Source organism: Neovison vison, chromosome 7, assembly GCF_020171115.1.
Source record: "Neovison vison isolate M4711 chromosome 7, ASM_NN_V1, whole genome shotgun sequence".
In the NCBI taxonomy this organism is placed as follows: Eukaryota; Metazoa; Chordata; class Mammalia; order Carnivora; family Mustelidae; genus Neogale; species Neogale vison.
The window spans coordinates 7,990,145-8,278,502 of NC_058097.1; the positions used below are offsets into that span (position 1 = coordinate 7,990,145).

The 288,358-nt window shown below is 45.7% G+C and overlaps 1 protein-coding gene across 1 annotated transcript; it reads left to right on the top strand.

The window, feature by feature from the left end:
• Nucleotides 1–98,829: 98,829 nt before the first annotated feature.
• On the top strand, nucleotides 98,830–105,122 carry MAF (MAF bZIP transcription factor). The gene is given in 3 exon segments (XM_044255681.1): nucleotides 98,830–99,686; nucleotides 99,688–100,112; nucleotides 104,448–105,122. Coding segments are annotated over 3 exon segments (1,209 nt in total). The 5' UTR covers nucleotides 98,830–98,990; the 3' UTR covers nucleotides 104,536–105,122.
• Nucleotides 105,123–288,358: the final 183,236 nt, after the last annotated feature.

Consider the following 288,358-nt stretch of genomic DNA (forward strand, 5'->3'; position numbering starts at 1 on the left):
TCAAGTATCCACGTGGTTAAGAAAATGGCACCAAGAGAAACATTTTTTTAAAATATCAGAGCACAACATGAAGTGACCATCACTAATTCAAAGAGGCGGACATGTGTCTGAAAGGTTGAAAGGAGGTGAGTCTTTCACAGGACTCTAGCTCAAGGCCATTTGCTAATGTAGAATGGCTCCCCTAGCAATGTTTTGTTTATCCGGCCATTTTAAAAAAAAAAAGTGGGGGGGGGCGGGGGAGTAAAAGTAAAAGAAAAAGTCAAACAACTTTTACTTTCAGCTCTCAGAATAAGAACTGTTTTTCCAGCTGTGTAGTTGGAGGAGGTTATAAGAAGCTGATTTGGTTCTCTCTCCCTCAATCTCTCTCGCTTTCTCTCTCTCTCTATGTGTGTAATGTGTGTGTGTGTATATATATATACACACACATATATATAAACACACACATATATATAATATGCATATGTATATATGTATTTTTTTATCAGAGTGGTAAGAAAGTTTCTTACACAATTTTGCTCAGGCTGAACTGCCTGGAGACTAGTTTATTTATACTGCTTTATCGCACACCTGTTTGGATATGGGCTGTTCTGTGGTATTTAAACATACCATCTCCTGCCAATTGCTTTATCTGCAGACTCTCATGCTTTTGCTGCAAATGTTTCTTATTAACTCGGGAAAAAAAAACACCCATTGCTCCGTGAACATTATTAGTGAGGACTAAAATAACCCGATTGTTACTTACTGCTCACATGTCATCATTGGAGAACTGTATCTCAGGAATCCGTCTGAAGCATGGTAAAGGCCATTTCACTGTACGTGGTGGCAGGGGGGATAATAGAGACTTTTTGGATGAAATCCTTGAATAAAAATATTTTTAAAAGCCACCTGCTTATTTTGAGCTGGTATTCTAGGGAGAAAGGGAAACATTGCCATTTTAGACTGCAGTGGGCTAGTTTACCCACTAGAGATGTTCTGGAATACACAGATGGCAGCGTTAGAATTTGCATGGAAGACCTAAGGCCATTCATAGGAGCCTCTCTGAATCATTTAGGCCCTAGGTCCCTCTCTCAGTAAAATAGCTTAATATAGCTTAATAGCTGACTAATGGTGAGAGAATTAAATTCAACACATAGCTACAGAATCACTCTTGGGAGATCAGCCTTGGTGCTAGACCTTGGGGTGCAGAGATGAGCGCAACATTACCAGCGAGCCATCCACAGGCCACGGTCTGGCACACGCTATGTCTCCATTCAATGTTAGGGAAATTTGAATATTTGTGTGTAGATTCACAAATAGCAAAATACAAGCCAAAGCGACCTGTAGACTTGGGATCTGAGTGCTTATGAGGGGAATTTGATGTTATCCTGCTGCTGAGAAAAAGGTTGGCATACTTGCTTAACAGACTCTATCAGATGCCCTTTGCCATGTGACGAGTTGCCCCCAATGTCTAGTGATGTGAAACACTACGCATCTATCATCTCGGTTTCTGTGGGTTAGGAGCGCAGGGTGCCCTAGCTGGGTGCCTTTGCCTTGAGGTCAGTCCTGAGACCGCAGTAAGGGCGTTGGCCTGTGCTGTGGTCTCAGTCTGAAGGCTCCAATGAAGGGAGAGCTTCCCACTTCAATCACATCGCTCCTGTCATCATTCAGCCATTTGCAGGCGGGCTGTCGTACCGTGGACCGCTGTTGATCGGCATGTCGGCCTCTCCATAAGGTCGCATGTGAAGTGGCAGCTGACTTCCCTGAGAGGGAGTCAGAGAACGACAGAGAGTGAGCAAGACAAGAGCCGCATTATCTTTGTGACTTAACCTTAGAAGTGGCATCCGATCACTTGCGCCGTAATCTCTTTGCTAGGTGTGAGCCAGTACGTTCAGCCACACTCGTGGCGAGTGGGTCACAAGAACATGGATGTCAAGAGGCAGGGATCATTGCGGGCTGTCTGCATGAGAAACTTCTGCTTCATGTACAGGGCGACTCGAGTGGGACTTAGCCACAGTGACCCTCTGCTCAAACCGTTTCTTGCAAGCCTCTACGCAGGGGAGCCGTCATGGTATCGGGAGCTCCTGTAGTATCCCAAGGAGACAGTTGAGATAACATGGCCCTATGACTTGAAGTCTGGGGATTTTTTCTTTCTCCCTTCTTTTCAGCATAGATTTCCTTTTTTTTTTTTTTCCTTTTTTCCTTTTCTGTTTCTTTCCTTCCTTCCTTCCTTCCTCCCTCCCTTCCTTTATTTTGCCTGGTTGTGAAATAAGTATAATAAACAACTCTTCCTCATGAAGTTGTGGGGATTACACGCCGTAAGTGGTTAACACAGGTGCTGTGCATCTTGTAGTCCCAAGCCCCTAGATTCCAACACTTGTCCCTCGTTTCCGGAGGTTCACATGCAGTAATATGATTATTAGACAAATACTCATAATGGGAACTATGTGCATGGGCTAGATGGATCAGTGAGAATGAACTGATTCCAAGCAGAGCTGGCTGTGAACCCACTTCACAGTTCTGGAAGTCCTCTGCAGTGGGAGCCAACAAACCTTCAGCGGCTCACTTACGTAGACGTGGGGAGCGGGCAGTGGGGAGCAGTGTCCCAGGGAGAGCCAGGGCTTCCGGGCTTGGCTTTGGGGGCTCAGAGCAATAGCTACCTATCAGCAGTTAGGAGAGTGTTTTGGTGTTTGAACTGGTATAGATACAGTGGTATGCACGGGTTTACCACTGCCATTGGCCCTGAGAATGAACACTATGGAAAAGCAGGGTTAAAATACCTGAGCTTGTTTGAAGGGGTTAGGAGAGACTTCTCTAAGGAAGAGATTCTAGGGAAGACCTGAAGATAAGCAGAGGTTATACACATAGAAGAGAAGAGAAAAGCTTTTTCGTGTCAGGGGAACAGCATATACAAAGACTCAGGCTCGAGAAGGCTCGTCTATGTGGACAGCCAAGGAAGAGAATGGTGATTTTAAAAGGGGAGAGAATAAAGGTGACACGGGGGTCACTTTGAATCATGTGAAGATTCATATTTTGACTTGATAGGTTCAAAAGAAACCACTAAAGGTACTGAAGTAAAGGTGTGATATTATCATATTTGCATTCTAAAAGATCATTCTGCCTGGAGATACTAGCATAATCAAGCAGAAACATTGTGATCATTTTTCTGGCGGCTTTCCATTGTCATTGCAAACCCAAAGACACAGATGGTTAAAAAACACCCAGGTTCTTGCTGCCTTCCCTGGTAGGGAAACACAACATACACACTCACAACACTAGAAGTGCACGTGCTGAGAAGTGGTCAAGGATGGTTCGGGCAGGGTTGTTGGGTCATCAAGGAGGACAGGAATGAGCCTCCTTGGAGATCCAAGGAAAGCTTCTCAGAGATGGTGGCACAGGAGGAATCAGTAGAAACCTGCCAAATGGGCTAGGAAGATCCCAGGGATTCCAGGCAGCGGGAAGGCCATGGGAAAAAGAAAGGCCCGACGGGCAGTCCACATGGACATCTACCTGTAACTGGGGCCATTGTGAATATTGTGAACAGGGACATCTTCTCCAGGAGAAGATGCCACAGCTGCAGGTGGACACCGGCTGACCCTGCCATCCTATCAGAGCCAGCAGGATGGCATGGAGGCGGGGCCAGGAGGCTGCCCCTCCCTTCCATGCCTCCAGGGTCTCTATTGGAAGCCCTGGAGTTCAGCGCCTACAGGAAAGAGTGAGCAGGGGAAGACCTGGCCCTGTTTGGTGACTCACCCCTGACCCTGGGAGCTCCAGGCTGTGCCGAGAAGCCTGGAGTTGCTCCCAGAAGCTGCTGGGAAGTGAACTCTGGCCAAGCGAGGGCCCCCCACTCTCCATTCCCCATGCTGAGCCCCCACACAGGCAGCAGGCCCACCCTGCTGGGGCTGTCAGATGCCATCTGATGGAGGAGAAAGTAAGAAGGTCAACTGAGCTGACAGACCCGTGAGAGGTCAACTGATACAAGGTGGGGAATTCAGTCCTACTGAAGGGAGGGACTTGCCAAGGCCACACAGGGAGAGGAGAGCAGAGCTCTCAATCAGACCCAGTCCTCCTGACATGTAGCCCAGTGAGTGTGTCATGGACAGTCTCCTTCTGTGAAATGAGCATAGAAACCAACTTCCTCAAGGAAGGATTCATGTTCTTTCGGTTGACCTCTTCTGAGGTCAGCAAACTGGCTCGCAGGCCAAACCCAGCCATGCCCATTTATGTATATTGATGACTGTGTTCACGTCACAGTGCCCAGTGGAGTCACTAAAACAGAGATTATATGGTCCTTTAAAGAAAATAATCTGTTGACCCTGGTCCAGCCCACTGCTGCTCCAATGTCAGCATGCCTGAGAATCTGCTGGGGAATGTTTATGAAATAGTTGGTCCATTTGGGGTGGGGTCCAGGAATCCAAAACTTAGAAGAGTCTCAGGGGTCTTGATGCAGGTGGCCCAAGACCACACTTGAAGAGACTTTGATCAATCTCCAGCTCATGGAAGACAGGGCTGACTCTGTGGGCTGCAGTGACCAGGGGCAGGGAAGCAGGCCTGTGTCTAGGCTTCTGCTGGGCAGAGCTTGCGGGCTTCTGCATATAAGTCACTGTGGCCCAGAGCTCCGCCAGCTGTCCTAGAGCAAGTCCCATGAGGCCTGTAGTATTTCTCCCTGGTTTATGGTAGGGATAGCACAGCGGCCACAGAGGCAGCGGCCCTCTCTTACTGGCCATGTGCCTGACAGGTCAGGGGATTTAAAAATTAGCGGAGTCATTTCCCTTCTGGGTCTCAGTGTTCTTATCTGTAAAATGAGCCATTAGGTCTCCGTGTCTGCACAGATGCCCTTCTGTTCCGTGATTGCTGATGAGCATAGTAATGATACATCAACACCAACATCCCCGAAATCCCCAGGATGTTGGCAGAACACCACGGAAGCAATGAAGTGGCTTGACATCTGCTTCCTAAGCACCAGTCCTCATAGCCAACAAAGTTCACAAAAAGAGACGAGAGGAAGCAGAGGACTGAGTGTTGGTGAGACAAACCTGGGAATCCTCCCCTACTGGCAGACATTTACGACTGTACGGGAGCTGTTTTTCTGGAGAACTAGCTATGCCCAGGCTGTCTGGTGCAAAGAACCATACGGGCCCTGCTTCTTAGGAACCCACACCTACTGCAGAGCCATGGGCCTTTGGCATGTACCATAGTCACTGCTTTAATTTGGTTCAGTGTTTATAGGAAGAGAAAGGAATATTATCATGCTAATTCGAAACACATGAGCATGTTTCAGCGCTATTTGTATTAGGTTAAAAAATCAAAATAAATATCCAACAACAGAGGACTGGTGTTAAAATAAATAAAAGACTCTCAAAAAATAAAGCAATATGCGACATCAAATATTCTATCTTTACCATCAAAACCGCAGTGAGATATCACCTCACACCTGTCCGATTGGCTAATATCAAAAAGACAAGACATAACCAGGGTTGGCGAGGGTGTGCAGAGAAGAGAACTCGCGTGTGGACTGTTGGCGGGAATGCGAAACGAGGCCACCACTATGGAAAATACTATGGACTTTCCTTAAAAAGTTCAAAATAGAACTACCTCATGATCCAGCAATTCCACTTCTGGGTATTTATCCAAAGAAGAGAAAAACACTAACTCAGGAAACTACCTGCACCCCCTATGTTTTTGCAGCATTATTTACAATAGCCAAACTGTGGAAGCAGCCCAAGTGTCCATCCACAGATGAATGGATAAAGAAGATGTCATATATGTTCATCTATCTCACACATGCACATGTACACACATACACACACACACACACACACACACACAATGAAATACAACTCAGCCATAAAAAGGAATAAAATCAGGGCACTCGGCTGGCTCAGGGGGTTGAGCATCCAGCTGTTGGTTTCGGTTCAGGTCGTGATCTCAGGGTCATGGGATCAGACTGTGCTGGGCTTGTCTGTCTCCCTCTGCTCCTCCTCCCACTCTCTCTCTGTCTCTCAAATGAATAAATACAATCTTAAAAAAAAAGGGGACGCCTGGGTGGCGCAGTTGGTTGGACGACTGCCTCCGGCTCAGGGCATGATCCTGGAGTCCCGGGATCGAGTCCCACATCAGGCTCCCAGCTCCATGGGGAGTCTGCTTCGCTCTCTGACCTTCTCCTCGCTCATTCTCTCTCTCACTGTCTCTCTCTCTCAAATAAATAAAATAAAATCTTTAAAAAAAAAAAAAACTTGCCATTTGCAGCAACATGAATGGACCTAGAGGGTATCATACTAAGTGAAATAAGTCAGACAGAGAAAGACAAATACTATAAAGTCTTACATGTAGAATCTTTAAAAAAAAATGAACAAACAAAACAGAAACAGACTCAGACACAGAGAACAACCTGGTAGTTTCTAGAAGGGAGGAAATGGAGGGAGGCAGGGGGGAAATGGGGAAGGGAGATTAAACGGTATAAATTTCCAGTTATAAAATAAGGAAGACATAGGGATGCAATGTACGGAATAGGGAATACAGTCAATAATATTGTAACAACTTAGTGTGGTGACAGATGGTAGCTAGATTTACCATGCTGATCACTCCATAATGTATATAAATGTTGAATCACTATGTTATACACCTGAAACTAGTATAATATAGGTCAATGATGTTTTCATTTAAAAAAAATATGTACCTACAACAGGATTTCTCAGCATCGACTCTTTGTTGACATTGGAAATTGGGTACTTTGTTGTGGGCAACTGATATTGAAGACCAACTCCCCCCACCCTTACCCACTTAAGACAACTAAAAATGTCTCTAGACATTGCTGAATGCTCCCTATGGGACCAAACCACTCCCTCTGCACATTGAGAAGTCTTGGTTCACAACAAATTTTCAATAATCTTAAAAATCACATATGCTGTATTAAGCAAGAAAAACAGAAAAGTAAAAAATCAAACAGTATGATCTTATCTGTGCAAAACAATAGCAGAAGGAAAAGAAGGAAGAGAAAGGAGGGAAGAAAGAGGGATGGAAGGAAGGAAGAAAATAGAGAAATAAAAAGAAAATAACCCAAAAGTTTAAATCAGCTGCTTTTGAATGGTGAGACCATAATCATTTCAATTTTGCTATCATGTCCTGCATTTTCCACAGACTGAACATTATTTCAACAACCAAGGAATGCATGTCAGGAAAACATCTTAAAGCACCCAGAAAATGCATAAGAATAAACACTGTTTCTGACTGATTTAGGTGGCTATTTAGGACAAAGCACATTTTCTTCAACTTCACATTTCTGAAAATTGTGTCTGCTTTCAGGTTCATCTTGGGCACTTAGACATGGGCCGTGTTTCTGAGCTGCCTGGTCTGTGGCTAGCCGCCAGGATGTCTTAGCAGTTCAGCTCAAAGGGGATTTTCCCCAACCCTCCACGAACGGTTGGTTCAAATGGAGCCACGTTAATATTGATACAAACTTTTGCTGACTCATCTCCATTGGCATATCATACAAACCCTCAGATCTCTCTAGAATTGGCCCCAACCATTGCTGAGGTGTTTCAGGGAAGGTCATATGGGATCTTAAACTGCCTTCCTCGGGACTGCTTGTGACTGTCCAAATGCCACTGGAAGATGACGTTTCACACACGACCCTCCTGCCTCCGGATACCCTGGCGTCAGAACCCCGCAGGTCATCCTGAGAGGCCATGCTCCTTCCCCCCGAATCTCCCATGCTTGACCCTCTAGGTGAACAGATTCAAAAAGCTCCTCCTGCTTCTAATTTTATCATCTCCATTCATAGCTCTCAAGATCCAGGTCAAAGGTTGACAAACTTTTAGAATGAAGGGTCAGACAGTGCGTAATTTCATCTCTGTTGTCCATACCACGCAACTCTGCCACTGTGGCAAAAAACAGACAAACAAACGAAAACTTGCAGAGGCGTGATGTAAACAAATGGCTCTGGTTGTGCTCCAATAAAACTTTATTTATAGTCCCCAAACTCTGAGTTTCATAGACTCTTCAAGTGCCATAAAATAGTTTTCTTCAAAAAACTTTCTTCCAGCCATGTATAAAAAGAATTCATGGGCCACACAAAGTGTTTAGGTCCTACGTGTCTGCTGGATTTGGCCTACACCCTGTAGTTTGTCAGCCCCTGCTGTAGGGCAAGGGGAAAGGCCAGAAGGAAGACCATGAGGACAATGTGCGCTGGGCTCCGTGGGAAGACTGGAATGGGGACACGGCAGGATCTATCTGGATCAAGGTCTTACAAGGCTGCAGTCATTGGCTGGGTCATGTTCTCATCTGGAAGCTAAAATGGGGAAACACGCACTTTCAAGATTATTCAAGTTATTGGCAGAATTAATTTCCCTGTGGTTATATGATGGAGGGGTCTAGACTTTTTGATGGTATTGGCTGGAGGTCACCCTGAGGGCCTAGAGTCAGTCCGCAGATCCTTGCCATGAAGACTTCTGCACCCAGCTATGGCCACCTCTTTTATCAAACCCAACAAGAAAAGTCCATCTCAGGAAAAACCTCCCCTCTTTTAAGGGCCTCACCTGACTAAGCTGGGCCCCAAAGGGCAAGATGATCTCCTTTTTATTAACTCAAAATCAACTGATTTGGGGCCTTAATTACATTTGCAAAATGCCTTCACTTTTGCCATATTCAGTTGGCCAGAGGCAAGTCAAAGCTTCATCTGCCTCAAGAAGGAGCAGATCACAGAGGATGGGAACACAAGGGCAAGTTTCCCGGGGACCATGTGCAGGTCTGCTTGTAGGAGGAGTGGGCTTCTCATTGAAAGAAATGTCTCACTGAAACTTGATAGAGGAGTTCCACTCAATTAGTTGAAGCCTACAGGGAAGAGAATTCTAGGAAGAAGGGACAACGTGTGTGAAGGCCCCGAGAAAGGACGGCGATTTTGTGAGGCTGAAAATACTCAGTTTGGTGGAATGGTGGTTTTCATCCCTCGCTAGGCATCAGCTGGAGAACTCAAAAGGCTAGTTGTTTTCTAAGAACCATTGTAAACCAAATAATTCCAAAATATACTCGGGGCTGGGCAAGTACATTTTTTGTTTGTCTGTTTTCCCTAGAATTTCTCAAGTTATCTCTGGGTAGGACTGGAATTAGGGATTGCCTGGATGCTGCTGGAAGCAGACAGATAAGCAGTACCTATGTTAGCTCAGATCAAAAGATGCTTGGTTAAGGGAGCCAAGGAACAGCTTATTGCTGTTTTCAAAGTGTAGACATCATTTAAGTGTTCCTTTTAGGAAATCAAACCCATGTCCTTTAATTTTTTTAAAAGATGTTATTTATTTATTTGACAGACAGAGATCACAAGTAGGCAGAGAAGCAGGCAGAGAGAAGGGAGGAAAGGAAGCAGGCTCCCTGCTGAGCAGAGAGCCCGATGCGGGGCTCAATCCCCAGACCCTGGGACCACAACCCAAGCCGAAGGCAGAGGCTTCAACCCACTGAGCCACCAGGTGCCCCAAACCCATGTCCTTTAAAAAGTAGTATGTGGAGCATAACAAATAGCATGGAGGACATGGGGAGTTAGAGAGGAGAAGGGAGTTGGGGGAAATTGGAAGGGGAGGTGAACTATGAGAGACTATGGACTCTGAAAAACAATCTGAGGGTTTTGAAGGGGCAGGGGGTGGGAGGTCGGGGTACCAGGTAGTGGGTATTATAGAGGGCACGGATTGCATGGAGCACTGGGTGTGGTGCAAAAATAATGAATACTGTTATGCTGAAAATAAATAAAAAATAAATTAAAAAAAAAAAAAGTAGTATGTCCTTTGACCAAACGTGTTAGATTTTAGTCACCCAGCACAAGATTTGGCCAGAATTGGTCAAAATGCTATTCTTTATGGCTATATCTCTTTTAAAAATATCTGATCAAATGTACTCAGGTTTTATTTAAGTCTGCATTTGACCCAAGAAGCGGTGTTGGAGACAGAGGATTTTAAAGCACCTTCAAGATGAGGCTTTGATTTCGAAACAGTGATCCCATATCACTCTCTGGCCCTGTGTCAGCAGCTTCCTCAGGCATCATCGTGTTAAATACTGCATTTTACATACCCAACAGCAGAACAAGAGCATAGAGAAAGAAATGGAAGCCCAGAAGGCAACTGGCCCCAGACAAGGTGGCAGATCGGATAGTGTGGGAGCTTCGGACGTGGACAAGGATGACTTCTTTCAAGTCCTGCCCTCTTCCTCATGACCTATGTGAAACCGGGGCCGGTGATGGGTGGGGGGGCGTTTAACTCACTTCCTTGAAGCCAAAAACCACACAAGTATCAGCCTTCCAGGGCAGCTGTGGACAAAACAAGGCACCCAGCACAGTACGGGGAAGTATGTTCTGCCTGTTCTCCTGACTTCCGCCAGGCTGTGATGGACAGATTCATGGTTCCAAGCCTGAGATTCCAACTCCAAGTCTGATGGACTCTGCATGGAGCCAGAGGAGAAGCATGTACTTTTTAGCAGTTTGCTAGAAGATTCTTGCCTTGCAATATGGAAGATGATTAGTCAAGTGCCTTCAGGAGTGGAAACATGTTTAATTTTTCATCTTTAAACATTCCATTTAGAAATCAGGCTGTCTCACAGATTTCAGATTAAGAACTGGCTAGATCTCCACCGCCTCCTCCCCAGCCGCCAGGAGAAACCACTCTTCTCAGAGACTCAGTTTCTTCACAGGGAACGAAGGTGGAAGATAGCCATCCCTCCTTCCAGATGTTGCTGCAGGTCCCTACAGCACCGTGTCTGCACAGCTCTGACCCAGCACGCTAGCCGGCTCTTTGTCATCACTCAGTGAAAGGTCTCTATTGCTACGTGGACCAAGAAAAGAAGAGTAGATGGAGAAAATAGGTGCAGGTTTCCCCTAAATTACCCAGTATTCATGGAGCAGTTATGTTCACCAGTCCTCACACCACGGACTATTTGGATCCTCCTTCCCAGGATCCCCTACGTGACATGAAACGATGTGATATATAGGGCGACCATGTGCAGTGACAATGACAGAAGCTCTGACATCTCTGTCTACCGTTCACGTCCACCTGTAACACAGGTACTTGGTGTCTAGTGTCAGGCATGTGGCCAGCCTGCTCCAGAAGCAGCTCACCTTCCGGGGGCCACTGTCCCCTCATTATGAGGCTGGAAGGATGTGGTGTGGGGGAAGGCCGTTGGCAGATCTGGTATTAAATTGTGCATCCACTCAAACCTGGAGCACATTGTGAGCTTGTAAGTCACCAGCCCATGGACAAGGACAGCCAGCCGGACCCACCTTGGCCCCTTGCCTGCCCCCAAAGATTCATAGTCCTGCAATTCAGGAGACTTGGGCCTCCCACCACTACGTGGGCTGAGTGTGTGACTGTGATTCCTCCTTTTGACTCCAGAGCTATGTCAGGAAAGTTATCTTTTAGAAAAGCAAAGAAGAAGGCCCCTTAATTCCTAAGGGCTACTTCTGAATGCATGTCTGCTGCTCCAAGAGCAACAGAAACCAGCTCTGGGACAGTAGCCCCTGCCGCAGGAAGCAAAGGGGATACCATGGGGCCTGCATGGACTTCCCCCAGCGGCCGGGTGTCTCGGAGTGACTTCTGTTCTTCCACGACAAGATAGGGCATGTGTCTCTCATTTTGGGTTTTCCCACGCCATCCGCTGTGCCCACAGAAGGCCTGAATATCTAAACGCTAAAGGAAAACGGAGAACACACTGGGGTTGAGCCAGTGTTAGGAATGATTGCTAAAGGATCTTTCTGGCCCTTCATAAGTACAGGTAGTATCTAGGTAGCACTGAAAAGGGGGGGAAGAAAAAGAAAGTATAAGCTATGTATAATGAGTTTAAAAAAAAAGCCTGTTAGGATTCCAGGAAAAATGTGTATTCACGGTTCGATTTCCAATTTTGTAAGGAAAATGAAGAAAATGTCTTATTTGTTTCTTCCTAGGACAGAAATGATTATAAGCAAGATATAGGAGAAACTGAAAACTTGTTTTCCTTAGTATGCCAAGTCTAGGCAGCAAAGGAGAAAAAAACAGAAAGTGATACAGAGAGAGAGAAGAAGGAAGGAAGGAAGGAAGGGAGGAAGGGGGCTGATTTCTCTATCAGGTATGGGACACCCAATATCCAGGACCCATAGTACTTTTCAGGACTCACAGAAAGGTTTTCATTTTAATTTCTTTTAAAGTCAGAAGAAAAAAGTGAATTTAATTATAATGAGCATATAGTACTGAATCCTGCCTCTATGATATTCATCTTTACATCAATGCAGTTGTAAAATGTAACATTTAGTTTTTTGGGGTTTTTTTTTTGTTTTGTTTTTTGTTTTAAATGGAGGAAGGCGCCTGTGAAGGCAAACATGCAGATGCATAGGGTCTAGGGTGAGGGAGAGGGGAGGTGGGAAGGGGGCAGAGGAGGAGGGAACAAAGAAAGGGAGACAGAGGTATACAGATACAATTGTGAGGCCTTGTGGGTGGTGATAGGCTTTGATAAAGATTCTTCCGGAGGTAGCTTCTACCTGTGTTATCTGGCTAGACCGCCTGGCTTGTGACTTGGGTGCAATTACTACGGGTTGTATTTTAACACTGCTGTGATCATTAATGCACTAGAAGATTTACAAAGGCAGTAAGTTACTTTGTCTCGCCCCAGGTTTCCTCCCTTGTCTCTGCTGCAGCACATACGTGGTTTCAGATCACTTAAATCCTTTCAAGTCCTACTTATCATTATTAAACTTTAGGAAGACTGAAGACAAAGGCCAAATTCTCACCTTTGATAGATGGGCTTCCTTTTTCTAGCAGTGTAATTGCTGGGTCTCATTCTTGCTAGCTCAGGAACCTAGAAAAGCCCGACCTTCCTGGGCACCATTCATCCTTTCAAACTTGGGTTTTCATCTTCAGGATCCTGCATCCAGCCAACTGATTGCCATCCTGGCTTGCGGGCATCCATGGGGAACCCAGGGAGCTGCATTCCCACTGGATACTCTTTCTGAAGCTAACCAAGGTTCTGCCCAGAGATAAGGGCAAACAGCCCTGTCAGTGATGAACTAACCCTCTAAAGCAAAATTTACAAGAAAGCATCTTTCTGAGTTTGCCTAAGAAAACAGTATAGTACCATGAAACCCAGCTCAACTATTTAGTGGGTGGGTAACTATTGAAGCAAGTTGATCTGTGCCTCAGTATAAAAATGTGACAAGCAATATCTTCTATTTTTGTTGTCAGGATTAAAATTAAATTATGTGTCTGAAACACTTAGCACAGGTTTGACAAGTATAGATGTTAATCAAAAGATGGCTTTTAGGGGCAACTGACTGGCTCAGTCAGAAGAACATGTGACTCTTGATCTCAGGGTTCTGAGTTCGAGCCCCCACATTGAGAGTGGAGATTACTTAATTTTTTTTAATTTTTAAAAAATTTAAAAGAAGGCTTTTATTGACACTATGGTTATTTAACTTTCTGTTCTCCCAATTACTAAGGAGATGATACCTATTATACAAAAATTTAAAGTATTGAAAAGTATAAAGAAGCAAGAAGAAATCACACTCATGATCACCTGACCTAGAAACAGCTAATTGGACATTTGGACATACTCCTACCTCACTTATGTTTAAAAGCATTTCAGATACAGAATATTGAAACTGGTAAGAGAGTTCACCAAAGTTGCTAGAGTCAACCCCATCCATCCACAGTAGCCCAAGCTTATTCATCAATACTACCTCATTACTAAATGCATTATCAAATCCATATTACTTACAATGGCACCTAAATAATAAATACTTACAGAAAAAATCTAACAAAAATACATGTACTCTATGATTTAAAAAAAAGTAGAAAATGTTATCTTAAGTCACTAAAGAATATCTCAGTATAGGAAGATATAGATCATGGTCATACAGAGCAGATTATAAACTGGGAATTCTTCCCAATGACTCGATGTTGAAATTCAAAGTAATTCTATTCAAAACCATAACAGGGTACCTGAGAAGACAATACCAAAATTTCACATGGGAAATGAAAGAAGAAAGTAGAGTCAAGATCATTTTGAATAAATAGAACAAAGTAAGACACTTACTGGTCATAAAGTTTTATTATAAATCTCTAGTAACTGTGGCAGTGTTACGTGGAGAGAAAAACAGATCATTAGAAAGCTTCCAAAACAGAGCCAGGCATTTGTGGAAACGTGACATAGAATATAATGGGCACAGAAATCAGTTGGTTTGGGGGGTTGACTGTGTAATCAAGAGTCCTGGGGGCGCCTGGGTGGCTCAGTCAGTTAAGTATCTGACTCTTGATTTCAGCTCAGGTCATGGTCTCGGGGTCATGAGCTTGAGCCTGAGTGGGAAGTATGTGCTCAGCAGGGAGTCCTTCTGGAGATTCTCTCCCTGTGCCCCTCCCCACTATTGCTTGCCCTCTCTCTCTCTCTCTCTCTCTCTCTCTCTCTCGTAAATAGAGCTTTTATTTTAAAAAGTGCATGTATCAAAATGAATTAATCAATCTCCCAAACATACTAGGAAATGAAAAAAAGAAAGTTGCAGAAGGTTGCTGATTATATAACACTTAAAATATAAATATATCGCTATTATGTTGTGCACAGGCACTTCTATATTTAGTAAAAGTATAAACCATGAGACAGAAGGATAGTCACCACAATCAGGATAATTAGTTATTTCTGGTAAGAGAAGGATGAAATGGAGTAGATACAGTGGCTTTTAACTGTGTTTGTAAGAATGCATTGTTTAGGGAAAAAAATTAAAAGTGAGTATGATCAAATAAAAAGTTAAGATTTCACAAAGTTGAGTGAGGACGGCACTGGCTAAGTTATATTATTCTCTGTATTTGTCTATATACTTGAAATATTTCATAATCTGGCAAATATGTATATTTTCAATCATATGACAAATGTCTATTACAATTATAATTAAAGGAATAAAACCCAATCATTCACAAATAAGTCCAGAGAAAGGCATATTGTTAGGGAAATAAAGGTCTGGGAGAGGAAAAACTTCCCAAGGAGGGAACCTCTAAATTAGAAAGGAGAGTTTGTTTGTTTGTTTGTTTGTTTTTCTTGATTGACTGATACCCTCTGGGATTTTCTCCTACTAAATTGCTAGTCCTTTGTACCAAGTATGGCGGCCTACGGAGGACATCGAATCACGAATCACGATGGGGCCTCTTCCCCCAGGCATCTATTTCCTGGAAAACAGGGAGGCCTATCACAGAACCTGTGGGACTTTTCACACTTCGCTGCTACCAGTAAACACAAAACAGAAACACAGGAACTTGGATCTTTAATTTACATTTGCTAAAGGTGCTTTGGCTCTGAACTTCCAGGAGACCGAAACAAGGAAGGAAACAAAATCAATCCCAAGCTTTGCGCTATCCAAAAAGCAAAATCAAAAAAAGGTTTTCAGGGGAAGAACCACAATTTCAGGAGCTTGGTGTCCGAAAGAAAACTTTTCCGCATTATACTACAAATACATAAAAAATGGAGCCTTCCCCCCCCACACACAGTTTAGGCACTGAAAAATGAAACTATGTTACCATGACATTATTATCCCGTCACTTTCATGAATGTCTTCCCTCTTCCAGGAGACAGTTGCCCATGCAGTGATTCTTCATTGCAGGCGTTTCCCCAAGACCCACCATGGAAAGCATCAACAGAGGAGTGATGACCAAAGAGTCGCTGAACCCTTACTGTCGTGGGTGATCGCTACCCATCGAGTCCCCGCATTAAAGGAACTACCTGAAACCAAACTTCCAATTCTCAGTGAATTCTGATCTCGCCTCATTTTCTCTCAGATGTTGCCAGAGCTCTGTTGGGATGGTATTCTTGCTTACCATGGTGGGCAATAAACTCGGCTTTGCCTTATCAACAAGGTATGGTGATATTCAGGGAGCTGGCAACAGACAATCATTTAAATTAAAAAACAAACAAGGGGCATCCGGTGGCTCAGTGGGTTAAGCCTCTGCCTTTGCTCAGGTTGTGATCTCAGGGTCCTGGGATTGAGCCCCGTATCAGGCTCTCTGCTCAGCAGGGAGCCTGCTTCCCCCCTCTCTCTCTGCCTGCCTTTCTGCCTACTTGTGATCTCTCTCTGTCAAATAAATAAAACATTTTTTTAATTTTTTTTTATTTTTTTTTCAGCATAACAGTATTCATTGTTTTTTGCACCACACCCAGTGCTCCATGCAAGCCGTGCCCTCTCTAATACCCACCACCTGGTACCCCGACCTCCCACGCCCCCCCGCCCCGTGAAAACCCTCGGATTGTTTTTCAGAGTCCATAGTCTCTCGTGGAAAATTAATTAATTAATTAATTTAAAAACAAACAAAAAACCTCTACAGGAGATTGAAGGCCCTCCACCTTTTCTAGGAACCTTGGAAAGTCTTGCTAACACCAAGGAGCCCATCACCTGGGCATGCAGACCTCCAAGGCGCATTCCTTCTGCCTCCCTATCAGCCCTCCGGTTTCCAGTCCTTGCCCGGTTGGGTTCCTGGGAGCTCGCTGGAGGCCCACAGAACAGTCTGGGCATGTCTGCGACTCTGCGTTTTTCTGGCGTTCTTGCTGGCAATAATCAGGGTAATTATAGACTGTTCCCTCATTTTCCTGACTCTTGGGAGCTCTTTAGCACCAGAGAAAGATAAATTCAGAAAGCCTTCCACCCAGGATTGCCCTGGTGGGAAGCTGGAGAAGGCATCCAGCATGGTTTCTTGGCACACCTTTCAAAAGGAGGAGGAAGAGAAAGGGAGGAAGAAGGAGAGAAGGAGGACAAATGGGAACGGATGTCTTGCCCTGTCAAAGCAGTGTGGGAAGAGCTACTTTGAAATAAAGTTGGACACTTTTTATTGGAGTATCTTAGATCTCTTCCACATTGTAGCTCTGACCTTGACCATGTATTTGGATTACCTGACAGGAATGGGGGAGGGGAGCAGACCATTAAAAATTAAGATGCCAAACCCGCACCCCAAGAGATGCAGATTTCACTGGTCTAAGACAGGGGCTGGCTGGTTGTGGGTATTTATTTGTAGTTCTTCAGGTGATTCTAATGTGCGGCCATGACAAACCTCATGACTTCTTTGTACTAATGTGCTCTGAGATCTATAGACCCCTTTTCTATGTTTATTTGACTATATTTATCTGCATCTTTTGTACCTTGTAGAACTGGTGTAGTTTTCAGTAGAAAACACATTTGGAACTTGGGATTTTTCTTTTCTTTTTTTCTTTTCTTTTTTTTTTTTTTTTAAGATTTTGTTTATTCATTTGACAGATGGAGATCACAACTAGGCAGAGAGAGAGGAAGGGAAAAGCAGGCTCCCCGCTGAGCAAAGAGCCTGATGTGGGGCTCCATCCCAGGACCCTGAGATCATGACCTGAGCCGAAGGCAGAGGCTTTAACCCACTGAGCCACCCAGGCGCCCCACTTGGGATTTTTCTATCACAGATGTTTTCCCTTTAAGTGGAAAGAGGACACAGTACGGATACTAGCACCCAATAGTAAAAAATGAGTGTCTTTTTCAACTTCAAATTATATTAATTCCAACCATTGGTGTTAGGTGAATTCTAAACTTGTGCATTTGTTATATCATTTAATCATTAAAACATCTCTAAATGATTGGTAGTGCTATTACTCCCATTTTACAGATAAGAAAACTGAGGGTCAGAGAGAAACAGTGACATGCCCAATGTCCTACAGAATCTGGACTTGAATTGGATCTGAGGGGCTTAGTGCCTGAGATCTACAACCAGTATGCTCTACTGTCTCTTAGAAAAGATGTGGTCCAGTCAGAACTGGGGAATCTGGGTGGTTCAGTCAGATAAGCATCTGCTGTTGGCTCAGGTCATGATTCCAGTGTTCTTGGATTGAGCCCCACATTGAGCTCCCTGCTCAATGGGAAGCCTGCTTCTCCCTCTTCTACTCCCCTGCCACTGCATTTGTGCTCCCTGTAGCTCACTCTTCCTCAAATAAAATCTGAAAGAAAGAAAGAAAGCGAATGAACATGTGGTGGTTCATATTTCCACCAAATTATTGGTTCTCGAATCCTAAGATTCATCTAGTTCTCCACCAAGAGCAGGGTCTGGGATGTTTCTCTGTCTCTGAAATGAGTTCCACAAAATAGCTATTCTGAACCTGACTCTGTAGTTTTGTGGGGCCCGTGATTAGCCAATATTCCTCTTCGACCCACTTCCCTTTCTTCCACTTCACCCAAAGTAGAAGGGATGGCCATTGTGCGCCCAAGCTCCTGGAGCCCCCACAAAGAAGGCAGCGTGGCGACCACAGAGCCTGGGACCATTTGGCAGTCTTGGCCACGTGGTCCGGGGCCAAGGCTCACACAGGCCGTGCAGAGTGATTTGCAATCAGTCGCAAGTGATTACACATTGTTTCTCATCGATAGGCATGAGGGAGCCCTGACGGGATAATGAGATGCAGCTGATGGAAAATCACAGCTGACTGTCAACAGCGAGTGGGGTTTTGCCCAGCCCTCCAGTGCTACAATCAAATCCTCCCCACTGCAAAGGCCGGGAGCAAATCTGAAGAATTTTAATGCTGAGCCACCTCACGGTCCCAAGGGAAATTGACTGGAGGGCCGGTCGGTTCAGTGTTGGATACTGGGCTAGGACACAGGGACTGCCTCCTGGACAAGCCACAGGGCCTCCCAGACTGGGGTTCCAAATAACCTTCCCACAAGGGGAGCATAGGGCCCAGACAGCAGGCCGGAAGAGCCCTGGAAACCAGGCCAACCGAGGATAGGGTCCCTTTATTTTGTCAGACTCCCAGAAAAACCAGTTTCTTTGACTCTGCGCATTACCTGTGCAGGGCTGGGGAGTGAGGCTGAGTGTTTTCCTTACTGTGCTCAATGAGAGAATCTGTTTAAACTATCTTTCCATGGATCGGTTCACTAAAGGCCAACTTGAGCCCTGTTTACCCTTCTGTTGTCAAGGAAAAACAGCTGTTTGCTTAAATTGAGGTCTCCTTCTTCCATGACGGTCATTACCACCTCCCCAGTAAGAGATAATGGGCTTGAATTTCCCAACTAGATGGGAGCCGCTCAAGTCTTGACTCTCCTGGAAAAGTCCATCCGTAACCCAGAGTGGCCTTCCTGAGGAAGGTACTACCCGACTTAATCTTCATGCTTAATTACCCTTCCCAATTGATGTGCCATGAGGTCCCTAATAAACTAACTCCTTAAGTGCACAGCTGTGTTTCCAGATCTTTAACCCAGTTTCCTCACATAGCATTTCTATCTACTGCCTTCGGACTGCATTGCTCCTGAACAACTTGTTGGCATCGTTTGTAATGAACAAGAGTAAACAGCCAATCAATCGATGTTTGACCAATGAATGTCTAAAAGAAAAAAAAAAAAAATGTGCAGTCGCAATGGGTCAAAACTTTAAACAGTTTTTCTTGTTTTGCAGACAACTTAACAATGTTAGGCTATTTAGATGAAACTTTTTGTTTTGAGAAAACAGTAGGTTCACAGGCAGTTGCAAGAAATAATGCAGACATCTCGTGTAGACCCACCCCTTTTCCCCCAGCCATAATGTCTTGCAAAATTGTAGTAGAATATCACAGCCAGGATGTTGACATGGATACGGTCCGCTCGTTCTCAGGTATCCCCGTTTTATGCTTCAGTTCTATGCAGTGTTATCATGACTGCCTTTGTCCAGCACCACTCTCACGACTCAGAGTAGTTCCATCAGGACAGAGATCCCTCCTACTGCCTTTTTAAAACCTCCCCTGTGTCCTTGTCCATAGCCCCGGGCAGCGACTCATCTGTCCTCCATTTCCATAATTTCTTCACTTTAAGAGTGCTGTATAAATGGAATCCTATGGTATGTGACCTTTCGAGGTTGGCTTCTTTCACTCAGCGTAAAATCATCTGGATTCCTCCAAGTTGTTGCATGAATCAATAGCTCATTCCCTTTTATTGCCGAGCAGTATTGCATGGTATGGATTCAGTTTGACTCTTCCCCCGCTCAAGGACATCTGGGTTGCTTCCAGTTTGGGGCTATTATGAATAAAGCGGCTCTGAATATTCATAGGCAGGTTTTTGTATATTTTCACTTTGGGGGAATCAGTGTCCTAGAGTGAGTATAACGAATAGATCACACGACCATTGCATATTTAGTGGTATAAGAGCTTGCAAACTGTTTTCCAAAATGTTTGTACTGTTTGTTGTTTTATATTCCCACCTGCAACATATGAGTGATCCATTTCTCTGCCTCCTCACTGGCATTTGGGGGCCTCACTACTTTTTACTTAAATCATTCTGATAGGTGTGTGGTAATATCTCATTGTGGTTTTAAGTTGCACTTAGCAAATGGTTAATAGTATGGGGCATCTTTCCTTGTGTTTCTTTGCCATCATTATGTCCTCATCAGTATTTATGCCCATTCATGCTTTCTGTCTAGTTTTTATTCGATTGCTTGTTTTTTTTATTTTATTGTTGAGTTTTGAGTTCTTTGTATATTCTAGATACTAATCCTTTCTCAGATACATGGCAAAAGTTTTTTTTCTCTCAATCGATCACTTGCCTTTTTATCTTAATGGGACCTTTCACAGAACAAAAGGTTCTAATTTTGATGAAGTCCAGTTGATCGATTTTTTTCCTTTTGTGGATATTTTGGTTTCAAGTCTAGATTGGAGATCCCTTTGACTAGACCTAGATCCTTAAGATTTTTCTCATGTGATTTTTCTAGAAGTTTTATAGTTCTGTATTTTCCCTTTGCAACCATGATCCATTTTAAGTTTATTTTTGAATAAGGTATGAACTTTATGCTGAGATTTCTATTTTTTGTTGGGATGTCCAATTGCTTTAGGATCATTTATTGAAAATGCTCTCCTTCCTCCACCGAATTACTTTTGCATCTTCGGCAAAAATCAGTTGGGTATATTTGTGTGGGTAAATAATTCCTAAAGTTGAAGTACAATAGCAAGTTTGAGATCAATAGGTATAGTATGATTCCATTTTTATTTAAGAACATAAACATACATATTTCCACAGAGCCATACATATTCATAGTGATGTAATTATTTATTATGATTATTTTAGTATTACTTACTGTGGTTATCTCTGGAGGTTGTGATTGGAATATTTTCACCTTATATACTCAAAATAATAGCTAGTTTGTTGAACATTTATTATGTGACAGGTGCTATTCAACATTTTACAATTAATTAAGGTGCTATTGTAATAAAAGAGTGATGATATAATGATCCTGATTGCTGAGTTTACTGGCTCTCATATAGTCAGGTACTATATTTAAATGCTTTACATAGATAGATAGATAGATAGATATCCTCTCTCTCACCCAGTTATCACAACATTAGTTTATTTCTGTTGTTTGTATATTATGGTGAATTAACAGAGGCTAGAAGAAGCTGTGTGCCCAGGGCCACAGAATAAGAAAAGTAAAGAGATATAAACTCAGGTACTCTGACACTCCAACAAGCTCCCTAAACCCCTGAATTATACTGTTTGTTATATGAATTATTTGACAAAATAAGTCCTATCTTTTGCAGCTGCAAAGGGCAAAAGATGGCTTAGAAAAAATAGAATCCCTAGGGTGCCTGGGTGGCTCAGTCTGGCAAGCATCTGACTCTTGATTTCATCTCAGGTCATGATCTCAGTGTCCTGAGATCGAAGCCTGTGGTCAGCCTCTGGGCCAGGTGTGAAGCCTGCTTAAGATTTTCCCTCTCCCTCTACCCCTCCCCTCCGGTTCTTGCTCTCTCTCCCTCAAAATAAAAATACTATAAAATAATGCAATCTGATTTGCAAAAGAACAGACCTGCCCTCTCTTTGGCAGGTTTAGCTGCAGTATCAATTTGCAAGTTGTCTTGGGTCCATGGGATATGTACGGTCTCTGAGAATGTTCTCTTTAGAATTACTTTACCCTAAACAAACTTTAAATGCTTCTGGAATATTCTAATACATTAGGGTTTCCAAAAAAAATCATTTTTCAAAGAATGTATTTCTTTCTTAAGAATTATGCTTGGCTGGTTTCAGATGGCTCCTGAGAATTAAGTGGTCTCTACAATGTCTCCTCTATATTCCAAATAAACAAGACAAAGCCAGAAAACTCTGTGACAGGACATGACCCAAACACTCAAGTCTTTATGGCCTAAAGTCACCTCGCCAGAATGCACTCGAAGGCAAACAGAGAGGATTCTTTAAATATTTCTGGTTTAAAAAAAAACAAAAAACAAGACTTTATTTCATTCCTTTTATTAAGTAGCTCCTAGGAAGGAAATAGTGAATAAGTGTTACAATGTACATTAATCAAAAAATATATATGTATTCGTGGGAGTAAAAACTCTCAGTCACCCCAAATCCTCTGAATGAAGATACACAAGGGCTTGGTGTAAGAATTCCTGAGTGCTCTTAGCACCTCCGTCTCTTTATTTCACACTTTTCTCATTCATTGACACCTCCCCACATTCTCCAAGCTCCATGAAAAGCAAAACTTACAAATTAAAGGATTTTAAAAATAAAGAGTTATCTAAAGTATAATTCCTTTTGAGAGTGCTGTCACTTCTTCTGGATCTATTTCTTTCATTACTCATATCCCTTCTGTTCCAATGGCCACTGCCTTAGTTTGGGCTCGTGTTACCTGTTTTCATCTGGATTCTTAAAGCAACATTCTGACTTCTAACTTCAATCTTTCTTCTCCAGTCCTACCCATGCTGCTAGCTCAATTGTAAGAAAACACAGCTCTAGGTTCTTCGCTGGCTCCCTACAGCCTGCTCTTACAAGGACGAACTCCACAATTTGGAATTCAAGGGTATTCACAAAATGAAGTCAATCCAACTTTCCCTGCCTTTCCCCACCATGAGCCTTGACCCAGTGTCATGCGGTCCTTTCTAGAGGGAGGACCACTCCCAAGATTGGTTTCCCGTCTTTGTGATTTTCCACAGGTTGAGCCCTTAGCCTGGGTTATCCTCATGGGGCCCGTGGCCTCTCCTCCTGCTGCAAAGCCATCAGAGCTGCTCCCCCACAGATCTTTCCCTTCATTTTCTCCAAATTCAAGGCCAAGACCTTGAATATGAGCTAATGGAAATCCAGCGACGTTCAAGCAGTGTTCAACAATCGATGCTCAGGTAGAGAGAGAGAGAAAGTGGGGATATCTATACATAAATAGACATTTATTACAAATGTTGCTGATATAAGGAATATAAAGCCTAGCATTTAAAATAATAAGGAACTATCCAGTGCTCTTGTTTTAATAAATTCCATACAGCCCATTAATTCTCACAAAATGCTTTTGTTGATATTTTTGTTACACACTTATATCTGAGCTTCATCTATGGTTGTGATAGAGAGTGAAGATAGTTCCCACGTGAATGTTTGTTGATATTTGTGTTTACATTAATGGGTGAGATGAAAGCGAAATGAAGCATCTATTTATTAATGATGTGTGCAACTTCTTTGCTGATTTGGATAATTCTCAAATACTGATCGAAGTTTTCTTCAAACATGTGTGCTGTTTACAGTGTCATAGTGGCAGACACAACACAATTTTAAGGTTAATCTGCATTGCTAACATTGTTCCCAATACATTCTTAACTCTGGAGAATCAAAATAATAACACATTAAGCTCTGATTTGCTGTGCTGCCTATTTCCATGGTATAAATATTCCCCTCACGGCTGGTTTCCGGCTGCCAACCTGATGTCCGTGGACACTGAGTTTGGAAAGAAATGTACGGTCGTGAATCATGAAATAGTGTTTCTGCCATACAGGTGCAAATAAATGAAAGAACATAGTTAAATGTCAAATAATTAGAAATAATCAATTAATTTTTGACAAAGGGACCAAAGCAATTCACTGGAAGAAAGGAATATATCTATATGGAACAAAAAAATGAACCTTGACTCATTCTTGTACCATATACAAAAATCAATTTGAGATGGCTCATAGGCCTGAAGGTAAAGGATAAAACTACAAAGGTTCTATAATGAAACTGAGAGAAAATCTTCACAACATTCAAGTAAGGAAAGGTTTCTTAGAATGCAAAATGTACTAACCATGAAGGAAAAAATTAAGAAAAATGGACTTCATCAAAATTAAACACATGCCCTTCAAAAGACACCTTTAAAAAGTGAATAGGTGAGTCACAGAGTTAGAGAAAAACCATCACAATGCATGTATCTGATTAGGACTCATATTCAAAATATAAAAATATATATGCAACCTCTAAAACTCAATATAAAAGATGAATGGCATCATTTAAAATGAGCTGGACAAAAGACTCAAACAGGAACTTTAGAAAGAAAAACATCAAATGGCCAATAATCACATGAAAAAATGTCCAACATTAGTCATCGGGAAAATACAAATTAAAACCATGAGATAATATTATACACCCACCAGGACAGCTAAAAAAAGAGATTGACAACACCAGATGTTGATGTAGAACTGGAATGAAAAATGGCAAAATCACTTTGAGAATCAGTTTGGTGATGGCATAAAAGTCAATGCACTCCTACCCCATGACCCAGAGGTACCACCCCTAGATGTTTACCCAAAGGAAATGAACGCATGTATACACAAGAAGACCTATACAGGAATATTTATTAAAAATTCATTAATAATTAAGTAACTACATCGAGCCCAGATGTCTATCAAATGAAGTGGATTAACAATTTGTGATATACCCATATGGTGGAGTACTACACAGCAATAAAAAGTAGCAAATTACTAATACATACCACAGCATGGGTGACCCTCCAGAACTACTGTGAGCAGAAGAAGCCAGGTTCAAGAGAAAGCACTACCATATGATAACACTCAACCAAAATATCCAAAGAAGCAAAACTTATCTCTGATGAAAATAAAATGTCTTAAAGGTTTTTCTTCTTACCACCAAGAATACCAGCCAGTGTAAAACCTTAAACGAGCATGTGCATGCGCGCACACACACACACACACACACACACACAACCTTCCCTTCTGACAGATGATACCAAAACTGACTTAGTCTTCTCCTTCACTGAGATTCAGAAATTGGATTTTTTTTTTTTTTTTTTTTTTTTGCTAGTACAGAATCCTGTGTACTCAAGAATGCGAACTGGAAATCAATACCCACGTCTTAAAGGTGACATTTCAACAACTGTACATCCTGGAGCCTTCCAGGGTCTCAGGATCATTTTGTTCCTGTCAACTGTTTCACTTTTTAAATAATTTATGAGCATCCAACTCCACATCTTGTGATCTAGAATGAACTGTTTTCATTTTGCATGTGTATATCTTCATTCAAATAGCCCATCATTCATTTGCTAAATGTTATTGAACACCTACTATGTGCCGGGCATTGTACTGTGCAGTATGAACGTAGTGGTGGAGAGGGCAGTCACAGTCTGAGCCTGGAATTTTCATGGAAGGGAAGAGAGAGTAGACATCAGTATGTGAGTTATGCTGATAGTTGTTAAATTTCAATGGTAACTACTGCTTTAAAAAAAAAAAAAAAAAGCATGGCAAAGTGCAGGCTTCTTATGAACATGTTTACCAAGAAGTCCTGATCTTATCTTGAACGGAGTGAGTGGGAATAAATATCAAGGAGGGCTTCCTGGAGGAAGCTGGGCTTCCTTCGAGCTGGGCTTTGAATGGGGAGCGAGACTATACTTGGAAGGGGCTAAATTTCAGGCAGCAAAAGCATTGTGTCAATGGTCCTGATACACAAAGGGGTGTGCTGTTTTTAAGATATGGGAGAAGGCTAATCTTTGCAGAAACTAGAGATACAAAGTGAATCTGGTAAAACTGGCAATGTCTGAAATAACCAGGGCCCTATTAAGAATTTTCGTTCTATCAATTACTAAAATCAGCAGAAGCTGCTAAAAGACGTGTACTTCCGATGGGGTATCATCTGGCTACTCCATGTTGAGTGGACTGGGAAGCATGTGTCCAAGCTGTGGGGAGACCAGCCTGAGGCAAGCACACATACGTAATAAGCAAGTGTCCCTATTAATTTCCAGTGAAAGGCATGCTCTGAATTCTGAGAACTATAGAGGTAATTTAGCCCTACTTTGAACAGTTAGCAAATATACTGTAACTGCTTTGCAGACAAAGGGAGGATGTGTGGGAGGTTTAGGAGGAGTTAAGGAGCCAGCCAAGAAGAGGACATGAGGATGGACAGATTAAACAAGAAGCCTCAGGAGGCAAACACCTAAGTGCCAGGCACTTATTTTTAAATTTTGATTCAGAATCCGTGACTGAGAGCTCATTCTGCCTCAGAACTGTACCAAGTGCTTTATACCTATGCCAGGTAATTCTCACTTCTATCTACAAGACAGGTAGTGTCTTAAATATTTTCTTATTACAAAAAGAGACCTGGAGGTTTAGAGAGGTAGAGTAGCCTACTCAAGGTCACACTGTGTGTATGAGGCAGAACGTGAACCCGGGACTCTCTAATGCAATTCTGGCTCCTCACCGCCTCCTTCCCCTGTCCTCCATCCCCGTTCTATTTGGGAACAACATCAGGTTTTTCTGTGCTTCAGTATAAATACATAGAACATACGTTCTAAAGGGGTCTTCGAAATCTGATAAGTGAATCCTCTTACTTGACAGGGGAAAAACATGAGACAGACACACTGGGGGTCCAGCCGTGGTCCCCCAGCAAATAATGCACAAGGGAGATACAGACCCCCTTGTCTTGTAGTAACCCATGCTGCTTGTGCAGCCCATCCACTCTCTTTACAGATTTGGGACTTTGCAATGACAGAGTTGTGCTGAGTCCGTGGCCCAGCTCGGTGGAAGGGGCAGTTCTTAAACACCAGTCTGTGAACAGAGTAATCGTCAAAATGAGTTTGAGGAAAGAGGAACTAAATCTAGTTAATTATTTTGTCTAGCCCCTGCCTTCTCCAATGGGAGGAAGAAATGTTACTTAACATGTATTAAATGTTGAACATTTTAGAACTTGCAGCTGGGCTTGTTGCTTAATTATTCGCAGATTGCTTAGGGCCAAACGCTGTCTGCTGGGGCATGAATGATTCTTTGGTTCCCTACAACTCCAGTGCAGATAGGACAACTTATCTCACAAGCAGCAAAGCACTAGCCTTCATGAGCTGCACCAGTGGACTGGCTAGGATTTCCAAAAGGGCAAATTACATTACTTATACTTCAGATCATGCACTGGTAGCTAAGATGAATTACAAAGTGCCTAGAAGGTATTTGATGACCTCGTCTTGCATAATGAAATGCAATTAATAGGGAGCTGTTCCAGATCCTGAAACTAACTAGTCTCTCAGCAACTACTGTTGGCAGAGAAGCAACCACACCGATCCCAACTGGGCATGGTCTCTTCTGGGTAGGAGCAACCCAGATTTGGCCACAGCTAGCTTTAAGACCCAAGAGAGACTCTTCATGTTAGCATCAGAAGACTTGGGGATTGTCTTTATGGGGAGCAGAACCAACCAGTCTGGCAGTTCGGGGGCTCTCAGAATGCCAGTGCATGATTATTTTAAGAGAATCCCTCCCTCTCAGAGATGCAGTCACTCATCTTTGGGTGCACCTGGAAGGAAACTTTACGTTCTGTGCTGTAATTGAATCGATACTATGTTTTTCAAATACAGAACATTAGCTTTCACATCTCAAAAGAAAATCTCTGCAGGCCACTTTCCCCACATCTCTGTCAGAATCCTCCCCTCCCTCTTTAAGGAGGAGTAGATATTATTTCATTTCTGGCCCAACAAATGTCATCTCAACCTATAGAGAGACAGGAAGCTTCTGTCTTCCTTCTGGACTACCACTATGACTTTTCCCTGACTATATTCTCTACCATGGAAAAATGAACAGAGTTGTAGCTAAGAAACAAAATCATGCAAAATGGTATTAAGGGGGAGCGCCTGGGTGGCTCAGTTGGTTGAGCAACTGCCTTCAGCTCAGGTCATGATCCCAGACTTCCAGGATCGAGTCCCGCATGGGGCTCCCAGCTCCTTGGGGAGTCTGCTTCTCCCTCTGACCTTCCCCTCTCTCATGTTCTCTCTCACTCATTCTCCCTTAAATAAATAAATAAAATCTTTTTTTTTTTTAATGGTATTAAGAAAAAAAAAAAAAGGACAGGGTAATGCAACGTGTGGAATTTGGATTAGGCTCTAAAAGGTTTTTAATTCCATCTCCACTGAGGACTATTTGTGTGACCTTAGACAAGCTGTTACTTCTCCAAACCTCAGTTTCTTCATGGAGGTAACATCTCTTTTCAGGTGGTCATGATAATAAAAATGGTACTTACTCCGATATAGTAAGGATCTTGTACAGTCCTTGGCAACAAATTAAATCCCGCAATTATTCTCTCTTCTAAAAAACAATGGGAGGCCAGGCCCAGAGATCGTTTTATGTGTCCAGAACAGTTTCCTTTATTTGGAACAAGACACTGTGCAATCTTGAAGGGAAAAACAGACAGGATAGAGGTTGAAAGAAGTTCTGAACGGAGAGACAAACACCAATCACAGGATTTGTCATAATCATTTCTGAAGATCCTTCCTGAGTAACACAGAGCTCTTGCACCATGGCCAACCATGAATTTGACAAACAGAATGATTGTTTTGGTCTGTGGTAGGTCAGAGAACAAGAGTAGACCAGAAGGCCATGGGAGGGCTTGAAATCGGTAAATCTTTCAACCTTTTCTGACAAGCGTAGTCAGCCTTGACAAAAGCTGCCAGTGGAGACTTCTGGGTTTCTAAGGACCCCCACACGGGTTGACACCCTGGACGTTCATAGGCATCCCTGTGTTTGTTTTGGATGCAGTAACAAGTGTGGATAGAATGAGCCCTTCCCTGGATTCTTACACATAATCACTTCTTGGATTTCACTAAATTGAAAAATGAGGTTTCTTATTGAGACTGCAAGACTAGAGAATGAGGTCATAGCCCCTTTTCAGTAGCTGCTTTGGGCTGGAGACCAAAGTCAGACTTTCAGCTTAGATCTAACACATTCAGAAGAAGAAGAAGAAAAAAAATCCTTTAGTGCATAATCTATACTATGCATTTATTAGAGTGAGTGAGACTTCTGTGCTTAGTTTCTTCCTCTCTCCATGCACACCCTCAAAACGCCTGCCACCAACACCCTTGTAATTGGTGATGGACCCAGATGAGATCTCAGGGAGGCTGGCATCTCTGTTAGCCGATGACGAGAAGGAAAATATGACAGGGGAGGCCGTCTGTTTCCCACCACCCCCATGATGTCAAGAGGAGGAGATGGCATCCAGAAAATCAAGGGAAAAACAGGAGTGAAAAATGCCAAGAGGAAGTCTGAAGAGGGAGTCCTGCTAATAGTAGCAGCGGTGATGATGGTAAGAATGACAGGAGTTGAACTATTCCTGGGGCGCACGTGAAGCCCCATGGGTGACAGTTTGGCATACGTTCTCTCCGGTTTTTCTCAGCATAACCCAACTGTTTTCACCATTTTCCACATGAAGAGGGTGAGGCTTCAAAAGATCAAATAACTTGCCACCAGGCCCACAGCTGGAGGTTGATGGTGGAGGGATTTGAACCCGTCTCCATGAAATACATTACCCACTTCATGGGCTGAGGTTAAGGATAAACTGTGTAAACTAGCTGTACCCGTGGCCATTCACTCGGTCAAGCATCATTTTTGCCTGTTGACGTGTGACCAACTGGGAAAGACAAAGAGAGGAAGATGTGTTCAGCTCACTGATGCTCCTTCAAGAAGTGAGGGAGGGAGGTCCCAGTATGAATGAGTCTCTGCGCCCTGTGTGGTGATTGAAATGAAAGGTTTGGGTCCTGGATGCCCTCGATTCTCTCCTGGCTTGAGTGGAAACACATTGCAGGGAGAAGAACCCAGTGACTAAAAACACAGAGGCAAGAAGGAATGAGTGAGGTACTTGTGAGTGGCGGCCAGCAGCTGTGTGGTGAGGGAGGCAAGGAGGTAGCACAGGGTGGGTGGGAACACTGAAAGGGTGGGCCAGGTTAGATCAGGGAGGATCTTGTGACCTCAGCTATGGAAGTTAGCCTGTGTCCTCCACACATGTCAGGAGATTGAGTCACAGTGTTGCAGAGTAGGATTTCAGTTCTAAAACTGTCTCCCTGACCCCAGAGTGTAGGTTAGTCTGGAGAGGAAGGGCAGGATTGGAGACAGGAAGCCTATTTAGGGAAGGACTGGAACAGTCCAGGCCAGAGAGGATGAGGGCTTGAGCTGTAACCGTTATAACGGAGACTGAGTGAATTCATTAGGTGTTTGTGAGGTCAGCCAGCAGAACTTGGGGACTCACTGGGGATGGGTTCAGTGTGGAAGGAGAAGGAGAGGAAGGATCTCGGGGGAGTCTGGCTACACCATTTGCGGGACATGGGCTTATCCTGAGACCATCCCACTGAGAAACAGTCACTGGAAAGGAATGCCTTGTTGTCTGCAAGTACCTTGATTTCCGGAACACTCCCAAAGTCCTACTTCCTCATGACCCCCATCCCATACACGTCCAGAACTTCATGGATTGAAATAGAGACTTCTCTCTCAATGTTTGTGGCTGGTCCACAAGAGATGGTCAGACTAGTCAGTGTTCAGATCCCGGTCCTGCTCTAGAGCCAAACCACAACCTCATCCTCTGGCAAATCAGGGCTGGGAAGCCACAGAATCTGTCTCCTGCAGAGCCCCCTGGCTGCTCGCATCTTCCAGGTGTCCTGATCTGTGGATAGCTGAGTCATATTTTCCTAGGACAGGAGATTGCAATGAACACTTCGGTTTTAATTGGCAGTTTTGATCTGCGTGTGTTGATTCTGCCTTGCCATTCATAACAAAATGTACAGCTTTCATTTGGGGCTTGTTTACCCTTCCTTACCCATAACAGACGCACTAGTTGACTCCTGGTTAGCCAAAGAGAAGCCTTCTTTTCATGGGATTTGGAGGGGGACTTGGGAGATTTTATGGCTCCAGTCCTTTCTCTTCATAGACTTTGAGGACCCTCAGCTTTTCAGTCCACAGGGTCCTGTCCAGTTGTTCCCAGGAGTGGAGAACTGCCTTGGGATCATGTCCGACGCAGGTGGCCCAGAAGTCTGATCAGAACACCCTCACTCCCGCCCTCTAACCCAGCGGCAGCTCACGTGATTCTGCTGGACTCTGTACGCGATCTCTCATTCTCTGCTCTTCCCCTCCTCCTCAGAAGCAAGTCCAAACTTTACAAAAGAAGAGCCACTCTCTGATGTCCAGCAGCAGCAAATAGACCATTACCGTGAGCTGTGGGAGCCAAACCTAATGGACTGCTCTCGCCCAGAATGGCTGCAGCCTGCAGCAACAGAATGTAGAGAATCACCCCACACGCGCGGAGCACATACACAACCATTCGGAAAGAAACGTGGGCAAATTGGTATTATTATGGCTGCCTTGCTCAGTGGTCCGCAGGTGTGAGGACTTACGAACTTCTGCAGACCTCTCGGCACGAGCCCCCGGGGCTGACTACCACTTCACTCCCTAAGGACGCCAAGCTCTCCTTCTCCCCCAGACCTGTGCAAACACTGCCTCCTTTGGGGGCTAACCCTTCCCATCCTTTTCATGGAAGCTTAGGAGTACTCCCTGAGACCTCCAGATTGAATGAGGTGCTCCTACCTGAGTTCCCACTGCATGGCTCTGTGTTAGCATTTGTCCTGTTTTATAATGATCATTTTACCCTTCGGTATGCCTCAACGCCATGCCTAGGGGTCACAACGTTCACCTCTGTGCCCCTGGCAGTTTTTACAGTCTACTACCTACAGAATATACTCAGTCAATGTTGGATATTGTCTTGAAGAATGGGAGGGTAGTTCTGCCCACCCCCTCCCTTCTCAATCAGTATGAAACCAGGAAGAGACTATGACCTCCTCTCTGGCAGGCCTCATTCTGTGGGATTTTTCTAATGAGGTGGCTCCGGCCAAAACAGAGAAAGAAACCATAACTGACCTTATCCTGCACTTCCTCAGCCAGGGTGGGCTCATCACTGTGTTTCAAGAACTACCGCCATCCAAGGGCCTAAGAGGACACTGGCTTCCCAGAGGAGATGAAGCTCAGGTTTGGATATTGGTGGGCCATCCCTCAAGGAAGACCCAAGCATCTCTCCTTCAGACACTGGACACACTTTCTGGGCGGAGACCTCGGAGAGAATGTCCAGCCACCATGTCCTCCTCTTCTTACTCTACACTCAACAACGGTGACGCCTCTGCCCAGTGTAGTCTCACGGATACCAGCCTGTCACCATGACCCTTCTACCCACTGGTCTGGCGTCCTAATCTCCACTCATCACTGCACATGTGCCCCGTCTCATGGGCGCCCCGTACCTGCCAAGTTGGGAAGTTAGGGAAGCAGAGCCAGGTTCCCACCTCCTGCTTGCTGCTTTCCTGCTGCTTCTAGTGTTGTTTTACATATGGATTTTCAAAAATGTCTCTCTCTCCCTCCCTAATCGATATGGTAGGAATTACTTTTTTCCTAGGTAGGCCCCTCAAAACACTTGTCTCTTCCATTGGAGCACAGCCTCGTAGGTGACATTGCCAGAACCATATAATATTTTTGGTATTAGCTTCTGCCTCTTCTGTAATGCCCTTGAGGGCACAAATTCAGTCCTACTTTTCCATCTTTTTGTTTTGTTTTAATTAATATAATATAATAATATATTAATATAATATATTATTATTTAATATAATGTATTATTTGTTTCAGGGGTATAGGTCTGTGATTCATCAGTCTCACACAATTCACAACACTCACCATAGCACATGCCCTCCCCAGCCACCCCATCCCTCCTACCCTACTCCCCTCCCGCAACCCTCAGTTCATTTCCTGAGGAAACAAACTCTTTCCATAAGACTCTTTCCATAAGAGTCTCTTATGGTTTGTCTCCCTCTCTGGTTTCACTGTTTCATTTTTCCCCTCCCTTCCCCTAGGATCCTCTGTCTTGGTTCTCAAATTCCTCATATCAGTGAGATCATATGATAATTGTCTTTCTCTGATTGACTTATTTTGCTTAGCATAATACCCTCTAGTTCCATCCATGTCGTTACAAATGGCAAGATTTTGGTTTTTTGATGGCTGCATAATATTCCTGTGTGTGTGTGTGTGTGAGTGTGTGTGAGCTTCTTTATCCATTCACCTATTGATGGACATGTTTCCATAGTCTGGCTATTATGGACATTGCTGCTATAAACATTGGGGTGCACATACTTTTCTTTACCATCTTGATAGAAGTCTAGGACCAGAGGCTTATACATATTTGGCAAATGATACATATTTGTGAAAAGAAATGGAATGGAAACAGTGAATGAGGCATATGCTTTGGTATACCAGCCAGCTACAAAAGAATGTGGACATTTAACAATCATTTTTGCAGTATCTTTGATTCTTCAACATGGTCCTGATAATAATTTGCTTTTGGCTCAGAGTAAAAGGAAGCAAAAAAAAAAAAAGTATTAAAGATCATTGCAAGCTATGATATACTCCCTAGAATGGCTGAGAAGGTCAACATCAAGTGTTGGAGAGGAGGTGGGGCAACCAGAACTCTCCTATAGGGTTGGTGGGAGGATAAAAAGGTAAAAAAACACTTCGGAAAACTGTTTAACAGTTTCCTACAAAGTTAAACTCATATCTATCTAATGACACAGCAATTCTACTCTTAGATATTTATCCAAGAGAAATTAACATGTAAATCCTCAAAAAGCCTCTTGTATGAACATTCAAGCACCTTTACTCATAACAGTCAAACAGTTTATAAACTGTTGTATATTCATATAATAGATTATTACTCAGCCAAAAAAGCAGAAAAGGATGATAAACTACATACACAATGTGGGTGAATCTCAAAAGTAATGTGTAGTGTGAAAGAAGCTGGACACAGAAACACATAGTGTACCATTCCATTTACAGGAAACCCTAGAATATGCAAAACTAACCTACAGTGATAGAAATCAGATCCACGGTTGTCTCTGGGGTAGAGAATTGACTGGAAAATAGCACGAGGGAACTTCTTGTGGGGATGGAAACATTCTATGTCCTGGTTGGGGGCAGTGAGATTACCCAGTGTATGTATTTGTCAAAACCGTCAACAGTACAGTGAAAAGGATTTCACTGTATGTAAATTATACTTCAATTTAAGAAAACCATTTTGGATGTTTTCTCAAATCTCAAACAAAGAAAAGTCTAGGATTGGAGGGGGCGGCAAAAAGACTGGGACGAATCATGTGTTCCTACTCACGGTGTAGTCGGAAAAACTGGGAGAAGGAGAAAAAGAGACGTGATCTGTTCAAAATCACATAGTTCAAAATCACACAGACTTGGGGGCCAAGGCAGGAATAGAACTCAAGGCCCTAACATATAGGAGAGTTAGGAGCCTCTCTGAGTGACCGCAGCCAAGGGGAACGCTACTTGCTTTAATATCATCAATTAACCACTGGACTTTTGTCAGCCTCCTGTGACCTTCTGCACCTCCACACCCTGCCCCGTGCCTCTCTGCCATCTCTTTTGATGCTACTTCTCCAAGGGGGGGTGATTTCCCAAGCATCAACCCCATGAACATCAGTGCAGAGCCAGGCTAGCTAGAAGGAACTAACATTGCTTTATCTCTGGGTACAGACACTCTGGTTTTCAGGTCATCTTTAGTCTACTGGAGAGTGTCTAAAAGAGATTCCACAGATTAGAAGGTATGAAGAGGAAACCCTAGTAGTGAGAAATCAGGAGATATCCCAGGACCAGACAGAGGAGAAACTCAAGCTGCTACCAAGACTGGGGAGAGGTCACTGAGTCAGGCAAAAACTGAAATATGGAGAACTATCTCATATCACCTATACAGACAAGGCCAGCTGATTTGCTCTGTTCTAAACTCTCTCTTTTGGGGTCTGGGTGATTCAGTCGTTTGAGTATTCACCTCCTGATCTCGGCTCAGGGCATGACTCTCTCTCTCTCTCTCTTTTTCTCTCAAATAAATGATCCTTAAAAATAAATAAATTGTAGGTAGATAGGTAAACTTTCTCTTTCACTTATCAGATTGTTGCTCCTCCTGGTGACCTCCATTGCCTCTGCTGACTCTTTTCCCTTTCCTTTAACCAAATATCACCTAGATCCCCATGACAGCGGTGAAGAGGATCAACCAGGTGACATGTGGTTTCCAGCTCCAGCACCTCTAAAGAAGGCAGGAGAAGGACCCTATTAAACCATAGCATTACTCTGAGCTGAAACCTAACTTCTTCATTATAAAAATAACATGATGGAATTCTCCCTGTAGGATCTGGACACTTTGCATATCAACTTAGATGGACTGCATTTGGTCCTGGCTGATTTTGTTCCTCAACTGCTGCTTTGTACAGCCAGTAAAGCCCTCTGTAGGGTATCCACCCCGTCTCCTTCAACGAGGATTTCTGTATCTCCACTTTTACCGAAAGAGTATACCATGGGAAGCCTGGCCATGAGTTCCCAGCTGAAGGTTCTCTCCTGAGAAGAGGAAAGCCAGCTATGCAAGACTTTTTGTAAGCTCCAAGGCATCATTTCTTATTTCAATGCCAGTCACTTAGCAGGGGCTTTAAAAAAAAAAATACTGATTGGTTAAAGAATGAGTGAACATGTGTATTCTGGGGGAAGAAACCCACTTGAGCTTTGGAGTTCCGACGGTCTGTATTTAAGGGTATAAATCACCATGCTGTGCATAGGCATAGCACACAACTTCTCTGTGTCTCAGTTTGCTCATTTCCTATATAGGGAAAATAATAACACTCAATTTAACAGTAGGTACTTTTAGCCTGGAGTCCTTAAACCCTTAAGGAGCCTTTAAAACTGAATATAATTTTGGGGGGGGGTGCCTGGGTGACAGAGTTGGTTGAGTGTCTGACTCTTGGTTTTGGCTTGGGTCGTGATCTCACGGTCATGGGATCAGACCTCACATATGGCTCCGTGCTCATGGCAGAGTCTGCATCAGACTCTCCCTCTCCTTCTACACTGTGTACGCCCCCAAGCCCCCCTTTCTCTCTAAAGTAGATAAATAAATCTGTTTTTAAAAAACTGAATATAATTTTTGGTATATGCATATTTTTATGAAAGAAAGAATTTTATATTTTATCAGATTCTTTAAGTAGGTCAGTAACGTCTTAAAAAAAAAAAAAAAAGAAAGAAAAGAAAGGAAACTACTGTGGCCTTAGACTTCTTTGTGAAGATGGAGATAACATTTATAAAGTACCAGAGAATGTAAGAATCCCTTTTAGCTTCTGTACAGTCGCTGACTTGCTAGAGTGAGCCTTCTGAGCTTTGTACCAGGATGTCCTTCTCCCTTATGTGTCCACAGCCCTCCAGATATGCCCCTTTAGCAGCTAACTAGGTCGTCTTAGGCAAATCCCTTCCTTTGGCCTCAGTTTCTTGTCTGTAACATGAAAATGTTGGACTTGGTGTTCACCCAAAGCTTACAAATGTTAACACCCTGACTCTGTGGAGAGGAACACCGACATGATTAGCAATGTGCTTTGTTTTCCAGAGGGCTAGAGAGCATGGCCTCTGCTCTTTACCTCCAAGAATGTCTCAGTTAGTGAATGGAAGTCGGTTTCAGTAAAAGACAAGTAGGAGTCTTGGAAGAGGGTGGGAGGGTAATCTCATGACTGGCCAAGGAGCCAAGTAGACTGTGGCCTGCAGCCTCCTCTATTGAAAATGGTGGGATCAAGGTATCAAAGTTTCAGAGAAGCCAATGGGTTCAGAGGGGCAGAGTTCATATGGGGGTCACAGCCTCAGTGCTTTCTTCCAATCGCTCAATCAGCTGCAAAGGGAAACTGAGATAAACAATCATGTTTAGAGGACAAACCACTGATCTGCATAAATTTAGGCAGAAAAGAACTCCCTTGGTTCTCTTCCTCTTTAGCTTGCTTCCAGGGGCTCTTAAAGATCTCTTCTGAGAAAAGCACACCTCCTGTAGACCCTAAATTAGAGTAGACTTTCCCACTCACCCTCTAGATGGCTTCGGGGAGAGAAGATGGAAGTCTAAATCACCCCTTCCCAATGCTTGATGGCTACATTGAAGGCCGGACATAAGCATCCAAGGGAAATGTACAGAAAACTCAGTCTTCCTTGGCTACTTCTTCCATGGACACATTACTAGTCCAGGGAGAGTTTCATATGAGAGGAGGCTGTGGGCAACCCCAAGGAAAGAGTTCTCCATCTGGGGACTTCAGCCAAATACTCTGGTTCCCACATTAATCCACGGGAAGTTGCACTGTTCCCCAAGTAGGGGCTGGACTTTGTCCACATGGCTTATCCCAAGCAATGTGAGTCACTTCCACCATGTTTGGGCTGAATCCTGGCTCTTCTCCTTACCAGCTCTGGGATGCTGGTCAAGACGCAATTTTACAGAGCCTCAGCTTTCCCATCTTTAAAATGGGAGAATAATAGTACCGATGTCAAAGGATCAAAGAAGTTTATATGCAAAATATATCAAGTACAGTGCCTGCTGGCCTGCAGCTGATATTAGGCTATTACATTAGTTATCTCTCTTTTTTTTTTTAAGATTTTGTTTATTCACTTGACAGAGAGAGATCACAAGTAGGCAGAGAGGCAGAGAGAGAGAGGAAGGGAAGCAGGCTCCCTGCTGAGCAGAGAGCCTGATGCGGGACTTGATCCCAGGACCCCGAGACCATGACCTGAGCCTAAGGGAGCGGCTCAGCCCACTCAGCCACCCAGGTGCCCACATTAGTTATCTCTTACTGCAAAAGAAATTACCCCTAAACATTCCAACTACAGACACCACCACCAGTTCCTCAGGAACCAACATGGCTTCACTGGATCTCTAGTTCAGGACCTCTCAGAAGGCTATTAATCAAGATGTCAGCTGGGGCTGTAGTCCTCCCAACACACAGCTAGGGCTGGAGTCACTTCCAACTCACTTATATGGCTTTTGGCAGGACTCAGTTCCTTGTGGGTCGTTGGCCAGAAGCCACCCTCAGTTCCTTGCCATGTGGACCTCTCCATGGGACGGCTCACTACATGGCAGCTGGCTTCATTAGGTCAAGCAAAAGACAGAGCGAGAGAGAGAGAGAGTGCCAGATGGAAACTGTGGTCTTCTGAAATCTCCTAAGTGACAACCAATCACTTTTGCTAGATTCCGTTCATTAAAATACAAGCCCAGCCCATCCTCGAAGGGGAGAGAATTACAAGAAGGTTTGAATGCTAGGAGGTAGGGATCATGGGGTAAACTGTAGAGGGCTGGGTTAGAGGCGGTTGCAATTTTTTTTTAAATTCTTCCAAGGTATTTTTATTTTTTATTATTTTTAAGTTTTTAATGCCAATATAATTAACATATGGTGCTACCTTAGTTTCAAGTGTACAACATAGTGATTCAACACTTCCATACGTCACCCAGTGCTGATTTTGACAAGTGACCCTATTAATCCCCATCACCCATTCCCCCCATCTCCCCACCCACCTCCCCTCTGGCAGCCATTGGTTTGTTGTCTAGAGTTAAGTGTCTGTTTTTTAGTTTGTGTGTGTCTCTCTCCTTTTTTTTTTTTTTTAACCCCCTTGCTCATTTATTTTGTTTCTTAAATTCCACATATGGACTGAGATCATATGGGTAGTGATTTTAAATAAGATGGACAGGGTGAGCATGAGAAGGTGACATCTGGGTCAACAGGTGAAGGAAAACTGTGAGGAACTGTATTTAGGTAGAGGGAGCAGAGAGCACCAGGACCCTTGGTCAGAAGGTGCCTGCACGAAGGCCGATGCCTCCCTCATCCCTGCACTGATGTGGGGGTGACTAGAACGATGCGGTGTAAGCCTTAGGGTGCCAGCCCAGCCCAGCTTCTCTCTGATCCCTGACCCACTGGTATATTCAAATTAAATAGGGATCTCAAGAGTGTTTCTGGTATCCCCTAACCGCTGCCTAAGTGTACATAGCTCTAACCACCTGTACAATAAATTAATATATTCTTGTAGCAGACAGATCCCCAATCCAGTGATGTCCACCCCTAAACCCAGAACCTGTGAATATGCCATCTTACATGGCAGAAGGGACTTTGCAGATACTGTTTCTCGATTATCCATGTGGATCCAATGTAATCACAAGGGTCTTTATCAGACGTAGGCAAGAGGGTCAGAGTCAAAGATGTGACAAAGGAGGCAGAGGTCAGAGTGACACAGAGCGGCAAGCAAAGGCATGCAGGCAGCATCTAGAAGCTGAAGGAGGAAAGGGACTGATTCTTCCTGAGGGCCTTCAGGATACAGCCCTGTGGACACCTTGACTTTAACCCCATAGACCCTTTCCAAACTTCCAAAACTTCTGAAACTTCTGACCTCCAGATCTTCAAGGTAACAAATGTGTATTGTTTTAAGCTGCTAAGTCTGTGGTAAGTCATTACTGTGGCAAAAAGAAATTAATACAGTTGCAAAATCATCTTACTCCATAAAGGCAGACCTAGTCTTAGGCAGTGCAAGACCCTGCTCTAGCCCTTTACAAATAACAATTTATTATTTAATCCCCTTAATAATTCCTTAGAGCAGGTCCTATCAGTGTCTTCGGTTTCTAGATGAGGTAATTTAAGCACAGAAGGCTTCCGTAATCTGTCTGGGGTCACAGGGCTCTGGGTGTAATGGTCAGGATTTGAATCCAAGCCATCTAGCTTCAGGCTAGATTTCTTCTCTGATTGGGTTTCTCACAGCAGCCTTTGTGGCCTCAGCATGACCGCTGCCTTGCTCGAGCCTAGCTGATCATCTCTGCTCTTCGGCACTCTTACCTCAAGGGGACCTTTCCCCCCGCGCTGTGGACCCGTGGACGGTGCTCAGAGAGGACCTCAGAAACCACCAAATCAGTATCAAAACTAACACTTGGTGTCCATTTCTGGAAAATACAGAGACATAATAACAGAAATAAATAATAGAAACATTATTTCTGGTGTCCATTTCTGGGAAATACAGAGACATAGTATTTGTTATAATATTTATAACAAATAAATAATAGAAACATTATTCACATATCATAAAATTTGCTCTTTAAAATATACAATTCATGCTGGTTAGTATATTCACAAGGTTGAGACGCTATAACCACTAATTAATTTCAGAAAATTTTCATCATTCCCCCAAAAGAAATTCCATATTTGCAAACAGTAACTCCTTATTTCCCTACCCCCAGACCTGGCACTAATACACTTCCTTTCTCTCTGAATTTGCCTATTCTGGACACTTTATATAACTGGAATCAGGCAAAGTGTGACTTTTCCTCTGGCTTCCTTCACTTAGCATGTTTTCAAGGCTGTTCCACATTGTCACACGTATGATCACTTCAGTCTTTCCTGTGTCTGAATAATGCTCTACTGTGCAGATACAACACACATGCATTTGCCTGTTTACCAACTGATTGATATTTCAGTTGTTTAAACCTTTTGGTAATTATGAATAATGCTGCTATGGACATTCACGCAATCAATTTTATCAAGCCTACTCGGAGGGACTTCCAGATGGAGCCCTGTAGCATCCGGAGCCCTGTTGACAGAGCCTTACCGGAAGACACAACTCTTGTAGTCCATGACCCTGCCGTGAGATGCCAGCCCACCCTGGGAACATACCTCAGGAACCAGGGAACAGTGGGTCCACCTGGAAGAGTTGTGACACTCCTTGTCCTAAAGAGGAGCGGGAGAAGGTCCAGGAGCACATTGTTCCCACCCTGCTTGTCTCTTACACGCCTTCCCCAATCTGGGCCTCAGTTTCCCCATCTGTAAAAGGAAGGGCTTCAAAACATGGGGGACTTTAAACTCGAAGAGGGGACAACTCCATGGCACTGAGTCCCAAGCTGTTTACTTTGCTAGGCCCACTGAAATGCAGCATGTTACCTGGGCTTATATTCCGTAATTCATATGGGTTGCGCACACTGAATAGAACACCCGTATCTTTTAATGCAACACGGTACAGAGTTATTGATGATACTTTTTGTTTTCAATGTTCATTTCAAATAGAATTATACAATGCCTCTTAGGTTAGTTTGGGGAGAAGGAAAAATTTTTTCTGTCCAAAAGCTCCAGTAACCAAAGGATGTAGGTACATGCCTTTGTCGATAACAAAGGCAACTGACAATTTTTAAGATAATAGCAAGAAGAAGGGGCTTGCATCACTATGAACTCTTCCAAGTTCACCCCTATACCAACTTCTTGCGGCCTTGGAGGAGGCATGTATCCCATGCCCTGAAGTGAAGCCAAGAGTCCCAGGGCTGTGACCACACCCCCCACTTGTCCAAGTGCACCCCAAAGGACATGTCACCCGGCAGCATTGCGGGGACAGCAACATAATAACATCCATTTTGGTAACACATGGAATAAATGCTGTTTTCATCCCAAATACACTGGGAGGAATCAGTACGGCATTGGCCTTTTCCTGCCCTGATGCAAGTTAAAAATATTGCCTGCTTCTTTGCTAACTCCCATCTTAGCCCTGCACATTTAAAAATACACCCGTCAGTGGCTCTGCATTTGAAAATGTATTTTGCATCTGATAATTATGATGCATTTAAAAGGGCAAAATTAGAAAGCACAAAATTAGGCTGGCAGGCTTAATTAGCCCATTCTTTTTTTTAATGGGTGGAATTTGGGCAACTGTCTGCTGGAGGGGCACAAAGACCCCTAATGGGGTTGGTGGAAATTCACCGGCTCCTCTGTCAACCCAGTCACTCAGCGAGCCGGATGGGGATTAACTGTTCACCGAGAAATGTGAGACCCACGAAGCTGGAAGATTACACCCTCTTGTCCTGAAGAAAACGACATGAGTGTGATTACAAAGTAATCTATCAACAGATAATAGAGGGCCGCGCACATGGCTTCCCAGAGGCCTGATGTAATCGCAGTGGCGACATGGGTTTATATGTAAAGGGATGAACTCCGCAGCTTGGCGCACTCGCCAGGATAATTACTACCCGTATCTACACCTGAAGATCCATTTCCCCCGAGCCCTGGTCTTGCTAACAATTTATTGAATGCCTTCCTCTATACACGGTGGCTGGCCACTGCTCCCAGGTTGGTGAGCTATTCATGGAGAGGCACACGGAGCTGGCCAGGACAGGGTTGGAAACTTCTGAGGACCTTCCAAGCGGGGCATGCTGGATTCTCTGTAATTTGATTCCCCATCCCTGATAAAGCTATCTTGATGGCTGCCCTGAGCTCTCTCTGCACCCAGACGGGTGGGTCCGTCCCCGGCATGCAAGAGGGAGTTTGCTTTTTTCAAGTCCCCATGGTCCTTCACAAGCTGGGACAGGCCTCGGGAAGCTGAGTAGAGGCGAAGTGATCCCAGGTATGAGTCATCCTGATGAATCAGACGTGTCCCTGCTTTTTTTTTTTTCAAGCTGTGGGTTTCTTTGTAACAGAGACTGTGTTGTTCTTGTTGCCGCCCGATCTGGAAGCCCTCTGTACACTGAGAAAGGAAGCTCTACTGTGCAGTGTCCATCAGACGGAACAGGATGGGCCACCCCCACTCAGGCCACATGGAATTTTCTGAACAATCCATGGGGCAGCTGCACAGCTATGGAAAGAGCCTGAGATGTGAATTTAAACCCAGGCTCTTAAGACCTGGGTGGTCTCAGGCAAGACAGTCCTCCCTGAAGTGAAACGTTGAACTTGTCGAATTGCTGCAAAAAGTCATTCCGTGAAGAGGGCGGTTCTCAACCAGGGGCCACCGTGCCCCCAGGAGACATCTGGCAATGTTTGGGGACAGATTTAATTATCACAACAATTGCCGTCGTTACCACCATCTATGGGGTGCTCCAGAGAAAAGTCCTTTGAGTCTCTAACAATGGGTCAAAATTCAGGCATTCATTTTCAGTGTTTCAGAAATCTTTGTAAAGAAAATGTGTATAGGGACGCCTGGGTGGCGAAGTTGGTTGGACGACTGCCTTCGGCTCAGGGCATGATCCTGGAGTCCCGGGATCGAGTCCTACATCGGGCTCCCGGCTCCATGGGGAGTCTGCTTCGCTCTCTGACCTTCTCCTCGCTCATGCTCTCTCTCACTGTCTCTCTCTCAAATAAATAAATAAAATCTTTAAAAAAAAAATAAAAAAAAAAAAGAAAAGAAAAGAAAATGTGTATAACCCCAAATTACATAGAGAGTTGGGGAACAGAGCAGGGAAATCGTGCTCCTGTCCTATTCCTATTCTCAAGGTCATATACATATATATGTGTGTATATATATATATATATTTTTTTAATTTGGTTTGTTAACATATCTTCATGACAATATTTGACCATTTCTTCCTAAAGAGTCAAAACGGAAAAGAGAAGGAGAGAGGGATGAAAGAAGTGAGGGTGACAGAGAGGGAGGGAGGGAGAGAGGAAGAATAGGTCACTAGAAAAGGTCTAAGATATTTCTGTTGCTAAAGGCTGGTCGTTGGAATTTCACTGGTTCTGAGCAGAATGGCTTTACTCAGAGTCCAGTTCAATGACAAAATTTTACCTTCCACCAGGTCTCCCAAAAGAAAGAGAGGTTCAGGACACAAACACAACCACACAACCTGGCAGACCCTCAGAAGGAGGAGAGAAATCAGGAAGGTCTCCCCCAGAATCTCCTGGGGCCTCTTCCCTCCTCCTTCTCCTCCAGCAACCCCTCACCCCTTGTGTGAGCAAGACGGAGGGTAGCAGAAGAAGGCCGAGTGGTCTTCTGATGGTCTCTGAGGGAGAAAGGAGACATCCAGCAAAACCCCACCATGGGATAAAGACCGTCCGAGCAATGCTGAAAGATTTCCACATGCCAGGTTTTTGGGTGCTTGATTTACCATTCAAGTGAGCACAGCTGTGAGGAGGGGACGCGGCTCCGAGCCAAGAAGGGGAGAGGAGGGGAGAGCGTGAACAAGAAGGAAGAGGATTGTTTGCAGACTAGACTATTAAATTGACTTGGAAATAGTTCCCCTCTTTCCTCCCTGGATAAAATAGTTGTCTATTTCAGATGGATTACCCCAAGCTCCCTGCTAGAGCCCGTAAGTGCTGTTTATACAGTGAGCTAATTGCCGTAATAGAGCCCCCCAGTCACTACCCAGCTTCAGTCCAGTTTTCCCTCATGAGCTTCCTTCGTGGAGGCCTGTTTGTGGACCTTTCTCTCAGCCCCCAACAGTGAGCATAGTGGGAAATATGCAATTATTCACTTTATCGCTATTGATGCCGCCAATGCCAATGGCCATGGGTTCCCCTGGGCTTTTGGAGAGCGGGGACGCTGTCCAAGTGAAGCCGCCATGTCTGGAGTCAAAATGATCTTTTTTGGGGACAAGGCCTGAGGTTCACTATCATCGGAGCCTTGCTTGCAGAGCTTCTAGGAGTTTGGGTTTGGGGTTGAGTTCACATTGTCGTAAGAACTGTTGCCTCATTCCCTGGTGGGTCTCACTTTTACCCTAAAATCAGCAGCAGTAATAACAGCCTATGCTTTTCCTTTAGGTAGCTTTCCATAGCTTAGTGAAATGCGTCTGTCACTGCATGAAAGTCAAGGCCAGCCAGACACTCGATGTACATGCACTGTGGCCACCAACCTCTTTTCAGTTGGAACTTGCTCATTCAACATCCTTCACCTTTATTATGCCTTTAGCTCAAGAAGCTTCCATCCAGATCCCATTCTGATGCAAGAACCCATCTCTCTTGTGCTGAGACCTTTGCTCCTGTATCTCTTGTGGCTCCCGTAACACTTTGCCTTGAACAGCCTTAAGACAACACATGTTTATCCTCTTAGAGTTCTGGAGACCAGAATTCCAACATGGGTCTCAGTGGGCTGCAGTCAAGGTGTGGGCAGGGCTATCTTCCTTCTGGAGGCTCCAGGGGCAGATCTGTTTCCTTGTCTTTCCCAGTTTTTAACGTTGCCCACATGCTTTGGCTCCTGGCCCCTTCCTCCACCTTCACAGACAGCAGTGGCCAATCCTGTGCTTCTTGCGTCACATCACCCCAATTTCTTCCTCTTTTGCTTTCCCTTGCACTTTAAAGATCGTGTGTGATTTCACTGACCCCACCTGTATAATCCAGGATAATCTCCCTATCTTAAGGTCAGCTGCTTGGCAACCTGAATTCCATGCACCGCCCAAATTCCTCTTTGTCTTGGAACCTTTGTCTTTGACTCTGGGCAGTAGAAGGTGCCATCTTGGGGGCATCCACCTACTTTAGTTCGTCTTCTGAAGATCTGTATCTCATCCTCCCCACTGGGCGGTCGCACAGCTCATCATTCAGGGGACATCCTTCTAAATGGATCCTGGGACACTCCTGCCCAAAGATAGAATACACTTTTGCATGCATACATGCACGCACACACACATACCATCCTTCCCAGTCTCCTGAGGTGGACCAGAATCCAAGCCCCAGGAGGCAATTTGGGGTTGTAGTCTAAGAGCTCAGAACAGCAACTGGTCTATTGCAAACACTCAATAAATATTTCTGGGGTCAATCAATCAATCAGAAGAATAAGTTCCACAACAGGAATGGCATAGCAATGTAATACCTGGGTCCTTGAGACAGACACCAGATTCATTTCTTGTGTTCATTCTTACTCATTTCTACTTAAGAGTTCTAGAACTCTCTTAGGGAGGCTCAGTGACCCCACCTCTAGAGAGAGGATCAAGTCCCCTGCCTGCAGACCTGCTGTCTGGATAAGAGTATGCCCAGCGGATGTCCTGGGATGCCCTAATTCTGAGAGAGCAGATGCCAGTGTGGTCTCCCTTGCCCTAGCGGTTACCATCTTGGACAGAAAGCAGACATGCAGACAGATGAGGGCCTCAGACGTTACAGGTGCTTAGGGGGAAATGTCTTTGCATCTGTCGTTGGGAGACAGAGTAGGAAACACTCAGTTTCCACCTCAAGGAGGCTTCATAGGTGTGTTAACACTTGAACTGAATCTGAAACAATGAGTAAGTGTCAGAAGGATGGGAGAAGGGGAGGGGATGTTCCAGGACAGGGACTGGCATGAGCAGAGGCCCTAGGGCACGGAGCTGGAAGCAGGTTTATGGGAGTGGAGCAAAGGGAATCGTGAGGGTACCAGGCAGGGCCGACAAGGCGGCTGGAGCGGAGGAGGGATGAGTGGGCTGCGGGGACAGACCCCACGTGCCGTATGAAGGGGATTTGACATCTAAAGATGGCGGCTGAGAAGCTGGATCTGCCACAGATGGTTAGCCCAGACCCACTGTCCCCAACTCTTTTTGTCTCTCACCCCTTCACACCACTGACACACATACCACACATACATATGGTAGTTTCTTAAAATGACACACACGTGGAACACGCACACCCACTGAATGTACACAGTTTACCTTCTAGAATGACACACGTGTTGAGGGCCTAAACCCCATATACACACACACCATAGTCCACAAAACTGCGAACAGAGGACATGGACTAGATGCCTGACTGGTTGTGTAGCCAAACATGCACGCGCACACAGGGACATGCATGGATGCATGCTAACATGCACGGACACGCGTACAGTCACACTTGTGGCCAGGCAGCACACACCCGCGGAACTAAGCACAGGCCTACGAACAAAGGACACGCTCACACTACCCACATGTGCGTGCAGAAACGGACCCTGCAGATCTCCCCACACACTCACCCAAACACACACCCCTATGGAACAAGGACTCATACCATTTAATCAAACACACACACGTGCACACACGTTGACCACGCACACGCAGAAGCCTCATTTCTCTCCGGAATGTGTCTGGGTTCGAAGGCAGGCAGTTGTCCGGCCTGAGGCAGCCTGCGAGTCCTCTCCAGCCGCGTCAGGCAGAGCAGCTCGAAGACGTGCTTTGGGTTTCACGGTTTATGTCCACCTCTCTCCCCGTGGCTGAGGGCAGTGGGGACAAGGAGCGCCTTAGTGTTCCCCAAGCACCCCGCTTCTGTCTCTCTAGCAGCCCAACCCCATCTCCCTAGCCTGCGACAGCTGGATGTTGTCCAAGAGCATTGCTGGGTCTTTTGCAAGAGTTCCCCATGTACGACTCACTGCCCAGCCTCTTTTCCAAACGGAGTTGGCCGGCGGCCAGGCCACCCTGGGGGAGGGGGCAGAGCCAAGTGCTCAGTGGCTCCCCGCACTGGGGGGCCCTCATCAGCCGCTCTCCCCGGGGCCCTGTGTGGGTGATGAGCCCAGCCAGCGCTCGGGCTTTGCAGAGAGAAGTCCCGCACAACATCTGCTTGGCCTCTCTGGGTCTAGTCAAGCAGAGCTTCCTCTTCTGCCTGCACTCATCTAGGAATTGGGTTCCAGTGAGCTGGAACCTTGTGTTTCGCCTGAAGTTTTGACAAGTTGTTGTTTCCTGGCAGCTGCCGGGATGGGGCTGTGACCTCCATCGGGGTTAATGAGTGGAAGGCTTACCACGCACCTACCGCACTGTCCCAGTTCACTTGCCCTGCTCCAAGGAGCTAATAAACAAGGTCACGCCTCATATTGGGTGCATGGCCTCCTCCTTGGAGACCATTTCATGCCCTCAGTCAGAGCAAGCCTCAGCGGATGGAGCCTGAGCCCCTCCTCTTCGTGAGAGAAGGAGAGAAACGTCGGCCCCAGTATAGGCTAGCCCAGGGACGTGGACAGTGCGACTCAGATGTTACCCACAGCCCCCATGCCTATCAGATTTAGCTAAAATTAGTCCAAACCCTAATTCCACAGATTTTCAAAGCCCAGAGTCGTCCCCACAATTACTGCGAATTCCCCCCAACAGTTCCCTCCTCAGCGTTCTGCCAGCTTCTGAGCTCTCCACCCTCATCAAGCTGAACAAGAAGCCCATATTTTAAAGGGATTTCTGAAATAAATGCACTCATCTGAAACACTCTAAGTGCAGGGGCCCGACCGGAACTTTGATGAGCATGGAAGGGCTGCGTCTCCGGGACATACGGCGTGCCTGCAGGCACCCCAGCGCCAGGCCCGTTCTGCTCCTTCCTTCCCTTTCCTCTCTGGAGGGACCCACGTCTATCCGCATCGCCCTTGGCCTGCTCACATTCAGGGCCGAGACGGGTTCCATCACCCATCCCCAGACAGACCTTGTCGAATATTCTTAACTCCTAAAAGTGGGTGTCGGATCATAAGAAATTTTCAGCACAGCTGCCAAGAAAAGAAAATACTTCCCATGACATTCCATAATCAAGCTGTGTGTTTGGCAAAGAAAATCCCCCAACAAAGGTGAAGGAACGTCCCAAAAGGAAGCTCCCAGAGAGAGAGACCGCCTTCAGTATTAGGGAGAGGCCTATTCAGCTCAATGAAGAGAGATTCTGGGAATTACATCCCAGCCTGACTCTTCGTTTACCCAAGCAGTGGTGAGAGGCGCCCCTTATCGGGGCCCAGGAAATTTCCCTCCAGCTAGGGTCTGAGGCTTTGTTCCAGGCTGACAATAAAGGTCTGACCTTCAAACACCCACCGCCCCCCACCCTGCCCCAAGTCATTGTGGTTTCTCCGGGCCAAGAGGGGGAAGAAGGGGCAGGAGCAGGTTACAAGGCCTCCTCCGAAGAGCTGACTGGTGGCCATTCATCCGCAGGAGGGCTTCCTTTCAACAAAGTCTGTTTGTTTCCCCCAAGAGCCCTGGGGACTCTTTGCCAAGACAGAATGACTCACTGGCTCCCAGCCTTGCCTCCCTTGGGGAGACAGTCAGCCAGGGCTCTCCTCCCAGCAGAGCAGGAGAGAGCCTCCATCTGGTTCCACGTTGATGTGGACTCTACAGAGTGAGCTTGGTGAGAACTGCCACGCAGGGAAGGTTCCAGGTGAGGCCTTAAGGCCTCAGTGCTAGCGCGGAATTCCCTGTCCCTGCTTGCTTGCTCCCTTCGAGGGTTCAGATATCATCACATTGAACATAAGTCTGTGACGGGACGCCTGGGTGGCTCAGTCGGTTAAGCGGCTGCCTTCGGCTCAGGTCATGATCCCAGCGTCCTGGGATCGAGTCCCACACTGGGCTCCTTGCTCAGCAGGGAGCCTGCTTCTCCCTCTGCCTCTGCTGCCACTCTGCCTGCCTGTGCTCCCTGGCTCTCTCTCTCTCTCTCTCTGACAAATAAATAAATAAAATCTTTAAAAATATATATTAAAAAATTAAAACAAACAAACAAACATGAGTCTGTGAGCCCACTCCACTAGAGATCTCTGGAAGTAACAGTCAACCTTGGAGGCAAAAGCATGACTCCTCATGCTGGATGGTTTTAAAAACCTCCTTTTTAATATTTGAGACGCTTTCAGAAAAGCTTTGTTGACGACAGAAATTTCTCTCTTCACATCAGTCAAGATCAGTTAGAGACACCAGCAAGATATTTTCACTGCTGGAAGACTGGATAAAATCCAACCAGCTGGGCCGATTCTGCTTCAGAGTTGTCGTCTATTATGTTAGGACCCTACCTTACTTGCTCCTGGCCCCAGACGGTTGCTGTGTGGTCAAGATCAAGACAAGGGGCTTACTCCAGTCCAAACAGTGTGCACAATCAGCACATTCAGACAGCATCTGGCCTCTCCCCATAGCTCCAACACAGGTCTCTGGGAAGTGTTGGTATCTTTATACCCATTTTGAGAAAACTTAAGGCCTACAGAGAGCCCAAGTGAGCCCAAGCTCACACAGCTAATATCAGATTACTCAACACGTGAGTCAGGCAATAAGGTAGTAGAAGGAGAATGCTCAGGTAACCTAGAGACCCCGAAATAATTTAGGGTTTTTAAGCACCTAAGAAGCCCATGTATTAAGTAGCAGTGGGTATGCTCATTAGAAAGCAAGTTTGTCTCTCCACTAAAAACAACTTCAATATTTCTTCAACCATATTGGCCCTGGCAAATTATTTCCTAAAATAGAGAGTTATCCACTTCCAAGTAACCTTGGTTGGCTTTTCTCCTCTTCCTCCCAGCAAGGGAGGTGTCACTTCTTCATTTGACAAGTCTTGACACAATGCTTCCTTTGGGCCCCTCATTCTGTTGAGGCTAGAGATAAAGTTGGTGACCAAAAGGGACATGGGACTCACAGTCTAGGACAGGTTTGCCAACCTCAGCACTGTGGACCTTTGGACCTACATGATTCTTTTTGGGGGGCATGCTCTGGGCATTCTATGATGTTCAGCAGCATCCCTGACCTCAACCCCCCAACCCCATTGTGACAACCAAAAATGTTTCCAGACATGGCTTCTGGGAGCACAGCCACAACCATAGGGAATCGGTGCTCCCCAGGAGAAGTCATGCTCCAACACTGATAGCTGTCAGTGCAAGAGACTTCAACGACCAGCCCTGAACCTGATTTTCTCGGTAGAGGTGATCGCTGAGTAGAAGTGGGCAGACCTTAGTGGAGCTAGCAGGAAGAGCCCATTGGTGGGTGAAGGAGATGGGCTTTGGAAACATATTTCAGGAGCAGAGGGACGGCATGCCCCTAGGCAGGGAGGGAAATGTGATCCTGATTTGAGGCCTGTGTAGTTCAACATTCGCATCAGAGCTCAGATTACAGACGAAAGGCAGTGTTATTCAATGGGCGGCTGACAGGATGTGGGGAGAAATGACAGAATCTGTACTTTAGAAGGTCTCAACAGGTTAGATCCATGGGCCAATATTATGATGCACGACCAGAACAAATCCAAACTCCTGCACTAGGATCCCAAATATCCAGCCATTAAAATGGAAAAGGCATAGGATTTTAGAAGGTGTTGGGTATAAACCAGCGCATCTCACATTCATTGGTGCATGAGAATCCCTGGGGAAGCTTGTTAAAGCACAGATTTCTGGGCCCCACCCCCAGAGTTTGTGACTCAAGATTTGGGTCCTGGGTGGAGCCAGAGAATTTGCATTTCAAACTAGTTCTCAGATGATGCTAATGCGGCTGGTCTGGGGATTAACTGGGGAACCACTTGTAGAAGCCTACTTTCCAAAGATGTTAATAGCAATGGGGTCAAATTAGTAGAAACATGGTGTCTAGTGTGAGGAGGTGAGAACCTCAGGGCTCCAGCTACCGCTGGGATCCCGGGAAGAATGCTGAGCACTGTATTTTCAGGAGATCTTTGGGAAGTTGGAAGATGTCCAGAGAAAAGCGAGAAAACTAGATGATGAAAAGCGATTGCAGAACGTGGGGTGTTTGGCCAAGGATAGAGGAGTTATGGGAAGAACCCGAGGGCTGCTTCTGATAGTGTGGTGCTGTACCATAAAAATGGATTTGATTCATTCTGAATCCCCACAGTGAACCACATTAGTTCAAGATAAGGCAAACCAGGGTGGGAGCATCCAGGACACAGCTTTGGCTTCAACATGTGGATTCTTGTAGCAATGATAGCTCTAGGACAGCACTGTCCATAGAAATATAATGTGAGCCATATATATAATTTAAAATTGTCTAGCAGCTCTAATATAAAAAGTAAAAAGTGAAGAAGTAGGTGAAGTTAATTTTAATAGTACTTTTTTATTTAACCTTTTTTTTTTAATATTTTATTTATTTATTTATTTGAGAGATAGACAGTGAGAGAGAGCATGAGCAAGGAGAAGGTCAGAGAGCGAAGCAGACTCCCCATGGAGCTGGGAGCCTGATGTGGGACTCGATCCCGGGACTCCGGGATCATGACCTGAGCCGAAGGCAGTCGTCCAACCAACTGAGCCACCCAGGCGTCCCTATTTAACCTTTCTTATTTGCTATTCCAAAGCATCTTTACGTGGACGTGTAATCGATATAAACCTTTTTCGTGAGACAGTTTCCATTCTTTCGCTTGTCCCATGTTCTAAATCTGCGGTGCACTTTGTACATACAGGTCGTTTCCATTCCATTCGAACGAGCCAGAGGCGACGTCCTCCTTCACCCTATGGGGCTTGGGGGTCCCACCCTGGATGGCTCAGCTCTTGTGAGCTGAAATCAGTCATGGTGATGTGAACACTTCCTAATTTTAATCAGTTTCTTTGCCCTGTGACTGTGTTTTGGATTTAATGACATTTGTATCCCATTCATATATTCCTGTTTTAAGTTAAATGAACTAATTCTAAGATTTTCTGTACGTTTTGAGAATTGCATAACATGCTTTAAGTTGTCTGGAGGCAGCCTGGAGAGCTATAAATAGAGATGGTATTGGGACTCTTGCTTATAAGTGACAGGAGACTCGATGCAACGTAGATTATTGGAGGGGACACGAACCATGAGAGACTGTGGACTCTGGCAAACAATCGAAGGGTTTTGAAGGGGTGGGGGGTGGACGTTGGGTGAACCAGGTGGTGGGTATTATTGCACGCATTGCATAGAGCACTGGGTATGGTGCATAAACAATGAATTCTGGAACACTGAAAAGAAATTTAAAAAAAATAAATAAAAATTTTTTTTAAAAAATCCCAAAACAATGTATTGGCTTACATTTTGGAAAGTTCAGAGGTGATGTTGGCTTCTGGCATGGATGGACCCATATATATCAATAGTGTCATCAGGAACTAGTTCCTGATGCTCCCCAATTCACTCACTCCTGTTGCCTTCATCCTTTGCTTGGATCCCCTGGAGGTGGAAATATGGCCACTGGAAACTCCAGTCTTAAATCACCCTTACAGTAAAACATTCCCTACAGAATGAGCTTTTTTTTTTTTTTTTTCAAATAGTTCTAAATAGTCTGGATTGGAGGCTTTCTTGGCTTGTCTTGGTGGTATATAGTTCATCCCAGAATCCAGTACTGTGGAAATGTATTTGGTCAGTGCCCTCACCTCTGGAGCCAGAACTCCAGGGAGTCAGCCCTGAGAAAACAGGAATGGGTGTGGGGGTGGGATCCCCAGAGGAAAGGGAAATGCTTGAGGAACACAAATATCAGATGTCCCCCAGAGATGGGCACTAAGGATAGAAACCAATGGCCATTTTATCCTGGATTTATGAAAACTGCCTTTTAGAAGGGTCCAGTTTCTCTTTACTCTGAAGGCACAGCTTAGGATTTCATAGATGAGGAGCTCAATATAAGACCCTGATCTTGAGTATGAGATCTCCTCTGTGACTCTGGCTGTGCTTTTGACCAATATACTTTAAGAGGCCCTGTCCTGTAGTTGAATTTAGGCGACACACTGAAATCAGATTGAGGCATGGAGAGGGGAAAGAATAAATTTAAATTTGCACATTCCTAAAGAATTTGGAATAGCGAAACTTGGTTAAGCCAAGTTAGTCTGTCTTTCTCCTTCCCTCTCCCAAACAATGAACTTTCAACCAAAATGGTGACTGATCTCACACCAAAGGTCTCTGGTGTCAAAGATGTGAGAATCTCGCAAGGCTCAAAGTCTAACTGCCTCTGATTCCTGGATATCCAAAACACAAACATATCATCCATATCATATACATATCATCCGAAAACCTACAGCTCTCACTGATGGACATTCTTTGTTTGTGCTAGTTACTCATTTTACCTTTCCCACTAATATCAGTTTGTTTCCTATTATTAAGCGTCTCTTATAGTTTGCCTTCCTCTCTGATTTCATCTTATTTTTGTTTCTTTAATTCTGCATATGTATGAAATCATGTGATAATCATCACATGATTTGACTTATTTTGCTTAGCATAATACCCTTGAGTTCCATCCACATCATTGAAAATGATAAGATTTCACTTTTGATGGCTGAGTAATATTCCACTGTGTGTATATACCACATCTTCTTTATCCTTGCATCTGCCGACGGACATTGGGGCTCTTTCCATAGTTTGGCTATTGTGGACATTGCTGCTATAAACACTGGGGCCCAGGTACTCCTGTAGATCCCTACATTTGTATCCTTTGGGTAAATACTGAGTAACGCAATTGTTAGGTTGTAGGGTAGCTCTATTTTTAACTTTCTGAGGAGCCTCCGTACTGTTTTCCTGGTGTCAGCTCTGGCATTTCTTAACCTTGTATCTAGGACACTCTTAAACTTGTCTGGGTCTCAGTTTCTTCATCTGTAAGACATTAAAATCCTGTCTTGCTGGGTTGCTTTTTAGATACATGAAGAAATGTGTATAAGTTCTTTGGTGCATAGGCCTCAATATTGTAACATGGTACTGTACTGTGGCTACCCCTTTGAAAGTCACTAGACTCTTCCCATTAGATTCTGATCTCCTGGAGGGCAGGAACTGTGTCTTAGTAAATTTTATGTCAAAAAAAAAAAAAATTATGTCTCAATCTTCCCCATATTTCCCCATTGTTGAAATAAGATAATAAATGAATGAACACATACAGAGGAAGCCAGAAAAGTTAATCCACAGCCTATCTCTAGGGGACTGTGGCCCTTGAACAATAATATTATACCATATCAAACTCCTTCATTTTCAGCTGAATGATGAGATCTTATTAGACTGAATCACTTGAAAAGTTGCTGAAGAAACAGTGCCCATGGCCAACATGAACAACCGCATATGATTCAAATTGATGAAGAGCTAAGAGTCTTAATTTTCAGTGTCTTTCAAATATCACCATATGATTAATTGTACTACGTATCGTCCTCATCTTCCTCCTTCTAACCACAATGACCGATCAGAGACTTAAACTCAAAATAACAGTGTGTGTACATTGAAAATGCCTGCTTGCCAACCAAGCTGTAAGTATCCCAGGTCCTGAAATCTCAAAGTTGACTTTCGGAATAAAACACAACCCCCCCACACCCCCATTAACCACGCCCCATTTTGGAACTAGGGAGGCTCCCTATGTCTTTTCAACTTGAAAAACGCACACACTCATCTCATTAAGGTCTACCATATAGCATCATCCCGGGTACCTTTAAAACCTACAATTTCAAGCCAGGAAGTGAGGAAAGGCAGTGGGCACCCAAATCATCTCTAGCCCAACTGACTCAGAAGCAGTTGGGCTGGGTAAACTCCCTTATTAAAAAAAAAAAAAAAAAAGGTCATCGCTTATTTGGATTTGAAAAGCCCTTCAGTCCCTGCTGTTAATCTAGTCCTAACCATATTTTGTAAACACAAAGCCTGGTTCAATGGTCCCACCGAGACCACATTTCCCAATAATGAGGGAAATGGTATTTACAGGAAGGTCTGCAACTTTCCCTCCGTAGCCTGCATTTTTGTAAGTCCCGTATGAAACCTCCATGTGGGCATGACTAATGGATCCACCTAATTAAATTTTTACAGCATTCCAGGGCTGGAGTGTCAAATGTTTGCTTCGAGCTTGTCTCCTTGTAACACCGTCAAATAAGTCTCCCCTCCCCCTCCCCCTCCCACCTCTTTGGGGGGCTGTAGGCTGCATTCCAATGTCCTATGAAATCAGAATTTGGATGACAGGGATGCAGAAATGGATTGTCAAGTAGTTTTTGTAAGCTAACGTACCTTTACCCATCTGGAGAGGTTAAAAGGGGAAAAAAAAACCCCAAAAAAAACAAAAACAACCCTCCTTCTAGCCAAGGTAGGATTCTGTATGGGAGGTGGAAAAAAAGTGGATAAAAAGATCCACTTTCAGTGGATAAAAAGATCATTGCTGTTGTTTATAAATTCTTACTCAAAAGACTAGAGTATGCATTTAGCAAGATGGAATTTTAACTTTGAAAACATACTTAAAGTCAGTAGATTCTATGGACTTCAAGAAAAAAAACTCCTTGATAATCTACAATACATGTTTTCTTGGTCCTTGCTGTGTTAGACCCCTGGCCCATCTCTTTATCAGCCATTGAGGATTTGTCACAAAATAAGTAGATAATGGGCAACGTGTCTGAAGCTGCTCAGTAAAAAGAGGAAATAGAATCTGATTTTAGTATTGAATATCGGACTCAAAATTGGACTGCTGGTTCAAGGCAGTGAGCTCCCTCAGCGCTGCCATGGCAGATGTCAGAGGAACCTTTTTGGAGATGGAGGCTCAGGATGGACACATATCGGTGAATCCCCACATGCCTTCCATGCTGCGGCATCACCAGGACTGGTCCGTGTCACGTGCAACTGAACCACCAAGACTAGGTTAAAATGCAGATTCTCAAACCCTGTCCCAAAACTTCTGAGTCAGAATCCAGAAGTGGTAACAGGGATTTTTTACATGTTAAAGAGCTCCTAGACAAGGCCTACCAGCCTGAACTTGGAGATCCCCTCCAGAGCTATTAGGGAGGTCAGAACAGAACTCCACACAAAGCTGTGCTGGAAGTTCCAGGTGACAAACAAGTCATAGAGTAATCAAGAGCAGATGGAGACCCTTCCCAGGGAACCACGTTACCAGTGCCAGGAAACTTGTTTTCATCTAGCCGGAGGAGCCCTGTAGACACACTGAGGCTCACTTCACCCCCAAAAGGGCCCGAGATGATTCTTCAAGAAACAGTCATCGTGGGGACTTGTCATCTGCTGTCTTCCACTACGTCCTCTCTGGTGGGCCCGCCCTCCTTGCCAATGCTCAGAAATACATATGCACAAACACTCAAATGAGTTCATTTCCACGTATGCAGACCAGCAGACCCGCTCTTGCAAACAGACATCTGCGTGCATGTGATCTGTGCATATACTACTGCGCATGTACACCTGAGCACGTCCAGAAGTCTGCCCCACCCCACCTTATCTGAGGTTTCACTTTGTGTGGTTTCAGTGACCTGTAGTCAACTGCAGTCGGAAAGCAGATGATCTGTCTTCTTTCTGACATATCATCAAAAGATCCATGGTAGCCTAAATGGTAGCCTAACTGTAGATCACAATGCCTACATCATTGGCCTCCTGTCATTCCATCACATGGGCATTTTTTTCATCTCATATCATCCAATAAGATACTTTGAGAGAGAGAGAGAGACCACCTTTGCGTAACTTCGATCACAGCCTATTGCAATAATTGTTCTATACTACTATTAATTATTATTATTAATCTCTTACTGTGCCTGATTTAGATTTTATTTATTTATTTGACAGGCAGAGATCACAAGTAGGCAGAGAGGCAGGCAGAGAAGGGAAGCAGGCTCCCTGCTGAGCAGAGAGCCCAATGTGGAGCTTGATTCCAGGACCCTGGGATCATGACCTGAGCTGAAGACAGAGGCTTTAACCCACTGAGTCACCCAGGCGCCCCTACTGTGTATAATTTAAAAGTTAAACTTTATCATAATACCTATAGGTAGGGAAAAAACACTCTCTGTAAGGTTTGGTACCTCCACGGTTTCAGGCATCCCCTGGGGGTCTTGGAACACATCCCTTGTGGGTGAGAAACTGCTGTGCCTACTTGTACTACTCCATGTCTGCTTGCCCACGTGCTCTAACACAGGGATGCTGTGCCTCCGCTCACGATGAGCCAAACTAACCTTCCTTCAAAATATTTTTCTTTATAATGCGTTGTAGGAAAATCACTAACCACAAGCTCTTCTGGAAACCATGTTCCTCTAAGGGCTCCGTCCTAATGTGGGAATCAGCTAAGTCCACAACACAACAACACATGGTTGACCTGAGTCAGAGTATGATGCGATTGTCAGAAGTTTGTGATGCAACCAAGAAGGATTTCTTGGCATCCATTTCTCCCGGGTCCTGATCCTGGGCGAAGCTCAGCACCATCCTGAACAAAGAAATAGAGGAGTGTGGTGCATCGGGAGGACTTGGGAATCGGGGGGGGGCCTCCCAATATGTGTCTTTGGCTACCACTGGCTGTATGAGCTTGGGTGAGTTATTCGCCATCACATTCCCGAGTCTCAGGTTCTTTTTGAATGACACCATGTATGAAGTCATACATGTACATGTACGTGTTCATGTATGAAGTTGGCTGCCTGTACGAAAGTACCTAGTCCCTCAGTAAAAAGAGGTGATCGATCTGTGACTGGCCTGGCAGAGTGCGTGTGTTCCATAGGCTTCAGATTCTAAAAGTTCTTGGTTTGAATCTTAGCTTCTCCACCCTTTGGTTGGGATGTTTTGTGCAAGTTTCTTAACTTCTCTGAGTATCAGGTTTCTCGTCAGAAAAAAAATAACGCCCCACCAAACTCACAGAGCTATTGGAAGAAGAATTGTGTTTGTGAAGCACGAGAACTCAGCACACCTAGGAAGAATTTTTTTTTTTCCCTTCTTCACCAAAAGGAATATCCCATCGGAACGATGGCTGAAGGCAGTTATTTCCTCCGTCAGGGGATGCTCAAGACAGGAGACTGTTAGGGAAGGATTCATTCCCGAAAACACAGGCCACCCAGTGATCTTTCAGAAAAAGCGAATCCCTATTTCTTGTGTCACCTGGGCTGAAGGAAATGCCCTTTTGCCTGCAGTCTGTCTTTGGATCAAACTCTCCCCAAAATGGAAAGCATCTTTCTCCTTGAGCTGGGAATGGTTCTTTATGAAGGGCTTTGCTGTCTTAGGCAGGGAATGGACAACTTTTTACATCTGGCAAAATGACTTCAATAGGTCTTCAGACCCAGTGAGGCTCATTATTTCTTATTGGGGTATCCTTGGGTAAGAAGAGTCATCTCTCTGAATTTCTATTTCTTTGTTTTAAAACCTTGGGAGAATAATGTCTGCCTTACAGGGTTTTCATGGGATTGAATGCCTACTGTCATTTTTGAGTGCAAGTTAACTGTCCTGGTGATGGAAAAAAAGAGGGCTCCGTGGGGTTATCTCCCCGTCTACAGCCTTCTCAGTCCTGGGCAGAAAGCCAACACTAGCTCAGGAGGTGGCCCCAAGCTTGCCTTGGGTGGAAGACATATTAGCTGATTAGAATGGTTGTGAAATGAGGGTTCTAAAAAATTATCGATTCTTCAAAAAGTTAAATGCAGAATTATAATATGAGCCAGCAATTCCATTTCTAGGTGTATCCCCCAAAAAACTGAAGAGAGGTCTTGGAGTCAATACTTGTACATGACTATTCATAAAGCTCTTTATAATACCCCAGAGGTAGAAGCAATCCGGTTTCCACCCACGGATGAATGGCTAAGCAAAGTAAACATGGTACATCCATACAATGGCATAGTATTCGGCCATAAAAAGGAAACAGATTTCTGCGGCGTGCTACAGTGTGGGCGTACCTCAAAAACTTGGCATTCCGTGAAAGAGGCCAGACCCAGAAGGTCACATGCTACGCGGTTCCATTTAGAGGAAATCTCCAGAATGGGTGAACCCATAAAGTTAGAAAGCAGGGTCGTGACTGCAAGCGGCTGAGGAGTGGGGGCAAGGAGGGGCTCCCACGTCACGGGAGCAGGGTTTCTTTTGGGGTGACGGCAATGTTCTGGAACTAGACAGAGCGGATGGTTGCACAACACAGCGAATGTACCAAATGGCCTTGAACTGTGCACCTTAAAGTGGATACTTTCATGTGACGTCGATTTCACCTCAACTTAATAAGCAAAACCCTCGCAAGTCCACGTGTGGGTATCTCGATGCCACAGGTGAAGAGAGGAGGAGAAAAGGAGGCAGTGCTGGTGGAAGCACCGATAAAAAATGTGCACTTTGAGGGCAGGGCCGTCCCCTAAATCTCTTTAATTAAGACAAAGAGGACAAGGGCTATGGGGCCGCTGCAGTTCAGCATTATGAACAGCAGCAGAGCGAGGTACCAGTCAGTGGCTTCTCGGGAAGGGTCGGCCACCGGGTTTGTTTTAAAGTCGAGTTAACACGTGAAGTGTGCAAACACTACTGTCGGCTCTTTTGTCCCCGCTCTCCCCAGCCCTCTCCACCAGCTCTCTCGGCTTGGCATGCGTCCTATTTTCCAAACAGCAGCTGTGCACAGTTGAATAGTAAATCAAACACCCTAAAAAAACCGTTGTTTTAAAACAATGTCTCAGATTTCCCATATATTTCATTTCTATTTTCCTTCCCCAAAACCCTTGCCTCAGACAGCAGTGGTAGGAAGCTCATTCAGGTGGTGAGCCTCTGTCCTGTTCGCAGGGGACGGACGCGTGAATTCCCACCCAGGAGCGGCGGCCGGGGCAGGTTTTCCAGGCAGAGTAATTCCAGGCAGATCCTGGGTGGTTTTAGGAAGCGGGTTGTGAACAAACGTTCTTGGACAGGAAGGGATTGGATGGCTGGGGTTTTCTGGGGACACACGGCGGCAGGGTGAGCCTCGAGTTCCGAGGACGTTGGCATCCTGAGGGCCCCCAGCCCTGGGCTCGGCAAGCCATTCTGCAGTCCCCAGTGAAGGCTGCGCGGGTTCCAAACTCACTGTCTGGGAGGCAGTTCTCCTGGGGAAAGAGACCAGCGGTCGTACCGAGGAATCTTCCCGAAGGGTCGGTGCCAGGCTTCCTGGCAAATCGCACACCCGGACACACATAATTACACCCTCACAGGCCCCAAGTCCTATGGGTGTGTCAGCTCAGCCTCCAACTTTCCTTGAATCAGGGTCTGTCAGCCTGGACATTGCTGACATCGGGGTCTGATCCTTCTTCGTTGAGCAAAGTCATGGTCGACGCTCACAGGGGTGGGATGGCTCGCCGGAGTCACGTGCCGTTAAGTCACGGAGCTTATCAGGTGTTCACTCAGCAAACATTTTAGCCCGTCCGCTGTGTATTGAGCACAACTACAGGCAGGCTGGCCAGCACACACTTATTGAACATCCGCACGATACTGGATATTAGGGATGCCAGAGAGATGGCAAGAGTAGAGGAGACAGAAAATAAACATGCAAAGCCGTTTCTGGGCCCCACTGGCATCTGGGGCTTAATCATGCTTTGGTGGGGGCTGCCCTGGGCTTTGTAGGAGGTTTAAGAGCTTCCTTGGCCTCTACTAGATTCTAAGAGCATCCCCCAGTCCTGATGACCAAAGATGCCTCCAGACATGGCCACGTGTGCCCGAAGGGGCAAAATTACGCCCCGTTGAGGACCACCTTCAAATGAGATGGTGTGGTTGAAGGAGAACCCTGTCTGTCCAGAGAAAAAGGAATGTATTCCAGAGATGACCTCCCTTGGGAAGGACTGTCCAGAGAGAAGAGATGCCCCTGGGGTGTGACCAAGTCAACCCTGCTGAGAAGGAAGGCAGTATTTAATCCATAATTGGGCTGGCAAATTTACCTGAAATTACCTTATGTAATCACTCATCATTATCAGTGTTCCCCCTGGATGGTGAGATCAGGGACTGTCGCTCCAGGTGACTGTCACAGTTCCAGAACCTAAAACAGTGCCCGCCACAAAGTCCTACACCTTAAATGCAAGAAGGGATATATATCCAGACAGTCACCTTCTCCCAAGAATGCTGTGACCTTCCTTCCTCTCTTCCATACCCTCCTTTATTGCTCCCTCTTTGCCTTTCTGACCTCATCTCTCCCCACACCGGTACCCAAACATATACACCGTCAAGCCCAAGAGTAAACACGCTAACACTCCCGGCAACAGACACACGTACTCACCAACACACCAGCAGGAAATGAGAAGTAAACACCAGAAACATGTCTTTGACTCAGTGTTCTGAGAAAACAAACCAAACCCAACAGCAGATTGCTGGGACCCAGACTCTACCGGAAATATCAACCAGCCTTTGAGCCCCTTGGTATTTGTCGATTTGTCACAACTTGAGGGCTTGATGGCCTCACCACAAGGTCACCAGAACTTCTGTGTTCATGCCAAGAAACTATGCGATCCTTTGTTTGCAGGGTAATATATTTTACCATCACATTTGTAGTGAAAAAGAACATAAAAAGACCACTCCCACCAACCCCACCAAACACACACACACACACGCACACACATGTGAGCACACACACACGTACACACATACACACACACATACTCTGTGGTTATGGAGCCCATATAAAGTGGTTCCAGCCTCTTGGCAAAGATTATTACAGGCTGGCAGAGCCGGCAGAGACGCAGTTCAGAAAACATAATCTTTTATTTACCCAGATAAATATGATATTTGCTACATAAATTTGAGGGCACTCTGTTAAACACTTTATATGCTGTACTACACCCAAAAGACCATAACTGCCTTTAGATTGAGGACAATGATTGAGAAATAGCAAACCAGGCAAATAAATTGTATGTATTTATTTTTAACTGCTTTTCCAGACATGCCACAAGGTTTCTCTCGGGCAGCACACACTTGGCGACCTAAAATAAAGAGGGACCTCTTGATCGGAAAGAATTACACTGCTATTCATCTTCCTCCCGGGCCGCGGCTGAACACCTGTCCATCTGCCATTCTTGGTGAAGCAGGGGCTGTTCAGACCCGTGGCCCCTGGGCTAAATCAAAGCACCCACCCCTTCTGCCAAACTCCGCGTGGAGGAGATGTTACAAATTACAAGTCTGAGAAGGAAACTAGCCAGTTTCCTGAGTACATAGAGTCAGACCCCAAACCATACTGAGTTGAAGCGGGGACCAGAACTTCCATGAAACCACAGGCCATATTACATAAGGCTTTGCCTCTGAGAAATAAACAGGGTTTAGAAGTCTTCCCAAATGCCAGCTGCTCTTTGGTGGGAAGCATTAAGATGTCCTCGGGATCGTGGCTCCAGAACCCTTCCTGACCCCTTCGCAGGCTCCTTTGGTTTTTTTTGTTTGTTGGTTGGTTGGTTTCTATTACCCCCCAAAGAATATTTGTTGATCATTCTGTATGTGTCCTGTGTTTCTAAACACTCTGCATGACCGTAATGATATCCCAAGTTCTATGTAATACTATGGTTAACCTACCTCTTACTGAAAACTAAGACCTAGGGAGTTTAGGTAAGTCTCTAAAGTTTAGGGAGTTTAGGTAAATCTCTGAAGGTAACATAGCCAGTCAGTGGTGACACTAGGATTCGAATCCAGGTCATCTTTCATCAAAGCCAACACTGTTTAAACGATGGCCAGACGTGAAGCCTGCATACGTCTCTCATTTCACTGTCCCCACGGCCAGTCCCGAGTCCTCCTGGCTTCCGTCGTCACCTCTACAATAGCCGCAAGATCTCCGCTTCCATGCCAGCTCCAGCCTATGGGCCACAGCTGCCTGAATTATGGTCCATACGCAGCCAGGCTCAAAGGAAAAAGAATCCCATGACTGATTAGTGATGCCTGCTGTGGGTGCAGAAGTGGTGTTTAGTGACACGTATGACCCAAGTGCCTCCCTCTGTCCTTACACTGATGACTGTCCAATTTCCATCACTTAACAGTACTTTGTCTTCGGAATTCCGGAGCCAGATTTGCAGCCGCCTACTAGAACTCTCTATCAGGGTAGCCCATTGCTACCTCGCCCTCCTCCAAGCCGGCCTCTTTTCTCATGGTCCCTAATCTGGCTTTAAAAATAATAATAATAATAACTACCCACCCAGGCTCCAAACTGAACCTGACAGCTGAGCTTAGCTTTTCTCTCTCCTTCATTCAATACTCCATTAATCACACATCTTTTCCATTCTGCTCTTCAAACATTTTGAGAATCTTCTGCCTCGGTCCAATTCCCACTCCAGACTAGGCCCTCACTGAAACTCTTGCAACAAACCACTAACGAGGGCTCTGCTCCCGCCTCCAGACTTGTCCCTCTAAGCCACGTATTCTTCCTAAAGCATAAATCTGGATAAATATTTCCTTTGCCCAAATACCCTTGCGGCCTCCCTCGGGTCAAACTCTTCAGATGACACAGAGGATCCTTCGCCACGAGGCCTCATTTAACTGTCCCCTTATCTCCATGCTCCTCCGTTCACCACTCCCTCGCCTTCCCTGTGCCTCAAGAGTACAACGGCCTTGCTCTATTATCCCGTCACCATTCACACCCATGGGCCTTCGCACAAGCCGTTTCTTCCACTAGTATGTCCACGGTAATTTAGTGATCCTTTATAGAGACATCCACAAGTCAACGGTGTGCTCAGGTCTAAACGAAGGACCCAGTGTAGCCCTCACAAGCCCATCTGCAGAGACATCAGGTCTTACCCCCAGCCCATCCTTTCCTGAGTCCTCTTCAAAGCAGCAGCAGTTAGAATGAGATTTACAGTAAATACATCCATAAACAAAGGTTCCCTGCAGACAGCATCCCCATGGAGGCTGGAAGGTGAGACCTTTGACCCTCAGGCCCCCCCTCACAATGTCAGTTGCACCCCTGGCACCTAGGCTGGTGGATTTTTGTACCAGCTGGTAGCCGCCACTGCATTCTGGGCACACCTTTCCGGGGCACACAGCTCACAGCCACTCCCTGACACGTGGATCTGATTTAAGTGTGAGTTCCTCGAGGGCAGGGTAAGTCAGAGACAGCTTCGCCGTCCTGTTGTACCTGGGATGGGAGCCTGGACAAGGCATGCATTCAAGAAATGGTTGTCTTTGGATCAGATGGAGTGAACCAAAGAAGAGACAACTCAGCCTCAACACCATCCCTCATTAGTTGGGCGGTGTTGGCCCAATTATTTAACCTCTCCATGGCTCTTTGTCTCCAACCACTGAACCGGAATAATAGTAGTGCCATATTCTTGGGTTCTTCAGACCTTGTTATCAATGGGTAGCTGATGGATGGGTGGATGGATGGATGGATGTGCCTATTGATGAATGAATGGATTAGTAGATAGATGAGTAACTTAATAGCTACTTTATTACATAATTAATTAAGAAAAATGTTCTTCCATCAGTGCCAAAAGCCACCATCCATTCACACAATTTAAAAAAAAAAAAAAAAAAGTGGTCCAAATACAAATGGTCCCTCAGGAAACAATCAAATAGCTGTAACTTTCACAGCCCTAGGGACAGCGTAAAGGCTCCCTCTGGGCACTGTCTTCAGCACATCCCCTTCCTAGGGAGAAAAGGGAAGGGCAAAGGAGGAGAGAGAGCAGAGCTTAAAGTTGGCCCTCCTTTGGGGTATTTGGAAATCCCGTCACTTCACAGAAGTCTCTCCCCTCACCCCGGGCCTCCCCAGGAACAGTGTGCAGCTCTGAGGCTTTGCCTCCCAGGAGGAGGAAATCCTGACTTGCTGCCCCTCTGCGTTTCCCTCCATCTGCCATCCCGGAAGCACTTGTGTCTTAAGGGCTGGTGGAGAGATGCGCAGAAGGAGATGCCCCGGAACGCCTCTTCTAAACCTGTTAGAGGTCACCCCTCACCCGCCTTGGATCTCCCACTTGTGGCTCCTAGACCTAGCCTGCCCTCAAAGCCTAGAGTGTCCTGCCGGGTGCTCTGTGGACCCCGAGCCTTCTTGGGCCCCTCCCCGGCTCCGCTGTATCAGCTGAGTAATCTCCCCAAGCATCGACACACAGCTGCGAGAGATGAAAACTGTACGTTGATAGATGAAACTTTGGGTAAGATTACATGGTTTTGAATATCTTGATGACATATTTGTCTGAAAAGTCTTTCAGAGGATGGCCTAATATAAATGCGCGGAAATGTTTCTAATGACTAGCATTTGTCTACAGACTTCGTTGGAGAAATTAGCATTCATGTCTCTCGGGATGTCATTTGCATTTGTATGCGGGGACCAACTTTTGAATAATCATTTCTTCCAGCTCAGAAGAGTTAACTGTTTACTCTGAACGCAGGCTGGTTTCCTTCTCAGGCTATCTGGCTGGGTCTGCAGGGTCCGGAAAGAGGTAATGGTGTTCTAGGCCTGTATCTCACTGCTGCCATACTCTGGAAACTTCTAAGTAGACCTCACAATACCGTTTGCCCAGCACTTATTTCCTGGGCTCCAGCTGGGCTCTGGCCACACCCGCCGAGCTATTGGAACCCACCCCCTGTGTCCTCAAGAACTTCAGCTTCCTACAAACCCCAGGCCCACAAGGGTGATGTCTGAGACCCGTCTGGTCACAAGCTGACCTAGAATGCTGCCCAGGGTGACAGAGTCCGTTGAAAATCCATGGAAAGCAGTGAGTGTGTGAGGGCAGCACTGGTCCCCTTCCATGATTCTGGTTTCTTAGAGGTCCTTTGGCTGAAGTCCAGAGCATTTTCCCGGCTCAATTTTGCATTAAATAGAGTGAAAAGGAAAGGTCTGGATAAAACCAAGGAGAGCTCAGTTCTAAGAGGGGCACTTCTCTGCTCCGTGATGTCCAGGCAGAAAATTAACCTCTTCTGGCATCAGTTTTGTCATCCGTAATTCAGAGTAGTAATCCCACCAATTACTCAGAATTAAGGAGACAAGAGCCGATCATGCATGTAAAATCCCAAGACTTGGCTCATAGTAGACACTCAATAAATAGGACTTGTCCTGTGCTGTCTCCCCGGCACCCCCGGTGCACCAGCAGCAGCGGTACTTAGGTCCCGATGACAACTTTTGCAAATGGAAAAATAGGATGTCCCGGCTTCAGGATGAAGATTCATTTGAGAAACTATCAGTGCAGACATTTTATTTTGGGGTAGCTAGACGGCCACAGGATTCATTCTCTGTGTGAGCTCCGGGTCTCCAGTAAAATCCTCCCAAAATTCTCTGAGGCCTTGCTGCGTGTCAGAAGCAGACCCCAGACAGTTCTTCCACCTGAGTGGCTGACTCTGGAGGCGGGAGGTCCAAGGTCAGTTGAAGCCTACAGTGTGGCTCTGGTCTGGGACCCACCACCCTGCACAGAAGTAAGCATCTCCCTGAAGGCCTGATTAGTGAATTAGTGTTTGAGCTTAGGAAAACTGTGAGCCCCACGCAGCCTCCTTCTAGGTTGTGGGACAGGAGCACCAAAGATCTGTGTTCCAAGATATAAGCCTCTTTAATAAGAAGACAAGAGCAGCAGAAACTCTCATGGCATTTGTGAGGTCTTCACTCCAGGCCAGGCTTTGTGCTGAGTGCTCCATGATGCTGCCTAAGTCCAGCACTCACCGGGACCACAGCTGTCAGTTCTCACCTTTTATCCCGGCAGGGACTTGGATGTGGAACAGAAGGGATGGCTTGGACCCCCTAGGGCTGTCATTCAAGGACACCAACATCCAACACCGCCATTTGCTGGTTCTTTCACTTGGCATGCCCCTTCTCTGTTTGGTTTTGAAGTATGAGGAGCTCATTTCGGGTATGGCCTTCACTTAGAAACATCCCCCAAACCCTCGGCTTGGGCTTTGCTCCCAAATATGGCTGAATCTGGCCTTTTAGAAGCTCCAAGAACTGGGAGATGAAAGATGAAAACCCTACAAGCAATTAAAGGTTTTACTTATTTATTTGATATTTATTTGACAGAGTGAGAGATCACAAGTAGGCAGGCGGGGGAGGGGGGAAGCAGGCTCCCTGCTGAACAGAGAGCCCAATGTAGGGTTTGACCCCAGAGGCTTAACCCACTGACCCACCCAGGTGGCCCCCTTACACGCAATTAAAAGTTAGAAACCTTACTAGACTGGAAGAGAATCAGGGAAGTAGAAGAAAGTTCAGCTTTTCCTGTATTAACGACTTCAAATTGTGTTTTAAACAGCGGTCCACAGAAATATCTGGGGGGAGAGAGAAGGAAATGGCTGCTTTGCTGATCCCTTTTGCCCACACTTCCTAGAATGCAGCTGGGGGCTGGTCCCCGGACATCCTGCGCTTCTGTCCATCCCAAGCCATCTTACTGCCCATTGTGATTCTGGGTTTGCTTGTCTGTCTATGCATCTGCCTTGGAACCTCCCAGAGGGCAGGCACTGGCATTCGTGTGGGTCTGACGCAAAGGAAGTGCTCAGTAAATGTCTGCAGAATGCAGGAACTACTTCCCATTGAACGTCCTCTGGCAGTGTGCTGGTGTGTCCCAATCTGAAAATGATTTCTCCTAAACAGGGCGCTCGCTCTCTCTCTCCCTCTGTGTCTCACTGTCTATCTCTGTCCCTCTGTGTCTGTCTCTTCCTGACCGATCTCTTTTTTCCTCTCTCTCCCTGGCTCTCTGTCTTTCTGTCTCTCTCGCTCAGAGAGAAGGGAGGATTGAAACCTGATTTGTCAAAATCACTTGACTTGTTTCCATCCTTCTCTCGGGCCCCATGTGAACACCCCATGAAGCTCCCTGCCGCCATGGTAATACCTCAGGTGATGCTATCTGGTGGCCCACATCTCATGCCAGAGACAACGCCTGCTCCCAGAGAATCCCAAGCCATGTCCCACCCCTTTAATGTCTGTGAAAGCAAGTTGGGAGAGGCAAGGCTGATCTTCCTTGAAGCCTGGGTGTTTTATGTTTGCTTTCTTTTCTTTCTTTCTTTCTTTCTTTTTTTTTTTTTTTTAAACACTACACCTTGAGAATACTTTTATGTGCCTCTTGCCAAACATGAAACTTGGTGCCGGGATTATTAATGATCTTCTGAAAAGTAGAGCCTCCAGTGGCACCAGAATATGCTGGACCACTCCCAGCGACACATGTCCCAAGCCGCCAGAAAGGACACCTCGTCCTCGGGGTAGGAACAGCTCCGGAGAATGGCACAGAATCTTCTAGTATCACTCATTCTTATCTTGAAAGAAACAAATTAACCTATGGATATGGCGACCGGAGCCTCTGTTTTGACGAAGTTGATCGGTCAAGTGAGCAAACGCATCATTAAAAGAATGTGCACAAAAGATATCCATATATAATTGATATGTATAAATGCTCTCCCTCCCTTTTGTTACCAGCTATTTGTTGTAAGTACCTACTGGCTGTCTGCAAACCAGGCGGCTTCTTACTGCAATCCCATTTAGAATTTGGACAATTTTAAAGACATTTATAGACACCACCTCCCCCCTTTCATCCCACCCAAGTCTCTTAAGGAAATTCATATTCTTAAAATTTAGGTCGTAGAATTTATTGATGAAAAGGGTACAATGATAAAACCAGTACTAAGCGTTTATCACCAAAGTGTAACTTTCTGGAGGAAATTTAAGAGGAAACACAACTGAGGGCCAGCCTTCCTTCCTTCCTTCTTTCCTTTTACAGACACCTTGCCCAGTATGGAGTCCAATGCGGGGCCTGAACTCACAGAACCTGAGATCAAGGCCTGAGCCAAGATCAAGAGTCAGACACTTAACCAGCTGACCCACCCAGGTGCCCGTAACTGTGAGGGTATTTCTAATCCTCTGTTGTGAAATTCAGAGCATGGGCAGGATTGTGAAGACAGGTGGGCAATGAGGCACTGTGTATGAGGGTAGAGCTCACCAAGGCAAAGAGGCTTTGTCCCAGGTGTGAGCCCCAGCTTCAAGTGCTCCATGGAAACTTCTAGAACATTCCCTGATGGAAATAATTTTGACAGCGTAAAGGACTGGGGGTGTGTTAGCAGCTTCTTTTCCCTCATTCAGTTTTGTGCTGGGTGTCTTTGATGTGCCCTACCTCCCCTTCCCAGATCCATTCTCCACCTTTCCCTATGTGGCTCGATGCTCCAGGAGACAGATCTACACAGATGCATGAAAGGACTCCCTAGGCTTCTACTTGGGTCAGGTCTCTGAGTAGCACTGGAGGCAGCTGAGAGGGAGGGAGAGAACCATCTGTTGCCTCCCTCCCTGTGCCATCACTGTGAGCTAGTTGTGTCCCTTGACTGGAGGCTACAGCTAGACTCAGTTTGCATGGCTCACTCTCTCTCTCATCTCACTTTCTCTCTGAGTTTGGATCCACTCCCTCTCCTTATGCCTTCCAGCAGCAGGAGGTGGTATTTCCCCCCAGGGAAGTTGCCCCAGGAAGCTATAATTTCCCATTAGGACTTCTAAGCCCTGTGCCCCTGTGCTCTGTAAACATTCTCTCTATTAAACCTCCTTTGGCCTAAGCCATGTCAGGCCTTCCTGTTGAGACCCGAGGGATACAAGTTTGTGGACCAAGTGAAATTGCAGGAGGGGGCTTCCCCTGTGGTGCCCCAAGATCTACAGGGACTAGAGCCTTCCTTCTTGGTCACATTTTACTTCTCCCCTTGGACCCAGTCGATTGACCTTTAGCCTTTCCTGGGAAAGACTAAGCTGGGGAGATAAGCACCTCCTCAGGCCTTGCTCCCCTCCCCCAGCCCACTCACCCACTGCAGACCCCTGAGTCGGAGCCCAGCTGTGCAAAAAGGCAGAGCATCGGACCAAGAGTCCAGCACTGGACCACAGCTCTTTTCTTACCCTGTGACTTTGGGTCACATACGAGCTTCCTCCTTGGGGTCATCTGTCAACTAAGATGACAGCCTGAGTCTAGTTCCTCATCAGACCCTTAAGGGATTAGAAAGATATATGAAGACAATTTAAAATTCACCTTGTAGGGCCACCTGGGTGGCTCGGTCAGTTAAGCATCCAACTCTTGATTTCAGCTCAGCTCGTGATCTCAGGATTGTGAGATCGAGCCCCACATCAGGCTCCATGCTAGGTACGCAGCCTGCTTAAGATCTTCCCTCTCCCTCTGCTTCTCCCCGTCACTTGTGTTCTTTCTCTCCCAAAAAAAAGTCACCTTGCTGTAAGCCAGTGCGTGTGCTCACTAGGAGTTTTGGGGTCTGAAATGGAGGCTTGTGCATGATTTTTTATTTCTCTGCAGAATCTACTCCAGTGCCAGGCACCTGAGAACTTACAAAACTGCAGCTACTATTTCCCTTGTGATATTTGAAGGAAAACAAAAGCCAGTGTTCTAGGGCTTCTAAGAGGCCGGCAAAAGTGCCCGCTCACATTTACACTGAAACTTAGCGGCAGACTTACTGCACCCAATTGTGGAGTCATGTTAACAATCGCGCAAACGCAGGTCATATTTAAGTGGATAGTCCTAAAATAAATGAATCTAAGGAGGAAGTGTCAAATACTGGAAATTGACTGTCTTAACTACTTTGTCCTTGTCTGTGTCTACTGTAGAAGTTGGTAAAGCTAAAAAAAAAAAAAAGAAAAAGAAAGAAATCATTTTCCTAAATCCTTTGGCAGCTAGGCAGCTAGGAATGGCCATGTGTCTCAGTTCTCACTAGTAAGACATAAATATTTCTCTTTTTTTTAAGATTTTTTTTTTAAGATTTTATTTATTTATTTGACAGACAGAGATCACAAGTAGGCAGAGAGGCAGGCAGAGAGAGAAGGGGAAGCAGGCTCCCTGTTGAGCAGAGAGCCCAATGCAGGGCTCAATCCCACGACCCTGAGATCATGACTCAAGCTGAAGGCAGAAGCCTAACCCACTGAGCCACCCAGTCACCCCAAGACATAAATATTTCAATGGTACCATCAGTTTTTCATTTTTCCCTCATCTTGGGATGAAGACATGATGGCTGAAACTTCAGCAGCTACCCTGGGAAGATGAGGTAACCGAAACAAGGAAAACACATGAGAATTGCAGAGATGTTGACCTTGATATTATTAGGCCACAAAACTAATTTAAGCAAACAACTGCCTCCAGAACCCAGTGTGGTTTTGAGGCGGAAGGGAGGGGAATGTTAACCCTTCTTTGTTAAAACCATAGTTAATGGGTTATTCTGTTGCTGTAGCAAATGACACAGCTAATAGTATCAAAAAAATAACCTACTCTTCTCTAAAACCTCATTGGCTTTGTAAGTTGAAATCTGTGTAAGACTTTTTTTTAAGTGAGAAAGCTCCGTCAGGATTAATCTGAACCGGATTCACCCCGGCCTTGCCTGATGCCTACAGCCCCTCCCAGCTTCCTCTCAGCAACTCCTGGAGCTCCTAGAGAACAGATGCCGTGTTGGCATTTATATTCTTAGATATCAACATACATTTTTCACCTAATAGGCCTTCAATTAGAGACTGAGGCCTAAAGAGAGAAAATAGCTTTAGAAGGTCCAAAGAGAACATCACCAATAACTACCATTTACAGAGAAGCCTGCCATATGCAAAGCACTTTCTAATCACTGCATCAACCACATCACATCTTTATGGAGCAAGCATTTTTTTAATCCCCAAGTTAGTGGTAAAAACCGTGAAACTCAGAGAGTTTTCATAATTCAGCCAAGATCCCGAGGCTTATGAAAGACATGAAAATGTGGACCCATCCCCCAGCTCCACTACGGATGTCTTCCCTGTGAGAAGAATCCAGACTATCACCCCTAGAACCTTGTTTTTCTCACTTTAGCACCTGAAGGTGCCAGTCAAGCCAGCCAGGGGCCCAGCGGCGTGTAAATGAACTCTGCAGGAAACCTTCAAAGTACCTGTTGCTCGACCCTGGGAGGGTTCAGAGGGTGATGGTTTGGGACCATTGAGAAAGTGGCCCATTTGCACTCTCTAATTTGCATGCTGGATGTCTACTGAAAGTTGCTATGGTGATCCGTTTGACCAGAAGTTTCCGCTGAATCATCCCAACACGTATATAAAAACATAAATGTGGTTAGGGGATCCAGAGCCCGCCAGCCGGGAGAGATGTCTCCATTTGTTGTCGCTTGTGACTCACTCGTGGTCATGCGTGGGCCCAGCTGTAAAACCTCTGTGGGCAGGTCTCCTCCCTGGAGAGGTTTTACACAGCAAGACACATTGAAATTGCCTCTGGGGAACCTGGAGACGGGAGGAGGCACAGAAACCGCCCCCAGCCATGCCCTGCTCCCCTGGGTGGTGCCAGAGCTGGGGGTCTTTCCAGGCAGTGTCTCTGTTTGCAGATCCCTAAGAACAGAGGCTGTGACAGGCACCCAGGAGCTGAACCTGGGAAACACACGTGGGATTCGGAGGCAGCTAGCAGAGAAAGCCGCTAGCTTAGAGCAGTGTGCAGCCTGCAGGTGGCTGCCTGGGGCAGGGATCTGCTTTAGAAGCTGCCCTGGAGGCCTGGGGACGGGACACCGTGCTGAGAGTGTGGATAGACTCGGGTTCAGATCCCTTCATGGTCGCTGCAGTCCCTTGGCGAGTTTCTCAACACACTGATGTCTCTGTGTCGAGAGAAGAGTGGAAAGGGATAGCTCATGTGGCTTCAAAGAAAGACTAAGCGGGGCGCCTGGGTGGCTCAGTGGGTTAAGCCGCTGCCTTCGGCTCAGGTCATGATCTCAGGGTCCTGGGATCGAGTCCCGCATCGGATCTCTGCTCAGCAGGGAGCCCGCTTCCTCCTCTCTCTCTCTCTGCCTGCCTCTCTGCCTACTTGTGATCTCTCTCTGTCAAATAAATAAATAAAATCTTTAAAAAAAAAAAAGAAAGAAAGACTACGCAGCCTGGGGCCTCACACAGGGTCCGTATACGGTATCTCTGGAGGACATCTGTGTTCTCTCCTTGGGCTTCACCAAAGACATGCAGCTAAATAAGATGGTTGTTCTGAGAATCAGGGATAGGAGCTTATATAAAAAATTGATAAAGATTAGAACATAACCCTCAAAAAAAAAAAAAAGCCCTCTATTTTTTTTTCTTTTGAACTAGATGGTATTTAACATCTGACCTTCATCTGAAACATGTATTTTCAACTACATAAACATGCATATGGGTATTTTTATAAATAAGCAAAGGTAGACACATAAACAGTTGCCTGATTAGTTCCCTTTTGCTCCTTGGAGACATTTGAGGGATGCCACTGAGAGGGGGACGGGATCAGTTGTATGTCAAGGGGAAAACCAGGACAGGCTGTTAGAGTGTTGTTCAGGAGACAGACTGTCCTTAGAATGGACATAGATTTTAAAAAACTGTATAATCCATTATTTAGCAACAGTGTCAAACAACAGATACAACTTTTCTAGAAAATACTTTTTCTATCATGGGGAGCCTGGGTGGCTCAATCGGTTGAGAGTCTGACTCTTGGTTTTGGCTCAGGTCTCATGATCTCAGTGTCCTGATATCCAGCCCTCAGTCAGTTTGCACGCTGGGTGTGGAACCTGCTTAAGATTCTCTCTTTCTCCCTCTCCCCCTGCTGTGCCCCTTCTCCGCCCACCCCCAGTCATGCACTCTCTCTCTCTCTCTAAGAAATAAGTAAAATCTTAAAAAAAAACTTTGTCATATCAGAGCCCTAAAATATTTACACCTTTTAGTCTACGTATAAGCTGGTATTCACCAAAGAAAGAGAACTGGCAAAATATATATGCATAATAAATCATATCCTATATATTTCTGCTCTACATATCCTATATATACCCTATTAGGTAATGTTACATATATATGAAGCACATATATATTGACACACACATATATATTTAGTGATAATACTGATATGTGCATCAGTATATATACATAAGTGCGTGTCAGATATACATATGTGTGTCGGTATATATACGTATGTGTGTGCGTGTGTGTGTGTGTGGCAGATATATGTATCTCTGAAAGAGGATTCACTCGAAGGAATTGGTCGTACGATTACGGAGGTTAGGGAGTCTCAGTCTCATCTCTGTGAGCTGGAAATGCAGGAAAACTGGTGACATAATTCGGTCTGAGTCCAAAGGCCTGAGAACCCAGGCTGCTGGCTGTGTAAATCCCAGTCTGAGGGCAGAAGATGAGATGGGATGTCCCCGCTCACACAGTGAGACAGAAATAAAAAGGTGGAGGGATGAATTCTTCCTCCTTCCTCTGCCTTTTGTGCTATTCAGACCCTCGGTGGGGTGCATGATGCCCACCCGGACTGGGGAGGACCATCCACGGCTGTCCTGAATCCACAGATTCACATGCTAATCTCATCGGGAAACATCCTCAGGGCACACCCAGAAATGGTGTTTAGTCCTGCCACTGCATAGCCCATTGAGTCTGACACATAAAATTAACCACTACAGGTTAGTGACTCTAATTTTTTTGTATTTATCTTAGGTAAGTTATCAGATATTCAGCGATTATGTACAAGGTTAGAGATCAAAAGGTATGGACATGACTGAAAAATTGGAAAGGGTTGTAATGTCCCAAATAAGCAAAATAATCAAATTTTTTTATAATCACAGGATTAAATTGTTATGTGGCCGATAAAGCTGTGCTCAGGGACCTAGGTAGGAAGAAAGGGGCACTAGATTATGAGCTGTAAAGTTAGATACAAAATGTAGATTCAATCTGATCCCAATTCTTTAAAAAATATTCCTTAGTTATACATTTGTGTATCTATCTATGCATTTTCATATATTCATTACAAAAAATAACTTTAATACTATTGACAGCCACTGTTACTAAGCACTTGTCTTCATTTCCTTCTCTCTCCTTATTTATATTCTCCAAAACTTCTGTAATGAACATAACCTTCTGTCATAAGCAGTAAATATGATGTACAAAAATGTGAAAGAAGTCAAACTTTGGAATCATGGTCATTTTTCTTTAGCAAAATCTTTCTTTAAAAAGTGTGGTGGCTTCTGCTTCCAAAAGGTTAGGGTCCGGCAAGAGTGGAGCCATGAGAATCAAGGAAAAGTGCCTTGGTGTGTGGCCTCTGACCCCAAGGACAGATGGGTGAGCAGGGCAGCCAGGTGGATAGGGTAGAAGGGGATGTGCAAATGTAGTGAATGACAGCTGCCAGAGGACAGAGGGGAGGGTTGGTCACTCTAGCAAAGATGTGAAGGGGGTGTGACACTTTATCATGCCTGCTATCACTTTGGCCCTTTGGGGGTGCAGGTTTGACCATGAAGCTCCCAACTTCCTGGTCATATCTTCTCCATTTTCTCTCTTATAATGGTGCCTCCATTCCCTCACCCCGCCCCCTTCCCTGTGGCCCCATGCCCACATGGTCTAGCTGACTCATCTTGCTTTGGGCCCAAATGGCTGTTCATTCATGCTGGGGTTCTCTATGAGACAGCCACTGTGCCCCTCTCTTTCCAACATCTCACATCCCTCACCCACAATGCCAGAGAGTTAGAGAGAAAGAGTATAGTTTCACCTGCCATAGGGATTTCAGAGATCCACTGAGACAGAGACTAGGTAGACAGGTAAAAACTCCTCAGAATTGTAATCAGAAGACCTTAGTTTGAATCTCTCTCTACCTACCTGGCAAGCTATGTCAGCTTGAATATGTATCTTACCTTCTCTGTATTTCAGTTCTTTGACCTATAACCAAAAGAGAATAATATGCAGCTTCCTGGCTGACGATGAGAATAAAGTCAGTCTCTTGAAACTATAGTAGTTTTCAATTGCTGCATAGCAAACACCACAAATTTAGTGGCTTAAAACAATGGCCACAGGTTGCATCATAGTTTTGTCGGTCAGAAGTCCAAGTGGGCTTAGCTGGGTTCTATGTGGGGCGATGGGGCTCATGCAATGCCAAAACCGAGGTACCAATGAAGCTGAGCTCCTCACTGGAGACCCAGGGCAAAGAACCTACTTCCAACTCACTCAGACTGTTGGAAGAATTAATTTCCCTGGAACTGTAGGATTGAGGAGCTCATTTTCTTGCTGGCTTTCTGGTGGGGACCACTCGGCTCCTGGAGATCACCCACATTCCTTGTCACGCCCCTTACATCTTCAAACCAGTAATATGAGGTCAAATCCCCCTTGTTCTTTGAATCTAACTTTCACCTGAAGAAAACTCCACTTTCAAAGGACTCATGGAGGTTTGAGAAGATGGTGCATGGAAGTCAGGTGGAACAGGAGATGATTGATCAAGGCCAACTTTTGGGATAAATGCAGTGCACAATATATACAAGGCTCTAAATAGACTTTGGTAGAATAAATGAGTGAGTGGACAAAAGCAAGAATGGGTGAGCAAATGGGAAAAATCAGCAATGAAGTAAAGAGTTCCTGTTTTGGGGCACCTGGGTGGCTCAGTAGGTTAAGCGGCTACCTTTGGCTCAGGTCATGATCCCAGGGTCCTGGGACTGGAGAGCCTGCTCCTCCCTCTCCCTCTGCTTGCTGCTCTGCCTACTTGTGATCTTTCTCTTTCTGTGTCAAATAAATAAATAAAATCTTAAAAAAAGAAAAAAAAAGTTCCTGTTCTGGAGAGGTTAAGGAATTAGCCAGGAGAACCGTAAGGAGGCATTCTGATTCGAATACCATCAATCCCCACGGAATGAAGATTCAGTTAATTAGTTAATTCAACCACTAAGTGAGGTATCATCATCCTGCAGTGTGGGGGCACCTCGAGTGTGTTGCCTGAACTTGGCTTCTCTGCTCAGAACACATCCAGCTCTGAGGCTTCCGGAAACCTGACCGGCAATTAGAACCAAAAGAACACAACTCTGTCTCCAAGCACTTCTCCCTTTAAACTTCAAATTGATCTTGGGATCTTCAGGTTCCTTCACCATGGGTTCTGTGCTTGTGGGCCCAGCTCCCTTTCCACCAGAGAGGTGGGAGAGAGGGCCTAAGTGTGGGCATCCATGTGGGTTCTGGCTGGAGGGGATTTTGTGGTAAGGCCCTTAAAGGCTCAAATGTCTAGTAATCTTAGTAGTTGTCTGAGCATCACCAAATCATTATTAGCAGCTATAATAACTCCAAAACAACCCACGGACCAGAAGGAAACAGAACAAAGATGGAACCTGCTATCTGATGGACAGAGGCATGCCTGATAAACTTACAAGCTGCCAGACCTCCTCCAAAGGGTTTTTATAACTTCCTGAAAAATGCTTTAACATTGGGCTTTAATTAAACATTTAATGTGCATCATGCAAATATACTGATTCTGCCAGGGGGGAAATGATGAAGCTTGTATTCGGACATCTCCAGCTGAGATGACTGGTGTTTCCACGGGGTTTACTAATGGGGCCTCGGGTCGCACCCTGCCAAGTTGGAACGGCACTGTAGGAGCAGAGGAACGTCCTGGATTGGAAAGTCAATGGCTCAGAGCAACTGTGTTCCTTGCTGCTTCTCACACTCCATTCTAAGGCTGAACATGTAGAAAGTGCTGGCTGTGGAGAGTCACGTGAAGCCCTTACAAACGAACCGTCTCTTGTCACAGGGTCTTCTCCTCTGGTCATCCACCTCCCCTCCCTGTTACCATGACTACTCTGAAGTGCTGATCTTTGGGGAGGATGAGCCAAACAGCCCAGAAAAGCACCTTGAAAACATGGCTTCCTCTGTGGCAAAATCATACCACCTGCCCGGCCCAGGATGGTTGGGAATCCCATTAAATGTGTATGGACTACATCTTTGGAATAATGCAGAATCTGGTAAATCAAATATTCTCCTAACTCACCAACTCTTTTGGATTCCAATTTTATTGCTAAAATGTCTTCTGAATTCCCATAGGTCTCACTTCCTGCCTTATTAACAAGGAATTGGGTAAAACTCTTTATTAATGAAAAGGGATTGCAAAATGCCCTTGGCTGTTCTCAGCAACCACATTCAGTGAACAGGACAATAGCTATGGGGCAGTGGTTCTCAAATGGACCATTGTGTCCCCCACCCCCACCAAGGGACTTTGGTCATGTCTGGAGATAATTCTAGTTGTCACAACGAAGGAACTGGAGTTGCTATAGGGATCCAGTGGGTGGAGGCCAGGGACGCATCAATGTCCTACAACTCATAGGATAGCCTCCAGCGGAGAGAAGGATAGACCCCAAATGTTAATAGTGCTGAGGCTCAGAAACCCTGATACAGAGATAAGAGAGGGTCTGCCCTACAGGTTAATATATTAGGAGACCTGCTAGAAGGAGGAATTAAAAACAAACAAGCACAATCTGCTGCAAATCAGCTGTACGGCCTTGAGCAACATATTGAAAACCCTGAATTCAGTTTATGTACTCGTTCCTTTGGCCAGCTCTGTAAAGAGTGGCGTGTTCTAATTAAGGCAGAGGACACAAACGAAATGACAGGTGCAAAGTCTCAATCAGGAAAGAGCAATTGTCCAGGGAAGACCTGAGTGACTGGATGATAATCAACAAGACGGAGGCTCAGAGCAGCCCCTTCTGGACTTTCTAGACCTTATGGAGCTGTGCCTTTGTTCTAGGCATGATGAGTAACATGACCCAGGTTATGCTTTAATGCCGCCTTACTAGATAGTATCTTGTCCTTCTTGTTAACCACACAGGATCTAAAGGTTGGAGGAGAGACTTTGCTCCCTCCTGCTGTGGTGGGGATACCTGACCAGAGAGAGGGAAAAACACTAAGGGGCAAGGAGAAAACTCAAGAGGCCACTGTGTGGTCCTGGGAAAAGAAGATCGAAAATAGCCAGGCAATTTCTCAAACAGTTACACATTGTATGATCAGGTGGACCCAGCAATTCTGCTCTTAGGTATTTATGCCCAAGAGAAATGGAAATAGCGTTGGTGGTATAGTGGTTAGCATAGCTGCCTTCCAAGAGAAATGGAAATATACATCTCTTCATAGCACCGTTATTGTTGATGGCCAAAAGCGGAAGCAAGCCAGATGTCCATCAACAGGTGAATGGAAAAAGCAAATGTGGTACAGTCATACAATGGACTATTACACAGCCCTGAAAAAGGAAGGAAGTACCAATATTCACTACAATGGGGATGAACTTTGAAGACACGATGCCAAGTGAAGGAAGCCAGACACAAAGGACCACATTTTGTCTAATTCCATTTATATGAATTATCCAGAATTGACAAATCTCTATGGACAGAGAGCGGACTGGTGGTTGCTGGGGTTGGGGAGAAGGAGAGTTGGGGACTGTGTGTTAATGGGTTTGGGTGTTTTGAGGAGGTGATGCAAATGATCTAGATGTAGACAGACTGCACACCCTTGTGAAAATATTTTTGGAAACACTGAACTGTACACTTTACACGGTTGATATGTGATAAAGGCACACAGATGGATGGTGAAGGTAGAAACGCATGGGATCCCCAGGCTTGGAGACCGACGGCATGTGGGAGAGGGAAAGAGAAAGATTTCTCAGTTGCTGCTGCAGCTCTTGACCATTCCTTCCCGATGCCACATTCAATAACGATGGAATGGTTTTCTCAACATCCACCTCTTTTCTTCTCATTGGAGTGTGAGGGGGGAAATACTTTGGGGAAGGAGAGCTGCTTTTGGTAGAGACTTTTTTTTTTTTTTTCAACTTCTCACTCTTCATTGCCAGAAGACTTTGAACTTAGACCCCATGGATGCTTGGGGGAGTAGGCTTAGGTGAACAAAACGTTGAAAATACCTCGGGTTTTGCATGGAGAGGATGTGGTATGTTTTAATGCAGCTTCCCCAGCAGATAGTCAATGTACAGAGAGAGAAATTCATGGTGCTTCCTTTACTTAGAAATTTACTTAGCATTTTTGCATACATGCAAGTATGATTTCTGGTAAAGTCAAAAACAAAAAAGAACCTTTTTTTGTGGTGATGAGAAAAGAAGATAGGAAAAAAGAAGACCCAGGAACACAAAATTCATTAACATTAGATATCGCACTGTCATGGCATTTTGCCGGAGAACGCATTTGAAGCTGGTTTTCACTACACTAACAAGTAATAAAAATGCTTCAGACCTCCCAGGTGTGTTCAAGGTCAGAGTTGAAGCTGAGTGTCCTCAGTGGGTCCCGAGACAAGAAACTTCCCTCTGGCCTGAGGGGCCACCCAAGGAACACATTCATTTTTACAGCAATATCTGATTTCCATAGTTACTGACTTTTCGTTCATCCATCCCTCTCTTCATGCAGTAAAACATTTGCTACCCTAGGCATTTGGAGATGTGAACCTAAGATCCCGTCCCTGCCCTCAGAAAGCTCGCAGGTACATGGAAAAGATAGAGTCAACGATGAACGGTAAAAGAAGTATTCAAAGTACAGGAGACGTCAGTTCTGTGCGAGGGGGAGGCATTACAGAGATGCAAGCGGCCTTTTACCAGGTGCCGCGTTAACCAGGCACTGGGAGTGTTGCAAACTGAAGGAAGTGACCTGGTTTCCTTTTCTTATAATTCAAACATCCTCCAAAGTCTGTCCCAGAATTTGAGGACCTGGGGTCATTCTCTTGGGATTTCACAAGGCTTAGGTTAGACCTCAAGTCTGTTCGTTCCAAAGCCAAGTGGTTTGCATGGCTCCATGCCCTCCACCAGACCCCTCGGCTGACCCTGGCTTCCCATCAGGGGAGGCAGCGGGGAGGTGGGTTTTGTTTCCCAAGCCTGCGCCTGCTCCCCACACTCCGCCTCCGCAGGGCTCAGTCATCTTGGCTCCTGGTGTGGGAGGATGTTCGCCGCACGCTGGTCTGAGCGGGCTCCTGGCCCCCACAGCCCGCCCCCACAGCCCTTCGGAGGCCCAGAGGCCCTGCCTCTGTCTCACCTACGCCCTCCTTTCCCAGGCGCTGCTGCCACCACCTCCTTGGCAGGTGGCCCGGCACGGTTGACCGACAGTGGATCTGTGATTTAAGCCAGGACAGGCGCGGCAAGGGAGGGCCTGGTCTGTGGTCCCCCTCGCTATCCCCGGGGCCCCTCCCGACTTCCTGGCTGCTGGCTTCGAGGCCCCGAAGGAGCTGCCAAGCCATCCCATGTGAAAAACCAGCTTGGGAGCAGAAAACAGAACAAGCTTAACGCAGAAGTCACCGAGACAGGATAAACGGGGAAGCCTGCGGACTGTGTTGTCCTCACCGAGTGACTTTTACCGTTACTCTCAGACTTCAACCCAATTAGGACTTGGCTAATTAGTTTTGTGCACTGCACAATAGTCGGGGGAAAAGGTCACTTTGGTGTATGATTTTCTTTCTCTCTCTTTCTAAGCCACAGAGCTTCCTCCAAGGAACAAGCATTAACCTCCGGTTCTCAGAAGCAAAATAAGCCAAGTCACACATTTCTATGAATTCTCTCAGTAACCTGATGATTCGTAGTAATAGCTGTAGCCCTGCCCCTTGATTGACTGGAGGTTCCAGACTCGCCACGGATCTCGCCTGTCGTGGAGGTTCCCGGAGACTCGGGCAGACCAGTTCATATCTAAGGAAACCACATCTGAGTGAGGGTAAGGACGAGAGGAGATGTCCTCTCAGAAAACACAAGCCAGAAGTCAGGAGAGCCAGGATCCAGCCATCGTGGCTTGGCCAAGTCTTTTCCCACTGCAAATCTCAAAGCCCTTGTACAGAAGAGTTTATTAGCTGTACTGATAAATTATACATTGGTGGATGATTTCATTGAATCTCAGTGTTTCTGCAGTAGAGATGATCCTCTAGCCGGTATATGGACCACCCAGGGCCTCCCAAGATGGAACTAAGAAAACCAAGTGTCACTTTTGGTGACCGTGTACCACGTGGGTACTGTGTGGGCTGTTGCCACATGCTTTGTGATGGAAATAGCTTTGAATAATACAGAGACAGGTATACAATATAGAATTATAGATGTCCAGGTTGGTGGGAGAAACAGAAGCCGGGAGGACCAAAACAGCTCCCCCAAACTCCCGTGAATATCCCATCCTCAAGAGTTCACCAAGACAAGGTGTAAGCACCCATCCCTTCCAACTGTGAGGAAAGCCCCATCTCTGAGCATGCTATCAGTAATTATTTGTTAAGTTATGCAAGGCTATGTGGCCACAAGAACTTCATACCACTGAACTTGAACTTGAAAGCACAGCACAGCGCCCTGACCCCTTGTGCTTCCTCTGTAGTGCCTCTGTTCTGTGTCCCTATGCGACGCCAACATGACAACCACTGGAAGCCCAGCCTGTGTTCTTCCTTGTAGCTCTCCTCCTGCACATTCATTGCTTCAGAAAGACCTTTCCTCTTCCCCACTTCGTACTACACAACGTAAGGATTTGGGCAAAATCTACACAGGCGAGAGTTTGCAATCAGCCCTTCTGTGAGAATACAGCACTGTATTTGGAGGTATTAGGTGGCCGGCTGGTTAGATTTTGATTTCTAATAGCTGGAGGAGACCAGCACAGCGCGGAAGGTGGGAGTGTTCATCCTCTGGCACACTGCACTGTTTGGGGGGAGCACACTGGTCCTTAAACTGGGTTCCTGTAGATGCACCTTTAAACCTTCCAGAGGATATTCTACTCCATTCAGATCGGTTGGTTCTCACAGAAAACAGGGAGACCAGTAAGAATGGGCCTACTGACATGGGCTTCTATATGTGAGGCCCTTGTCGGCGTGAAGCCTAGTGAAGGCCGGTGATCATGGTAGTAGGAGGTTTTTCCTCCCTGAGCCGAAACTGAATAATCACAGTGATTCCGTATGTAGTCTTTTTCCCCTAGAGATCTGAGTAGATGCCAGTGAGGGAAAAAATAATACTCCATGAGATTTTCACTTCTGGGAAACAAAACCACAAAATATATTAAGTGCTGGGAGTGGAGGGTATATCCACAACAAGAGTTTACTTTTCTGTTCAGATTCTCAAGTTTGCTTCTTACTTAAGGCAGTAGGCAAATAACATAGGTTCTTTCTTGTCACTAAGAAGCTGTTCCACATGTGTTCTAAGAGGCTGGTGTTCTTGCTCTGTCTAGTTAACAGAGACATGTTTGTGCCTAGAAGGTATTACAAAGAAGTTCAAAAAGCTACTTTTGCCTCAAATGTCCTTTTACATGTCCTCTGGGACTACTAAAAATGATGGATTCTGTATACAAAAATGGTTGAATGGATGGATGGATGGATGGTCGGACAGAGACTGATAGATGGACAGACAGATGGATGGATGGTTGGATGGACAGGCATGTGGGATGATACATGGATGAGTAACAAGATTTTTTATTCCTTTATCCACCCAACTAGCACAAAGCCTGACATACAACAAGCTTTCAGTAAGTGCAGACCTGACGCTTAGTGATCTTAGTAATGAATCAACTGGTCACTGCCCTTCAAGACTCAGGCTTGGAGGGAACTCAAAGTCATCTGACCTACTTTGGTATTTGTTTATTCATCAAAACCCAGGGATCCAGGGGTCTAAAGGGAGTCTTCATGCATCAGTAAAGCACATGTCTAGAGACATGGGATAGTTTGAAGATCGCTACAACTCCAAGGCATTCTCTGAAGGTTTTATTCGTAGTAGGATGATACCCAAAAGTGGTGCTGGGGAACAATGAAAGAAAACTCTTCTTCTTCCAGTCTATCATGAGAGAGTCTAAAGCAAAGAAATGCCAAGACTTTCAATGAGTACCCTCAATTCCTTGCCCAAGTTACTCTTTCCATCAGGCCTGATATGCCTCCATGGCCTGAATCACCACCCCGTAGCCTGAATCACCACCCCCATGGCTGAACCCCCATTCAGATGTGATCTCATGGGAGAAAAACTAGTGATGGTGATGAGTCCATAGTTTTCAAGTTCATTAACTACAGAAGCCCTTTATTCATAGAAAGATGATGCAAAAGGAACCAAATTAAGACAGCCCCCCCAAAAAAAGTCTGGTGTCCATGCTTCATTTTGCAGCATGCATACCTCTTCTATCCTCTGTCTTTCCTGTAAAGTGGCAGTAGTAGTAACTGTTGTTGTTACTCTGCCATCAGCATCATGTGACATCACGCCAATGTTGTTGAAGAGTAAGGATGTAGGCAACGGAGTGCTAGCTTTTAGAAATCTAATTCCACCATCATATACCTTTCAGCCAGCCCTTTCTTCCCTATGATGTAGAAAATGAACAGGAATCTCATGGCGATGCTCAAGTTTGGGAAGTGATTCCAACACAAAGAAAATGCATGGACTTGTGCAATGGCCAAGAAGGACCGGCACTGCAGCTGCACTGCATTTATCTCTGGGAGTTTCTGGAAACAGACCTTTCTGACCGTAAATTACAATACAGTTGGTGGGCGTTATATCAATGACTAGACTCTTAGTCACCTCCAGGGAACTGAAATTAAATGACACCAGGATAGTGCAGGGAGGCAAGACATTAGCAATTCTGATTGCAGATATGAATGCAATTTCAGGGGTATTTTTATAATTGCTTTTATGTTTTGATTAAATGCATCACATAAGCCTAGGCTCCAAGGTGGGAGGTAAGAGTGAAGTGAGGAGGCCCAAGGTTATTTATTTGCCTCCATATCCGTGCTTGGAGAAGGCCGGGGGAGGAGGTATGCTTCATCATTAAATACAGCACAAAATCTTCACTTTAAAGCCCGCCTTGTGCACCTTAACACTCAAAAACAAGCTCCTGCAAACAGGCCATTGCTTATGGGTGTGTAGCAAACACCAATTTAAAGCTAGTTATGGAAATTTTAGAAATGTCAAAGGCATTGTTTTAGAAAGGGGGAAAGAGTAAAAGCCAAACAAAGCTCTGTATCATTTACATTTGCTACTTAACTCCTCTTCCACCCATCTATAGGACAGAATTTTGGCTCTTTTCCACACAGTATCCCATAATTCTTAGGGACACACGATCAGTCTGATATCTTTCAACACCCACCACACTGGGAGTCAAAGAGCTACAGGTCTAGATATTGTAAATCGCCTCATGTTTGCTCAAGTTTCTTCCTTTTAATCATTTGTCCTTCTTCTGTGACCAAAAGAAACATAGGCATGTAATAACAATGTTGCCATGGCAAAGAACAGTGTTCTTGGATCAAAGGATTCACACTGTATGCAAAAAGTGGTTTATTTGGTTACCTGCTTAGCACCATCCAACATCTGCAAGGCTCCCTGCTGGCAATAGATGCTCTCAGGGTGGACACCAGGATGGACTGCTTAGCAGCACCTGCTATGATATGGCATGAAATGGTGGGATAGAATATGATATGATCATATGCAATACTATTCTAATATATTATATTATATTAAACTGCATTCTGTATAGTATATCTTTCTTTGTCTATTTTTTTTTTCTTGTCTGTCTCCCTCTGATAAGAGATAGTAAAGGGAAATGGTCAGGAGTGTGAATTTGGCAGCCATACCTGGTTATGAATCCCTTGTACACTTACCTTGGACAAGCTCCCTTAGCTTGCTTCTCGGTCAGAAGAAAATCACAGCAGCGCGTCTCTTACAGGGCTGTTGTGATGATGCAGTGAGTTAAAACTGAGTAGCAAGAATGTGTTGGCTATGAGTAATGTCATTATTTGATGGCAGACTCCATGCTGTCGCCATGGGGGACAGCTTCTCCATCACACTCCGAGAGGCTCAGAGAATTCCCCAGCTCCCTGCCTACCCCATTTCTGAGTCTAAGTCTGAGTCAATCAGCATATTTCATCCTTTGCTACAGGCATTGGTTCAGGGGTGGGTAGATAACCAAATGACCCAGACCAATTCAATTCAAACCGTGACTTTGATTTCTCCTACCGTGGACTGACACAGACTCCCATCGGACCTGCCCTGGAGGGATTTAGAACGGGACCTGCTGTAATCATCATGGTCCCGTGGGGCGTCCTGGTCTGGAGTCCCCACAGTAGAAGGCAGGGACAATGAACGGGTGGATGGAAGTCAGTTCCAGCGACGTCACATGACTCCTGCCCCAGCCAGGCCTGAAACCAATGCTGTTCTTACACCTGTTGGTCGTGCAAACCAGGTAGTTTTCTTTTCTTTGAAGCCAATTGTAGGTCAAAGTTTTTTCCTCTACAACTCCAAAGAGGGCTAACTGGAGTTCCATGGTACACGGAGTCTCAAAGGGCACCTAAAGAGCCCGCGGAGATCAGTAGCAGGACCCCACCAAGACCCCTGCTGTCCCTGACTTCTGCGCCATGCTACTCCTCAGAGCCACACGCGGCTCTGGAAGAGAGTTCCAGCTCCAACCCTGGAGGACCGGCGGGAGCAGCAACACTTCTGGAGGCACCGGCATTGTATTCACGACTACTTTTTATCCAATGCCCATTAGAAGCCAGCGACTACGCTCAGAACGTCACGTGCAGCCTTGCACAGGGAGCTGTGCCCTGAAGAACAAGCAAGATCCGGGCATGTGGAAATGGGGGCGGACTGGCATTCTTATTGGAAGATTACAAAACCGTGTCCATGCCTGGAGCCCTGGGGGGAGGCAGCAGTGACTCAAAGCTGGGACAGGGCTGTCTTCGGCAGCGACAGGCAATGCGAAAACACGGACAGCACACCTCGCTTACGCCCAGGTCCTTACGCCCAACCTGCCATCCACCCGCCGTCATCCCAGAGGGAGTGACTGCTTTCCACCTCGGTTCCAGGGCCCGTGGAGCTCAGCCATGCTTTCCACCCAGTTCCATCTGGGGAAGACACAGGCTAATTAGGGAACAAGATAAGCATCCTGGTAATTGAGGGATGGGCAGACTGGGCTAGTGAGCAGTGAGTGTCAAGTTGCAACATAGCACCTCGCCACCCTGCCCCCATCGAAGTCCTGTTTTCTGGGACACTTGGCAGGACATTCTGTGTTCATTAGAACATTTTTTAAAAAGTGGGGAGGAATCCGAGTGTTCATTAGTCACTTTCATTTGACAAACATTTATTGAGCACCTGCTGTGTGCCAAGCACTGTAGTAGGTAAAGGAGATAGATGAGGGGTTGCTATCCCGGCCCAGGGCTCTCCGAGGGTCCGCGGGGGACTCCTGCGGCGCCGAAAGACTCTAAGGCAGTGAATGCAGGGAGACCAGCCTGCCGTGGGGGCCGGGGGGCACAAGGGCACAGATAAGGCTTTGAAGAGAAACCCAAGATGTAATGAAGACTCACGATTAGCCAGGATCTGGGACAGAGGGCAGGGAGGAAGGGGATGGGCGGAGACCCACGTGAACCAAGTCAGCAGAGGAGAGAGGAAGAGGAGCCACACGCAGGTCGGGGGGGGACCACAGCTTTAGGGCAAGAGCGGAAGAGACAGAGGGAGGGGAATGGTTTCTGACTCCCTGGCACGCTCTAGACCTGGAAGTGGACACTGTGTGTAGACAGTCAGGGCAGGCCTTGCGCTACAAATAGATGGTTTTGGGGGACAATTACCAGGAGGCAGGCTGACATGGTGTACATGCTCGTCCTGATCATAAAACCATCCCTAGCTCTGACCCCAGAGGAGAATGAGGCCCAACAGGTCGACCAACTTGCTCAATTCTCACAGCTGGGTTGGAGCAGGATTCATACCTGTGTTTGGCCTGGTGCCAAAGCACAGCATCCCCCGGGTCTGTCTCCTTCCTCCGTGACACTCAGAAATCCATGCTTTACTCCCTCACTGCTCTGCCACCAAAGCTTTAAACATCTTAACCTAAAGCTGCGGCATCCCCTGGCCTGGAGATGCGGGCGGGTTTGGCCCTGCCATTCTGAGCCTGCCACGCTGGCTCGGGTCATGTTGACCCCAAAGACAGTCTGACTTTATCATTATGACCCATCCAGGCTCTGTAGCAATCAAGCATGTCAGCTTTGTCTGTGTGTATGGGTGTCTGGTGCATGTTCACTAACCCTATGCTCAGCCTCAGAGGGCTGAGAACATTCCTTCCACGCAATCCAGAACTTTCGTTAACCTCTTCCCGCAGCCCCATCCATTTGTCGCCGGGAACATGAGTTGGAAGACGGTGGAGCACTCGGCTGAGGTCAGAGGGTGAATCAGCAGGCTGTCTCCAGGCCGGCCCACCTTCCCCTACCCCAGTCTGCCGGCCCCCACATCACTCGACTCATCCTGATCAGCAGGTCTTCGCAGAGCCTGAAGTCCCCAGTCAGCGACACTGCCCTGAAGAGTGCCCGGGAGTCCTAATGATCCTGGGCCCACCGGGTCTACTGAAACAGAGGGTACCAAGCTCTCAGACAGGACAGAGACGGCAGACAGCAGGTCATAAATAACGCAGGGGCCCTCCTGCTCTCCTTCCCAGGTTTGAGGATGAGACGGAAGTCAGGAAGGGCAGATTCTGCAAAAACCTGCACATTTAGGTCCTTTTAAGAAAGACCAGGGGGAACCGGTTGCAGCTCAAAGGTGGACACTAGAAATTCTGAACTCTCCTGTTCAAGAAAATGCCTTGGGGCCTCCCGGCTTCAAAATTGGCATCAGGACATGGCAGGAAAGTTGATGATCTAAAGAGAAAAACCAGGGAGGGAAGAACAGATCTCAAATGAAAGCTCTATACGTAAACAGAATTCTTCTGCTTTGTGTTTCTAGGCTACGTCTATTTTTTATTAGTCTCTGAGATCCCAACTTTGGGCAACTACTCTATATTTTGACAGGGCAGAGGTTTACAAAGATCAAGGCAAGTGACACGTTAAACAGTTATCTAAATAATCTGTCCTCTATGGGGCGCCTGGGTGGCTCAGTGGGTTAAGCCTCTGCCTTCGGTTCAGGTCATGATCTCAGGGTCCTGGGATCGAGTCCCACATCGGGCTCTCTGCTCAGCGGGGAGTCTGCTTCCCCCCTCTCTCTCTGACTGCCTTTCTGCCTACTTGTGATCTCTCTCTCAAATAAATAAATAAAACCTTTAAAAAAAAAATCTATCCTCTTTGACAGAGAGCTTTGCCTACACCATGACAAGTCATCTTAGAACTGATTAGAAGGATGTGTATAAGACATCTAGATGGAGAGATTTCATTTAAAATTATCCGTCTTGGGGCGCCTGGGTGGCTCAGTCGGTTAAGCATCTGCCTTTGGCTCAGTCCTGATCCTGGGGTCCTGAGATTGAGTCCCACATTGGGCTCCCTGCTCAGCGCGGAGCCTCCTTCTCCCTCTCCCTCTGCTGCTCCCCCTGCTTGTGATTTCTCTCCTCTTTCCCACTCTCTGTCAAATAAATAAGTAAAATCTTTAAAAAATATATCCCCAATCACCAAATAGGCCAGTTAGGGGTTTCATCAGCTTTCTTGGGGTATCACTGACAAATAGAAATTGTATAGATTTAAAGTATACAATGCAATATATATACACACACACACACAATTGTAGTATATATACAATTATAGTAGTATGTATACAATTGTAGTAACCATTTGTTACTACAATTACTACAAATGTAGTATATATACAATTGTAGTAACCATTTCACAAATATATATATATATATAGTCTATTATTGTCTATATATTGTCTATTATTTGCTAAGAGGATAGATTTTAAGTGTTCTTAACATATATGCATACCCACACACATTCAGAAAGCAGCAACCATAATTACAATTGTAGTAACCATTTCACAAATATATATAAATACATATGTATAAATATATATGTATATATTTATACATATGTATTTATATATATTTATAATATATTGTATTTATAATATATAAATACATATTTATATATTATATTTTTATTATGTATTATATTTATTATGTATATATGTATATATTATATATGTTATATATATTATATTCATTTTATATATTATATAATAATATATTATATATATTATTATATATTATATATATATAAATAATTATATTTATATAAATATAATATATAATATTAAATATATATTTATATATTTGTATAAATATATAATATTAAATATATTATATTTATTATATTCATTATATATTAAATATATAATATTATATTTATATAAATATATATATTTGTGAAATGATTACTACAGTTGTAATTATGGTTGCTGTTTTCTGAATGTGTGTGGGTATGCATATATGTTAAGAACACTTAAAATCCACCCTCTTAGCAAATAATAGACGATACAGCTTTGTTAACTGTAGTCATTATACTATACCGTACATCTCCCGAATTTTTTTATTCTGCGTATCTGAAACTTTGTACCTTTTGACCAACATCTCCCCATTTCTCCCACCCCAGTCCCTGGCAACTACCCTTCTAATCTCTGCTTCTATGAGTGCAAATTTTTAGATTTTTAGATTTTACATATAAGTGAGACCACACAGTATTTGTCTTTCTGTGTCTGGCTTATTTCACTTGGTGTAATGCCCTCCAGCTTCATCCATGTTGTCGCAAATGGCAGGATTTCCTTCTCTCTTAAGGCTGAATAATATTCCATTATATTAATATCTATATCTATATTTTACATTTTCTTTATCCATTTATCTGTAGATGGGCACTTAGGTGGTTCCCATATCCTGGCTAATGGGAATAATGCGGCGGTGAATGTGGGAACACAGATGCCTCTTCAAGATCCTGAAGGCGCCTGGGTGGCTCAGTGGGTTAAGCCGCTGCCTTCGGCTCAGGTTATGATCTCAGGGTCCTGGGATCGAGTCCCGCATCGGGCTCTCTGCTCAGCGGGGAGCCTGCTTCCTCCTCTCTCTCTCTGTCTGCCTCGCTGCCTACTTGTGATCTCTCTCTGTCAAATAAATAAATAAAATCTTTAAAAAAAAAAAAAAGATCCTGATTTTATTTCCTTTGGATATTTACCCAGCAGTGAGGTTTTCAGGTAAATTTCATAGGGTAATTCTATTTTTAATTTTTTGAGAAACCTCCATACTGCTCTTCATAATGGCTGTACCGATTGCCCTTCTCACCAGCAGTGCGCAAGGGCTCCTCTGCTCCACATCTTCGCCAACACTTGTTATCTTTGGTCTTTTTGATACTAGCCATCGTGACCGGTGTGAGGTGACATCTCATTTTGGTTTTGATTGGCAGTTTCCCGGTGATTAGTGAGGTTGTAGGCCCCCTCGGCTTACAGTGTCCTCTAGGGGACTTGACTACTCTGGTAGGTCAGTTAGCATAATGGTTGAGGTTGGGAAGGAGAGTCTCTATCGGGGTACCACGGGGCTCTGTCCCTCCCACTACTGCCATCCACAACTCGGGGGAGAGCAGGAAATGCAGAAGAGCACCAGCCATGTATGGAACCCCTCTGTGGTCTCACGTGCCGGAGGCCCCTTCTCCCTCTAACCCTGACAATATGCCGTTTTGCCGAGGAGACCCCTGCTGCGGAGAGGTTAAGTCATATATAAAAAAAAAAAACCACACATCAATTTCATTTGCAGCTGGCACAAAGCTGGGAAGCGAATTAAAACTAGTCGATGGCACATTTTAGATCCAAAGAGATTTAGACAAGCGGGGAACAGGCTGAATCTAATGAGATTCAGTCTACTGGGGATTGTTCTGTGTTTCTGCGTTCGGGTTCAGAAAAATGTAAGCACACACATAGAGGATGGGGGCATGTGGGAAGAAAAGACCCTGGGGCCACACAATGAGTCACTGGTGATTCTGTGTCTGCCGGAGAGGCTCGTGAGATGATGGTCGGCTTGGGGAGCAGACAGCCTGCAGCTCCCAGAGGTGAAGGGCGGCGCTTGCTCTGGAATGAGAGGCTCACACCTGGGGATCTGGGTTTAGTTCTAGGACCTGAGCCTGCAGAGCGGGAACAACCAGGTGGGCCCATCTGGAGTCAGCAACGAGGAGGCGGGGGTGAGGGGGGCCCCTTGAAATTCAAGCATATTTGGAAATGCTAAAGGCACTGACTGTGTTTACAGTGAAAAGCAAAAGGCAAGGGGAAGGTGTCAGATTGGTTGTCTTCTACTTCTCGGGGTCCCTGCGGGATGTAAGGACTCATTATACGTGACCTTTGAGTATATGAAGTCAGGACTCATGCATAGAAGGGGGGTAGTGCTTCACAAAGAAATAAATAGAAAGGTTTCTTAACAATCTCAAGAACTGTGGAAAAATAGTTGGACAGGGTAGGGAGTAAAAGTGAGAGGTAATGATCACCCTGTCACTAGAGATGATCAAGTACCTGCTGTTGAGGCCATACTTGGACTTCTGTGGGTGCTATGCATTTTGGTTTCTGTAGACCCTTTCTTCCATAAAGAAAATATTATTTTATGAGTTTCTTGGTGTAATGACAGTTACAAGCCATGCTAGATTATATTCATTTCTTCTCCTCTGATTTTAAAATGAACAGGTTTTCCTAGGCCCCTAGTAGTCTCATGGGCCCTAAGCACGGTGTCTGCTGTGCCTAGTGAATCAGTCCTGCCTGCTGACTCACGTGCCGGAGTGTCGTACAGCAGATTCCGATCAGACGTTGGTTGGAAGGGAGGTGTTAAGGTCAGATCTGTAAACTTTCCCCAGCTTCCCCCAGCCTGAGACTCTACTAGGTGAATTCTGCTGAAGAATTGAGGCATGCCCCAGCTGCTTTTCGACATTGTTGAGGTGAAGGTCGCAGGCCGCCCATGCTAAAGAACCCTGTAAGAGTTATGATTCCATCCCACGGAAATATACTCGAGGACCCCAGTTATTAGAGGTGGTAACATCTGAGGCCAGGATTAGAGGCTTGGGGTGGACAAGGTATTAGTGGTTTCTTTTGTTTTGGTAGCTTCCTGTTTCTGTCTTGTCCGAATGTTTATATTTAGCCAAAAGCATGTATCACTGTTATAAAATGACTTTAAAAAAAAAAAACAAAACAAAAAACTAGCAAAAAGTGTATAGATTTGAATTTAACTTTTGTTCAGTGGGGGAGCCCAGCTCTGAGCAGGAATGCTGTCGTGATGGATGATACTGGGAGGCTGTCATGGGGCAAGTTTGGGGTTTCCAGTGAACAGAACAGCGTAGGAGAGAGCTCAGCCTACCCCATTACGCAACCAAGAAGGAAGACATGAAAACAGGGCCACAAGGGATCCCTTTTCTTGGGCCCCAGCCAAACAAACTCAGAAACACACAAATTCAGAAATTATCTGCATCACCGTATTCCTGGTAATCCCCACAAGTATGTAAGTTTGGTCTCTGTTTTCCAGAGCTATTTCCTAGGTCCAGTGGTTGCTAAATGCCTCTGGACCAGGATCTTTGAGTTACCCCATCCCCAGGTGTAGCAGAGGGTCCAAAACCAGCAACAGCCTGTCCTCTGAGTTATCATGCATAAAAGACACAGGCCTGACTAAACACTGTCCCGATATCAGGTGACTTTTTTCGTTCCTGTTTGTTGTTGTTTTTTTTAATCACTTCTGATTTCAGCACAATAAACATCTCTGAAGGGTTGGATATTTTCAAGACATATTCCCTCATTAGTATAAGCTGGAACTAGGATCAAAAGGGATAACAATGGAGGAGTGAACCATAAGCAGTTCCTAATTGGGGGGAGGAATCTAAGGAGATAGTTCTGCCCTGAAAAGTAAGAGGGAAAAAAAAGAAGAAGAAGAAGGAGAAACCATGTTAATCTTTTGATTTGGAATGGCAAGGGTGGGGAAAGAGGCCTCTTCAATCTGTATCTGTGTGTACTGCCTCAAACCAAAAGAAGCCCATTCGTGTAAATGTTCACGTGTGCACGAAACTCTATCAAATGCCTCCTGGGGTATCTTTTTGAGGTGAAGAAAGGGATCCAGTTTTGGGTGATCTTCCCAGGAATTCTCACTTAGGAAAAAAAAAAACAACTGGGTGTTTTTTTTCCCATCTCTTGTACAAAATGAACAAGTGTTTTAGTAAATGATGTGTATTGTGTTCTAAGGTAGAGCCCTAGGGAGACCAAAATAAACAAAATAAACATCAACAAAACCTCCGGCTGTCAACGGGCCTTCACTGGCATCCATGGTTCTTCACAAGGTGTGGGTGGTGAGTTGCAGGTTCTTTTAGGATCCCCAGCCGGTGTCCAGATCATGCAGGAAGCAGTGCAATGAGAGAGGAGCCTAGCACCCTCTCCTGCACCTGCCCCACGCCGTGCCCTGCCGCAGGCACCCCCCCTCCCGCCCCGACAAGAACAGCCCTGGAAAGAGACCTACAGATCTCACTTTATATGTTGCTTCCTCCTCATGATCACTCCCCTTCCTCACAGCCCAGCTTCCCTGAAAACCAAATGAGTTGTTCTGTAACTGCACCAGAAAATCAGAATTTATTGTACATATGTTTGTGTTCCACTTAATAAAAAAACCTATATTTTAAGATAAACTTTGTTAGTAATTCATGAGGTAAGTGACTATTTATGCTAATCAGGCAGAAATATATTCTCAAGCATAATGCATTACATAAATTTGAATGCAAAATGTTCAATTATGAAGTAAATACAGGTAATGCAAATAATAAATTACCTCTAATAAAAATTATAAAAGATGTGTCTTCAAAGAGAGAGCGTCTTTAACTTACAACTGTGAATTGCTTAAAGAGAAAAGAATTAATAAATGCTGAATTACTCTGATGATTATTTAGCACATAATTCACCTATTCATAACGACTCCTAGTAATCAGACTGTTGTTTCACATTCTCCAATATGAGGCAAGACTGTTTCCTCAGCAATTTTACCCTTATCAGATTATCTCGTCTGATTCTATTAATTTTCTTCCATGAATCTGCTAACAGTGATTTGTGATTTACTTACCCTGCTAACTAAAGACTGTTAAAAGGATTTATCTAACACTAGACCTAAGAACACTCTATGTCTTATCATTCAGTTACTATGAGCAACTCTTTCCTCAAATCAATTTAGTTGCCTTTGTAGTGAAATTTAGTGGACACTGGTTAGCTGCACCATAAAATCAGCTCCTGGATAAACAGAGAGTTCAGATACCATATTTGATGCATCTTGTTCTTTTTAGATCATATATGTCTGATTCCAGTGTGATATACCTAAGTTGCTGTAACTCACAATCAAGAAAAATATGGTATTTTTAGCTTCTCATCATTATCATTTGGACAGGAATAAGTTTTTTTCTTTCTTTCTTTCTTTTTCTTTCTTTCTTTCTTTTTGCGTGAAGTTCTTCTGGAGGTACTGACGCGAAACTATAATTGTGTTTTTGATGTTATGGTTTCGCAATCTTCTGCGGGATTCGACCCATACCCTCCCCCTCCACATTCTTCTATAAATATTCACTGCTTTCAGAAACTTTAATACTACTGGTTTGAATTGGTCAATAATGACAAACGCATGGTTTCTAAATTACTCTATATTGTTCTACAGAGATTACTAGAGTATATATAGCAAGGGGATATTAAGCAGTAAGAAAACACAGTTCGCATTGTATTTGGATTAGACTGGCTTGGAAGAAGTGAAACAATGTTCTCAAAGAAGTCTAAAGAAATGTGGCCTTGCTGTAATTGTAGAGAATCAAAAATCTGAATAGTACTAATTAAAATGAGAGAGCGCAATTGTTACAAAAGAAATGCCGCTAACAGAGAACTGTAAATGTTTAGACACCCCTGTGAATCACTAAATAATAAAGCAAAAAGGACAAACACGAGAATTAAGTTATAAGAGCACTACTGCTACACGTCTAAAAAATAATTCTAATCCTCTTTTTTTTTTTTTCCAAGAGAAAATGGGAGACTGTAAAAGACTGCAATAAGAGAAAGAAAAATACCATGGCTTGACAGCAGTGCACAAAAATAAACCATAAAAAATGTGCAGATAATAATACATTTAGCTGCCCAAACATGGGCATTTAATTTCTAGAAATGATATATAATTGCAACAATTAGGTGGACGGCCATGAATCTGTATCCCATGGTCTTCGTCATTAGCAAACTTTGTTTATAAATGTTATTTATCTATAAATGTAGCAGTTTCAGTGTTCCTGGCCAAAAATACTTTCAAGAGAGGCAGGGAGCCTATCTTACAGCTTTTAACAAAAAATGTGATGCAAAGGATAAAAAAAATTTTATTATAAACAAAAATGAATTGATTCTTCCTAAATATACATATATTCATATTTTACATGAAAATTATAAACTTCAGATTTTTGTGGCTAATGATTAAAAAGCCCCAGAAAACTATCACTGTGGACAATGCTAAGTGACATAATATGTTTATGTGACTTAAGCAGTAGATTTTCCTCTGAATACATAAACTATAATCTCTTAACTTCATTACTAGGTAAAATACTGTTTGAGAGGAGGAAAGCAAAGGAGTTCTGTTAGATTGCATAAATATTGACACAATCTTCACTCTTTCTTCCCAACTAGTAATAGACATATTTCATTCCAGCCCTACAAAGTGCTCCCATAAAACCAAAACTATCCTTATAAACAGCTTCTCTGCAGCAATAATGAAAAGGGAAAAGTACTTTTCTGGAAAATACCAATGGCACTGGCCTTTTTAGGGTTATGATGTGCCTACAAACTTTGGGGGGAGCCTTTCATTAGGGACTCTGGGTTTGAAGGCTGCCAGCAGCAGAGAAATTAACACAAGTCTAATCTGGTGTAAGAAGCCAAGGAGTGACACCTAAGGTCTCATTATAAATAGTAAAGTATGCTGTGGGGTGGGCGAGAGCAGTTCTGAAGTGCAATGTTCAAGCAGCTGGCTTAATATATGACTAAGTGTCAGAAGTCAGGTTTTCTGAGAATTACTTTTCAGATAAACAACTTTATAGCACTGCACTTAATCATACTTACTAGAGACATCTCATTTATCACCGAATTACAAGTAACTTTAATTCTATTGATATTGCCATAAAGCCCGTTGAAAATCCATCCTGGCACTTTTAAGGGGTTTAGGGCCCTGTTACAGGGGATTCAATTGCAAAAGTCTCTCATCAGAACCAGACTGCGAAGGCTTCTGTGTCTCGCCTTTTTTGTTAACGAACAAGGGGGACAGAAGGGAAAAAGGATTCCTGCACCTGCCAGCACTGTCCTTAGCACCTTTCCTACAAGGTTGTGTTCTCCCACTGCAGTCAAACTAACTCTCTGTGCCTCGGTACCCCCTCCCACCTTGGAAAACCAGCTTCTTTTCACTTCATCAACAAAACTGGACACGGACCAATTTCAACTGACCTTTGCCGAAAGGTGGCGCTGTTGAGGTAAAAATCCAACAATAGTTCTCACTCGGATTCTTTTGCAGGCTTTTCAGATTTTTTTTTTTTTAAGTGCGCCCTCCTAGCATCTCCCCCTCCCATAAAGTAAAATAAATATGATTAACACCAAATGCATTTCATTAATTGGAGGAATCAACAGTCTCAATATCCAAGTAGGCGGTCTGGTCTTCCAAAACGCTGGGTCGGCTTGGCTCACGCTTGCTTTCCCCCAAATAAATCTCGGTTTCTCCGACTTGCCTATCGCTTTAAAATCTTAGAAACAGTTGTTGGTTCTTTCTTTTCTCTTTCTTTCTTTCCTTTTTCTTTTTTGCATAAGCTTTAAAAGAATCCGTCTAGAAAACTGAATAGTTATTCGCATTTGCAACGGGGAGGGGGAGAAACAGCGCCCCCCACCCAACCCCCACTGTGGGTTTCCGGGCTGGTCCGAGAAACCGCGGTTTAAAACTTAACCCTTCGAGGGGAGCTGGCGAAGGCTGGGGTGTTGTTTCCCCCCAACACATACACCCCTTGCTCCTCTCCACGGCCAAGTCTGAAATACTTAATTGAAATGTGAAAGTGCAAAGCGCGCGCGGGACCGTCCCTGATAAACAGGGGTCAGATTTCATAAGGGGGTGGGTGTGCGTGAGAGAGAGAGAGGAGAGAGAGAGAGGAATATGAATACGAATCTCAAAGGCCAAACTCGGGCCAGTGTCGGAAGCCAGAGGGCTGAGCTGGGCTGACCCGACTCGGAGCTTCCCTGGAGTTAACTCGCGTAGGCGTTCGCTCTCCCCACGCCGCCCTCCCAAGGGCACGCGACGCCAGCCGGCAGCCAGTCCCCGCGCGTAATGGTCCCTGAACAACTTATTTCCCCTCCTTCAAGGAGGGTAGTAAAACGGGCTTTCTCCCCGCGCGGACCCGGAGCCACTCGGGCTGCCCCCGGCGAGGCGGCGTCCTGGGCGCAGTCGGAACCCTGAGCCCCCCCCCACTCCCCGCGCCCCTGCGCCCCTGAGCGCGGGCTCCAGGGAAAGGGACAAAGAGTTTGCGCTCTTTGGCTCAAAGGGCCAAGTTTGAGCTCCCCGCAGCTACGCACCGGGAAGGCAGCGCCCCCCCCGCCCCCCCGCCCCGGGCAGACGCCTTGGTGCCAAAGCTGGAGCGAGGAGAAGCAGCTCCGGAGCGAATTCACAGTCCCGGGGATGGGGGCTGCCCGGGAAGGGGAGTCACGCCAATCCCCGCAGAGCGAGTGGAAGGCAAGCCGGCGCTCCGGAAGGCAGACCTCTCTCGTGCTCCTAAGTAAAGCAATCGCCCTCCCCGTCCTCCCGGGTTCCCGCAGTCCTTCTGGACTACTCCTTCCCCTCTCGCACCAAACTTTGCGCCGGGCTTTGCTCTCTTCCCGGGAGGCTGCGGCGCGGGAAGGGTTAAGCCCTCTCGTCCCAGCTGACAGTCAGCTGATTGGACCCTGATTGACAGCTCCGAAAAGTTTCCTTGTTTCTATCTATTATGCTAATCGCGGCCGCTCACGTCGCCTCCCATTGGCTCGGAGTACCAGTCAATTTCCCATTTGGGCCTGACGTCACAAGTGCTATAAAACTCAGCAATTGCTTTAAACTCTTCTTGCTGGATCAGAGGCTTTAAAATCTTTTTTCATCTTCGAGCTGTAGCTCGGGCTGCTCTTCGGCTCGGCCTCCCCCCCTTTTGCTCTCTGCCTCGCCTTTCCCCAGGACTTCGCTATTTCGCTTTAAAAAAAAAAAAGGCAAGAAAGAACTAAACTCCCCCCTCCCTTTCCTCCAGCCGGGCTGCACCTCTGTCTTGCACTTTGCACGGAGAGCGCGCGCGAGGGAGAGAGAGAGGAAAGAGAAAAATAATAATAATAATAATAAGAGCAGGCAGAAGAGAAGGCGAGAAGCATGAAGTGTTAACTCCCCCGTGCCAAGGCCCGCGCCGCCGGACAGCCGCCCGCCGCGCCTCCAGCCCCGAGCGGCCGCCGCGCGCGCCCCGCCTGCAGCCCGGGCCGGCGAGGCGAGCCCTCCTTATGCAAAGCGCGCAGCGGAGCGGCGAGCGGGGGACGCCGCGCACCCGGCCGGGCTCCTCCGGCTTCGCCGCCGCCGCCGCCACCGCAGCCCGCGGAGGACCTTCCCGAGCCTGAAGCCGCCGGCTCGGCACGCACGGAGGCGAGCAGGCGAGGAGGGGCCGGGGCGAGCGAGCGAGCACATTGGCGTGAGCAGGGGGGAGGGAGGGCGGGCGCGGGGGGCGCGGGCAGGGCGGGGGGTGTGTGCGCGCTCGGAGGTTTCGGGCCAGCCACCGCCGCGCGAGCTAGAAGCGCCCCAGCCCGGCAAGCTGGCTCACCCGCTGGCCACCCAGCACAGCCCGCTGGCCCCTCTCCTGCAGCCCATCTGGCGGAGCGGCGGCGGCGGCGGCGGCGGCGGCGGCGGCAGGAGAATGGCATCAGAACTGGCAATGAGCAACTCCGACCTGCCCACCAGTCCCCTGGCCATGGAATATGTTAATGACTTCGATCTGATGAAGTTTGAAGTGAAAAAGGAACCGGTGGAGACCGACCGCATCATCAGCCAGTGCGGCCGTCTCATCGCCGGGGGCTCGCTGTCCTCCACCCCCATGAGCACGCCGTGCAGCTCGGTGCCCCCTTCCCCCAGCTTCTCGGCGCCCAGCCCGGGCTCGGGCAGCGAGCAGAAGGCGCACCTGGAAGACTACTACTGGATGACCGGCTACCCGCAGCAGCTGAACCCGGAGGCGCTGGGCTTCAGCCCCGAGGACGCGGTCGAGGCGCTCATCAGCAACAGCCACCAGCTCCAGGGCGGCTTCGATGGCTACGCGCGCGGGGCGCAGCAGCTGGCCTCGGCGGCCGGGGCCGGCGCCGGCGCCTCCCTGGGCGGCAGCGGCGAGGAGATGGGCCCCGCCGCCGCCGTGGTGTCCGCCGTGATCGCCGCGGCCGCCGCGCAGAGCGGCGCGGGCCCGCACTACCACCACCACCACCACCACCACGCCGCCGGCCACCACCACCACCCGACGGCCGGCGCGCCCGGCGCCGCGGGCAGCGCGTCAGCCTCGGCCGGTGGCGCGGGCGGCACGGGCGGCGGTGGCCCGGCCAGCGCCGGGGGCGGCGGCGGCGGCGGCGGGCGGCGGAGGCGGCGGGGGCGCGGCGGGGGCGGGGGGCGCCCTGCACCCGCACCACGCCGCGGGCGGCCTGCACTTCGACGACCGCTTCTCCGACGAGCAGCTGGTGACCATGTCGGTGCGCGAGCTGAACCGGCAGCTGCGCGGGGTCAGCAAGGAGGAGGTGATCCGGCTGAAGCAGAAGAGGCGGACCCTGAAAAACCGTGGCTATGCCCAGTCCTGCCGCTTCAAGAGGGTGCAGCAGAGACACGTCCTGGAGTCCGAGAAGAACCAGCTGCTGCAGCAGGTCGACCACCTCAAGCAGGAGATCTCCAGGCTGGTGCGCGAGAGGGACGCGTACAAGGAGAAATACGAGAAGTTGGTGAGCAGCGGCTTCCGAGAAAACGGCTCCAGCAGCGACAACCCGTCCTCTCCCGAGTTTTTCATGTGAGTCTGACACGCGATCCCACAGCTAGCCACCTTGATAAGTGCTCCGTGGGGGTCCGACTCGGGTGTGGGCTTGCTAGTTCCAGAGCCGTGCTCGCCGCCACCTCGCCCCCTCCCCTGCTGAGATTGCCCGATGCCCCTGCACACACACACACACACACACACACGCGCGCGCGCGCGCACAGACACACAACACACACGCACACGCACACACACACACACACACACGCACACCCTGCTCCAAGTTGGCGGTGGTGGTGGCTGTTTTTAAATGGGGAGGGAGTGAATGTCTGGCTCATGGATTGCCAATTCTGAAATTCTCCATAACTTGCTAGCTTGTTTTTATTTACACCTCCCCTACACACACACACACACACACACAATGTTCAAAGATCTCAGCAGAGTTCTTCATGCTCACCTTTGAAGCCTGCATCATTCACAGTGTTTTGTTTTGTTTTGTTTTTTTTCTCCTTCAGTTCATGGGCTGGTGTTCATTTTCTGTGTGTGTGTGTGTGTTTTATTTTGTTTGGATTTTTTTTTTTTTAATTTTACTTTTTGGAGCTTGCTGTGTTGGCCTTTTCCCCAACCTTCACCTTCACGCCCTCTTCACCCATCTCCCCACGAGATAAAAGAAAAACAAAAAAAAAAGCTAAGTTTTTTTTTTCTCCTCCTGAGTTCTTCATGTGAGATTGAGCTTGCAAAGAAAAAAAAAATGTGAAATGTTATAGACTTGCAGCGCGCTGAGTTCCTTCGGGGTTTTTAGCATTGTTATGCTAAACTAGAGAAAAAAAAAATCCTCATGAACCTGCCACAATCAAGCCTGCATCAACCTTCTGGGTGTGACTTGTGAGTTTTGGCCTTATCATGCCAAATCTGAGAGTTTAGTCTGCCATTAAAAAACTCATTCTCATCTCATGCATTATTATGCTTGCTACTTTGTCTTAGCAACAATGAACTATAACTGTTTCAAAGACTTTATGGAAAAGAGACATTATATTAATAAAAAAAAAAGCCTGCATGCTGGACATGTATGGTATAATTATTTTTTTTTCTTTTTTTTTTTCTTTTGGCTTGGAAATGGACGTTCGAAGACGTATGGCATGGCATTCATACTTTTGTTTTAATTGCCTCATGACTTTTTTGAGTTCAGAACAAAAAAGTGCCACCCTAGAGCCTTCTTCCCATGAAAGTTTGCATCTGCTCCAAAACTGCTTTGAGTTACTGAGAACTTCAGCCTCCCATTGTAAATGCACTGAAGGCATTCCTTGTCAAAGATGCCAGAATGGGTTAAAAATTTAACATGGCAAACATTAAAAGAACTCTTAATGTTTTCTTTTTAATAAGAATGACACCCCACTTTGGGGACTAAAATTGTGCTGTTGTGGAAAGCAGTCTAAATTTATTTTTTAAGAAAAAAAGAAATCTGCCCCATTATTTTTGGTTTGTTTTATTTTTATTATTATTATTATTTTTTTTTTTGGCTTTTGGTCATTGTCAAATGTGGAATGCTATGGGTTCCTAGTATATAATTTAATTCTAGTTTTTATAATCTGTTAGCCCAGTTAAAATGTATGCTACAGATAAAGGAATGTTATAGATAAATTTGAAAGAGTTAGGTCTGTTTAGCTGTAGATTTTTTAAAAGATTGATGCACTAAATTGTTTACTGTTGTGATGTTAAGGGGGGTAGAGTTTGCAAGGGGACTGTTTAAAAAAAAAGTAGCTTATACAGCATGTGCTTGCAACTTAAATATAAGTTGGGTATGTGTAGTCTTTGCTATACCACTGACTGTATTGAAAACCAAAGTATTAAAGGGGAAACACCCCTGTTTATATCTGTAGGGGTATTTTACATTCAAAATGTATGTTTTTTTTTTCAAATTTAAAGTATTTGGGACTGAATTGCACTAAGATATAACCTGCAAGCATATAATACAAAAAAAATTTGCAAAACTGTTTAGAACGCTAATAAAATTTATGCAGTTATAAAAATGGCATTACTGCACAGTTTTAAGATGATGCAGATTTTTTTACAGTTGTATTGTGGTGCAGAACTGGATTTTCTGTAACTTAAAAAAAATCCACAGTTTTAAAGGCAATAATCAGTTAAATGTTATTTTCAGGGACTGACATCCTGTCTTTAAAAAAAAAAAAATGAAAAGTAAATCTTACCACAATAAATATAAAAAAATCTTGTCAGTTACTTTTCTTTTACATATTTTGCTGTGCAAAATTGTTTTATATCTTGAGTTACTAACTAACCACGCGTGATGTTCCTATGTGCTTTTCTTTCATTTTCAATTCTGGTTATATCAAGAGAAAGAATAATCTACAATAATAAACTGCATTTTTTTTTTGATTCTGTGCTCAGTTTCTTAGTGTACAATTTAACTGGGCCCAAAACTGCATTAGAAGTGTAAGATGCATCCTTTTCTCCAGAGGCAGGATTCATGGAGGTGTAGGGAGGCAGTAATTCAGGGCGAAACATAGGCAGTTTTGTGAGGTGGGAGGCCATCCCTTTGAATAATTAGAAATATTTAATATAAATGCAAATTATGACCTCTCAAAATGCAGTCCCCCCCCCCCACAAGCCCCCCCTTCCATGCAAAGTTTTCAGTTTTCAAGTGAGTTGAGACATCATTGCCCTCTGGTGAAAACAAACAAACAAAATCCCAACCAGAGTAGGGCCTGCTCGGCAAGCATTGCCCTTGGCTCCTGGTCCAGCCCAGCAGCAAGCCCATCTAGAGGGAAATGGGCCCGGCAAAGAAGTCATGGCAGGAGGTGGCTTGGGCCCATACGCATTTCATGGTAAAGATAAACAATTCTTGCCTTTTGGCTAGAATTGATTATTTTTCCTTCTTCCCTTACACACCATGATTTTCTGGTTAGCAGGGCCCGACCCGACTTAACATCAACACTTTGGACAAATCCAGTTGCTTGTTTTGTTTTTTAACTTTGAAGGTCATTTGTATTAAATAGGAAAAAGAAAAACCCACCCCTTACTCACATAACCCCAAGGACATCTCTGAATTTAAAACTGTGGCATTAAATCATATTTCACAGTATTTAGCAGAGAGGGGCTTCTCCACTTAGACAAGCTGGCTATGATCAGATCACCTTAACTCCAGAAACACAAGCGAAAAAGTAATACCTTGATAGAATCTGTGCTCTGATTGATCAGTATTTGCCCCCAAACTAGCCGTATTTCGAGGCTAACTTCAAAGATGACTTGGAAAGCCTTGAGCTACCTTCTTCACTAACAGCGTTGACCTATTTTAAAATGACATAAATTCGTGCAACTAATGTTACGAATTCATGCAGTCTGCACTCCTAATCGACTTCCCCTAGAATGCTAAAAGAATGTTAGACAAAGCCAACACTGTTTTGAAAATATAGCCAAACACGATGACTTTTGTTTTGTTTTTTGTTGTTGTTGTTGTTGTTTTTGTTTTTTGTTTTTTGTTTTTAAGATAATATTGCAACTCTCGACGAAGGCCTTATTTTGAAGAAAACAGGTTGTGCTTGGCGCAGACGAGCTCTGGCCAGTTGGTAGCCTGTCTTCCTTCCCCTTTTTCACAGAACGCAAAGACAGGGTAAACCCACTGCATTTTGACCTTCCTTCATGTGCCTGTTTGGATAGAACTCCTGACTGCACACTTCATTTTGCTTAACAAAAGTCTTCATAGTAAACGTAAATCCCTGGTAAATCCCTGCGCTGGAAGTTAGCTCTTCTCTGTTTCAGAGGTTTTGGGTTTTTTTTTTTTTCCCTCTGATCCCCTGGAGGAGATAGGCAGTTTCCCCCTGAAGGGGTAGAGACACAGATATATCAGTTATGCTAAAAGCTCAGCCTCAGATGAAAGCTTTGAGGCAAACGCTTCTGAAAATCAGAGTGTCATTGAAGATGGACTCACTGCAGTCCCGTCCTGAGAAAAACACTTGTGCCACAATTAAGCATTTTGATAGGACTTGACAAGGCAGTTCACTGTAATAAGTGGGTTTGGGCCCCAAACATTAGAAAGCAGAGAGGCACTGGCAAAAATGGGGTTTGGGTGGCTGGCTTTAAGAGAAGGTTAACTCCTTAGTGAAAGGCAGTTTTACATAGAAGCATGACTATAAAACTTTGCAATGTAGCCTGAGAGGCAAACACAAATACATGTGTTTGTTGTTTTATTTTTTTTTTAACAAAGAAATCCTAAATTCTGCCTAAGTGTCCCTAGTAGAAATAAATTTTTATTTAAAAAATAAATAAGTTCTGTAAGGAAATCTTGCTTTCCTTTTCCACTGCATCTGAGTCTTTGTCTAAATAGTGTTAAAATTCCTTTCATTCCAATTACAGAACTGAGCCCACTCGCAAGTTGGAGCCATCAGTGGGATACGCCACATTTTGGAAGCCCCAGCAATGTATACTTACAGTGTTTTCATAAAAAGAAATTTATGTAAGAACTGTACATTAAAAATTTATCATTATTATCATTATTATTACTATTACCATCGTTTGCAGCCTTAAAAGAGCACCCTGCCCCTGACTTCCATTTAGTCTCCTTTTTAAAGAAAAACGTGTTAGAGAGGAAGAGTGGTAGGTGTGTAACCTCCATACTGTGAACTGTGCCTCTGGCCCGAGGGTCTTTCGATGCCAGCCTAGAGAGAAGCACGAGGGGGCTTCTGTCCTCACGGCGTGCGAAACTAAATAGGTGCCATTGTTTTCAACCTGCAAGATGAGTTTTTAAAAAGCCACTGAAATTGAAAGGAGATCTGTATGCACCTTTATACGAAGAGAAGTTCCCCAGAAGGTAGCAGCTAGCGTTTTTGAAACATATGTAGACACGCACACTCTAAATAGTACCTTTTCACACTTCATTGTTCCTCTGGCAGATAATTTTACTAAAAAGAAAAATATACATGCCTCCCCCTCCCCAAGCAGATGCCACAGGCAGAAAGCTTTAGCCAAGTCCCAGCACCCTGGGTTTCCGGTAGGCCCCGGGTAGTAATATATTTATCAGTGATGTCAAACGCGTACATTTATCAGACATGGCTGTAAATGAAAACAGCGTGTGGCAAAATACAAAGTTAGTTAAACCACACCCTCCATGTGCTTTTTCCTCCACTTCTAGCCTCCTGGGCCATTCACAAAATCACCTCCCTTGTGTTTCCCTACTCTTTGCACATTTCCTTTTGTTTAAAAAAAAAAAAAGTGTAACAGTTTTTCACACTGTATCTGACACATTAATAGATCGACATCAAAGTAGACAGGTTCTTCCTTCACCTCGGTGAGGAAAGGATGTCTAGAAACCATGTTTGTCCGCCTCGGTGCCATAACCATCCGGGCCCCTTTCAACACGGGCTGCTCCAAATAACTCCAAGTATAATGTATTATGGAATGCGAGATTCTAACACCCCTGATCTCTCCTCCCTTCTCCCTTTACCCTCGTCGTTTTTATTTCGTGATATCAATTCTAGATGGTTCTTTTCTCCTAGAGGACCTCCCCTCTGCCAAACCACCAGGTTTCCTGCTCAGCACGGTGAACAGAGGGCCGGGCAGCAGCCCCCCTGGCAAACGTGGGCCACGGCCACCTCCGTAGCCGTGTCCCCAGCACAGCCCTGTCTCAGTAACAAGTTGCTTCTGACACAAAGGTTGCCAGAGTGGAGTACGTCGGAGGCTTTTGTTGATGTTCCTCGTGCTTTGTTTGGGACAACTTACTTCCGTAGTCACACACTCTTGGCTTTAGAAAATGTACTCCTCCCGGGCTTCTAGGCCAATCAATATTTTTAAAAGTCTGCTTGCCACACAGGTGTCTCTATTTTTTGCTCGTCGGTAGTTAAAGCCTAACCGAGGTAGGCTGGAGGCTGAAATCCATGAGTGACAACCTTCAGCCTTCTGACTCCTGTACCAGGGAAACACACCGCCAGGCTCCTGGCCTTACTTTCCATGTAAACATGCATGAGAGGAATGAGAGGCCGGATTCCTCTGCTCTAGATGGTTTGTAAAGCTTCCCACTGCGATTGACTTTCATTTGATTTTTTTTTTTTTTTTTTAAATCACATCGCCCCTTCCTAGGAAGACGTCTTGGTTTTTTAGGGGCAGATCTATCTACAGATATAGGCTCTCATTTTCACTGCTGCTCGTGATTCCTCAGGATGCTGAATGAATAATTGGGAGTCGGGGTCTTCCTTGTTGTTGGGAGGAAAATAAGAGAAACCTGAAGTTTGTTCTCATTCTTGGCTCATCCTAAATGGGAAAGGTGCCCCAAGTCCAAGGCAAGGCGTCTAGCGGCCATCTGTACGGAAGGTGGTCTGGGGTCCAGCCCCCACCCCACCCTGAATCAGGATTTGTTTGTTTGTTTTTGTCCTGGTTTTAAAACAGTCAGGAGCCTCAACCCACCTTCTGATAACACTGCTTTTCCCACTTTTGATATAAATCTTCAAACCCTAGACATCAAACAGCCCCAGAAAAGGGGAATTCTCTCCAAGCCTTGCTCGGCCCCGGCTCCCGAACAAACCCAGCTCTGTCTGGCACTTTTTCTCCAGCGGGGGTAGGGGACAGGGTGAGAGAATTTCAGTCCCCCAGGCTGTCTCATGATTGTCCGGGCATAAAGAAGTACAGTCCTGCAACAATGCGGGAACATCTTTATCCTTTAGAGAGGGACAAAACAAAAAACAAAGCAAATCAAATTGCTCTGCACGAAGGCGTAGCAAAACCCCAGGCTCCTGTTCTCGGCACCCTCTGTGGGCGGTGAGAAATGAAGGGAGGAAGAGGGAAGGGTGGGGAGGACTTTGAAGGCAAGAGTCCTAGGAATAATCCCAGTTGCCAGCCTGAATTTCACTTGCTCTCCGGCTAAAGGCAGGTCCAGTGTGTCCATGGACCAGGTGTGAACGAGGTTCGACTGTCCGCTCCGTTCCCATCCGCTCTCACATGTGTTTCCTTTTTGAAAACAATTTGGGAGCTTAAACCCAAACTGAGAAATCTGGGGAAATTGTTAATGCCTCAGCTTTGGGGGCATTTATAAATATATCCATCTGTAATTTCACAGCAGTGCCGTTTTGGATCAGTCAGATGTGTTATGCCAATATTTATATGGTCCCGCGTAGGGTTTAGGCGCTGTGACAGTCTTCATTGTTTAAATTCGAAAGCCCTTTGCGTGTGTGCATGTGCGTGTGTGTGCGTGTGTGCGTGTGTGTCTTCCATAAGCTTGCCCGCTCTCATAAGGCTGAGATAGGACATATCGATAGCACACAGAAATCAGATCTTCATATGAATTTGCATCAGAGTTGGGCAGTTTTAAGAAACTCACAAAGCCCACTTTCCACGGAGAGGCGATGACTGGAATGCACAGTCCCTTACTCAAATCCTAATCATCCACGGAGCACCTCTACCCTTGTTCAACAAAATCCATTCTCTTTTCCTTTCTTTTTGTGAAATAACATTTTCCCCCTATAATTAGGACTTAGGATTGCAAAATCACATTCCTCTCTTCTCCGCAGATTCTTGGATCTTTAGTTATGATTAGAAAGGGGCATTAATTCAAGAAGGGAGGATGAGGGAGGGGTGTTTGTGGACATTTGGGAAGAGGATGGGAGGAGAGGAAATAGCTGCGATCACCCCCCACACCCCTCAGCCCCTGCCCCGCCCAGGCTTGGGTGTGAGCTACACACAGGGGATTTGGATTCTGAAAATTCTGATCACCAACCTTGAGCAGTTCCCAGCTAAGATTCCAAAACATGCTTTTTCCCTGTGGCTGGTTCTTTCAGTAAGGAAATAGGAGAGGCCGTTGAAACAGAACCAGCAGAGAGGCTTGAAAACCGCTCTTCTGAGAAGACCCCCAAGGACGATTGTGAAGGGATCCTGCACTGGGAAGTCCGGTCAGCAGGGAGGATCCAGAATTTGCCCCAGTTCTGTGTGACCTCATCCACTTCTGGAAGCCCATAGAAATGGGTTTCTGGCCTTCGTTGGGGGCATCCTCCAGCAGGAAAGCAGGCTTGAGGATCCTGGAACAATAGGTGATTCCAAACTAGGCCCGCGGAGTGGAGAACAGGAAGGGGCCAGTGTGCGGGGCTGGGGGAGTACCACTACCACAAGCCAACCTTAGCTTAGGATCCCCAACCAGGGATCAGAGCTAGGTCTGTCCCAGGGCCCCGCCTTCCACCAGAAAAGATCTGCTTGCGGGGTGACTGACAGGCGGCTGACAGACCCCAGGATCCCCAGGATTCCTAAATGCAATACCCATGTTCTGAGCTCCAGGGCTGTAGCCTCTCATCACTGGACACTTGCCCCATTCCAGTGCCCTCTCTGTAATATTTACCCTCTCTTTCTCCCATGCCTAGTCACCCAGGGCCTTGTGAGAGTTAGAGGTCACTGCCCGGGGCCAGAAGGCAGTGCCTAAGCTGAGGCCTTGGACACATTACATCACTCCTGGCCCAGTTTAGGGGCAGACAAGGGCAGGGCTGGAGTGAAGGGCTGGCCAGCAGCTCCCAGAGAGAAGCTAGGGGGTGGCTCATGGAATGTTTAGCACTGGCTGCAGAGGGTGGTGACAAGGGTCTTGACATGAAGGCTGGGAAGAGGCTGAGGTTACCCATTTCTTGGTTTCCTTGCCCCCACCGGCCACACCTCTCCTTCTGTCCCTGGCCCTGTATACACTTGGTCTGCGTGGGGGGTGAGGAGGGAATTTGCAGGGCAACCGTAGGCTGCTGGGGGTGAGTGGAGTCAGGTGTGCTCTCCACCCAGGGTGGGGGGGTGGTCCCTGGCTGCACTGTGGCAGGCACGGAAGGACTGAAGGCAGGAACCACAGGGTAGGTCCCAGAGGCTGCCTGAGGTCACCAGCCAGTCCCTGCTCTGCTCTCTCCAAGCCCTGCGCTGCGCCCCCCAGAGGCTGGCACACTCCTGGCCACCAAGGGACTCCTCTTGGAGAGGCCCAAGATACCCGAGGGCTGGGGGGAGGGGCGGCGGCACAACAGCAGCCTTCTATCCCCAGTCTCCAGCTTGCCCCAGTGCCCTGTGCCCATCGGGTGCCCACTCCCCAGCAGGGGCCTCGGGTTTGTATTGGAATTTGGTTTAATTTTCCAAGAGGACTGACCTAGCCAGAGTGGAGTGCCTGTGGACATCCAAACTCCCCGTTCTGTTGTGCCCCTGGGTGGGTGAGAGAGAGGGAGGGGGCTTCAGCCCTAAAAGGCTCCACCCTCCACCCCTCACCTTGGGACTCCCACCCCACCCTCCTGAGCCTCCCCAGGAGCCTTAAGATCCTCTTCGGCTGCTCCAGGCCATTTGATTTTTACTCTGTTAATTTTCGGGCCAATTTTTCAGATCTGTTTTCCTGCTCTGGTTAGAGGAAGGAGGAAAAAGAGAAAGGAAAGGAGGAAATCCAGATAGCATTTCAGGATCTTCATAGAAATCTCCATATGGTTGGGGTTTTTGATGGTATAGTTTGATGCTCACGGTAAACGAAAGCCAGTCAAACAAACTTTATTATGATTTGGACAACAGCTCCGTCATGAGGGTCTTGCTTGCATTCTCAGATTTTCAACACAGTTCTGGTCCAGTTTCGTGCCCTCAGGACCTGTTTTTACGAGGACAGATTTCAAAACTACTAGTTGCAGAAAGAAGCCGTTCCCTGTAGGGTGGGCTTTTTTCTTATTGGACCCACAGTTTTTTAGAGACTCAAGAAGAGAGCCAAGTAACATTGCACTTTCTGAACTAGGTCTCCTTTTTCTTTCTCCTTCTCTTCAGGATGGAATCATTAATGTGCAGATAAATACGTTGAAACTAAAACAATGATCTCAGCCTCTGAGACACTTTTGCACTGTCAAATTACACTAAAATCCTTTCTGATAGAAAGGGGGGAAAGGTGTGGTAATCATGCTAAGATTAAATCTGTTAAAAGATGGTATTTGAGTCTTTGCATTTGCAAGCAATGAATACAACACATTTTTTCATCTGGCATCTATCTGTCCAGCTATCTATGATCTGCTATCTACCTACCTATTTATGGAGCTCTTTAACCCATCATAGAGGGAGAAGCTGTTAAAAATCAGTCTGCAGTGTCCACATTATGAAATAAAAACAATCACGTGGCAGAGTTAACCTGCGTACTCCGTATTCTGGTAGACATGAGCAAACCTGGTCTGAAATGTCCGTCTTAAAACAATCTCCCCATAAAACCTTCCCCCACTTGGTGCCATGCTGGACAGTGCGGAAACAGAGACTGACCATCCCTCTGTAGCACATTCGCGGGGTCCACGGTCCATGTTAATTTCCTGCACTGTGTGGGTACCCAGACCTTTGTAAAAAATCTTCCTTGGAATATCAACACACGTTCCTATGCTATTGAAAAAATACTATTTAATCATTAGGTAAATATCTCCAGTCCTTCGAGGCTCTACGCTGGCAGACGTCTGGCTCGGACTATGCTGTAGCGGTCTGCCTCAAAAACCTCTCTTCCCTTCCCATGTGAGACCCCTTTGCCCCCACCACTCTTCTCCAATGACTAGCCTGGGTGAAGCTGATGAGAGCCGAGAAACTGCAGTGGCTTTTGGACCCTGTTCAGGTGTGCAAACAGAATCTCTCTCCCCCGCCCTTTTGAAAGTAAATGCCTTGATAACAGGATGGGTTGGCCCAATGGCCAAAGAGTAGAGGTCATCTTGAGGAAAATGACACCAATGATCTAAAAAGGACATCTACTTTATGAGATTACAGGCGACATGCCAAATATCACATTTAATGAGGCCTGATTCTTTTTCTCCAAAAATAACAGAGACTATCAATGAGACGGTCAGGAAGGCAAAGGGGCATTTTGCAAAGCCTACGTTCAATTATTGCTTTGTAATATTTTTCTAAAATTGAAAAATGCTTCACAAGTGTATGATCTCCTGTAAATACCCCTTGCAGAAGCTTAACATATGTTTGCCCTGCCTCAAAGGAATTACGGAAATATTCTCTCCACAATCTCTTAAGCTTTTAAACTATTCACTTGCATTTCTAAAAAGAATCTGTTATTCCTAAAGGTTAAAAAAAAAAAAAAAAAGGAGAACCTTCTATGGGATGGGTTTTTGTTTATTTGTTTGTTTTTTAGACATTAGCCCTCTGAACTTCAAATGGAGAACAATTGCTATTACTGATAACACTTCCAGGTTTAAAATTTAACTGTGTTTCTTGTTCTCTCTTTCTTTCTTTTCTTTCTTAGTTTGTTGTGCTTTTTTTTGTTTTGGTTTGGTTTTTGTTTTTGGCATAGAAAAAATATATTTAGCGAAGACTAATGGATATGATTACATGAAGGAAAGTAGTCTGTACTATAAGATTTTCAAGGCATTTCTAACAAGAGGTGTGAGTGAAGGCATGTAAAGTATTGGGGGCAGCTCTGACAGATACAAGAGTACAAATTTGTTTATCCAAGTGTTTTAATGCAGAGTTACACCATCCAGAGGGGACATTCGAAATAAGTGGCAAAGTTATGCTTGATGAAAATTTAAGTCGAGAAAGATTTTACGTGCTGTTAGAGCTGCCTACAGATTTCAGCATGTGTGTGTGTTTAGTGGATTTGTTCATACCAATTACAAGGTAATCCAAATAAAAGTGTGGGGGATTAAAGAGAAATAAGTGAATATCCATCTTGGAAAAAAAAATTAGATTGACTTGCTAGTTTATCGCAGTTATTGTACACAGATTTGCTATAACCATGTTGAATTTTTAAAATTAGATTTTAAATATATTTTGACAGTCTGAACTTGTATGGTGTGACTAACCATAGGGAGAAATGACAGGTCTGCTTTGTTATTAAACTGCTGTCTGGAAAATATTGGACTCCGTACAGTAAATGATAATTATTTTGCCACTTACATTAGTACAGCTAATAGCAATAGGGTTTTTTGAACCACAGAAAGCTAACTACTTTGAATTACTGTGCTTTGTTATTCACTGTGAAGCAAAAAGACCTTTTTTTTTTTTTTTTTTTTAAAGAAACCTCATTTTCATATCACGGTTCTTAAGCGTTCCCTGCTACTAATTTAAACAGAGAGGAAGTTAATAAATATAAGGGTGGTATCTAAATGTTGCTATTTGTTAAGAGAACATTTGCAATTAAGGTCAGCAGTACCAGCAGAATAGACCAGAGCAACGAAGCAGGAGAGGGCAGATGGAAGAGAATGGGCCCCAGTAAAGACCCAAGGGCGGCTGGACCAGTTGGGTTCTCTGTGACCGCTCTGGAGATGCCCATCCGAGACTGTCCAGACCCTCCCCACTGTGACCCCGGAATGACTGAGTTGTCCGAACTGAGGACAACTTCAAAGCTGATCCAGGCTGCCAGACCCGTCAGTATCTCTATCTCCACCTCCCAGGGGTGGGAGCGATGGTCAGAGGGGGTGAATTGTGTCCCATGCTATTCTCTTCCATGTGAACCCCTCCTCTGGCAGGTCTGAGGCCAGGATGCCAAAGCAAGGGGAGCTAAGTCCCTCTTCTTTGGGTCTCATTCTGCCTTTTTCGTAGAGAGCTAGGCTGCCTTGAACATACTGTCCTTGAAACCTTCTTCGTGCTTATTAATTACCCTTTGTTTATTTTAATATATTTACTAAATCAGGTACCCAAGGGAATCCTCTGCCTCAGTGATGTGAAAAACCCTGTTGCCTGAAGTCAAAGAGGTACTTCTTGATTTCTGATTTGCATGTGCTTGTTTCGATGAGTTTTCCATGAGGTATGGGATAGCAAGCAAGCAAGGAATGCTGATAATCCCTTAGGTGTGCAAAGCTCCTGCTTCAGTAGATTTAGTCCCTGGATTTCACGTGGAACATAGACGACTATTCTGGGCGGTGACGGCTGAGGCAGCGTACGTGGGCCCAGCATGCATGCGTTTCTGTATTCATCTCATTACTTAGGTGTGCTGTAGAGCACTTAATCTCACTCGAGGAACCCCCACATCTTTAGCCGTAACCAGTCTGACTCTCTTGACACTCACAGAGTCAGTCCTTCTGCTGAACGTCAGACAGTTTGGGTGAGCATCCACGTCAAACTAGCATCCACGGTCCTTGCCCGGCTTTACCCGGGCCTCGTAAACATTCCAGATTTTCGGCCTCTTACAATTTGCTCTATATTCACATTTGGAAAATCCGGTGTCCTTTTAAAGCACAGTGTGTCCCCGACTTCTGCATCCAAATGTGACTTTGGAGCCACTTCCCACTTCAACTGTAGGCAGAAGGAGAGCACTGGCGACGGTCGGGGGGCAGATATCTGATTTTCATCTACTAGAAAAAAATGAAATTAAGACATTTAAATGAGTTTTCAATTGTAAGTATCCCAGGGTGAATTTAATAATGAAACCTCTTCGTTTAGAAAGCTAGTGCAACACTTGTACACCAATAATTATTTAGCGTCATTGTTTTATGTATTCTTGTTACCTCTTATTGGCTAATGGAATGAAGTTTGATTTTTTTTTTCATTAAAAAAATTGCTTGCTGAGAAATCTGCATGAAATACGGTTTTTGATTTCTAGAGAAACTGAGGAGGGGGGCAAAAGTCACACCGTCAAACTGCTTGCTCCTCTTTGCAAAGAAGACCCTTCAAGGATCCAGTGAATCTGAGTGTTGGGAACCAGAACCCCATTTTTCCCCATTATTCAAAAATAGTGTCTGATGACTTACACACTGCTTGAATAACTAGACTGTACATATTTAACTATGGTTTCTTTCCTAGCCTTATACAAAATTAACATTTTCTTGAATAGTCTTGTACATAGATTTTTAACTCGATGCTATACCTTTGGGATTAATTTGAGTGTCTGCGTGTGTGCATGCTGTACCACTGCTTTATTCCTCTTGTTTTTATTCCTTTCTTTTGTCTCTATCTTTATAATTGGAATTTGAGAATCATCTATTACATATGATGATCTAGGCCCACTGGCAGGTTTTGTTACATGGAAACCATCCATTTTGAGCAAAGAGTTAATGAACTTTTAAGGTGAGGTTCACACTGGTCCTGACCCTCCTGGTAATTTTTCATATAAGGTTACTGGTGGGAGAGAAATCAAATTTCTCCTGTGAACTTGATTGACAGGTGAGAGCAAGCAAGAGAAAGGCATTCGGTCAGATGGGGAATCTGCGGGGAGGAGGACAATTCCTCTGAGTTACTCCGTGATATTAGATATTATAAGCGGATATATGAAAAGTTCAATACTTGATACTCTTGGGAGAGTTACTTAGTGTATATTCAGAAAGTCACTTTGGCTAAGGGATTTTAGTAGTGAAAGCCCAAAATGGAGACCTGCTAGCCTTCTTCTTCTCTTCTTGCTAATTTCCACTACGTACAGCTTCGTGGCTTATTTCTGGCAACTTTCTAGAGTATGAAAATTAAACCGCAAACCATTTGGGGAGCTGTATAATTACCTTTCATTTATTCTCAGAAACACAGTCTAGATTATATTATGGTTTTTCGGCATGTTGCAAAATATCCCTCCTAAGTGGCATCATGAAAAAGATTAAGTTCTCCTTTTCTGTAGCATCCCTTGATCCTGACTAACATTTTCCATCAGCGCATGTTACAGCCTAACATACACAAATCTACCCAGATGCATGACTTATCAAGGTTGTACCTTCTAAGGAAGGTCTTCTCACATGAACCTCTGTGGAGGCAACCGCAAAATTTTCCACAGTAGCATCCTGGTTGGTGTGATGTTAACATCTTCGCCATGGAAACAAGTGATGATGTTGCTTGACCCTAATACCAAGGGTGCCTTCGGAATCCACCTTAGGGGCTGTTCCTCGCTTAAATTAACACAACTGGCCCTGCGTTACACCAACGTTGAAAGTGGCCTTCAAGACACGTTCTTTCATCTTGTGTGCTGAAACACTAGTTTGGAAGGTGGTGACGGATCTTGGCCCGCTCATGTCTATGCTCTGCCCATTTCAGATGTTCCTGACAGTGGCTAAGACCCATCCGGATGCAACCAAGCCTTACAGAGCTGCCTCGGGGCAGGGCAGGTGGGACAAATACTTAGGGGAGAGGCCCATTTGTAGCTTCCCTGTCGCCTGTGGGAGAAGCTGATGGAACTTGTATAAATAGCACTTCCTGGGTTCTAAGTACCCATCAGTTTGTTTGTTTGTTTGTTTTCTCTCCCTCTCTCTCTAGTCTTACAATTAGCTGAGTGAACATGTTTTATCCTGACTGTACCCATGCCAATATGAATCCCAACAAATGTAAGGAAGGCTTCATTGTTTTATGAACTGGGATAAAAACAAAACAAAACAAAAACAGAACAAAAAAACCAGGAGAAGTATTCAGAAATCTTGTTTTTATTTTGTATAACTTGACCTCCCATATTGCCCGTAATCATCCAGAGAAATGAAACACAAGCATGGTTTCCCGACGCCCGGTGTCAATGTGGGTGCCTTAGCACGGCTACTTAACTCAAACAGAAAATTACATCTGTCATAACCGTGTTTCCCTTTCAGAGCCCATCAAATATTTTAACAGAAATGGTGAATCAGGTGTTGTCATGCAAAGGACATATGAAAACACACAGACTGTAAGTTCCAGATTCTTGGTGCCTCAGTTTAGAGAGCCCAAGTGAGAACAGTGGCTGGTCTTGACTCTGTCTTCATTACAGGCCCCTCGGGGCTTCTCGATACCCAGTTTCTCCCGTGCATCCTCCATCCCCCATGGCAGCAAGGAGCTGAATGCTGTCCGGTATGCTGATTTGGAGCGAACCCTTCCATCACAAGTTCCATGAGCATGTCTTAAGAGAATTACGTCAACATATTTGTTGGCACTGAGAAAAAAAAGGCGGGGGGGGGGATAATTTCATTTCAAGTGTTTATTACGCGGACTTACCTAATTGTTTGTTGTTGTTTGTTTATTTAGGTCATGCTCCCACACAACCACCAACCATACCCCCTTCCCCTAGTCTGCCTACTGTTTTTCTTTCGGTGGGCGCTGGCTGGCTACTGAGCTGATTTAATCAATTAATTATAGCAGAGCAGGTGCAGGGTAACTACCCGGATGATGCCATATGAAGTCATATTTTCAGTGAGCCCTGGCATACAACTGAAGGGGCGACTTAAAGAAAGAACACATTAAGAGGGGAAAAAAGGAAGAAGGAGTTTTGGTAAAATCACAGTGCTCATTACTTAACACCAAGCGATGCTCCTGAAAGAGCGTCTGTGCTAAAAAGCACTTGTTCAGTCTACCAGAAGGCCAGATTTACTGCTGCCGTTCACAGACGCCAATACCGAGACCCTCATCACCTGCCTGTTGCTGAGTCTTCCGTTTCCTCCATCCAAAAATTGCTGTAAAGTTGTTGTTCAGTGTCTGCATTTTGGGGTTTTCCTGGCACCTAATGAAATTATCTGCAATAAATGAGCTAAGCAGAAGGGTTGGTTTTGATTTTGTTTTTGTTTTGTTTGTTTGTTTGTTTGTTTTGGGTCTTTTGGCAACATTTGGAACATGCTGGGGCAGGGGTCAGCCAGTGGGGAAAATTCAGTGTGCCTCTGTTTCCAGCATCCACGGAAAATATTACAAAGCCTTTTGCATTGATAGAATTTCAGGCGGGAATTAACACTAAGTTGGGGAGGGGAGGAGCAGTTCCAGGTGTGGGGCGGCAAACTCAAACCAGCTGTGGGAATCATAGGTATTGTCATGCAGAGACGACTCAGACAGGGGAGCAGGGACCTCAGATGTAAGGCCCTGGAAGATATTAAGGCCTAATTAACAAGACAGGGGTGTGCATCCTACAACCTGAACCCTACCAGCAGGAGGTGAGAATGACAGGAAAGACAGAGAGAACACTAGTTGGGTTTTGTTTTCACCTTTTCCCTCAGCAACCTTTGTCTAATGACCAGTTATTCACATGCAGCCAGGGAGGACTTCTTTTGGTCATTGGGGTCTGCTGAAAAGCCCCGTAACTTCATTAGGTAGCAGGTTGGCAGTGGAGGTGAGCACGAAATTGACTTACCCTGAGGTTACACTTCCATTAAATTGGGTTCTACAAAGTTTCTTTTCCTCTTCCTGGCTCCTTCTGCAGCAGACTTGTGTCCTGGGTTTACTGTTATTTTAAAGGGAGTCTGAACCAGGGGTGACTCCCCCTCTCCCCAACAACAAAGTTAATCAAAATGGAGACCTTTGGTTGCTGATGGTAGTTAATTACAGGGCTTGAATCTGTACAGCGATGGTGTGCCTCCGGCGGGCTCGTGTTTGAAAATGAAGTTCATTCCTCATGTACACGAAATTGGGGGGAAAGCTGGGGGTGGGGGAGGTGCCTTTTCCTGGTCCGCAAATTTTGAGTAAGAGAATTCCTTGTGTACCTTTTAAAATGTTCTCTTCTTTATTTTCCTGCCTTCTCTCTTACTTATAACGGAGCAATTAGAATCCTTTCAAGAAATCTTAAAGGGGCACACGATAGGTTTCACAGTGTTTGGAATCACACCTGGCATTTTGTGAGGGCACGTGAGTCTGCTGAAAAGGATGAGCAGCGCCTCCCTCCTCTCAGCAGCGGCCAAGAGAAGCCAGAAATCCCTTCGCCCACAACTGACCTTTCGGACACGAGCTGAGAACTGCTTTCTCATACTTTGCTCCATTGAGTATCTCACACACACACACACACACACACACACACACACACTTCTGTCCTGATGCCCAAAGACTGTTTTGTTTATTAGTTCCTGGCCTTTCCCAGACCTCTACTTTTAATTTAATTTTTTTTTCTTCTCTTCTTTCCCCTTGGAAAACCCAGAAGCGGTTTTCTCCCCGTTGCATAGTAGAAGGCAAGTGCAGAGCGCACTTGGGCTGCACCAGGCTTGCCGGGCACACACGGAAGGCTGAGCCTGGGCTCTCTCGGGACGCCAGGCAGGGGGAGTTAGCGATAAGGACCGCGTTTCTGGTCAGCCTCGGAGCCGCTTGGCTGCCCAGCGGCTGACGGCCCCCAGCGGCCCTGCTCCCCAGCGGCTTCCCGGAAACGCAGTTTACATTCCAGGCCCACTGGCCTCGCCTTCTTGCGCCTTCCACGTGCTCCTGGTTCCCGGATGTGCTGGACCAGCCAATCAGATCAGGCGTCTTTGGCACGTGTCTGCCGCAGTGTAGTGTGGGTGCGAACGTCGCTCGCGGACCTGCGCTGTGTTCTAGACGCAGGCTCGCGGGGAGTGTGGCGGCAGTAATTACTCAGAAGTCACCTCCGCTGCTTATGAACTTTGGTTAAAAGTCACCTCGGTTGTTTACGAACTTTGGTGACGCGGTAGCATCCCGACCAGACCGCAGTCTACGGGCAGACAGGTCCTTTGGTCACGAAACTGCCCTCCCCAGGCGCTGTCGACCGGCCCTACAGACTGGCGGGCAGGTGGGCCGCCTGGTCCCCCCAACCCGAGCTGGTGGGATTGGAGTCGGGGAGTCCGGGCCTTGACTCCCGAAGAGAAGCCCAGGGTCCACCTTGGTTCCTGACCGAGAGCGGGAGGTTCCCCCTGTGCAGCCAGAGCTCCGCGTTTTCACAGCGGCACGCTGAGACTCGTCCTGTTCCGCGGAGGAAGAACAAAGTAAGGAATGGTTTATTTTTAATACTTTCCTCCTGTTCTGTTTGAGGCGGCCGATACTAGTGATGAGAAACTTCCCGTCCTTGTTGCTGGAAAACTTCTATTTATTTTATGGTATTGGTGGGAATGGGGGCCCGCGGCTGGGGGGTGGGGGGCGTGCAGTTCCTGCAGGGTGTTTGGGTCTGTCTGGACTCAACATTGTACAACGTCATTCAGATTCCCCGTTCTCTGCACCATCATTTCCTTCCATTTAAAAAAAAAAAAAAGTCACCTTCCCGTGTTTGCCACAGTTAACACGGATCAGGTTTTCGCTTTAGGGAAGATGAGATCCGGGTGTGTGATTTCGTTGTAAATTCATCAGGAGTTATTTGCAGAGCTACTGAGGAGGCTGTTGTTCTGAGAATGCAGTTTTTACTATTTCTTTAAAATTTAATAGGGATCAGGTCACTATGTGGTTTCAACTCAAGGCTTGCTTTCTTTTCTTTCTTTCTTTTTTTTTTTGCTATTGCAAGCTGCAATAAAACGATTTGTAATTTATAATCAGACTTTGGTATCGTTAAACTAAACTGCAAAAACTGGCTTTGGGGTTTGCTCATAAAATAAATATTTGAAAAAAATATAGCAATGAGGCTTATACAGTAGAGGCAGTGTCAGTACGTATCTATCTGTGTATATGAATATATACGTATGCATTTTTTTCCTGGAGACTCATAACAGCTAGCCCTGAAAAGGTATCTTACAAAACTGTGACTTTCTGTAAACGTCCAAGCATGAGCAGACTCCGGTAAGAATTATGCACATTTTCTTTAATGAACTTCTAATTCGTTTTTGAAACGCCGTTCATAATTCACATTAACCTATTCTTTCAGTTATTTTATTTTTGCACTGAAGAGCCTGCGTATCCATGCTAGAATTCTCTGTAAGCTATCGTGCTCCTTAGCTAGGAAGACTTTTTTTTTTCTTTCCTCCTAACAAGGAAGCTCATTTAGAAAGAAATGTTTATGTGAAGTGCTTGTCAGTTGGCATTTTTACTGGTTTGCTAACCCAAAGGTAAAATATAAAGCCATGTCTTTTCCTCTCTGGCTTGTTGTTACTAGAAGGGTCCCTCCCTTGTTAGCTTGATAAATAATTTTACTAGGGGGACTCTGCTGTATTTTTATGCTTGCTGTCTATTTTCTGCTTGCTGCAAATAAATTTCTGTACTCAGAGGGCACTAAAACTCCAAACACATGGTATTTTCCCATTTTGCTGCTGGTCGCCTGAAATATTTATTCCATCTCGTGTTTTTAATTAATTTTTTAAAGGAAAAAAATAATTTGTGGTTAAAATCAGACAAAAATTTGTCATACATTTCTCAGAACCGTTGGGTTTGAGCAGGGAATGATGGCTTTTTGAAAGGCTTCGTGTCTCACATTTGTCCAGTTGACGATAAGAGTAATTTATTGGGGGAGTCCTCAAGTTTTCTCATTATAGATTTCCTTGTCTGTCTTTCTAACTTTAAATATTAAGCTCTTAATATGAGAGATGAATAGAGCTATAGAATTCCATCTAGAAACAAGGCACTCCACAATAAAATCTTTATCTTTGAAAAATGATTCATCATGTGAAAGTAGAGAAGAAATCAATCTTAGGTATCAATATGGATATCGGCATCCACCTGGGTCCCGTGCATGTAGACATGGGATTCATTTCTACTGAGGTGAGCTTGGTGTGGATCACTGGGGGGAAAATGGGTGGTACGGTACCTTAAAGATACACACATACCCTAAAGCATTCCAATAAAGTAAAATAAAATACATCCTATGATTGCAAACGTCCAACATTGCATGTATCAGGTGTACAATGAAATGTTTCCTAAAGGTATGACATGCACATTGGTAAAACAAGTGATCATTTTAAGTGAATGCCAGATTATTACAGGCATTGAAATATGATTTCTTCCAAAGCAGATAGGGTGCTTGTTATATGTGACTTGTTATTTGCTTATTAGCAGAGTTTTATTTCGTGACATTGGAAAATATTTTTAGAAAGGTACTAGAGACATAAATTTGAAGCCAGATTGCCAGCACATGTCACCAACATCCGCAGTATTGGGGAGACTGGGTCAGAGGTTATCTGGAGTTCAGTTTCTGCAGAGATCACCTAAATGAAGAGGAAAATGTATAAAAAAGGCCTATGCTTAAGTTTTCTACTATGCACAAAGGTCCAAAGGTCAAGATTTTGAACATTCATTTTCGTGGGTTTTGAACCATAAGAGTAGTCAAAATGTTTTCACTAAAGGCACATATATCGATTACTAAAACTTATCAAACATGTATGTTGATTTTATTTTCGTATCTCACTTAACAGGGATTTCAGAAATGAGCTAGATTTTAAGACAGTGGCTTGTTTTCTCCCTCCATTTCTGCAGTTTATAGAGACTTTGGGGAAACAGAGTTTTTTATATTTAAGGGAGAGTTGAGACCCAGCGTTTCTTTTGGTCACACTGTAGGGCTCTACCAGTTTATCAGGAGTTAGAGAAAACTTCCACTGGGCTGAAGACCATGATGTTCCATCCAGTCCTGCGCTTTGGAGGTCATCCAAAGCCTCACAGGCTTTGATGAATACAGCTGCCACTGATTGTCTCCTGGGAGCTAAGACCTACGCCATCTTTGATCGTTACTACAACTAGAGGGGCAGATATTTTAATCCCCTTTATACAGATAAGGAAACTCTGGCACAAAGCTATTAAAATATAATTTGAGATGACATTGTAGTCATGCAGGTATTTATTTCTAGGATGCCATCTTATCCCTGCCCAGGTCATTTTATTCCCTCCTTCCCAGTTAAAAAGCCCAGCGTTTAACCTTAGCACGTGTAGGAGATTAGTAGCCCTCTCCTCTTTGGTCCTCTTTTTCTGAGTTGGGATGAGTGAAGCCGGGGTAGGGTGGGGTATTTATAATCTGATTAGTGTCTACAAGACTGGGACTGGTCCTTCTCATGATCTTGACCCTAAGGACCCCCTCCAGTTCTAAAGTCAAATGATTCTATGGTTTGATTTCAGTAGGTAACAGAGCAGCCTTTTCCTACTCAAAGAGAAAGATTGTCATTTCAAGAGCATTTAAAAAATAATAGATGATACGTTTCCTTAATACCCTGTAATGTGTAAAGTGTCAGGTGTGCAATTGACACTCAGGAAATTGCAAGATAGTGAAGATAAATCAGCATTAAATCACTCCATTGAAAGCCCCATTTAGTAAAAGTTGTCAGCAAAATCTGTAGTAATATGAGAAAGAATACACAGTTTCTGCATCTGTTAAATAGGATTGTAAGATAGGACTGTGCAAAGGATTAAATACAATGATGTATCAAAAGCACCTGGGGTGGAGGAAACACCGTGCCCTGCTTGGCCTTGATCAATATTAAATGGAATAAAACTTTGACCTTGACACTTTGCAAACTTTGGTTTGTTTCAACATGGCTTCGCTATTAAGATATCACACTTACTCCCCTCTGCTGAGTGTGGTCAGCTTGGAAAACGGAGAAAAAACTACATCAGTAGTTTATGACTATACCTGCTCTCCCCTGAAAAAAATGCCATGACCCCTTATTATTTTTTTTTTTTAACAAAATGTGTGCTTGGGAGGTTCTGTGGTCAAATAATTTAGGGAAATTATGGATTAGACAAAATCAAACATTTAATTTTGCTGTCATTCCTCTTAGAGCCTTTATATGCTAATATTATTGTGACACTCCAGGGGAAACAAATGGCACAGCTTTCACACTGTATCCTCCAATCTTACTTGAACATGGAACCTGTGCCCTATCAACCATCTTGAGGAACTCACATCACATAGGACAGTTTTGAAAAAAGGTGGTTGAAATACTGAATTTTATTTAGGACTCCAAGATCCTTTTGCTGATTTTCCCCCATGAAAGACATGTTCTGAAAGACGCATTTGTAATTCTGTGTATTTGTTTTATTAATCGGAACCCTCTGTAACAGCTACAGGGCGTTTGATCAGCAAGAGAAGCATAATTCCATTGATGTATATGCAGTCAAAAGCAAAGAAAACCTTATCATGGGGGTTTTTACCCCGCAAGTCTTTACAATTATAAGAGTGACTCATGGGTGCTGTTACTGCCTTCTAGGGCTCCCAGTGGCTTTCCAGGACCCAGGTTTGGGATCCTCTGTTCTGGTAAAAATCCCAAAATCACTGTCAAATCCTGCCATTTGTGACTGGATGAGCTTCCAAGGAAATCAGAGATCCTGTAAGGGATATGTTAATGTCTTAGAATCTTGGCCAGGGACTCTTTGGACATTAAAAACTCTGCCTTCAAGTTTCTGTTCTTCTCTTAGAAAGATAACGGTGTCCATTAAAGCCACGTACATATAAGCTAGGGGCTGAAGGGCAGTTGGGGATGGAGGTCCGTTCTTCCTGTGCCTTCTCCCTCCCTTCTCTCTTTTTATACACCTGCTTCATTCTTACAGAAAGCAGCCAGACCTTCTCTCTGGAGAACATGTGATTCCTGCAGTCACCTCTGGGCTCCACTTAAACTTGGTTTTCAGCTCTTAGGAGAGGTGGTTTGGAGATTCTCACCCCTCAGTTCTAGGAAAAGAGAGTTGATCGGCTCACCTTGGTCAAGTGTCTTTCTCTCATCCAATCAACAGTGACTAGGGGAGGGTCCTCCTCTTCTGCGTCTTCCAAGTAAGATTTCCTGAGAATGGGGTACAGCAGGGCTTGGGAGATGGGTACTTGCAACTTGCAGGAAAACTTGGACCACAGACTTTTGTACACCTCTTTTGGAGATAGACGCGAGTAGAATTAGGCCATGAACAGACCTTGGAACTTAGAGGCTAGATTGTCAACCTTGGATCTGCCGGTGGAGCTTTTAAAACCACAGAGATCCTGCCCCAGAGCAGTTACTCCAGATATCAGGGCTTCAGGTATCAGTATTTGTTTAAGTCACAATTCCCAGGGATTCTCATGCACAATCAGGACTTAGAACTCCTAATAGAAGACTTCAGGGACCCAGAAAGTGAAGAAATAATGGGTGAATTTCCCATATTTTATTGTTCTGTCTCACAAACTCAGCATTTTTTCAGGACCGGTTTAAATGAAAAGGGATGAACAACTGCTTGGTGCTTTTCCTGCTTCGTCTGTCCTTCCCAGTCCTTTTTTAACACCAAGTCTACATGAGGAAGACTTAAGGAAGGCACATAGGGAAAGCACATTGGAGGTGGGATCCAGAGGTCTCCTTCTTACACCCGAGTTAACCACTAAGTAGCCACACGATATTGTCCTGATTACCCTGTAGAGTTTCATTCTTCTCTTTTGGGAAACAGGTCAAGTAAGCCAGAATCAGAGACCTTCTATGAGTCTACATAGTCAGCTCAGTGACCAGTTCATCACAGATCCAGCCCATGAACCAAGGGGTTGATACTGAGGATTTTGAACTAGCAGAATGGGTGATTTTAAATTTGTGATGGTATTTGAAAAAAAACAAACAAAACAACGCATATAAAAGAGAATGATGCATTTAGTCATTGAGCTACAAGGATAGATGTGTTCCAAGTTACTTGCACAAACTTTTACAAGTACCAAGGAGTTGCTGTGTTATTTGTTGTCATTACCACCAGGCCCTTATTTAGCTAGCATGATTGGGCTTATAGCAGGAACAGGACTGGAGAAAATGGTGCTGGCTGGGTTAAACCAAGATGTTTGATCACATGCTGTCAATGTTGACCCATTGATCCTCCGCTAAGGCATAGCATTAAACCACACAAAAATGGCCCGCTCTGAAGGCACACTTCACTCTACTTTGTGAGACATTTACCTTTTAAATTTCTCATCTCCTCTTGGTTTCTAAACTCTGTGAGCATGGAGTCTGCACCTCATTTATTTTTGTGTCCAGCCCAGCCCTGCGTTGGTAAGCAGCACATAGCATCTGTGCCTTGAATCCTTTCTGGAAAGCGGCAGAACACACTCAGATAAACGGGAGCCCAAACAAACAAATGAGTGCTAAGAGCCTCGTAGAAGCTTCTTAAGGGACAACGATGCCATCTTTGCAGTCTGTCAAAAATTAGAGGTTGTTCTCTTAATCCTCTTCCCGCTTTTCAAAAGACCCATATCCTGACATTTCCTTGACACTTCTGTGGGATAAGTTTCTTTTCCTGGACAGCTTGTTAAATATAGTCTGCACCAGCCAGACCTATTTCTTAATGTCCTTTTTTGGAGAGCTATTGGAAAATAAACCCCTTTTCTCTGGCTGGATTGGCATCTGAGTTATTATGCTTTATTTTAGGATTTAACTCAATGAACACTTCACTGTGCACGATCTGCATACTAGAATATGGAGTTGGTGCTGGAGGAGTCAGAAACCAATAGGACACAGTTCTCGCTCTCAAGATTCATTACTGATGCAGACAGACAATTCAATAAATACTTGTCCTGCTTGATAAACAGTTTCGGGAAGATGTGGGGTTTGCGAGGTGAGCAGAAGGGGGATTGTCATTTTGGAACACCCCTGCAGAAGCAAAAGGAAACTAGATTATGATTTTAACTTCATATGGGGAAGGTCTTCCTTAGCCTGACCTAAAACCCACATGCTATACAGCGGAGGGTTGATAAACCTAACTACACAAGCATTTAAAACCTACAATAGCAAAAACCCCACCAACAAAATCAAAAGATAAGCAGCAAAGTGGGAAAAACCACCACCCACCATTATAGTCCAAGACCTAATTTCTTTAGCGTGAAGAGCTCTTATAAATCCACGAGAAAGAAGACCAACAAGCTGATAGGAAAATGGGCGGAAAAGAATGGACAGCTTTTAGAAAAATTAACACAAATGACCAGTAATCTTGGGGACCAGTGTCCACCCCTGCTCCTAATTAAATCATAACAACGAGAATGTAGCATTTGGGCTGAAATGAGGGGTGATGGGCAGCCTCACCCATTCTTGTGAGCCTGTGAATTAGACAGCCTTTTAGCTGACTTTATAATATCTTATAGCACAGAGTATTCACAGGCAAAATGCCAGTTTCTACACATTTCCTGTTTGGGGATCTTAATTCACCACAGCAGTGTGGGTATAGCTAGAATGAAAAGTGTGTTTTACGGGTATGAGCTGGGGAGGAAGGATCGCCCCGGACAGGGACCTTTGGGGAACCTGGAAAGCCAGGCCAAAGAGGGCGTGCAAACAGAAGTAGAAAACCAAGGGGAATGAATTGGGGTAGTGGGTGCCCTGACCGTTTGCACTGCCCCTTCCCTGAAGCCCCTGGGTCCAGCCTTCGTTTTCACCAGCCAGACCCCATCCAGGTACAGCTCCTCCCCTTGATCAGTCTGCATGTGCTCTGCTCCCCACCAGATAAAAGACTCATTTGTGTTAATTGAATTAAGGCCCGTATTGTTCACTGAGCTGTGGCAGCAGTTCCTCTGTACTAGCCCTTTTCTGTATCATCTGCATTGTCACAGCCAAAAGTGGGGGGGTGGGGAGGTGAGGGAGGGAGGGAGGGGCATTTTTCAAAGAACTACATGGGGATTTGGTCACGTGTCTGCCATTAACATCAATCGCGGTGCAGGGCAGAAATGCCTGGCACGTTCCTACACATGCCTCTTTGAAAAACGTCCCCTCTGGTGTTGCTACCAGGCTCCCTCCACTGATACAGGATTTGGGGGCTTTGAAGTAGGTTGTGGAAATTTCACTGCCTTCTTTGACTCCAGCAAATTGCTCCAAAATGCTACAAATGTAAAAAAGACTAAGGGAGCTTTAGCAGCAGCTTAGAGGTGGAATCCCCTTAAGCCATTGACAGAAAAGTGCGTTTCTTCTTTCAGTTTTTAATTTGTGAGTTATATGTTAAAATACAGCAGTGCAGTTCCAGTCTCCTCTTAGGAAGTCGGGTTTGGGGCCGTGCGGAAAGGGGTAGGCTGCAGCTCTAGTTCTTTGAACCACTTGTGTTTAGGGGCTTGCCTTGACTCGGGGTCAGAGCTGCCTGCAGAGAAGTGGTGTAAGACAGATTTTGCCCATTGGGCTTGAAAAGCATTTGCAACGTGGGGTCGGGTGTTTCCAAGGTGAATCTGAATTTGACTGGGTGTTGAGGCAAGTTGGATGCCAAGCCCAGAAATCGCGCAGACTCATGCCACCTGAGTGCTGGAAGGGACAGAACAGGGAGATCCGAACCCACTGGTGTTACTGATGTGCTCCTACTCACAGTCTTGCCTTAGGAGTTCACCATTTGAGGGGAGATCATTGGGCTTGGGTGTGTTTTCTGAAAATTTCCCCCGAGTTATTTTATTCCCATGGTACATTTGCACTGTAACAGGTGTGTTGGGGAACAACTGCTCGAGGTTCTGGGCTTTTGGGACCACCTCCATAAATACAAGGATTTGGCAGGAGTCACAGGTTTTCAACCTCATTTTGTTTCAACAGAGGAACCGTTTGTAACACGAAGGTTTATGTGGGATTGCTGTCTAAAAAGGCAGCCACACAGGGGGCAGCTGACCCTCCAAATTGTGGCCTTTTGTCCCCCAACCCTGGACTCCAGGATCTCTGCAGCCTTTGAATATCTTTCAGAAATCATTCTCTAAGGGAATGTGAGCTCAGACAGTCTTTGATGTAGCAGAGGCCCACTTTCCCTCCCTCATAGGGCAGCAGACTGTACGGAATCAATGCCAGGCCTTTCCAGCTGTGTGACTTTGGGGAAGTCACTTCCCTTCTGTAGATGGGGTGACAGAACCAGCCTCACGGAATTCTCAATACAGGTTAAATGGAATTAGCAGAGGCAGCAGACATGATCAGTCTTAGTCGTGTCTTTTTTGGCTCAAAAACGTTGAGGATCTTTTTTTCTTAGGATTCACGGGAATCCCATAGATTAGTAGGCAAGACGGATGGTTCCCTTCTGTATATCTGCCTCTTCCCTGTTTCTCTGCCTGTCACGTGTCACTGAGAAAGGCAGGCTTTCCCCGCTAGACTGAGATCCAGGATCTGTACCTTACACATTCTTGTGCTCAGCACTCAGCGCAGAGCCCGTCCCTGAACAGATTCCCAGCAGATGCTTGTTGGGTGGCCTACTGGTGGCATGCCAGAGCCCACTCCCGTGGGTGTGCAAGAGCCAGTTGTGTGCATCTCTTCCCAAGCCCGTGTTAGGTCCTGGGAGCATGAAATTGGCCATGAATACTTGCAGCATGGAATGCAAATGCTGTAAAATCAGAGCCCCTTTCCCTGCTCCCATCCATTAGAGAGCTGGCTGTTAAACACCCAGCACCACGCCGCTCTCTGAGCTGCCCAGATTTTAAAAAAATGGAAATTGAGCAGAGCAGAGGCATATGTATCAGAACATCATCATCCATACGGCTGCTTTGATGGCGAGCACAAAGGAATCTGCGAAGGGAAGAGTTGTAGGCTGGAGGTGTCAGAGAAGGATCTTGGGGGACAGAGAGGTTATGGGCGTCTAGGAAGAAGTGTTTGGGTGTCCAGGCTCTGGCAACAGAAGGGGAAAGGACTCGAGCAGGTAAATAAGGAAACATTCATCTTGCCCAGGACAGTTAGGGGAGGCAACAGCAGGACAGACGGATTCAATTAGGTGGACCTGGAGGGATGTTAGGTGTTGCTAAAGAGAAACTTGAATTTCACTGCCACCTGCAACAGTGATTTCTGTGCCTTGCAAATACATCGGCTTTAATGCACAGCATTCACCTGCCAAATGTACTGGCCTCCTTACCCTCTTGAGGTGGTGCACGGTCCAACTAAATAGCTTCCAGAAAGCTTAGAAATTTAAGTAAACCAACGGGAAAGGGATACAAAAAAGAAACAATGTGAGGAACTGGGCTGTGTGAGGTTGTGGTTTGAGACTGAAAGCAGAGGGCACCGTTACACAGTCCTCACTATTTCTGTCCATGATTCAGGCTGACGGGTCATGGGACCAACCTCATTGGTTTTTTAATTTTAGCACATTGGATGTTGACCAGTGCTTCCCTGAGAACCTGGGTCAGCTCCTTTGAGGTCGGTGGTTCTCAACATCAGCTACTCCTGAAAATCGTCTGGCAAGCTTTCAAAATCCCAGTGCCTCAGCTCCAGCCCCGCTCAACAAAATCAGAGTCCCAAGGTGGGATCATCATCATCATCATTATTATTTTTTTGGTAGGGCCCCAGGTGACTGTAGTGTGCAGCCAAGGCTAAGGCACAGTACTCTAGGGCCCTGGCTTTCAGCTTTGGTGAGCATCAGCCTCTCCCGCTGCCTTTCCCCGAAGGACACCTTGCAACTATGATTGCTTGCCCCCATCCCTGGAATTTCCGATTTAAGCAGTCTTGGAGTGGCCCAAAATTTCTATTTCTAACCTGTTCTCACGTTCTAGAATGGGGCCACATTTACAAACCACTGCTGCCAGGTAACAGAAGCAGCATTTGGAAGAGTATCTGGTGGAGGAGTTGGGTAGGTCAGGGTCCCTGGCCCAGCTCTGTGGTTCTCGTCTGCATGACCCCACTCATGTGTTGGAAGCATGGGTCTGAACCAGGATGATATTACTCTCCATGCGAAAGGTAGCAACCCCTGAAGATCTTTTGGGGTGTCATGACTCAGGGACTGAGTGCTCCTGGCCTCTAGTGGGAGAGAGCAGGGGTGCTCTCATATGCAGGACAGCCCGTGCTGGGATTGAGAAACCCTGTTTTAAAGCCTCAGAGCTCCTTTTGGCTTCGTACTAGTCATACTAGTTTTTCTAGATTGCTGGTAAGAATAAACAGCGTCCTATGGATAAAGCACTATAGGCAGGAAGCGCTCAGTAAACGGGAGAACCGTCCACCCTTGAACTACAGGGATCTGGACTGCGCAGGTCCACCACCAGCAGGCCTTTCTCAATAAATAGGTGGATGGCATTGCCATTGTATTTTCTCTTCCTTATGATTTTAATAATATTTGCTTTTCTCTAGCTTGCTTTACTGTAAAATACAGAATATAATACAAATATTCTACAAAATACATATCAGCTGACTGTGTGATCAGTAAAACTCCTGGTCAGCAGTAGGTTCATAGTAGCTAAGCTTTGGCTGGGGGGTGGTTCAAAAGCTACGCGTGGATTTTTTTTTTTTAATTTTATTTATTCGACAAATAGACACAGTGAAAGAGGGAACACAAGTAGGGGGAGTGGGAGAGAGAGAAACAGGCTTCCTACTGGGCAGGGAACCCAGTGCAGGGCTTGATCCCAGGATCCTGAGTTCATAACCTGAGCCAAAACAAAGGCAGATGCTTAATGACTGAGCCACCCAGGCACCCTCTGCACATGGATTTTTGAGGGCACAGGGGTTGGGATCCCTAACTCCTGTGTTGTTCACAGGTTAAATTTCGTAGTTCTTACTTAGCTGGGCCACTCAGTGATACAAACTTGGTTGAGGAACTTGACCTCCGTGGACCTGTCTTCTTATCTGTAAAATGGGCACAGGAATAGCACCAAACCCTGAAGGATAGTTGCAAAGATTAAAGGAAATAAGCTATGTCAAGTCCTTAGATACGCTCGACAAACACTTGTGATGATGATTTTCTCATCGTATCTTTGCACAGACCTTGATTGTCTCCATTGACGAATCTAAGATGCAGATTTTTGGCTTCTCATATAACAAGCCTGTGGTACAGGTGGAAAGTTGGCTAATTTTTGGTTTTCAGGTTGCAAAGGCCCGGGAACAGGAGCGGGGATAGAGCATCCTCTCAGCATTGCAGGCCAGACCTGAGCCTCCAGACCTGGACAGTGCTTCCAGACAGTGCCCACCTGCACACGGTTACTCAGAAAACCCCAAGTTTAATTTTTGCTTACCTGTTCCCAGCTTTAGTACAGGTCTGCTTTAGTGAGAATTGGGTGATGTGAAATTTTTAGAAGACAAAACCTCCCTGGACCCATATCCCATAGGTAGACAGGCCTCCGCGCACCGAGTGACCAAGTGCATGTCCCCACTCAACCCTCCCCACTTACCAGATAGGACAAGAATTTGAACCCAACTCTCTTGGGTTGGTGTCTTCACCAGTCTGTGGCTCACAATGTGAGTTAGAATAGGAAGAAACCCTCAAGGACACCCAGGGGCTATCCGGAGACACTCCGGTCCAGCCAGACCCCCTGTGTAGAGAGTTTGTGCTCCCCTCTGAACAGCAGCCTCAGAGGTAAATGCCCTTTCTCTAATCTGCACACAGAATGGATTTTTAGCAACTGGATTTTATTGAGGAACAGACTCCCACTTCCCCCACCCCCGGCATTCGAAAACATATTGTCTTCTTTACTGTAGTTCATTTTGCTTTCCGAGGTGATTAATGAATTAAAGATGCGGTGTATTTATTCTTTTGCCTGATTACCATTCCGTAATAAATCTAAGCTCTGGAGTCTGTCGATACAGGAAGGCCAAACTGCCTCTTTGGAAAATAAAGGTTTGTACGTTAAGCTCAACTTGCAGCTCTCTGGAACAGGAGAAAATTCACCCATAGAGCCTTATAAAAATAAGAGGGAAGCTCATGGACATTCCACTTGGCCCTTAGAAGACTCCATTTCTGTGAATGACAAGGCACTTTGCACACATCTCCCTAGACATGGGAAGTACCTGTTGACCTGTAGATGGAATTTTTTTATTGGAATACCAAATGTCGGGCTCTTCATGGAGGTGATGCTGGGGAGGGAGGGGATAGCCATGAAGACCTTGTCCCGGCACAGTGAACTCTTATCATCAGTTTAAACAGGTACTCTCTGCAAGCTTTGGTAATCTCTGGCCGAATGACCATGAGAACAGGTGAGGGTAACATTGTTGATTCCCAGGGAGAGCCCCCAGAAGGCAAGGGACTGGTGCGCTCAGAAGACCAGGGTAACATGGCGGCCAAGACCATTGCTCCTGGACTAAATGAGTCCAGCTCTGACACACTAATTTTGTGACTCCAGAGCTCTGGGAAGTGGGATTTCCCCCCAGAACAGGTGTAGGGGTGGAGCCAGATCTCACTTCATATAACCCTCATCCAATTTGACATGTGACCAAGACAGCAAGCACATAACAAGAAACAAATAGGGGCACACGGGTGGCTCAGTGGGATAGACTATAGGCTCAGGTCATGATCCCAGTCTCCTGGGATTGAACCCTGTGTCCGGCACCCTGCTCAGCAGGGAGTCTGCTTCTCCCTCTCCCGCTCCCTCTGCCTGCTGCTCCTCCTGCTTGTGTGTGCACACACTCTCTCTCAAATAAATAAATAAATAAATCTTAAAAAAAAAAAAAAACTAGGTTGATAGTATCACTGGCAATTTCCTTTCCTTCTCTTTTAGTTTTTAAAAAGAAAAAGCAAAAAGCAAAACAAAATTTACTTAGCTTGTGGCTTAGATAGGTCCATTTCTCACCGGCACTGATTAGACAGAATATATAAAATATAAAATATGTGTTTTACATATATATAATTCATACAAACTTAATAATAAAATGTCAGATTGAATGAGTCCATTTCAGGGACTCTATAAAATCTCCTAAAAGTATATTCAAGAGTCTGTGCAAGTGCATTTTCCTGGAAAGAGGGTCCCTATATTCATCAGAACCTCAGAGAATCCACAGCTAAAGCCCATCTGGAGATCAGACCCCAGGTTCCAAAGACCTTATCTCCACATGAGGATGCCAGCCCGGTGCTGGTGAGGGTGGGACAGGCACAGGTTGTTTCTTGGGGCCCTTCCGACCTCCCCAGGCCTAAACAGATGCAGGTAAACTTGACTAGCTCAGGGTTGCCACTCTCTAACCTCAGTTCCCTCCTCTGGAAAATGGGGACTTCCAGAGGGTCAGGTCACGGGGACGTAGTGCCAGGCCGAGATCAGCCCTCCACACGCTGTTGGTTGGCAACAGGCTTCCAGAGTGCCCCCCGCCCGGGAAGAGCCAGCAGCCCTGTCCTTGGCTGAGCATCACCTCTGCGGGCTGGATAGCAGGGAGAGTTAGACACTGGGCAGTTTGGTGCCTGTCCCCTGACTTGCACCCTTTTCCTGACTGGCCCATGTCCCTCCAAGGCTCCCCAGTTCCTTTACGATGCTGACAAATTGCAGTCCCTCTCTGCAGGGGAGTTAAGAGGCTCGCAGATAGATGAGCTGGGGGATCTGCTTCATAGCTGCTCCCCCACCCCTGGCTCAGGGTCTCATGGTGACACTGCTGAGCTTGCGCACCTGTGGACTGATTCCTCACTTTTCCTCCTCCCCCAGATTCCTTCTTCCTCCCCTTTGCAGCCAGAAAACGGATTGTGTAGGTAACAGATAGAAGGAAGAAGTGTCTCAGCAAGGCAGATGTGCTTCTTAGGGCCAAGAAATGCTCTTTCCACCTTCTTTCCAACAAATCAAAAAATTGCCGGGATGGGGAGAGATGCTGCCCAGGAGGACGTGGCACATGGTTATGCAGGGAGAGCCTCTGGGTAGCAAGTCCCCAAGGCCTGAGCGGGTGGCAGGGACAGTGGGGGAGGGAATCTGTTGAAAGCAGGGTTTGTGCCCTTTGTGAGGCTTCCCACCTGGAAGGTTCTCCCTTCCTGCCTTTGCTCCATGTGGAATTGTGAACTAGGTTAAGAAGAAACTTCAAACCTAAACTGTTAGTTTGGGGCTGCCTTTCCCAGCATCTCAAAACGACACAGGTGATTCTACTCAGAGGACTCTGGGTGGGATTTATGAAAGTGAAAACCTTATAAGGAGCAAGAGGCTTCCTCCTTCCTGACCAGAACTACAGATGGAATGCCTGCTGTGTGTGAAGCAGAGAGAGAATCCGGTGTGACACTGCCCTCAGATCACCCAAGCAGCCAGACTCATTTTATGTATATGTTTGTTCACTTTTGCTAGCTATGCATTTATTAAAACATCTAGAACATTGCTGTCCAATAGCAGTATAAACACGAGCCACATTAAAAATTTTCAATTTTCTAGCAGCCACATTTAAAAAAGTAAAAAGAAAGAGGTGAAATCCATCTTAATATTTTTTAAAACCAATACATCAAAACATTATTACGACCACATGTGAGCAGTATGAAAGTATACTCGTGAGATATTTTCCAAGCATTTCCTTTTTGTGGCAGGTCCCTGAAACTGGCTGTGCATCTCACATCGGATGTTAAATGGTCAGTGGTTAATGTGAAATGGTCAGACTAAGACAAAGAAAGATGTGCTTCCCAGAAAAAAAATTTTTGCACTGTTCCCATTTTCAAATTTAAAGGTAAAGTAGTTAGAATCAAATATAATTAAAACCTACCTTTCTTGGCCACTCTTCAAGGGGTCAGTAGCTGCCTGAAGCCAGAGGCCACGTCCTTGGATGGTACAGCAAGCTCTGGAGTTGAGTAGTTACCCAAAGTATCCGAAAACCACGAAGTACCAGGATGAGTTTTAGCGTTGTCTGGTATCAGGCACCTGCATGCCTTACAGATGCTCCCTGAAGCCTGTTTGTTAGATCCCCCCAGAGTGTAGGGGGCCACCTGTGTAGTAGAAAGACCTTGCATGCTGTCTGCATATAATATGGAATTAATATTTGCTGAATGCAAATATGAACAGAAGGGACAAATTAAGGACGGCCTGCCAGGTAGGTACACATGAATTTAGAACAGGAGCCTGAAGGAATTTTTAGTTTTTGTTGGGGGGAAGGTAAGAGGGCGTTGAAGAAGGCAGAAGGGGCTATATTTCCTGGACCAGGAGAGAGGCTGGATCTGGGTGGGATTGTTTCCTCCTCTTCTTCTTGTTCTGCTAAAGAGTTAAGTCCTGGGTTAGAGTTCTAGATACTCGCTTCCCAGCAGGTGTGGGGCCTTCTCTGAAACAGGGAAGCCTAAGAACGGGGGTTAGAGAGAGCGTGAAACTCTCCCAGGCCTACATAGATCATGTATTCCCAGGCTTAGAAATATCTATAGTGTTAGTTGGCATCCAGGACATAGATAACAGAAGAATGTTCCATGTTTTGGTTAGACCATCGACCTTTAAGCTTATAAGATGGACTTTTTTTCCTCAAGGGCTAAGGACTGTGCCTCTGACTTCTAGGTCCTGGAACATGGTGAAAAAGCCCATTTATTTTTTCCTTCCTCTTTCCATTAATTTATTTATCCACCTAACATCACCTATTAAGAACTATTCCTTGAGGCAGTAGGATACTGGAAATATAGATGGGAGCAAAATGAACTAGTCCCTGCCCATCGACAGCTTTACCATCAGCTGGCAAAGCTGGACTTGAAACAAAGATCCGTTACAATTGTGCTAAGTGCCATAAAGGCTGATACCAGAGTCCTGTGGCCAGACCCAGTCTGGACATTAGGGGATGGGATATTTACATTGAGTATTTAAGGATGAGAAGGATCATATCTTGAGAAGTTAGGGGAAGGTAGTTGGAAAGGGGGAATGTGTGGCAAGTAGAACAAGGAATATGTTGGAAGGCTGGGCAGGAAGGAGCTAAAAGCTGACTGCGGGGATGCACAGGGCTCGTGTCCAGGCCAGAGACGCTGCAGTGTCCATTCTGGGCTGTTTTGTACCTGGCTTGGTGTCCCGCATACCACAGGTGCTCAACAAATATTTTCTGAATTAGTGAAGGCAAAGAATTATCCTGAGGACTCCTAACTTTTGGGAGAAACTCCTGTCAAGCACCCAGACACACCACCTCTTTTCTCAGCCCATTGAATTCCATTCTGAATTGTGAAGATAATTATTCTAACTTTCCCTGGCTTTGGAGAACATGTTCTGTTCCACTTTTTTTTTTCCCCTAAGATTTTCTTTATTTATTTGACAGAGACAGTAAGAGAGGAACAAAAGCAGGGGGAGTGGAGAGGGAGAAGCAGGCTCCTTGCTGAGCAGGGAGCCTGATTTGGGGCTTGATCTCAGGACCCCGGGATCATGACCTGAGCCAAAGGCAAACCCTTGGTGACTGAACCACTCAAGTGCCCTTCTGTTCCACTTCTTAAGACCTCTTCCACAGTGCCACATTTTTGGAGGAAAACATATTAATGCTGGTTATTTTTCTTATTCTTAGCTACATAGCTTATGTTTTGTTTTTTTGTTTTGGGTTTTTAAATTTTTTTATTTTATTTTATTTTTTATTTCCAGCACTACATTGGTTCTACTTAATTTGGAATGCGTACATCAGCGATCACATAGGTTTCTCTCTTCTGCCCTCTGAAATTTTACTGATTTCTGTGATTTAACCAGCTGGGTCTCCAAAGCGATATGTAACTTAGGGAATTTCTTGAAAGAATAGTGTTAATGGCAAAGACATAAGGAGAGGGCGCCTGGGTGGCTCAGTGGTTTAAAGCCTCTGCCTTTGACTCAGGTCATGATCCCAAGGTCCTGGGATTGAGCCCCATATCGGGCTCTCTGCTCAGCAGGGAGCCTTCCCCCCCACCTTCTCTGCCTGCCTCTCTGCCTACTTGTGATCTCTGTCTCTGTCAAATAAAAAAAATTTTTTTTTAAATCTTAAAAAAAAAAAAGATAAGGAGAAACATAAAACAAAAGTAAACAAAACGAACAGAGCCCAAACAATAATATGATGGGAGAAATTTTAAGAACCCATGTTCTGCTTTGCCACATCTGCCCATCAATATCCAAACCATTAACTGATGTACAGAGAGGAAGGAAGGGAAAAAAAAAAGAGTGAAATATAGCACCATCAGCGTCTTTCATTTCTGTTGGTTCCTCCAATTTAAAAATGGAATCATGTTTAACATCTTAATTAGGGACAGTAATGTACAACAGTTTTTTTTATGAACATCTAGTAATTTACTCTTGAAGTAAATTATAGTCAATTTATCTACAGTGACAAGTCAATAAAACAGTGCAAGACTCAAGCTTTTCAATCACCTAATATTTGTTTCCTGTTTTTACTACTGAATGGCGGTCAGGGCAACAGGTAAGGAGTGTGAACAGCTCAGGGTGGGTGCTTTGGCTTTTGAAATCTGCTACTTGACCACCTCCCCCCTCCCTTTTTTTTAAAAGATTTTATTCATTGGAGGGAGAGCATGAGTGGGGAGGGGCAGAGGGAGAGAGAGAAAGAATCTGCTCTCAGTATGGAGCCTGAAACAGCGCTCGACCCCACAACTGTGAGCTTAAGACCTGAGCTAAAACCAAGAGTCAGAGCTCAACTGTCTAAGCCACCCCGGGCATCCAGGCAGGCTTCTGCTTTGAAAGGCTTGGTCTGATGTCTGCCAGCTGTTGTTGGAATTTGTGGAAAGAGGCACATTGTTGAAGAGAAAGATGACAGAGGTCTTTTGCTCTCGCTGTGTGCATGGTCAGGGTGATTCAAGAGGTAAACCCAACTACCGTCTGCTTTTAACCATGGTTCATTCTAAAGAGAGTGTTAAACACGTGCACAAACCATTGGTAGCTGAAATCAAGGGGCCTCCCTGGGCTTTCTTCTTGGTCAGTAGCCCAGCCCACTCAGACCATGGCAGATGTCCTCAGGCATGACAGTTGTGTTTGATGAGCTGTACTGTGGTTTCAGGAACAGCGATCAGATCAAACAGCCCCCCAAACAAACACACAGCCACCAGGCAAGATTGTACAGACACACCCTGCGTAGTGGTTTCTGTGGTGGTTTCTGCTGGTTCAGAAGAGACGTGCATGTGTCCAGCTAAGAATAAATAAATTCTTTGAATAATGTCCCTGACTTCAGAGAAAGGAAGCATGGAGGTTAGTCTGTGATCATGTCATAAAGTTTAACCGTTTCCTAAGGCTAGGGAACCCCCATAGGGAACATGAGAACCAGGTTAAAAAATCCTAGAACAAGGAGGAAGATTTTTGATTTGTTTTGTTTTCCCCAGGAAACCCGATGGGCTGATGAATGGAACCCCAGCTAGATGGCAAAATTAGGAGGACAGGCAGTATCCATTCAGCTCAACATTCTGTCCTCAGGACAGTATTCCAAATTACTGAATTTCCCCCACTCTGTGCTTCCTCAGAGGCCTCAGTTACTGCTGTGCTTGCTGTGTTTGAACAACGGAGCCGATCCTGAGAAGTTTGATCGAGCATCCCCTTTTTTCCTAAGCAAGCAGACAAATGATAATATAAAGTCAGTTCCAATAATACCTTTTATTTTAGCCTGAAGGAGAAAAGAGATAAACTATGGTTATTTGAAATGACAAATCCAATCAGTGTGATTCAATAGAGGGAAGGATATTTGACTCCAAACCCTGGCATTTCCTTGAGATGCTGTTGCTGCCTTCCTTCCTTTCCCTTCTTTCACTTTGTAGTGTATCGTTTCCACTGTCCTCACTCTTTCAGGATGGTCTAGCTCAAGTGTAATGAGCACATTTCCCTTTCACACTTTGATTTCCACTTTTTCTGACAATCATTGTGCTCATAAAATGAGCCCCACAGACCAAAGCAGGCCAAAACCTGGTTGATCCCCTGTAAGTTATGTTGGCTTTGATGGTCTTCACTGGCTTGGCCCAGGGCCGAGCTTCCTGGAGAGGGTGAGAGAAGGCCACATGATTCACCTGAATAGCCCCCATCATAACATGGACCATTCACTGCCTTTCCTTGATGTACCCATCAGCCTTGGCTCAAAGGTCACGTCCCAGAGAAAGCTTTCTCTTATGGCCTAACGTACGCTCAGTCTCAGTTGGAGGATCCCGTACCACCTGCGTGTCTACTTCACATCCCAGCAGCACGGCTCCCTGGGACGAATGTGTGTGTCTCCTCCTGTATCCTTGCCCCTCACAGAGTACTCAGCATACACCAGGCACTTAATACATATTAGTTGAATACATGGGAAACTACATGTGGCCCTATCTTTACTATATTAAGTGGTGTTACTGGAGGATGGCCATGTTCAGGTGTAAGAGATCATGCATGTAATCCTTGCAGCACCTTCGGAGCTGCCCTCTGTTGTGATCCCTCATACTGCACATGAGGAAACTGAGTCAAAGAGAATCTTATGTGCCCAAGGCCATATAACTAGTAAGCAGCAGGGCCAGGTACAAATTGAGGGCTGTAACCAGTACCTGGGACCAAAACAGTCTTGATCCAGTTGTGCTCTGCACGGGGCCGGACCACCAGTGGATGCTGCTTCTTGCTCACAGGCAGGGATGTTTTCACTGCCCCTCTGTGCTTGGGGGCCTGGAGAATGCTGTGGCAAGATAACTGGCAGAGAAATTCCATTTTTCTCCTCCTCCAACCTTAAATCACTAATGTTGGCCATTGTCTAATTTTCTCCTCCAAAAATGGAAACTTTGGGAAATTACCTTGGCAGAAAAGTCTTTCCTAGCTCTTCCTCAGCAGCCTATGCATTGATATAGCTGGCACTCATAATGGAATTGAATTAAAAGGAAAAACAGAACACACTCTCACTAGCTGAAGTCTGTCAAATGGAGTGCTGGCTGAAAAGACTTTGTATGTGTAGAAAGATGGCAGAGAACCCACAATGGAAAATCACCACCAGAGCCGACACTTAACGGAGCATTTTCCTTGTGTTAAGGATGGTTCTAATAGCTCTTCATTTCATATACATAAAGTCATTACAATAACCCTATAAAGTGGTTGTGATTAATTATCTCCATATTTCAGATGTGTAAACTGAGGCATAGAGAGATTATCTGACTTGGCCTTGCTCATACAGATGATCTGTGAAGGTGCCCATTGTGCTTGGGATGAAGAAGAGCAGAAAGAGATTTCCAAAGTCTGTTCAAGTAACTACTGACTGGGCTTAATACCCACACTGGTAGCTTAAGATCATGGTGAGAGTGTTTATACCACTGAAATCAGCAAATACTAGACTTCTGGGGTTCCCCAGCCTCTGAGAGCTGGTTGTTTAACATTGACCAGCACATTGACCTGCTCGGAGGTAAGAAGGGGCCAGGTATTTAAGGACAGTTAATTTATTTCAGAGACCTCAGACTATCATTTATAGAGTATTGGTTTTTGTCTTAGCTCAGATTTCTGAAAAAGCAGAACCTGAGGCAAGCATTAAGTACTGATCTTTGACTGAGAAGTACAGTCCCAGGGCAGCATGGGTAAGGCTCCAGGGAAGTAAAAGAGTAGGAGGTGGGGTGGAAACAAACATAAGATGATGGACTGGTGGAGAAGAGAAGCTCCAAGGAACAAAAGGTGCATGAGAAATATGTCTAGTACAGTTTACAAGCTGTAGGGTGCAAGAGTTTCAGTTGTGGGAGTTTGTCCCAAGGACAGTTTCCTGGGACCCATCCTGAGAATTCGGAGTATTCAGAACTGGAGTTAGGCTCAGAAGTTGCCCTTTCTAGGGAGCATCCTAGGAGAATTTGAGGCAAGGGGTCAATGGGCACATGCACAGGAACACTGGGTGACGTGAAGGGGACCCCACTCTTTGTAAGTATCCTCATGTTTTCCTTCTTAAGCATCTTTCCTTCCTTAAGCATCCTTTCCTTCTTAAGCATCCTTCTTGTTTTCCTGTCTTGCCTTCTGACATCCTTTCTGAAATGCCATTCAGAACTCTAAAACTCTGATCCAGTTCTGACTCTGATCAGCTTTTCCCACCAGTCCTCAGGTTCCCTTGAAGTGGTCTTTCCCCCTGTCGGGGTACCTATGGTGCAGCACACATTCTGCCATCTTCCCCCTGGGAGTGTCTGAGAAGACAGGCTCCCAAAGACCAGCAGGTGCAGGTGTGGAATTCTTTACTTGGTCAGTTTACCACTTTCAGGTCCTTCATCTCTTCATCTGCAGATTGGAGACCCAGGTCCCCACCTTGTGGGGTCGCTAAGAGGGTCACATTGGGGAACGCTTCTGCAACTCACGTAGTCCCTCCATGTGGGGACTGAGCAGCATATTAGCTGTCACATGGGTTTCAAGCCATGGGGAGAGCGTGCAGCTGATCTTTCCCCCAGTGAGTGGGCCATAGGACCACAGTGTCTTCCAGGGCACCATGCTAGATGCTCTTCCAAGAAGGCAAAGAGAAGAGATCAGGGACTTGCAGCCATCCCCAGGGCTTCCTTTGAAGCACCGGAGTCCATGGGAGTTGGGCCCACTCCATCGCGCCAGCCCAGGGCTCATGGTAGAAGGCAGCTGTATAGCAGAGACACCACGCTGAGGAGTCTGTCTGACAAAGGTGCTTTCTGAGCACAGGTGGACTCCAAATGGTCTCCTGGAGCCTCCCCCTGGGAGGGGCTTCTGGAATAGGGCTTGTGTGAGGCTCCAGCAGCATCATGATGGGCTCACACTGGCACTCACCAGTGTCCCCTCTAGGACACAGCAGGCTTCTCTTGCATTGTGGAGCGTTGCAGAGGGCCAAGGCAGCCCCTAGACATGGACGGGGTGCTGGAAGGAATGGGTACTTCCTTCCAAAGAGACCCAGATCTGTTGCCGAAGCAGTGGTTGAGTATGACAGCTGACAGTTTCTGATCACCTAGTCTGTGCCGGGCACTGTGTTTTCTCGCTTCACTTAATCTTCCCCAATTAAGCCAGGTTGGGGAAGTTCATAACCCACTTCACAGGGAAATTGAGGCTCACAGGTCCTTTAAACTGGAAGTTCAGACCTCAAGTTGCCCACACCCCAAACCTCTGTGCTCCTTCAGTTTTGCCTCATGGACATGTGGGGCCCTTGTCACATGTCCCTGCCATTGCCCTCAAACCTAACTGGTATTGCAGCATGGAAGCTGGTAGAGCGGGGTTGTTGGGGGATTGGGCAGGGGAGCCGGAGTCCTCTGCTCTCGTTTCACCAGCGCCACCCGTGCACAGGCCATGAATGACCACCCGGAAGAAGTGCTCTCCTGGAAATCATAGTCCAGGGAAACAGCTCCAGGACCAGCTGCCTGGCAAGGCAGTTTATGGTTAACGAAGCCAAATGATAAGGATTTGAGATCCTTTCCCAAACAGGAAATTGGGAAGAGGGGATAGGAGGGGGTCAAAATACTAGAGCTCTGAGAAAATGTTGCAAAAAAAACTAAGACTTGAAATCATCTCCAGGGAGGATGGGGAAATCTCCAGCCAGTCAGAGGAGAAGGGGTTTCAGATGAGGAGACCGCAGGTGCAGAGGCTCAGAAGTATGAGGGATTTGGACAGTGTTCAGACCAGCTGTGCCTCTCGTTGTCCTGCTAGCAGGTGCTGCATAATGGCCATCTGGACTGGTAGGTCTTAGGACTGGTAGGCCTCAGAGCAAGTAGGTCTCAGATCTTTATGCCAAGCTAAGGAGTATGCATTTTATCCTACAAATATTTTGAAGATCTGTATTCCTTCAGATTCCAAAGAATAAAAGAGACAGCAGCAAAGCAGGGTTGAAGCACGTGGTAGAATTAGGTAGGGCCAAGCCCAACCCTCAAGGTGAATCATGGGCAGGATATGTGTGCAAAAGGGCCAGAGGCAAAGAGCCTGAGCAGGTTCCATCTCGGTTACTCAGCTCTGCCCCTGGATTGAGAGACCTCCCCAAGATACGGAAATGACTGGGGGTGGCATAAATAAATTTTATTTACAGACACTTAAATTTGACCCTCATATAATATTCATGTGTCACAGGATATCACTTTTGATTTTTAAGACACCATCCAAAACATGAAAACCAATCTTAGTTCCTGGGCTCTACGAAAACAGGCAGTGGGGATTTGGAGGGTGGACCGAAGTTCGCGGCCCCCTGCTCTGGGCCACAGTACAGAGTACAGTAGGGGGCGCCAGTCCTGGCTGGAGACCAAGCCTTTGGAAGGTCATCTCTTCCTCAGGCGACCTCTCTGAACAGTGAGGGTGCAGTCACATACAGCAGGCCTCCAGGGGAGCAGCCGGGTCTGAGCTCCTTGGCAGCCCTCTGTGGCTCCCCAGTGCATGGGTTTTGCAAAGGGCCTGTGCACATGGGGCCTTTGAGCGCTCAGCCTGCTCTCTGGGGGATGTGGTGTTCTTCCAGACGGGCCATGGCGCTGCCATGGAGGAGACAGCCTGGGGAGGCCCTGGAGGCTGTGGTTCTGGAGATGACCTTCAGCCAGAGAGGCTGTTTCTTGAGCTGTCTCTAGCACCCTGGCGGGGAAAGGAGCTTCTCTGGCCTCGGTGATTCGTGTTGCCCCAGTGTTGACAGATGGCCCGAGTGCACGAACTCAGCTCATTGCAGGGTGTGCTCTGGAGGCAGAGCCATGTCAGAGGTTGCTTGCCTTCCAGTTGTTTTTACGGTCCTCCTTGATTTGTGGATTCATCCCTCTGTAAGCTGCCGGCATGGAAGTGGCGTTTCATCCGCAGATACGTTGTGTGGAGGGCGATGGTCTTTCACCTCCCAGGTCAGTGAGAATCAGGGCTGCCAGGCGGGGATGAATGTGTCTTGCCTTTCCCGCTGTGGTTCTTGCCATGGCACTTTTTCAGATGCTGCAAGCTGACCCACAGGGGTGTCAGGCTTCAGACAGACAAAATGGAACCAAAGGGGATCATTTTCAGAGAAGTGCCAACCTGAAGGGAGGTTTTCACACTGGGGAGGTGGCCAGTGTAATCGAAGCTGGGCCTCACCATCCATGCCAGGGGCCAGGCAGGGAATCGGTTCAGTTCAGTCCTTGCTAAAAACACACAAGTTCCTCACCTTGAATTTGATATGGGTGGCCCGAAATTGTTTAATAAGCTTTCGCAGACAGGATCTCGTGGCTTTCTCAGAGCAGAGAGCACCGTACTGAGGGGTAGTTCAGCCCCAGCCTGCGGTGCAGTCGGACTCTGCTGATGTGAGCCACCCTTGTCTCCGTTGACCCAGCCGTGAGTGGGGGCACGTCTATAGCCGCGGCCTCACAGAGGTGCTCCGGTCCACGTGGGGTCCACGGCCTCCACGGCTGGTGTGTCGCTGCCTGCGTGCGCTCCCCCGGGCACATGATGGCTGCTCCCTCCGTGGTCCTCGTTGTTAGCGCTCATTGGCCTTCGAAATAGGTGTCTGAGTAGGGGACTCAGTGCTTAGCATACAGCAACTCATTTAAACCTTAGAACGGCCCTCCAAAGTAGGAAAAACAGCTTTTATTTTACAGATGAAGAAACTAGGCTGCAGTGGTTTGTGGGTGGAGGGGTGGAGAGGATGTTTGTCTTTTGAGCAATAATATCTGCTGATGTAGAAGATGAATCAAATCCGTCCTTATCCCACCATCCCGCGGGCACACTGGTTGGTGCCTGGTTAGTGAATGTTTTCCTTTTTCGGAGACGTTGAAGCGGCATGGCGGGGAGGCTCCGGCTCTCGGGCTCTCAGCTGTAGACTTCTCTACTCTGCCAGCCTTCTGTACTCAGTAGCTTCACTTTTGGGGGTGGGCCACCTCCCCCCCAGGGTACCCAGCATCCCAGGGGCCCACTGTACTGTCCTGTCATAAGTCCGTGAGTCTAGCAGGCAGGGTACCAAGATACTGGCTCCTCTGGAAGTCTGTATAGAAGCACCAAAGAGGAAAGAAGGAACAGGACACCATGAGTCCATTAAAATAAAATGTTTCCCAGAATGATACGAGACTGTCCATCTTCAAGGCCATCCATGTAGCCACAAACTAATTAATGGTCACTGGAGATGTTGTGCTAGAAGGCTTTCTTGTGAAAATGTTTTATAATGTATCTATAAATCCAGAGACTGAAGACCAGCCAACCCATGTGGGCTCCCCCTGACACAAACTGTTTTTACTTTGTTGTATCTTAAGCTTCTTTTCTCTCTGAATATGAGATACGAGTAATTCATTACACAATTGGGCTTTATGGTTTGTTTATGCTGATTCCGATCACAGAATAAATGACTACCTGGAGTTAAAAAAAAAAAAAACTAATGAAAAAACAGGCATCAATCAAGAACATTTATGAATAAAGACTTTAAACATCCATACTTAGAAATATATGTGATATTTAGAAATAGATCTGAAAAGACTTATGTAATGTGTTTTAATCAAATCTTGAAGAGAAATTGGCCAATAAATCAAATCTTGAAAAGAAATTGGCCAATAAATCAAATTTAGAAAGAAAGTGACAGATAAATCAAGTCTAAAAAAGAAAACAACCACTATATCAAATCCATGATAAGTTTATTAAAAGCAGCGGATCTCAGTTTTTTGTGAATCTGTGTCTTTCCTGAGCCCATGTATTAGGACTGTATTTATGAAACGAGATGCTTATAGTTTTTATGCTATTAAATATTTGTGCATATATCACACACACATAATTTTGTAAACCAAAATAAACAGGATCTGGACTGGGATAGAGGAGAGAGGAGAGAAAGAATCAATTGTAGACAAATGCCTAGTACCAGCCTTGCTTCCTTGTGGTTTCTAGGATTTATGCTATAGGGTACCTTATATGATTACAAAGCATCCATGTAACACAGCCTTTAGGACATCAGCAGCCAGACTCCTTTGGATCTAAAGCAGCTCTGATGAATCTTAAATACTCTTTTACAGTGAACTGAGTTATATCAATTCAGAAGGAGCTATATTTTGCATGTGTGCATCAATATATAAGACATGATGTTTCATTTGCTTGAAAATTAATTGTAGGAATTTTCCACAAAGGTATTAAGGTATTTCTAAGTAGATTTTCAGTATCAAGTCATGGGCATGCGTGTGCACGTGTGACTGTGTGAAGGATGCTTCCGAGTCTCCAGGTGTCTGTCTTCCCTATCTCGTTCCCTTCCCCCATAGCACTGTGTGCCTCATTTCAGAAAGGAACTTTCCAAACAAAAAAGGAGAAGAAACTTTAGACTCTTCTTTAGACTCTTAGGTGCTCACTTCCTTGCCAGCCACAAGTCCTACTTTTTTCAACAGAGGCATGAGTTAAAATGTGCTGTATCCTTGCCCCAATAGTGAGCTCATGGTTGTCATATCCTATGTCCCAAAATCCGAGCCTAGAAAATTTATGTTTCCTGTATTTAGATTCCTCCTTAATTCAGTTCATAAATATGTAATAGAAGTCCATCTGCCCCACAGTGATTTCCAGTGATAATATTAGTGGTTGGTCAGTTGTCTGGTTAAGGTTTTTTTTTTTTATTGGATACATTTGACACATAATGTTATATAAATTTAAGGTATACCATGTGTTACTTTGATACAATTATATATTGTAATATGGTTGCCATGGTAATAATATTTATTGTTGTCTATATTCAATATACTGTTGTGTGGGCCCCTTTTGTCTTTAGTCCACATATGTGCACAGGAGATAGGTAGTCTTTTTTTTTTTTCTTTCTTTTTAAAAATTTTTTTCTTAAAATTTATTTAGTTGAGAGAGAGAGTATGAGCATGAGCAGGAGGAGGGACAGAGGGGGAGGGAAAGAATCCCAAGCTGACTTCACACTGAATGTGAAGCCCGACATGGGGCTTGATCTCATGACCCTAAAATTACGACCTGAGCCAAAATCAAGAGTCAGATGCCCACTGACTGAGCCACCCGGGTGCCCCATGGGGCAGGTATTCTTATTTTTGCCGTTTTACAGACTAGGGGACTAAGGCAGAAAGACAGAATAATATGCCAGGGTCACATAGCTGGTGGGCAATAGAGGCAGGGTTTGAAAGAGTGTGTGCTCCTAACCAGCATCTCAACTTGTTCCCACCCTCAGCAGTGTGTACTCTGTTCCTAAACATATGGCCATGTCAATAGTAAATTAGAGCCAGCCCGCCATTCCTGGTCTTACTTTTTTTTTTTAAAGATTTTATTTATTTATTTGACAGAGAGAGATCACAAGTAGACAGAAAGGCAGGCAGGGAGAGAGGTGGAAGCAGGCTCCCTGCTGAGCAGAGAGCTTGATGCGGGGCTAGATTCCCATGACCCTGAAATCATGACCTGAGCCGAAGGCAGAGACTTAACGCACTGAGCCGCCCAGGCACCCCCCCCCTTTTTTTTTTAAGATTTTATTTTTCCTGGTCTTACTCTTGGCCACATGGTGCTGCTACCTGAGGCCAACAATAAAATACAAAAGACAGGGTTGATAGCCAACTTCTTCCAGTGCTTGTAAGAATCATGTGTCTTCATGGGAAGCAAGCTGCTTCTCTTAACACTCATGGTCTTACATGAAATAGAATAAATCTTTTTAAAGATTTTGTTTATTTATTTGACAGGGATCACAAGCAGGTGGAGAGGTGGGGTAGGGGGCAGGCTGCCTGCTGAGCAGAAAGTCCGACGTGGGGCTTGATCCCAGGACCCCGGGATCACAACCTGAACCAAAGGCAGAGGCCTTAACCCACTGAGCCACCCAGGCACCCCGAAATGGAATAGTTTTAATTCCTAGACATTTCCATAAAGATAGACTCCCTTGCTGGGCACCTTAAAAATGATCTCATTACTCCGTGTGTCATTCCCACACACTTCTCTCACCCAAGTTACAGGACTCCATACAGAGCCTGGTATAAATTAAAGTTTGTGATTGGGAAGTTTATCTTATTCTCTAAGTGTCATTTCTAGATTAAGCTTATAACATCCCACTCTGAAAAGAAAAAAAAAGTTCTCTGGTTGATTTGGATTTTCTTTTTTTCTTTTCTTTCTTTTTTTTTTTAAGATTTTATTTATTTATCAGAGAGGGCGGGGGGGAGAGAGCGAGCACAGGCAGACAGAATGGCAGGCAGAGGCTGAGGAAGAAGCAGGCTCCCCGCCGAGCAAGGAGCCCGATGTGGGACTCGATCCCAGGACGCCGGGATCATGACCTGAGCCGAAGGCAGCTGCTTAACCAACTGAGCCACCCAGGCGTCCCTTGATTTGGATTTTCACCTGCATTACCCAGCAATGCCATTTAAATAAGCTGCCTCAGATGATCGAATAGCAAGGTGGTCATAGCCCTGTGCTCACAAAGTTGGTACTTCTGGGCACTTTTCCCCAATAAGATGAAGTTTTAGGTTCTTTTTGGTCTCCTTAATTCTTTGATGATACTGGTGCATTTATCTGCACACACACACACACACGAACACACACCAGTCTATATTCTTGGATTATTGGTAGATTTTAGAACATTTACTCTTTTCTCCTGGAGTCATTTTTCCCTGCGGTGGCTTGTGAAAAATTAAAATTCTCCACTAGGGCTGGCTTCATTGGTGTGTGACAGTGCAGTCATCCGGGGCTCCTGCTCAGAAGGGCCATATTTGGTTTAACGCTCTGCTTGTCCTCCTCCTGAAATTCATCATAGTTTTTAAGTAAGAGGTCCCAAACTGTCGTGTTGCAGTAGGCTTTGTTAATGACACAGCCGGTCCAGCTCTGCCTTCCCCACCTTTAACCACATGTATATCTTCTCCAATTTGATGTGCTAGCACTGAAGAATCAAAATTACTCTGAATTTTCTGGTATACTTTGTAGCATCTGTTCTATAGTACTTTGTTCTGCCAGGCTCATTCTCCCACTCCCCTGGCCCAATATTTCAGAACTGGAATTTAAAATCATGGAGGGGAAGTTCTCAAAGACCATCATTTAATATTCTAGTAGTTAGTAGGGAAACAACAGGAATGCATGCCAAATGTCTCTTGGGAGGTGATGAAGGATGTTGTCCTCCTCTGGGGGAGACTGAGGTCCCTGGCCCAAGACTGAGCTCATACAGAACAGCCCTGGGCTGCTTATGGGGCTCATCTCAGTGGTGGTCAAATATAAATAATACTAAAGGGTATAAATCTCACAAGTTTGATATTACCAGGATATTAACAGGGTAAATCTGTCATTTTAGTTTGCTTTTCTTAGGTAGTGATAATATAATGATATTAATAAATTTATAAACATGGATACCATCAATGTACAATATTGATTAATACATTAAATAAATCAGTGCTTTCATTTAGAAAAATAACATTTTGAAATCACCCAGAATTCTTATTCTCTGAATCAGCACTGTCCAATAGAACTTTCTCTGATGATGGAAATATGGTGTCTCTGGGATGTTCATTGTGGTAACCACCAGCCATGTGTCATGAAATGAGGCTAATATAACAGGGGAACAGAATTTTAATTTTAGCTAATTCTTGTTAATTTAAATTGAAATAGCTATGCATAGCCACTTCCTACTGTACCAAATAGCACTGAGGAGTTATTGCTCTTATTTTGTATATGCTGTCCTGTCCCCTAGCTAAGCTTACTTCTTCCCATAGTTGGCCCACATCCTACCGTCTGCTCTTTGCTTTAAGAAACTTGCCTTTATAGACTTCTAAACAGAAGTTGACAAATGCTTCTCCATTTTTTAGTCCAAAATGGAGTGATGGAGGGTCTTGGTGTCTGGCTTCATACATTAGCCCGAGAAATTGCTTCATACATTAGCCCAAGAAATTGCTCAGCTACACACTTAGCATTGAAACTTGGCCCACCTGAGAGGTACTGCACAGTGACATCCCTGAACACAGAGCATTGCTTAGGGGTCATGCTTTCCTTTCCTGCTCACAGAAGTTATGAAAAGGTGGGAGGAAAAAAGTATGTAAAAGGGACACCTGGCTGGCTTAGTTGGTTAAGCATCTGCGCTGGGCTCAGGTCATGATGCCAGGGTCCTGGGATCCTGTTCTGCCTCTGGCTCCCTGCTCAGCGGGGAGCCTGCTTCTTCCTCTGTCCCTCCCCATGCTTGTGCTCTCTTCTCTCTCTGATTCTCTGACAAATAAATAAATAAAATCTTTTAAAAAATAGGGAAAAGCAGGAGGTGCTGCTTTCTCAAGAACTCCCAGGCGTTTGCTGCACATTGACTGAGTGTCACATACAAACGGTGTGCACACACATCTCCCTGAGCGTCAGCATGTGCATTGTTGCCATCTGCTATGTGGGGACATCCATGATGGTGGAGGCCCCTTGACCAGGCAGGTGCGGCCCACACATTGCATGTTGTCAGAGATGGACCCAGTTCTCTCTGGCTTGGAAGCCCGCTCTCTTTCCACTCCTGCATATACAAGACGCTGGGGAGTAACGTTGATGGATGCAGGTGATGCTGGCAGGGATGGTCTGTGCCTCTTGCCCTTTTATAAGCCTGGGAAGAATCTATCACTGTTCATGATGCCATCACCTGGATAACTTTGTCCAGTGAAATGCAAAATTCACAGTGATGTGATTCTGTTTTTTAAAAATATCCTAAAATTTTACAGATTCTTATATGTTTGTGGGGGAGTGATGGAAAGACACAACTCTGTGCGTGCACGTACACACTGCTTATATGCCACGTGCAGGCTCTGTCATTTTCGGAAATGAAGACCACATAAAGTATAAATTGTGCAGAAACCAACCACCTCGAGACTCCTCCCTTGAAATCTATGACAATCTGTTTGCTGTGGTCACCCGGTCAGGGCAGTGAACTGCCACGGGGTGGAGGTGTGAGTCCCAAAGGGGAAGGAGGCCAGTCCCTCCCAGCCCAGGAAACCCAGCTGACCCTTCAGAGCATGGGCCCCAGAAAGTCCAAGCTCCCAAGACCACCTAGGCCCTAGCAGCTCAGACGGCCCTTCGACACAGCCCTGTATGCCCTGCATGGGGAGTTCAGGTGCAGGGGAGGGGGTGAAGCTCCTTCTTCCTCTTGCTCCTCTCCACTGGGACCCACAGGCCTTGGAGAGCTCTGAGGTGGTGGGGCGGCATGATCTGGAAGCCTGCCATGGGCCTCATCCCTGCAGCGGCTGACCCAAGTTGCTCAGGCGACACCGGTCTGGAAGCCGGCCTTGACTCTATCTAATCCAACAGGCTAACACATCACATGGCCAGGTCCAAAAATAACATGCACCAGGGGGACCTTAGGGACACAGGGCCCAGCTAGTGAGAGGCCCTGCAGGACCAGGAGCCTGCTTTCCTGTTTGCCTTCCTGGCTATTGCTTTTTGGCGCTTGCCTGGCCTCTCTGCTTCCTCAGGGTACCGAGGTCCCAACCGCTGTCCCTGCTCAGCTGTGTCCTGTGTGGGCTCTCCTCCAGGGGCCCTGTGTCCTGAAGTCCCAGCATCCATGTCACAGAATTCATGGCCAGCATTCTCATGAGTAGGCAGAGGGAATTGTCACCCAGTGACTGCAGTGCTTGGAGTCAGGAGCACTGGGCTGAACGGCTCAGCTGCTTATTCCAGAAGCTATCTCATGCCATCGGGTTGGTGTCCAATGCCAGCACCTGCAGTGACTTTTTAATTATATAAAACCCTAGTACCTAGTCCCTTTACGTAAGGACTGCAGGAGCCCAGGGAGCGCCTGGTCTGAACCCGGACCCTGCTCTTCACCTGCTGTGTGAACTTGGGCCTCTCCCTTCACCTTTGGAAACTTCATCCTCATTCTTAGAAGAAGAACCACTCCCGAGGGGCAGTGAGGGGTGGATGGGGAGAGGAGTGAGGTAAGAACGTACATAGAATTCCCACCACAATCCCACAAGACCTTCGGCCATCCGTGTTGCTGCTTCACTCAACAAGGACTGGGACCACAGGCTCAGACGTTTTCTGCACCAACAGGTGCGTAGCCTGACACATGTCAGAGAACTTTTTGGAGAGGGGACAGAGTAATTTGAATCAGTACGCTGTCCCCCAGTTTGGGTACATGCAGTTGCTGTGAATGCATAGGAGCGTCCTGGAGTAACAACAGGTGGTAATAGCGGTACTAGGAGAAGTAATGGCAGCAGTAGTAATAGTTGTAGCAGTAATGTCGTACTAAGAGTCACATTAACAGTTACCAGGAGCAATGCTAAGAGTATTAGTACCAGCAATGATATTAATAGCAATGGTGGTGGTAGTAGTAATAGTTGATTGTGATTACGCTCTGTGGCAGGCACTGCTAGTTTTTCATGCACCAACTCCTTCCCTAAGATCTTCCCTCCAGGCAGCAGGAGAGAAAACTTCCCGAAGCCCTATTTAAATGCAGAGTTGTTTCTTCTAGCCTGGGCTGTGAAAGAGTGCACATGTATCATCTACTTTGTTGCCCCTTCCCCAGGGGGTGTGTCCTCCTCCATGACACACTGGGGAGCAGACACCCCCACAGGGTGAGCTCACGGTGGACTGGTGGACCGCAGGCCTCTGTTGAAGATGAACAGGGTTGGGTGGCGGTGGGGGCAGGGAAATATGGCAAGAGGCCATTCCCATCCTCTGGCCAGTTTTCTCTTTAGGACCAGGCAGGTCCTTTGTGTGAGGACTCCTGGTAGTCAGAGCCCATGATTTCATGGTGAGGCTGAGTGGTTGGAGGACTGGCATCAGGACTTGGTTTGGTTTGGTTCTGTGACTTTGCTGGCGGCTGACGAGGCCAGAGCTCAGGGTCCTCAAGGGGCATCAAAATCTGAGCTGTAATGCACATCCGTCTGTAGACACTCTGTGTCCCGTCCAGGTGGCAAGGCTTTCCCCAGTATCTCCATCATTGAAGCCCTCATTCCTAAACAGCCTCTAGTCGTTCTGTGTGGTGGCAGCTGTGACCTCTCGGAGATCATTTTAGAAGGACGTTAGGACTTCAATCTCCAATCTTACCTGGATCAGGAATAGCCTTACAGTCAGAGCCCCTCTGAACAGCGGGCTCTAGGACAGACCCATGCGGTCATGTTCGCTTAAATGTTTTCCCCTGTAGAAATAAAATAGTCTAACACGTAGAAAAAGGATAAAGGAGAAATCAAGCATCACTCATAATCCCATCTGAGAAAAATCACTGTTATTACGCTGAAGAGTATCGTTCCTGTCGATGTTCTATGCGTGTGCACTTTGAAGTATTTGTAGGATTATGACCATGTGGTATTTATACAGGTATCCATCCTTTATTGTCTCACCTAGTGCTAGGCTTTGTGTGATTATCTTTACCCCAAAATTATTTTTAAAAGTCTGTTGAACAATCTTTTTGAATAAAATAATTTCATCATTAAACTATTATTGGATATTTAAAACACCTCCATTTTCTATATTATAGATAATGCTCTACTAAATATTTTATACATAAATCTTTGTTGGACTCTCTGATTATTTCTTTAATATAAATACTAATAAGTGAAAGTATTTGTTAAACTGTGATCTTAAAATTCAGTATATAGAATAAAATTGCTTTCCAGAAAACTGAGCCAGTTTATGCTTCCACAAACATGATAGGAGACAACCAATTTCATTGTAACTACCTCATCAGATTCTTTTATAGAAATTTCTTTGATAGTAAACACAATGGTATGTTACTCCTTTTGTATCTTTATATTACATATAGATATACTCTCTGTATACTTACATAGGGTATATAGTGTCTTGTATCTATATCTTTGTTATAGCCATTTTTATTCTTCTTTCCAGGAATTGTCTATTCTTTTCCTTCCCTCCCCACCTTTATTCCCATTTGACAGGATTGTTGGTGTTTTCCTTGTTGATTTCTCATAGCTATTTATATGTTGCAGCCTAACCCTCTGTCATATTTGTGTCAGAATGTTTTCACGTTTATCTCTTGACTTTTAATTATACTTGTATTTTTACATGTACAGTGTTTGTGTTGTGTTCAAGCTAAATATATTCTTTCTTTGCTTTTATGTTGAGAAAAAACATTCTTTTCCCATTTATATCAGTTAACTCTTCACTCATACTTTCATTTTTATGATTTTGATATCTAACCTTTAAATCTTTAATCAATCTAGGATTGATTTTGATATTCAATAGGGGATGCTAACTTGCTTAGGGGATGCTAACTTGCTTTTTCTTCATAAGTAGCAAATTTTAAAACAGTTTTTGTTAAAAGGGGCTTCCTTTCTCCTTTGGTTTTGATGCATCTCTTACTGGCTTTAACTTCACATGCCACACACAGAGAACTCCATTTCAAGCATGTTTCACTTCATTAATCTGTTGTTGATTCTTATAAAAAGAACACTTTTATGATATTTATGTTAAATATTAATATTTTGGGGAGTGATCATCCTTTGCATTCTTCTTTTTTGAAAATTGTTTTTGAAATTAAAATGGAAAAATAATACCTTCTTTTCTCTCATGGCAAGATCTAGAACAGAATTCGCACTGAGCAGCCAGATAGATAAGAATTCAATGTCTGACTTTTCAGATTCTTAACTGTAGGCCCATACTGTTTTGTCTTCCTGAGATTCAATTTACTCATCTGTGAAATGGGGTGAGATAGTGTCCATGTCAGATGGATGCCTTGTGCACATACATCATGCATGGGAACCAGGGTCTGGAGTATGGAAGGTGCTCAGACAATGGGGCCTGCCATACTCCGATTCTGATTACCATCCCTGACCTCATCTGCTGGGGTGAAAAAGATGCCAGCTGTCTCCCTGGCACCCAGAGCCCCTGGGTTTGAATTTTGCTGCTTTGACATTTCAAGGTGGCAGATCTCATGACATCTAAAGAATTTCTAGGAGCTATCTGTTCTCAGGTCCTGTGCCACAAACAACCTGTTCCTAGTCAAAAAAGACTGATGGGGTTCACAAAGCTACAGAGGCAGCTCCAAGTCAGAGCGACATGCTTCTATAGTAGGTTTGGTCAGGACCATATGGATGATGAGTCCGACTTTGGAGCTAGCCTGGCCAAGCTTATAGACCAGCTCCAACACTCACTGCTCCGTGACCTTGGGCCTGCTGCTTAACCTTTCCAAGTGCCAGTGTCCTCAGATGTACAATGGGCATTTTGGGAGCACCTTTCTTCTAGCATTCTTGTGAGAAGTCAACAGGATTTTGAAGATAAAACACGCATCAGAATGCCTGGCACAGTAAATGCTCTTGACTACTGGAGGCTAAGGCTGTTGATGTTATTATCAGGTATCAGTGTGTGTTTGCATGTACCTGTTGGCCAACCTCACAAGGAAAGACCACGCAACACCAAAGGTGAAACAGCATGTCTTGAGTGTGATTTGGAAGCAGGTCTGAGCTGAGAATAGATTCAACAAATGCCCCACTTTATCACTCAGTACATTGTGCTGATTGGGCAAGTTGAGGTCATGGCCTCGCAAGGATCTTAGGGATGTGTAGATGCGCACCCCCAGCACACACATGCACGCACACACGCACACTTGCTCTTGCACTTACCTGCCACGGAAGTTCTCCCTGCCAACATCATCATGAGCTATGTGACTTTTGTTGCTGTTGCTGTTGACTGGTAGTAAAATCCATGCTCTGAAATTTCATGGACTCTGCCTGAGCCAGAGTTTCATAAAAAGTATACTGCCTACTCAAGGCAGTGATGGTAAGAGCTGCCTCACTTAGGGTTGAGCACAGCATTAGCATTGTGGTGTCTCATAGCTTAAAAGGGGCTTCTCTTTATTTCTCTATTCTGTTTTATCCTATCTATCTATCTGGTAAGTTTTTATTGAGCATCTCTTCTGCACCTAGCATGTAGAACAAGGTGTGAATTGGATTTGATCCTGGTTCTGTAAATACCATCAGTCGTGAGAGCAGATAATGAACACAGAGCTCTATGTTTGCCTCCATGAATGTTGTTCATGGTCTCCATCAAGATTTTGCACAGGGCTGTAGCTGAATGGAAGAAACAGTGTTTGAAGCATTTCAGAGTTGAGGGGGATCATCTAGGCACCCGTCTAATGCTTTGGCAAACCAGGAAGCCATGTGAGGAGAAGGTAGTGTCAGAAATGGTGGCCCTGCCAATAGCCAGAGTCCCAGAGTACCTGGGCAATGTGCGGAGCCCCTGTGGCACCTGCCCTTACGGATTTTCAACAGCTATTCAGTGTGTGAGAGAACTAAACCTGAGGGTAAAGCCAGGGAAGTTTGGGGATGGCTCTTAGAGTCACAGAGCCTCTCCTTTCCTGGCTAATGTAAAATGCAGTAAACTTGTCAAAAGTGGGTGGAGGAAAACTTCACCCAAGAGGGTTAAAATCCTTGAGCGGGAGTTTGAAGCGAGAAGGGAAGTTCCTTGGAAGTGATTCATCTGGTCCTGACAGCAAGCTCACAAGGTGGTATTTTCTGTGCTGTGGTTGTCATCATTCCCAGTGCAGGAGAAGATGAAAATTGAGGCCTGTGGCTCTTACGAGCCAACCCCCTGTCCATGGAAGAATCTGGGCCCGAATGTTGGGGGTTTCTTTTCACATCTCCTTCACTTCCCTGCACGTCCTCACCCTTTATAGATAGTACCCTGAAAGGGTAAAAACTGGTCACTAGTCTTTAAGGTGGACGCTCTTGGCAGGATTGGATTCTGTAAATCCTAGGTCTTGGGGATAAAGGATACTGCATGTAACGTATCAGACCCTACGGGTATATGGGCAGGGGTTAGTTGGGGGGGCACTGCATTTTGGGGTGGCTTTCTGCCAGTTCTTAGAGTGAGATACACAGTCTGGTACCTTCAGGTGCCCAGCTGGGCGGACTCCTATATTCCCAAGAACAAACATCCTGTGGTCACGCAGTGAGATGAAGGGAGATACAGGAAGGAGGAAAACCAGGGTGTGGCTGGCACCAAACTTTTCAAATTTTCTTACTAAAAGTAGCACGTGAAATTTTTACTTTTTTACTAAGTGTAACCACATTTGGCTTCCGTTTTCATTGGAAGAATAACACAAACTGACTTACAACTTCATAGGTTAGGAAGGGAATCTTATCATCTGTCCCCTAGCTGTAAGTCTGCTTAGCCACCTTCTGGTTGGTCACCTGCCCGAGTAGATCGTGGGCTCTTTCCTTGGTGGGTTGTAATTTCACAGATAACTGCAGGCAAAGAGATGGTACAAGTACAAGATAGCTTTCAAGGAGGGGGTGGGGGGACGGCAGCACTGAGGACCCAGGTGAGTGGGAGGGAATGCAGGAAGCTGTGGGAGTCTCTGTCCTGTCGTGTCACTCTTCCTGGCGTGGTACTTATAATTTGGGGGGAGGGGAGTGGCTCTCGCGAGGCCTGGTTAGGGCACTGGGCTTAGCAGTTATTGTTTTGATGGCGAAGGAGCGGGCAGAATGCTGTTCCCTAAGGGAGGACCCCACTGGATAAGAAAATTCATTTCTCCATGTCCTTGTGAGTGGAGTTAATCACCTGGAAGGTCACGCAGAGGTCGCTGGAGCTGCAGGTCCATGTTGAAATAAAGGTGACGGTGAGTGAGGAATGGATCACTTTTACTTCTTCCTCCAGCCAATCTTGTTGTTCCGTTTCTGGAATCTCAACTCCACACAGCAGATCAGGTTATGAGCCTCTGAACTGATGTCCAGCTGTTTCCCCTATTTCTACTCCACTGCCCCCCATGCATGTGCGCGTGTGTGTGTGTGTACGTGCACGTACACACACACGCACACACACACACACACACTTCACACGCGCGCGCACACACACACACACACACACACTTCAGAAAGAACAAGTAAAATGCAAAGACTTCAGTGCTCGTGAAGGACCATATTACCCTTATTACTGGGGCTCAGAGCAGCAAACTTTAATAGGGATATTTTAGAGTCCGTACACTTCGCCATTCATTTTGGATTCAATTTTATATAAAGGAGAAAAGCAGTAGGATCACTGCAGACCCCTTCTGATTGGTCCTTTACATGGAAAATGATATTTAGAGACCCAGAAACCAAATGCGTCTTAGGCTATGGCTCTACCCGCTTTTGAAAATACAAGCTTCTGTTTTCTTGATGAAAATGATAGCCCTCGTGCGGCAGATAGTGTCCTGGCTGATGCTCTTGGTCCGTGGCTGCAGTCTAACTTTTATACAGAGAAGCCAGTGATGGGAAGATAAATATAGAGAGAAAAGAAAGAAAGACACTAAGTTATCCCAAAGGGCATTCCTGTATTAGTCATCTTATAAAAATTATATGTACCACAGAATACCTATTTTTAGAGGCCAGGAGGTTATGTGAAGCAGTTCAGATGTCGGCAAAGACCCAGAGGCCAGCTCCCAGCGATGATATCGGATGTTTGGATATTTGTTTTCTTTATTTTAACTGTCCAGAGCCAGTACCAACCACAGGGATCCATTGGCCACTTGGGGACGGCGAGACCAGATCCATGTGCTTCTTCAAAGATATCTGAGGCCCTGAATGATTCCTTTGGTTATTTTTGTCCATCTTCGAGGCCGGGGCACCTCGCGCAACACACACACACACACACACTCATAGACACGTGCATGCATGTATACACACACACACTCAGGAGCAGTTCACCCTGCATGTTACCTACTACCATGCCCAATAGCGGCCCAAGAAGGAGAGGGTGTCCCCAGCCCTTGTCCCAATAATATTCACCTTTTTATCAAAAGCTGGTAAGACCGTGAAGAGAAGACCTCCCCCATTTTTCCTGATGATCTGATTAGGGTACCTTATTTTACCAGTTTCTCACTTCTTAAGTCTTGCCCAAGTTTATTGGCCAGCTCATTTGTGGCTTCTCTACAGAGTAGAGTACACTCCATTTGGCTCCTGAGCAGTTGAAAATCTATCGGATTTAGCGATTTGCACTGAGATAAACTGCACTCAAAATGCATGGCCTTCCTACCCACAGCACATCGGTTTTACTTTTCTTCTTTTTTTTAATTCGGTGAAACTCTGATTCAAGTAGCTTCTCACGGCTCAGCTCTCTTACTTGCCCCAAACATGGTTCTCACGGAGGCTCAGGGTGATGCTGCCGTGGGTGACATGTGGAGCGCAGCAGGTAGGCTTCCATATGTCCACGACCCTCCTGCCTTCTCACCACCCGGAATCGGGGTCTATTTCTACCCCACGCTCCATCCAAGTAATGGGAGAACTGTGGGTCCAGAGATGAAGACTAGGGGCCCCAAGGTGCTTCTCTTGGCTGCTAGGGTCGGTTTGCCCGATGTAGCAAAATAAAACCACAAGGCACCCAGTCCAGAATATCTATCTTAGGACAAGTAGGTCCCACCCATGCAGTACTGGGACTTAAGTATACTAATAATTTTTCATTGTTTATCTGGAATTCAGTGGGGCTGGACACATATCTTTTACCTGGCCATTCCTTGCAGGGACACTTGCCTTCAAGGCAATTGCGTGGACTCTAGAACACTGAAGCCTCTTTTCAGGGCACAGGACACTTAGGAAACAGGAGAGCACACCACACCTCCTAGATCCTACATACGCCAATTTTCTTATCCTTAAGAGGACTGAAGGATTCCCTGGCTTAGGAAATACTTCCAGGATCCTTTTTGAAGAATGGGAAGCAGCAGATGGGTCCTGTTTCATCCTGAATCCACTGGCTTCCTTTTTTCAATTTTATTTATTTATTATTTTTGCAGTTGGGGAAACTTGGCTCTTCTGCCAAATGCTCAGGTCAAGGCATAAATTTAATAGCTCCACAGCAAGAGAATGAAGGTGTATCACGCTGGTACCACATTTCATCTAAAGTGGTCAAAGTACCTGCTTTGTCCTTAGAGCTGACCCTCCAAACACTGAGTGAGGAATTGTAGGAAAATAGGTCTTAAGGACCTGTGACCTTACCCAAAGGCTCCCAGCTAAATCTCTGTGGGGCAAGTCTCGGCAAACCTCCTGGCTTCTGTTTCACTGGGCCTGTCCACGCTAAGTGCTGGCTCGTCGGTACACAGCATTTGGCTGGGTCTTATGTTCTTCTGGTCACAGGGAAATGGCCCAAGGTCACTGATTGCCCTTTCTTCCTTTCCTGTCACTTCCTGGGCACTTGACTGTCTTCAAGACACTAATTATGCAAAGAGGAGGCCATAACTAACTTTGAAAGGAAACACTAAACCACCCTTGATCATTAATTTCTTGTTTTCATTATTTCATTAATTTTACTGTAACAGTATATTAGAGAACATTTAAAAATTCAGAAAAGCAAAGATGGAAGTAGTAACCAGTCCTACTCTTAACTGGAAAAATCCTTATTAACCTTTTGCTCTTTTTCTTTGTTTTTTGAGGCCTATGTAAATATACACGTCCACCCATGTTTGTGTAAGTGCCTGGAAACACAATTTGTCCTTAAATACATTATCCTGATTTTTTACTTTGCATACTCCATATGTATTTTCCAAGGGCATTTCAGTGTTCTCTGAGAAAGTGGGGTTTAAGTGTTTCCCAATATTCACATGCATTTCCTTTAATGCCCCATGGGGACCTCTGAATTGTAGGCCCTTTAGGGCCCTGGTGTGATGGTCCAGCTAAATGGAAAAGGTCTGAATGGCTAGAGAGGAGTGTCTACCCCCTGGCCCATTTAAAACGCTTCCAGAGATCTCAGAAAACCAGTCAGACATTTGTGTCACTTCCCTGTATGAGAAGTGGAGATTTGTCTGTGTCCTTCTTAAGCTAGATGAAATGTAGACATAAATGGGGTCCAGCTTGAGGGCCTAAATATTGTTCTAGCTCTTCGAGAGACGTGGTCTCTCCTGACACTTGGTGAACCCCATATGCCTCAACCCTTGTTTGAAATTAAGTCAAAGGAACACTTGCTGAGTCCTTAGTATCCATGTATCTATCTGTGCATTCAGCCAAGGTTTATTAAATGTTAACCTCTGCCAGGCATTATACTAGGTACTTACACATATGTGATTCCACTTAACATTTGCAAAACACCCTGTGAGATTATATTATGCTATTGTTAATGCTCTTTTTCTGAAAAACGAAACAAAACAAAACAAAATTAAAAAAAAAAACCCTAAAACTGTTTTCTCAATAATTACAGGTTCACACAAAATTGCTAAAATACTACACAGTTTTGAATACACTTCATCCAACTTTTCTTAATGGTGAATTTCTGCTTTTCTCCCTCCCTCCCTTTTCCTTCCTTCCTTCTCTCCTTCCTTCTTTCCATACACAAGGAAACAGGCTCAGGTTAGCTAAGTAGCCTTCCCAAATTAAAAATTAGGGTCAAATACTTAAGGACATTATTTGTTCTAGAAAGAGTATTTTTAGGCATTAACACAAATATGAACAAATGATTGTATTTATGTAAGCCTCAAAAAAACAGATACAAACCAAAGGCCCAAAATATTAATAAGGGTCTTTTTAGTTAACAGGAGTATGAAGATCATTTTCACCTGTATGCTCCTTTTATGTTTCTGTTTTCCTCTTTGTGTTCCACCCAGCCAGGGAAGGGTGGAGGGTAGGCTTTAACTCAGGTCCATCCAAATCCACAGAAAAATCTCCTTCCCACTTGTTGGCCCAGGGGAAGGTATCCCTGATTCACAAGAGCCCAGATGGAGTTCAGAGTCTCTCACTCTGGAACCAGGAGTTCTAGTCTGTTCTTACTTCCCAGCCTGCCCCTGGATGCCACGGATGTAGAGTTGAGTCCTAAGGTGGTTTTTTCCCCCTCAGTTGAAGAAAGAGCTTGGGTTGACTTACTAAGACAATAGGTAGGAATGAAAATAGAAACTCCTGACAGCTTCATTTCTTCTTGTTGGCACCATCTTCTGTTCGGTGGATCTGGAGGAGATCTTATAAATCCATACATGTGGGGAAATCCTGCGCTGGGTCACATCAGCTGTCTAGATGGGACTGAAGGGAAGACACATTTGTGTATGCAACCAGCTCTGAGAAATCTGGGCATTTCTGAGAATCCCTGAGTAGTTAGTGATTATAGACAAGGAGGCCAGACACGGCCCAATTCATTTTCAGAATTTTGGATTATTCAGTCAGAAATGCATACTAGCATATGTATTCAATAAGAGCACTCATAGTAGGAAGCTCTCCCCCTGCTTCCATGTTGCCTCTTTTCTCCCTTCAAATTGATATCGCAAAGCCTTGAGTCAAACTGTGTTTTATTAAGAGAAAGGGCTGTTTGAGATACGGTTGTGACATTAACCAGGGCCGAGCCCAGCTGAAGCTCTGCCAAGATCCTTCGTGCTGAATCTGGGTTTCAGTACAGAGAGAGCCCTGCTTTGCTCAGTTTTGCTTGGCTTGGATGATTTTGCTCAGTTTCTACCCAAGTGGCAGGGCCTTTGCCAAGAGCAGGATGATTTCCCAGCCACTGGGACAGTGTCTGTGATAGTGTGGGTGGTTCACAGAAGCTAGATGCAACCAACCACATGAGCTTGGCTTTTTTCGCCATGAACAGGATTCCAGAAAATCATCCCTTTGCTCCTAGGAGTGCTATAAGAGGGAGCAGAGGGCCTCTGGGTCCTTGGAAGTGGACCCGGCCAAGGAACTCAAGGGGGCAGAGAAAAACTCTTGGAATATGAGACCCCTGACATCTTGAACTGAATCCTCAAATTCACTTTTTGAAACTGTTGCCTTTTTTTTCCTGTTGGTCTTGAACCAACATGTTGCTGGCGCCATCTTACTAAGATCACTTTCTCAGGGCTCCCTCTAATCGCCTGATGATAGACTCTTCTTCAGATTGCTCCAAGAGCTCTTACAGATGCTTCCCCAGTAGTGTGCTGCGAGAAGTGGTCTTGAGGATTTCGAGGTGAAATGCTGGGACCCACCTCAGGGCGGAAGCACCCCAGACCCCTGTCCCCTGAGGTCACCAAATATTGGCATCAGAAAGGGGATTTGGTGGACCTTCAGTCTCCTGTCTCTTCCCTAGTGGAACTTTATCCTCTGGGCTTGTAGGAAAGGAAATGTTTTCAAGATCTTCCAGCGTGAGATGCAACAAAGCTGAATGACTTCTTTTGTTGGAGGTGTTGACTCCTCTCTTCTTGAGGTTATTTAGATTCCCCTGAAGCAAGGTAAGAAGGCCAGCTGAGAGCTATATTTGGAGACAATGAAGCAGATGAAACCCTATATCACAGAAACCACACAGGGCTCTTGACATTTTGTGGGCAATTGTATTTTTGGGGGGAGCTTTGAGGGACCAAGACCAATCTGAATCTCTCTAGCACAGGTCCAAAAATACGGTCTGTCCCTGGAAACAGGCAAGTTCACTAAACCACAAATGACACACAGCCATTTCCAACCGAACAGAGCCAGGTTCCCCTGCAGCACTGGTGTGTTGGAGTTGGCTCGGACTGGCTCACAGGGCGTGTTGTTAAATTTTTAAGTTGTTAAATTTTCAGAAATTAACCGAGTCTGTTGTTATATCCAGCCACTATTAAAAATAAAATCATGTAACTTCAATAAATTCTATTCCTAAAATTGTACTAAGTAGTCAGAAATCCTCACGTCCTAATTTTTTTACCGTATTGTACTATTATCTCTGCCCTTGTCATGACGGGTATAACATACTATACAGTGGGGAAGGGCTATACATCCTTTCCCTACTCCACATCATGGTAGCTCAAAAGTTGACCATACTGGGAGTATTTACATCATACAAATGAGCCAATGCCACAAAGCAAATCCTTCCTCCTAGGTTTTTGTTTGTTTGTTTTTTTGGCTTGGGAGAGCCAGTTGTAAAACATTTCCCAGCACAGCAGTATTCAGCAGGCCCTATCTTCCAGTATTTAAAACCAGGAGCGAGACCACAGTGTAAGGAAGGTCAGAACCTGCAGTTTCTATGAGTTTATTTCCATCTGAGATAAAGGAGACAGGATGCGTCCTGGTGATGGGATCAAATAGTGTTCACTCTCACACCATTTCATTTCATTTTTATTAACGAATTAAGAACCTTTCACCCTGTTTAGCTACTGTCATGCAGAACTTTGGCATTTTAAGGCAAGGAAGCTGATCTCACATGCCTCCAAGAGTCTTCTTTCCAAGTTTCTAGGGACTTCAACTTTATGGGGCATGAATGTTTGTAGCGGTATCCTTTGTCTAATCTCATCTTCTTGGAGGGTCCTTATGCTCTCCATGAAACCTGCTAGAAAAGATATCTACTTTGGAATATAATGGTTTGGGGTCAAATATCTTATACTTCTCTACCCCATCCATTTGTAGATATAATCATTGTATGAAAAGAAAAAAAAAAAGACAAATCTTAGCAGGTTCAAAAACTAAGCGTCCTTTTGGTTTCTGCGAAGGGAACACAAATACACATCTTGTCAAAGGAAGGAAAAGCAGCAGCCCACATCGAATGCCTCAGTTTTTCAACTCAGAAGGGATTTGAAAAGTTTACCTTGATTTATTCCTTTCCTTCTCTGTCTTAGAATAATTTCATCAAGCTTTCTCTTGCTGGCCTTTCTAAATTGATCAAGTTGCTATCAATATTTGGAAGAAAGAAAGGAAAAAAAAAAGATCCAACATAGTACATCTTTGTGCCATCCTCCGAGACCACTGTGTCCCCTCCGAGCACATGGCCTGGATGGAGCCACACTGCGATTTCTGTTGTCTTGCCAAGTCAGAATGGGATTCACTGTTCTCAAGGTCTCTGGGCTATCACTTTACCCAAAACATCCATCCCGGGTATTGCGGGAGGCAGAGAAGCTCTGCACAGCTATTTATTTTAAGTGCCTGATTAAAATTTCATGAAAACAGGAAGTCAGGGGAAAAGAATAGATTGCAAGAGCGATGAAATCCGGGGCTTTGTAATTTTTAGCTCACAGGGAAAAAAAAAAGCGTTAAATCGTAAGGAAGGTATATTTTCAGAATCGTGCTGTGGCCACTAATGGCATATTTTGTCACTGGCTGGGGAGCTGGTGAACTAAGAATGGGTCCAATTTTTTAAATCTTATTACACAGTTTTGCTCTCATTTAGAAATTGTCACCTTAAAGTAACCTAATGGTGCTCTACTTAACGCGAATCTCATGCAACTAGCTCTGTGTGCATGTCGGCCGCGTTGTCTTCCGTCTAAGCAGATAGAAATGTTGTCCTGACACAGTTAAACAGCACAGAATCTGTCCATCCCATAAGATGATGTTGCCTAAGAACTTAATCTTATCTAATTCCCATATCCAATGGGATAAAGAATTTTGGGGAAAGAAAGTAATTATATATATATATATATATATATATATACACACACACACACACACACATACATACATACATATACATACATACACACACACACATATATAAATTTTTTTTTTTGGCTGGACAATAACAGAATGATTTCTATATTTGGTCTATATTCCTCCCATGGAGTATCTGTTGGCGTTTAACTGTCGAGGAAATCAGCATTCAAAGGGGAAAGAAAAAATCATCAGACCAAAATTTGTGATGCAATAGAGTGAAACGATAGGGAAACAAACAACAAATACAGTGTTCCTATTCTACTGCCATTCCTGGAAATCCCAGAATCCTCTATGAAAGTTGTCTTGCCCACTTGAACCTTTGGGATCTCAAGCTGAGCTCTGATTTGGCTGACCAGACAGGAATAATTGCAACAGGCTAAATGGCTAGATGACTTTCATTTGCTCGTCTCGAATAAATCCCCATCTGAAAAACCGGCCTCCAAGTTGGGTCACCATGAAGGCGTAATCCTTATGAGAGATGGGTCAGCGTGGAGCAGGAAATCAAGGAGGCATTGCATGGCCCCCAGCTAATGCAGCAAATTAGCTCTCCTGCATAAGGGGTAAGTCGTTAAGATGGCTTACCAGGCTTCCAGTTCTCCCATTGAAACTGACCTGAACAGGGATCAGAAGGTTTATCGAGTAGGAAAAGCATCTGGGGCTCCTGATGGGCACAGCTGGATGCCAGGGCATTCCTTCAAAAGCTCCCCAAATCCCCGAGGGCCTGAGTAGGCTTGAGTATATCTGGGGGAGTCCAAGGTTCTCTGGGATAGGTGTGTATATATTTATACTAGATGGCTTAAGGCCATTTCGTGCAGATAATCACAGGATCATCACAACCGTATTATTCCAGGATAGAGGGGAAAAAAGAAGTAAACCACAGCTAACTTTTCTAGTCCCCCATGTTGAAAACCCAGTCATTTAATCGAGGTCGTTATTGGCCTAGTACATTAATTTCCATGGGATTTAGTCCATAGGCCTTGCTGGATGGTGATGCCCATCATTCAAGGGCTTTATCACTTGAACACTGTGTGACATCAGACGAGTCTTTTAACCTGCCTGTGCCTCATTTTCCCCTTATGTACAACGGGGTTTATAAGTCTTATTGAGCTTACTGCTTCCCACCTCTGTGACTGCTGTCTCAAGAATTGGCTTTGCTTACCTTCTTTGCTTACTCCTCTGTGAACTCTGTAAACCACATTCTCCAGGCAGCAGGTGTTTCTTTTTCCCCAGCCCACTGGGATCACTCAGCGGCATGTCTGGCCACGGTGGGTTTTCGAAAGTAAATATGTGTAGAGTGAATGAATGCTTAACAAATGTTGTGAAAACAGAAACGAGCAGTGTGTGTCAAAGTTCTTGTAGGACTTTTAGAGATTCCGTACAACCTCATATTCTATACTGGAGTTTGGTCTAGGGCAGAGGGGGGCAAGTACCCCTCCCATATCCCAGGAGAAGTCACCCTACCCATCATAGGGAGCAGCTGCAGAAGCAGGTTTTCCCCTTAGCTACAGGGAGAATTCCTGTTAAAAAGGCCATGGCTAGAAGATCAACTGTTAACTGAATCGAATAGATGTTAGTTTGATTTTGTCACTTACAAAGACCTGTGCTCTTATTTCATGATAATATCTACTATCAAACAGTATTGACCAATGGATCAGGAAAAGCACAAGAAGAAAACAGTCAGATGCCAGGAAAGAGATCTCTCGGGACTGGCATTTTTCTGATGGTTCCAATGCTGTCATTCAGAAAACCCTCAAAATTCTGTTTCCATCATTCTGCCTTTCTCCATGCTGGGTAGATTCTGAAGCAGAAGACTTTGTGTTTTTCCTTTGGAATTTGGAAATCTAAATACAGTACTCCCAGGGAGATGTGCTCCTCTGAGCTCTACAGTTGCATGGTATTTATGAAGCAACATTCTCCAAGGAGCTCCAAACATTTGGTATCTTAATCAAGTTGAACCATACAACATTTGGGGATAGTAAATGACTTTGCCCAGAGCTCCAGTAAGTAAGCCCTTGTTGGATTGATCCAGTGCAAGAAGCCTCTTTGATTTAATCTCGGGCATCATGAGGCTCCCAGAGCATTTTGCTGAGACTTGGCTGACAGCGATCGCTCTGCTTGGGCTTCAGATACATGCACCATGCATGCATTTGACATTCTGGCTAGACTGTAAACTTCCAAGGGGCAGGGCAAAGTCTAGACAGCTGTGACATGCCCGTCCTGTACCCTTCACAGGGGTAGTGGTGTGTGTCTATGAAACACATAAGTTACTTATGTATTTCTGGGCGGCTCGTCCTTCCATGTGTGCATGAGGCTGGGGAGGTGAAAACAAACACTTCTCCTCTGGCCATTCTGACAAAGGGGATGGGGCTCTGCCTGCAACCTTGTGACTCTTCCATGCAATGGAGTCATTGAGGCACAGTCTTGCCTACACTGGGGAAGACTCATGCAGAAAGAGAAATGTGACTTCTACCCCCAAAGAAGCTCAGAACGGGTTTGAAGAGATCAGTTGACCCTGGGACAGTGGAAGATCCATGTTGCTAGGGCGGAAACCACCTCACTTTCAATCGAGGCTCTACCCCTAAGTGGTTGTGTGTCCTTGAGGAAGATACTCAGCCTTTCTGAATCTCATATGCCCAGGGCACTGTCTCTGGACCCTTATGCATCTCCGATCCTCATCCTCTACACCCCGAGCCAACATACATCTCTCTTCACACAGACTTAATTTCCCATGAGTATCGTTTTCTAAGGTGGTTTCTCCCACTAGGAGGTGAGCTCTTCAGTGCTCGTGACTCCATTTTATTTACCCGTCTCTCCCTGGAGCCCAGCATCTTTCATGGAAAATGAAGATGATAATATCTTATCGCATAGGATTGTAAGATAGGGATATATTTATTAAAGTGCTTAATAGGGTGACTTTTTCACATAGAAAGCATAAGAAAATCATTGGCTCTTGTAATAATTTATTCAGTAACTGTCTGAAATTTGTAGTCCTACCTAAATCAATGGTGTTATCCCCATTTTACGATGCGGCAACTGAGTCTTGGAGACATGAGCATGTGGGAGATTCTTGTAAGGAAAGACACTGCTGTCTGGTGCTCAGGCTGTGTTCATGGTGGTGAGAGTTTGCAGAAGGCGGAAGGACTGCTTTCTTTCCAAGGAGAAGGCAGAGGCTCTTGTTCAGAGTGGTTGGGAAACAGCTCTGTTTAGAAGCCTTGAGACCAAGGATTCCAGAGTCCACAACAGGAAGGACCTGGAGATCCTGTAGGAAGTGTGTCCTGAGGATTAATGGTGGGTCTGAATGCTGAGCGAGGACTTTTCCCTTTTCCTCATCTGCATTGGGGAGATCTTTACTTTTCCTTTTTAAAGATCCATGTGCTATATATCTTTGTTCTGAAGGTACATCTATTAAACCAACAGTGGTTGAGCTCACAGACAATTCCCCACCATGTAATTAACCCCCTCGGGGTCCCATTAAGATCCGATGATATTTTGTGATTTTATTAACTACAAGTAAATAGGGATAGTACATACTGTGGAGCCTGGGTTTAGAACTCCTGGTCTCTGGGGCACAAGGGGTTCATTTGAACACTCTGTGTACCTTGTTGCCCGCAAACAACATCGAAGCATTTTCTAGGTGCTCTCACTTTTAATTCATGATATACTGAATTTTTCCTAGAGGAAAGTGCCATGTTTTAATTGGGAGGGAATTCTCTGAAGCCAGGCTCTAGCATTACTAACTGGACGATTTGGATAAGTTATTTAAGCTCTCTGAACCTAAGCTGCCTCATCTACAAGATGACAGTGATGACAACACCTACTTCCAGGGATTCTGCAAGGATGATATAAGATATGCAGGTGAAGTGCTTAGTTGCACCCAAGGCCCATGGCTAATGCTCTTCCAATGCTAAGTACAGTTAATCTGTAGCAGGAGCAACTTTTGGTGAGTGCCCTGGGTGTGCTGCCCTTGCTTTCCTGTCCAGAAGCGGGCTGGAGCCACGGAGGTGAGCGTGGCCTGAGACCACCCAAGTGTCAGAGTTGGGACTTAAACCAGATCTGATTGGCTCCAAAGCCAGTGCTCTTTTGTATTCTGTGAGCATTTTAAGAGTAATGCTTCTCTCTCAAATTGGTCACTGTTAGGGAGGCACCAGTTAGTAAATAAGAGAAGGCATTTCCATGTACTTATTGGGCTTTCAGAATCCGTGGGCAAGAGACAGAACTCTAGAGGGAGAGGATAGAACTCTAGTGGGAGAAGGCCCTTAGTGTGCCCTGGGCCAGCTCCTGAGGGTGGGAAGGAGCTTGATGTGGACTTGCCAGGGTGAGAAATACACATGGCCAGAACACAGGGTCGGATATGGAAGGGGCTATTAGGCCACAGTGAGCATTTTAGTTTCCCTTCTCAGAAGGACTGAAGACCATTGAAGTACTTGAATCATGGGGACGACTTGATCCGAATTATATTATAAGATCATTCTGATGGCTGGATGGAGATGGAATTGGAAGGCATGAGTGGTCTCTAAGAGGGTAAGTCAGAACAGGTACAGGACTTTTAGAGATTCCGCAGAAGAGCCTTGGCTCTTTGCAGTATATGTGCAATTCTTTCAGCTCAAAGTATGAATGCACACCCTTGGGGTGTGTGTTTGATGCAGATGTGTCTTCCGAAAGGCCTCCAGTATCACCTCCCACCCAGTCCCATCTGCAGGGACAGAGAACTTGACCAGTAGGAGACAGTGCATTGGAGAGGCCCACTCTTGGGCTGGGGCAGTGGCGGGGGCGGGAGGGGGGGCGGGTAATATGGCACAGGCTGGGAGAGCCAAGCCAAGGTTGGGGAGTGGTCACAATGGGCTCTGGTTTCTTCTCCTACCTGGTGACAAGTCGTGTGACACATCTGCCTACCTGCACTGGGAACCCAGAGCCTCTGGAGGCGTGTGGCATTATGTCGGCATGTGGGTGAGCACAGGAAGTGCAACTAGCGCGGTTACCAGTGCAAACCATAGGCAGGAAACCTGGATATACCAAGGCTGCACCGCCTGGCTTGGCTTGCTGCCAGGCTACCTGGGTTACAGGCCCTCCTGGTCCCCAAGGTCCAGGGGATACTTAGTGATGGTAAGCAAGAAGGAACTGGGTTTTCTATAGCAGCCCAGAGGCAGGAAGATTGAGACAGGGTAGCCAAGGCATGGGGTGCCAGAGATGACAGCTGTCCTTGGACACTTTGAGGGAGACCCGCTGTAACTCCAGTTTAGACCAGCTCCTCTCTATCAGGGACAGAACTTCTAATAGCATGCCCAGCCCATCTTCAGAGCTTGAGAGATTTGGCACCCCATCTCCTGGTGGTTCCCCTGTTCTCAGATGTCCCTGATGAAGTCACATTGTTGTTTCTATGTTTCATGAGTTCTGGATAATAGTTCTAGGTATGCTAGTCAGTGCTTTGTGGCATTGGGCAAGTCACTGAACGTCTATGACCCTCTGTAGTTTTAATGCATACGAAGGGAATGATCATAGTCATGTGTGGACGTGCCACAAGGAGGTTATGAGGACCAGCAAAGATAATAAGCGTGAAGAATTTTGGAAAATAGAATGTATCTACGTTATTAGTCTGAGTGGTAGTAGCAGCACTAATAAGTTAATATCAGTAAACCCTTATTGGACATCTACTATGTACTAGGTGCTGGGGGTGCCCAGATTTATGACACATGGGTCTTCTACAAGCTTATAAACCTTGTGTATATAATAAAGTTGATAATACTGGCTAAGTCTTAGAAAGCACCTACTGTGTACCAGGCCCTGTTCTCCATATTTTATGAGTATTAACTCATTTGATCCTCACAATAACCTTACTATGTAAGATACTATCACCACCATTTCACAGATCGGGCAACTGAGGCATACAGTGATCTGGTAACTTTTTCAAAGTCAGATAGCTGGTGGGAGTTGATGTCAGCATCAAATTCAGGCCAGTTGGCTCTAGAACCAATATTCCTAACCACTACTCTACATGTTTTATTGGGCAAGAAATCCTGCTGGAGGGTTTTAGGACTCCCCATGATAGTTACACGAGATATGTCTGTCTGAGCTCAAAGCTTGGGTTATGAGCCACTTTCCCATGCAGCCTTGGGAGGTCACCCAAGAAAAAGATAACTTCTTTTTTTTTTTTTTTTAAAGATTATTTATTTATTTATTTGACAGAGATCACAAGTAGGCAGAGAGGCAGGCAGAGAGAGAGAGAGGAGGAAGCAGGCTCCCCGCTGAGCAGAGAGCCCGATGTGGGACTCGATCCCAGGACCCCGAGATCATGACCTGAGCCAAGGGCAGCGGCTCAACCCACTGAGCCACCCAGGCTCCCAAAAAAGACAACTTCTTGGAGAGGCAAAGTCATTGACACAATGACACAGCCAGTATGAGGGATCTTTCATGCTGACTTGAACACTCGTGTTGATAAGTTATTGAAGGGACCATCAAGTCAGAACCCAGAGACAGTCCTGGGGTAAGAGAGGGCTGACATCAAGGCAGCTAGCTACTGCAAACAGGAGTGTATTGGGAAGGGAGCCGGGAGAGCATATACACCCAGACACCCTGTCATCTGCCTGGCAACAGCCCCCCCCCCACACACACACAATGCCCCCATTGGCCAAATCCAACCAGCATCCCAAGGGCAGAGGGGCCCCGCCAACTGATGGAGGCCACACAGGATGGCCTCCCCTGGTCTAGAACTGGGTAGAGAAGACTGGAGATCCAGTCTGCAGGAATAGACAGAAGATATCCAGAGGAATGATAAAAACTGAGTTTCAAACCCAGAGTTTTTGGTCACTTGAGCCTGAATTTTCAGTCATTCTGCTGGAAGAACTTGGCAGTCCCGGTGCCATGCAGGGACCTGCTTGGGAAAATCAAAGCTCTGAGTAGCAGGCTGATAGGGTCTTCAATTCTCAGCTGACAAGATATTCAGGAAGTCCTCCCTTGAAATCATATGTACATGGTGTATTGGCAGTCATGCTGAGAAAACTTTCTATTATTTTTAGGCAAACCAAACTCATCTTTACAAGGCTGGTATTCATGAGATCACACTGCAAACCACTCCCTCAGAAAAAGAAAAAAGAAAAGAAAAGAAAAGAATGTTGAATAGCAATCCATTTTAAAAAGAATTCCGTTACACATCTGAATGATAGGTAATGGGAAGTCTGACAAGTTGCGTGTTTGAGGTCCCTTCCGAGTGACACCACCATGAATAGACAATGAAGACACATTTACTTTTCTCCAGCAAGCCGGAAGGGCTTCTTTCCCTGTGCAGTGAAAAGTCCTGTGAATCGGGCCAGAACACGCAACTGTGATTTATCTAAAAACAACTGTTAAGCATCCCAGAAATTAAACTTACTGAAATGCACGGGCAGGCAGTTTAGAATAGACACCAAGAACAGAGATCAGATGTCCCACTTCTGTGGCGAGGGGCGGGCGGGGGAAGGTGTTGTATTTATTGATTCCATTCTTTCCCTTGATGAGGCTTTATTGTGCCTTCACTTGCCTGGGAGATATGCGGTGCTGAACAAGCCTGGGGTTTGAGCATATGGGGCATTTTGCTTGATGCGCACGTAGCCCACCCCATGTAGAGAAGAGCTCACGCCGTGTGGTTAAAGCAGTGTTAGTAACTGGTATATGGCGAGGGCGTCCTTCATGCAGGGTCCTCAGCTGAGCACTTTCCCTCATTATTTCATTTGATCCTCACAGCAGGCTCACAAAGCAGGTGCTCTCGCTTGTCCCCATTTCACGGGGGAGGAAGTGAGGTGCAGGGAAGATCATTAACTTACCCTGGATCCCGCAACTGGTTAAAGCTGGGACCGGGAACCCTATTCCAGAGTCACTGGGCACAATCCCTTTGCTCACTTGCCTCCTGTATATTTGTCCCTTCCTGCAAAGTGATGTCTGAAAAACTCAGTAAAATTGAGCTTCTACTATATTCCAGGGAAGGCATAGGGAACTTCATCATATGTTATCCCATGTCCTCTTGACAGATCTGGGAGGTGACTGTCTTTTCGTATTCTCATCTTTAGTCAGATGACTAAAACCCCTCTCCACCTTCCACGTCCTCCCTCTGGGCTGCTGCCGAGCTGAAAGGTCAGAATCCCCATGTGGATACCTGGAGCCAAGCATGCTGTGGCTGAAGCCGTAGGGTTGGGTCCCTTCTCTACCCTGGTGTGGTCTGCTGTCAATGTGTGAGCTTGCACACGCATATGCACACATGCACACAGTCCTTACAGGTACACTCATGCACATTAGGGAAAGCAGAAAGGCACCCTGTCTGGGCAGGAGTCAGCACCTTTGTGCTAGACATCAGCCCTCCGCCAGCTGCTCGAGGTCTGCAGGCCCTCTCCCCCTCCCCACCCCACACCGCAGGTACGTGTGCCTGTGAAAGTGGATGGCGCGTCTGCAGAGTCCCCAGGATAGGGCAGCCATGCACTGGGCTCCACGTGGCACATCCCGGAACAGAGGACTATTCATTGTCATCAGCTGGAAGAATGAAATCGATACCAGCAAACCCACATTATTTTTTCCTGCCACAGAACCTGACTCAGGCACATCTGTTTCTTTATGATGTTTTTATCATTATTTTCCTCACATTCGAATATGGATGATCTGGGAGCTCTTAAATAGTTGTTTCCATAACAGGCCGCCCTCGCCTTCTTACCGTCTTCAAGGACTTTCCCCACTGCCAGGTAGAGAGAGGTTCCTTCTCAGGAGAAACAGCTTGGATGGGACACCTATCCCTTCCCAAAGAGGACCCGTTGAGATGGCCCCAGGTTCAGAAGGCAAGCTGTCTTCCAATCTCAAGAGCCCACCATCATATCCCCTCTGTGGAATGCAGAGCCCACTGCCCTGCTAGCCCAGGAATGTAGCCCCAAACCCTAGAAGTCATGTGCAAGTGTGCGGAGCTCAGTTTTTGTCCTTTTCAGCTAGACATGGATGCCTTGAACTGGCTTGCAAACTGGCTCATAAGAGAAACGGGGAGACAAAAGGGGCTGCCCCTTGACCTGAGCAGAGTCCAGGAGACTGGGGAACCTGTCCTGGACATGAGGATGTGCTTGTTTTTTGTGTCTCTAGCTCAGAGTCAAGGGTAGAGGAGAAAGAGATCTCTCTTTCCAGGTAGAGACAAATGTTTTTGTTCAAATATCTGTGAGATCATGGACAAGGTAGTGAGTTTAGGTAGTTGTTTGGGTTCAGGTAGAACCTGTTCGGGTTCAACCGGTAGTGAGCTCTCTGTCATGGGGAAGAATACAGGAAAAAAAAAAAGAATCTCTAATGGGAGATATTGGAGAATAAATCCATGCATTGGGCGACATGTTAGGAAGAGGACCTCTCAAGTCTCTTTCTCCCCTAAGATGTTGAGCTTATAATCATTAGCAGCCTTGTCAAGCATGGAGGTGTGGTTGCCGTTTTTGCCGCAGCTAATCAGAGTGGCTCATGTTTATAAACACTGGCCGAGGAGGCTGTGGAGAGCTTGTGCGTGTGAGCTCTGAGGCTGGATGGATCGGGCTCTAAAGTTGGCTCTAGCATGAGCTGCATGACCTTGTGCGAGCCTCAGTTTTACCCTCTGTCAGTTGGAACACACCTGTCTCCCAGGGAGTTTTGCACATTCAGTGGCCCGTGAACTGCTAAGAGCTTTGTGCTCAGTCAGTGACAGTGGCATGTATACACACAGCAGTAGGCGTCCGGCTCGCACATCGTGAGCTCTGTTACGTGCTTGCTTAACAAGGTGACACTCAGTTCCTAAGTCTAGATGCAGCCGTGTCTCCTCCCCTTACTCCTGGAATTAAAATGCATTAAATGCAGCCATGCTTTTATAGTCTATAAAGATGCTAAAAGTTTCCTGAGTACTCTGGCCTTTCCAAAATAAAGACCTAAATTTGTTACTGTTTGCTTTCAGATTTTAGACTCGTATAACCCATTTGAAGTGTCTTTCTCTGTCTCTTACTCTGTCTCTGTGTCTCTTTCTCTCATGTGTACAGAAATACAATAATTTTTAAAAATATATTCCCTCTGCTATGTGAGTGAGGTGAGGTGTTGGGGGTTCTTTTCTTTTTTCTTTCTTTTTTGTAAAGGAAACACCTTTTTGGGGTTGGCATGACATTAATAAAAATAATAAAGGAGAAGGTTTGGAGGGAAGAGGTAAATAAGGCAATTCATACATCATCTGGGAGAGATGCAAGAGTAAGGCAGAGAAAAATCACCATCCCGAGTTGTGAACTGGGAGATTTTCCTGAGTCAGCGCCTTTGCTGTTTTCTGCCACTGCTGTGGGCCTAACTCTCTGCAGGGCTGGGTCGTTTTAGAGGCACGCACACACAAACACACAGAGTGGTGTGCCTACCGTGACCTTGCGGAGCATACCTACATGTGGCATAACTGACCTGTTACTGTGGGGGACCCAGTGCAAAAGGGAAATGCTGGGCCCCTTGTTCAAGAAATACTAAAAAAATCAAGACGGCCAGAGGAGAGCCTAAATGTGTAGGGAACTTTGAAGCATGAGGTCTTGGATGACTGCATGGGTCACATACACATGAGGCTATACCCAGCTGCCATCTTTTTAGGTCACAAGTGGTGTGGGTGTGACAGTAAATTGGGAGGGGGGCGGTTTGCTTTACATGGTCCCTTTGGTCAGCAGCTACCTTGGAGGGGGCTGAGCATGCCACCGAACCCTCATTCTGGAACCCACCAGGTCAGAGGAGGGAAGTTCAGCCAGATCTTCTAGGTGTGGCAGGCCCAGAAGGCCCTTCTGAAAAGGGGGCTAGTGACAGTCAACAGACTTTTCAAGAGATGCCCCATCTCCAGGGAGAGTTAGAAAACCTCACTGAGATCTCAGATCTGTACAACTTTACAGTAGGAGGATTCCCTAGAAAACATCTCTTCTAACAAGCCGTATTTTCCAAATGTGGACTTTGAGTTCCAGAGAGAAGGGAGGGAGGTTTCTGGTACTCGTTCATCTTTATTGTACTTGTATGTGTTTTACCTCCATTTAACTCCCCAACAGCACAGGAGGAAGCATGGCTGTTGATAGCCATTTTACAGGAGAAATTGAGGCCGATTGAAAGTCCGGTGGCTTTCTGCAAGTGGCAGAGGTGCCTCTGAACCCAGTTCTGGGGAGTCCCTTCGTAAGTGTTAGCCATATCTGAAGCAATGGAGGGGTGTGTCCCCAATTCGCACTCCCAGCTCAGGGTGCATGCCCCTTCCCTGTGGCTGCCCGTGTCCTGCTTGGGATAGTCTGATACCCCCTCTCCAGCCTGCCGCTCCACCAAAGCTGGAGGTTGACCTTCTGCCAAGTGATTTCTCACTGGTAACACAGAAGAGGCATTCAATAAAAAGAACTGCTCAGAACCTAGGAAACAAAATAGGTTTGGTCCTTTTGTGGAAGACAGTGGCGTGATCTCAAAACCAGAGCCTAAGAAAGCACACATCCCGGGAGAAGTCCAGGGCTGAGTGCCCGCCATGCCAGCCCCCATGCCCCCCACTGTGAATGAATAACATGTTGAGGCCAAGGTACCAAGGGCCTTGGCCAATCTCCCCAGGTCTTTCCTTCCCTGTGCTGGCCCGGACCCAGCTTTGTGCAGTCAGGAATGGGAAGACAGGTAGGAAGCCAGGAGAAGGCCGCATCGTAGCTGGTCTCAGAGCCCCAGCAGGGCCTGGTGCTCCTCCAGGCAGGGGCCTCCCTGCCAATGCGCTTGCCAGCCAAGCTGTGAAAACATTCCAGCACTGTTGGCGGAGTTGGCAACACAGAGGGGACAGATGAGAGGCTTCCCCTCCCAGGACTGGATGTGGCCACTGTATGCTGCTTTCTGTGTACTTCCTTCCTCAAAGCCTCCTCAGCCCTCAGAACCATAGGCCTGGAGGACTTTCTTGGAGACCCATGTGGTTCTGGGCTCCATTTCCCCTTTGCAAAGACCTGTCCTATTTTTATTCTGCTTCTGCTACAACACCCAGGGGTTGTTGTTCTTAACCGCCTCCCCTCTGAGACGGTTTCACCCAGGCAGCAGAGAAAGCCCGGGTCACTCCAGGGATGCAGCCCAAGTGTGTGGCTGGACTTGTAACCCTAAAGGGAACATGTAAAGACATAAATAAAAAGGTAGCAGTAGCCTGAAGTTCAGTTTAGGTTAGAAATACATAGTTCTGGGGCGCCTGGGTGGCTCAGTCAGTTAAGCGTCTGCCTGAGGCTCAGGTCATAATCCCAGGGTCCTGGTATCTTGTTCCTCGTTGGGCTCCCTTGCCTGGCCGGAAGCCTGCTTCTCCCTTTCCCACTGCTCCTGCTTGTGTTTCCTCTCCAGTTGTGTCTCTCTCTGTCAAATTAATAAATAAAACCTTAAAGAAAAAAGAAATACATACTCCAGGTCCCTGTTCCCAAGGGCCAACCTCAGGGCTCCCACCCCTCTTAGGAGAACCTGGCCGGTAGGGATCCCATTTAAGGAATGAGGTGTGATGAAAGGCAAGGCTAATTTGTTTGCATAATAATAATGAGGTACTTTACATATATATTCATGATGGAAGCACACAAACCTCCAGAAGAAAAGTTGGTTAGGGAAGGAATACTGAATAAAATGGTGTATCTAACCGCTCTTGGTGCACTGATTTATGTTTATCAGTTGATTTACAGAGATTTCCATATATTAAGCAAAAAGGCAAGACGCAGAGAAGTTAGGAAAATAATGCGGTTTGCTTTTAAATAAACCACTAGTGATACGTATAAAAAGCATAGATGGATGGATGGACAGATGGATAGATAAATGATGGATGGTTGGGTAGGTGGATGGATAGAGATTTTTATCCTCGTGTTAATTAGGGAAGTGTTAGGGTTGTAGAAGGGTTGAGCACCATGTAAGAAGGGTTCCCAACTCACTCCCATGTCCAGTTCTGGCACTTACTTGGCTCTCCGCCTTGCGGTGGCTTCTCATCCCACTAAGAGTAACTCAAGCAACCTTCCATGGCTGCCAGGCTGCACCTTGCCTCTCATGCTCTCCCGTCTTCTCCTCTCCCTCAGCTGCAGGCTTGTTAGTCACCTTGCTGCTCCTCAGCTGGGAGGCCCCCATGGCTCACCTCAGGTCTGTGCCCTCTGTAGGTTCGTCTTGTGCACGCATCACGCAGGCTGCCTCAGCTGTGCTCCAGCTGTCCCTTCCTTGAAGGCACGTGGTGAACTGCATCCAGGAGCTTCCCCTGGGTCCTCTCCTGCAGCCCCACTTCTAGGTCCATGCTTCGGGATCTTCCTTTGCTTCCGTAGGCCCTTGATGGCATCAGGTGTTCCCCATGTTCCCTCTGTTGTAATGTGATTCTAGGGTTCCTGGCCAAAGACCCTCACCCGTTCTGGGTGTTGGGCATGGGGTCTTCAACTGCTGCTTTTCATGTCGGAGGCACTAGGAGGTATCAGTCACGGGTGCAGACTCTCAGATTGGGCCACTCTTGGTTGGCAGCCAGAGAATCAAAATCCTTGGGCAAAGCAACCAGGGACCCAGACTTCTCTGAGACTCAGCTTCCTTGGCAAGAAAATGGCTCTCAAGAAGATACCCACTTCAGGGGGAGTTCTGAAAATGAAGTGCAAAGGAAGGACATTGGACAATGTCTGGTTCCAGAGTAAATACTTCCTCCCTTTGCCCCTTTGCCTATCCCCTGTGCGAGTCTCGGCTTTCTTTCCCTTTGCTTTGTTCCAGATTTGGGGATTTGAATTCCACTGCTGAGTCACAGACAACACCTTCTTCGTAGCCTAGGAAGAAATGGTGGCTCCTTCTACCTCATCCTCCCTCTCTTCAGCTTCTCCCTCTTTTCTCTCTCTTTCTCTCCTTCCTCCCTTCTCCTTTTCCATTCGTCCATTGTCCTATGTGTCAGCCTTGCTGATTCCATCTGCTGGGGCCTCAGCTCTCCTGTGCCCGGGGCTGCCTGTGTCCGTGGACTGCTGAAATCTCGGGCTCCCTTCTCAAGAGTGCACTTGCTCTTCAGGTCCCTGTCCCCAAGGGCCAACCTCAGGGCTCCCACCCCTCTTAGGAGAACCTGGCCCATAGGGATCAAGGCACAGACCTAGGTGTTAGACTACCTTGCAACACTTAATACGCCCCAGTTGATGGTGCAGACCCTGAGGCCAGCTCTTGCTGCCAGAGTCATGTGCCCTTTAAGGCCCGTCTGCTGCCTCCACCCCAGGTCCCAGTGCCCTGGAAGTGGCTGTTTGTCCAGCACTATGGTTCTGGACAGGAAGCAAGGGCTTCCGAACCAACTGGCAATCAGAAGACTCTTCCCCTAGGAACACTGGGTCCCTTTTTCAGCGGTGGCCTTTTTATAAATTTTAATCATCTTCCTTTGTCAACTTCCCTCCTCTCTCATGATTAAGGGACAGGGACAAACCAGCCTCACAAAACAGCAAACCCTTTACACTGCCACCTGCCCAGTGGAAAAGCCTCCATTATCTCATCTCTGGCTCACTCCATAGAATAATATGGGGACAGAAAAAGAAACCCATAATCTGAATTTCCAGATTATATTTCAATTTTTTTTGTGGTGGTGTTCAGAGAAGAGAAATGTCAAGGCTATAAGCTAACATTTTGGTAAGCGTTGAGATTTTCCACCTGTTGTCCTCCTCCTTGGGACTTTTAGTTTAAAAATGAGTTAATAAAATAACTTACTTTTAGGTATGATGGGTGTTTGACAGTGTAGATGGAGGGGGTGCCTGGCTGGTTTAGTCGGTAGAGTGCACGACTCTGGATCTTGGGGTTGTGAAGTGGAGCCCCATGTTGGGTATAGAGATTACTTAAAAAAAATCTTTTATGGACATTGGGGAGGGTATGTGCTATGGTGAGTGCTGTGAAGTGTGTAAACTTGGTGATTCACAGACCTGTACCCCTGGGGATAAAAATATACTATATGTTTGTAAAAAATAAAAAATTAAAATTAAAATTAAAAAAAATCTTTAAAAAGGAAGAAGGAAAATGTAGATGGAGATAATGCCATCCTTACCTAATACTTGGGCTCTGTTTATCTGAGGTGTACACGTGGTATATACAATTGTAACTGATTGTACTCCAGGTGTACAGATATGATAGAGGCAACCCCTGGGAGACAGAGTAGAAACTCCACACTCTGTGTGTTTGTGTGTGTGCATGTGTGTGCATGGAGATACATGGCCATACATAGCCACAGTCAGGGCTCTGCAAGGGGGAGGGAGTGCGGAGGAGAGAGTGTGATCTCTTCTAAACTCTGGCAAGAAAATACACAGAACCTCTCACCCTAATGTGTGTCATTGCCCTAAGAACACAGTCTGTGCTATATTCATCCATCATGCATCCACCCACCTGTCCAACCAGCACCCACCCATCGTCTGTCCACCTGGCTCACCACCCCTCATCTACCTTCTGTCTTTCACCCATCCGTCCCTCTGTCCATCCACTCAACTGAGAATTATTGGATTTATTGTACTGTTCTGGACATGGTGCTCTGTAAGTTATGTGGGATTTGCATTTAATTCTCCCAACAACCCCATAAAAAGTAAGGCCCTTGTTATTTTCCCATGGGTACTAAAGCCAGGACTCAAGGTAGTAATTTGTCTAAGTCATGAGCTGTAAGCTGTTGAACTAGAATTCAGTCCTTTGCTGTCTAAATCCAGAACCTGCACCCCTACTGTAACATCAGGCTTCCCTAGGGTAGGGGAAAGAGGAGAAAGAGGGTGTCTGGTGGTTGCTATCAGACAGAAGGGTTAAGAGGGAAGGGAAAGGGGTGAATTAAAACAGGCATATTGGTTCAGCCCTGCTTGCTTCTCAAAAGGGTTTCAAATGTCTTGGCTTAAGTATTTTTGAATTCAGGTTACAGCAAGACAGTTAAGTTGAGATGGCCCAAAACAGAAGGTGAAATCAAAGTCATAACTGTCTATCTAAGTGTAGCAAACTCTCTCATAGGTAGCATCTAAAATAACACAAGTGGAAGAGATCATCCTGTCATGAAAAGTGTGAGGATTGGAAAAAATGACGGAGATAATGACGGAGGCCCTGCTGTGTACCCTGCTGTGTGCTGTGTTTATGTGTATTTCTAACATGGTATGTGTCATAGAGATAGAAATTATAGATTGAATTATTTCCTGTTCTATTAATACTTAGCTAAATTTCCTAAGTGGCTTATGGGCTTCATGAACAAAATAATGCTTGGGAAACAACCAAAAAAGAAGAACAAGAGAGTGATGGAAATAACACATTGTAAAAGCAAGTCAAGGCTAGGGAGTAACCATAGGGCAGAAGTGCAGACTCGGTAATTCTACACATTTGCACTGATTGGCCCACAGGTTTGGCTCTGAGCTTCCCGGTGAACAAAGTGGAAAGGGCTACAGAGTCAGTCATTGGATTTTTCTTGTCCAAGAAAAAAAAGCAGTGCAGTTTCTCTAGGGATAAAGATAAGGAGAAGCTCATACTCCAGTGGGTAATTCAGAGAATCCAGACATTATGATGCCCACAGCATGAGGAAAAGAAGGCATTAATGGCCAGATTCCAGTCTAGGATGAAAATGTGTCTCCTAGGAAAGAGAAAGGATTCCCAGGTGGGAATTGTAGTGGCTTAAGTTCCCAGTTTTTGAGAATTTGATTTACTTTAATGTTCAATCATTTTTTTCAAAATTATCACCTAAAAAAAAATCTCTTGGGAAATGTTGGTTCTTTTTAATAAACTTTGCAACTCTTCTAAATTCTGGGAGCTCTGCGGTTGTGCTGATACATCCAGGCATTTAATGAGGAATTTTAGCTGCTTAGCGTAGTGTCTGACACACTGTAGACACTTAAGGAAATTTTGCCGAGTGAAGGAATAGAATAGAAACAAGGTGGCTGTTGAGCACAAGGAAACAGAGAATGAATTTAATAAAATACCAGAAATTCCTCAAATTCATGAATGATCGATTTCTGAATTTGTATCCCATTGCTAAACCAAGCTACTCTGGAGTTCCCATCGACTTTAGGCTTTGAATTCGAAAGCCCAGGGAACCCTACAGTGCTAGAACTAGAAAATACTAGTTTTCTGGTTTTCACATATTTTGACTCAATTCCTCTGATAAAAGCAGATAGTTTTTAAGTTAACATTACTGAGGCACAATTACATACAATAAGATATGCACAGTTTGAGTGAAGAGCTCGATGAGTTTTGTTGAGTGGATCACCCCTTGGGACCACCACCTCAAAGGAGACAGAACATTTCTAAAACCCCAGAGACTTCCCCTGTGTTCCTTGGTAATTAATTCCCCCATTCCTTTCCTCTGGCAACCAATGATTGAGTTGATGGGTTCCTAATCTTTTTCTCATGTTGGTCTTAAAATTAAGATTTAGGTGGAACAGAAGGATTAAATTTAGAGGCTACTCATTAAGGCTAACCCTCTTACTTTAGGGAAGGGGAAACTGAAGCCAGCAGGTTTGGTGTAGGCAAGGCAGTAGCAGCGAGTTGATGAAACCATTCAGAGCCCATGAGCCAGAGCTCCTTCTACCATCTGTCCTGACTGCACCGTCCCAGCGCTAATACTGAAGGACTCTTGGGAAGGGGATTGGGTAGGGAGAGAGTAGGTGACATACATTTCATTGAAGTTAAAAATTGCAGTGGTGGTGGAAATTATTCTGAATTATCCTCAGAATTATTAAGAAAATGATGCCCTTAAATAAATGTTTGAAAGAAATGAGTTTTGTTGGGAATAATACCTCACAGCCACTTCTCAGAAGTCCAAAGAGAGAAGCAAATTAAGAGATGCCCTTCAAGCAGCTGGGGGGAAAAAAACACAGAGTTCCTAATAAATATCTCACCAATCCAATTATAACATTCAAATCAAGGAGAGGAAAATGTGGTATCAAATATAATGAAAGCTTTCTTTCCCATCGAAAACACAGCCTGCTTCTCATTGTCCAGTGCTGAAGGGGATTTCAAAGTCAGCATTTATAGGAGAGGGGGAAAATGCCATGTAAATCAAAGTAAAATAATCAAATTTTTCTGGTGGAAATAAGTGCAGTTGTTTGATGTAATTTTGACACTCAGCATAATTTTACCATCAGCGCTGAAGTTTGGGGATCGGGGTGTCTCTGTGAGACTTGTAGGGTAAGAATGTACCAATCAAGAAAATCTCACTTAGGGTTTGAATGCAATATGACATTCTGTATTTTGGGGTAATGTAAGGTGTTCTATTAGATTCATGACCAATAGGAAGTAGAAAAGACCTGTTTCCATTTGTAGTGGGTTGGTAATCCATGTCTGCCTAGAACCTCAGAATGTAATGTTATTTGGAAATCAGTCTTTGTGGTTGGAATTAGTTAAAATAAGGTCATACTGAATAAGGCTGGGCTTTTAAGCCCATGGCTGCTATCTTTTTAAGAGGAAGAGGGGACACACAGAGACATCCACACACCAGGGATTAGAGGAATATGACAATAGGGGAGATCCTGGAATAATGCAGGTATAAACCAAGGGACACCAAGGTTGCCAGGAGTCACCAGAAGCTCAAAGAGCCGAGAATCCTTCCCCAGAGCTGATAGAGGAGGTGTGGCCCTGCAGACACCTTGGGTTGGTCTGATCCCACCTGCGACACCTGGCCTCCAGAATGGGGAGAGAATGAATGTCTCTTTTAAGTCACACATGTGGGGCATCCTTCCAGCAGCCTTGGAAGACCCATCCACTGGTGCTCTGTAAGACCTCTCCTGATTCTAGAAACAAAAGCCCGTTCATGATCATGATGTCAGAGTACCAGGAATCTGGGAGGTGGCTTTTCCTAACAGAGAAACTGGGTTCACAGTATTTGGAGTCAGCACTTGAGATTCTTCCAGACACCCTCTGAGAACTTCTAGCTCCACCTCCCCTCCCGTAGCTGAGAAGCAGAAGTCTCAGTGAACCCTAAAGCTTCCAGCAGGAAACCGATCTGCCTCCCTGCTGATGCCTGTTCTACTTTTATAGTGAAAAACTTTAGTGATGCTGACACAGTAGAGGACGAGCCCAAATGGTTTTCTGTGGAGTCTGCTCTGAGCATGGGAGAGGTGGAGGGGAGAACCCCTTGAGCCCCTTCCTGCCTGGAACCACCCCGTAGTCTGAGGGAGACCAATGGGGTTCACCATCTCCGACTTGGTGTGAAGAGACAGTGGCTGAGAGCAAAGTGGGAGGGGACATCTGGGGCAGCAGGAGCTCACATCACAAGCAACCACTGGGGTGTGACACTGGCACCCTGCCTTTCTGCAGGTGGAGGTCTTGTTGGGACTTACCTGTTGGGTCCCATAGCTGGGAAGTCTACTGTGCAGACCAAGGTTGGTCTGACCCCAGAGGACATATGTCACCTAGCAGGCAGTGTTGCTCCTGAATATTAGTGGGGCAGCAGGTAGGATTATTGTTCCTGGCTTTTCAGCCCCCACCTGTAACAAATCACCACACACTGGGTGGCTTAACCCCACAAAGTTCATTGTCTCACAGTTCTGGAGGCCAGAAGGCTGACACGTAGATGATGCTGGCAGGCCACACTCCCTTTGCAGGCCCTTGGGGAGAGTGAATCTGTGCCTTGCCTCTCTCGATTGGGGCTGCTGTTGGCATTCCTTGGTTTGTGGCTGCATCTCTGTTCTGTCTGCCCATGGCTTTCCTCTGGGTCTGTCTTTAAACCGCCCCCACCCCTCTGTGTAAGGATATGTAAGATTGGGGGGGGTGGGGGAAGGTACCCAAGATTGCATTTAGAAACAACTTGCCTAATCCAGGATAAATTCTTCTTAATTCAAGAGTGTTCACTTAATCCCATCTTATGCTGTAGAAGGCAATATTCACAGATTCTGGGTAGTAAGACAGAGACGCATCATTTTGTGGAGTCAGCATTCAGCCCGCGATAGCCTCTGTGGCATGTGGTTTTGCAGTGCCTCTTATGACAGGAGGTAGAGTTGTCGAGAACCCATACATGTCTCTGTCCACTTGTGACTCCTGCCACTTTGCTGTGGGATGAGTATGTCCCCGATAGTGGCTGCTCCTTCATTCTGGACCCAGAATGAGACCCTGAAGGAACAGACCCATCTTGCAGCTTGGAACAGAGCTATTGTAGTCGGATCACAAACCAGGGTGCTGCTAATAGATGCTTGTTACTGTTTATCACAGAGGTATGGGGGCTTCTTGTTACTGCATCAAAAGCTGACTGATGCAAAACCAGATGGCAAGTTGGTTACGAGTAAGAATCTCTAATACCTCTGGGACTTGAGCATGATGGTCCCCCAGAAATGCCTATGACCCCTTATATACCTGGGAAGTGCCTCTTCCTCTTCTTCCTCTATAAAGCCTTGGAAAACCTAGCTGGAGGGTCTCATAATGCCTTGCTTCCACACATCTCTCTGGCCCACTAGCCTTTTCCTCCGTGTTAGGGACGGTGCTTAGGTATCCGCATATACCTAAATGAATGGATAAAAAGACAAATGAGCAGGTGCCTGGAGCAGCCACACCTTCTCAGGGTTGTAAGAATGAAAAAAAGTTTTGCACTGGGCTAGGGCCCCTGGTGGTTCCATGCAAGGGACCTGGTGCTGGATTGCCTGGGTTTGAATCCCAGCGCTTCCACTAACTGGACCTGTGAATGTGAGCTAGCTCCTTACCCCTCTGTTTCTGTCCCTGTGTGCAAAACTGGAGTACTCACAGCCCCCAGAGGGCTGATGTGAGCTGAAAATGAATAAGACCTAGGAACGGTGGCTGGCACCATGTAAGCCCCGTCAAAGCCAGGACTTGGCAAACCATGGGCCCTGGACCAAGTCTGGCCTGTGGCCTGTAGTATGGCCTGTAAGCTAAGATTTGACTTTTGCACTTTTAAATTGTTGAAAAGAAATATTATAGAGGGCATGGATTGCATGGAGCACTGGGTGAGGTGAAAAAATAATGATACTGTTATGCTGAAAATAAATAAATTAAAAAAAAGAAATTTCTTAAAAGGATAATATTTCATGATACATGAAAATTATATGAAATTCAAAATTAGGTGTCCACAAATAAAGATTTATGGGAACACAGCCAGATCTACTTGTTGATATCATGCCTGTGTTTTTGTGCTATGATGGCATAGTTGTGACAGATCCCACATATGGCTCACAAACCCTAAACTATGTACTATGTAGTTCCTTATGGATAAAATTTACTGGCTCTTGACCTAAGCTGTTCTAAGTTACAGTCTTAGCAAATGTGCCCCTGTAGGGGAGCCAGGGGGCCAGAAGCACTTGCCCTCTGCTTGATCATACCCCAGCCGGCCAGTCTAATGATGATTTCTACAAGAAACACAGATTAAATCACAGTACTGTTGATTTCATCTGGAACCAGGGATGGAGCGAAATGGAAATTCATATCTTCCTCTCCTCTCCTTTTGTTTCTGTCATCTGTGTGCATCCTGTGTGCATCTGAATGCTGTCCCTTAGGTACTAAATGAGTAAATAGAAAAGACATAGACAAATAGATGAGCAAAGAAGAACAGAATTCAGGGGTTATAAGTTCACTGTAGTCTGAGCTTTCTCCAGTGTTCTCTGTGAACAGTATAGAGCTTCCTCCTTTCTGCCTTATTGTATTTTCCAATTAATTACGTAACCCATTCAGTAATTAATAAACACCTATTTGTTAAGTATTCATTATATGCCAAGAATTGTGTCAGGTGCTAAGGCTCAAACAATGAATAGGATGAACCCATTGGTCTACACCTCACTAAACTCTTGATCCATATGGGGTCTATGTATGGGAAGTTTGGGGTGAATTAGACAAAAACGCTCTATCCCTCTCGGCAGAGTGCATGGTTCAGCACAGGTAATAAGGACCGGTTTCAGTTCAACCCAATTCCAAGGCCAGTGACTTTGTGCAGTGTACAACTGATACAACTGTACATGGCACTGAATCTCCTGGGAGGCACCAGCAGCTAAAAGGGACAGGGAACACAGGAGGTATGGGAAAGATTGAACGGCATGCAAAGCAGCATCTGTTACAACTCTGATTGAGCCAAAAGAGGCATCTCACGGGGCGGGGGTGGAAGAGGAGGGTGACTTCTAAGAGGTGGCCAGTACTTGCAACAGTGAAAACAGCCATACAATAAGCCTTTTATTTCCCTGTTATTGTTTCTTTTCAATATGGGGATTCCAAGACATGGAGAGGTCAATTAATCCTTGACCTGTTCTCAAAGTTCATTCATAAAGGAGAGAAAATTTATATGCTACCATTTAGGCCTTTGTAATGCAGTCACTGGTGTTGCATTTTGGCAGAGGCATTAAATCACTTGAGAGAGTTGGGAGATGAAGAGAAGATGTTGTTACTAGTATTATTATTATTCAGAAGTTTTTATTTGATCATATAAATCGTTACACTCACTTAAGCTTCTGCCTCAACCAAGACCAAGAATTACATCTACCAATATTCTCAGGCCCACTGCTACCATATAGAACCTTAAATTGTAACTTGCAAGAAAAAGGAAATAATCGTAGGGATTTATCATGATTGGACCATCAGATCTGGGGAAATCAAAGCGTGCTTTGCTGTAGAGATGAATTTGTGTGTGTGGCAGGCTTGCGCACTGAACCAGCACTGGAAGTGCTTGCAAGACCTGCTTCTCTTTCCACTGGTGTGTGTATTTTCCTCCTGTTTATTAAATATACCTGCATTTAAGGCACCTGTAGACTCTGCCATCTGCATTTTGAAGAGGAGACCCTCCTTATGTGAATCCCCTGCCTTGAAAACTAAAACCATATGGAATTCTTCATCTGTACAGATGAAGGCAGATATACCAAGTATGTTACGTAATACCACACAGCAAGGAACTGCTCTGTTAATAAAACTCAGGGAATTGCTAGTAGCAGCTGTGATAACAGAGCCAAGGGAGTGTCATGCAGGGTGAGTAATAAAGTACAGTAGAAGAATTCAGGTTGTGTCTTTGAAACTCACTCCCTATGACAGTTCTAAGCCTGCTGATAGCATTAGGCAATGCTACAACCCCACCCTATCCAGAAATTGGAACTAGAAGCTTTTCTTGCATCTCCTGTTTGTTATATTGTGTGGAATATTCCCAGATGAACTCCTTCCAAAATTCACCCAACTTTCTTTTAGGATTCCCTATTCACCTTCCTTATCCCAATTTTTTTTTTCCTACTAAGAATTATCAGCTAGTGCTGCCTAACGGATACTGCACTACTTAGTGGCTTCAAACAACAAGGTCATTATCTTGTAATCTTTGTGGATCAGAAACCTGGGTGTGGCTTACCTAGATCCTCTAGCTTACGGTACCTTACAATGGAGTGATCGAGAGAGTGGCTAGGACTGTGGTCATCTCAAGGCTCAAGTGGGGAAGGATCCAGTGGGAATCACTGGGAACCATTTTTGAGGCTATATACATATCAAGTCACATATTTTAATTATTTATTTGTAGATCGTCTCTATGCCACTAACATAGAAATGCAAGGCAGAGATCTTTCTTTCTTCTTTTCCTTTTTTTTTTTAAAGATTTCATTTATTTATTTGACAGAAATCACAAGCAGGCAGAGAGGCAGGCGGTGGGGTGGGGTGGTGGGGGGAGCAGGCTTCCTGCTGAACAGAGAGCCCGATTTGGGGTTCCATCCCAGGACCCTGAGATCATGACCCGAGCTGAAGGCAGAGGCTTAACCCACTGAGCCACCCAGAGGCCCTGAGATCTTTCTGGTCTCTTCCTCACTAGGTCTGTGACATCCAGAATTGGTTGGCACTCACATATCTGTCAAATTAATGAACCAACGTTGAGGCTACTTTTGCTCCCCAGAGAAGTCCTGTGTGTGTGTGTCTTACTTCCATTCTTGATTATCTGTGTAAATGGACCTGGAGAGTTTTGAGTGTCAGAGGTTGAGACAGTGTAACAACCATTCAGGAGAAAGGAGTCATTTTACCAGTTGTGGTAGGTGGAGTGATGGCACCCCAAAGATGCCCAGAGCCCCAGTCTCCGGAGCCTGTGACTCTCTTCTCTCACATAGCAAAAAGGGAGCTTGTGGATCTGATTGAAGTTGTAGACCTGAAAGTGTAGGGATTTATTTGGATTACCTGGACATGTCCCATCAGATCTCATGAGTCCTTACAAATGGAGAGCTTTTCCTGGGTGTGCTGACAGCAGTTCCCCAGGTTGGGAGTTTGAGAGAGATTTGATGCTTTATTGGCTCATTCTGTGGGGTGGGGGAAATGCACAAGGGAGGCTTTGAGGAGCCAGGAGCTACCCCTACTCATAGCCAGCAAGGAATTGGGGACCTCAGTCCTACAACCATGTGAAACTTAACTCTGCCACAACCTCAGTGGGCAAGACTGACTCTCCCCCTTGAGCTCCCAGAAAGGAGTGCAGCTTGCTAACACTCCAGTGCTTGTTTGCCGGAGTCCATACTGGATTCCCCTGGCCTCGGGAACTACAATGTAATACATGTGTGTGCTCTGAATCCGGGCAGCTTGTTGTCATTTGTTAGGGCACCAGTAGAAAATGAATACAGCCATAGTCCACGGCTCTGGGTGCAGGTGAGGATGGCATGATAGAAGACTTTGGAAGTAACAGTGGAGGGCTTTAGTGTTTGCGGTCAACCCCCAAATTACCCAAAGACCATCAATTCTGGGCCTTTTGAAAGAGCCTGATTTTCAGGGAAATCCAAGTAGAACCAGGGACTGTGGACTCCAGAAAGAACATTCCATTTTTACTGATACCCATCCACAGAGATTTAGAGACTCAGGGTGAGATCTTTGCTCCCAATAAGGCTTTGGAGAGGAGAAAATCTTCCTTTGAAACTTGTCTCAGAAGATATCAAGGGAAATGTCCTTCTCCCAGGCCCACATAAAGACGACATTGAAGTGAGACGTACACGTTAAAGCAAAGGGAGTCAGCTGCCATTTGCTTCTATTTATTTATTTCCTTATATAATCTTACTGAAGTATACATTACGTATAGAAGAGAGCACAAATCAGTGCATTTCCATGAAGTGAAAACACCCATGTGGGATTCATTGCACGTGCGTGTGGCAACAGTTGGTTTATTCTCATTGCTGAATGGGAATTGAATGGATAGACCACAATGTACTTAACCTTCTCACTGTGGGTAGGCATTTTAGTCCTGCTCTGGGACTACTGTGAATGGCGCTGTTGGGAACCTCTCATACCTGTCTCTTGGTGAATGCATTTCTGTTGGGTATATATTCATGGTGAGGAGGAGAAAGTGGGGTCCTAGGTCAAAAGCACCTTTCTTGGTTCTGTTAGGTGCAGGGAATATAGGCCTGGAGCTGAATGAGATGAGAGACAGTGATGCACATACAGGATCCAGTCCTCTCTTTATTTAAAAGTTTGGTATCTTCCTCATCAAGAGTATTTGGGCATTGACTTTGACTTTTTGTATTAAGTGGAATGTTGATTTGGGGTGCTCCCTTAAATTTTGTTCCCAACATGAATGCCTCACTCACCTCACCCTAGTTCCAACCGCAGTGGGTCTAAGAAGCATAATAAATGCTTCCTGTCTGCATTGTTCATGTCTGGTCCCCAAAGGTCCCCAGAGGCTGTATTGGCTGGAGTGGTGCCAGTAGCTCCGTGTCTTGTCTGCACTGTCTCATGGGGGGACAGTCTATTTTATTTTAAAATCTGCTCTTTTTATTCACAAAGATCTTTGTAGTGTGGTCTGATATTTGTTGCCTGGGGGGAAATATTTCAAGTTTGACATCTAGTTAATTAATTAAGTTGATTAATTAATTGGGCTGGGATGGCCAGCCTGGCCTCTCAGGTGCCCATTCTCGGTTCCAGACTAGGTTAAAGAAGAAAAAGAATGGTAAGGCCAGGGGCTCTTTGCAAAGGTCCAGCTGGGTGGAGGGCCTGTCCCTACAGCCGGATTAGGTCCAAATGCTGCTTACTTAAATTCCGTCTCTTCCATTTCTTCAACGCAAAAAGATTCTCAACCACCCACTTCCTAATTCTTTAGCCAGCTCTATCCCAAGGTTTACACCCGCAGGTATCAGCCTGATAGGATGAGACTTTCCTGGGCTCGTTGATTGGGTTTAGGTAAGCAAATCCTCTTAAGAAAAACTGTCTATCAGTCGGGCTAATTTAGGTGTTCGGAGCAGAGACTTTTTAAAAATAATTAATTAATTAATTTGACAGATCACAAGTAGGCAGAGAGGCAGGCAGAGGGGGAGGGGGAAGCAGACTCCCTGCTGAACAGAGAGCCCGATGTGGGGCTCAATCCCAGGACCCTGAGATCATGACCTGCGCTGAAGGCAGAGGCTTAACCCACTGAGCCACCCAGGCTCCCTAAGGAGCAGAGACTTTTTTATTCTGTTATGTGCTCCTTGTCGGGTGTTATGGAACAGCAGCGACCCAAGCAGACCAGGCTCATTTATAGCTGGGAGGCAGGGGCCACCTGGGGCAGACAAGTGGGATAGTGGCATTCAATTTCCCTGCCCACCCCCCCGCCTCCCCTGGGGAGGTGGGTACAGAATGACCACTTCAGAACAGATGGGGACCCAGGGCTGCTAAGCTGGTTCTCAGCCTGTTTTGTGTCCCTTAAAGATGAATTCACACTAAGAATGCAATCTTCACATCAGGGAAGTTTGTTTTTGCCTGCTCCTCTGGTTGACCCGGGGTTCTATCTGCACATCTGTCTGTGTTCTGGTTAATTCCTTGAGGCAGCCCCTGCACCCTGCGGGGCTCGCCTCACCAGCCACCTGTTTACTTTGGTGTTTGCTCTGTTTGAGAACCTGGCTGTGCCCTCGTGTTTGGTCCTCACCGATGCTCTAAGCAGTCAGAGCCGCCCCCTAGGTACGTGTCATCTCAGGCTGGAGGGCTTCCAAACAGCTCTGTCTTAAGTCCCCCGTTTGCCCTCGCTTCTCGCCTCTGTTTCTAGTTCTTTTCTCTGAGTTTCGATCGTGTGGGACACGGTCTCATTTATAGGTCCTCATTCCCACGTTTTCTGATCCTACATGTTATTTCTCCATCCTGTGCCTGTCCTTTGCTCGTTATCGCTGTTTGGATTTGGCACCCACCAATAACGTGGTCAAATATTCTCAGTAAACCCGGGTGCTGCTCCCTATCTCTCCTTCCCCTCCCCCAATAGCCCTGGGCACCAGCCCCTGCCGGGGGATGTGACAGCCGGAAGAGGGTAGAAATACCATAATCACACCACCTTCAGACCTTTATAGCCACCGTTTTGTTCTCATTGCAAAGGAAATAAGTATCTGTATGTCCTAATGCATATAATGTGGAAAGTAGAAGTACCTAGTAATAGCCTCGCCAGCAGTTTGGCACATGTTCCCAAATCTTATAATATATTTATGTATGTGTCTCTGTGTCTGTGTGCGCACATTTCCCTGTTCACTTAACCGTACATCTGAGGTATCTGTTCGTGTCAGTACGTGGAGATCTGTCACATTCTTTTTAAAGGCTGCAGTGAGTTGCGCTGTATGAATGTGCCATAATTTATTTATCCAATTAAAACCAGAGGATCTTAAAACACGGCTCATGCTTTCAGGCCGAGGACTTCCTCCTGCAGCAGCTCTGCAGGATGCTAGCCCAGCCCACACACGTCTCGGGTTTCCTTGGGTACAGAAAGTTTTGATGGAACCGAGTCTCTGGGGTGGTGTCTTTATTTCTGCCTCATTTGAATGGCTGGCTACCCAGTCAAGAGCCAGGGAGATTTTCAGCCGTGCCCGTGTCTGAGAGATTTTAAAGCCATGCCCCTGTGCAGGCAGGTAACCCATAGAATGGCAGCCGCGTAGATGTTCGGGCTCCCCAGTGGTTCATCTCTGGCCTTTTTATCTTCTCATTCAACATAATGTCATCCACTTCCTTGACTTCCCTATCTGCCTTCAATTTGAAATATCACCGCCTCCTATCTTGCCACTCATAGGTGTAGACTGCTGGACTCCCCATGTCCCCAGGCACCTTGACCAGAAACAAAGTACAAGGTAACTAGCAAGTGGCCCAGTTGGATTTTCCCCTTGAAGGCTGCTTCCTTCGGACTCTCTGCTTAGTGACGGTGACAATGGTAATGATCAAACGCTAAGAGCAGCCTACAATGTGAGGAGCACATCTGTGCTCCTGACACTATGTTCAGTGCTGTCCTGCCAGTATTGCCAATGTCAGGGTAACCCCAGGGATTACTAGAGGGTACCACACAACCTCCCATTTACAGGGGCTTCAGAACGTGCTCCAGACCACCTGGGCATGAAGTGACAGGACCAAGCTCCAGTCGTAAGCGGTCTGACCCCAGAGCCTGCTGGCGTTTGCACCCCAGGAGGAGGGGCCAGGGTGGAAGGCCTAAGAATTCTGGATGCCTTGTGCAAGGTGCTTTCTTCCATCCTGGTCCCCCCAAGCCCTTGCAGGAGGAGTTGTTTTCTCCACTAACTGGAAAAGGAGCTGGGTCAGGTTCAGCAGGGGTTCCCGGCTGCCTGGCAAGGGGCAGGGCCGTGTCAGGGTACAGGTGTCTCTCTCTCTGCCTGCTCTTCCAAATGGGAATGGGCAGGGTACGTGATTCATGGTGCCGGCGCCAGGCACACCAACGTGCCGCTCTGGTCTCCAGGGACAGGCTTTTTAAGGCCGAGACTTCTACTTTTCATTCTTGATGCAAATGCTTCTCCCACTGATTTGTAACCACATCCCTCTCAAATACATGGATTGACAGGCTGTCTAATTTCCTCGTGTCTTCTCATAGTGAGCACAGGGTCTTATCCTCTGCAGGGCAAGAGTCTTATTTAAAATGCAGGCTGGAGAGGTTCATCCATATGCAAAGACAAAAGCAGAGCTATTTACCATTGGGAGCAAGGGATGGAGCCTCTTGGAGCCAGCAGACATTCCTGGTGACCTGGGGGTGCTCTGAAGCCTTCCAGGGTTCTCCCCAGCAATTAAGCCTCCCAAATCTTAGAGGTGTTTGGTCTGTGTAGAGAGTGAGCATGTTTTTCTTCTCCTTACCTTCATAAGAATCTCTTGCATATTGGGGAGTAAAATAGATTTTTTTCCCCAAAGGGTGCATTGGGAATTATTCATGTCTTTGGAGTAGATTCAAATAGAAGAAAAGGGCTTCTTTTTGTTCTTTGTCTTCGTTTTAAAGTAACTTCAGAGTTGTTCCAAACAGGAAACATTTCTCTTTTCAGTCATTCCATTTCTTTTTCATTTATTTTTTAATTGAGGTGTACCATGCAGGAAAGGGTACCAATTCTTAGGTGCCTAAGAGCTCGGCGAATGTTTGCTTTCACATACGCTCCTGTGCTTACCAAGAAGTAGAATCCTCCCAGCGCCCGAGAAGGGTCCCACCTGCCTCTTTCCAGTCAGTACCTTCTCTGAGTGACCACTGTTGTGACTTCTGTCATCACAGACTAGTTTTGTCTGATTTGATTGTTATGAAGGTGGGGTCCCCCAGTACGTACATTTGGTTTAGCTCATCATTAGGCATGTACTTGGCATTCAAGCTGGGTGTTGTAAAATCAAAGGATCCCTGAATAAAAGGTCTTATTAGTGAAAGGGTATGAAACAGTGTTTTGGGGAGAGTTCAACAGATGTTCTTTGCAAAAAAGAAAAGAACCCTAATCCTTTTTATTCCTTCCTTTCTTTCCTCCCCACCCCCACATGAAATGAAAAACCACTGAAATAATCTGCATCAAACCTGGGCAGTATATTTATGATGGACTACTTAAAATATGCCAACTAGTCGACTTAAAATCCACTTTGTATGAGGGTGGAAGAGCCTCTCAAAGACGTAGGCAGATATCCTGTAACAATTTATAGGCATTCATTTGTGATAAAACTTGTTTCTCACATAGGCAGCTCTAGCTCACCCAGAGTGAGTAGCAGTAAGGATTTATTTATTTTAGGTTACTGAATAATTTTTTTCTAAATGATGTAGGTGATAGCTATTGGTCCAATGAATTTGTGAAGTATTTCATGTTCTGTCGTCTTCTTGGAGATTTATAATGCGTATCAGCAATTAGATAGTACAGGTACTGATAAGTCCTGCTGTAATGAGAGCTGTTTCATTTGGTTGACTCAGCATTAACTAAATATCTTTGTCTACTAACCCCGTCTATGATAGAGAATCTTTTTCTATCTCACAGAGCTTATGTTTCCTATAACCTAGGTACTCAAAGCCAGCAGAGTAGAAATCAGTCTTTGAAAATACAGAAAGGGAAATTAGAGAATCGATTCCATTTACTATAGCACCAAGAACCATAAGATACCTGGGAATAAACCTAACTAAAGAGGTAAAGGATCTATACTTGAGGAACTATAGAACACTCATGAAAGAAATTGAAGAAGACACAAAAAGATGGAAGACCATTCCATGCTCTTGGATCGGAAGAATAAACATTGTTAAAATGTCTATACTGCCTAGAGCAATCTATACTTTTAATGCCATTCCGATCAAAATTCCACCGGCATTCTTCAAAGAGCTGGAGCAAATAATCCTAAAATTTGTATGGAATCAGAAGAGACCCCGAATCGCTAAGGAAACGTTGAAAAACAAAAATAAAGCTGGCGGCATCACCTTACCTGATTTCAAGCTTTATTACAAAGCTGTGATCACCAAGACAGCATGGTACTGGCATAAAAACAGACACATAGACCAGTGGAACAGAGTAGAGAGCCCTGATATGGACCCTCAACTCTATGGTCAATTAATCTTCGACAAAACAGGAAAAAATATACAGTGGAAAAAAGACAGTCTCTTCAATAAATGGTGCTGGGAAAACTGGACAGCTATATGTAGAAGAATGAAACTCGACCATTCTCTTACACCGTACACAAAGATCAACTCAAAATGGATAAAAGACCTCAACGTGAGACAGGAATCTATCAGAATCTTAGAGGAGAACATAGGCAGTAATCTCTTCGATATCAGCCACAGCAACTTCTTTCAAGATACGTCTCCAAAGGCAAAGGAAACAAAAGCGAAAATAGACTTCTGGGACTCATCAAAATCAAAAGCTTCTGCACGGCAAAGGAAACAGTCAAAAAAACAAAGAGGCAACCCACGGAATGGGAGAAGATATTTGCAAATGACAGTACAGACAAAAGGTTGATATCCAGGATATATAATGAACTCCTCAAACTCAACCCACACGAAACAGACAAACACATCAAAAAATGGGCAGAAGATATGAACAGACACTTCTCTAATCAAGAAATACAAATGGCTATCAGACACATGAAAAAATGCTCATCATCATTAGCCCTCAGGGAGATTCAAATTAAAACCACATTGAGATATCACCTTCCACCAGTTAGAATGGCCAAAATTAACAAAACAGGAAACAACATGTGTTGGAGAGGATGTGGAGAAAGGGGAACCCTCTTACACTGTTGGTGGGAATGCAAGTTGGTGCAGCCTCTTTGGAGAACAGTGTGGAGATTCCTCAAGAAATTAAAAATAGAGCTTCCCTACGACCCTGCAATTGCACTCCTGGGTATTTACCCCAAAGATACAGATGTCGTGAAAAGAAGGGCCATCTGTACCCCAATGTTTATAGCAGCAATGGCCACAGTCGCCAAACTATGGAAAGAACCAAGATGCCCTTCAACGGATGAATGGATAAGGAAGATGTGGTCCATATACACTATGGAGTATTATGCCTCCATCAGAAAGGACGAATATCCAACTTTTGTAGCAACATGGACGGGACTGGAAGAGATTATGCTGAGTGAAATCAGTCAAGCAGAGAGAGTCAATTATCATATGGTTTCACTCATTTGTGGAGCATAACCAATAGCATGGAGGACAAGGGGCGTTAGAGAGTAGTAGGGAATTTGGGTAAATTGGAAGGGGAGGTGAACCATGAGAGACTATGGACTCTGAAAAACAGTCTGAGGGGTTTGAAGTGGCGGGGGGGTGGGAGGTTGGGGTACCAGGTGGTGGGTATTATAGAGGGCACAGCTTGCATGGAGCACTGGGTGTGGTGAAAAAATAATGAATACTGTTTTTCTGAAAATAAATAAATTGGGGAAAAAAAAAAAAAAAAAAAAGAATGAGCAGCAATAACACAAAAAAAAAAAAAAAAAAAAAAAGAAATCAGTCTTTGGGTAGAAGAATTTTATTTAAGATTTATTTCTTTCTTTTAGAGAGAGAGTGCATGAGCAGGAGGGGCAGAGGGAGAGATAATCTCAAGCAGACTCTGAGGACTGAGTGCAGAGCCTGACCCGGGCTTCATCTCACAACCCTGAGATCAGAACCTGAGCCAAAATCAGGAGTCAGACACTTGGGCGACTGTGCCCCCCCAGGGGCCCCTGGGTAGAAGGATTTTATGTTTATGTTTTAGTTCTGATAAACATATGGCTTCCATCTGAATTTCCTCACATTGTCCTGAGGTTTAAAGAAAAATATTTAAATTATCCAAGTGAATGTAATGTCCCCTCCAAAACTTTTATCAAAATATGAGTGAAAATACCCATTTTGGAAAAGTTTGTTTTATGTAAACTTCATTTTTCTTATTCTGCAGCAATGCATTTTGAATCACAGTGGGACCAAAAATGCTTCTCTTTTCTTTATGTGCACTGCTGCCTCTAAAAATCAAGAGAGATGAGCCCAAAATGGAACTACAGGCCCCTGAGCTGGCAAGGGAAGGTCATGGGTGAGCAGAGAAGTGATAGTTATCAGACAGTCATGCGAGACACTCTGTAATCAGGGTTTATTATCTCTTGTGACCTTTTCTTTTCTCTCTAATGTGTGTTGGAGCAATCAATGAATGCGTCCAGAACTCCTTCCCATTTTCCACAGTGGTCCAGAGTTCCCGTCTGCAGAAATCCTGTGGAGTTTCATCATTAAGTATCTATCCCATCATCGGAGGGACATTTTACTTGTTTTCAGCCAAAGTCATTTCTGCTAATTTGGTAATTCATTCATCTGCTCTGTCCCAGCCCTGGCCATGTGCAGACCACTTTCAGCTTACTGTGCTTTGGCCGGACTCAAAGCCTTCAGTTGTCTTCAGTCCTTGAGAGATAGGAGAGATTCATGAAGGACCCGACGGATCTCGCTGCTCAGAAAAGGCACACTGCAAGTCTGATGATGCTTTTGGGTCACCTGCCGTAAACTTTTTAGGAGAGCCTTGTTATAATTAAGTTCTGTTTTCTTGGAGTGCCAAGCCTTGTGCTTGGGGACCAAATTCAACCAAATTCAGTATATATTCAACACACATTTTTAGCGCTTCTATCATGTGCTAGCTGCTAGGAGGGATTCTCAGACGACAAATCTTAGCCTTGGTTCTCAAGGAGTACACTGCCTGTTTGGAGATTCAGGCCATCTATCTTAAAACAAAACAAAAAAAACTAGTCATAAAACAATAATTCATGGGTGTACACATGAAAAGGCAGTGCTTACTATGTGCCTATCACTGCCCTTAGCATTATAAAGTCTTATCTCTTTGACTCCTCAATTCCATGGGGTATGTATTGTTATTATCTCTGTTTCAGTGTGAGTCAGCTGATACACGGAGAGGTTAAGACACTGGCCCAAGATCACACAGCTAGTCAGTGGCAGAGAAGGGGTTAATGGGCTTTCCAGACAAGATCCCTGAAGGAAAGCATCTGTAACTAAGGGTTTACTGTATCCTATGTCTCATGCTAAATTCTTTCTTGTATTGTCTGTTGTAATTTTCATAAAAGCTTTTTAGGCCAATAAGTATTATATCCACTTTTGTAAGTGAGGATTTAAGTTCAGGAAACGAGCAGCTCACCCAGAGTTAGGGAGCTTTCAAGGGGCAGATCCAAGGTTCAACTCCAGGTCGGTTTGCTTTTTCATTGTGTTTGGCTACGTGACGCGTGTTGCTTATTAGTCCAAACCTTTCTTTGGCCAAGTAACTTTTTATAAACACACACACACACACACACACGCATGCAAACATGTACCACCCCCCCACCCCAGCCCCAACTACCAGTCCCAACTTCCAGCAGCTCCATTGACTCCAGCCCTGTATGGAGTGTTGCCACCAAGGGACCAGGGGCCCTTCTGTCAGAACTTAGCCCCAAGCTGGAATGACCAGGGGACCAGGGTGTCATCACCAGCTTTGTGGCAGTCACCTGGCCCAGGCTGCAGCCGGGATTATGCTCAGGGATTTTCCAAGGGAGCTGTCTCCTGTGCCCCTCCTGCAGGCCCCTTTGTGCTCCAGCAGAGCAGGGACCATAAGCCACAAAAGTGAACCTGCTTGACCCTTGATGAGGACTCGGCCCAGGGAACACCCAGTGGATGTGCCTGTGGCCAGAAGGGCTGAGTCACTTCTGAGGTCATCCGCAGATATCCTGCTCTGCTCCTTTCTCAGACACCGAGGGCCCGGGCGCTGGGGTGCTCGGGCTCCAGTGTAGGAGAGGATAGTGGTTCCCGGAGTCACACTCTCAGAGGAATTATGAACCTCTCCCCCACCCCTGAGCCTTATCATCTGTTGCCTATCAAGGGAGGGAGACACTTGGCTGCAGGGAACCTGGAGTTTCGCCCTGGTCCTGTCGCGTGCTGGTTATGTGACACCGGGCAGGCCCCTTAACCATCTCTTGGTCTCATTGTCCCCAAGGTAGAACAAGGGGGTTAACAAGGCGCCTCATAAAGGCTTCCAGGTGACTCAGTGAGACAGTGATGGGAACTGCCCAAGGCAGTGCCTGGCACCCACCATTTCTTCCCTCAGCCTTTTCCTCGCACACCTCTCCCTAGCCAGTGAGTATTGTCTCCCATCACTGGCCGCTGGGGCTGCTCAGGATGGCCCTGTTCCATGAAGGCTGACTCACATCCTCACCTTCCCACCAGAGGCCAGTCAAGGGCATGGACAGTCAAGCTTGTCAAGGTGTAGGTGCTTGTCAGACAGCGGAGCACTGTGAGGATGGAGACCTGACCCCCCACCTCGAGGGGGCGGGTGGCACTCACCTGACACCCTCCTGTGTGTGCACCTGCGGGCCGCGTTAGGCTTTGCTCTTCTTGTCGCCTCATCTCTGTGGACTTTCTTCAAGCCAAGTGGAACCATAACCTCCCCCTTCTAGCAGGCTCTGTGCCTCTGCTAGGACAGAGAAAACACTGATTTTTGGTCCTGGTTTTCACTGCCTCAGAGAAGCTCCGTGGCCTGGTCACTCCTGCCCCATACCTGCTCCTGGGAGCCTGTGCACCAGTTCCCCTCCGTGCTTCTCCTGATTTACTGTTGCCTTTGTGCAGTTGACGTGCCCTGTGAGAGCACAGACCCCAGATGAGTCCCTTCCTTCCCTCTCCTTCTGCCCCATTTTATCCCTTTTGCCTCCCACAGTGTTTGCACACAGAGATCCTGGGGCATATTTATGGATGGGAGGAAGGGAGAGGGAAGGATGCGTGCCACACGGGACAAGGCAAGCAGTGTGGCCCTCCCCCTCAGTCCCTGGGGACAGGTAGCTTTGCTTTGCCCAGTGATCCCCTCCTGCCGCCACTACCCCATCCTAGGAAAGGGAAGGGCCTCCTTGCGAGCATGCTCAGAGCTTCCCTGCAGCGTGAAAGTGGGCACAGAAAGTCTGATGTCACGTGGGAAGGAGCGGGTGGTGCCATAGGTGATGTGCAGGACCATGCCCCATCAAAGCGTGCTCCCTCTTACCGAACAGGAAGCTGGCAGGCTGTGTTTTAATCAACTGATAGCATCACTTGGCATCCAGCAGCCAGATCAGGTTTTGTAAGAGACCAGCTTGCTGATTTTCCAATCCCTCCAGCCTCGGAGAGATCTTGGGTTGGAGGCAGAAGGCAGCTGCAAGGCTCCTTCTGGACTCTGGAGAGGGGCCAGAGATTTGCATGCCGCACTTCCCCTGCAGAAGGAAATAAACCCCCAGATAGGGGGGAAAAAGAGAAGAAGGAAAGTGCCAAGAATGTTCTGAGGGAAATGAAACTGTCATATGACTGAAGTCTCCCCTTAGTGGGAGGAGGGGCTGGTACCAATGCTTTTCACATCTCCCTTTCTTTTCATGGCCCTCTGCAGACCTGATCCCATGACCCAGCAGTTTCTGTTTTCGTGGCCCGTCCTTGGTCTTCATTCTCTCCTGCTTCCGTGCTGACAGTCAGTCTTGTGTCAGAGTAACTTTCCCAAAGTCTTAGCAGGTCCCACCCTGTTCCAGCAGCAGCACCTTCTCGTGACTGTCCCTCCTGTCTGGGTGGGTGCTTCCCTAGGTGCACCCGTTTAGTGTCCATCATTCTGGGGCCAGGGCTGGCATTGGGTCTGGGAGGCAGAAGATACTCAGGACATGTTTACGACTGAATGGAGAGATGAGTGGAGGGATGGTGGATGGGTGAGTCAGAGGAAGGATGGTTAGATGGACGGCTGGACTGATGGAGGGAGGGATGGAGGAACGGATGGATGACTGGGATTGTCAGGGGCAGGGAGAGGTAAAAAGGCATGGGCGTGTGTGAGATGGGGCAGTATTCACAGTGGTACTAGGACCATACACAGTGGTCAAGAACCAGCTTCTCCCTTGCTGCACAGTGCTGCCCAGGCTCCCTAAAAGTGTGCTCTTTCTTCTTTGCTTACCTGTGAGCCTCCTACCTGGTTTACCGCTTCACATTCTCTTGCTAAAGATACTGAGTCTCCCGAGGTTAGTTCTTGCCCTCAGTATGGTACCTGGCATTTGACATTACTCAGCCTGCTTACTGATCAAGATGGGTGCAAAAATTAAAAAAAAAAGAACTAGTCAACTCAGGAAATCCAATTTTAAATAGATAACATCCAATCCTTTATGAAGCAAATTCAAGGAGGGTGTTCCTGGTTGGGCAGATCTCCTCCAGTTGGTGGTTTAGGGACTCTAGAGTGTGACTCTACCATTTTCCTAGATTCCTATCTTCCTCTTTGTTTAGCTAGCAGGTGGGGAAGGAGAAGGAAAAGGATCAAGTAAGAAACTGCAGGAACCAGGCTGGAAATGACACCATTTACCTTACTCAAATCTCTTGGCCAGAACAAAGTCACATGATACTACCTTAAGGGCCAAAGATGCTGGGAAATGTAGTCTGTTTTCCCAGAAGGAAAGGGAGATAGGGTCTGGTGAAAACCTAGCGGCCTCTGCTAAACCTACCCTCCATGTCCACTCTTCGGTTCGTGGTACAAGGTCCTCACACCTCCAAACCAGCTCTGTCCAATTCCAGCTCTGTCCATGGCCCCTGAGATGCTCTCCCATATCGACCTCCTACTCTCCCACCTCACCTTAATCACTGTACACTTTTCCCATTGTGAAACCCAACAGAACATCTGGATGCCAGGTACAAATTAGAGCCCCTGGCTTTGGATACTTTTGCTCCTGCATAATGGCACCCACGCTCTTGATCTGAGGCCTGGAGGAGGAACCTTCTGCCCCTTCCTGTCTCCTTCCTCTGCTTATCCCAATCTGGGTCATACCATTTTGTGCTTGGAATTGCCTTTTTAAAAAATCCAAACCAATTAAAGATGTATTTTGTAAAAGAGTTAAAAAAAAAAAAAGTTTTTCACCTTAGCTGAGAATTCCGCCTGTCCAGTTTCACCTGGAAAAGAATTGAAACCGACAACATGTTACTAATTGGGGAGTTTGAGCAGTCCCTTCTGTGTGACATGGGTTTTCAATGTAGTCTCTCCAGCGTGTGGATATTCACAAGTTTACTGTACCTGAAATCAAAGTTCTGAGAGCTGGTTCTCAGACCCAGCAACACAGTTAAGGTGTATTTGGGGACAGGCTAAATATTCTATTAATATTATGCCCTTGAGCTTGACCTAAAGGAGAGAGTTAGTGTGGGCCTTAGTGGTGTCCTCCGACCACAGGATGCGTGCGTTCTTTCTCACCAGCAGCTGGTCTCCTAATCACTTTGCCCATCCAAAGCCTGTGGGAAGTCGGGTAGAACTGTGAAGAGCTGGTTCGGATCCCAGCCCCATCACTGAGTAGACCCCATGCTCTGAGGCTAGCGATCATTTCTTCATCAATTTTCTCATCTCTAGAATTGGGTCCACAGTGCCAACAAATGACAAAATCCAATCCCTGATAAAAAGTACTGGTACAGATGTTAGCTTGGAGGAGTCTCTCTCCTTTCTTTTTTTTCTTTGGAAGGAAATCCCCCACCCTGCCTGGGGTACGGGGTAGAATGAGCTTCCAAACACTCCATGCTGTGGTCTGTACACCTGGCTTGCTTCCCTCTCAGATTCTGGTGAGCTGGCTCCGCTCTACTGGGAGAGGCTGAGGAGTCCCTCTGTCAGCAGGGAGTTGATCCCTTGCAAGTGCAGCTATTAAAGCCTGTGATGATGGCACCTCCCCTGCAAATGCCACTCAAGTATGGAACCACTGAGAAGAACCGGAGTGCCAGGGCAGGTCTTAAAACCCATGCATATCCAGACATTTGCAATGAAGCATTAGCTTGTTCCTACAACATACCCAGCAAAAGAATATGGTTCTTGACTTTATGGAGTCCTTATGGGGATGGGAGATTAGTGTGTTGGTTGCTGCAGGTCTGCTGCAGCAGTGGCGTAGGACCCCGAGTGTGCATGAGTAGGCTGGGATGGAATGTAAAGACACTGGGATGGTACATCAAATGGCACACTGGGATGTGACATTGGTCCATGGGGAAGGTACACAGAGATGGCACACACATGCTGGCAGGGACCACTGGGATGGTGTATCAGGGTGGCACATTCTGGCATGGTACGTGGGGAGGGGACACAGGCATGCCAGGAAGTATACATGGAACGGTGCATGGAGATGCTGTGCAGAGATGGCACACGGGCATGCTGGGGCGGCACGCGGTTCCAGTGACATGCTAATAAGGTTTCCGGTTTCTGCAAATAAGGAGGCCCCACTGTAACGGTGTCTAAGCTCCGCTACACGGCTTGTCACTGTGGCTGATGGTGTTGGTTTTGCTCTTCCCTGTCGGGACCCCGGAACTACATACAGTGCAGGCTTTGAAAACAAACGTCTTGGTCTCAAGTGCTGGCCCCACAGCTCTTTTGTGTGACCTTGGTCAGGTTCATAAGGCCCCTGGCTTCTGGCTCATTTTCTTATCTGTGCAATAGAGAAATGAAAATCTTCTTCGTGGACTCGTAAAACACAGACCCAGAAGCACACAGAGTACATCCTTGCTCAGGGTTCACTGTGATTGTTATTGGCTGTTATGAGCTGGCATGCAGGGGAGAGGTGAGGAGGGCTCCGGAGTCTTAGTGGGAAAACTTTGTGATTGGACTTTACAGCACAATAACTCTGAGCCCTTGGCAAGTTGTGCTCTAAGCTTTAGTATTTTTATCTATAAAAGCATGTTAATAATGTCTAGCTCGGTGCATTTGCTTATTTTTTGAATAAGTCACCTCTCTCCAGTGAATTTCAGGCAGGTTGTAAAAGCTCACACAACAAATAAGATGTAAAATAGTTCAAGGTAAAGGGAAAATCAGGGTCCGCTAATAAAATAAATCCAGTCATAAGAATAGTAAGGCACCAAATGTACATGAAGCGGCTGGCCATGCTTGGCACCTGGTAGGAGGGCCAATACATGTATGCTTTCCCTCCTTGGGGGAACACAGGTTTTCAAGGTAGTTTTCTTATGGGGGAGGAGAATATGGGGCAAACGACATTTTCTACAAAGAGAGCCGGACTTGCAGAAACTGGGCTCTTTTGTGCGGTGCAGACCTGAGAACAGCCCCTTGGAGTTCTGTGTCCATAACAAATATTGTCTGCTGGTGGGTGGGGAGGTGGGCTGGGGCAGGCTTTCGTCTCTGTGTTTGAGCCCTTGCACCTGGCTCCTGTGGCCCTTGAAGTGACATCTTTCAGCTGCAGTGCACAACAGAGCCCTCATGGTCATTAAAACGATCCTGTGGCACCTTTTCTTCAAGAAGAGGAGTGTCGCTGACAGCTCTGACCATTGCCAAGTTCAAATTAAAGTAATTACAGTAGTTCTCTCGGTCCTTTCAACCGTTGCTGGTATCCTTGTTCGCTTAAGCCCTGCAGTGCTCTGGGAACTTCAACTGGCCTTGTCAGAAATGCCTGATGTCCTTGAGGTGGGGATCATCACCTGTGACAGGTGTGGGTTGCACTTGACCTTTTGGAACAAGAAACCCAGAAAAGACCTTCAAGATGACCGTGGACATGAGTTTCAGTAACGCGAATCCCTATGGCAGCTCTCCTCAAGCCTGCGTGCGCATGAGCACTTATAGGAAATCACATTAAAAAAAAAAAAAAAAAGACTTTCAATGATGGAGATGCCAAGGCACAGGGATGACAGGCTTCCTTGCCTAAGGTTAGACAGGAAATCAGTGACAGGAGCCCTCTGCCATGTGACTCCAAATCCACTCACTCGCTGTCATCCTGTCAACCTCGCGGGGATGGTATGTGTCCTCTCACCTAACACCTTGACGACCCGCATCCTCCTGCCTTAGCTCACAGCCTTCCTACGGGAGGATCCTCTTGGTCTTCTCATTTTGAAGATGAAGAAACCGAGGGTCAGAGAGAGCAAGTAAATGTTGCCAGCCTCCAATGCAAGAGAGGAGTGGAACTGGGCCATAAATCCCACCCCCACTCTTTAACACTGTTCTTAAAGTCTCAAGTACCCATGCCTACTTTATTTGTTGTCCTTTTATTATAGAAAATCTCAAATGTATACAAAGTAAACAGGGTAAGGTTACATTTGTTTCTCAGGGCTCTACAGTGAATCTCTACACCTTAAGCAACTTAATAGGACTCCCATTTATTATCTCATGGCAGGTGTCCGTGGGTCAGGGTCCTGGGCACGACTTAACTGGGTCCCCTGCTCAGGGTCTTACAAGGCCACAGTCAAGGGCTTCTCATCCAAAGCTGGAGGTCCTTTCCCAAGCACATGACGCTTTTGGCAGAATTCATTTCTTTCCAGCCATAGAACTCATGGAGGCTTATTTGGCTAAGATTCTCCTGCTTTGTGACTCTGGATTCAGGGAAGACCTAAATGTTCTTCCAAGGTCTTACCTGGTTAGGTCTAGGATGATAATCTTCTGAATTAACTAAAAGTCAACCTGGTAAGAGACCTTCATTGCATCTGTAAAATCCCTTTGCCTTTGCCACATGGTGTGACATAATCACAGGAATGACATTCCATCATTGTCATAGGCTTAGCCCCCCCCCCCAAGGGGAGGGAATTCTACAGAGGTGTGGGTCACTGGGGGTCATCTTAGAGTTCTGCCTGCAAGCATGACCCATGTGTACTCATCATGTAGCTTTAATAATGCCTAACATTCTGCCAGGTTTTTTTTTTAACCCTCCACACCTAATCATTATTCATTTTTATAGTATTTTAGGTAAAAGTCTTATACACTGAAATGCACACGTCTTAGCTTTGTACTTTTGGCAAATATCTATATCCTACGTAATGCACATCCTCATGACAACTGAGAATATCCTCGTCTCCTGAGGAAGTTCTTCCTAGTCAGACACAGTTACATATAACTTCTAATTTTAAATACATTAATAGTTGCAAGAAATATGTAATATCATACCCAACAGAATGCAGGCAATCCATCAATGTTAGCTTCCTTCCCATTCCTTCCCATTCTGGTAACCAGAAGACCCAGTTCTGTATGAGATGCCATGAAGGCAATGAGAAGAGACCCAGCTGAGCTGCACGTGGCCTTGGAGAAGAGATTTCTGGAAATGCTGTGGTCAGGATGACCAGTGAAGGCATGTGTGTATGCTGCTTTATCTTGGAGGTAGGCGGTGTGACCACCAGCAGCCCTCTTACCAGCACAGCATCTAGAAAGCTTGAGTAGACTATCCATTGGGTAGTCCATACATGTCTAATGCTAGGGCACATATTCAACCATGGGCGGTCATGTCCCTTGGCTTTCAGACCTTCCCCCTTAAAGCCACAGGATCTAACATATTCCAGGCTGAGGTGGGAATATTCTTACCCTCGATTTCCTGATAGTGATTTCCTGCCTCCTCACTGGGTCACTGGGCGGGTCTGGGTCATAGCTATGCTCAGGGCTTTTTTCCTTCACCACAAAAAAAAAAAAAAAAAAAAAAAGATAGGTAATACAAGGCAGTGTGGAATCTGGAGGAGAAAAAGTAGCTGTGGAATTGGACAAATGGACAGACCGCAACTTTGTGATTTGGTCCTGTTGTAACATCCAAGTCTCTTTTCCCATGCACCCCATCTCAACCTCACTGAGCTTTTGTGGAGATGGACTAGAAACACAGGGGCACTCGGCCGAAAGCCTCGGGAAACCCCAGTCCTTCCCCCTTGACTGGGAGTTTTCTCATTTAGCTCTCTGTCCAGCCAGTTACTCTCTGAACCATCTCTCACCACCTAATATATACGAGGGGTGGAAAGATGAGCGATGGAAACATACAGATCCATCAAACATAATCTGCCCCTTTGGCAGGGGAGAGAGGAGTTTTTATAAACACCAATCGTAGAAATGAGACAGGGGTAATTTCTCCCCAAAGAAGTAAGTAACAAAATGCCTGACAGTTTCCAGTGGGGTTCTCTTCTCCTGCACCATCTGGAAAGATGTGGATGAGGGAGTGGCCCCTGATCTCTAATTGAAAGACAACAAATGATTCTAGTTCCTTCTTCTTTCGTTTCCACCTCTCTCCTGGCACTCCCCTCCAGGGAAATACTCTGTTCCACGCTTCTGTGCTGCTCCCTTCCCTTCCTTTCGCTCATTCTCCCTCTCTTTACACACATGCCAAGGCCTGCCTCTCCCAAGTACATTTCCAAGCAGATTCCTCCCCGCCCTATGCTCTATAAGCCCTAACCCACAATCCCCTGGGTCTGCAGGTGTTATGAGAAGAACCCCTGAAGATCAGCACTGGTGATTTCTCATTTAATTTTTTCAAAGATTTGATTTTTTTTTAATTTAAAACTCAAAAATGCCATTAAAACCCTCACCCGGATCAGCTGTATCTTTAAGTGTAAAATCCATTTTTAGCCAGCAGAGCTGCGATACGATTAAGTACTTATTTTTATTGTCTGTCTGGGCAGGGTTTTTAACTGCAGGTAGAGAATTGATCAATAACGTCATAAAGACACCCTCACCCTGTGCCCTTTCCCCAAGCTCGGGGAGTGGCTGAGGCCTGCATGCCCTGAACTGTCCAGGGAGCCCAGGACATCTGGGGTCGTGCATGCATGCATGCGTGCCTATGTGCTCTCTCTCCTTTTTTGCTGGGCATTTGTTTGGCATGAGCTGTGAGCCTTCTTTATGGGTCTTCTGACTGTTTGCAAAGGGAAACATCCACCTGCCATATGCACTAGTGCGGGAGCCAACAGGACGATGCGATGGTGTCCTTCCTGTCGTGCCTCTGTCTCTCCAGCACTTACCCTGGCTGGTAGGGAGGAGTGAGGTTCCAGAACAGTCATTGTCCTGTTGGATTATCTTGCCACACACCTCCCGACTTGGATTTGGCATCCTGAGACTGCTCCTGAATAGATGGGTATGAAGCAAGTCATGCTTGCTTTTATCAGTGGATGTCAGAGTCCTAGGAAAAGAAAGAAAAAGGGTCCAGTTGCAATCTGGAGAGAATGTGTTTGGATTGCTGTGTGCTGTGCAAGGCTCGGCTAGGGCTTTAAGTACCATGTGTGTCCAGAGGTCAGTGGCAGAGTATACCAACAAGACCTTTGGGAAAGGGGGTGGGAGCCATGTCTCAGGAAATGGGCTGTTGGTTTGATATTGGAGCACCAAGATCCCCTTGTCGCTCTCCCAGACCCTAGGGAAAACTGGGGTTCTCATTCATGCACTTGTTCACTCTTCTGTGTCAGGAACCCACAGCTTGCTCAGCACTGGATGAGCTAGTGGGTGCTATGCTCAAAGGCACTAGGACATGTAAAGAGCCTCAGGAGACCTGCCTGGGAAAGATGACAGGGAACTCCTATTCATGCTTCAAAGCCCAGCTCTAGTATCACCTCTTCCGTAAAACACAGCTGTTTCTCAGGAACCATGTTTTAGCCTCAGGGCCTCTGCAGTTTCTGTTCTCTGCCTGGAATGTGTCAGCCCCTAGGTCCCTCTATTTTTCCATCCAGGTCTCTGCTTAAAAGGTTACTTTATCAGAAAAGGTTTTGTTGGCACAGAGAAAATTAGCACCCTGACTCCGTTGCCTGTTATTTCACGTTGTTTTACTTAATATCCCTCATCACAACCTGCGGTGTGTATGTGTTTCTTTGCTTACTCTTGGTCCTTCCCTTCCGGAATGCAGACTCTGTAGGGAGAGGAATGCTGTTTTGTCCCTCCTGGTCCTCAGTACACACCTGTCCATCGCTGACTAGCTGCAATGACACACATTCTCGCCTTGTTTTCTTCCTGTGGCAGATTTTTTTTTTTGACAGCTTTACTGAGATATATTTTATATACATACCATCAAAATTCACCTGTTTAAAGAGTAAAATGTAATAGGTTTTAGTACATTTATAAATCTATGTAAGCAGTACTCTAACTTTAGAACAATTTCACCATCCCAGTAGGAAATACCCCTGCTTCTTAGCAGTCAACCCCCATTCCTTCCCTGCCTCCAAGTCCCCGATAACTACTTACCCCTCCTGTAGATTTCCTTTTTCTGGACATCTCATGAATGGAACCATATACGATGCTCTCTTTATGACTGCTTTCTTTCCCTTAGTATGTGGTGTTTGTTAGGTTCATCTACTATGTGGCCTTACTATTTTGTTCCTTTTCACTGCTGCATAATATTCCACTGTGTGGCAAGAAGGTGTTTTATTTCTTTCTCCACCAGTAGATACACATCTGGGTGATTGTCATTTTTTTGACGATCCTGACTAATATTGCTATGAGTGTCCGCACGCATGTCTTTATGTGAACGTGTGTTTTCATCTCTCTTGGGTAGTTTCCTCAGAGTGGAATTGCTGGGTGTCTAGTGGCTTTTGGCCATGTTTCCATGTAATAGAGTTCTCCTTTCTGTCAGGAGTCTTTGAGCCACTTGGTGGCTGGCTGGGAGTCTTAGCTAGTTCTAGTGGGACTTAAATCAGACCCTTATACATGGTAGCTCCTTATAAACGACTTTAGAGTGAAGGAAAGGAAAGATCTGCTGGTTAGGGAGGAAGCAAGGGAGATGGCTGTGAGCTCTTTCCTTACCAGGAAGCAGCACTCCATCTTACGTATGAGGAAGAAAAGTGTGCTTCACAGGGACATGCTCTCCCGAGTTCCCTATGGTTCTCCTTCTATCATCTTTTAGAAGTGTTTCCCACTAATAATAAACACAGATTTCATCCCTTACAGAAAACTTGATAATACAGAAGAATAAAGAAGGAAATAGACCACCTGTCACGCTCCGTTCCTGGCATGGCCAGACATCCTAGGAGAAGTCTGTGGTGTATCTCTGAACCTCAGGTCTTTATAAGTGCACAGTGGGGAAAATGACAAATACCTAGTGTCCCTAGAAATCTGCAGTGAGGCCAAGCACGAGGACCTGGGTGAAAACGTCTGAGAGTCTTTGTATATTAAATCTCAGCATTCTTTTTTTTTTTTTTTTTTTTTTAAAGATTTTATTTATTTATTTGAGAGAGAGAGACAGTGAGAGAGAGCATGAGCGAGGAGAAGGTCAGAGAGCGAAGCAGACTTCCCATGGAGCTGGGAGCCCGATGTGGGACTTGATCCCGGGACTCCAGGATCACGCCCTGAGCCGAAGGCAGTCGTCCAACCAACTGAGCCACCCAGGCGTCCCTTAAATCTCAGCATTCTTAACACTCTGCTCGTTACCCAGGGCATGCTGACAATTTGGAGTTGAAATCTGCCATGCTCTTTGGGATGTCCTTGGACCTTTTAGATCTGTGAGATCAGGGGGAAAGAAAAAAAGTTTTCAGAGAGATGGGCAGAGCAGCTCTGCTGTGAAACATAGAAGGGTACCTCTTCTATCTCAGCACCTTACACTTGCTATCTCCTTCTCCCTCAGAAGAATGACAATGAGAAGCAGAAAGGCAGGCCAGTAGGAAAGTCCAACAAGTATGGATCTGTAAAATGGCATTGACCTATGAAATGGCATTGACCTAGTAGTGTCTTCAACAAACATCTGCTAGAGTAATTATGATAATGTGGTTGGAGATGATATGATGTAATGAACATGACCATAATGGTAACTTCCATTTATTGAAATACCCACTGTCTTCCAAGCACTAAGTAACACACTTCATCCATCTATCCATGCATCTGTCCATCCACTGAGCCATCCATCTGGCTCCTCCTATCTGTCTGTCTATCTGTCTATCTATCTCCACCTATCCCTCTCTACTCCTCATGGCAACCATATGAGGTAAATATCATATTCCTGTCTTACAGATGATGGATCTCACCCAGCTGATAACAGACCTAGAAGAAATCTTGGTACTTGTGATTCCAATCTTTTGTCCTTTCATAGTAAGCTAAATAATTTGAGTGCCTCTCCTTGTGTTGGGTTCTCAGAATACAAAGATGAATAAGAAACAGTATTGCATTGTGGTAAAGAGCACAAATTCTAGAGTCAGATCTATGTAATTCATCCATCCCTCTAGTCATCCATGCATCTGTCCATCCACTTGGAAACTCCATATTGCATGCCTCCTATGGCCAAGCACCATGTTGGACAATGGGATCCTGGATCCTCTTCCTACAATACACTAAATCATTAAATCTCCATTTTCTCAGAATAAAAAATGGGGAGAATAATAGAACACCACTAAAATGTGCTTGACACTGCACCCAGCAAGTGTAAGTTAACAGATGTTGGCTATTGTCATCAGTAATAGTATTTGCATAGTGTTGGAAGACATGGACCCTTCTCTCTGGGGGGGAACTCACAGTGGGGCTGGATGTCACCCTTTTGGTCCTCTGTGTCCCTAATGCCTTTGAAGTGGGATACCTTTGTTGCTGTGCCCCCAACTGTGGTCCTGGTCCCTGGTCCCTGGTCCCTTCTGGGGCCCAGCATCATGGCCTACCCTGCACCCACTGACCAGCTCTGCCAGGAAAGGGCGGATGGGCGTCCCTGTTGGCAAGGTTCCAACCAGGCTAAGTGTTGGGGTTCAGAAGACAAAGGAAAGGGACATTTCAAGGAAGTTCCCACTTCCTCAGAACCAGTGTTCCTATCTCTGTGGCTCACATGATCTATTGGGACATCCTTCACGTTCCAAATGTAAGCACGTCCCGGAAAAATGCCAGTGTTGGCCGGTCGTGTGATGAAATGTCTTTCTTTACAAATACAGTGGTGCTGCTTATGAGGATGGGGGTGGGGAAAGGAAGAAGCTGACTCTGCATTTCTGAGCAGGGTTGAGGTGGCATATTTATATTACTCGCTTTTCGAGTCTAAGCTCACTTGTGTCTGTGTAATGGGAAGAACATGAAAACGTATCATGAGGAGATCGTTAAGCGGATGAAGCCTGCCTCTGCCATGACCATTTTTGCATGCTGTAACTTAGTTTGTATTGTTTATTAGACAGCTTTATTATTGGCATTTGCAGGGGAGGCAACTGAAGCTGAGAGTAACTTTACTCACCTAAGGCCACACAGCTGACGGGGGGAGGGGGGAACCAGCCTTTGAGCCCTGATCTCTCTAAATCTCAAGCTATGTTCTGTGTGCTATGTTCTTAACCAGTTTCCATTTCTTGAGCATACAAGTCACTGCAATCTTTCTGTAAAGGTATGGGTGTTAGATATTTTCAGCTCAGTTGTGTCATTGTAACAGGAAAGCAGCTGTAGACCGTGTGCCAACTTGTGAGCATGGCTATGTTCCAATAAAACTTTATTTACAAAAACAGGTGGTGGGCAGGGCTTGGGCCTGCAGGGCTACAGTTTTTTGACTTCTGCTCTAGAGCCAGGCCTGGGTGTCTGGGATGCCTCACGAAGCGGGTTAAGGAACAAATGCCTACTAACGCAAGGCCAGCCTGATTGTCACTACAGTGTGACGCCTCATGTGGAAGATGGCTATTAAAAATGAAGTCTGAGCCTTCCATTGATTGAAGGCAATCAGAGAAAGCTGGAGGACTAAGTACAAGAGATCTCCATTAGAAGGGTCTCCTCCTTGTAGCCTTCCTGACCCAGGACGAGAATAGCCTGCGTGATTTATCACGCTCCCTAGAGCGGTCGCTTCTCTGGTTTCTTTTCTGCCCCCTGGATTATCTTGTCCTCAGCCACCCCTTTCCTCTTCCCTGAAGAATTTGGACCTTCCCGGGCACGGGGGCCTCCCAGTATACTCTGCCAGTCCGCAGTGCCAACACCCCTGTGCCTGCCCCGGGCGAGCCAAGGCTGGGCAAATTGAGGATACATGTGCCTTGAGGCCAGAGCGCTCTGGGGCTGCTCCAGCCCTGTTTCTGGGACAGCAGGTGCAGCCGGGCACTGACATCAAAATACATTCCCAAGGCGAGGGCAGACAGGCCAAACAAGAGCAGGGCTCTGCCCTCCCTCCCAGGACTTGGCTTCCTCCAGAGGACACATTTGCCGTGAGGACACCCCGTGTGTTAATCCTCTCACCCGGGAGATGCAAGCATGGTCAGCACTTCAGGCGAGGGCAGGGGCCTCCCCCCGGTCCTGGCAGGCTACCTGAGGGCAGCCGTAAATCTCGCAGGAAAAGGCACTCCTTGGACACCACGCTGCCGGGGACTCCGTGGGTCCCATAAATCAGGGGCTCACCCCATTTCACCTGTCCCTTCCATGCAACAGTGCAGGGCTCCTGGCGGCCGGGAAAGGGCCTGTGGTTGGGAGGGGGGGTGGGGGGACGGATTCAGCCAGGCTGGGCATCGCTGGCGGCTGTCTCTTTGTCAACTTATTACCTGAGATTTATGCATGACGCAGCCAGGTCTGCTCGGTGACACATTCTAATTTAATTAAATTTCTGTTGGATTGATGTCTGATCAATCAATAATGTTAATGTTTTTGCAATTTGGAGATTAAAGTATGGCCAAGCCTCGGCAACCCCCTGCAGCATCGTCTACCTACCTTAGCATATTCTTTGGGAAGAGGTTTGCCTGCTCCCTTCTTTGCTCCCCTCCCTGCCTGCTATATTTAAACATTTATTAAGTGCCTAGTATGTAGGGCCTTAACAAGATAGAAATATGGCCTGGAGCATGGTTTCCAAACCTGAGTGTTCAGTAGAGTCCCCTGGAGCAGTTGTTCAGATGCAGATCCATGGGCCCCGTCCCAGAGTTTCTGGTCAGGCAGGTGTGGGACGGGGCCCGAGAATCTGCATTTAAACAAGGCCTCAGGCAAATGCTGATGCTGCTGGTCCAGGGACCACGTTCTGAAAATGACTGGCTTGGCTGTTATGGGTTCAGGCTCTGGAATCATCTGCCTGCAGATCCCATTTACCAGCTGCAGGGCTTTGGGTGAATTCCTTCATTTAGCTAAGCCTCGGTTTTCAAGCCCTTAAAATGGGAATAATAAAAAACTTAATTGATAGGATCACTGCTGGCAACTAGGGCGATTCTGTCTTGCCTTTATAATGCCCAGCACAGTGCCTGGAAACAAAATAAGCATTCCAGACTTGTCACCCCACTTTGTCACGGGAGCAAAGCAGCTGTGTTCCTGCCTGCCCAGAGTGCTCTACAAACCTAGGGATGATACTGAGATCAAGGCAATGAGAGGTTCTGACAGGGGTATTTAATTGGGAAGGTGAGAGAGGGCCTCTGGAAGAAATAGATCAGAAACTAGAGGAAAGGACAAGGACATATGGGAGTCTGGGAGGCTGGCATTCGTAGAGGCCACCGCACTGGGTTTGACCCATATCATAAGCCCAATGGGAAGACAGTGAAGTGTTTCAAAAGGGGAAGCAACAGAATCGTGTGTGTATATTAAAAGATTGTGCCAGCTGCAGCTTAGAGGAATGGCTCTCTTGTACTGAGAACAGATACCGCATGGCAGGGACTGGAACCTGCCAGGTCTTGAGCTCTGAGACTCCATTTCCCTCTGGAACTCTGTCTCCACAATGGTCTCCTCTCCCACACTGGTGAACTTGCAAAGGATTTGAAATACCCCATCCCTGTCTAATGAGTTAATGAGTCCTCGTGGCATGGAAGGTGGCAGTGTTAAGTGGTCGCCCGAGACTTGGAGGAACTAGAGCATACGCCATCTTCTCAAGGATGTTGCTTTTGGTCATCACACACATCATTTATCTGCAGAACAACTGCACACGAACACATGCATTCAGAATCTCTGTGCGGACAACCAGCTGTGAGGACCAGATCAGAGCAAAGGCCAACATTGCCTCCAGAGTCTCTGGCTTAGTATGGGCAGCCAGCTCTAATTCAGGATTTCACTTCTTTTTAATGTTTTAAATAGCAGAACCCCTATCCAGGGTGCTTGATTATTTCTCATTCATCTTTTCAAAACAGAGCCCAAACCAGCCATAAGTGATGGAGCCCAACGAGAATTCCTGTGAGTGGTTGGCATTAGCAGGCATCTCTGAAACCTAAGAAACAATCGCTTTTTATTCCTACAGATTTCAGAGCCTGTCACTCTGCACCCCTCAGTGACCTATCCCAAAGCTAGTGGGACAGGCCAATACATCCCATGAGAAGCCCTGTGACTGTGAGAAGTACCGTGTCAGGCCTTTACTGTATTACTGCAGTTACTCTTCATAACACGCATTAGAGATAGAACCTTCTGTAGCTCACACTTGGCTGGGAAAGAAATTGAAGATCACAGATTTTAAGTCAGTTGGCCAAGGCCACACAGCTTGTGGTAGTGGAAACATAAACACGTAACAGTCTGATTTTTTTTAAAAAAAATGTTTTCAGGAATGTTTTGAAGATCTTTTCTGCTGTCAGTCCTTCATGCATATAGTTACTGAAAGTACTGAAGATAGTAGGCCGCAGAGAATGGTAGCTAAGGACCTTCTCCCTGCTGGCTGTTGATCCATTAATCTTTATCTTTGGGATTTGAATGGCTACTCGGCTACAAATTCACCTACAATTACTAGAGACTAGGTCATGTTTCTCCTCCCTTAGACCTTATCCTGTGCCTTTACGCCATTTCTACAGAATTTCCTTGAATTCCTGGTCTGATCATCCTTCTCAGGCATCCTTGATCTTACCCAGGATTTGGTGGCAGTGAGGCCCCATGCCTGCCTTCCTTGCAGTACTCATCTTTAGTAACCTGTCCTTGAATTTGCTGGAAACCAGGGTCAAGGGCTTGTCCACTTCGGGGAACCCACCTTAAGCCTTTCAGTAACCCTGGACCCAGGGTTACTGACTCCTCATAGCTCTGGTTTCTGACTGCTAGCTCTTGCAGTATTTGGGGATGCCATCTTCTAGGTACCCTGATGAGCTGGATCGGCTTAGCATGAATTTCCAGAATGTCAGCCTTGGGCTGAGCCTACTCTGCAGTTGCAGGTGTTCTTGGGGTTGCATGGTGTTTTGAAAAAAAAATCTGCATTCCTTGTCAGCATTTAAAAATCTGGGCATTGCAAGTATAGAATCACTCCTGATTTGGCTCGTCTGGAAGATTCCAAGGTGGGGCGGCCCCGCTCTGCAGAGGTGTGGTCCTGGGCTGCCTGCCTGCTGTAGCCTCACTTGGGTTCCCCCAGCCTCACCTGAACCCCTCATGCTTATAATCCAGTGTTCTGGTCCCAAAAGTCACCTGAGTCAGCAGCCCCCCCAACCTCCCCCCCCACCCGGCCCTGCCATGGGTGCGGTAAACTTGCGCTCCTGTCCCAAAGTAATGGCTTAGTTCCTTCTCAACAATGTGTACGTGACCCTTTCCAGCTTTGCAACTGTTCCTCAGGGGGAGAAGGTGGAAGCAAAAACGAGTGGAGAACTTCTGCTTTCTTGCTATCATCTGTTCGAATTGCATCATCTGCTCCCAATCCCTTCCTTTTCCTTCTTGCTCCAAACATAGCTCGAAAAGCCCTTTTTATCGTCCTTTGCATTTTTTTGCAAGCCTCAGCTCTTTCCAGGGTTTTGTCTCCAGCACTCTTCTTACAGAGGCAGTGTCAGTTTGCATTTGTTTTAGGGCGGGGTGGCACGTCATCGAGGAGTGCACCTGCAAAAACAACTAAATGAGAAATGCAGCCACGCTCTCAGGTTCGCAGTGCGATCTGCGTCAAGAAAAAAATATGTTAATGGAGTTTAGGGAGAAAAAAATCTTAATAAACAAATGTTAAGAAATTTTCCAAAAAAGAGAGCCCCAGAGGTTTTGAAGAATCCCTCTATTTGCATATCTGATGATAGCCTAGATGTCAAATGTGCCCACCTGCCCTGACCCATTGAAGGTCCAGGAAGGGCTTGACTTGACAAAGAAGAACACGTGCCAAGCGGAGTCCTAATCAGAGCTTTCGAGTGTGCTCAGCTCCGGTTTGTATAACGCATAGGCCCAAGTGAGTATATTTGGTGTGGCAGCTGGATAATGTTGATGTTATCTGCCACGCAGGTTTGCCATAATTCATATAAGACATGGAGGTTTCAAATCAAATTGTCATTGGATGTTAATGATATCTGCTCCTCCTGTCTTAAAACAGGGCTGGAAGGAAGCCTTTCAGGGTGTCAAGGTAAGTTGGCATTTAACAAGAGCAGCAAGAGTGATCTTATTAAAATGTAAATCAGATCATATCATTACCCTGCTTGAAACCATCCAGTACCTTCCACCGCCTGTAGATTAAAGCTCAACTCCTTGCCACGGCCCACGGCCCTGTGGGAGGCAGCCCTGACGTCTTCTCTGAGCCCATCTCTGGCAGTTTCTGCCAGAGCTGCTCTGTGAAGAAAGCTTCTCTTTCTAGCCATAAGGACCTTCTCTCTGTTCCAAGTTTGTTCCTTCTCCAGGACTTTACATTTGCTTTTTCCTTTTGCCTTAGATGGTTTTCTTCCCCAACATTATGGGGCTGCACTGAAGATTCATGTGGGCCTTCCTGAGCACCCTGTTGGAAACAGCCCTCCCTTCCCCAACTCTCGAAACCCTTACTCTGATTTCCATGTCTGCATAACACTAAGTGATGCCCCCAAATGCGTGTTTCTATATTGTGTGCTTGCTACCTGTCTCCCCTTAAGAACAGAAACTTGATAATAGAGGTAAGTTCTTGGTCTGTTGTGTTTGCCTCTCTATCCCTGGATCCTAGAACAGCACCTGGCATTGGGTGGTGCTCCGTAAACATTTGTTAGAGGTCCAAAGGCAATTAAGCATGGGTGACTGCAGGAAATGAATTGTTAGCCTGACCAGAATGGACAGAAAGTGTTTGGTGCTGGGGGTGGGCATGCAAATGTGCATGTGTATACACATACATGTGTAGGATTTTTTAAGTTTGCAGTCTTACATGTACTTAATACATCCGGAGGTGGTTTTTATGTATGGTGTAAGGTCAGAGTTCGGTTTCATTTTGAAGCATGTGGACATCCAGCTTATCGGCACCATTTTTTGAAGAGACTGGCCTTTGCCCCACGTGTGTCCATGTTTCATGTGCCCCTCTCAGGGGTTAGTCAACTGTACTGTGTGCGCACGTACTCTTGACAAGAGGTGAATCTGGAGAGGAAATCGGGCCGGACTAGGTGGGTGATTGTTAGCAGGGTAAGAAGTTTAGACTTTAAACTCAGAGCAGCGGGAGGGGGGATTTCTCAGCTCATAGTACAGTGTTCATAGTGCAGGCTCCAGAGTGAGACTCCTACCTGGTACTCCCAGCGTTTCGGCCACTCTGTGACTTGGGGGGAGTGAGGTACTCACTCTATTAGGTTGGGTTTCACTTTCCTCACCTGAATACGGAAAGGGTGAACTTTGCTTCCTCATAGAGTTTTTAGAAAGAAATGAACTATGTACAGGGTATTTTCACATCATGCCTGATATAGAGGAAGGGATCAGTAAGTGACAGCCATTGTTGTTATTGTTGGCATTTTTCCCAAACTGAGCTGAGCCACAGAGTTGTGTGGGCAGGAATTGCCAACAGACCTGGTCGGCAGGGGAGTGACAGGGGAACATGGAGAACCAGAGGCTGTCTGGCCGTCTAGGAAGTAGAACCTCGTGCGAGGGTGACAGGTGCTGTCTCATACCAGAGCATCAAAGTGGGTGTCAGCCTTCAGTCTTTGCACCTCTTATTAGACAGCTGGAAACAGCTCCTCCCTACCCACTCTAAAACAAAACAAAACAAAACACAAAACAAAAAACCAACCCACATTAGGGCTGATTTTGTTTTAAAGAACTCATAGGTCTCCCCATCCCAGGGGTGAAGGAAGATAGGACACTGGACAAAGGAAGAAGGGACTTGCTTACTTAGGGGCTCTCTCCATGTTCCTGGAGTATTTTCAGACTAACCACATGAACACAAGTGTTCTCTCTCCTTTCCCCAAATAGTACTTATGGTAGAGACCGACTTACTAGATAAATCCCAGTCCTCTTCCTCCTGGTAGACTACGTTTCCCAGCATCCTTTGCAGTTGCATGTGCCGTATGACCATGTTCAGGCCAGTGGGAAACACTGAAGGTGATAAAGATCCTTTCTGACTTGGTATATGGAAACCTCCTATGAATTCCTCCATGACCTTTCTGGCCCATCTGCTGGCTGAAGCGACATGGGCTCCAAGGACCTGGATCACCATGGTGCCTAGAGATGGAAGGAGCTTAGGTCGAAGAGACACAGAGACCAGAAACACTCACTTTGAACTATCATGTGAGCAAGAAACACTGAAATTTGAGAACTGTTTGTTACAGTAACTTATGTACTCTAACTAAATATCCGCATCCTCTGAGTGCTCTGTCATGCACGTCCTATAGCTACTACACTGAGAGAGGATGAATGACATTTTAAAGAAACAAGACATACATCAACTCTAATTTTTATAAGGACTACTAAACTCATTAGTGTTATGGCTACTTGATAACAAAGAACCAGAGGTTCTTAAGGTTCACAAATATATGTCAGTACAAATGTTTTTTGGCTCCAAATTCCATACACTTTCTACCATAGGCCTGTAAGTGTGTTAAGTAATAGGAGTTTAAAGAGACCCAGAGTATGGCAAATTTGGAGAGCTGATGAAAGAGGAAGAAAGAAGAAGAAAGAGAGAAATGTGTGTACTTAAAAATCAGTTGTTTAAACATTAGCAATAAAAAAAAAATGGAAAATGTTGCTAGGTGAGGGGCCCTCACAATAAAAGCAAAAACTTTGAAATCCTTGGGATAAAGTTAACAAGAAATATAAAAGAAAATTTATTACAATTTTAAGAGTTTAAATAATAAGCCTTGGAGAAATATTTCCAGGTCATGAATGGGGAGATTCAAAAGTCAACACAGTACCGAATTCAGCTGTGTGTTCAGGGGAATTTCAGGCAAGATCCTAAATGACAGTTTTAATGACAAGTTGAATCCACAGATCATATGGAAGAAGAGATATGTAGAGGAGCCAATAGATTAAAACTAAAACTAAGTGACAGGGAAAGGGTATTTTTGGTCTGCCCTCTCTGACCTAAGGATGTGTTCCCTAAAATATGATAGTGTTGCAGGAGTGGGTAAATAGTGTAATGGTACAGAGGGAGGAGTTCATGATTTGGACATCTATGTATGAGAGTTTAATATACTAAGAGGGTAGCATTTCAAATTCGGGGCTAAAAGATAGATTATTTAATGTATAACATTGGGACAATTGGTTATCCCTTAAAAAAAAGTTTTCTGAGTTTTCTAGATAGATTCTGTAGGGAAAAAAAAGTACATGAGCTATTTTAAAACCTGATGTGGAAGTTTTTTGCAAGCCTAACACCTCATGCTAGGAAAAGTAAAGGTCTAGATCGTTAAGGTTGATTACCAAATACTATAAAACTCACAATTGCAGAAACACACAAAGTTTAAAATATTAATGATAAGCTAAGAAAATATTTGTGTGCTTTGAACATCTAAGTATTAATATCCACCATGTACAGAGATCTATTAGGCAATCATAAAAAGATAGAAATCTACGTTACGATGGACAACAGCCATAATGAGCCTTTTCAGAGGCTAACATGGCAGAAAGCATATTTTAAATGCACACACCCTTTGACCCAGCAAATATGCTTCCATGGTTTTAAGGATATAATCCACCCAGTGCTCAAAGACACATGTACGAGGACATGCTTTGCCATATTGCTTAAAAGAGTGAGAACAAGCAAGAATTTACTGAAATGAAAAGTAACGCGAAGTGTTTTTTCCTTCTGGAGATAAAAATACGTTTTGAAGCTTAAATAGGAGATGAATGGATAGGTATTTGTTGCAGGACTAGGCAACTGAACACTAGACACTACAGAAAGAGTAGGGGATCCACGACAAAACTCTCCCTGGGAAAGGAAAGCCCACGAGAACAGTGCTCTCCCTGTTTGGTTTGCTTTGGTGGCCCTACCACTAATACAGTCCATGTATATATACGTGTATGGTAGGTGGGAAGAGATTGGAAGACTATCTGTCAAAATGGAATTGGGATTTCTTACATTATTTTTTTTTTGAAGATTTTAAAAATTTATTTATTTGACAGAGATCACAAACAGGCGAGAGGCGGGCAGAGAGAGAGAGATAAAGGGGAAAGCAGGCTCCCCGCTGAGCAGAGAGCCTGATGCAGGGCTCAATCCCAGGACCCTGAGACTATGACCTGAGCCAAAGGCAGAGGCTTAACCCACAGAGCCACCCAGGCGTCCCTCTTACATTATTTTTTCTTTGATTCATATATGTCCTCCATTGTGGTTCAGGCAGTGCTCCCTTACGCCACACAAAACTGTATTTGGGCTCTGGCTTTGCCTCTGACTGATCTGAGTCTCCTATTCTAAACGTATGAAGGCGGAATAATATCTGCTTATGGGAGAATGGAGAGAATTAAGCACTTAGCTCAGTAAATGCTAATTGCTGTTTAAAATGCTCTGTAACTCATGACTTCCCTGTAAAGGTAAGAAAGGAGGAAGAACCACCATACATGTTAAAGGTGGTGGGGGGGTGGGGGAGACATGTTTTCCTGCATTTTCCTGCAGCTTCTTTCGCATTTCCACAAAATCTCCAGACATTGAGACTTCCCTGGGGAGAAACATTTCTTAGTGACTCTAACCTGAGCAAGGAGAGGCCTAACCTCTCTTTTTTGACTTTTGGCTAATATAAAAGGTCAGACATTATCCTTCATGGTACTTTTTAACCAAGACACTAAAAAAGAGCATAATGACAAATAAGGTAGGAACCTATTGTTTTTATTATTAACACCACTATTTTTTATTTTTTTTAAAGATTTTATTTATTTATTTGACAGACAGAGATCACAAGGAGGCAGAGAGACAGGCAGAGAGAGAGGAGGAAACAGGCTCCCTGCTGAGCAGAGAGCCCGACGCGGGGCTCGATCCCAGCACCCTGGGATCATGACCTGGGCCGAAGGCAGAGGCTTTAACCCATTGAGCCACCCAGGCTCCCCAACACCACTATTTTTTAAATTAAAAATGCAATTCCTGCTAACTGGTATATTTTTGGAGGATATAGGAACGCACAAAGAGAGTAGAAGTTCACCTTGCTCACCATCTTGAGTGGGCGGTGATTGGTATTTTGGTGAATGTAGTTAACTCAAACTGGAATTTATTTTGTAAGCTGGTTTTTCACCTTGTTGTAAGTTGTATTTTCCTATATTGCTAAATAAGGGAACATTTTTAAATGTGTTTTAGCTTATGAAATAAACTCCCTTTTGTACCTCTGAGGGCAAAGTGGTTTCTGTCATTGGCAAAGCAGGCTTCTGTTGGTAACACAGAACAGAAGAACTCACTCAAACAAAAATGCCCAGAGACACACATGCATTCTCAGGACTGGAAGGAAAAGCAGGAGGTCTGGTTTCCCAGTCCGTCTGATCTTCAGTTAATGGAGAGGGTTTAGGGAAAGAAGTAAGCTGGGAATCATGAGCTCTTTCCTTCTGCTATTTAGCTGAGGAGTCCCACAATTATATACACTGAAATCCTTGTGAGAGTCTTGGGATGGTGGATCACGGGCAATTTTTATTTCTTCTTTCTGATCATCCATCCATATTTTAAAAACTTTTCTCTAATGAGCAGAGGAAAAGTAAGAATAGTGGTGGGTTTCTTTAAAATGTGGAGGTAGATTGCAGGAAACATGCTGGAATAATAAAATAACATGACTTCTGTGGTAAGCCGGACCCACCCTTGTTTCACTGAGAGGTAGTTGGGGAAGGTGCTTGTCCTAATTTCCAGTTGCTGTGGCATTTCAGGCCCTGATGAAAGATACCGTGACCTCCTTGGGGTACTTGATCACTCTGGGGTGCCTGTCCCATCACTACATATTAAGGTTAATCCTCATTTGAGGAGGACAGACTATCGAGCATAAACTAATGGATTCTGGAATGTGTCTTGCCATCATGAAGTCCCATTGTCCATGTCTCCTACTTCTGGGGGCAGCACATACAAATGTATATGTACACATATATAATTTATTGGACGGCTGGCTCATCAAGTATATTGGTTTTCATAGCTCTCCTATTGTCAGCATATTTCAGATTGGATTTGCTGCTGACATGGTTGAATGAAAACATACTGACATGTTTCAGGATTGCACTTGACATTTTTAGTATTATTAGTCGTTTCGTTCCATGTGGTATCATTGTCCAAATGGGATCTCACTTAAAAAAACAAAAAACCCAAGTGCTTCTCATTTCTGAAGAGGTATCTGACTTTTGGGTGCTGTCTTGTACCCCTCCGTGGAGCTGGGAAGGAAGCATGCTAAACCAGGGCTTAAACTGCAGGTGACACCTGTTGCATGGAAAATTTCTGCAGAGCTAATTTGGAAATCGTTTCAGGGAGAGATCTTTTCTTGAACAGAATGGCCCCTTTCAGCCTCATCCTAATCAACAAAGTATATTTGTGGTTTTAAGGCGGTTTTCTTTCCAATACCAATGACCATCATATTTAGCACTCTTTGATAAGTCTCTTCAAGGTTACACTTCATCCAAATCTCCTATAAGCCTAGATAGAAGAATCACCTAGGCAAATGTGTGTGTGTATGGGAAAAAAAAAAAAAAAAAAAAAAAATATATATATATATATATATATATATATATCTCCATCCCTTTAAAAAGGCTATGTAGGGAGAAATAAACATGCTGCAAAGGACCAACGTTCATTTGCATATAAATACAATCATTTCATATTCAAAGTTTAATTTTTAGCAAATGTCCCAGAAAGAAGAGGAGGCTCCAGGAATAGGCCGTCTCACTGAGAGGTAGAACCTGAGTTACTTCCTTGCGAAGAGCTCTTTCTGGATGCTGGCTGCCAGGGTGTGAAGAACGGGGTAGGCATATTCTAAGCTCATGTTGCAGAAGGACCTTGCTGAGCAAAGGGGACTTCTGTCATCTGTTACTTTGCTGAAGGTTGTAAAGAACAGCTTTCTTTAGTTGATTTGACTTAGTAGCCAATCATTTTCCTCCAAGCCCTGAGCACAGTTTAGAATTGAGAGTTCTGGAATCACTGGTGTTTATTCATCAATCCAATGGGGTCCTCCAGTAAGCATTTCTTGAATGTAAGGGGATTCTTCTGGAATGTGTAAACCCTCAGGCCCTAATTCCTTGGACCTGTTGAGAAGGAGACATGTTTATCTCTTGCTGGGTTGCTGTCAAAACAGAACGGGTGTATTTCTATCAATAAAACACTGCTCTGACAATTTGTCCCTGGAGATAAATGGCCTTTTCCACAGAGGCTTTAAATAGGCGCCCTAATGGTGGTGAATGGAACGGAGTTGAATAATTAGATCGTTCTCCATAAATCCTGTGGTGAAGTCTTCACACAGGACAATTTCTAAGCTGTATGTTAGCACAGTCTTTACATAGTGTGGACACAGCTGTGTGCCATGGAGGGATGATAGGTAAGCAAACTGCAGATGATTGGGTCATGGGGAGAACTTAACTCCCTGTTTTCCTTGTAGAATTAGTCTCCTTTGCCAAAGAAACAGGCATATTAATGTGTTTCTATGGCTTAACATTTAGATACTTACAAGGCTAACAGCCATCTTTACCTATTTTATTTGATACCAGTTTCTAAATTAAATCTATCAGATGCATCTTTATGATAGGTGGGAATAAATAACCTCATTAAGAAAAAAAAGGTGTTTCTGGTAAATTTGAAAGATGTCTTCTTGAGTATGTCTGATAGTACAGGAGAAGTCAAAGGTATCTCATTCCTTCCATTTGTGCTTTTCTCAATCCCCAGATCTAATATAATATAGAAGTCATTCTATGAGTATACTGTGTTTTGTAGGTGTATACTGGATATGTTTACCGGCTGTATGTACTGGACTTAGAGCTCCCTCAGGACAGGCACCATGCTTTAGTTCATTCTCCGTCTATATCACAAAACAATTCACAGCACAAAATTAAGCAAAGAGCATAATTTTTAAATTAAGTGCCATTTTTTTTTTTTAAACCCAGAGAGACGTTCCCTTGAGTCCTTAATGTGCAGTAAGCTTTGTTCTGAAATTAGCTCAGAGCACATCATGGTTCCACTTTGAAGGTACTTCTGGCTGCTGTGATCATTTAAAGAAATGTTGGTGATTTGGCTCTTAAGAGAAATAGTAGACATGGAAAACTACAAAGAATAGTGGAAATTCTGCCAGATCAGTGCTGTGAGGGAAGGGTGGGACCCTGCTTTCCAGAGCTGTTTTTCATAGATGGGATCAGTCTTAAGAAGGCCCGCCATGTTGGAATTGACCAGACTCATGGAGAATTGAGAATCCATGGAGAAATACATGCTTGAAAGAAGTGTATAGGGTTCTGGTCACTTGTAAATTTATCTGAAAGATTTTTATTTATTTATTTATTTTTTATTTGACAGAGAGAGATCACAAGTAGGCAGAGAGGCAGGCAGAGAGAGAGAGGAGGAAGCAGGCTCCCTGCTGAGCAGAGAGCCCGATGCGGGACTCGATCCCAGGACCCTGAGATCATGACCTGAGCCGAAGGCAGCGGCTTAACCCACTGAGCCACCCAGGTGCCCCTCTGAAAGATTTTTAAATTCAAGAATATTTTCCATTAGGAGAGAGGTTCTGAATAGTTGTAAGTATGAAGGAATAATTCTTTGACATTACTGAAACTTAATGAATACACTGGGGATTCTTCCTTTACCTCTTCTAATTTTATTTGTTCTGTAGGCTACCAAATTGGGTTACTTTTGGGTGCCATTTGTGACAAGTAATCAAGGCTAATTTGACAAATCCAGGAGGTAGGCACAGCTGGTTTTCAATGTCTGGTGGCCTTCTTTTACTACATCCTTCCTCTGACTCTACAGGGACCTCTTGCTTATCCATTCTTTCATTTGAGGACCCACGGCCTCTGCATCTACTCTGTTGGGACATTATCCTGTCTTAGGGAACAACAACACTGAAGGCCCACGGGCATGGGCTCTGAATCCAAATAAATATGAGTCTCCCATTGACTTACTGACTTGCCTTGTGCAATTATATAAGCTCTCAGAGCCTCAGTGTTCCTGTCTGTAAAATGGGCACACATAACAGGTATTAAATTTCAGGATTCTGAAAATTAAATGAGAAAATTCATACAACACTTTTTCTCACTCTAAGGATTGACATGTACCATCTCAATACATTTTGGCTATCCTAATTATGATAAATTATTATGACTTAATATTGTGATTGTTACGATTGATGGTAATCAAAGAAGTTCACCTTCCACAGGAAGCTAGCTATTTAATACTTCCAGTATGGATTCATTGTGTTCAGTCTCTGTATATATTTGCTTAAGAAGTCCAGACTTTAAGAAAGGAATTCCGTTTTATTCTCAGGGCCTGCCAGAGCAGCAGGTCCTTAAAAAATATGGGTTGCAGTAATGAATGAGAATAGCCGTGATCTTCCCACTGGTGTTGTTCAACTCACCATCAAGATAGCTACCTCATTCACTTGCTAGTGACCCATCCAGAAATCCTTCCTGCAAGAGGGTTGGGGTGAGGGATGCAGCAAATCAATTATTCTTCTCTCCCCACCTCCTTATGAACCAGCCTCTCCCAGTTTCTTTTCTAGCTTTTCTGTTTTCTGTTACATAGAATGCTTAGGTGATGTGCCAATAAGTAGTGTATGAATACTTAATGAAGGTGGAATGAATTATAAATGGCATGGAATTTATCTACATTGCTTCCTTGCTGATGGCAGAATGGTGCTTTATCTTCTATCAAGACATATAGGAGTCAGTAGGTGAGAAAGTATCCTGGTTGATAAATTTAAAAATTTTTACCGGATGCCATCTTAGGTTACATGGAACCCAATACCATGTGGCAGAGAGGAAAAGGCTTGACCAGGAAACGTGGTGAATATGATGCTGGCAGGAGAGAGACTGAGGTGGTCCCTAAGGGCACAATTACTGCTAGAATAGAGAACTCAGAACGGAGGCAGACAAAGGCCAGGGTGGGAGTTGCCGTTACCACTTACTCATTGTGATTGAGTGCCAGCTAGAAAGAGCCCTGACTGGGGTCTCCAGCACTTTGGTTTTAAGAGGAGGCTATTGAATGACGTTATCTAGAGAAGGGATTTCTCTATCGTTCCTCAATCCCAAAGCCATCTGTCAACAGCTAGCTCCATAAATACAGTGAGTTCTCATTAGGGAGAGTAACAGATAAACCCCCACATCTGAAAGGCTTGATGCAAAATTGATTGTTTGCTCACGTAACAAGGACCTCTCCTGGGTGACTCTACACCAAGTATAGATTTGGAGACCCGGGTTCTTTCTACCTTGTGGCTCTGTTGTCTTCTTTATGTCGTTCCCAAGTCCACCAAAAGGTTATCTCCATGTCAGCCACCTGGAGGGCCACTGGCAGGGAAGTTTTATGGGGGAAGGACTAGAAGTGGAATCCTGGGACTCTTTGGATGCTCTTCAAAAGGAAGCTGAAGAATGTAGTCTAGCTGTAGTCTAGGTAGAGGAAGCAGACATGATTATCAGCTAGCAGTGTCAATTCTCAAAAAACAAAACAAAAACAAAAAACAAAAAGAAAGGGAAAAAAAAGCATATGTTCTTAGAAAATAAGACAGTAAATATTACTGCAGAAAAGTCATTTTACAAAGTGTTTGCAAATTCTTTTTTTAAAAAAGAAATCCCGGGGCGCCTGGGTGGCTCAGTGGGTTAAAGCCTCTGCCTTCGGCTCAGGTCATGATGCCCGGGTCCTGGGATTGAGCCCCGCATCGGGCTCTCTGCTCGGCGGGCAGCCTGCTTCCCCTCCTCTCTGCCTACTTGTGATCTCTGTCTGTCAAATAAATAAAATCTTAAAAAAAATAAAAAATCCCTTTTAGAGTATTGTGTTTGCATGCAAAGAGTGGAAATTCCAGCTATAGGCTTAATTTGTGGGAGGTTACTTGGTAATAGTTTCATTGAGTTTTTGTTCATTTTCATATAGAATTCTTCTTAAACTGCATATATAATTAAGCCACAAATGTAATATGTGCATTATTATTGAAAGTTTAGGCAGTACAGTAATGGAGAAACAAAAAAATTAGAGTCACTCATTATTTAACCTGTATTAACAGGTTTTTATAGGCACCTGGTCCTTTCCCTCCATAAAAATTTACCTACCATCTTAGGGCCAGCAAACTTTTTCTGGAAGGGGTTAAATAATAAATATTTCAGGCTTTGAAGGCCATGCTCTATCCATTGCAACTCGATTCTGCTATGGTGGCACAAAAAGCAGCATTAAGCATATCTAAAGGAAGCTGGAAAATATAGCCTAGCCTCCCAGGTAGAAGTGCGTCCCTGGCACGTAAATAAATGGCTGTGGCTGTGTTTCAGTAAAACTTTATTGACAAATGTGTGCCAACCCCAGCAGTATGTGACAGATACGAAGTGACATATGGAAAACACAGAGCTTTGCACACAAAGAGTGCTCAGGGAATATTCATTTGCTCTACTTAACTTGAAATGAATACAGTTGTATGACTTCCAAGCACTTAAAACTCAATGGATACAAGTTTAGACAGGCATAGCGAAAGTCTCGGAGCACGGATCTTAAACACTGAAAGAAGTTTAGAAGTGTGGGGGCTTGGGGAAAGGGGAATTTTTACTTAACCTTTATTTACTCCTATGATGTTTGAATTTCTTTTCAATGAGCATATTTTACTATTGTAATAAAAAAGACATTTTAAAAGTATGTATTTCCAACTTTTTGCTGACTCAGAGGAGAATGTTGCATTTTAATCCTGAACATGTGACTCATTTGCATTTTTTCAATAACCAGCTGCAGCGGTGTCTCGGGATGGTAGCCTGGACCACAGAAGAGTTCAGACATTGCCTGAAATGCTCCGAGGAAGGCAAAGCCCTCCACTTCCTCTTTGGACGATTTAGCTGACAGGGACATTGATAAAGGGGAAGAGGAGTGGTGTTGGAGGATCTTGCTCGGGTTCCTGTGCTTAACCCTCTGCTGTCACCCCAGCACACGCGGCGCTCTTGTTAGCTTCCTGGCAACAGGCAGGGACCACGCACCGCATGCAGTGGGCTCTTAGAGATGCTCCTGGCAGGAATACCTAACCTTCGTTCCCAGTGACTGGCGCAGTCCCTGGCCTGTATTACATACTCACAAAACACATTCATACTGGATTTAATTGGATAGAGGCAGCAAAAGGAAGGTGGAGGATGGGCATTTTCTCTCCAGGTGTGGTTGCCTTACTTCTTTGGGAGTTGTGGGGATGTGGCTTTCCCTACTAGAATCACAATAAAGAGACACATTTCAGGAGACTTCAAGACCCTGGCTGTTCTCCGTGAGATTACCTTGTGTTAGGTGGTATGATTAACCTAAATTAACCCGACACAGCATCCCAGGAACATTATCATGAAGAAAAGAGATATCAGTGGCTATTGTCTGCTCTGGTGATAAACAGTTTTTAATCAGGCTTCCTTCTCATTTATTGTGTGCTGCTTGGTGCTTTTCCAAAATAGAGAAATGTAGAAACTTTAAATACCTCGTCATTTTTCTTCTGATTTCAATTTTTATCAGTGCTTGGTTTCTCTCTTAATTTCTTCGTGGACTACAGTTCTGATTACCATCCATCTACCGAGATGTCAGTCAAATACCACACTGTCTTTGTAAAAGAGGGGAAAAAAAAAAAAAACAACTGGAAAAATGATCGCTTACAAAAACTACATTCTAACACTACAGCTTTGTTTGGACTTCAGGACAGTTGTAGAAATCATTAGATGATATCTTCTTTAGGGATTCAGCATTGTCTCCACCAGATTATTATCAGGCCAGGAAGGGAAAAAAAAAAAGCCTTATTATTTGAATCAGTTTACAGCAACTCGTGAATTAGAAGCCTCATACTCGAAGGAGTATTTTCGGCTTAATGGAAACAATTTATCTAACGCCTCCAATGCTTTACGAGAGTCTACGTGGAGAGATGGACATTTATCCAACGCAGGTACATTTGACGGTAGCCTGCATCATGCAAGTTAGCATCGTTAAAAAGTGAAGCCAATAAAAGACAAATTCAGTCTAATACGGGAAGACTGCCAATGACTTTTAAAAAACCCAGTTTTATAAATTGTGCTAAAATTAAGTTAATGAACTGTGAGTAGACGTATTTGTTTTTAAACCCCATTTTATTGGCCTGCTTTGGGTTTAACCCAGTGAGATGACACGTTGATTTTAGGGGGAGAGCTGTTGTTAATGAAAAGTTACACTCTCCGCATTGATCGCTTCATAAGGGAATAGTGTGGAAACATAACATATGTTTTCCCTAAGGTTTTCAGAGTTGTTTAAGAGAAATGCAATTGTTTAATACACACTTTGGAATCCGAACTACTCTGAAAATAGGTGTCTGCCCACCTTAGAAGAAAAAGCTGAAATCTCATAGACAGTTGAAAGCTGTAAGTTTGCATGGCCATTTCCAAAATTCTCGGGTGAGGGAAGGGGAGGAGAAAGAAGTGGAATTCAGATCTACTCTTGAAGCTTTCCTAAAGGTTTACTTTAATAATAACAGAGTTATTATAGCTCATTAGTGCCAAAAGGAGCTTAGAATTTGTCTTGTCCAACTGTCTCTATTTTCCTGGTGGAAAAACTATTTTAAAAAAAAAAAAAACTTCTCAGAAGTCACTTAATGGGTTGGTCACTCCTTGGGTTGGTGAGAGTCAGATCTCCCTCTTCTTCCTGAGTCGTATAGTAATTCTGTAGCGTTCTGCCTGGCATATAGTAATTGCTTCATAAATATTTGTTGCATGCATGTGTGAAGAAGGGATCCTTTCATTCCTCTGGAATGAGTGGAGGACTAGAAACATGAATAGCATGACTTTCTAGAACGGGGTAGTATTTTTGGGTGGGTGGAAGTCTGGCTCAGGAAATAGCCAAGAAGTCATTGGGTTGCACATGTGGCTGGGAGCAGACCAGGCTGGGGGATTACGTCTTTGAGAAGGTGGATGATGAGTGAGGCAGTTCATGGAGAGGCTTGGGATTCACGCCGGGTGTCCAGGGGATGCAGACACCCTGTAGCTCCTTCCCAGTCACATGTGCAGCAGCTGAAGTCTGGGGAGGCCAGCAGGCATGGCTTTACCTTCCCACTCTGCCACCTGCCAGCGACATGTCTTGGGTGAAACGCAGATCTTCCCCTTTTCTTTGACTCTTAGCAAGTGTATTATGCTTCTAAAGCATAACTATACGTTTGGCCAAAATACGATGAAATTAGTCCCCACCTCAGAGCATTGTTTTGAGGATCTCGTGGCCATATCAGTGCTCAGTGAATATGTATCTTGGTGAATTAGCTTCATTTTAGGGAAATAGGATTTGTTGCTGTGTCCAAAATAAAGTTTTTGTCCTGAATTAAGTATTCCTAATTTTCTTTATATGACTAGAAAAATACAGTGTTTAGATGAACTTGTTTGACTCTGTAGAATTTTCGGATTAGATTTGGTGTGAAGCTGTGTTCGGGTTGAGGATGGAAGTTGCATCCAGGTTATGGCAGGTCCTACGTACCCACATAGCTAATTGGCTCCCACTGCTCACGAGGGTCCTCTTTCTCCTCATTTGTAATCTGGCCAGAGGTGACTTAAACAATGTTGCAACCTGACTGTCACTCGGTGAGAAAGAAATCCTTGCTGTGGAAGGTTCTCTTCTTTCCGGCAGCCATTCTGCCTCCTCCTCACGTGGAGATGCAAAGAGAATGTCTATTCCATTTCTCACTGTGCCCATCTCTAAAGCAGATTGCCAACTGTCATTTATCTCTTCTGTACTTTTGAAGTTGTTTTTTTCCCCTGAAAATAAAAGCTAACCTACTTATTTAAAAAAAAAAAAAAGTGGCATAATCTTACCCACAGCCACTTATCGTTGTTTCTGTTTTGTGTTTTTCCATTATTTATTTTTGTATCGATGTATAATGAGCACAGTGCCAGATCATTTTTTTTTTAAAGATTTCTTTCTTTATTTGACAGAGATCACACGCAGTCAGAGAGGCAGGCAGAGAGAGAGGCAGAAGCAGGCTCCCCACTGAGCAGAGAGCCTGATGCGGGACTCGATCCCAGGACCCCAGGACGATGACCTGAGCTGAAGGCAGAGGCTTTAACCTGCTGAGCCACCCAGGCGCCCCTGCACAGATCATTTTGAATATACTCAGTTTATATATTGAGCAATTTCCTCATGTTGGTATAAACCCTTCCTCAACAAATCTCCTTTTTCTAAAAAGTAGTCTTCAGAGCCATTGAGAAGTGCCTTCTATCCTTTAGACCAATAATAGGGTTTTAACTATTACAAAACATTTGCAAACTCTTATCTCTTTAGCCATCATAACACCGTGAGTTAGGTCTGGGGTGAATATGAAATTCATCACCCAAACAGGGTCACTTCTAGAGATGAAGGGGAGCTATCAATAATCATGCCAGGACAACAGGTGTAGCCTGAAGCTGTCCTGGGCAAACTAAGATGTGGTCATCCCAGCTAGGCAAGGCAGAAGCAATTTCAGGTGACCAGCGCAGAAACACAGAGGGTGAGTGCTGTTCAAAGACGCATACCGGTCACTGGCAGTGCTGATCTTAGTTAGAACAAAGATTTCAGGCTCTTATTCTAGTGTTCTATTAGCCATACCCCATTGCTCCATACATGGTCTGCATTGTAAATATCCTAGAGAAGCATTCCCCCTTGTATTTATCAAACTGAGATAAAATAACCCTCCCCCCATTCTCTTTTTTTCCTCTCCCTCTTTCTCTCTTATTCTCTCTCTCCCTCTCTCTCTCCCTCTCTCTCTCTCTCTCATTCTTCTTGATTTCTAAGCCAAGTTACTGACATTTTGTGAGAGGGCATTGTCTGAAGAGAGACTTTCTATCGGGGATTAAATACCCCTTTAATAAGAGTTCGTGCCTAATATATTGTTTTTATTAAGGATGGTCTGCTCAAGAGAATGGTCTTGCATGCTTGCATTAGTGTCCTGTAAGACTGAAAACTGATTTGAAAGAACATCCGTAATACACCACAATCAAAACATTTAGGAGCAATTATTATATTAAAAAGGCCTAAGGGAATTGGAATATTTCACAACCACCTCCTGGACCAGACTGGGTGAGGGAGAGTCAGATGGAAACCGATCCCCTACCCTCCTCTTCCCAGGGTCTGTGGATGGTGGAGTTTGCCGTGATGCCTCCAGGCGGGGCATCTGTGTGCCGTAGGTTGGACGCAAGGTCTGGACTTAGTGTTGCAAGATTTGGGATACCAGCTGAGTCCCCTACAAGCTCTGCATCTTTAGACATGCTGGGTTTTCTAAGTCTTGGTCTCCTTATTCCTAAAACGGTTTGCTATGGAGGGTCACTGGAGAAACACGTAATTACCATGCATAATTACCATTTGTTTTTTGTGGGGCAAACATTGAAGATCTACTCTCTGAGCGATTTTCCAGTGTATATGATCCAGGGTTCTTAACTATTACATGAGACGATGGAGGGTTAACTAAGGCTATGTGTATCCATTCGTCACTTGTGCACCGTAAGTGTGATATGTCCGTTATGTCATTGAAGCTGGAGAAAAGGGAGAAAAACACTCCAGCATACATAGCGTGCTTTTCACAGAAGCCCATGCATAAAAACCGGCCTTATATGTGTTTGGGGCACACTGTTTTATTATTCGTTATCTGGTCAGAAACCGAACCCCCCCCCCCAGACACCAGCTGCTGTGCTCCCGGCCTTCGGTGCTCTTTCAGAGACTCCCCCAAATGTCCATGGTCTTGGCCCGTGCAATGCGAGGAGCAGGGGTGACCCATCCGTGAAATCAGTCTGGCATTTCCAGTGGACTCTGAATCCAGTGAGATTACGTGAGCAGGGCAGTGATTGGCCCCAGTCCCTCCTTCAGACAGCATTCCGAGGCCTCCCGGGGGATGCCTGAGCTCAAGAAATGATGCTCTGGCTTTGGTGTCCAGGGGACGAGGCTTTCTGTTTCAGAAGTTCCAGGGATCTCCTAAGCATGTTGCTATCCTCCCCACACTGGCTCACATGTTCCCATTAAGGTCTTCTGACCTTGGGAGAAGAACTCACAGACTCCTCTCTGTCGGGCTTCTCACCCTTAGGCCACGTCATCTAAGTCAGCACCATCTGCTAAGATGCATTCCATGATCCCTCCTCTCGCCCTTTTTTAAATATGAAGAAACTGAGGTTTGGTTGGAGAACTGGCCCCATGTTCCATGGTTCTAGAGCAGGAAGCCCTGTTGTGAGATTGCATCACTCTGATTGTAAAATCAAAGTTAGCTTATTTTTCTTTAATCTTCAAATTTTCAGATGTTGTTAAAAAAATGTTGAAAGCAAAATCAAAGTAGGGAAGAAAGTAAAAATCATCCATACCACTAGTATAGATTGTATTTCATTTTGCAATAAATCTTTACCGTTTTTCCTATAGGGTTGTGTGTGTGTGTGTGCGTCTCCTGTGCAGTAATGACAGCGAAGAGGGTTTTACAGGTTTTACGGCTATACCAAATTCCTTTTTGCTGTCCATGTTTAATATTCTATTTTGAATTTTTCCCATATCATTAACCATTATTAAACAGTCTCCAGAAATGATGGTTGACAGCCTGTGTAAGAGTCCTTCACACTCACGCGTGTGTATATACACATACACATCATCAGTGAATCCTCTCTATCTTTAGACGTCTTTCTTGCTTCTAGTTTCTTTTTTGACCATAAATAACACTTCAATGAACATCTTTGTTCAAAAACAGCAGCTAAGGGCAGCAGGTGGTTCCACCTTTGGTCGAGTGTCTTGCACAAGGATGTAGCGTGTCACAGATATTGTTCACTGGGATCTCATCTCACGCCCCTGTGAGGGAGGTGCTCTTATCAACACTGTTTTCCTGATGAAAAAGCAGAGGGCTAAACAGATGAAATGCATCATCGCCACGGACACAGAAAGCTTGCGACAGAGGCAGAGTCAAGTGCAAGAAGACTCTGTGAAGGTCAAGCCTGTGTCCTCTGCCTTATGGGCCCCCTCCCAGGCTCTGTTTCTGACATTAGCCTGTTAGGACTCCTTCGTGGAAGGGGGGAGGCTGGACACAAGAATAGGCACTTCTGTCTCTGGGTTCTGGTATCAGTCACCACACTGACCTCCCTCCAAGCATTCTCCCTCTAGCAGTGCTAGAAGTGGCTGGTTCCTCAGCAAGGTGCCACAGCCCACCAACTGCCCCCAGACTCAGCAAGTGCCTGGAGCGTGGGTTCAGATATGGCCCGGCCAGTAAGCTGGGAGAGCCCGGGGGTAGGCTCCCCCATCCCCCGCCATGTGGGGTGTGATGGCTGCGGGGCACGTGTGTCTGGTAGGGGCTGCGTGGGGCATCTCTGACATCTCTGAAGCTGGGCCAGCTGTCTCAGTTTGAGGATTTTCCTGGCCGGATGCTAAGGGACCTCCTCTGTGCCATCTCAGACTCCAAGGAGAGCGGCAAACGATTCTCCTCTGGTTTTGCTCCTTAGCCCTCAGTGCATAGCATTACAACTGTCTTTACTTGGACAATGAACTCAGCAAAATGGTCTTGTGCTTGTCACCTCTCTCCCACGTGATCCCTAACCAGTCCCATCAGATTCTGCCTTTAATCCCTGGTCTGCACTCCCCAAAGACAAGGACTTTTGTGACATACTCCCTAACCTTTCCTGGTTCACACACACAGTGCCGGTGGCTCGTGACCAAAGGCTTTATGCAAATTGCCATGGATTAAGTCTCAGGCTCCCTCACTTTCTTATCCCTCCCCACCCTGCTGTGGCCAGGACCAAATTCCCCCACATCTGTCTGGGACATTTTCCTATGGGGAAGGAAGCTATTCCCTCTGGTCCTGTTTGCATTTCTCTGTCGTTTCTGTGTTGTCAGGCCCTCTCCCTCCTCAGCCACACTGACTCTGGGCTGCGGAGCGGGGCAGGGGGAATGGAATTTCGTATATAAAACTGTGTTCTCTGTTCCCAGCTCTTTCCAGAGCTCTTTGAAATCCTCATTTGGACCTTTTGGTTGCTCCCAAATTATTTGAAGGATTACATAGTTGCTATTAACTTGGTCTTCTTTCTCATCAAACCCCCTTCAACGCCTGGATTAGTTTCTTAGGGCTGCTATACCAGATACCACAAATTTGGCAGCTTAAAAACAGGAGAAATTTATTGTCTCACAATTCTGAAGATGAAATCTGAAAAGAAGGTCTATCATGGCCACCCTCCCTCAGAAGGCTGTAAGGGAAATTTATTCCATGGCTTTCTCCTTTTTTGGTGGCTGCTGTGATCCTTGGTATTCCTCGCCTTGAGGCTACCCTTTTACCTAAATCCAGGATGATTTCCACTTCAAGGTCTGTAACTAATTACACATGCAAAGACCCTATTTCCGAGTAAGATCCTATTCTAAAGCTCCCAATAAACAAGAATTTAGGGGCAATTCTATTCAACTCATTACAATTCCCAACATCTTCCTTCCTGTTCTGGGGGGGAGCCAAGTGTTGTCCTCCTCCCGTCCCTTCCCATGCTTTCATGGCTACTAATCACAGGTGCACCAACTTTTGGACCAAGAGGAGGTCTTCAAGTTCATTCTAGTCCACAGCTGTCCAGAAGAACTTCCCACCATGCTGGCAGTGTGTTCTGTCAGTACTGTTCATTACGGGAGCCACCAGCTGTGTTGGTGTGCTTGAAATGTGGCTCGTGCCGCTGCAGACCGAATTGTTTGCTCTAATGAACTCACACTTACATTTAAGCAGGTGCAGATAGCTAGTGATGAACACACCAGGCAGCACAGGCCTCCCATCGTAAGTACAATAACTGGAGGTCCCACAAGGGGCACCCAGTCTACCCATGGACACTTATGGCTGGTGGTAGAACTAAATCCCTAAAATTTCAGGGATCAGCAAACTGTCTCACTGCCAGGCCAGAATTTTTGTTTGGCCAGTGAGTTTAGAATATTTTTCCCATTTATGTTAAATGACTGACAGTAATCAGAAGAGGAGTCATTTTTCATAACTCATGCAACATTCAACTTTTGGAGTCCAAAATAAAGTCTCATTGGGACATAGCCATGGCCATTGGTTCACCTCTTCTTAGGAGCTACTTTCATACGACGATGGTGGGGTTGAGATGCCGCAGGAGGGATGTGAGTAAAACCAAAAATATTCACTCTCTGGTCCTTTCCAGAAAGAGGTTGTGACTTCTGCTTTAAAGCAGTGATTTATAAATGTTTGATTCCCCGGTTTCAAGTGAGAAACGTGGGGAGAGTTTGGGAGCAAAAGGAAAGTGCATCCCTGTGACTTGCCAGTATAGGGGAAATGTTTCATAACATTTAGAAATAGGATATGAATGTCCGAAGGGCAACAACTCAGCTATTGAATTTGTGACAGATAAGTCAGAAGTCTTGTGTGCAATGACGTTAGCCTCTCACTTGTTTCTTTAAGCCAGAGAGGAGAAAGCTAGCATGTACTAGTAAGACACTGCAAACATGCCATAGTTATAGTGATGGCAAAGATTCTGCGAAGCTATAGATGAGGGACTGCTCCTCCGCAGGGACACAGATCTCAGTGAGCTCCACCACCATATTTCGAGGAGGCAGCAGCATATTTCGGTTTGAAATCCTTGAGATTAAGACTGCGTCAGTACCCAGCATCTACCAGGGCTGTGGAGGGAAGAGGCTGGCTAGGAGTCAGGCACATCTTCCCTGTCTGCTGCATGTTTCTCTTTTTCACTCAGAAAAACAGGCCAAGATGCAAGCCAGTGTGAGTGAGAGTGTCCTAGGTATGGCATCAGAACTGCTTTAATTGAAATGTTAAAAAGCCACCCATTCTAAAGCTTCCACAGTTTCATTCATGGCTGTAATTAGAAACTACCTGAGCTTGTGTTGCACTGAATGTGGACACATCCTGGTTGGATATCTTGAATGCACCTACTGTGTGCTTGGTACCTGGAGTATGAAGGTCATGCTCAAAGCCCTTCTGGTCCCTTCCGGCTGATGAGGTCCATGCTCCCATCACCGGCCACAGGATCTGGGGTCTAAGGGGGGTTGCCCACCTGGCCAGGGAGGTCCTCCTTTGCTGGCTTTCCCCCTTATCACCCTTAGAAATGCACCAATTATGGCTTTTTTCCCACATCCAGGTGGTAACAGTGCAACTCAAGGGAATGGAGAACTTGAACCGTGTCCAAAGGAAGGAATGTTGTAATTAGTGAAGTGGAAAATAGAACTGAACTGAAGGAATCTGGTTTTGACTGTGCCTGTCTGTTCCCTAGACTATAAACAGGGACCTCAGTGAGGTACCCCAATCCAGAAGATGTCTCCAAAAAAGTAAAACAAAGCAGAGTGAAAAACCAAACAAGCACTAAACACACACACACACACACACACACACACTCACACTCTGGGTTCTCCAGTGACCTGTCTGTGCCGTTTCTGTCCATGTTCTGAGTGACTGCCATGTTGGGGTCCGTCCTAGTTCCCTGGCACATTCCTTGTCCGCTTGGCTGTCTGCTCTCTTCTGTCTTTGTGGTCCATGTGACATGGGCCTTTCTCTGTGTGACAGCCAGTGGTTTTGTGCCTTGGAACCAGTTAGTGCAGACATGGAGAAAGCTACTCCCCAACACTCAGTTTCCTAACCTAGATTGTGGAAAGAGTAATGGACAGTCCCTGTCCCCTGGCGAGGCAGGGATAGCTAAACAGGTGGGTATATGTTACGTGCCTATGACGATGCCCAGTGTGGTGGTGCTTCATAAATGCTTATCCAAGATGAGTGGATGGATGAATGGACAGATGGATGGACAGATGGGTGGGTGGGTGGATGATGGGTGGATGGGTGGATGGGTGGATGAAGGCGAGGTAGGGCAGCAAAGTGAAGAACCTGAGATTAGAGTGTGCAAAGCACAGACTCTCCTTTGCTTCTGCCTTTTGGAGTTGGGCAGATGTAGTATCATCTTTGAAACAGTGTGGGTTTTAGAAGTAGACAGGCCTGTGGTCAAACCGAATCCTGGCTCTTTTAACTCATTTATAAATCTCAGGATGCCTCCGTTTCTCACCTGTGTCCTGGGAACAATGAGAGTCCCTGCCTTCTGTGCTTGTCCCAAGGACAAGAAGCCAGTGTACTCCAATTGTAACACAGTGTGTGCACATAGTAGATGCTCAGTTAAAGCAGCCACTAGGATACCTTGCTAGTATTGTTCTTTTCTTAGCACTTCTGACTTTTTATTGGTACCCCAGGGTGTCCCTGGAGGTGGGCAGATATGCCCCAGGGTACAGCAGTGAGAGAGAAGGGCGGCTGGGGTCCAGATCCCATCCATGCATCCTTGCTGTGTGGACTTGGGGACCTGATTTGCCCTCTCTGACCTCCCCATTCCGTCCTCTGTACAATCAGAGATGAGCCTGTCTGCAGGGCCCCAGGGAAGATCAAGCAGGGAACGCACACAGGAACCACTGACGCACAGCAGCCTGTCCGTAAACGCCACTTCCCACGGCCCCGTCCTTACATAACTTTCTGCAGCCTCCTTCGGGCTGCTATCTTCTTGGCAGTGAGGCTGGGCGCTGCCTTTTACCCATATGCCCCAGTTAATATTTCAAACGTCCTGCGTTTCTAATTGTGGCGAAGGCTAAGAGCCACCTAATCCGCCCGTGTATTAGCTGCTCTGCTTCCATACAGGGGCCTCCGGACCCGGGGCTGACACTTGCCGAGTTAATAATGACTTGATTCATTCCTCATGCCAAGTGCAAGAACCACATAATCTGCAGGGCAGAAATAACTTCTGTAATTAGAAATGCCTGAGGGAACCCCCCACAAAGGGCCTTGTAGTGTGGCGTGTGGGAACCCCTTCCCCCACCCCCAGCACCCCGGGCTTCTGCTGTTTCCTGAAGCTGCTCAGACCTGGCGTCTCTAAGAGACGAGCTCACCCAGGGATGGCATTCCAGCCCCTGAGATGTGCCCAGCAGAAGCCCTGGCTTCCCGGTGCCCAGAGAATCCCATCTCAGTGGACAGGCCTGCTAGGAGCCCAGCCAGCAGAGGGAGGCCAGCCCTGCCCCCAACTGGCAGAAACTCCCGGCTGCCCTCTTGCTCTCCCTGGAGGGAAGGGACAAGGCCCCCTTCCCAGCCCGGGCAGAAGTTTCTATTATAAGGGGAAAGGAAGTGGTGTGATTGAGCAATGGCCAGTGCCAAGCCTGCAATTCCTCTCTGAAGGCCGTGGATGAGGGCCCTACACTTTAGAAACTTCCGGAGAGTGGCGAGGGGCCTTCAGAAGGTGGGGATTTGGGCTAGGCTGTTCTGTAGTTGGGCTTGTGGCCCAACTTTACAGGGGGATAGAGTCTTTCTGAGGTGTTTTGAGTGGAACATGTGGCTATGTCCAGCATCCCTATACAATCCCCAGTAGGCCAGAGTGGTTTGCATCCTGGGGTCCTCTCACACCTGCGATGGAGGTCTTTATATTCCCATTTGAAAATGAAATCCTTAGCTCTTGGATGACATGTAATTTGCCCCAGGTCCCTCTCTCTGCAAGGGCCAGGGCCAGGATTTCAGTGTAAACCGATATGACCCTAAAGTTCCTTGTTTTCCCTACAGCGTGCTCTCTTCCTATATAAAATATGTACACATCTGAAGACTAGTGTACACACACACACACACACACACACACACCCCGTCCCATTCCTAGTCCCTAACACGTGTGTTCTGGCAGGCCAGGCCAGATGCTCTAGTGAAAGTGCCAGACCCCAGTGACCATTTCATTTCTGTTTAAACAACGTCTGAAAGCAGTCCAAACCGTTATTCTCAAGTGCAAGATTTTTGGACAAACATCTCTCACTTTCAAATGAGTACCAGCCCGTGGGAAAGAGTCACGTAGGGTGACTACATCGTCCCCGCAGAATAATGCCACTTTGCCTAAAACAGTAAAAATCCTGTCCCGTGAGCATCTGTAGCTCTGTCCTTGAACTCGTGTGCCCAGACTCCCCCCCCCCCCCAGCCCCCTGAGGATGCCAGGCTGACAGCCCTTCCCCCTCAGAAGCTCAAAGTCCCCTTGGGAGCAGAGGCTCAGCTAACCCATTCCATGTAGTGTGTGACTTGTGATATTCCATGTAGTGTGTGACTTGTGATAAAAGAGAGGTTGACACTAGGGTGTCCCTTTAAGATTTCATCTCAGCTGGCAAATCCTAGTTAAGTGAACTCAGTTTGGGGAAACCCAGGAACGTGTGTCAGAGCCCAGCATAGTGAATGAGGTGGGAAATCACCCTTCCGTGTAAACAAAAGTAGATCTATTAGGAGTGAAAATAAAGCAGAGAAAGCCCTCCTCTCGCATCAGTAGCACACCAGAGCCCAAGGGGTCGCCGGCCGTGTTCTGGGCAGAGTGCTAACGGGCCTGCACACACAGTAGGTGCTTTAGAAAAGTGTAAACGGACCTAGGTTAAAAATAAAGCCATCTTATTTGCTTACAGGCTTTGCTCCTTTACAAAGTGCATCACGGGTTTCAGCAGCTCAGGTTCCCAGCTGGATGCCTGGTATCACGGGGCTTGGGTTGTGCTTCCTACACCACCTTCTTACCTAACAGGTTTGCCCCAGAGATGTCCCACCTCCCTCTGAACGCAAAGGCACGCTCTCCTCACGCACTGTGGTGGGCTCCTCTTCGTGTCATGAGGCCTTTATGACTTTTCGGACTTGGGTGCCGTGTCATGAGGCCTTTATGACTTTTCGGACTTGGGTGCCACAGAGTGCTGAACTTGTAGGTTACACTGGGAAATAACTGAGCAGATGCGAAAGACCGGCTGTCTGTACCCGGCAGGCTGCACCAGTAATTTCTGCATTATTGTGGGAAGACTGGCTTCTGATGAAAATCCTAAAACCCGTACACCTCTGGCAGGGTGAGCTTGAAGGATGAATTCTGGGAGAAGAGAGGAAAGCCCTCAGAGGTGACGAGCCAGAAAATCTGCCCCCAGCCAGCTGTGTGACCCTAAGTAAATTGTTCCAACTTCCCAGACCTTAGTTTCCTCTTGGAAAAATGGGATTAAAGGAAAAAAAAAACAAACAAACTAGCATCTCTCCTGCCGTGGCTGTAGGGACGGGGGTGGGGGGTGGAAGTACATGAAGGTCAGGCACATAGTAAAAGCTCAGTGGTTAGTAAACTTTAAAAGGACTTCTCTATGGGCTGCATTTATTTGATCACAGAAGGTGCTTGGTTTCCTAAGTCTGAGGCAGTGCCCTTGAATTTGGGGAACGTGGAGGCTTTCAATCCATCGTTATGATTTACAGGATGATTCTAAAAAAAAATTTGCATGTATGTGTGTGTTGTATGGGTGTATGTGTGTGAGTACACGTGTGTGCACTTGTGCACATAGGGATCCACACACAAGCGTGTGTCTGTATGTAGAGTGTGTGTGTGTGCGTGTGTGTGTTTGTGTGTCTGTATGTGTGTAGCCAGCGTGGGACAGTCTCTCATATGTTAAGGCACACATGGCCCCCTGAGGCTGCTCCACACTTTGCCAGGGCCCATCAGATAAGCCCCAGAATGTGGGCGTAGGAGAGATCCTATCAGCAGGTCCGGGCCATTAAAAAGTTTTTCCCTCTAGGGAATCCATCCAGCTGAGCTACTAAAGCCTTTGTACCCAGCTTTGGACTTTTCTTTGGACTCCAACCTGTGGAAGCCAGGTTAGAGGAGAAGAGAGGGCTGGCCTGATACTTACACCTACCGTTTGCAGCAAGGAAAGGAAGAAATTAACCTTTATGGGTGTTCTACTTTTTTCTTTATCATCTTTAAAAATGTAACATTTATTACATAATCTTTAACAGGGAATAAAATGTTTATGAATTACTGTTATCTATTAAAACCATATATCATTTATTAAAGTATCGTTCCTATTTAAATGATATATTAAATATATATCATGTACTAAAAGAATCTAGTATACTTTAATAAGCATAAAATGTAACATAACTAAATGTAACATACTACACAGTATAAAGCTCATACATACATACATTTAACAGTTGGCTCTTATAAGCTGGTGGGAGCCAGTGTGGTAATAAGCTATATCCTGCTTGTAACTGGTCCTTACAAGACTGCTGTTAAATTTTCAGTTCCTTTGCAAGCCAGTTGGCTTCACGTGGGTAACTTGAAATTAGCCATGGTGGAAGCATTTACACCACAGAAATTGGCAAACATTACAAATTAGCTTTTCCCTCCCCTAGTGAAATTCTTGTTAAGCCTTTTTAAGCATAGGAAAGTGTGCTTAGTATAAGCACATGGTATAAGCATACTATGCAAACATTATTTCATTACTTCATTTCAACTTCACTACAATCTGCGGATGCCGGCGATTCACGCCATCCTGGAGGGCCTGGTGTGCAGCTGCAGACATTGTTCACTGCACAACTCAGGGAGCACTCTTCACATCAGAGCCTGCTTGCCTCTGGGCTTTAATTCCTTCTCCTGTATAATGGAGAGAGCTGTCACTATCACACCTACTCACTCTGAGGATGCTAATAGATCAGGACACACAAGGTCAGCACCTTCTGGGGGCCTAATGGAAGGAAAATAGGGAATGGTAGCTCTGTGGAAAACTGAGGCCATGCACCCTCTGTAAAGAAGACACTGGAGTCTCTCACTGCTACATGAAAATGCAGGGGTCCAGTGATGCTGGATCTTTCTGATTGAATATGAAGGAAGAAAAAAATCTAGATTTTTTTAAAACACATGTAAAAATTTCCTAGTTTTTAAAACACTGTGAGCCTAACTCATGGCCCTGAATGAGATCTCCTATGACCGTCCTTCAGGGGGTAGCACCGAGAAGAGCCCAGGTGCCTGTTAACGGTTGTCCGTGTGCAAGAATGGTAGCAAGAGCAAGGTTAAGCATTTCCTCCAGACTTCACATAGTAGGGCCTTTCCTATTGCAGTTGGAGCTTAGGTCTCTCTCCTCAGTTCCTTAAGGGACTTCGGTCTCCCTTTCATTCCTGTTATTTTAGAATGACAGGCTAGAAAAGTAACACCACTCCTGTGGGACTGGTCTGTAACCACCACCAAGGAGCCCAGAGCTGCTTTCTGAATAGAAGACACGGTTGAGCTGCAGACATGGTTCTGAGCTCCCTGGTGGCCAGAGCAGAAAGTAAAACACAATCCATAGTATATTCTCATCAGCCAAGAAGGTTACGCATCATCAGCCCCATCCTTCGACCAAACTTCTAGTTGGATTTATATTTATTCTGGTTATACTGCTGTATTTTTATTGGTTATATTGTCTAACCTTATGCACTTCCCTTCAACTACTTCAGATTCATTGTGGGGGAAAAAGAAGCATATTAAATAAGCCCAGTCACCCCTTTGGCATCCGGGATCTCAGATTCCCAGCTCTGATAATTCTTGAACTACTGCAGAAGGGCCATGTGGTATAGCAAAATGTAGCTTGGCTGAGGCCCAGATTGGGATCCCACAATGCACTGCGGGCTTCCAGAACATGGAAGAGAAACTCTCTTGCCTGGTTATATAGTTTGTTAGGGCTGCCATAACAAAGGGAAGGAGACTGGGTAGCTGATGAGACAGAGATGTATTGTCTCACAGTTCTGGAGGCCACAAATCTAAGATCAAGGTGTCTGTAGGGTTGGTCCCTTCTCAGGAGCCATTGTTCCAGCCCTTCCCTAGCTTCTGGGGGTTTCCTGGCATCTTTGGGGTTCCTTGGCTAATAGACACATCACCCCATGGCTGCTTTTGTGTTCACATGGTGTGCTGTGTGTCTGTCTCCAAATCTCCCCTTCTTATAGGGACAACAGTCATTGGAATAAGGCTCCCCTTACTCCAGTGTGACCACATCTTAACTAATTACATCTGCAAAGACCCCTTTTCCAAATATAGTCACATGCTGAGGTCCTGGGGGTTAAGACTTCAACATATGACTCTGGGGGTGAGGGGGACACAATTCGCCCCAGGACACCTGGTAAGGGAACCAAACCCTGCTCAGCATCAACCATACCATGTTGTTCTCTTGACAAGCCCCTTGCACAGGAACTCCTCAGAAGTAACAGGAAATCATGTTTCTTGGTGCAGAAGGGCCCTGATCTCTTCAAATGTTAGTGTTCATGGTGCAAATAAAGGAAGAGTCGAGATCTGCAAATGTGGCCCCCTCAAGTCCAAGCATGAGCTAGAGTGTGTCTCACACTCACAGGTGTTGGTGAAGGTCTCCAGTTAGCTCTTCTAAGAAGCACATTCAATAAAATCATTCTGAATATGAACAAACTGAGATGCAGAGAGATGAAATGATTTGTCCAGAGTTTCCTATCAGTGAAGGACCTGGGAGTATTTGAATATTTAGTAAGGAGGTATTTAATGGATATGTGCATAGTCTTAAGACCTGTTTTGTGCTCACTATAAAAATGAAGAAACTGAGGTGCAGAGAAATTAACTCGTTTATGTTACTGGGTTAATATGTGACCCGGGTGGAATTCAAATCCGTGCTGCAGGCTTCACAAACCTCAATTTTTAACTACTATCTGCAGCCTGTGTATTAGGTTTCAGGACTTGTGGCTCATCACCATGCTGCTTTCCCTTTATCCAGTACTCAGTCTGCTCTGCATGGTTGAGTAGGTTGTGCACTGCACAGAGGTGCTCAGCTAAGGGGCCAACTGAGGATGGAAACCTAACTTGAATATGAATCACTGAGCTGCAGGCCCTGGCATGTGGGGAAGGGGCTCTCTTTGCCTGGAGGAAGGGTCAGCCTGTCCTAATTTAAATAAAAACACTGTGTGAGCTAGTTGCAGCCTTCTAAGTTCCCAAGATAAAAACCAGACTGATTACCTATTTGCCTACTTGGATTTAAGTCACTTTGTCCAGGAAGTCTAACAGAATTCTACTTCCTGTCCCATTATTCCCAGCAAGAACTTCCCACTGCCCCAACCCAAGATCGTATATATCCCTACAATTTAAAATGCTTAGTGGCAGGGGCACCTGGGTGGCTCAGTGGGTTAAAATGCTTAGTGGCAGAGCAGAAGAATGGTTATGGACAGCATGGGCTCCTGTGAGCCCTCCGGATGTGGCAGGGAGTTGGTGTCAGGGGAAGTGGAAGTCAGGAGCAGTAGAAAGGAATGTGGGTGTGGATCCAAGAGCATCTTCCCTGTCTCCCTACAGGGATTCCAAGTGTCTGTTGTCTTAAAAAGTCGTAACCGAGAGAAAGAGCAACCTTAGGGTCTGATGGAAAATGAGGGAAGGGAGAAAGAGTGCCAAGGCCAAGGCCAGTGGGCAAAGCAAAGCTATGTGTTTGTGAGACAGCTGCTCCGGGGCACGCTTAGCATGATGAAGCAGGATTGTGCTTATTTGTTGAACCAGAAGCACAAATCAAAGCCAGCTGGAGGGGTAAGCCGGGTGCTATTGAAGCAGACAACACCCTCTCCCCTGCCAGGCCTACGTGGTAAGTGGCTTTCTTTGTGTCAACTCATCGAGACCTTCGGATCTGCCAAGGTGGGCGTTGGGCAGGACCCCTGCAAAGCATGGGAGCCATGAGTCAGCCTTCTCTTCTCACCAGCAGCCCTGGGCCTCTCATCTTACCTTCCACAGGCATTTCTTTAAAAAAAAAAAAAAAAAAAAAGGGCTCTGTGCCAGACAGAGGAACCATCTGGCAGTGGAGTTGTGCTCATTGCGGGGTAAGGGGGGGGGGACAGGCCTGGAGTGAGGGGCACCAGGGCCCTGGGCAGAAACAGCAATGCCAGAGGAAAGGTCCAAATCAGGGAGTGGTGTCTTCTGGAGAAAATTTCCAGCTGGGATTTGTCAAAAGTAGGGGGGTGTTGATGCACCCCTACTTTTTTTTTTTCATGGCTGGTTTTCTAACAGAGACCCAGCTCAGCCCAGGGGGAGGAGGCAGACAGTCTCGCCTCTGAGGATTTCAGGCTGGCTTTACAAAGGCAGCAGGCTCTATGTGCTGAATATAGCTCCAGCTTATTTTGTAGTAAATTATTCAGATGTTAATTGCATTGTAAACAAAGCTGCTACCTTTCTTTCCTTTCCAATTATCTTCATAAAATGTGTGGGTGCGGGGAGAAGGGAGCAGAAAGCCAGAGTGGAGACCAGGTTGAGGCTCCCGTGTATGACTTCTGAAATGAAAGGGCCATGTGGACAGCTGACCTGGAACCATAGTGAGGCAGGAAGCCTTGGTCTCCAGTCCATAACTCCAGGATGGATCTTGGTGGGGTGAAGTCCACAAATCCTGTGTTGTTGTCCCTTTCTCTTCTCTTTCTCATCCCCAGCAAACTGTTTAGGTTCTCCCAGCAAGAACTGCAAATTATTGGTAGGGGGGTGGTTACCCATCCTGGGGCTGCTGACCCGGAGGGAAAAGCATTTATTTGAATGTCCTGTAGACCAGAGTACTAGGCAGATGCTTTAGCACAACACAGACCAGATCAGCTGAGAATTCTGAGAGAATTTCAGCACCTGGTACAGAGGGAACTGGGGGGGTCAGGGTTTCATACCCTGTGACATCTCATTTATTTGTAAATACAAGTATACTCTTGTAGATTGGTATAAGAAGCCCGGAGCACGAGGGACCAGGTGCTCAACTTGGGTATCCACTGTGGGATCTGATTTTACTGTGGGCATCAAATCCACTTAAATTTTAAGAGTCAGCCTGCTTTCCCCTCTCATTTGCAAATGACTGTAGTCCTAATTAAAAGCAAATTACTTAGTCTTATGGCATCAGGAGAGGGCAGTGCTCCTCAGAGGGGAGGCCTCCCACTTAGGGACAGAAACAGCCTAGCATATGGGGCAGAGAGAGGAAAGGGGAGACTCACAGAAGACTGCAGACACCATCCTCTCCATTGAGCTCCTTCACGTCTGCTCCTTCTTTGCCAGCAGACCAGACCAGTGGGCGGGGGGGGGGGGTGTTGTGTTGACTATTTATGGAATAATCTGAGCTTACTCATAGATGGGCCAGCGCAGCGTGAGGCCCCCAGAGTTTCTTAATTCTGGGAGGTGATGTTCCCAAGTAAGGCCCTGAGGTAACCCTCCAAGGATGTACCGAAGAAAAGCATCCAAATGTCCCCACTCCCAACTTAATTAGCTCCAATAGGCATTTAAAGACATCATGTTGTTTACAGCACATCTTAGCCTTGTTCTTGCCAAATGATGGACATGAGGTGCACTATTTCCAGAGTGACTTATTCATGCATTCCGTGGAGTCTCCCTTTCTCTGTCCATCACAGGAGATGTTCTGATGGCAGCTGCTTCAGCATGGCCTTCGGTAACCCCAAGGCTGATCCCTCCCTTCTCTGATCTCTGGGGAGAAGACAGTGTTCTCTCTCTCTCTCCCCGCCCATCCCTCTATTTCTCTCTCCCACTCCCTCCTTCTTCCTCCTTCTCCTCCTCAATCTTTCTCTTTCCTTCTCTCTCTCTCTTCCTCTCTTTTTCTCCCAAGCTCACAGTTCAAGGGAAGATGTACCTTGAGGATTCCAAGGTAGCAATGGGGCACCATGATCCCTGCCACCTTTTTCCTTGACACAGCTGAGTATTAAGAGGTGACTGCAGAAAACAGGTCGTCCATTAGCACCAGCTGCCCGTGCCCTAAGGCAGAGATCTCTGGGACTTGCTCAGATGATTAATGCCATCTATAGGGTTTGGGGGGGAGACCAGGAACCCCCACCCTCACCCTAAATCGCCGGGCACATGTGGAAGAGGCCCAGGTACTTGAGAGACTCTTCATCGGTTTCCCTCAGTGCTGCATTTTTAAACATCAGTGGATACTCTTGGAAGTTGCTTTGCAACAGAAAAGCTTAGAGGCCAGTTGGAAGCTGTGAGAGAGCAGGGCCATTCTTGCTCACTTGCATTCCATTCATTTGTTCATTTTCTATTAATCTTCCCAACGCCCTAGCCACTGCGGTCCACATTCAGAGAGGCACGGAGCGGAATACAATCTGATTCCTCCCCATGGGGAGGCCGCAGTCTACCGGAAAGCTTGCTAGACAAATAAACAGAGCGGCTACATGCCAGTGTAACCGGGGCCAGCATGGACAGTCCAGAGGGCAGCACAGAGGCCAGCTGGGAGCTGGCAGAAAAGGCTGCTCAGGCAGGTGGATCTCAAACAGAGAGGCGAAAAGCAGCCAGGGGAGAGGGAGAAAGTGGAGAGAGAGAGGTCTGAGGGAGCGTTTAGGCAGGGCCTTCAAGATGGGATAGGGGGGAAGGAGCTCTCCTGACTGTAACCTGAGAAAGAAACGGCTGTGCCTAAGGGGTTATGTCCAGCTGCCTGCGTGCCAGCTCTCCAAACACAGTCCCAAATGACTGGGCTGACATCACCAGCTCCAAATAGGTAAATATGCCAGTGAATGGGAGAAAATGAATAAGCAGTAACAGAATCCTTTGCGGGAAGACCCAGATAGAAATGGCCAACAAACAGCGTTGTTCAGGTGCAGCCAGAAGTAGCAGCAGAGGTGTGGGGCAGCCCAGGGCACAGCAGGGGGACAATAGAATAGCATCCAGTGACAGCTGGATGAGATAAGCAGCCAGGGAAGCTCAGTGATCTGAATGGGGCTCTTTCCAAACACAGGTTTTGATTTGCATCTGGAGTCATTGATTGTGGCCTTTGTTCAGGTTGCCTGCTCTTTGTTTATTTATTTATTTTTCTTTCTCTTCTAAAACCACAGTGATAGCTGAAATGCGTCATAGCATATAATTTCCTAGGGGTTTCCTACCCATGATCCTTGCGGTCCTCACAACAAATTTAAGGGAATGAGAACGTTATCCTGGACTTTTGGTACCAATGACAGGAATGTGGCTTGCTGGGCTGGAGCAGAAAACAAGGTGGTTTAGTGGCTTATGCCAAACAGCAATCCAGGTATAGTTGGCTTCAGGTGCAGTTTGATGGAGGCGCACAGATAATGTCATTAAGAGTGTTACCTTGCATCTCTCAGTAGTGCCTGTTTTTGTGTCAGCTTCATGTTAGGACTTCATTCTAGTTCTTAAGTGTGAGCTCTGGCAGCTCCAAATTCACACCATCCTTCTTGTGAACAGACCTGGAGAGAAAAAGCCTCTTTGTGTGAACCTTCCATTCAGACCCGTGGTTTCACTCTGTTTCGATTAACCTAGGGTGCATGTCCTTCTGTGAACCAATGCCTCTGACCATGAGGATAGAACGAGAGCTCCCTGGCTAGACCCCTGAACCTCACTCGTACTGATGAGGGATTTTTGGTATTCTCATTGCTCAGCCCTGGGTCACAAGTTTCATTCTGGAGCAGGAGACAGGGTCTCACCTGACTTGTTGGAACTGACTGTGGAGCAGGCAGGGTTAGATCCCAGGGGAAATTTTAGTAAGATTCCAAAAGTAAGAGATGATGGAGGTGTGGTCATGGAAAACAACCAGTATCCATTTGTAATTTCAAAGATTTTATTAGCTGTATTGAACAAGGTAAGAACCAACAGATGGACTTTATTATAATAATACAGTTTATTTAATTCAGCCCGTCTAAAACCTTACCATTGCATCATGTAATCAAAATGGGAATGTGAGCCAGATATTTTACATTCTCTTTTTCACCGGATGTCTTCCAAATGCAGTGTGTGTTTTCTATACTGACAGCACGTCTTCAACTGGATGCTATAATTTTATCAGGAATACTTGATCTGTATTTAGATTTCATAATATTTACATTGAAAGAGTAGATTCACCCACCCGAGTTTTCCCAAACATACTTAACTTTTTTTTGCCGATAACTGAATTAAGTTATTTGTATTTACATTTAAATTAATTGTAAAAGTAAATGAAATGAGAAAATCAGTTCCTGGGTGTCACTGCTTACATTTCCAGTGCTCAGTAGGCTCATACTGGGCAGCACAGGGCTAGAAGGTAAAAGTGCTTAGAACTATCTAGAAGTGTCCTATCGAGAAGAACCTTTACTGCTGGAGGGAATGTAAATTGGTGCAGTCGCTCTGGAAAACAGTATGGAGGTTCCTCCAGAAGTTAAAAACAGAACTAGTATACAGTCCGCCAAATCTACTTCCTGGGTATTTATCCAAAGAAAATGAAAACACTGACTTGAAAAGATACATGCACTCACATGCTTACTGCACCCTTATTTAGAATAGCCAAAATACAGAAACAACCCAAGTGTACACTGATGGATGAATGGGTAAAGAAATTGTATATATACAATGGAATATTATTCAGTCACAAGAAAGAATGGGGTCTTGCAGTTTGCCAACCTTAAGGGCATTATGCTAAGTGAAATGAGTCAGACCAAGAAAGACAAACGACACATGATCTCACTTATATAAAGAATCTAAAAAAACAAGCAAAAAAAGTAACAACCTATCTCATGGATATAGAGAACAGATTTGTGGTTCCATAAGGTCAGGGCGAGGGGGGTAGAGTTTGGGATGTGTGTGAAGGGAGCCAAAAGGTACAAGTTTCCAGGGGAAATTTCCCACGGGGATGTAGTATATGGCATGATGACCATAGTTAATAATACTGGATCGTCCATTTGAAGCTACGAGAGCAAATCTTGGAAATACTCATCATAAGAAAAAAAAAATTGTAACTATTTGTGGCATTGAATGTTAACTGGACTTAATGTGGGGAATCATTTTGCAATATATACAAATATGAAACTAATACAAGGTTTTATCAATTACATCTCAATTTAAAAAAGAAAAACAAAACAGCCAGACGCATCTAGTAGTATCTGGTAGCGTTTGGAAGATAGGAAGAAGGAAGAAGATAGGAAGATAGGAAGAAGCGTTTGGAAGATAGGAAGATTTGGAAGATAGGACACTGAGCACCGTGCTCGTGTCCTGATAAGAACTTAGTGCTTCATGTGGAGGGACTGACTTGCATTATGATCCTGTTTCTGGCATTTATTGGCGGTGTGACGCAAAGCAAGTCCTTTCGCCCTTCCTAGCCTCCGTTTCCTTCTCTGTTAGATGGGAATAATGAAACCCACTCAGCAGCTTCCCTGTAAGAAAACTGACTTGCCTGGAATTGAGCAGACACTCCAAAGCAGTAGCTGTTCCCAACTGCAGTCAGGTCTCACACAACCTGTCTTCCTGTGCCCCTCCTTCATCTTCTCTCAAATGGTTGATTGTCTTCTCTGACTCAGAGACAAAGTAAGAAGACGAATTTACTCAGTGTATTTAAATAAGATTGCAAAGGCTAAAACCTAAGTAATCACCAGTTCTCTTGGTTTTTGTGGCCTAGGAGCGGCAAATTTTCAGCAGATTGTCTCATTTATATTCACGCCGACTGGGGACGTCCTCACGAAGGAGTCTGCTGAGCAGTGAGCGCAGGAGCTCAGGGTTTTGTACCTGCTGTGTAGCGGGCACCGTGCGAGCTCCATTGCATTCCTGTCCAACAACGTCCTTCCAGTCTTGGGGGCTGTAGGTACTGCGTCCCCAGTTTTGCAGAGAGGAAACGTTGGCACAAGGACCCAGTGCAGCGTTACCCAGCTCATAACGTGGTAGAGCCCGATGTTCAGGTTCCCTAACTGCAGTGAGAGCAGGGAGAACACGAAGAGTCCAAGTTGATGTTCTTTAAACAAATTAACCTTTTTTTCTTATTAGCAGTGGTCAGAAACTCATGGGATTTTTGGTTACTAACTGACTTCCAAAGCCACTAGGTTTTTTTTTTTTTTTTTAAAGATTTTATTTATTTATTTGTCAGAGAGAGAGAGAGAGGGAGAGCAAGCACAGGCTGGGAATTTTGTTCCGTTCTCTGACTGAGCTCCCAGCCGGCGGCCAAGAGGAACTTTGTACCCAGGACCCAGTTTGCTAAAGAGGAGCCGGGCCGTTAATTGCACCCTTTACTTCTGTGGCTGTCCTCCTCCCAACTGTGCAGTAAGATCTTTTTTTACCCAGGGAGGCCACACTCCCTGGGTAAAAGTGCTAAGCCCACAGGAATTTCATTTTAAAAATAAAAAAAGACATCATGGATTTATGTGCAAAGAAGTAGCCACAAGATTGTTCATCACAACATTGTCTATAACGGTGAATTAAAGAAACACTTGGGAATGCCGGGTGAGAGGAGATCATATAAATAAATATTGGTGCTTTTTCTAAGATGGGGTATTCTAATATCATTAAGCTGATATTGTAAAAGAATAATTAACATGATGACAAATAGCCATCCTCTTTGGGTGGATGGGTTAAAAACAAGTCACCAAAAAAAGTGTATAGGGTGTCTTTTAATTCTTTAAAGATTTTTATTTATTTATTTGACAGACAGAGATCACAAGGAGGCAGGGAGTTCGGCAGAGAGAAGTGGGGGAAGCAGGCTCCCTGCTGAGCAGAGAGCCCAGTGTGGGGCTTGATCCCAGGACCCCGAGATCATGACCTGAGCAGAAGGTAGAGGCTTACTTAATGCATTGAGCCACCCAGGTGTCCCTAGGCTGTGTTTCAGTTCTGTTAAGAACTAAAATCACCTTGTATAAACAAGAAAGAGCATCAAGGAACACTGCATCGAAAACTAGAGATGTCCTGTATGGTGACCAACATAACATAATCATAGAAAAATAAAAAAATAAAAATAAAAAAAAGAAATTGTTAGTTCTGGGTAATAGCATATTCTGAGTGATTTCTATTTTCTCCTTTTGGGTTCATTTTGATATGCTTTCATTTTTGGTAATGAAAATGCATGGATATTAGGACTTGAATAGGAATGCATTTTTTTTTTAAATTTTCAAAGGCACCATTCGATAAATTGGCTATAACATGGATGTTTTGGTTTTTAAGAGGTATGTGTATCAGTAGACAGCAGACAGTCAACAACAGCCATAGAGTGTTTATTATGTGGCCCCCACTTTTCAGGCTTTCCCTCCTGGAGATCACCCCCCTCCCTCACACACCATCACACTCCTGGAAACAGGTGGGGCTGGGGCCAACTTCTCAGACACAGCCCCTAGGACTCAGGACACTTTTACCATCCTACAGAAGCATTTTAATTTCTTTTAAAATCAGAAAGAACAAGTGAATATGACTCAGCATGAATTATATTCATCTTTATATCAAGGCAGTTGCAAAATATAATTTTTAATATTTTTTAAGGTTTTATTTATTTATTTGACAGACACAAGTAGGTGGAGAGGCAGGCAGAGAGAAAGGAGGAAGCAGGCGATGTGAGGCTTGATCCCAGGACTCTGGGATCATGACCCGAGCTGAAGGCAGAGGCCTCAGCCCACTGAACCACCCAGAGGCCCCTAACTTTTAATATTTTTTATTAGGGGGCATTTGTGAGGGCAAAAGTGCCTGATGTTCCCAGAAATCATAACGTGTCGCTGGGTGGGATTGTTCCCATTTCATGGAGAAAGAAACCCTGACTTGGGTGACATAATTGCCTCCAGCTGGCACGTGATAGGATCCAAATTATAGCTATGATATGTTGACTCACCACTGTGCTGTCGTTTTGCTTTTTAGCATTAACTTTTTTTTAAATGGTATTTTAATTCTTTTTTTTTAGAGATTTTATTTATTTATTTGACAGAGAAATCGCAAGTAGGCAGAGAGGCAGGCAGAGGGAGGAGGAGGCAGGCTCCCCGCTGAGCAGAGAGCCAGACAGGGGACTCGATCCCAGGATCTTGATATCATGACCTGAGTCGAAGGCAGAGGCTTTAACCCACTGAGCAACCCAGACACCCCTAGCATTAACTTTTAAAAGCATTACTTTTCAGTGTTTTGGTAGAGCCTTATTATTATTATTTTGTTTTTTTTCTAAAGGGGAACAGAGCATTTGCAAAATCTTGCCCCTTTCTTTCATAGCTGACCTCAAAACCAGATAAATCTGCATGAGCCCTACCTTGGCGAACATGTAGTTTGTGTAAATTATAAATACTTAACAACATGCACTGATGTCTTTTCTGTACCTCTTACCCGAGAAAGTATTAGTCTTAATGGACAAAAGTCCATGAAATAAGAAACAAGTCTTCATTTATGGTTGTGTCCTAACTGGCTAATCAAGTATTGTTAGTAACCACACGATAGAATCCAATTATTCCATTTTAGTACCACCCCCAAGAGCCTGAAAACATGATTGTTTTAAAACATTTATCTAAAAATTTAGTTATGGTTGAACAGGGAAATATAGAAAGATAGAAGCTAAGAAGAGTTGGTGGGAAATGAAAGTTCAGTACAGCTAAATTGCTGGTTGCTTGGAGTTGTTGTGTTTTGGTTCCTGAGACATTCCATAATGTCTCTAAAGGACAAGGTAGTAAATATAGAAGGTTTTGGGGGGATTTATGGTCTCTGTTGCAACTGCTCCACTCTGTCATTATAGTGAGGAAGCAGCCACAGGCACTGTGTAAGCAAATGAGTGAAACTAATTTCCAATAAAACTTTATTGAAAAGGACAGGTGTCAGGCTGGATATGTCCCATAGGCTTCATTAGCCAACTTTTGGTGGTAGTTTAGCTGTCACTCATAGCCCAGCTAATTCCATGGATTAAATACACATATCATTGTGTTTGATTTGCCCAAACTCATCATCAGAGCCTTCAGAGCCATCATGGTGGGGCCCTGACTTCCTGTCAGCAACCATAACTCCCATCCCTAGGATTTGTTGACCTTTCTGCTCCCTGCACAAGCCAAGTCCATTCCCACAGCATCATCTTTGTTCCTACTGTTCCTGTCCCCTCCAGTTGGCTGCCCAGATCTAGCAAATAAAAATACAAGATATGTAGTTAAATTTGAATTTCAGGGGCACCTGGGTGGCTTAGTCAGTTGAGTGTCCAACTCTTGATTTCGGCTCAGGTCATGATCTTGCAGTTGTAGGATGGAGCCCTGCATTAGTCTCTGCGCTCACCATGGAGTCTGCTTCAGATTCTCATTCTCTCTCAAACACTTATAAATATATAAATAAATCTTTAAAAACGTTTGAATTTCAAACAGTTAATAGTACTTTTGGTATAATTACATCCTATGCAGTATCAGTACGTACTTAGACTAAAAGGGTTGTTTATCCGAAACTCAAGTTTAACTGAATGTCCTGTATTTTATTTGTCAACCCTACCCTAGAATAGCCTTCCTCTTGTTCTTTATCTGGCTGCCTGCTTCTTGTTTTTCTTGTCAGTGTCAGCTCCTCACGGTGTCACTTTGCTGGCCACCCTCTTTAATTGGTTCCCCCTTCCAGGCACTCTGTCCCTCTGACTGCCTTATTTTCTCCATATCTGAAATTATTGTATGTATTTGTTTAGTTGATTAATACCTGTTTCTCTATGAGAATAGGGACCTATGTTCTCGTGTTTCCTATCTTTTCCCTACTGCCTTTAATAGTCCCTGGCACATAACAGGTCTTCCACGAACATTTCTTGAATGAGTACATGAAATAAATGAGGAACTCTGAAATCATATTCACCCAAAAGTTACCTATGCCAAAAGCAATGGGAATATGAACTAAAACTAACATCAGCTGAGCCCCAAGTGTGTAGCAGGTGTGGCCCAGGTGCTTAATCTCTTCTATGGGCCAGAAGCTCAGGAAGGAAGTTGTATCCTCAGCTGAGATAAGAGGAGACAGAGCCTCATTACGTCTGTTGAGCATATAGGAGGTCTCAGAGGCAGTAAGTGTTGGGAATCAAATCAGGTCTTCCTTTTAACCCAAGACTCGAGAATTCCCAGAATCCTCTAAAAAAAGTCTTGTGTGTATCAAATGTGTGCTCACTTTCTTTGAATTTCATCTCTTTGGAACACTCCTAGAAACAGAAGAAAACAAATCTGGCCCACATGGAAAGGAAAGGCCACCTGACTTTGGCTTCATTGATCAAATCACTTCTTCTTAAGCTAACTCTTAGCAGCTATAGAACATGTCAAACAAGAATTCAAAATGAGTGGCCTTGAAAACGAAACAAAGCAAAACAGCATAGTGCACGAGCACAGGCTTACTTTTCCTGGAGAATTCTCCATCCTCAACATATGAAAATGGTGGTAGTACTTGACCTTGCTCCGATGTGGAGTTCACCTTGCCACCTTGACTAACTCTGTCTGCCTGTTCTCCAGCATGGTCCTGGTGTCTATCATGTTACCTTCGGAGGTTTGTGTCTTTCAATCTGAACAAGCCAAGAAGCCCCATTTTCTCATCTCCTTTGTTTGTGTGGGGAGGGTGTTTCAGCCCACCGCCACTACATCTAGAAATGTGACTGTGTTCCCATGTTCTTTGTGTGGCTCTTGATGGCCAAAGTGGGTGCCCTGTCCCTTGGGAGTCTCCTGCCCCCCAAATCACATATAACGTGACACACACAGTGTTCGCCATCCAAGAACACTGATACGCATCTATAAACTATACAGCCGAACGATCAATCTTATGGATTTTCTTTTTCCCAAGTGCTTCTGTCAGAAGGAACACAAAGCATCAGCCTATCTTTCGAATCCAGAGGCACACGTTGGACTATTGTAGCTCTGTAGCATAGTCACTCTTATGATATTTCTTTCTTGAAGAAGACACAGGAGATACATCCAATGGGTCAAAAAAGAAAAACACATTTTGCCTTCTAAAAAAAATTCTTCGAATCCACTGGTTCATCAATAAGCTCCTTCCTCCCAGCAGGTCCGAATGCCCCAGAGCTGTCGAGGACATCTGGGTGGCTGGTGCCAAGGAATCACTGATCTCAAAAGCCAGGATGTTTCTGGCTCCAGATCTTCATCCCTTCCTGTGGACTGTTTTCTCAAGCTGCCCGTGTTTGTGCTGATCCTAATGTAAGGGAAAGGTGAAATATTGTGACACAGAAGGCTGAAGGCTTGTTCCAAGGAAGTGTTGAGTTCTGTTATTTCCTTCCTCTTCAGCCTCCTCGAATTCTCCTTGTTGGCAAGGCAGCCAGGAGCCAGGACGACCGGGTTGGACCAGCGCTCATGTGAACAGTGTGTGCGGGGCCCCTGGTCCTCACCTCCCTGGCATACCTTCCCCTCTGCAGGAATGCTCACGCTCCTGAGGGGGGAAATTAATTCTGCGTTCTGTCCACATTTAGACTGGTGCATTTCCTGTGCAAACACGGCTGACATTTATGAAATCTAATTTAATAAATGTCTACGATAGAGCACTCATTAACATACCGCAAAATAGCTCCAGAGTAGCTCATTTTAATCAAATAAATTGTTGCTGCCACTACCATGGGCTGTTCCTTTATTAAGGGGGAAGTAGCAGCTCCCGGCCAGGGCCTGAGTATGTCTGGGGCCCCGTGTTAGGATCCTGCAGCCCCGGCCGCCATTACCACCTGGGGGCCTCTGCCTCTCCGTGGTTGCTCCTGAGATGAGAAGATGAAAAATTGCTGATCATATATCATCTCCATAAATCTTACCGACAATAAGTCATAAAACCTTGTGTCCTTACATATGGTAGGTACCTGGGGACCGTGTTGCCATATGTGAGCAGCAGTTTCCGGAAAAGAAAAATTCCGTTGCTTATGAGAAACTTCTAGAAGTGTTTTCTGTGCCTACCGTGAGCTGGCCACTTGGACTTCCTCCCCTCCCCCCTCTTCGTTTTGCTTTATTTTCTCCTTCCCCTCACCCCCCTTGTCATGGGACTGCCTCTTTTTGTTCCAAATTACCATCCGAAGAACTCCCAGCTCACTAATTAGGAAATTTTGTGCTTTGCTAAATTCCCTTTCTGTCTGTCACAACAGAATGAGTGAATAATCACCCCCAGCCAACATGGGGCACAGGTATTCAGGGCTTTTGTGTGGGAGAACAGGGCCTCTTGTTTTCCCCGGGACTATTCCCAGCTGACAGAGGCCTGAAGCTTGCAAACTGCCCCCAGCTAATGAGAAATGCTTCTGTATTTTAAAAACTCAACCTGTTTTCCTATCTCTCAGCTAAATTAAAGGAGACACAAGAAGATGGTCACTCTCAGGCTCGGCAGGGCCGGAGTCTGTGTTCTGGAGACATAGTGAGATGGGGATCACTGAGCTTCAGGCTGGCCTGGAATATGGGCCGTGGTTTCCTTAGTGAAGCCGGTTCACACTTGAGATGTAGGAAAATGGCAAAGTGCAGTGTGTTTTCCTTTTCTTGTTTAGCTAAACAGTGTGATTATCTGTTGCTTCTCTTGGTGATCAGGGCACGTATGGGAAAAACGTCCACAGGCAGGCAGAACAGCTGGCCCTGGGGTGGGAGGGTGGGGGTCTTTATGGAGTAAGGCCTGAGCGGGCGGACCCTTGCAAGTTACCATTTCTCAGAAGTCCCTTTTCCAGCCCAAGATACACATGCTTTATCCAACAGAGTAGAGTGCGTGGGGTCCGTATGGCGCTCCTCTTCGCGTCTTATCTAGACCTGAGAGAGGGCACTCCTTTCCTGTGATATTTTATTCAAAAGTCATAAACAACACCAAGCCCCTGATATTTAGTCAACAAGAGAAAATACTTGGAAAGACAGGCAGGAAGTTAGAGGCCAAGTGGGCAGGGGATAGATGACCGCACTGCTTCCAGAAAGGGAAGTTGGTCAGGCAGGCCTGGTGGGGCTGGAGGGGGACAACTGAACCCCTCCTGCTCCCTCCATCCCTCCCTTCTTCCTCATCCTCTGTCCCGTGATGCCCCACAGGAAGCCCACTTGGGGAATCATGTGACCCCTGACCCGGAATAACTTAGCACATCCAAATTGCACACCTTGGAGCTTGGCTTCTCTCTGGAAACTGGTGAGGAGAGGGAGAAAACTTACCCCTCCGTCCCCCAAGATCGGGTGGGGATGCGGCTGGCAGGAACCCTTTCTGGCGTTTGGCACCAAGCATGGGACAGACTGACTTTGTGCTATTCTTATGCTAATTATCTTACCAAGTGATATTTGATTGTTTCTATAAAAGGTTTATGTCAGTGCGATTCACCACAGACATTTTAAAGACCTCAAGATGCAAGAACGAAATGCACCAGAGTCCATTAAAGAAATTAGGTTCTATTAATGTCTGAGAGTCTGCTGGAAGGGGCTGTAGGCACCTCCTGAGCCTGCTGTGAGGACGGGAGTGACACTCCCCTCGCTTGCGAACTTCTGCTAAAAATCAGGGAGAAAATGTCCTTCCACGCTGTGAGTTTGGGCTCCTAACATGACTCGGAGATTCCGGCATTTGGAAAACAATGCCTTTGCCTGTATTCTGTTTTTCTAACTTGAAAATAAGGGTGGTGCGCTGGTGTGGAAATAAGAACAATTATGGCAGCTATCCTAGAAATTGGTATAACACTCGCTAGTAGAGAATGCGCCGCTGTTTTCAATCCTCCGAAAGCAGCAGTATGAAAAGCTTCATGATCTCTCCTCTATCCATCAAGAAATGGTCACAAAATAAAGTGGCTTCCCCAACTGTAGACAGGGAGAAAGTGACAAAGACATCCAGGCTTGTCTGATGCTTTCAGATCAGTGGTACCTCAAATGTTCTTCTCCTTTCTTGTCCCTAGGCAGGACCCCAGACTAGGGACAAATTTGGGAGTTTGGAGTGTTGGGTTCCTAGGCACGAGGTCTGAATTACTTCTCTCTTGGTTCTCTGTATTCATTTGGAAGAGTGAAGAAAGGAGTGGGGAGGGGCACTCCTGCCTGGGTGATCTGTAAACCTCTCAGCTTAAAAACATGTGATTCAGGGGCACCTGGATGGCTCATTGGGTTAAAGCCTCTGCCTTCAGCTCAGGTCATGATCCCAGGGCCCTAGGATTGAGCCCCGCATTGGGCTGTCTGCTCAGCAGGGAGCCTGCTCCTCCCTCTCTCTGCCTGTTTCTCTGTCTACTTGTGATCTCTGTCTGCCAAATAAAAAAACTTAAAAAAAAATGTGATTCAGGGCAAGTCACAATAAAAGCCTGCTTTTTTATTTGTGTGTATGTGTATACACCCACATATATATATATATATATATATATATTTATATGTAATATATAAATACATATATACTATATATATTATGTATATTTTATATATATATATTTTTTCCCCTAAATGTCTGGTATCACCCTGAAGAGAAACAAGCAGCCAATTATATTTTGAAGAGTTTATAAAAATAAAGTATGTTCAGCATACCTAGCCTGTCTATAGCCCCAACGTGATACAGAGCCAGGCACAGAGTCACTGCTCACAAACTCACAGGTACGAGGGTGAAATGGGGCTGACCTCCCCCAGGTCCCTGGAATCCCTAAGAACCCTCCCAGAATGCAGCAGGACCAGAAGGCAAGGAAAGCCTCCCCGGCAGGCTCCCAGGTGCACAGTTCAGCCGTCTCCTGGTGGTGTCCCTGTCTGTAATTATTAGCAGTGAGTAATCGCCCCTGCTCCCATCCTGTGCGACATGTGGCAGCTCAGGGCACTCACAGCAGCTGCGACCAGCCCGGAGCTGGGTACATCCCCTCTGTCACTGCTGCTGGGAGGGGACAGGTGCTGCGCTCTGGCATCTCCCAGACACATGGCACTTTGCAGGAAGGAGGTGGGTGAGGCCTCACCCATGGGGGATGCTCTGTGGGCAGCTCAGATGTTTATAGGGTGTGATAGTTGTCCAAGGGTCTGTGACTTTATAAATGTCTGAACCTCTAAACTGAGGTTCAGAGTTGTCAAGGGGCTGCTCAAAGGCACAGGCACACAGCTAGAAAGGGGACGGTCCAGGAATCAAAAGCTGGTTGAACTGACTCCACAGCCCATGCTCTTTGTGATATGGCCTGGGTGGAAATAAGGTGGTGGAGGCCTTGAGGGGGAGGGCGCGGCTATCAGGGGCCAAAGGCCTTAGAGGTATAGCACATGGGCTGCTTTGTAGCTGCAGGAAGAAAAGCTATCCCAGCTTTGAAGGCTGGCCGTGTTGGGCTGGGCCAGCCTCAACCACAAACTGAACCACTCCTAATTTAGGGAGACTTCTTCCCCAACTCACAGTTTTGTTCCTGGACAGCAGAGAAGTTTCTTAATAGCTAGAAACCTGACCAACTCAATCATTTTTCTCCTCTCCTCCATCTATTCCCTTCTTTCTCCAAGTTTGTTGAGTTTCTATCTTGCTCCAGACACTGTGCCCAGTGCTAATGAGAGATGACAACATGTGACCCACTCTGTCCAGTGATGCAGGGAAAGGAGCACGCCACTTGTGGGTGGGAGCTTTCAAGAAAGGGTGTGACACGCCTGTGCTCTCCCTTCCCGTCCCTCAATGACTGCAGACACCCTGCTATCCCTGAGATTTAAACATCTAGAATCCTAAGATACCACAAGGGACAGCTGTCCAGAAGAGTTCATGGCCCTACAAAAGACCCTGTGTGCGTGCTCCCCTCTGTTATACGAAGTTGCTGGGATTTGAAGGTTGTCGCTGTGGCACACCTTTGCCTCTGCTGACTAAGGCAACTACATTTAGAGCTTGGCTTTTGATGCCGTCCTTTATGCCTTGTCTTCTAGCCAAACCTTCCCTTGCACAGTTCGGCTTTCCCACCAGACTTCGAGCTCCTTGGAGGCAGAATCCCTGCCTTATTTACCTCTGTCTCCCTCATCCATGGTTCCGGGCCAACCAGAGGCCTCCTGAACAAGTGATGACGGATAGGGAGCAATGGGCAACCACAGAGTTGGCAAAGACAACCCCTCGGGGCACAGAAAGGGGGCCTGTGATCGCTTAGATGGATGGAGTAAGGCTTTTGTCCAGCCACTAAATGGTGGAGTCGGGATTCGAACTGAGACGTGTCGGACCTCAAGGCCCATCCTTTTGGCATTCCAGCACACCCCCTGACTGCCCCTGGATTGGAACTCCGTTTGCTGAGCTTTCTTCTGCAGTAGGCGATGCCTCGTCCCCACAACCTCCCTTCCCCTGGGAGCACTGGGATTGCCCTTTAGGAAAGACTGCTGGTTGTACAGTCCCTGAAAAGGAGAACAACTACTATGGAATGAGTATCTACTGGGATCCGGACATCTGGTCCCACCGTGGGCATGGTCTGCGTGAGAAATCCATACGTTACTGATCTATAGAGTTGCATTTAATTCTCACGTTAGCCCTTTGATGTAGGTCTGGTTGTCGTCTGTGGGTTAAAGAGAGGAAAAGCTATGGCTCAGAGGGGCACAGTAACTGGGGCAAGCTCACAGAGCTCCTAAGTAGCAGAGGTGAGGCGTGAACTCGGGTCTGACTGCCGCATGGAGGGTTCTGACAACTATTTGATGTTGCATCTCATTGCTCATGTCAGGAGCTTATGTGTGTGTGTGAGAGAGAGCGCATGCGGGAATGAGCACAGCTCTTTTGGGGGCCGGTGATGATATAGGAGTATCTTTTCTCAGCCCGCTGTTTATCCAAGTTCGGGGCTTGTTGTTCTACAGGAAGCTGTAAGGACTTCCTGCTCTAACTCTCACAGATGCTGGCTGTGATAATTCCCATATTTACATACCTACAGGGCAAGGCAGGTCTGTGAGCTGCTGACTCTGGTGGGATTTCAGGACAGAGACTGATGGGTCCCCTCCTCCCCGTCATCTCTTGTGCACCCTCCCAGAACAGCCTCTGGGTGGGGGAGGGCACTCTTTCTTCCGCCTGGTATTATGTCGCTTAAGCGCAGCCCCATACCTGCGCTGAGCACTTTCATAGGCATTACCTCATTTGGTCCTAACAGCTGCCTGGCCCGATGAGGACTCTTAGTTAGTTCCATGTCACAGCCAGGAAACCGAGGCTTCACTTAGAGCAGTGCTTCTCAACTAGGGGCAATTGTCGCAGCTTGGGGTGGGGGCGGCAGAATTATGACCAAGAGAGTAGAAGCCAACAGTGCTACTGAGTGTCTTACAATGACAGGGTTACCAGTGCAATGTCAGTGAGGCCTCAGCTGAGAAACTTGAACTTAGCTGTGTCATGGGACTTTCAAGCAGTGGGGCTGGAATTGAACCCCATCTGTCAGGCCTAATCGCGCACTCCACAGTGGAGGACAGATGGGTATGGGACCCGTAAAGTGGATAGGGCCCTCCTCCTAGTGTCTCCCTGTGGTTGCTCACTGCCTGCTGACAGCTGGTGCCGCCTTGACCACTGTCTCGACAGTGTCAGCTGACCCCTTCTCTGATGGCATGGGCCTCTCACTGTGTGGCCTTGCGTTCTTGGCTCCAGTATCCCTGAAGGCTCGTTTTTGTCATACTATGTTTTTAAGCCTGGTTTCTATATTACTCTAGATCACAAACCTCTGAACGTGAAGGCCTGCCTTGTTCCTCTGAGGCTCTAACAGATAGGCTTCTTTCCTTCAGGAAACACCTACTCTGTGCCTGGCCTATGCTGGGAGCTAAATACAAACCAGGGAAAATCAAAGTATAATACAGAATGAACGATTATAGTACTCATAGTACCAACGATGGCAATTAGGACTTACTAAACTTTTCATACCTTCCAGGCATCAGCTCTTGTAACCCTCTAGGGAACTTACGAGATACGTCTACTGAAGGGTGCTGGGCAGATTCAGAAGGGGATGCCCAAGCCTTCCTAAGTGGTTGAGGAAGATGACCTAGAAGGGCTGGGGTCTCAGTGGAGATCTGAAAGAAGGAGTACATTTGGGTGAGGGCATCAGAGGCAGAAAGATCAGCATGAGGAAAGCCTGGAGGAACCAAACTCATGGTGAGTCTAGAAAGTTCTCAGTAAATAGAGACAGCATTTGGGGTTGACCAAATGTTTGGAACTCATAAGCGAATCTTGTAATGACTGGCCATGTCCCTCAGCTCAGCGTACACATTGTCTCCTTCACTCAGGGTCAAAGGGTCTCCAGGCTGACTTTTTGAAAAGAACTGGTCAGAGCCCTGGGAGTCCTCAGTTTCCCCTGCCCTGGCAGTGATTTCCAGGGCTTTCCCCAGTGTCCATTGTTGGGACAAACTTTGGGGCTCCTTGAATGACACTGTGGTTGGATGTCAAAAATAAAAGGCACAGGGTTTGTCTAACTGGGGAGCCAACTCAAGTGTTGATAACACAAGAACTTTAGGTATTTGGACTAATCCTCAGATGCAAATAATAGAGATATGATACACATCAAATCAAATTAATGAACCTAGGGGAGTTATTTATGGAGTACCTACTCTGCTCTTAAACACATAGGAGACAAAGGATAACGATAATGGAGAGATCCCAGACACCAAGACTTTGAGGCCTTGGAGGAAACCTGCAAGGCAAACAAAGTCAAGACTGTAGTGGAAAATTACCCAATAGTGGCCGTGGAGTGGAAACCAAAATTAGAAAAGAGAAGGATTAATGTACAGAGGTAAGATCAAGGAAGGCTTCTGGAGAAGGCAGGATTCAGTCAGAGCCTTGAAGGCCAGGAGAGAGAGGGAAAGTAGGCTACTGAGGACGTTTCATTAGGCAGCAGATAAAGAGCCCTAAGACTATAATACCTAAAGGAAAGTCTGAGGATTCTAAATTCAGGTCAGGTCCAAACTCCAGAGGACATTATGTAAGGTCCTTCCTTGCCTAGTCCCATTCTTCCTGGCAGTGATTATTGCTGGCTACCTCTGGCCTTACTGCTCTACACAGCCCCACTTTACACCCAAAGCCCAGCACCCTGTAAGTTATCTTCAATCTATAGTCACATCACGGTTTTGAGATGTTGTTCATGTGCTTTACTCTGTTAGAATGTTCTTTTCTTTCTCTGCAAGATGAACTCTATCCTTCTATGAGCAACTTCATTGCTGCCTCCTACACGCAGCAGTCCTGCATTCCTGGCACTCTTTCCTCTGCTCTTATCCCATGTCTTATCCCAACCCCCCACATGTTATTGGATGCTCTGACTCACTCCCGCAGTAGCTTCTTGCAAGCAGCTTCCTGAGATTAGGACTTTGTCTAACTTTGTATTTCTTTCCACCTCTGTACCAAGCACAGGCTGTGACTCATTCTGAAGGTGCATTAATTACTTGTTGACCATAAGCGTGAATGGAACTAGAAACTGAACACCTTTTGCAAAGAGCTGACTTACTTGCAGAGACTTGGGTGTGTTTAAAGTTGCTCTGTCTAATATGGTAGCCACTAGCCAGTCATGGCTATTTAACATTGAATTAAATACAATGAAATAAAATTAAAAATACAGTACCTCAGTTGCTAGACACATTTTAGGCACTCAGTAGCCACACATGGCTAGTGGCTATGATATTGGACAGCTCTGACACAAAGCATTTTCAGCACCTCAGAAAGTTCCAGTCTTCAACACTGGTCTTAGCTTTATAAAGAATGGCCTTGGGTGCCTGGCTGGCTCTGTGGGTTAAGTGTCTGCCTTCAGTTCCAGTGATGATCTCAGAGGGCTGGTTTCGGGTCCCCTGTCGGGATCCCTGCCCAGCTGGGAGCCTGCTTCTCCCTCTTCCTATGCCCCTCCCCTTTGCTCTTGCTTGAGCACTCTTGCTTCAAATCAATATACAATCTTAAAAAAAAAAAAAAAAAAAGGAATGTCCTCTTATGTCCATCTTCCTGTCCCTGTTTATACCTTCTTTCTCCTCCCTAAGGTTTGCTGTGGCTAATCCTTTGGGGAAATCAAATATCACTACTTGGATAATGCTGAGAACTGCAGAGAAATTTGGCAAGGTGGGCTTTGCTTAGGGTTATTCCTGCTCTGTATAAATCAAATCACTCCCCGTGGGTGGGCTTTGGGCCTGCAGAGAGCCCAGCGGCTGCAGTGTTCAGACACAGGTACCTGTCATGGGAAAATCCAGAGCCAAAGTACAGAGCAAGCTGAGCTCAGCTCCACGTAGACAAGGCAAGCTTCCGAAACACCTGGCAGGCTCAGAAGCACAGATGTCTCGCAGCTCTTAATTGAAAATATTCTGAATGGGCAGAATAAGGAAAGAGCTATTTGAGAGTCTCCTGGTTTGTGTTTCTTGGTGGGAAAATGCCTACCTCTTCCTTTGGTTTGCCAATTCAGTGAAGGGCCTTTATTGAACCCCAAGATCAGTGAATTTCAAATACTATTTTTTTGTCTTAGAAGTGTAATTTTTGTACTTAGAAGTATAACGTAAGCCCAATTTATAAGCATATTTAAAAGAAAGTTGCTGCTTAGGTTGAAAGTTGTGAGGGGAACCTGGCTGTTTGGTTTTTCCTTTAGCTCCATCAGAATGCACAACTCCAGGGGGCAGTATTCACACTGTAGTCTAGGTTTGACCCACTTGTAGCCTTGCACAGAAGCATGCACAATTTGAAAACTGTGGTCCATCTACATTCCCAGCTTTGGGAAAAAAAAATATGTCCACTTCTCTCATTAGTCATAATAAACATATGCATATTTCTGCAAGTCTTTCTAATTTTTGAAGTGCTTTTTGTATCATGCCTCATCAGATCCTCGCAACAAAGGCTGACATGAAGACTTTGGGTTCACAGACTCTTGTTCCTCCCTGTGCCCCTAGCACCTAGTTTACTTTTTGGCACATAGTAGGCATTAAATATGTTATTTGAGGAAGGAGAGAAGAAGGGACAGTAAGTAAAAGGGTAGAGGGAAGAGAGGGAGAGAGGGAGGGGTTTATGATGCATCATTGTCAGTTTCAGTTTACAGATAAAGAAACCATAAGAAATGCAGTAAATTTCAGTGACTTACTAGGTCAACAACGAACCAAGGGGCCATGATGCACTTTCTTCCATCCTTAAAGCCCATGCTTCTAACCATACTTCACCCCCCGCCCTGCTCCCATTTTGTTTTTTTGAGCCAGAAGCCCATTTTGAGTACTTACTAGGCATTCTTTCACAGCACCAGCTTTTTAACATATGAAACTGTGGAAGAAAGTCTATTTTCCTTCTGAGAAGGAATTTCTGGCTCCTGGGAGCCTTGACCCTCCCTCCCCTGAAATAACCCACCCCTCTACTTGTCTGTCAGAGGCCAGTTGCAAGCCTGAACAAGGGACACAGATGGAAAATGTATCACCAGGCGGAGGGGTAACTGAGGCATTCAGGAAACAAAGCCCACGAGCAGCCAGTCCTGGAGGGGTGGCTGAGCTGGATCAGTGTTTAAATTCACATGTCAGGATGTCAGGGGTATTCTTCGGCTTGTTCCATTTTTATAATGAAGCTGTATGTCTGGAACTGAGGGGGGGAATCTCTGACATGGGGGAAAATGAGTGATACGACATGTTTCTGAGATTACCAGTGGGGCTTCTAGTGCAGACTAAGCTGTGGTTAGTGGGCCTGCCATGACCATGATGTTAGGAATAATTACACCGTGAGTTCTGCCGAGTCCCAGCGGCGGGAACATGACTCTTTGACTTCACCTACATCCCCACCGTGCACACACATATGCACGCATGCACACACACACACGCGCGCGCACAGGGAGAGAGGGAAACTTTCAAAGGGCTTGTAACAGAACAAAGCACAGTTTTTACTATCACAAAATCTTTATGGATCGCTATCCTTGAGGTGAAGTTATATCCTTTATGGTCACATTTTGGTAGTTTCCTTAAATTATTGAAGGCATTTCGTAGGGCCTGTGCTCTTGGAACAGGGCTGGGAAAGAGGCCCCTGTCCCCCGTCTGGAGGTGGGTTAATGATGGCGCTCCTTGTGCAATGCGTCCAGGACACAGAGGTTAATAAAACCCGTAGCTCTTCTTCATGGGTACCAGGGGATGGTTAATGTTCAAGCCTGTGCAGGACCTCAGCTTAATGTTCCGTATGAAGGATAGCGCTGCCAGACGACACCCTCCCTGGTGCCAACCTTGCATATTAGTACATGCTGGAAATGGGCTGAGCGAACCGGGAAAAGTTAGGTGCATCGCTCCCGGCTGGGTGTGATGGGCTGGCCCCACACCTCCCTGGCTGCTCTCAGAGTCAGCTGCTTCTGTCTGCCCAGAGCACCGGACAAAGAGTTAGGAGATTTCTGGGGCACCTGCGTGGCTCAATGGGTTAAGCCTCGGCTCAGGTCATGATCTCAGGGTCCTGGGATCGAGCCCCGCATCAGACTCTCTGCTCAGTGGGGAGCCTGCTCCCCCCTCTCTATCTGCCTGTCTCTCTGCCTCCTTATGATCTGTTTGTCAAATAAATAAAATCTTAAAAAAAAAAAAAAAAGTTAGGAGAGCCTCTGCCCGGCCCCTGCTGCATCTGGGGTGTCCATATCTGGCGTCCCTCTCTCCTCCTCTGTCCACTGAAGGGGCACGAACTGGCTTCAGCCCTCTTCTAGTATGTGCACATAAAGAGGTCTGGGGACTGTAAGGTAATACATCAGTTTTGTGGTTACAGGCACAGGCTCTGGGTGCATGGGAAATTAGAGTTAAATCTGTGTGAACCCTCCACCCCATGTGTCTTAGGCGAGTTGCCTGAAAACTCTGTCTTTGGCTTCTGCGGGAAACAAACCCTGAGACAAGGATTTGAAAGCAAATAATTTATTGGGGGAAGTGGCAGGGAAAGGAAGGCTTCTATGAATGGTGCAGCATCAAGTTAAGTTACCACAGTGGGCAACTTGATGTAATCCCAGTGGGGACCTCTGGGAGGCACTGTGGGATACATGCCCTAGGGGTCATCCCACCTGAGGGGCAAGGGAGCTGGGGCATTAGTACACCCACTCTCTCAGTCTTGGCTGAGGGCTGCTCCAGCTGCTTCTGCCTGCATGCTGGTGGGCAGAGTTGCCCCCCCGCCCCCGGCCAGCTGGCAAGCCTCAGGCACAGAAATGCGGCTGCTGGTGCTTAGAAGTGTGGATGGCGTGCACGGAAATGGGAAGGCCTGGGAGGAAATCAGAGCGACAGCATCTGTACCCTGAAGTCCCAAGTTCCTCTTTTCCAAAACGAGGCCAGCACCTCCTACTGCCCAGAGTTGCCAGGATTAAATGAGATACTACAAGAGCCCACTGAGTGTTAGTCATGATTCATGCTAATCAGAAGGATGGGTCCATTTATTGCAGTTCAGACCCTATATTAGACCTGGGTTACTTGCCCATGTTTGAAGGCTTTCTTTGGAACATAGACATTTTGGTCTTTTGGAAAATAAACTTACTGTCTGTTTGATATTATAGGGAGTGGAAGGGATAAATGATGTTAGCCAAAGAATGGGCCCTTCCTCTTGAGGTAAGAAAGCAAGGGAAGGAGTGACTTCCATGTGCCATGTTTCAGAGGACAAAGGGAGGCTGGGGCATTGTCTTCCCAGGCGGGGGCAAATGAGTTCATCAACCAAGAGTCTACCATGTAGTTTGTTTGTTATCTCTGCAGGTTGCTGGCCAGAGTCCTTCATGTTTTAGATCACTGGAAACATTACTTTTGCAATGCAGTGGGGTCGCTGGCATTTCTCCATTGGAGGCTGAGGCAATGTCCCTGCATATGTGCGTGGGGCCTCTTGCTTAGACTTCATGGAATGTGGCTAGACATGCCAAAGGAAAGGCCCCTTCATTCCCATCTTTTTGGCCCCTCCCACAGGATCCCGGGATGATTTCCTTGGATTGTCAGTGGGTTCTTAGATAATGCAATCTTACCCCTTTGGCATGGTTATGGGCACCGTCATGCTGCTGTGTTTGGGAGCATTTGGGACCTTCGTGCCCACGGTACTACTTACCCTCGGAAGGGACCCTCGAACATGCTTTTGGGGCTCGGCTTCTAATCTTCCAGTGCTCAGTGACGCTGGTGCATGTGTTCACGTAGTTCCGTTTGAGCCGGTAGTCCCTGCCGTCTGTGATACAGGCACGTAGGTCGGCGCTGAATGAATGAGGGAGTGTGTGAATGAAAGAATAACTCTGGAAGTGCACCTGGACACGAGAGGGGGAAGGAGGGGCACCACTTTTAACAGGAAAAAGTAGGCTTGGAAGTTGGCAGCTTTCTTTACTGCCGCCCCTGCCCCTCGGTTGTGCTAAAAAGCAGGAAGCCAAGCTGACACTTCCATGTAAATCTGAGATTTCCCTTTTTGGTCTTGCAAATTCCATTCTTGCCTCGCTGTCATCCACTGGGGAGACGTCCCCAGTCTTACTCACAGTTAAGAATAAATAGTGCTCAGGCTGCTAAAAAAAGGAGAGATGGCAGCACCTCTCATCTCCGTGTGCGTCATTTACTGACTCTGTGGCACCCTATCCTGTAAAACCGTGATTATGTCCGAAGGGCGCCGAGCACCAACCCATCCCTTCTCGGCAAAGGCTTTTCAAAGAGAAAATTCTTAAAAAAGAAAAGAAAAAAAGAATGAGAGAGAGAGAGAGAGGAAGAAAAGAAACTACCTCCCGACACTAAAATGCATTTTAAGAGCCCTTGCAAATCAGACGCTTTTGTCTGTGGGGTTTAACACATAGTGGAAACAGATCCTGGTGGAAAGTGCTTCAAAATAATCTCATGTGTTTCTAGAAGTATATGGGGATGCGTCGTTCACACTGTGTGCACGCAAGTGATTTTCTTCATGTCGTTCTCTTACGTCCACTTCATCCACGCATTTCAGTTTTCCAGATGAGAAGCACTATGGAATGAAATCCTTTCTGGGCCCTAGAGAATGACATTCTGGGAAATCCTCTGATGTACTGGGGTCTGGAAGCTGTGATGTTTATGAAGACTATTTGGTTTCTAACTTGCCTCCTCATCTGTTGTTTTGTTTAGAAGTATTTACCAAGTGCTTCTACTGGGAATTTACCCTAAAGATACAAACGTAGTGATCCAAAGGGGCACGTGCACCCGAATGTTTATAGCAGCAATGTCCACAATAGCCAAACTATGGAAAGAACCTAGATGTCCATCAACAGATGAATGGATCAAGAAGATGTGGTATATATACACAATGGAATACTACGCAGCCATCAAAAGAAACGAAATCTTGCCATTTGCGACAACGTGGATGGAACTAGAGCGTATCATGCTTAGCGAAATAAGTCAAGCGGAGAAAGACAACTATCATATGATCTCCCTGATATGAGGGAGTGGTGATGCAACATGGGGGCTTAAGTGGGTAGGAGAAGAATCCATGAAACAAGATGGGATAGGGAGGGAGACAAACCATAAGTGACTCTTAATCTCACGAAACAAACTGTGGGTTGCTGGGGGGAGGGGGGTTGGGAGAAAGGGGGAAGGTTATGGACATTGGGGAGGGTATGTGCTTTTGGGTAAATTGGAAGGGGAGATGAACCATGAGAGACTATGGACTCTGAAAAACAGTCTGAGGGGTTTGAAGTGGCGGGGGGGTGGGAGGTTGGGGCACCAGGTGGTGGGTATTATAGAGGGCACAGCTTGCATGGAGCACTGGGTGTGGTGAAAAAATAATGAATACTGTTTTTCTGAAAATAAATAAATTGGAAAAAAGAAAAAAAAAAAGAAGTATTTACCAAGTGCTTATTTTATGTTAGGATCTATTCCGCATGTCGTCACTGCCCCCAGGACTTCAGGGCTCCAGTGGGAGATCAAGTAAACCATCTCCATAGGGCATGACTCTTGGGAGATTCCAGAGGCCAGTGGGCACCCAGTCCGGCTTGGTCAGTCAGGTGACGCTCCTGGAGGAGCTGGAATCCTAGAGTGGCATTCAGGGAGACTGTGCTGGGAGTGGGCATAACCAGGAAGGGTGTTCCTGGCAGTGGTTGGGACATGAGAGAGTCTGGCTCAGCCAGGACCGTAGCCTCTCACTGGGCAGTGGGGCAGTCCTGATGCTCTGCTCTGTCAGTGGGATGCCCTCTGGGGGACTCAGGCTCCCTGGCTTCTCAGCCCACTGCTGAGAGTGGATGGTTCCTGCCCATGCATCCGCTTAGCAAACCCTGAGCTACCAGCCTCTCACGGTTACGGACAGTTAGGAGCTGAATGAGACTGAGCCCCTGCTTTCTGTGGAAATAGAGTCATAGAAGCAAACCCCGAGTATCGAACCAACACGTTAGCAGTGTGTGCTGGCCAGTAGGCCGGCTCTGGGGAATTTAGGAGGCATTTGCAGATGCGGGAAGTGAAGTACAGGTGAACTCACCTGCCACATCAAAGGCTAGGACCTGTTGGAGCCAGGATCTTACCCTGGTCTGTCCAGATCACTGTGAGTGCTCAAGGGAGTAGAAGGCTCCAGCCTTCAGACAAGCCTGACTCAGAGGCGCTCCTGGTTTCTGGGCTTCTCTGAGAAGCCCAGATAGAAACCTCAGAGCTCCTCCTGTGGCCTTCCTGGGACGGTCTCTCCAGTGGGCCCTCCCAGGTCGGGGGGAGGACAGGAGGAGACACTGTTGTGTTGTTCCATGGCCAGTGAGCCCCTGCTTCTCTCGGTGTAGGAACCCGCCCTGCCAGGCAGCTGGACCTCAGTGGCCTTTATCTGACCCCACCCTCAGCACCTCCGACCTTTCCCCTTGGGCCCCACTGGCCGACCTTGGCCTGTCTCTGGCCTCAGTGCAGGCGCCAGGCCTGCTGCTGGACCCTGGCCAGGCCCCACCCAGTGCTCAGCCTCTCCCCCAGTTGTGTCTGGCAGGCTGAGAGCTCACAGGCCAGCCTGGAGCCCGGGGCATCCGAGTGATGCTCCCCAGGGCCAGCTTAGCCTGTTGGAATGCAAGCCCACCTGGAAGGACCTGCATCGCTTTCAAAGGCTCAAGTGTGGGCCTGAACTGTCTGAGGCAGAGATCAAGAGCAGTTCTCCTCTCCTTTTCCTGCTTTCCCAGGCCAGGATGGCTACTGCCTCCTGCTTACAGACTCTCAGACACACTCACATACACATTCCCGGGTTGAAACCCTGGATAACAGCTTCTTTTTCCAGGTGTTTCTGTCTTCTACATACTTGTCAGGCTAATACTCTTCATCTCATGTAATCCTTACTCTTCCCAAAAGGGAGGACCCGACATCCCCATTTTATAGGCAAATAAGCTGAAGCTCAGAGTCTGAATTCAAACTCAGGTTTTTCTAACTCCACCGCCCACGCTCCTAGCCATTTAACTTGGTAGCGATGTCAGGCATGTCCTCTCCAGCCTCAGTTTCCTCATCTCTAAAATGGGGATCATAGTAACACTCAATCTCTGAGGCTTCGTGGAGGTCAGATGCATTCTGTGATGGGAGGCACACCACAAGGCTGAAAGCAGTCGTCGATGAGAATAGACGACATTTGTGTGATGGTCATTCCCAGCAGCCCCAGACAGCGGCTGGTCCCACATGTGGGCACTTTTATCAGCTGCCTCGCAGCTGCCTCCCTCGCGTCTTTTGTCCCAGACTCTGTTGTCTCCTGCTCACCTTACAGCACCTGACTGCTTTGTTACCCTTCTTTTCTGATTGCTTTTGCTTCTGTGTCCCAGTTGCCATAAGCCCCAGAGAGGCCTGGGCTGAGCTCTGTTATTATTTTTGTGAGGGTACCTGCCAGGATGCTAGAATGATATCTTGCCATCCTCCCCTTTACCCCCCCAAAACCCCCAACTAATTTCCGAACTAATTTTGACTTCACTTGGATTGGCTTATTTTACAGAGATCATCATACCCCAAGTAAAATGTGTGAAGCGCTTTGCCAATTGAATGTGGATTGAAATGCCAGTTCTGCTATTTAGAAGCTGTGTGACTCTGGGCAGCTCACTTAATGTCTCTGAGTTGCATTTTCCTTTCCAATTAGGGCTGAATGATCCCAGGGGCAGAATATGTTTTGCAAGGTTTTGGAGAGAATTTGGTGAGAGAATGGCAAGTCGTTCTTGGTATACAGTAAGTGCTCAATAAAATACTAAAGCAGGAGATAGTTGAACCAGCTCTCACCACCACAAGTAGTTTAGGAAGCTAGGAAGGCAATAAAAAATACACTTTGCTTGGAGAAACCCCCGGGGAAGATGGGGCAGTAGACCCAGAGCTGAGGATCCAGCACCACACTGTGTCCCTTCCCGAGAGAGGCAGGCCTTTGGGAGATAGCCAAGGGCAGGGTCCAAGGCCCCTTCAGAGCTGACCTCTGCACTTCCTGGTGAAATCTGCAGCTTTCCATGAAGGCAGGGCCCAGCTTTCTTATCGGCAGGCTCAGAGTCCGGGACTCTGGGGCTGGATGCCTGCGTGTGTATAGAGGCTCAGGGTGTTTATCAGGCCCCTCCCTGGGGTGCGGGTGGGGGTCAGCTGCCCAGACTTTGGACACAGTTGGGCTTGGACGTGGCAGCTCCTCCTTCCCCTGGGGATACCCCAGCTCATTTCTCAACAGTCAAGTCCAATAAAAAAGGTTGAAAGTCAACTGCTGGGATTCTGCAAATGTGATGGCCAAGGACGAGACGCTGCTTGGGCGCCACGACTCTGGGCTCCTCCTCCCTGCAGTAGGGTTCCGGTCAGCTCATGTCGCCAGGGCTGATAACCTTGGCCCCGTTCACTTTGCCGAGTGTTCCAGAGTAGTGAGATCCAAATCCCCAGATACCTTGACCCAGGTCGCCTCTGCCATCAATCTGAGAGGAGACGTGCGAGAAGAGGTCCTTCTCTCTGTTTCCGAGGTAGGGAAATAGGAGCAGTTGGAATAATCCATGGGAAGGAGCCTCACTGGCTCAGGTGTGTAGCACTTACCTGGAAGCCAGCATGGTCTCCAGCTGTGCACAGCACTGTTATTTCCCTGAAATCTCCAAAGGACCCAAAGGGACTGGGGCATCCATTACTCTGATGAAACTACGCTAAGAGAGCTTTAAAAATTGTTCAAAGTTACCCAGCTAGCGAAAGTAGCAGTCAGAATTCAGATCTACCTCTTCAGTGCCAGATGCCCCTTTAAACCCCAAACAGAAGCTCCCTGGTCAGGGTCTCCTTCCTGGGGCACAGCTCACATTTGGGGATGGATCATTCCCTGCCGAGGGGCTGGCCTGCACATTGTCAGGTTCTTAGCAGCATCCTGGGTCTCTGGCTGATAGATGTCAATAGAAAGCACCCATCCCAGCTCAGGATAGGCAAAAAAAAAAAAGTCTCCAGACATTGTCAGCTGTTCCCTGGGGGCACAATAGCCCCAGGTGAGAACCACTGCTCTACACCAATGTCAGGGACCGAGTTTATTTATTCATGAGTATGCGATCATTGAGATTGCGGTTACGATTATGAGGTCCTTGCCAGTGTCTAACCTGCATTTGGGCAGGTAACTGACACAGGTGAGCTTCAACACGTAATTTACATATGAACCAGGACCCTGTAGAGAGGAAAGTGGGGACTACAGATAATAATGTCAGCATACGGGCACCACGGCAGGGATGCATGTCTGCCCTTGCTCCCTGCTTTCCAGGTAAAATAGCCAGAATTGTGACTCTGCAGCTTTGTATTTGCTACTGATGCCTTTGTTTGGGGGTTTTTCCTAGATTAAGGGCTCTGGAAATCTTTGCACTGGCTCCTCCCACCTTCCCCTACCCTTCAGAGGGACCCTGAGTAGGTCCTATCCACAGACTAGCTCATGATTTTCTTAAATTGGTTGGGAAATGGAAAATGACCCCAAGGAGTTGGTGGTAGTTTTCTTTGCTCTCTAATTCAGCTGAGTCAATACCATTAGGGTTCTCAGTGTGTTCACCTAAATTACAGAGACCTGATTTCTTCTTGGGAACCACAGTCTCGGGAACCCTGTGGAACGGTTTTTAATAGGAGAGGGTGAACCGTGCTCCATCCTTCCATGTCATGTGATGATGGTGGTGATGATCGTGATGATGATGGTGCTGGTGATGATAGTGTTGATGATGATGATGATGACTGATGATCTAACAATGAGCACTTGCTATATAGCTTGGTCTTGTCATAAGCACTTCACATGGATTATTTCATTTCATCTTTATTACACCCCATGATGCTATCTTTATCCTCATTTTATAGACTTGAGGTGTGAGTTTCTAGCAAGATCAATAATTTGGGCAGTGTCAAACAGTTGCCTGAGGATAGAGTCAAAATTTGAGGGCAGGCCTGTCAATTCCAAAGCCCACAGAGTCCTCTCGATGTAGTAGATCAGTAGTCATCCATCTAATGAACACCTGTCCCCATTATGATGTGAGGCACCGAAGAATGGACAGGTGAGAGTCTCTCTTCCTGCCTATCAGGACCCCAAAGTCCAGCACGGGAGGCAAACAACCCAGCAAGCAGCGTGTTCTCTCTAAGTAGCAAGCAAGGAGCCATGTGGGGACAGGGCATTCCTTAAACCAAGCCTGCATTCAGGGAGGGGGGCTCTCTAGCCCAGTTCTGGGTAGGGAGGACATCTGAATCTAGTCTTCAGGGTCAGTTGAGTGGGAGTTGGGCAAGAAATGGGGAAGAGAATACCAGGCAGGGGGTCAAAACTGAGCAAGGCAGACCAGAATGGTTGGAGACATATGGTTCAGGGTAGGTGGTGGGATAGGCAAGTCCAAGGTTGGGATGGAAGAGGGCCTTGTGCCACCATTGCATGCAACACACTCCTACACACAGGCCAACACACACACACACACACACATACACACACAGAATTGAGCCACAGGCTGGTGCTGATACCATCAGACCCCTCCTGTGTATGTCTAGGGTGCCAGGGAGTTCTGACTGCCACTTGGGTGGGAACATTATCTCCCTCCATCTTTCCATTCCTCTTCTGCTAGAGACAGAAAAATGCCCCTTCTCTCCCAAAGATGTCCACATCCTAGTCCCTGGGGATTAGGTGAATATGAATAGGGGTGTGGTATGTTATGAATTTGTTACAGGGAAATTAAGATTGCAGGTGGAATGAAAGTTACTAGTCACTTAACCTTGAGATGGGGAGATTATCTTGGATTATCTGGGTGGGTCCAAGGTAAGGGTCCTTGTAAGAGGGAAAGAGGAGTCAGAGAAGAGAGGTGTCAGAGAAGGTGTTGAAAGGAAGATGTAACAAGAGGCAGAGGTCAGAGTAAAGTGCTTTAAAGGTGGAGGAGGGGCCACAGGCCTAGGAATGAGGGTCCTTCTCAAAACCTGGAAAGTCCAGGAAACAGAAGAATGCAGCTCTGCCCACACCTTAATTTTAGCCCAAAGAGACCAGGGACAGACTTCTGACCTCTGGAACAGAGATTAAATTTGTGTTCGTTTTTAAGGCACCAAGTCTGTGGTCATTTGTTGTAAAAGCCATAAGAAATGTTTATCTTCCAGGCCAGAACCAAGCCTGTACTTCTGGTAGGTGAACTGTAGAGTCACCAGCCACCTGGGCAGGTGTACTGGTGCCTCACATTAGGCTTATGTCTTGGGCCCTGAAGAATGTCCTTCTTCCAGCTGGGAGGTGGGATCTGGCCCTGGAGCCAGCCTGGCCCTAAGGAACAGAGTAATTCATATTGCTAACCATAGCCACACCCAGGACAGCTTGATAATCCTGGGGCCCTGAAAGGAAAGGAAAACTAGGAGGTCCTGGGGCCCAGGAATTCCAAGGATACATCTGTCCTTCCTGAAAAGTGAGCCTGTAGCTCATAACCAGTCTCCCATGATCATACAGTGCTTTCCTCTACTTTTTTTTTAAAAACAAAAACTACAATATTATATTCAGGCAGCTGGGTTTTTATTATTCCTACTGATTTCTAAAAAGGAGCATTCTGGCTTTAATTAGAATGAAAAATATGAGCAGTAGAAATATCCAAATATCACACGGCCTCATTATTTACACCATTGATTTCGACAGGCAGTTAAACAGAGAGTAAGACATGGGCTCTGCCCTATTTAAAGAACAAAGCGACATTAATCTACTTCGAACTGTGCACACATTGACGGGACCCTGCATTTCCCTTTCCGAGGGCAAGAACTGTGGTAAAGGCTCAGTGCCTGTGGCCTTGCTGTTTGTGGCAGAGCTGGGTTGCAAAACCAAGGAGAGGACCTTTTCCTGAACACCCTGTGTCAGGATGCTCAGGAAGGGCCTCTCACCATTTTGCTCACTGAATCCTGGCAATTTACCTACAGGAGATAAGCATTTTAGTTCCAGTCTCACAGAGAAGTGAATGGACCTCAGAGAGGACCAGTGACATGGGCCACCACGTGGCCACGGGGTGGGAAATGTTTGGGCAAGGCCAGCTGGCCCCTGAGGGTGCATGCTCTTCTTCATTGGGGTAGAAGAGACTCAGGGCCCTGCTGCCCCGAGCTGTGGACAGCAGGGTGCCACCCCTGTGCAGGAAGTGCTTCCCAAATTTGGCTACACATTAGAATCACCCAGGAAGCTTTAAGAACCCGATGTCTGGGTTGCACCCCAGACCTATTAAATCAGGATGTCTGGGGGTGGGAGGCACGCATCGATGCTTTTTAGAGATCCCCAGATGACTCCAAAATGCACCCAAGTTGTGGAACCACTTTTTTCCTATGCGGTCTCTCGCTGAGATCCCCTAAACCCCCTGTGAAGGAACTAGTAGTACTGACCCATTCTAAAGAAGAGAAAGCTGAGTGACACCCATCCAGCTGGGGTTTGAACCAGAACATTCTAGAACCCTTGTGTTTAACCACTGCACTACAATATCTTCCTAGTGGGATATTGATAGTAGATCCAAAGAGGTGTTTTCTAGAAGAATGCATTGTACCTTAGGGATATATAAAAATTGAGTCAAGTTTTTTTTGTCTCCTTTTTTTTCCCCTTTCCCATCTGGGCTTTCCAGTTCATTGAATGATGGTGAAGGTATAACTCTTTTTGTTGTGAGCATCCCTGTTTTCCTCCGGAGTTTTAAACCCTTAATTGAATCTGCTCAAACCTATATGTTGTCTTTCATAGCTACAGCAGCTCCATGGGGCAGGTCTAAGTAGACCCGAGTGGGCCCAGCAGACCCAGGAGGGCTTCTGCTTCCAAGGCCCCCTAGGAGTGTGGCTTCCTGGTGTCCCTAACCCTGACCTGTGTCCCGCCGGCCGTGTCCCTCAGGACAAGCTCCTTCTCTGGAGTTTCCCGAGTTCTCAAAATGGTGCATAGGGTACTCCATGCACAAGAGATTCAGGTCATTTCCTCTTTTAACTCATAACCAATGGAGACATGTCTGATGTCTTCAAGACTCCAAGACACTGAGGCAAAGCCTCCCCTTAGGAGGCTGGGCTGCGGGAATTGTTCAGTCTGTAAACAACCAGGGAGCGTTTTCTGCTAGCTCTCACTTCCCTCTCGCTACCTTCTCTCCATCTGCCTCCATTCTTCTCATCTGTCTGTCTAGTTCTCCTTCTTAGTGAGCCTCTCTTCATCTCTCATCATTCCCAGGCCATGGCTCCCCTCCTGTATGAGTTTCCTCTTGCTGCTATAACAAATCATCATATACATAGGGGCTTAACCCAATTCATATTTATTCTCTCACAGTGTGGAGACCAGCAGTCCAAAATCAATGTGCTGGCAAGGTCAGTTGCCACCTCTCTCCAAGCTGGCGGGGTGAGCTGGCAATCCTTGGTGTTCCATGGTGTGCAGAAACATCACCCTATCTCTGCCTCTGTGTCACATGGCGTTTGTTCTCTCTCTCCCCAGTGTGTTTCCCTTTGTCTTCATATAGCCCTTTTATAATGATACTTGTCTGTGGATTAGGGCCTACCCCAATCTAGTATGATGTCACTTAACCAATTACAACATCAAAGCTCCTATTTCCAAATAAGATCACATTCCGAGACTCCAGTGGACATGAACTTTGGGAGGACACAACTGAGCCCAGTATGCCTGCTCTCTGTTTTGCCAAAGCAGTACAGCTCAGCTGTGTGGTCTTCCAAAGTGCATGTTGGATCACGTCACCCATCTGTCAATAACCTGTTTCCCTTAGAATAATATCTAACCCTTGACCTAGCTTCCGGGCTCCTACAAGGTTAGGCTCTGGCTCCCTCTTCAGCCTCCCCTTCAGCTCTACTGCCCACCACACCAGCCTCATACTGTGCCGTGCCCACACCTCCGCACTCCTGCTGTGGTTCAGCCTGGAGGACCCTCCCTTCAACCCTGGCTCCTTTTTCCTTCAGATCTCAGCTCCCATGTTGCCTCTTCATAAATTCCTTCCCAGACCATTCTATCTAAAATAGCATATTTTATTCTTTCTCATACTTTGTAATGTGATTTTTTTTAAATTTCTTTTCAGCGTAACTGTATTCATTGTTTTTGCACCACACCCAGTGCTCCATGCAATATATGCCCTCCATAATGCCCACCACCTGGCTCCCCCAGCCTCCCACCCCCCACCCCTTCAAAACCCTCAGATTGTTTTTCAGAGTCCATAGTCTCTCATGGTTCATCTTCCCTTCCAGTTTCCCTCAACTTCCTTCTCCTCTCCATCTCCCCATGTCCTCCATGTTATTTGCTGTGCTCCACAAATAAGTGATACCATATGATAATTGACTCTCTCTGCTTGACTTATTTTACTCAGCATAATCTGTTCCAGTACCATCCATGTTGATACAAAAGTTGGGTATTCATCCTTTCTGATGGAGGCTTAATATTCCATAGTGTATATGGACCACATCTTCCTTATCCATTTGTCCGTTGAAGGCCACCTTGGTTCTTTCCACAGTTTGGTGACCGTGGCCACTGCTGCTATAAACATTGGGGTACTGATGGCCCTTCTTTTCACTACATCTGTATCTTTGGGGTAAATACCCAGTAGTGCAATTGCAGGGTCATAGGGAAGCTCTATTTTTAATTTCTTAAGGAATCTCCACACTGTTCTCCAAAGTGGCTGCACCAACTTGCATTCCCACCAACAGTGTAAGAAGGTTCCCCTTTCTCCACATCCTCTCCAACACATGTTGTTTCCTGTCTTGCTAAATTTGGCCATTCTAGCTGGTATGAGGTGGTATCTCAATGTGGTTTTAATTTGAATCTCCCTGATGGCTAGTGATGATGAACATTTTTTCATGTGTCTGATAGCCATTTGTATGTCTTCATTGGAGAAGTATCTGTTCATGTCTTCTGTCCATTTTTTGACATGATTACCTCTTGTGTGTGTGTTGAGTTTGAGAAGTTCTTTATAGATCCCGGATATCAACTTTTGTCTGTACTGCCATTTGCAAATATCTTCTCCCATTCTGCGGGTTGCCATTCTGATCAAAATTCCACCAGTATTTTTCAAAGAGCTGGAGCAAATAATCCTAAAATTTGTATGGAATCAGAAGAGAGACCCTGAGTTGTGAAGGAAATGTTGAAAAGAAAAACAAAACTGGCAGCATCACATTACCTGATTTCAAGCTTTGCTACAAAGCTGTGATCACCAAGACAGCCTGGTACTGACATAAAAACAGACACATAGACCAGTGGAACAGAGTAGAGAGCCCAGATATGGACCCTCAACTCTATGGTCAAATAATCTTCAACAAAGCAGGAAAAAATATACAGTGGAAAAAAGACAGTCTCTTCAATAAATGGTGCTGGGAAAATTGGACAGCTATATGTAGAAGAATGAAACTCAACCATTCTCTTACACCATACACAAAGATAAACTTGAAATGGATAAAAGACCTCAACGTGAGACAGGAATCCATCAGAATCCTAGAGGAGAACATAGGCAGTAACCTCTTCGGTATCAGCCACAGCAACTCCTTTCAAGATATGTCTCCAAAGGCAAAGGAAACAAAAGCTAAAATGAACTTTTGGGACTTCATCAAGATCAAAAGCGTCTGCACAGCAAAGGAAATAGTCAACAAAACAAAGAGGCAACCCACGGAATGTGATGTGATTTTGTTCAGAACACTTATCACCATGTGAAATGATTTTTTCCTCCTCTGTGGCACATTTGTTGTCTTCTCCGTCATGGTTTCTCTCTGGTTTGTGGCTGTGTCTCCAAGGCACAGAGGAAAAACAGGGAAAATACCCCACTCATTACAGGATGCTGCCCTGAGTTCCTCTCTTTCATCCACTCAGCTCGTCCGAGTCCTTTCCTTGTATCAGCCGTTATCCTAGGTGCTGGGTGGTTGAAGCCTCTGTCAGGGACCTTGCCTTCTAGAGAGTGACTAGCAGTAGGCATGTGTATATATACTCAAGGCTTTCTACAGCATGTTGAATGTGGCCTCTAAACTTTCCAATCATACTCAGCTCAAACCTTGCTTTTGTAGCTCGTGAAGCCAACATTTCTGGACTTTCAATTCCCCTGGGGCTCAGCACTTCTGGAACGCTAGTTGAAGCTCCTTCTGTCTCAGTGACTTTGCTTCTTTGGTCCGGTCTCAGGCCACTGCGTTCATTTTCTCTGGGTGAAGTAGGATCAGAGATAAGGGGCCACTGTGGGGGCACAGAAGGAGCCCTGGATGTGGAGCCCAAACACCTGGCTCTCAGTCCAAGGCGTGATGCTGTGTGGCCCTGCAGGGTCACCTGTATAGCCTTGAAGGGTCACCTGCTTTGTTCATATCTGCCCCAAGGCTTTTTCTCAAGCCTGATCAGTTGTTTTTGTTTTTGACAAATTACTAATTTTCTACAATCACTATTCTTACTCTCATGACTAATTCGGTGTAATTTGCTAACTTGCTAGTCCTCAGTGCCTAGAATAGTGGTTCTCCAATTTGTCTGCACAGTAGAATCACCCAGAAATCTTTTCTAATTCCCCAAACCCAGGCCAGGACAGGCAGATCTCAGTTTCTGGGGGTGAGACACAGACAATAGTGTGTTTTGAGGTTTGCAAATATGCAGGCAGGTTTGGGGATCATTCACTTAGACCAGAGGTCGGCAAACTTTTTGTAAAGGCCTGAGAGTAAGTATTTTCAGCCCTGCAGGCTATGCGGTCTCCTTCACAACTGCTCGACTCCACGTAGTCGAGCATGAACATGGTCATAGACAGCACATGAATGGAGGAACATAACTGTGTTCCAATAAAACATTACTAGAAGCAGGCAGGGGACCATATTTGGCCCGCAGGTCACAGTTTGAGGACCCCTGGCCTAGAACAGTTTCTGGCACGATATCTATCAGTTGGGAGAATGAATAAATGTAATAAGCATTTAATAATCACCTACTATATATTCGGTTCTATGCTGTGTGCTGGGATTTAAAGAACGTGTACCCTGTCTGGTTGGGGAAACAGAGCTGTAAACAAGTAATCAAAATGCAGTGAGACAGACAAAGTAAAAGATGTATGAGCCAGCCGCCAGGGAGGCCCAGGGGAGGGAGGAACCAATTTGGCCTGTGGGATAAGGAGGAAGTCAGGGAGAGCCTCCCAGCAGAAAAGACTTTTAAACAGAGTCTGGGAGGAAGGTTTTCAGTCTGACTCCTGGCTGCCAGGAATAGAGATCCAATCAAGTTACCGCAAGAATGGAAGGAGGCTGTTTTCCCTCCCAGGCCCAGTCTAGTCTGGATGGGGTCTGTGGCAGCCCTGAGCCAGACCCTTTCCAACTCCTGTCTTCTCTCTGGGTTCTTGCTTTAGTTTTCTCTCTTTCTCAAGAACTATATACACGACTGTATTAGAGCACATGATGGTAAAGAACATGAGCTTTAGAAGACACACTTGGGACATTAATTTCCTTATCTGGAGAATAGGGAACATCACACACTTACTTCAGAGAGTGTTTCTGTGCAGCTAAAATGAGGGAAAACATGCAAGTTAGTTGGGACTGTGCTTGGCACCTGTAAACACTCGAAACTGTGACCGTGACCCCAATTCTTATTATCTTCACTATCACCAATCACTTCTTCTGTTTGTCTATTGTTTTGACCTCCTCGTAAGTTCTCCTGGCCCTGCAACCGTCTAGCCCCTCTATAAATGCCACCTTCTACTTTAGATCCTGCCCCTGCCAGCTCAGGCTTTTCATGTCATCCGGCTGGCCAGGTATCCATGCCCCAGCTCATCAGGTTGCCTCTGAATGGACTTCCCTTCAGTATGGGGTCCCCCTTGATCTAGTCCCGTGGTTATGAGGAGGGTGGCTGTTTGGGCTGGCTCTGTCCCCCAAAGAAAGGGCTGCCCGGAGGTGACAGGTTGTGACTACTAGCACAGAGGACTAGTTGGGGAGAAGGTCCATCAAGGGAACTGTGTGAAGTCTGTGGTCTCCTTGTACTCTCCTCTCCTTCCAGAGAGCCTGGGTTCATGGTCCTAGCTCCATCACATGCGGCAGAGGGGCTCAGCGTCCCAACCTCTGCAGCCTTGTCTGGGCATCCTGCGCTCCAGAAACCGGCTAGCCCTGGGTGTTGGCCAGCTATGCACGTGAGCCCTGGCCCCCCGGCCCAGCCCTGCAAGGGACTAGCCAGCCCCCAAAGAAATCAGTTTGGAGTCGAGTCAGAAGGTACAGCCCAAGGACTGTCAAAGCCTTTGTTTGTTCCCATCTGTGAGCCCCGGCTGCCAAAACATATTGGGGGTATAATGAGAAATAACGGAATCAAAATAATGTCAAGGAAATAAGTGCTGAAGAGGATAATCAACATCCTTTCTGAATGGATTTCCTGCCAGGGAGACGGGAGCAGAGGGAATGTTTTACCCCCGGGGCCCAGGCAGACAGTGGTCCTGGAAAGGACAGAAAAACAAAAAATCACTTCCTGGAAGAGAGTCTTTTAATAGTTCTTTGAAGAGGGAGGCAGGAGCTGCCGAGGCCCGGAACGAGTCCTCTGTTATTGGGGTGTCTCCATTCACTCAGCGCTGGGAGCCGAGAACCCCTCAGCCAGGAGCAAGGCCACAGAGCCGTGGCTGTCTGGGAGTCTCCCTGGGTTTGGCACCTGGCAGGCCAGTTTCCCACGGTCCGAGGGAGGGTGAGCTTCTGGATGGCTGGATGGAGGTAGGTTCGAGTCCCCGCTGTGCCACATGCCTGACCTGGGGACTTGGGTAGGCTTCACACCTCTTGTAAGGCTCCCTTCCTCCCTAACAAGTGCAAATCCTACTTTGTGAGTAAAACAATCCTAAGTAACAACGTTCTTAGACACTGTGTGGCTGTCTCCGACTTAAATGATCTGATCCATGAAAGCACAGCCCCTTGTAGGCAGGTCAGCCCATGCTCATCAGCTCTCTTGCTTACTATCCCCTTTGTTCTCTCTCCCCATCTCTCTCATCGTCTCTCTTTTATCAAGAAGTGTTGCCTTTTCAGGGAATGGGGGTCACACTGTCCATCAGACACCTAGGGAGGCAGATAAGGACAGGACACCTGAAAGTCCCTGAAAGTCCCTCCTCTGGGGTGCCCGGTGGCAGGCCCCCGCCCCCGTGCTTACTAATACATTCCCTTCTTCAAACCCACCAAAACTGGACCAACTGGCCTCCTTTCCTGGGACCAAAAGTGGGGGGCCTTGCCACCCTGCAGCCCCATACCTCTTCTCTTTCCCTTTGGCTTCTTTCCGCCCTGAGCTCTGCCCTCAATCTGTTCCTTGGCTGGGGGTCCGAGACCCTGCCTTCTGGCCTTCCTTCGCCTCGCCCCTTAGCGTCTTGTTCACCATTCCCTGAGCGTCTCCTGAACACAGAAGCTGGCCTGGCTTCCTACATGGGGGCCACAGGGGGCAGGGGCTCCCATCCAGGGTGGCCCCGTTTCCCTCCCTGCTCTACTTTTCTCCGTGGTCTAACCACAGGTGTTTCTTTCAATCTTGAATTGAAAAGGCTGCCCCTAGCTTTCACACCATTTCCTGCCACTTCATCATCATCATCTCAACTGCCATGAAATAAAATCTTTTCACCTTAATCCAAATGGACTCCGAAGGGAGACCTCGTGGAGTCTGTTGCTCCCTTCATGTCTCTGGCTGTGCTTCAGACCCACGGCCCCCCAGCTCTGTGCAGATACCTAGGGTTAAAAGTGTGAATAAAGCCAACTAGCATAATAAAATAACTGGTTGACCTTCTAAGTGCTCTGCCCGGCTCATTTAATTCCCCAGCCATCTTTGAGAGGCGTGGACTTGTTGATCCCATTTTACGAATAAGGAAGCTGAGGCACAAAGAGGCTGAGAAATTTGCTCGAGGTCTCAGAGCACTGGGTTTTGGAGCCAAGGTTTGAGCCCATGTGGCCTCTCTCCAGAGTCTAGAGGCTGAACCACACACTCTCTTGAACGAACCCAACCCTCAATGAGAGCAAAGAGGGTGAGTGTTTTGGGAGCACGGCTGCATGGGACAGCCAGGACAGTGGCGAGACAGTACACTCTTGTCCTGCAAACATGTGCATATGTGAGACAGAAACTGTGGCTCGAACCCTCCCTGATAAGCATCTCAGGGCAAGCAGGTGGCCTTTGAAAGCGCGGGAATGCCTGGGTGTGAGCAAGCCTTCCTCCTGCAGAAATGCACTCCCCTCCCCCCCACCCTGCCCTGCGGCACAGTCAGGCCTGGAACAGCCCTGTGGTCCGGGGATCAGATGATCATACCGAACAAGGACAATTAATTTCTCTGCCCCTATCTTATCTCCCAGATCTCACAAGCCATTTCCAAATTCAGTTTCTGGTTCCCCGTTCCCCAGCACCAGCAGCTTCGTGGCAAGAGTTCAGAAATGTATAATTCCGCATGGCAAGAGCACACTCCAGGGCTGAATGCTGAGTCCATGCCGGTTTTTCATAATTGGTTTTCAGAGCAGCCTGTTCTGTGATGTGTAATTGTTAGCAGTTGTAAAAAGATAACTCACATTTTTAAAAGCTTAAAGCTTGCTCTGTGCAGATAAAAACTGTGACAAATTATGTTCTGAAAAATCATAAAAGCAGAGAGAGACATGTTAATAACCAAAGGTGGCGTTTCATTTAGAGGTCAGCCAGAGCTATTAAAGTGGTCAGGAATTTCAAGCTTTGGCAGTAGTGATTTGACCATATCACTTATCTCTTCCAGCCCATGCCTAAGTATCTCCCTCGGTAAAAAAATAATCCACAGACAGTAATGCAGGAGGTCAGGGGAAACTGGGGAGAAATGCAGTGTTGCCAAAATAAACCCAGCTTTCAAGGAGAGCCGTTCGCGTGGGCCAAAGCCAGTTAATGCTCCAACGCCCACAGCTTTGCCCCCAGTATTTGGGAATGGTCTCATACGCACAGCCACTAACACATGTCTAGGGACACATGCACACATATATGTGCACACACACTACGTGAAGAGCCACGTGAAAGATTTTTCTGCAAAGAAAAAGGTGGGAGGGGGAATGATCTAAAGATGTGATCACCAAAGTGATCAAGACAGACAAGTGTGTAAAGGGCCATCTGGTTTTCCCAAACTTAAAAATGGTGTGGGGTTTTTTTTTTTTGTTGGTTGGTTGGTTTTCATTAGTCAAGGTCAAGGCAAGTCCAAAAGAGGAATAATCTGTAGCCAGGGGGAGAGGCTTCCCAGGGGTAGGATAGGAGTTCGATAGAGTCTGACCATTGACTGTTTGGCAAAGAAGAGTTGCCAAGCCGTTGGTGGAGTCCTTCCCCACGTAAGCCTCCCAGCCTGTTCGACAACAAGCAGACCTGGGACGGTCTCATGTGTGGCTGATTTTCTAAATTTAAAGACTTTGTGGGAAACAGATCCAGATTCCATGTCCTCAAGATTCAGGTTGAAAGGGCCTCCTCCTAGGACAATGATAAAAAGGCTAGGTAGGAAAACCATTCTAGAACATGGAAAAAGCATGAACTGCAAATCAAGCTGGCTGAGTTTTTGGCTCTGTGACTAATGAGCTGGGCCCTGCTAAGCTAGTTGCTCAACTTTTCTGGGCCTCAGTTTTCTCACCTGTGAAATGGACAGACCCCACTCCTGGTCTCCCTGAGTGTGGCAAGAATGTGTGTAGAAGATGCTAATGCTGTGCTCTGTGTAGACAGCGTATTCCCCCCTGCCCTGTCCTCAAGATACTCTAAATTTTCTGTGTTTCTCTATCTTATAGAGATCAGCAAATTTCAGTCATTTCGGAAATCACTCATTTTTTTCATGCCATTTTATTACCTATTGTTTCTTGGAAAGCAATAAGGAAAAACAAACAACAAAAGCTTATAGATGCAGAGAGAGAGTGCTGTTCTGATAAGCAGATGCCTCAAAGTTGTTTGGCTTTTAAAATAGATTTAATACACATTCAAGAGAAATAAATGACAAAGTGGCCTCTACTTGTTGAAGAAAAATATCATGTGGGTTGTATATGGCTGCAAATACATTCACGCTGAGGATTTCCACTCGAGCAGGAAGCTCCATGGTGAGGAATCCATCTAAGAGCAGCCAGTTGGCTTTTTAAACATCGGCATGACTTACTTTTACTATAATGTAGAAATCATAACAGCCAAGAAAGATGAATACTCCGCAAGGTTATAAAATGCGTACTATTTATCCACGAGCCGGACCAGCATGCGTAACTTGGGCAAATATATGTAGCTGAATTTAATGCATTATAAATGAACATAATTATGCATATATTTATTTCAGTTCCTCATAGATCTTCTATATCACTTAAGCACTGAGAAAGGAGAAGGAACTGAGAACAGGAGAGCAGGCCCTATAATTTAGTTCCAAATCTAAAATGGATTTTTTAACAAAATGACGCAGAACGCTTGAGACAAGAATCTCATCACATCACGAGCCCACTGTGTTTTCGCCCATTCATGAAGAAATCTTTACTATTTATTATTTGTTTCCAATCGACTGTCCACTCTGCTAACTGGGAAGTCACTGAAGAAAACTTCTGCCCTCGAGGGATTTAATTAATAGGAAATTACCTATATTTCTTCATTGGAATTCTCATGTGATGAAGGGAGTGTTCTCTAATGCTCTGCCTTAACTATTTGGCTTCACTTAAGTTACCAGAATTGCTTATA